The sequence below is a fragment of the Lutra lutra genome, chromosome 6 (genome assembly GCF_902655055.1).
Source record: "Lutra lutra chromosome 6, mLutLut1.2, whole genome shotgun sequence".
NCBI lineage: Eukaryota > Metazoa > Chordata > Mammalia > Carnivora > Mustelidae > Lutra > Lutra lutra.
This window is the reverse complement of record NC_062283.1, coordinates 24,080,748-24,313,510: the sequence shown is the minus strand read 5'-3', so window position 1 is coordinate 24,313,510 and position 232,763 is coordinate 24,080,748. Positions and strand designations below refer to the sequence as shown.

The window sequence follows — 232,763 nt, the reverse complement described above, 5'->3', positions numbered from 1 at the left end:
AGGAGGTCAAACCAGACGACCTCTTAAGGTTGCTTTTGGTTCAAATTTCTATTAATCTAGCAACCTTGTGATGAAACGGAAAATCTAACATAGTCTAAGATCACCTCTGGGTCTGGTGTAGAGGTGCAGGCAAAAATTTGGAACATATGTTACTGTACCTTCTGGACTCTTGGGAAGACCTTAAGGCGACTCCAGCTCCTCCTCCCTCATCCTAATCTTCGAATTTTTATCACATCCCAATACCTGTTATAATTTGTATGCTGCGTCTGTCTCAAAGTGAATATCCTCCTGGTGGTACATCAGGGAGTGATAGAACATTTCCTTTGTAAAGGGTTGAACACACACACACACACACCACCATCCCCACCCCCCTGCCCACCACCACCACCATGACCATGACCATCACTCCAAATTCCATCACACAATGGTAATGTAACAAAGGAAACTAAGAGTTTCCAAAAGAATCTTTTAATCGAAGTGTTAGTCCACATTTTCTTGTTTTTGAACTGTTTTCCTAAGCATGCATTTCAAGTCGTCTTCATACAACTGTGCTTTGAAAGCTTTGCCCCGGAGCATCTGCTTGACAGGTCAGTCTGGCACCTGCTGTTTTAATCACGCTGAAGTGAGGCTCTAGCCATGTGCACACGTGCGTATGCTGACAGGCTAGCAGGATGGCCTGCCGGCTGCCTGCCTGTCCCCCTCTCACAAGGTGGGAAAAAGAAGCAGGATACTTACACTACGCCAACAAGCACCTGGCAGCAATCCCTGCCTTCTCCGAAGTAACCGATCATGAGTCTGACAGGTTGTGGGGAACGCATGGCCAAGGATCCAGGGGGCCCTGGCAGCTGACCCAGTATTCAGGGCATTAAAAACCAATGTTACCCTTCAATTAAGTTGTTGGAAGCTTTACACCAGCTCAGCATGAATGGCACCAGCCAGTTCACTGTTGAATATAGAAAATTGAAGAAGTCACTGACTCTGATCCGTTTGACCCTACTCGTCACTAGGTCTAGTTTTTATAACAGCCAAATACTTGTAAACTGCTGCTCTTTTCCATTTTGGAGGCCATTTTAACATTATGTAGATACTGTTCACACTTTTCCTTGGAACCATCTTCATATATTCTTCGGCCTCTTTAATGTGGAAATCCCTTATCCAACCCTCATTTTTTCTCTTTCTCTTTCTTTTAAAAAACATTGATGCAGTAGAACCAACTAGAATGAAATAAATATAGGGTCAGATTTAGAGTAATATTTTTTCCTAATTTTGCATTTGTCTAAACATTAGAAAAATCCTAAGCCTACATTTTTTTAATCCTATAGGGGTATGTAAATAAATGTACATTTGTTTATAACTTAACACTCCACTTCTGCTTCCCAGATGAGAAACTGACTCGCCCAATCTAAGATAGAACGTGGTGTAATGGGGGCAGAAAATCTCCACAGAGAAATTTGCAGGATAGCTGGTCTCATATACACAATGATATATGCACAAAATTATTCACTGGGGCACTATGGAAAAAAAAAGCATAGACAACCTACATGGCCATTGGTAGGGAACCAGTGAAATAAAGTATGGCAAGATTACATAATGGGTACTGTGGGAAGCTCTGTGTTTTAAACATACTGTTCAGTGAAGGAAAGAGGCAGCACAACAGTGTTACTATCATCATAAGATGTGTGAAGAGAGAAAAAAAGGGAATAACCTACATCCATTTGAAGATAAATGGAACATTTTTGCAAGGATGCCGGAGAGACAACAGTGGTATGCATGGTTCCCCTCCAGGGAGGAAAACTGTAGCAAGGAGGAAGAGACTTCCTTTCCACTCTCTATCCTTTAGAATTGTGTGCTATATGCAAGTAGTAACTATTCAAAAAAAAAAAAATTCTTTTTAAGAAGTAAAGATATAGAAGGATTTCTAAACAAAATTACACTTAGTGTGCTTTCAAGGAGGTATCCTTTCGACTAATAAAATATTTAAGGGTATTTACAGATTCGCACTGATGTCACATCTTATATTGGGTATGATTGTGGTTGGTTTGGTTTTCCCATAACGACAGAGTAAATTCATTTGAACTTTTACCTATCCCTCCCCTTTTCTAGAGGAAGAATTTAATATGATGTGTTCTGAAAGTTAACAGGCAAAACCATAATAAAGAAGTCAAAAAGGAGAAGAAGGAGACAGAAGAGAGGACACCATTAGGACACAAACGTTTTATGTGATTTTAGCCATTACAACAGTAGTTCAGAAATATCTCAAATGTTACATTGATGTCATCAATATTACAAAAAGAAAAAAAAAATGACAGGCAACAGTGAAGAGCACCAGAGAACCAGCGCACACACCTAGAGAAGACCATGCTTCTTTCCTTCAACTGCCAAGAGATTTTCACCACTAAGCCCCCCTCCCCCGTGCTTTCCTTCTGGACTTTCCCTAACCTGCTTTCCTTCGTGACTTTAAGCCTCGTCCTCGCCCTCCTCCTCCTCGAACTCCCCCTGTTCATCGGCCGTGGCGTCCTGGTACTGCTGGTACTCGGACACCAGGTCGTTCATGTTGCTCTCGGCCTCGGTGAACTCCATCTCATCCATGCCCTCGCCCGTGTACCAGTGCAGGAAGGCCTTGCGCCGGAACATGGCCGTGAACTGCTCCGAGATGCGCTTGAACAGCTCCTGGATGGCCGTGCTGTTGCCGATGAAGGTGGCCGACATCTTGAGGCCGCGCGGCGGGATGTCGCACACGGCCGTCTTCACGTTGTTGGGGATCCACTCGACGAAGTAGCTGCTGTTCTTGTTCTGCACGTTGAGCATCTGCTCGTCCACCTCCTTCATGGACATGCGGCCGCGGAAGATGGCGGCCACGGTCAGGTAGCGGCCGTGGCGCGGGTCGCAGGCGGCCATCATGTTCTTGGAGTCGAACATCTGCTGTGTGAGCTCGGGCACCGTGAGCGCGCGGTACTGCTGGCTGCCCCGGCTGGTCAGGGGGGCGAAGCCGGGCATGAAGAAGTGCAGGCGCGGGAAGGGCACCATGTTCACGGCCAGCTTGCGCAGGTCGGCGTTCAGCTGGCCCGGGAAGCGCAGGCAGGTGGTGACGCCGCTCATGGTGGCCGACACCAGGTGGTTGAGGTCTCCGTATGTGGGGGTGGTCAGTTTCAGGGTGCGGAAGCAGATGTCGTACAGGGCCTCGTTGTCGATGCAGTAGGTCTCATCCGTGTTCTCCACCAGCTGGTGCACGGACAGGGTGGCGTTGTAGGGCTCCACCACCGTGTCGGACACCTTGGGCGAGGGCATGACGCTGAAGGTGTTCATGATGCGGTCTGGGTACTCCTCCCGGATCTTGCTGATGAGCAGCGTGCCCATCCCGGACCCCGTGCCGCCCCCCAGTGAGTGGGTCAGCTGGAAGCCCTGCAGACAGTCACAGCTCTCTGACTCCTTCCTCACCACGTCCAGGACCGAGTCCACCAGTTCGGCTCCCTCTGTGTAGTGACCCTTTGCCCAGTTGTTTCCCGCACCACTCTGGCCTGCCAGAGGGAGACACTTTATAAGTCACTGATGACTGGATTAAATTCTTTTTTACCTTAAACCCCTTAATATAGATCAATGAGTCAGTGTTCAGATAAGATTATCTCACATTACCACCAAAATGGCCAGACATTAAAATATTTGGTTAGAGATATAATTATAAACAAGGAAGGCCAGAAATACCTGGCTATTAAAGGTTGAAAGGTAAATTTGTTTTAGATTATATTAAGACTGAATGGGCCCACAAGGGGATGTTCTTCATACAGTACTCTCCCTTAGGCGGCTATACGCCTCCACCCTGAGCTGTACTGTGTCAAATGAGCCTCCCATGCCATCAGCCATGTCAATCACTCACCAAACACGAAGTTGTCCGGCCTGAAGATCTGGCCGAATGGCCCAGACCTGACGGAGTCCATGGTGCCCGGCTCCAGGTCCACCAGGATGGCCCGGGGAACATACTTGTTACCTGGAGGGAAGACAGCTAGACTTAAATGTGCAAGCAGAGAGTTCTAAAGAGAAAGCCTTTTTTCCCCTTTTGCAGGCACTACTGCTGTCCCCAAACAAAGAAGGACACAGAACCCATCACATTCTCAAAGGCCTTGGTTGTGAACGCGCCCCCTAAATTGCTCCAGTGAAACAGTGGGAATCCTAAATCCGCTGGTCCACCCTCCCCCGGGGCCACACTCCTGGAGTAAGTCCTGGGGACAGGAGAGTAAAAAATTAAAATGGGGGGGGGGGGCGTGCCGGCAAAGCAATTACCAGTGGCTTCATTGTAGTACACATTGATTCTCTCCAGCTGCAAATCACTGTCTCCATGGTAACTGCCAGTGGGGTCGATCCCATGCTCATCACTGATGACCTCCCAAAACTAAGACACAGAAAAAGTTTGCATTTAGCCATGCCCAGCCCTCAAAGGGGGAATGAGTCTCACAATAAAAAGCCCCCGACTCAGTTCCAAAAACCTCAGCTTTCAGGCAGCGTGACCCGGCTCAGCCGTAAGGCTTGTATCGTGCAGGGTCAGAAAGTTGAAATTGGGCGTTTCCCTGGCGAACAGCTGCCGGCGGCAGGAGGCGGGGGTCCCTTCGGGTGGCGGTGGGCGGGGAGGCTTAGAGCTGCAAGTCAAGGGCTAGCGCGGCCGCGGAGTTTCGCGCTCAGAGTCGCAGCTTCGGGCGGCGGCGGGAGGCGGGCGCTCAGGGACTCCAGGCGGCGCAGAGGGGGTGGGCTGGGGAGCAGGGAAAGGAGGGAACGGAAGGAGGGCGGTTTGAGATTCAAAGCACGTCCAGAGACCTCAAGACAATCGCTCTTCTCCCCTCCCCCACAGCTCGACTGCGGGTCTAGCGGATAAAACCATTTCTACCCGCGTCCGGGCCGCTCCTGTAAACCCGTGCGCACAACCTCGCGGACACACCCGCGCCTTCTCCAGGCAAGCTTGCCTGGCCAAGGGAGGAGCAGGGGATAAGCGGGCGCCGAGGAGTGGCCGGGATTCCAAATGAGTTACCGCAAAAATGAAAGCGAGGTTCCTCCCCCCAACCCCCACCAAGTCGCCTCCGAGCCCACGCCCCACACGGCCGCACAAAGCTGCCGGGAAGGTCTGTGCCTGGGGAGCCCCGGGCCTGCTCAGGTCGGGGCTTTCGCGGAGGAACTCCGAGGGCCTTCAGGCCGGGGCACCCCACCCCTCTGGACCCCTCCCCTCCCGGCGCGCCCACCTTGGCACCGATCTGGTTGCCGCACTGGCCCGCCTGGATGTGCACGATCTCACGCATGGTGCTTGCTAGCTTCTTCGGGCTCTTGTCGGCGTCTGGTCAGTCTGTCCCGTCCTCCCTTAAACACCCACTGTGGGGTCACCAGCAACGCGCTCGGGAACCTACTGGCTGAGAGCGCCGGCCCAGAGGACTCAGCCTTTTATGCAAGGAGGGTGGGGCGGCCTGCGTAGGCCGCGCCCCCAGCCCGAGCCCCCCAGTCCCCTTCGCGCTAGAGCTCTTCAGGCCCCGCTGACGTAATGCTCCGAGCCCCAAGGACCATCCTGGGGGCTGGACATTGGGCCCGCAGCCAATCAGCACAGGCTTGCGGACCGGGCGAGGAGTGGGGGTTTGGGGTAGTAGGGTGGAGGCGTGGGCATTGTCTAGGACTTGGGGCGGGGGGAGGTGAAAGAGCTGGGAACTGAGAATTGGGGGGTAGGTGAAGGAACTGAGGGTGGGAGGGTGGCGAAGCGAGGGCGACCCCTGTGGCAGGCCGGTGGGGGGTGGGGAGAGCTGGCACTGGATAGGGTGAGCAGAGACTGGAGCAGGTGGAGAGGCCCTCAGGTGCGCTGTGCTCCCGGTGCTGGCAGGTGGAAGGGTAGAGGGTGGCGTAGGTTGCACTGCCAGCGCTGACTGAGACGCCTCCTCGGCCAACGGCCGGAAATCCCTAAGCTACCCGCCCCTGGTGAGACCACTGCCTCTTTCCCCAGCCCTAGAAGCCAAAGACTGTCCAGCGGCCGAACCCTCGTCACACAGAGCCTTGGACGAGCCCGGGAGAAAATTGTGTGTGATCAGGCTGTGGGGTCTGAAGAGCCGTGACCCTGGACCCCCAAATCCCTGGAGCCCCGGGGGACCTTCGTCCTGCCCCCAGCATCCGCCTGCTCTCCGTTTTGTCTCTGTCAAGGGCTGGTTCCCTCTCACTGCGGTTGCTGCATCCAGGGGTGGGGCAACCTCCGCATCCCTTCCAGCCCCATCCGACCCTGTCCAAGAGTCCCCAGCTTCCTGGCTGGTACCAAAGACCCCTCCACCTCTCGGGCTGGCTTTTTGTTTCTTGGGAGTGGATGGGGTGGGTGTGGCTGTCCGCGCACGGGTACAGTTCAGCGGTCAGAACGAGGGTGGGGTCCGGGGGGCGGGGCTGCGGCAGAACAAAGGGCTCACAAACGTATGGGATAACTCCCACAGCCTAGTTTTAAAAATCACACCCCCTTCGCTCTCCCTCTCTGGGTTTCGTTCATCTATTGTCCAGTAGGGAAATGGGTTCCGCGGGTGATCATTACAGCCCACTACACCGCTAACACTCTTATCGTTCAATCAGGTGCCGGACCCTGAGGCCGCCACGAGGTCCCCAACCTTCCTGCTGTTGGTGGGGATGAGGGACACGCCTAAAAACTGCGGCACAGCGAGGGAGCAGCCATCCGAGACCCTGACACGCACAGAGCGCGTGCGCAGACTCCGAGCACTGACACTCAAATCCGCAGTTTCTAGGTGGTCGAAGGAGATGATTGATCTCTTTGTTATTTTTCGTGTGTATGTATGTGGGGGCTGGGGAGAGGGTGCTCATCCTGCTTGCGTTCAAGGGTTGTAGCGGAAAGGGTAGCTGAAATGTTCACTACTGACCTGGAACCTGGCCCCTGCAATTCTATGGGTGAAGCGCCCCTCCCCTTCTGGACTCCGGACGGGTCGTCGGCGAGGTGACGTGACCCCTTTTCATCCTCTGGCGAGAAGGGCCGAATGACTCGGGTTCCCGTGGGGGAGCGGAGACTGCAGCTGTTGAGTGAGACCCTCCCACAACTATCAGCAAGCTGTCACCGCCTTTCTCTCCCGCTGGGAGGTGGAAGGGGGGCTTTCAACTCAATTCCAGTGCACAAAGAGAAACCGGGAGAACAAAAGCCCAGCCTCCCCAAACACCCATGGCGCCCAGACTGAACCTTCGGGACAGAATTCCCCAGACACCGCTTCCCTTCTTGGGGTTAGGATGGGTCGGGCGAGAGGCAGAGGAGCAGAAGAGCCTCCCACATGCCCCATTTAAGAGTTGCAAGGACCTAGAACCCCGAGTTTCTAACTCAGCTCCTACAGACGCAGAAGCGTCGAGGGTGAACGTTTCCCAAGATCCCACGGCAAGTTAAAAACAGGGTTCAGGCTGGAATCCCGGCTTGCAGGCGTCCTAGCCCTCGGGGATGGTGACCTTTTTCAGGCCAAAAGAGCTGTGGCTGGTGTCCGCACCCGGACCTGGGGGTGGCGGCTCCCGTGGGAGCGAGCCGCGTGGGAAGGCCCCTAGCTGGGGCTGCACCCGCGCTTTGTGTAGACGTGCGCCCAGCAGTGAGCACCTGGCGGCCAGCGCCAAGGGGCAACCCTGGTACGTACGAGGCGCTCCAGGGGCTCTGCTCCAGGCCGGGAAATTTGAGCCGGTCGCCAGCCTCCCTCACCTAACGGTTTATTTGCTCAGCTTCGGTTTCAGAGCCAGATTGCCGCGGAGTGTCGGGTGAAAACGCGAGTCGAGATTATGTGGATAAAAGGCCCTTTCCTCTCGGGTTTATTTTAGGGGAGAAGGCTTGGGATGGGGGAGGCTGCAACTCACTCTTCGGAAAGCCCGGATGCCCTCCCTTTCATACCTCTGCGGGTACTATCGCCCACCCCAGCCTCTGCGGAGCCGGCGCTTCTGTTAAGGGCTTTACGCCTCTGCATGCCCCCTCCCCTTCCCAATTTGGAATTACGCTGCTGCACATTTTTATTTTCGCAAGAAGCTGATTTTGTGTCGGAAGGCTGAGCGTTGATGACAGCCAAATCTTCCCCCCCCCTCTTTCCGTTTATCTGCTGCTAATCCTTATCAGCTTTATTCCGTACAGCTCCCGAGGAGAGGCTAGTAAGGAGCCTCCAGAGCGTAAATAGATTCGGTCTCTGTGGGGTCCTCCAGCCTTTCTTTTTGTGAATTATACACAATTCTTCTCCACCTAGGTCATTGTATATCAGACGTGAAAGGTGTCAGGACAATATATTTCACCTTCACTTACAGGCTATTAGCTTTAATCATGTACCAGTATTTCTAAAATTTCCCTTCCACAGACAGTTGTAGAAATAAGGCAGCATAAAATAAAATCCAACATTTATTTTATGCCTAACAGATTGGGTGGCTGAGGTTGAGTGAGATATCCCTGAGGCTAATAAAGCTCTCACAATATTCAGAGTATATTCAATGGCAAATCCTCAAGTGATTTTACATTTCTCTATGATTACACACAGAGTCATTGTTTTAATTAATTGAAGTCTGATAGGGAGCATTGTACTGCTGATTTGGTAGTGAATTTTTATAAAAGCATTGTTTTCTTTTTTTTAAAAAAGATTTTATTTATTTATTTGACAGAGAGAGATCACAAGTAGATGGAGAGGCAGGCAGAGAGAGAGAGGGAAGCAGGCTCCCTGCTGAGCAGAGAGCCCGATGCGGGACTCGATCCCAGGACCCCGAGATCATGACCTGAGCCGAAGGCAGCAGCTTAACCCACTGAGCCACCCAGGCGCCCCTAAAAGCATTGTTTTCTTAAAGCAAGTTTTGTTTGTTTGTTTGTTTTTGTTTTTAACACGCTGAAATTACAAGACATGTAGCTTTCCGGTTTCCTTACTGCCTGCCTGCATTCACCACTTAATACACAGCCCAAATCCGGGGTAGCCGGACAGCCTACTCCGGGGCGAGCTGCACGCGGTTTCCTAGGCAACCGACACTTGGCCAATGAATGAAGAAGAATTGAAAGAAATTGCAAATCCATCATTATTTCCTTTTTTCCGCCCTTCTCAATACTCTCCAGCTAGAAATATTGGAAAGCTACCAGTCCGAACATCGACGTAAAGAAGTCGAATGCCCAGAGGAAGGGGTCGCAGCCCCATAGCGTGACTGAGGCGAGGAGGTGGTGCACGGGCTCCCTGGGCCCCTCCTCAGCTTTGTCACTGTCTCTGTTCCTATGCCACTGTCCTCCCTTTTTTCTCTCCCAGGTCTTCCCCTTCCCCGATGAGGAGCCGGCAGCTCCCGGGAGAGCTGCCCTGGTGCTCTTTAGTCCGGGGATTGCCGGGCTGGGAGTCTCAGAGCCCCTGCCCTTCCGAGATCCTGGGGTTCCCGGGGAACCAGCCGGCCCAGGTAACAAAAGACTAGAATGAGCAGGGAAAATTCTGAGTCCATGAGTGCGGGGCAGTGCGGAGATATTCACTTTTGTTTCTCGGTAAGGCTGGCTGTGTTCCCGTTGTCCGAGTTCGAATTTGGGTTAAAATGGCCTCAGTCCCCGCGGAGAGCGCTGAGTTTTCACCAGAGATTTTTGCCTTCTTTGTCATACAAATGGACAGAGGGAGTAGAGCCCAGGCTTTCCGAGGCACCGCCTCTCTTTTATAAGCAGCCTCTCCTCCCCCACAGTATCTGTGCGATCCTTGGGCGGGGGGAGAGGGAGCCGGAGAATGCTCGCTCTGTGAATCCTAGGTAAATGGCATCTCACCACCCAGAGCCGGACTGTGCAGAAACAGAGAAGTAGAAAGTCGCCTTAAATGGGAACATTACAGAATGCTATGATCGACAGGATGTCTCTTGCAAGGTGTAGTGTGAAGTCCACAAATTTATAAACAAATCCCTTATGAAATGAACTGAGCGCACTCGCGCAAATAGGTTTCCGGAGCCATTTTCAGAGCCAGCGGCAGAGGCTGTGGACTAACCGGCTCGCAGGTCTGCCTCCCCACCTTCGGGGCTGTTCCACCAGCAGCTGCTGCTCAGCACGGTCTAGGCAGCTCCCCTTAGTCTTGTACTTCTACCCCGGGACCTTTGCTTGCCATTGAAATAAAATTAAAACTGTGTATTGAGGGGCATCTGGGTGACTCAGTTGGTGAAGCCTTTGATTCTTGATCTCAGCTCAGGTCTTGGTCTCAGGGTCATGAGTTCAATCCCAGTGTTTGGCTCCATGTGAGGCATGGAACCTACTTAAAAAAAAAAAAAAAAAAAAAGAACAAAACAAAAACCCCTCTGTATTCCGATAGACAGATATACAGGTCCCTGTGGTAACACTCTTTGTCTCTTGGACTGAGATGCCTGGTGGATATTAACTACATCTTCACTGAGAAAGGAAACAGGTCAGCTTCTGAACAGGAACTCTTAAGGGCTTGACATGCCGAACCCATGTTTCAGTGCCACCACATATCCGTGGTGTATTTTCAAAAAAATAATGCATTAAGGGAATCTCCGGGAAAACTCACTACCTCTTTCAAAATAACCCGGTAGAAAGGAAACTTACTAAGAGATACTATTTATCACATATACCCAGAAGACTTGAAAGCAGAATTTCAAAGAGATATTTGAATACCCATGTTCACAGTGACATTATCTACAACAGCAAAAGGGTGGAAGAACTGAAGTGCTCATTGACAGATGAAATAAAATGTGGCATACACATACAAAGGATTATCGCTCAGTTTTTAAAAAAAGGAAATCCCGACACAACATGGATGAATGAACGTTGAAGCCATGAAGCTAAGGAAATAAACCAGCTCTCAGAAGACAAATGTTATATGATTTCGTGTATACGAAGTCTGTAGAATAGTCAGATTCATAGAGTGAGAAAGAATGGTGGGGAGGGGGTGTTGCCAGGAGCTGAGGGGAGGGGATAATGGGGAGTTCATGTTTAATAGAGACAGTTTCAGTTTTACAAGATGAAAAGAGTTCCGGAGATAGATGGTGGTGATGGCTGCACAGCATTTAGAGAAGGTACTTAATACCACGGAATTCATACTGAATAATGGCTAAGATGATACGTTTTGTGTTTTGTGCATTTCACCAGAGTTGAAAATAAAAAACAACAACAACAACACAGGATTAGTTTCTTAGCATCTCTTAAATATTAAATGATATTTTTGTCTACATGCTAATATAGTGCTCTAAGTTTCTCAGTGAAAGGTAGATAATGTTAGATAGATAGATAGATAGATAGATAGATTTTCCTAAAACCAAGGACAATGCCATCATTTATCGCTCCTTCTTTTGCAGGTGAACTGGGGAGTCCTGGGCCCTGGAGCCTGGAGTCAGCCAGACTGGAAGGAGTCACCGAAGGTTCTTGGTCTTTTTTTTTTTTTTTTTAAAGATTTTATTTATTTGTCAGAGGGAGAGAGGAGAGAGAGCGAGCACAGGCAGACAGAATGGCAGGCAGAGGCAGAGGGAGAAGCAGGCTCCCTGACGAGCAAGGAGCCCGATGTGGGACTCGATCCCAGGACGCTGGGATCATGACCTGAGCCGAAGGCAGCTGCTTAACCAACTGAGCCACCCATGCGTCCCCGAAGGTTCTTGGTCTTGACACAAGAATGAATTCAAGGACGCAGTACAGTGGATGACTAACAGAAGCAGCAAAGTTCCTTAAAGCAAAAGGTACACTAGCCGAGCTCCAGCTGAAGAGAGAGTTGCTGGCCCTGGGGGTTAGTTTCCTAACTTTTATTGACAGTTGTTAACCAGGGGGCGGAATATTCATTACTTGGGGCAGGAAGCAGGGAGAGTTTCATAGCTTTTTCTTCCTAATTTTGTCAGGGGTTGCCTGTCACCTTGGACAGTAGCTGGCCATGACTTTGTTGCTGCCTCCCTCCCCTACCCCACCCTGTGAGAGCCTGTATAACCGTCTATCTAACCCTTCCCTGGGCCAGTTTACAACTGAAAGTGGTGTCAGAGACAACCAGACTAGTAAATGGACCATGGGATTTCTTTCCTCTACATCTCCACTGACTCCCTATAGCTCGTACTGTCTGGTCCAAACTCTTAACGTAGAATTCAGGTCCTCTGAATCTGGCTGTGATCCATCTTTCCAGGGAAACTGGCCATCCCTCCACCTAGACACAATATGTTCCAGGAGATTTGGACTTGCCCATTGCTCTCTCTTCTAGGCCATGTTCTCTGAGCCATGTTCTAGGCCTGTTCTTTGAGAGCCTCATAAACCTGGAATGGACCTCTCCTCTTCTTCCTCTGGTGACATTTCATTCGTTCTTCATGACGCAGCTCAGCTATCTGTGATCTATCTATCCCCCCAGTTGCCAGGAACAATGAACTGCCTATGCTACGCACCCCCAGAAGTTTCTTCCTATGATAGGTGCTGCATTTATTACATGAAAGCAGTGGTCACCAAGATTTCCAGTAGAAAAAGAAAAGTTGAGCATACATTCCCAATATGTGTATTTATTTACCATAAACTTATATGTGTATTGCCATAAGCCAGTATTTCAAGATGTATATACTTAGTATGAGATACTTCATTAATGATACCAGTTTTTCTTTTCTAGAATTTTCTAGATACACTTTTCTAAAATTTTCCATCTTATTTTGGTCAACATCTTGCCACACTTGAGTTCCTCATGGCAGTGTGCCTGACTAAGAGCTTATAGGACCTCCCTTCCCAAGGACACGTGACCAGAAGACAGAAGCATCCTGTGAGGACAGCAGTGTCGTCTGGAACACTATTTGAAGAGTACTTATTTTTCTAGGAAATAGGTATAAAAAGGAATTTTCATTGTTTCTCTTCACACTACAAAAGATGCTCTTGCCAGTCCCACTCTAACCTTCAGATTAGATTAGAGAAAGTTCTATAGATGCCTCAGGTTCCCACTGCTTTGTGACTCCTTGATGTCAGGGACTACACCATGTCTTATTAGCTTTTGTATCTCCCATATTGCCTGGAACTAAGTATAGGCAAAAAAAAATAGTCCTTGAGTAAACAAAATACCTCAAAGAGACCGCCACCAGAAAAAACCTCGCTGCTTCTTTTTTTTTTTCCCTTAATATTCTATTTATTTATTTGTCAGAGAGAGAGAAGTAAAAAGAGAGCACAAGCAGGGGGAGTGACAGGCAGAGGGAGAAGCAGGATCCTTACTGAGCAAGGAGCCCGACGCGGGACTTGATCCCAGGACCCTGGGATCATGACCGGAGCTGTAGGCAGATGCTTAACTGACTGAACCATCCAGGCATTCCAACCCAGTTATTTCTAACTTGAAGCAAGAGCAGGTTGCGCTGCACGTAAGTAGTGAGAAACTGTTCTCCTTCTTCATCATTACCTCCCAGCCTAGCCAGGTCAAGTCCCATCCTTCTCAGACTCTGCTGTTCTAGCGGGATGGTGGATACGGTAGGTTCCGAAAACTGGGGCCTTCTCTGGAATGATCTTTCAGTTCCCTCCAAGCAGCTGCCCAGTCCTTTCTTGCACTTGCACCCTCTCTTACCTGCATTGGCAATACCTGACTGACACTGCTGGGGAAGATTGCCTAATAAGGCAAAAGGGAAGGAGAGAAGGAACTCAGTTCTTAGAAATCAGCATTGATTGATTGATCGTGTCTTCTTTCTCAGCATATAAATCAGGGCACTTAATCAGATAGCTATCTTCTTGAGCAGGTTTGGAGATGAAAGAACGAAGTGTGTTTCCCCCTCCCAAAAAGAGAAGGAGAAAAAGTGCAAATTCCATCTTTCATGCACGTAAGGGAAAGATGAAACAGTCAACTTCCTAGACCTCACCATTAAAGAAAGAATCCTTTGGGCTACCTGGAAAAAAGATCAAGTCATTCCTAAAGGTGGAAAAAATACAGTTGTCCCAGACTTATCCAAACAATAGTCAATGCTAAAAGATAAGAGAACAATTCTTATAAAAATTTCAAAGACAGTATCTCTCAGTATTTGTATATTCAATTATACTGCCTTTCAGTATTGTTTATTTATTTATTTATTTAATTTTTTTTTAAAGATTTTATTTATTTATTTGAGAGAGGGACAGTGAGAGAGAGCATGAGCGAGGAGAAGGTCAGAGAGAGAAGCAGGCTCCCCGTGGAGCTGGGAGCCCGAAGCGGGACTCCATCCCGGGACTCCAGGATCATGACCTGAGCCAAAGGCAGTCGTCCAACCAACTGAGCCACCCAGGCGTCCCTGCCTTTCAGTTTTAAAGGTAACAAATATTTTTGAACATAGAAGAACTAAGGAAATATAATATCTGTGAGTCATCATGTGGGAAAAGAAAGGGATTCCAGAGAATGTAGACATAGATCTTAGAAAGGTTGGCTTTTTGGTAGTTCTCTCAAAGAGAGAGTGAATGGTGCCTCCGAATATAGACTAGAAAGAAATACGGCAATCCTTCAGATGGGGGAAGTTCTGCTTCTTTCAATGAAGGATGTTGGAAATGCTATTCCAAGACACTGGTGGTGACCCTGGCCGAGGGCCTGAGGCTACCAGACCTTTGAGTCTCCTGCAGACTGGAATTATTACTGCCTCACAAGGAATTGGTTTCTAGCCAGTTTATTATGGAAGCTCTTTTCTGCCACAAGGAGCAGAAGATATCAAGTGATCGAACAGCAGACTGCACAGACGGTCAAAAAGATCATGTGACAAAATGAATCCCTAACAAACCGTAAGATTTCAGATAGATGATCAAAGCAACAAAGCCACCTTTGGAAGAGCTCAGAAGGCAAAATAACAGTCTGTCTGAGGTGAGTGGCTGTAGTGACACAGTCAGAGGGCTTGAAGAAAGGAATCACATTGCAACAGAATGTCTGCTTCTTTGAGAACTAAAGACAGATGCCACATTAAAAAACAGGACAAGCTACTGGGAAGTCGAAACCCTACAGAAACATCACATTTTTGTAAGGAATTTTATCAAACTTTCAGAGGTAAAAATATGCTGCAATGAAGTTAAACCAACAAAGGAAAGATGATGTCTAAACTCCACCAGACTTAAGAAGAAAATGACTAAATTTTTTTTAAGATTTTATTTATTTATTTGACAGAGAGGTCACAAGTAGGCAGAAAGGCAGGCAGAGAGAGAGGAGGAAGCAGGCTCCCCGCTGAGCAGAGAGCCCGATGTGGGGCTTGATCCCAGGACCCTGGGATCATGACCTGAGCTGAAGGCAGAGGCTTAATCCACTGAGCCACCCTGGTGCCCCAAAAGTGACTAAATTTTAAAAAAATATGGAACAGTTATTGTGGAAAGATGACTGGAATAAGGAACACTCTGTGCTTATCGGACTAACAGTATTGTACGAGAACTCTTAGAAAGACATCTAAGAAGACTTGCTCACAGAGGGAAGGAAATTAAAACTTTAAATCATTACACTATGTGGTTGAAACAGCGGCAAGGTCAGTGGAGTGGGATTTTTTTTGTTTGTTTTTTGTTTTTTTTTAATCAGAGAAGAAGAAAGATGAAGGGCTCATAGAAAAATCTTTGCTAAGTCCTTTGTTGCCAACAGGAGCTGACCAGTGAGGGGTCATTTAGGCATGCCACGTGGCCGCAGTTTTGTTGGAAACCAAAGCATGGCAGAGGAAAATGCTGATTCTTAATGGCCTCTACCTAGAGAAATCTGTGGTTCTCAAAAAGGAGCTGATTCATGACTGGTATAAATAGGATAAGAAACAACGAAAGTTACCAGCTGCAGAAGAAGTGAAAACTTACAAGCAAGGGAATGAAGACACGTTGAATGAATTATAGCCAACAGAGAGCCCTGATAAAACCCCAGACTGTTCTTCATGGTGAGAAAGCTCATGACAGTTGGCACACTGCCCTCGCTGGAGTGGAAGGGGAAATATGCCGACCTGGGATGGAAATTCATGCAGCTAAACCAGGATGGCCCGGGAGAAATCCTCTTCACCTTGCTTCTCTTCTGCACCCACTGACTTGAGGCACACACAAGCTCTACCCCATGCCCACATGGATCATGTAGCCAGAGTTCTGAATTTCTCTTCTCTTATGCAAGAGGTAGGCCCCCAGGTGATCTGTAGATGGTGCTGGGGGATCATATGAGGTTTTTAGAATGAAACTCCCTAGGACAGGGGCTCCAGGAGCCTTCATCGATAAAGCCAAGAAACCTCTTCCCTTTTATAGTGATGAGTTTCAAAGGTAATGTTGGTGTCAGAACTCCTGGATTTTCAACGGGAAGATGCCCATGGAGTCCACTTGGACACCTGCTCCCTGCACGTGGTTTCTGGGCCTCTGTGCCCTCTTTCACGCCTCATTTCTGTGGGGCTTTTCCTTGAAAAGTTCAGAATATTGCACACTCAAAGCAGGCTTTCTCATGGACTTAACGACACGATTTCCCGCCCTAAAGAGGGTCCGCCTCTTAGAATCGAGGCCCTCATGGGGCACCTGGGTGGCTCAGTGGGTTGAGCCGCTGCCTTCGGCTCAGGTCATGATCCCAGGTCCTGGGTTCGAGCCCCGCATCGGGCTTTCTGCTCAGTGGAGAGCCTGCTTCCTCCTCTCTCTCTGCCTGCCTCTCTGCCTACTTGTGATTTCTCTCTGTCAAATAAATAAATGGAATCTTTAAAAAAAAAAAAAAGAATCGAGGCCCTCACATGCTCTTCTCACCAGAGAAGACCGCTCCACCTGTGGCCCATCCCAGACCAGGGACAAATTGTCTCCACCTCTTGCAAGAATCAGAACTGTCTTCAGGCTCCAGATCTGACCCTCTTCTCAAGGCTGTTTGGAGGACGACTCACAGGCCTCTCTCAGACCTTCACCACGACAACGGATGGACTGTGGGAAACATCCCCTAGGCTTTGACCCATTTCCATTGTACTGTTTTTACTGAATTTTTTATTTGCTTAGGCTGCCCTAAACAAATTGTGCATTTGGGGCCACAAATAAAGAAGACTCTGAAGATAGAGCTAAGACCCAACCATTTTGTTTTGGTCGCTATAATTTGAGTAACTAGCAAATTAGTGTAAACATTATGAAAATGAAATAACTTTAATAAATACTTTTAAAGTTCAGAAATGTCAAGCTACTGGAAAATGAAGGAGGAAAACCTTACCGTAATTTGAAGTGTGGTGAGGACGTCCGCTCCTCTACTACCATCCTCCCTCAGGAAGTAGGTGGTCTGGGATGCCACCACCCATGACCCATTCCTTTGTACCCATCATTGCCTTTATTCTAGAAATGGTTTGAAATCATATGTGTTTCTGACAGTGGTAACATGCTGCCACTTTAAAGGTGCGTGAAGTCTGTGACCCAGTTTCCCTCAGGATCAGAAGAACCCAGGGAGTGTGGGTTAGGGCACAGTGGGAGGTGAGGTAGGGAAAACTTGGTTCTAGGCGTAGGACCAAGTGTGATATACTGGTGCTTTCCCTAGGTGGGCAGAGGAAAAAGGCCTGGTAGGCTTTCCAAGGAAAATGGGATGGCGCTGGCCTCCCCTCCAGGTGAACCAGGAATTCCATTGTAAGACCCTGAGGGCCTTGGAGAGCACAGTTGGCCCTTGAACCCCACAGCATGGGTTTGAACTGTGGGGGTCCACTTACATGTGGATTTTCCCCCAATAAATACAGTGCAGTACTGTCAATAGATTTTCTCTAAGAATTTTCTGAATAACATTTTCTTCTCTCTAGCTTACATTATTGTAAAAATCCAGCACATAATACATGAGACAAACAAAATATGTGTTCATCGATTGTTTATGATATTGCTAAGGCTTCCAGGTCATTAAGTTTTTGGGGAATCCCTAACCCCTGTGTTTTCAAGGGCCTTGTCTTCCGGCTGGACACACCCAGTCCATCTTTCAAACAATGTTACAGGCCGTCAAGTTCATCCAACAGATATTTTCTGTGTGCCAAGCTGTGTTCTGCCCACCAGAAGGACAGCAGTGTGTGAATCAGCCGTAAACCCTCGCCCTCCTGGGACTAGCACTGCGCTTAGCTTTGCCAACTTTCTTCCTTACTTCCTTTCTTGTTCGTTGGTGTTTTTCATCCCATTTTGGTTCTTTTCCATGCCTCCTTCTTTTGTTTGCTAAGTAACGTGCGTGATGAGAGGGAGTAATTAAAGGTTACGAAGGGCATAGGTGGCATTGTAATAACACCGTGTCTGGGACAGCTGATTACACGGGTGCAGTCGGGATTATCCAATCTCCCTGCTGCTTTTGGTAAGGACAGGGTTCCAGCCTTTAATACAGCTTCCATTCCTCCCCCACCCCGACTGCTCTGTTTCCTGACCCCCCTCTTTTCTCTGTCTGAATGACCTTAAATTACCTGATAGAGGAAAATGAAGTGACTGATCCTGGGATTTCACTGAAAACAAAGAAACAGATCTTCAGCCTAAAAAAATGGTGTCTTTAGTTATTATAGAATCATCACCACTATTAAGGTGACCTCTAAATTTCTGAGAAAATCGTGTTGGAAAACCCAGACTAAACAGCACTCCCCCCCCCAAAAATATTACTCCTTTATCGACTAGCTGAAGCCAGGACAGAGTAAAGTTTCAATGCTAAATGAATTCCGCCTGCTGGGCTCTTGCTCAGGTCAGATCACACAGAAATACAAAGATGTATCTACTTTCCTAGACATACTTATTCATTGTCAGCTGAGCCCACAGAAGCTTTGGAAGGTAGGTCCTCTTATCTCGCAACTATTTTCATCATGACCAATTAATGTGGAACACAAGAGGCAGCTTAATCACCAGGAAGGAGAAATGCCCATCCAAATTTGCATCCCCAGCCTTTCACCCACCAGCTGGGAGACCTTGAACAAGCCGGCCCACCTGTCTTCCCAGTGCATCTTTCATCTGTAGACGGGAATAATAAGAATAATAACGTGCTTCCTTGAGATGCGATAACATCACCATGGGCTTTGAACTCTCCTCGCCTTGGCACCCAGGGTTCCAGGTGTGTCATTAAAAACCACGGGGGTGACACATCTTGGCCGGGTTAACATGGCCCGTGGGGCTGCGCGCTGGAATTTAACCTTGTCGAGTGTCTCTTCTTTCATACCCATGGTCTGCACAAAGGCAACAGAGATTGGATTGAAAATTGTTCATTTGGTCTCACTGAGCTTTGCTTTTTTTCCTCTTTGCCCCACGATCGTCAGTCTCTGGTTCCTGAGTGAGTGTGATATTAGAGAGAGGCGAGGTGCACGGTTTCACCAAACTCGCAGTTTCATTGCACGCATGTGTGTGTGTTCACATGCGGACTGCACACGGTGAGCTTCCGTTCTGCTTGACCTTCAGGCTCGTCCTCTGTGGTGGAGGTGCCTCCCTAATCTTACGTATATGAAATGTTTGCATTGTCTTTCCTTTTAATAAACTGTCACCTGAAGCTGTATTGCTGTAAGTAAACGTACAATCGAATACCATTGTCCTGGCCACGTCTCTACACATTACACATAATCCAACCCAAACCTTTGTTCACCAGTGACTTAATGTACTTTTTTCAGGTCTCTCCAACCACTATGCTTTTTTTTTTTTCTTTTTCCATTTAGTATGTACACTTTTCCCCTATAGTTCCAGTATCCAGCACTGGTTTATGATAATTTCAGTCTCCTCTTCTGGTCAAACCCCAAGTCCTTCCTCCATCCATAAAGGGTGATTTCTTGCTCTAAGAGAAATGGATTGTTTGGGTGTGCAAGCTTGCCCTGAGTTTGACTCCAGGATGAAATCAGGCCAGGCCATGCATGCTCCCTCCACATCACTCACTAAGCTCTCTGTCTCTCTCTGCATGGGACTCAGGAACAATTTAGAGATTTCCATCCCTGGAGTGACACCGGTGGCAAGATCCCTGATGGGAGAGGTGTGCTATTCTCCTATGAAGTCCCAGACCGACTGGGGAGTATGAAAGCCCGCTTGGAAAAGCTGAGGCTTCAGAATATAGAATGTTCACTGGCAGAACACTTCTAGAAAAGGCATGCATGGAAGCTTTAGATCTGTAAACAAACCCTTAGAGTTCTTTGTCACTCTGCATACCCAGAAAGTGTCCATGTTCCCACGTTCAAGGTGTGCATACCGTCTTTGCAAGCCCTCTTTGCTACATTCCAGCCACGGGATTTTATTGGCCCCAGTCTCCAGCCCGGAGGCTCAGAGCCCCCTGGGTGAGCACAGCGAGGAGCCCACTGAGATAACCATGAATTGCAGGGAAGGGGTGGGCTTTTCTGTAAAAGCATGCATTGGGGTGCCGTGGAATGGGTGATGGTGACCACATGGGGGTTTGTATTTGTAGCCATGAGTAGACAGTACACCCTTACCATACAAGCCAGATTATGGGTCCCATAGCTTATGCCTTTACCCATTACTAGAGTTTGAAGTCTAGCAAGACTTTCGGAAGGCCATACAATGAGCCCCGTGCTCTGCTCTGAGCTCTTAGTGATGAAATTTTGAAAGATACAAAAGGAGCCAAAAAAGAAGGTGTTTCCTCTGCTCTGGGTTTGTCTCCCACCTGCTGCAAGAATTTCCAGGGTGTGCATTGGAGCAGGACAGATCAGTGGGAGGGGAGGGTTCAGGCAGCTTGCCCAGGCTTCAGCCCGGATGGACTTTGACCCACGAATGGTGCGGCATCCGTCCCGGAGGCTAAGGACCTCTTTCCGCATGGGCTAGCCGGCAGGTGCATCAGGTGTATGTGCTCTGCAGAGAAAGTTCATTGCCGTTGACATTCTTGCTGGACAACTAGAAATCGGGCCCAGTCAGAGGCCTGGAGGGAAGGGGCAGGCTGGGTGGGATACAGGAGATGCAACAGGACCAAGGAGTCTGTGACTATGTTACATTTTCATTAACCTGGAGGGAAGCCTTACACCTACTTCCAAGGGGAGCTTGGATTGCACAAAGGGAGCAGAAGAGCAGAGTGGGTAAAGCATGGGTATGGAATCAAACAGCGAAAAACATCTGGGCCACAGACCTGTGAAAGGCAACCTGCGTTTCAATGCTGTTGGAGGAAATATGGAACAAGGGTGTTGAGCAGCGTAAGTGGGAAAGGCTCAGACTGGTTTCTCCTCTCAGACCAGCGGCTGTGAGCCTGTGAACAAGTTACTTCCCCTTTGGCCCTTGGCCTCCTCAGCCTCTTGATGAGACAATAAGATCTCCTCAAGGCACTGCTTGGGGCCAGAGCTGGGCTGGGGTTGCCCTCCTCATGCCAGTCCTCACAAGCTCTTCCTACCATCCTGAGAAGTTGTTTTGGGGAGGGGGGCTTGGGGCCATGGCTTCCAGAGTGCAGCGTTAAGAAAGTGGGCCCTTGACCCCATGGGGCTCTTGGACATAAAGTTGATTAGTTGACTCAGAAGCTAGGAGAACTGTAAAATAGGGTCATGTTAGAGTCAACAGTCATCTGTGACTTGTTCTGGGCTCTTGGAGGAGGACGCGTTATCCTTTGGGCAACAAAGTTCACAGAAGCCCCCTAGGGTGGTGGGGCTTGGTTACATTCCTTCACAAAATGACTGATTTTTCAAGCCAAGGTCATCTTTCTTTTTTCTTTTTAATTACAGTAAACACACATAATACGCGTTTACCATCTTAATCGTTTTTAGGGGTATGGCTTGGTGGCATTAAGTACCTTCACTCAATGCTGTGCGACCATCATCACCACTACCCATCTTTGGAGTCTTCTCAGGTTGCAAAATTAATCTCTGTCCCCACTAAACACTGCCTCCTCCTTCCCTGCCCCTCGCCCCTGGCAGCACCCCCCAACGCGTTCCACTTCCCGAATCTGAGAATTGGACTACACTAGGAACTCCTTATACATTGGAACCATCCAGAATTTGTACTTTCATAACTGGCTTATTTCACTGAGCAGGACGCCCTCAACGGTCTTCCGTGTTGTAGCACATGTCTGAATTCCCTTCCTTTTTAAGATGCGGTCGCCTCTCTAAGTGGGTGCCCGGACATTCAGCTGAGAGTTTTCCATCGTATTGACTCAGGGCATCTTGCTAAATGTGGCTCCGTCCTTTTCTTCCATATTGCTGCCCTTTCTTGGCCAATCACCCCTCTTCCTCTTTGTGTAATAGCTTCCTGAGTGGCTCTGTTCCGGGGGGGGGCCCTCTTTGTTCTCATGCTGTCCCCACCTTCTGATCACCTTGCTGTTCCTCCAGCTGGCTTCCTCCCCCTCATGCCCGTGCCCTCCCTGCTCTGCTGGGGGCTCCTGCCACGTCCCTCTGACTCCTCCTCATCCTCCCCTCTGCTCTCTCACCTCTTCCAGGAAGCTCTCCTATCGGCCCCACCTGCCCTTCCGGAGCCTCCGTGAAGTCCCTCTGTTTATATTCAGCCCAGTGCTTGTGGTGCTGCTTTGGAGTTTCTGCTGGTCCTTTTCTTTCACTAAAAAGAACTTTGTCTTCACTTTTTTGATATCCTTGGTGCCGGGCACCCAGTAGGAACTCAACCACGTTTGGAGGATGACCACAGGCACGAGTAGATGAAAAGCTGCTTGGGGACTCACCAGAAGAAGGCTGACCTTCTGTGCCAACCAGGGGCCACCGTTATGATCCATGGGCTTGCTGGTTGCGTTTTATGGACTGAGACTGGCCATAAAGAAGACCCTTTGGGGGAGAAAGACTAAAGTTTGGGGTGAATACTGAAGGGGCCTGAATCCATTAGATATGGTCTTAGGCAAAGACAATTCATAGAACAGCTGCCTTTGAAGGCCTCCTGCTCTCTGATTCAGTATACAAATATACGTAAAGAGGCGTGAATAGATTTTTCTTTTTTTTTAAGATTTTACCTATTTATTTGACAGACAGAGATCATGGGTAGGCAGAGAGGCAGGCAGAGAAAGAGGAAGGGAAGCAGGCTCCCTGCTGAGCAGAGAGCCCGTGGCGGGGCTCCATCCCAGACCCTGGGACCATGACCTGAGCCGAAGGCAGAGGCTTTAATCCACTGAGCCACCCAAGAGCCCCAGGAGTGAATAGATTCTTAAGCTGTTGAAGGCTGGATTCAAAAAAACCTCCAGACCATAGGTGTTCTGCTTGATGCATGTCCTCACGGACACCACCAGCCTTCCAGAAGCCCCTCTAGGTTCTCCCTCCCACCCCCGCCCCCAGATGTAACTGCTGCCCTGACCTCCAGCACCGGGGCTTAGTTTCATCATGTTGGGCCTTTGGAGAAACAGACTCTGACCCTAAGTGCTCTTCTGTGCCTCGCTTCCTCCTGCGAGCTTCGTTCATCCCTTTGCACATTCACACACACCTCCCACGAGTTCTCAGCTCCTCGGGGGGCCGTGGCGCCGTGGCGCCTGTGGAGGGTGAGCTGAGCCGCGTCTGTGAGCATGTCCTCCCCCCACACAACCCCGTGTGGTTGCCTTTGTGGAGCTGCGGGGTGTGGACAGCTCACAGGAGGTGTGGTCCCCGCTTTCAAGGCCATCTTTGTGTCTCTGCAGCCCTCAGCACAGGGCCCGGAGCACAGATGGCTTCAGTAAATGTTTGCTGAGTGCACCCGATGAATGGACAGTTTGTCACTGGATCTTTTCATTTATCCCTTGGCTTAGTCCCTGACTCCCCTTGAAATACGGCCGCATTCGTGGGCGGCATCTTTATTTATCAGGTCGTTGTGCTTGTTTTCTGACCAAGAAGAAGAAACAAGTGCAGAAATGGGCCCTTCAGGGCAGCCATATTCTCTGCGAAGGAGATCTCCTTTGTGCCAAGAATAGAACCATCTATGAACTGGGTGGACGTTTCGAGTCCATCAGGACTCAAAGGGCCATGTGTGGGGAATCAGAAGGGCCGGGTGACCGGGCAGGCAGACAGGCCGTGACTCACACGGTGTCCCGGTACCAATGCTGGGGAAGGCTTTCCATGTTCTCGGAAAAAAACCCGCAGTGAGCTGAACAGCCAGCCCACCTGCCCCTCCCATCCGCAGTGCCTCTGCAGAAAGATCTCTGCTTCAGCATCACATGATCTGCTTCTGCAGGAGGAAGGGGGGACCAGGGTGCAGGAGGGGAGAGGGAGAGGGAGAGAGACGGAGAGAAACGGTCTTTTGTTCTGCCATCCTCCATGATTGCTTATCTCTGGCAACAGGCTCTGAAGTCAGGCCAAGGATTTTAATAAAGCATCCGAAGAGTCACCCAGCAGACAGCAGGGCCTTTCACTAGGCACTGATTTGGATGAAGGGTATAAATTCTGTGTTCCCTGTGATAGCAGAGCTGTCTCTGTTTGCTGGTTTCCTGGTGAGTCTTATTGTGTCTTATTAACCCTACATGTGTCCCAGAGCCTGAAGTAACCTCCCCACACAGTCACACATATGGACGAGCACATATTTCCCCGCTCCGATAAGGGTACACGCTGTCCTTGAAAAAAACCCCTCCCTGTGCGTGAGCTTGCTCATCTAAAAAGCATCGAGTCACAAGACAAAATCGTCTGGAAGCCCACACTTAATTGAAATACTAAAAGGCTGTGTTGTGTGGGGGAATTCCGGGATATTGAATAAGACAGCTAGAGCAAAAGGACAGAATACAAGTACCACTGGGGTCATGATGTGGCCCCCGGGTCACTGCATCTTCAGGGCTTGTCGTGGATGAACAGCCCTTGGAGGCTGACCTGGGGAGGCCCCTTGTCTGGAAACCTATGCATTCCCTTCAGTCCGGGCTTCCTGGCCTGGCACTCTATACCTCACAGCCCCAACTTTCACCCTCAGATCCGGCTGGGGAGGGAGGATCTCCAGGTGGGTTCAGGATCTAAGACCCCGCTCCACCCCAGGCCCCGTGTACCTCTGAGCATTTCCTCTATTCCTCAAGCGTTCATTTCCTTGGGAATCATGATACCCACTTCCTTGGACTTTTGTGAGGCTCCTCTGGGGCAGGAGATGTCTTCAAATGTGTGCCATTGTTCTTAACCCTTTGGGCTACTCCACTTCCCAGGACACATGCTGCCCATGACTCTGCCCACATCTGTCTCCCCCTGAGCCCCAGCACACCCTCTTTCTCTTCTCTTATCCTGGTTGGTATCCCCCATTCCCTCGTTCAGGTTCTGACGATCTGTCCAGCCTGACCCAGCCCTCCTGAAGCTCCTGACCCGTGAGTACTTGGTGCAGCCCTGGCCGGTCTGTGCCCAGCCCACCACTATTCATTACCGCCTCCTCTCTGCAACAATCTCTCTGTGCCCGGAGATCAAGGTGAAATACATACTCATTGCTCAGAGCTCAGTGTACCGTCAAGGCTGCGGGAAGAAGCAGAGGTCAGTGAGGTGAAGGTGAACTGCCACGCCGCGGGACCGCCCAGCTACTTCTTGTTGGAAGGGCCTTTCCTGCCTTGCTCTCCTAAAGCCTGTGTGTTTCCTTCCCCAAAAGAAGCGAGTGTGCGCGTAGGCTGCTCCCTTGGCCTCGCCTGATGAGGGAGGAACATTTTTATTCACCACTCAGGGTTGATCTGGAGCCAGATCTGCACTTGCACTGTGGGAGAGGAGGATTGGGGCTTCTGTGGAGTCTGGTGGAGTGAAGAAAGGGGCGGCGCCCTCCGGGGCCCTCGATGGGGCTGCCCAGTCTAATGGCAGAGGCTGAGTTGACTTACCAGCTGTCTGCTGGGTAAGACAGAGCCATATGGAAGCTTAGTTGGTTAAGGAAACTATACTGACATTTTTCAAAGAGTTATAAAAATCTCTTCATGGTTGATTCTGCCTGTGACTTAACTGTGACACCATTCTACTTGTTTCTAATCCGCTTGGAGCTTTTTCCCCCCTCTGAAGCAAAGTGATAGGATTTATCTTACTCTCCTTTTGTGCCAGAGTCTGATGACATTAGAACTTGAGCAGGGGTTTTTCTTCTCTGTGCTAAGAAATGGCATGGGACAGCTGCTGCCAGCAAAAATATTTTGTATGCCCTTGTGAGGAGTGTGTAGGGGGGAAGCAGGGGTGGAGGAGGCAGGGGCGGGGCTGGGGGGGAAGGGAAGAGGTGGATGTGCCTGAGAATACTGGTCTTTGGGGGAGATTCAAGAATGAATAGGGGAAAATTTTTAAAATGTGCATCAAGAAAGTCTAATATCCTTGAAATCTTCACCGGAAACAGACTGCTCTTGTTAGATAATTTTGGTATGAGAACCTAATCCTATTTTGAAAATGAGGTAAGAGGAAAACTACGTTGGAAGAATCATTCTGACTGTTACGTGGAGAATTGATGGTAAGGGGATGAGGTCAGGGGTAGGGAGACGATTTAGGTTAGCACAGGAGTCCAGAGGAGAGCCGAGGTGGAGTGGCCGGCCGCAGTCAGAGTCTGGACAGAGCCAGCAGGATTTGCTGAGGAATGGGACATGAGCTGGGAGAGGATGACAGGGGTCAGGGAGGATGCCAAGGTTTGGGGCCTGACTACCTGGAAGAACTCAGGTACTACCACTTTCCAAGATGATGAGGAATGTGGGAAAGGCAGGCTTTGTGGGGGACCCTTGTTAAGCTTCCAACTCACGTTCAAACTGGGATGCTGGGTTGACAGCTGACTCTAGTACAGGTTTGGAGCTCAGGAAAGCTCGGAGACACAAATGTGGGCAGCATCAGTGTGTCGAAGATATGGAAGCCATGGGCTGGAGGAGGGCACCTCACAGGGAGAGCAGCTGGAAGAGAGAAGTGTCTCTGGGGCACTTCCATGGGGGAGGTTGGGACCATGAGTGAGATTCAGCAGAGGCACTGGAGGAGGGGCCTGGAAGAAGGAGAGAGAGCACTGTCCTGGGAGGCAGCGCCGTCCAGCACAAGGAAGAGACAGACTGAGGCTCCAGGACTTGACAGCTAGAGAGTTTCAGTGGCTTCGGCAAGAGCAGTGTCATGAAGGGAGTGAGGCCAGGAGAGAAAGGGAGAAGAGCATCTGGAGATAACTGTGGAAACCTTTCCCCGAGGTTTTACTATAAAGGGGCAGAGACACGGGGAGGGAATCAGAGTGATGTGAGACTGAGAAAGGTATTTTGTAAAGATCATGTCTGTATGTTGATGAAAATAGTCTAGTGCCGAGGAGAAAATCCATGATGCAGGAGAGAGAGGTACAAATTGCTAGTGTGCTGTCCTTGAGAAGGTGAGAAGGAAGGGGGACAGGTGCACTGGTGGACATCAGACAGGTGCTTCAGGTGGCATCAGAAAGTTCATCTGTAGTAACTAGAACAGAGGTGGATTTAATGGGTTCAGTTAGAGAGAGTTTATTAGGTTTGGTGGGAGGAACACATTTGGAGCAGAATGTGAATCATTCTTTGCTCTTTAGATTAGAAAAGGGCCACTTGGGGTGGTGAACACAGCTTTGGGCTTTATCTCTTGACCCCAGGCCACTGGGGCTCCCCAGTGGAGAAGCTGGAGATTATATATATATATATATATATATATATATATATATATGGCAGATGTGAGACATTCTGATTGGCACAGGCAATGAAAGAATTCACCCAAGGCAGATCAAAGGAGATAGAAGTTTTTTGAATATACTGCAAGGGAGCAGCAGGCAGGACGGCAAAGGAGAGACCGTCTGCCAGGAGGTGGTTGCTGGGGGGTTGCTATAGTTATGGGGTGGAACTGTGCCTGGTCGTATGCAGCCTATTGGTCAGTTAGGGACTCTGGCCATTGCAAGGTGGGTCACTCAATGAGCCCATTTGTGTCATCTCGGTAGCCACTGTGGGTCCTTTTGCTTTGCTCAAGTTTTCATTGCTTGAGCCTGTTGCCTAAAAGTGGCCTCTACAGCAGGGACATTTGGTGCTCGTCAAATGTTCCGTCTGCTTCCCACATTTTGCACAGAACCCCTCCCTCCTGCCGCAGGGAGGCAGCAACAGGTGGCAGTTTCTGGCTATTGGCCACAAGAAGATTTGTGGTGTCACTTCTAGGTCAGAGCATCAAGAAGCCTGACCCAAGAGTGCAGATCCCTCTTCTGCTATTGTGACCCAAGGTACCGTCTAGGTCCCCGAAGCACTATACAGAGCAGAGTCCTCCCACCTTACCTCCTACCCCCCAGTGCCAATGCCCTTGCAGGATTAAAATGTCACTATAGCATAACCTAGCCTTATTATGAAACCAAGCACCATATCACCAGTCACGGCATGTGAGAGAGTTTAGGTTTGGTTTTGGATTAAATGCCCAAGGATCTCCGGAGAGAGTCCTGTGAGGCTGAGGACATCCTGGATGTTCTTATGACTCATTGATTGCCCTGTGAGCAGGCCCAGGGCTGCTCTAGCTTCAGATGGCATGCATTGTCTTCCAAGCCTCACCTTTCTTCACCTGGAAGGGAGGTAACCAGTATCCTCCCCACAGAGCAGTTTTCTTATCTATCATCTAAATAATCCTGTAATTCTTGGTTCCTACCAAAATTCATTCCAGACGAAGTCCCACGACCCAGACTGGTGGCAGAAAGAGGAGAGGGATGAATCAAAGTACCAATGCCCCTCTTGCCCTCTTTTGAAGCAGTTAACCCCGGGGAGGCTGGCCCCTTTTGCAGTGTGCTGCTGAGTCCTTTTGCATGTGTGGGCTGTGGCCTCGCTGAGAAACAGGACCCGCTGTTTCATCAGCATTCTAAGATTGCAGAGCCCAGAGAAAAGACTGCCCCCGACAGGGTTCCTGAGTTACAGAGTAGGACCTTGCTTTCTGAAAGCTACACCGCAGCCTGCCCGCTTCCTTCCCACCTGCCACCTAGTGGTTCTCCGGAGAATTGCACCCTCCTGCTCAGGGTCGGCCGCACGCGGGGATCTGGTTACCATTGTGCATTCTTATCTGATCTTCTTCAGAGGGCATTAGCTCTGCAAGGAGCCTCAGAGAGCCTCTAAGCCAATCGTCTCAGTTTACAGCTAAGGTAACAGAGACCTAGAAGAGAGGCATCGAGCTAATTAGTGGTGGAGGGAGGCGTACAGCCCAAGGCCCCCCCCCCCCCCCCCAGGCCCTTATTTATCCTTCTCGCAAGTATTCATTCACTCCTTCAACTACCTAGTCAGTATTTGTTCGGTACCTACTGGGTGCAGGGCCCGTGCTGCTCAGGGCACTGAAGCTGGGAGACCCCGTCGCGGCCCTCAAGGAGCTTCCTGAGAAGGCCGAGGAGCAGGCAAACAGGCCAACACAGAAAAATGAGTGCTCTGTGGGGGGTAAAGATGAAGGGCCTGGAGAAGCCGGGAAGGCCTCCTGCAGGGATGCTCCTGGGGCTAACTCTGGGATGAGAGTTTTCTCCAGCAGGTGCAAGGGTGGTGCAGTGACCACGTCGGTGCACAGCGCGAGCAGAGGTGGTGGGTTCTGGACGCCTTGTGGAGTTCCGTATCTACCGCCAGAGCGGAAAGCATCACGTGGGGGAAGGGACAGACTTGAAGCAGCCTGGCGGCTGGGCCAGGGACCTCGAATGAATGAGGCTAAATGTCCCTGCAGAAAGTTTTTGTTAGAGGAAATAACACGAGCCGGTTTAGTCCTTCGCGAGATCTCCCCGGCCACAGTGAGAAGGGCCCCCTGGTGGAAGCAAGAGAGCATGCCAGAATGCCGGGACAGGGGTTCAGGCGTGCCCCAGGCCCGGAAGTGCAGGCGGGCAGGCTGTGTCCCGGCCTGTGGGCGATAGCCAGGGATTCTTCAGTTGCGGTTTGGGAACCCAAGGGAGTGGCGGAACATTCACCAACGGAGGGAGTACAGGAAGGAAAGGGCTGGGGTGGGGGCAGGAGGAATGGGGTGGAAGAGACGGTGAAATTAGGTGTGGACGTGGGGAGGGGCCAGGTGCTGTGGGGGACAGTTAAGAAATGACGGCCCCAGACAGTTGGGTCTGTGTGCGCCTCTGGGAAAATCAACCATGGCCGTATATGTGTACTTGTGAGATTAGGTGACAAGCAAATTCATGGCCGCGGGTGCAGTTGCCCAGGGAATGCATGAGGGGAGAGGAGAACGGGCTCACAGGGAGCCTGCTCGAGGCTGGCTTCGCCAGAAAGCAATTTCAGAGAGTTTAGTCTGCATATTTTTTTAGAGAATACCCTTGGAATCGACACCCATGCGGGGAGTGAGAGGAAGTAGGAGTGGGCAGAGGGAGAAGGATAAGCCTCCGGTGACCCCACGGGGAGCTCTGGGGCTCACATGGCTGTCAGCATTGACTGCATTGGGCCAAAGTGGCTGCATCTTTATTCCCTTGCCTCCATCAGACAGCCCTCCTGCCCCCAACTCCCAGCCCAGGAAAGACCCTGGGAATAAGGCTGGGGTTGACTCTTGAAGGCCCTGTGGTCCCAGCAACCGGGCAACCATTCTTCCCTGGAAGGAGGATCTACGCTTAGGCCAGCGTTACAGGTGGGTCCTTTCGTGTCACAATCAAGCAAGGGCTTACCATGTGGCACCCAAGTAGATCACCTGAGCGTCAGACATTTTCCTTCCTGCCCTCACCTGATTACAAGAGCCCTATCTCTCCCTTATGATGAGGGTGGTGTTCACCTGCCAGGATGGTGACTCCTCTTTGTGAGTTGCTGGGGTCTGGAAACAAGGAGTGCAAAGTGCCTCGTGGCCACCATAGCTAATTACAGAGCAGAACCCTTGCTGTGTCCCCTGGAGGAAGAGTTCTCCCTTTGCGAAGCAGGACCACTACCACTACATTCCCTAAGTGCAGCATTGGGAAGCACAGTCACCTGTCCCTGTTGGGGGAGTGATGATAAGAGGGGCTGCTCCTGCTTCCACTCATGGATCCCTGACTTACGAGGTCTTCCTGCTGGGAACACAGCACCATATATAGCCCTTTACTTCTAGCTCCATTAAGGGTCTTGGGGGATGGTTCTCCAACCTCCAAAATTATCATCTCTGAACATTTTGGTCTTCGGTGGACAGCTTGTGGGTGGCACAGCTGGTGTGATGTGGCCAGTGGCTCCCACAGCTCTGGGCCCGCTCTCCCACCTTTTTGGCTGTCTCACGTGACATTCTGTGTGAGGCCATGCTGGCAGATTGCACACTCTGTGAGAGCTCAGGTAATGGCACCACGGCTCTGCGGATAGGGAGGGCAAGCCGACACCTGGAATGGGTTCTATTCCATCAGAACCAAATGCTGTCCCTTCTGGGTGGAAAGAGCCCCGCATCACCAGACTGCAGGCTAGCAGCAAGTCCTCCTTGGCGCCTGGTGCCATGACAGCCTCAGCCTGGGCCTCTGTTGGTAGGTAGGATGTTTGGTGACAGCAGCAGCAAGAACAGCTTTGGTGAGTGGAATTCTATGCTATTGGCTCCACTTCTGCTACCACGGCTCTTTTGTTCGTGTCCCATTGATTGTACCGGCCCTGCAGTGGTAGAAGGCAGGGGCTAGCTAACATCCACTGGTTGAGTCATTTTGTCTGCTCATGTTCTCTGTGATGGCAGAGATCATGATCCTCACACTTCATGGACACTCTACCCACATGCCTCTTCCCCAGACCTCCCTGTCCTGTCCTCTGTCAAAATCTTTCTCCCCAGAGTTTCCCGATCAGCTCACCAATGCCTGGCCCTCCGCCCACAAGTCTATGTGCACCCTAACCTTGGGCTCCTGCTCTGCCCACACAACGTGACTGACCAGGCAGCCTGCAGGAGTAAGACTATAGCACAACTCTACCTGCTGTAGCTTGCACCCCTACACGGACCCATACGGAAACACAGCTCGGGCTCTTACCTCATTCATTGTCATTTCTGTGTGGGCTCCCCCATATAGCCAGAGGTGTGAACTAAAGACAGGGCCTTCGTGAAACAGAGGTGACAAGAGCTGTAGCGCTTCAGGGTGATATTCTGTGGGATGTCTAGACAGTCTAGAATTCTTCATGATGTTCTGACCGAGGGTGGAGAGTGAACATGGTCCTGGGCAAAACTGTGTGAATGTTGTTGTCCATCCCATGGAAATGCAGACTGTTTCTGCTCCTCTTTTCTGATTGGAATAGAAAAGAATGCATATCCCAAATTGCTGGCCACAGATATGTCCCTGTGGCCTTATTATACTGCTCTATCAAAGATATCACATCAGCTGCAATTGGGACTCCTTCTTGGTTGAGTTCGTTGTAGTCTATTATCATCTTCCAGGATCCAGTGGGAAAGTAGAGATATGATGAAGACCACCAGCACTGCTTCCTTTGGATCCTTTAAGGGTGGCACTAATTTCCAACATCCTTCCCTCAATGCAGTGTTGCTTGGTTGGGGAAGGGGCAGTTTCCTAGACTTCCACAGAGCTTTCTTCACTATGAGCACTCTTACCCCATGGGCCAAGGACCCACTGTGGGGATTGTGCCAACTTCCAAGTATGCCTTTCCTAGTTCTATATTTAAAGACTGGGCAAATGATCCTAGATGAGTCTGAAGACCAAATGGACCCTTAGCCAGGACTCTGTGTATTGTCCGGATTCGTATGCCCCCATTTTAGCAGAAGGACCATGATGAAACTTCAGATCTCCATATCTCAAGTCCCACTCTGACTCTTGAGATGTTAGGGTCTTCCATTCCCCTAGGATAGTGTTACCTGAGTAAATGACTCAGGCAACTTGGTCTCAAGTTACTCGGGTAACTTGGTCTCTTTGAGGAGGGTCTGGATGGTCATATTGTGTATACTTAATATGGTTTTGCAGGGAACATGGCCATGTCTTTAGTAATTGGGTTTTGGGCCCAGAAATTGAGCAAGGGGCCATAAGATTTTTTTTTAAAGATTATTTATTCATTTGACAGACAGAGATCACGAGTAAGCAGAGAAGCAGGCAGAGAGAGCGGGGGAAGCAGGCTCCCCATCAAGCAGAGAGCCCGTGGCTGGGCTCGATCCCAGGACCCTGGGATTATGACCTGAGCTGAAGGCAGAGGCTTTAACCCACTGAGCCGTCCAGGCACCCCGGGACCATAAGATTTTATTGGGGTGACTGCACTCAGCTTCCTGATCATCCATCCACAGTTTCTTCTGACGGTGTAGGATGAATCAACTCTTGCCGCCAGCCTGAGTTGAATCCATGGAATTCTGGAGCAAAAATGGCCCATCACAGTTGTGCTGCATTGGGCTGAAATGACCTGGCCTCTGTGCGGCTGCCTCCATCAGTCACTGGATGTAAGCTGTCCGGGAAAGGGTGTGTAGACGCCAAAGGAGGTAATAGTGGACGCCTGTCTGCTAACAGTATTTCCAGCAGTGGGGACAAAGTCCTTTCTTGAAGGGGGAATCTAGGTAGCACATCTCAAAGCCCACCCCAGAGTCTTTGGAGAAGCCACCAAAGTTAACAGAGTGGAGCTCTTGAGAATGTCTAGAAGGATAGACAGGTGGATAGATTAACCTTCGACAAGAGGAGGGGAAACTCATGGTAACGGGGGGGGAGGAGAAGTTGGTAAGAATGGGGTCAGATGAAGATAAGGGTTTGAGTAGAGAGATAATGTGTTGGGGAAATCAAGCCAGTTAATCTCTATTTTCTTTGTACAATTAGAAGCACCTCATCTGGTGAACTTGAGCTTGGATAGGGTTAGGGCTTGAGGAGAATAGTCCTGAGAGTAAATGAGAGAGGACGTTGTCTAAGGGAGTGCAAGGTAGTGTTGGGGGGTGGGCAGCTGATGTTAGGGCCACGCCTGATCCTGACCCTCGCCTGCTGGTCAGGTGGTTTTCCCAGCAGTGCTCAGTGCCCAGCTAGGAGCAGAGAGGAGTTTGCTTCAACCTGTGCTGGGTGGATGTGGAAGAGGACAGTGAGGCAATATGCTCTTAACTAGTTGCCTCAGTTTCCCCAGACAGTTCTTCTGGATTCTTTAGATATATATTCTCACCTTAAAATTCATTTGTTTGCTAGGGGATAAAGCATGCCGAGGATGTTAGAGTTGAGATGTGGAGAGATCATCTGCTCCATTGGTCCCATTTATCAATTTGTTCTCTTACGGACCTTGCTGTTTTATCAAATCATTGTCTAATTAAAGATTACAAAGGTTTTCTCCTATGTTTTCTTCTAGAATTTTTATAGTTTTAGGTTTTATGTTTAGGTCTATAAACCATTTTGAGTTTGTTTTTGTGTATGGCGTGAAGTATGAACTGAGATTCCCTGGTAAATAAGAAAATGCAGATTAAAACCACAATAAGATACCACTACATACCACTTAGAATGGCTGAAATGAACAAGCTTGACCATATCAAGTAGTTGACATGGTCCTTGCTGTTTGATGGGCATGGGGAGGACCCAGAACTCCATACACTGGTAGGAATGCACAATGGTATAATTACTATGGAAAACAGTTCATCAGGTTCTTTAAAAGTTACAGGGGTGCCTGGGTAGCTCAGTTGGTTAAGCACCTGACTCTTAATTTTGGCTCAGGTCATGATCTCAGGGTCCTGGGATCAAGCCCCATGTTGGGCTCCTCACTTGCTGCAGAGTCTGCTTGTCCTTCTCCCTCTGCATCTCTCTCTCTCTCAAATACATACATACATACATAATATCTTAAAAAAAAAGAAATTACACATACAATGGTCATATGATACGGCGATTCTACTCTTAGGTGTTTATCTACTAGAGATGAAAACATATGGGTAGCAGCTGTAGTGTAATCACCCCAAACTGGAAGCAGCCCAAATGAACAGCAAGATGTGAAGGAATAATAATAGGAATGTGAAGGAATAAATAAAAAGGAGTGAACTATTTTGCTTGATCTTATTTTATTTTATTTTATTTTATTTTATTTTACTTACTTATTTTACTTATTTTTTGTTATGTTAGTCACCATAGAGGACTTCATTAGTTTTTTATTGTTATTAGTTTTTTATTGTTCCACGAGTCATTATTTGCATATAACACCCAGTGCTCATTGCAAAGGAGTGAACTATTGATATACATAACAATGACGGATCTCAAAGTAATTGTGATGAGTGAAAGGCAGACAAAAAAATTGTACATACTCTGATCCAATTAATCTAAAACTCTAGAAAATCTGAACAAATATGAAGTGACAAAAATGCATATTAGTGGTTGCGGGGGGGTGATCAGTAAGGGTTATAAAGGGGATTGAGGACACCTCCGGGGTGATGGACACATTCACTATCTAGATTGTAGTCATGGTTTCATGGGACATACATGTGTCAAAACTTCAATTTATACACTTTTAGTGTGTAGTTATTGTATGTCAATTATACGTGAATAAAGCTGTTAAAAATATTGACCTGAAAGTTAACTATTGTATTGAATCATTGATAATTAGCAAATAGAACAAACCTGTAAAAATACTTAAACTTTCACATATAAATTTTGTCTACTGAGACCTATTAGAGATTTAAAAGGTAGGACTGTGATAGTTCCTACGTAAAACCCAAAGGTCTGTTGTAACAGAACCTGACAAGATGGATCCTGCTTGCTTTTACCTCATTCTCTCTTATATCGAAGGCTTCTTTATTTCAACTCTGTAGTGTCCCAAAATGACTCAAATGAAAGGGACCCTTGGCAGGGCTTATAATGGCCACTATTAACCGTGCTTCCCACATACTGGCGCCTACTCCTTTCCCCCTTTCCTACTCCTTTCCTACTATTCTTATTTTCGTTTTGTCCACTAGGAACAGAGTCTCAGAAAGGCTAAAAGTCAGCTCGAGGCCCAGGCTTGTATGAGACAGCAAACCTCAGGGGGTCTGAGTCCAAGAGTGCCTCCTGCCAGCTTTAGTGGTCACAATTTTTGGAGGCTTTCTTCCAATATCGCCGCCTTTCTCAAAGGCTAGCTGCGTTCAATCCTTCCTAAGGAAGGAGGATTTTGGTAAACCAAACCAAAGACGATGTGATGGGAGGTGGCTGCGCTAAGAGCCCTTAAGGAACTGATTAAAAAGTGATTGTCTCGAAAGGGCTCTGAGTCACGACCTGGGAAGACGTTGCAGCTAGCTCCAACACAAGAATGCTACTTATCAAGCACTAAGGAGGGAGGGAACAAGCGAGGGCGAGCTCTGCCCGGTGCCCTGGACACCCTCGGGTCACCTCCATCCTTCCCCTCCCCGACGCTGATGACCGCAGGTTTTCAGAGAACCCCATCACTGGGAGAGGTGGGGCAGGAACCGCGCATTCTGTGCTTGGCCTACCTTCCGAGGGCTAGCATCCCGGCCCCGCCCACTCCATGCCCCGCCTCTGCCCCGCCCCTGCCCCGGGCTAGCCCCTCCTCCTCCCCGGGCCCGCCCTGCCAGAGTCCCAGGACCGAAAGTGAAGGCGCGCGCTCGGCCTCTCGGCGCTCGCTTGCTTGGGTCTGACCGGGCTGGCTAAAGCCGGGCAGCGGGACTCCGGGCGCTAGCCGGGCCCGGCGCGCGGGGCGGCATGGAGGGGCCGCCGGCCGCCGCCGGCGGGGAGGTCTCCTTGCACAACTTCAGCGCGAGGCTGTGGGAGCAGCTCGTCCACTTCCATGTCATGCGGCTGACGGACTCGCTGTTCCTGTGGGTGGGAGCCACGCCGCACCTGCGCAACCTCGCCGTGGCCATGTGCAACCGCTACGTGAGTGCAGGTCGGGGCCGGGGCAAGGGAGAGGACGGTGAGGGGCCCGAACGCAGTCCGGAGGTCCTGAAGGGGCCGGGGCTGGGGCTGCGCCTGGGAGGAGAGGACGGGGGACGCGGCGAGGGAGGCCGAACCGGAGTCGGGGGTGGGAGGCCCAAGGGGGCGGGCTGGTGTGGGGCCGGGGGCTGGGACAGAGGGCAACTTAGGGTCCCAGCGCAAGTGGGGTACCACAGGGGGTTCCGGCCCCCTAGGTGCGCGGGCGTGGCCCTCAGGTCTCTCCTGGGCCCAGGGGGACTAGGGGCTCCCCGGAACTCATACTGTGGTGTCTCAGAGAGCCGGGGTCCGGTCCCGACCTGCACCACCGGAGGAGAACGGGGTGCGGTAGGCCGGCGCGTGGACCCCCAGGCGAGCTCCGCCTCTCCACCCCCCTCCTCTGCCTTTGGGGCGGGCTTCCCACTGCTGGCTCTTCTAACCGTTCTCTGTAGTTGGAGTGTTCACGGGGGCTTCATCGCGGGACCTCTGCTCTCAGGTCACACACGCGCCCTGAGGTTATCCATCTCTTAGTTTTCATGCCTTCCCTATATTGACCACACCGAATTTTCTTTGTTTCTAGTACAGACCCCTTTCCTGAATTTCGAACTCCTGTGTTGTCCTGAGAGTCTAATAGGCATCTCACACCAGACCTATTTAGGACCGAACTCCTAACCTCTTCCCGCAGAACTTCTTTCACAGCTGGCCCATCTCTGTTGTGGAAACTCCATTCCAGCCTTGATTACTCTCTCTTCCATTCCCCACATGGGAGTGTCAGTGAGTCTGTAGGCGCTGCGGTCCATCAAAACTTGGGGGGAGGGGCGCCTGGGTGGTTTAGTGGGTTAAGTCGCTGCCTTCAGCTCAGGTCATGATCTCGGGGTCCTGGGACCGAGCCCCGCATTGGGCTCTCTGCTTGGCAGGGAGCCTGCTTCTTCCTCTCTCTCTGCCTGCCTCTCTACCTGCTTGTGATCTCTCTCTGTCAAATAAATAAAATAAAATAAAAACAAAAAACTTGGGGGGAATCCAACCAGTCTGTGGGGCGACCCCTTCAGGTGGAGGCAGTTGGTAGGGTCAGTGAAAAAGTTGGCCCCAGGCAGAACAAAGGAGACAGAGGTTGTTGAATGCACCTCAAGGGAGCAGCGGGAAGCACAGCAAGGGAGAGACTGTCTGCCAGGATTTGGTGTTGGGGAACTGTTAGTTAAGGGAGAAGGTGAGGAGGTATAGTGGGAACATATGAAATGTTTCACCTTTCTTGGTACCTGTTTTGGGGTGTAAGTAACCCATTGGTTAGCTAGGGCTTAGGTGGGTCCCCTAATGGGCCTGTTTGTATTCAGCCAAAGGGTTGGAGGTCACTGTGGGCCCTTTTAAGTGCTCAGGTTTCCATTGTTCAAATTGGTTGCTTCAAAGGGGCCTCTGCACTCCCATCACCTCCTTTCAGGCCTGCCACCCTGGGCCAACCTGCAGCATCTCCCTGGCTCCCTGCCAGATTCCCCCTTTGCTGCCTGTGTTAATTTCTTAGCACTGCTCTGGCAAAGAGCTTGAACCAACTAAGATTTATTCTCTCACAGTTCAGAAGGCCAGAAGTCTGAAAGCCTCTCCCATCTGCTGGCAGTCCTTGGCATTTCTTGGCTTGCAGCTTCATCACTCAAGTCTCAGCTAGCAATGTCACTGGCCTTCTTTTCTGTGTGTCTATTTCTCTGTGTCTTTTCTTGTAAAGACACCAGTCATAATAAATTAAGGGACCATCCTATTCCAGTGTGACTTCATCTTCAATTACAGCTTAATTACATCTGCACAGACCCTATTTCTAATAATAAAAAAAAGTTATATTCACAGGTGCTAGGAGTTAGGATATGCATTTATCTTTTTGGAGGACATGATTCAGCCTACAACACTGCATTATGGCCAGTTCTCTACAGGGCAGCAGATAGCAATCAGATATTGTCATTCCTCTGCTCCAGACCTTTCAAGAGATACCCTCAGAGCACAGTTCAGAGACTTTACAGTAACCCCGTAGGCTCTGTTACCTGGTAGGTCTCCCCAGCTCCTGCCCTCCTCCCTGCCAATTCACAGGCTTCGTGGCTGCTTTTAGCAGTGTGTCCCCAGGTGTTGCTCCTTCTGTAATTTATTATCAGTATCCGTGGTGGTGGTGAGGTTTGTCTGTTTTATGAGTCTTTTTTTTAAAATTATTATTATTATTTTTTAAGATTATTTATTTATTTATTTGACAGAGATCACAAATAGGCAGAGAGGCAGGCAGAGAAGGAGAGAGGGAAGCAGGCTCCCCACTGAGATACGGGGCTTGACCCCAGGACCCTGGGATCACGACCTGAGCCGAAGGCAGAGGCTTTAACCTCTGAGCCACCCAGGCACCCCTGTTTTATGAGTCTTTGTAACCTTAGTGTCTGATAAGTGGCTCATTAAATTGTTGAATGAATGAATGAGGCCCCAGTCAGGGAACTCCAGGTTTGCTAGGGATAGCTACCAATAACCTGCGGCCTGGCAGGCAATGAGGACTGTAATCTCTAAGGGAACTTTGGGGTAGTAGAGGAATGAGCCATCAGGCAGGACCTGGGCAAGGCTTTAGGAAGGAGACAGCCTCTGAATGGGACTTCTGGATGTCTTCACACAGTATCCCTCTTCTGCTTTTTCCCTTCTTGCTGTTCTTTCATGAGGTTTTCTATTATTTTCTGGTGGGTACTGGCAGTTCGGCCTTCGGGCAGGTGGTAGTTCCTTCTTTCATTGGAGGAGAGGTAAAGGGCCTGCGGGGGCACATGGTTGTGGGTGGGGCTGTGTGTTTGGAGCTTGTGGTGCCTTGAAACTGCCTCACCTTCTTTATTTCCTGTCCTTTGACTGTAGTGTACACAGTGGGTAAGCCTGGGGGTAACATGGGTCTGGGACTGCTCATTGGTAAGACCAGGCATTGCCTCCTTGAATCAGTTTCAAGATTCCTCCCTTGGGCTGCTTTGGTGCGCTTTGGCAGTCTGACCATTTGGTAGTCATAGCTCTTGGTAGGGTATGTTTTTGCAGCTGGAAGCTCACACTCCACCAAGATCAGGTAGGAAAGGGAAAAGGGGCCACTTTCAGTTACCGGACCTGTCAGAAGTGCAGTCCTACTCACTGGCCACATTGTATACTTGTACATTGTCTTCCAGCACCAGAGCAGCATTCTCCAGTTAGAGAGAAGTGTAGACCATAGCTTAAAGCAGGAGACACAAGAGTCCTGTGGAACAGGGCTTGGCAAACCTGGCTTAGGGCTGACCTGCCTGCTAGTTTTGTAACCAAGTCTTGTTGGGACCTAGTTCTGCCCATCCATTCAGTAATGTCTGTCACAGCTTTTGTAATTTGTTGGCCGAGTTGAACAGTTAAAACCGGACCTTGTAGTCCATAAAAACCAAGTGATATATTCTCTGGCCCTTCTTAGAAAAAGGTTTCTGGCCCATGCATGGAGGGTGGCACCAAAGGGTTTCTGATGTCTCCCCCTCCTTCCTTCCCCCTCAACCCTCACATGTAAAACAAGACCATATAGAACAAAACCATATCACTCTGCTGCTCCTCCAGCTGCCCTGCCTTATGTCACGTGGTCTCTTTGCAGCACTGACGGGCTTTAGAACAAGGATGATATATGGCCCTAAGTGCTCAGATGATGTAGGACGTGTTGGGCCCACTTGGAGTGGACAGTGGTGTTCCAGCCACAGTAACGCTGTCTAAGCATGTGTATGCCTGGGAGATCAGCTGGGCATAGTATGATTTTTGGAAATAATGAAGCACAAAGGGTAACAATATGTGGTTTTCAATCTTGTTTTTGGTGGGAAATGATCACCTTAAGGTAGATTTTCTGTCTCTAAAAGTTTAACTGTAAATATTATTAGCATACAGCTGAATATTTAACTTGAAACTCGTAAACAGCAAATTCATTAATTGAGTTCATGTTTTGTTATCTTTTTCAGCAAAAAAGCTTGCAGTAAATGCTTTCATTCTTATCCTGTGTTTTTTGATCACCTCTTATAGACCGAACAAATTCTTTCTCCTTTTGAAGTGACTTTGAACCACTAGGAGGCAAGGAACAGTCTCTGATCTGTGCCCTGCTCACAGTATCTGGCACATAGTAGGTGTTTATTCGGTTCACTGGTCTCTACTTGGACAGTGTTGGGGGAGGGGTGCCCACCCCAGAGCCTCTGGTGGCACAAGCTTGTTCCTCTAAAAATCTTGCCTTCTGGCAGGGAGGAGGTAAGATGGTGGAAGAATAGGGGCTTGTCTTGTTCCTTGAATACAGCTAGTTATCACATCATTCTGAAGGCCCACGAGATCAGTCTGAGGTCTGAGAGAGCAAAAACCACAAGTGTACAAGTAGAAAAGGGATCACCTTTTGGAAGGTAGGAGGTGTGGAGAGTTGACTTGAGAAAATATAACTGTGGGTACAGAAGCAGGGACGGAGCCTGCTTACCACAAAGTATTTAAGTATTTAAGCAGCAGAGTTCGGAACTTTTAGAAGTCCACTACTGTGGGGTATGTCTCTGACTAAAAGGTGCTCAGGTGGTGAAGCAGGGCAGAGTGCCAGGAGTGACAGGGTGGTCTGAGGATTCCCTGGGTTGCGGGAGGAATAGGTGGTGCCAAGGTGCTGTGCTGTTTCCTGGCAGAGGAGTGGGGATGCTAGCTGAGAGCAGCAGGTCTTGGTTCTGGCTTCCTGCTGTTTTGCTGTAAATGGCAAACTGCTCTGCGGTGGTGAGACTGCTTTCCTGGGATGGGCGGCAGATGGCAAAAGCGTGGGGGGACCCTCCCCGAGAGGAACAGTGTGGGTCCATGCCGTGGGAGTCCCTAAAATTTAGAGTTCTGGATACAGGCGGGGTGAATGCTGGGTTCTGATGGAAACTGGATACACGAGGGGTGATTGATTGCTCTTTCGTGAGGGCTCACTGAAGAGTGGGGGTGTGAACTTTCAGCTCCAGGGCTAGTGTGTGGGTCACCGCCATATTCATACTGCCCTGAAGGAAAGCCTTCAGGGAGCAAAATGCACCACCTAGAGGAGGCTGGTCTGCTTACACTGCCTTGCTGTCTTGTGTCCAGGTGCCCCATGTCCATTAGGGCAAGCCACCTGAGAATAAGCCCAGCAGGCCCCTACCCCCAGAAGACCAGCAAAAACAACTGGCTGGTACCAAGTCTACTAATCGTAGAGTATAGCAAAGCTTCAGCTCTAGGGGAAATAGGATCTAGCTTCCTTTTTCCTTTCATTCTTTATTTTTTTTAAAATTATTCATTTATTTTCTTTTTTTCTGTTCTTTTATTATTTTTTTAACTTATATGTATTTTAATATATTTTTTATTTTTTTTGTTTTGATTTTATTTATTTATTTTTAAATTTTTGAATCTAGATTCTTTTAACAAGCAGACCAAAACACACCCAAGATCTACTTTTCTTTTTGGGTATTTCTTCTTTGCTTTTTGTTCTTTTATTTATTTGTTTTTTTCTGTCTTCTTTTCTTTTCTGGACAAAATGACAAGATGCAAAAATTCACCCCAGAAGAAAGAAAAAGAAGTAGAACTCACAACCAGGGATTTAATTAATGTAGCTATAACTAAGATGTCTGAGCTAGAATTTAAAACAGTGATCATAAAGATACTAGCTGGGCTTGAAAAATGCATAAAAGACACAAGAGAATCCCTTATTGCAGAGATAAAAGAACTAAAATCTAGTCAGGCCAAAATTAAAAATGGTATAACAAAGATGCAATCCTAAGCGGAAGCCATAAAAACAAGGTTGGACAAAGTAGAGGAGCAAATTTAGTGATATAGAAGATCAAATTATGGAAAATAATGAAACTGAAAAGAAGAGGGAAACAAAAGTAATGGATCATGAAGGTAGACTTAGGGAAGTCAGTGACTTATTAAAATGTAATAATGTTTGTATCATGGGAGTCCCAGAAGATGGAGAGAAAAAGAGATAGAAGGTTTATTTGAACAAATTATAGCTAAAATTCCCTAAACTGGGGAAGAACACAGACATCAAAATCTGAGAAGCACAGAGATCGCCCATTAAATTCAACAAAAGCCAGCCCATCAACAAGGCATATCATAGTCAAACTCACAAAATACAAGACAAGGAAAGAATCCTGAAAGCAGCAAGGGGAAAAAAAGTCCTTAACTTAAAAAGGAAAACATCAGGTTTGCAGCATATCTGTCCACAGAAACTTGGCAGGCTGTAAGAGAGTGGTAGGAGGTCTTCACTGTGCTGAATGGGGAAAAATGTGCAGCCAAGAATTCTTTATCTGTCAAAGCTGTCATTCAGAATAGGGTACAGAGTTTCCCATACAAACAAAAACTAAAGAAGTTCGTGACCACTTAACCAGCCCTGTAAGAAATTTTAAAGGGGACTCTTTAAGTGGAGGAAAAAAGACCAAAAGCAACAAAGACTAGAAAGGACCAGAGAACATCAGCAGAAACACTAGCTCTATAGGTAACACAGTGGCACTAAATTCATATCTTTCAGTAATCACTCTGAATGTAAATGGACTAGATGCTGCAATCAAGACATAGGGTATGAAAGTGGATTTAAAAAAAAATGAAATCCATCTGTCTGATGCCTACAAGACACTCATTTTAAACCTAAAGACACCTGCAGGTTGAAAGTCAGGGGATAGAGAACCATCTATCATGCTAATGGACGTCAAAAGAAAGCCGTGGTAGCCATACTTATATTAGAAAAACTAGATTTTAGAACAAAGACTATAACAAAAGATAAATGCATTGTGTCATAATTAAGGGTCTATTCATCAAGAAGATCTGACAGTTGTAAATATTTATGCTCCCAACTTGGGAGTGCCAAATATACAAATCAGTTAATAATAAACATAAATTCATTGGTAATAATATAATAGAAGGGGACTTTAACACCCTATTCACAGCAGTGGACAGATCATCTAAGCAGAAAATCAACAAGGAGACAGTGGTTTTGAGTCACACACTGGACCAGATGGACTTAAAGGCTATATCCAGAACATTTCATCCTAATGCAGCAGAATAGACTTTTTTTTTTTTTTTTTTGAGTGCACATGGCTTCAGAATAGATCACATATGGGGTCACAAATCAGCCCTCAGCAAGTACAAAAAGATCGAGATTATACCATGTATGTCTTCAGACCACACAACTCTATGAAACTTGAAGTTGGCTACAAGAAAAAATTTGGAAAGATCCCAAATACATGGAGTCCAAAGAGCATCCTACTAAAGAATGAATGGGTTGACAAGGAAATTAAAGACGAAATAAAAAAAAACAAAGCAAATTAAAATCAAAACACGACAGTCCAGAACCTTTGAGATGTAGCAAAGGCAGTCCTGAAAAGGGAGTATATTGCAATACGGGGCTACCTCAAGAAAAGTCTTAAGTACACAACTTAACCTTACACCTGAAGTACCTAGAAAAGGAACAGCAAATAAAGCCTAAAGCCATCAGAAGAAGGGAAATAATAAAGATTAGAGCAGAAATAAATGATATAGAAACAAAAAATCTGGTTCTTTGAAGGAATTAATAAAATTGATAAACTCCTAGCTGGATTTATCAAAAAAGAGAAGAAGGGACCCAAAGAGATAAGTTCACAAACGAAAGAGGAGAGATCACAACCAATACCATGGAAATACAAACGGTTATGAGAATACTATGAAAAATTATATGCCAATGAATTGGGCAATCTGAAAGAAATGGACTGTTTCCTAGAAACTTACAGACTATCACGACTGAAACAGAAAGAAATAGAAAATTTGAACAGACCCATAACCAGCAAAGAAATTGAGTCAATAATAAAAAAATCTCCCAGCAAACAAAAGTCCTGGGCCAGGTGGCTTCCCAGGGGAATTTTACTAGACATTTAAAGAAGAGTAATACCTGTTCTTCAGATTGTTCCAAAAAAATAGAAATGGAAGGGAAACTTCCGAACTCATTCTACAAAGCCGGCATTACCCTGATTCCAAAACCAGACAAACCCTACCAGAAAGAATTACAGGCCAATATCCTTGATGAACACGGGTGCAAAAATTCTTGACAAAATACTAGCAAATTGAATTCATCAGTACATTAAAAGAATTATTCACCATGATCAAGTGGGATTTATTCTTGGGCTATAGGGGTGGTTCAATATTTGCAGATCAATCAACGTGATACACCACATTAATAAAAGAAAGGATAAGAACCTGTCAAAGGACAAGATTCTGTCAGTAGATGCAGAAGAAGCATTTGACAAAATACAGCATCTGTTCTTGATAAAAACCCTTAACAAAGTAGGGATAGATGGAACATACTTTAACATTATAAAGGCCATATACAAAGGACCCACAGCTAATATCCTCAAAGGGGAAAAATTGAGAGCCTTTCTCTATGGTCAGCACAAGACAAGGATGGCTACTCACACCATTACTGTTTAACATAGTACTGGAAGTCTTAGCCTCAGCAATCAGGCAACAAAAAGAAATTAAAGGCATCCATACTGGCAAGGAAGAAGTCAAACTTTGCCTATTTGCAGACGACATGATACTCTATGTAGAAAATGTGAAAGACTCCACCAAAAAATCGGTAGAACCGATACATGAATTCAGCAAAGTTGCAGGATATAAAATGACTGTGGAGAAATCTGTTGAATTTCTAAACACCAATGATGAAGCAGCAGCAAAAGAATTCAGGGAATCTATCCCATTTGCAATTGCACCAAAACCAATAAGATACCTATGAACAAACCTAACTAAGGAGGTAAAAGATCTGTACTCTGGAAACTGTAGAACACTTAATGAAAGAAATTGAAGACACAAAGAAATGGAAAAGTGTTCCGTGCTCATGGATTAGAACAACAAACATTATTAAAATATCTATACTACCCAAAGGGTTCTACACAGTCCCTATCAAAATACCACCAGCATTTTTCACAGCTAGAATAAGCATTCCTAAAATTTGTATGGAACCACAAAAGACCTCAAACAGCCAAAGCAATACTGAAAAAGAAAAATGAACTGGAGACATCCCAATTCCAGACTTCAAGCTCTATTTCAAAGCTGTAATCATCAAGACAGTATGGTATTGGGACAAAAACAGTCCAATAGATCAATTTAACAAAATAGAGAACCCAGAAATGGACCCACGACTATATGGTCAACTAATCTTCTACAAAGCAAGAAAGAATATCCAGTGGAAAAAAGACAGTCTCTTTAACAAATGGTATTGGGAAAACTGGACAGCAGCACACAGAAGAGTGGAAGCAGACCACTTTCTCACACCATACACAAAATAAATTCAAAATTGGTGAAAGACCTAAATGCGAGATAGGAACCCATCATCATCCTAGAGGAGAACACAGGCAGCAACCTCTTTGACCTTGGCCATAGCAACTTCTTACCAGAAACGTTGGTGGAGGCAGGTGAAACAAAAGCGGAAATGAACTTTTGGGACTTTGTCAAGATACGAAGCTTCTGCACTGCAAAAGAAACAACCAAAACTAAAAGGAGTCTATGGAATGGGAGAAGATATTTGCAAATGATATATCTGATAAAGAGTTAGTATCCAAAATCTATAAGGAATTTATCAAACTCAACACCCCAAAAAACAAGTAATCCAGTTAAGAAATGGGCAAAATACACGGATAGACATTTTTCCAAGGAAGATGTCCAGATGGCTAAGAGACACTTGAAAAGATGCTCAAGGTCACTTATCATCAGGGAAATACAAATCCAAACCATGATGAGATACCACCTCACACCTATCAGAATGGCTAAAATTAAGAAGACAAGAAACAACAGGTGTTGGCGAGGATGTGTAGAAAGGGGAACCCTCTTACACTGCTGGTGGGAATGCAAACTGGTACAGCTACTGTAGAGAACAATATGGAGGTTCTCAAAAAGTTAAAAATCAAGCTACCCTATAGCCCAGCAATTGCACTAGTAGAGGTACTACTAGCAACAGAGATTTGAAGGGGTGTATGCCCCCCGATGTTTATTGCAGCATTATCAACAATAGCAAACTGTGGAGAACCCAAATGTCCATCAATGGGTGAGTGGATGTACTCATCCACTCATCCACAAAGAAGATGTGGTATACACAATGGAATATTACTCAGCCATCAAAAAGAATGAAATCTTGCATTTGCAATGACCTGGGTGGAGCTAGAGGGTATCATGCTGAGTGAAATAAGTCAGTCAGAGAAAGGCAAATATCATATGATATCATGCATAGGTGGAATTTATGAAAGAAAACAGATGAACATACATTATGGAAGGGGGAAAAGGGAGAAAGGAAACAAACCATAAAGGACTCTTAATGACAGAGAAAAAACAGGGTTGCTAGAGGGAGGTCAGTGGGGAATGGGCTAAACGGGTGAAGGGCATTAAGGAAGGCACGTGTTGTGGTGAGCACTGGGTGTTGTATGTAAATGATGAATCACTAAATTCTGCTGAAACCAGTATTGCTCTGAATGTTAACTAAAATTTAAATTAAAAAGATAATTTAAAAAAGAGTGAAAGACAAAAAAAAAATCGACTCTATTCTGAGTGCTGAGTGCTCTGTACTTGACTCTACTAAGTGTTGTTTCTTTTAGAAGGCTCGTATGTTATAAAAGTAATTTTGACCATACTTTAGGCTAGTGAGTTTTTTCTTTGAAGCTAGGAATTTTAATAGTAAGGAAGATTACTTCCATAGTAATTGGAGGTCAGATTTCTTCTATATTTCAGAAGGGTCACATTTATTTTTTTAGTTTTACTGCTTATCTGAAATGAGGATTGGTCAAACATATTCTGTTCCTATTTTCTTTATTTGGACACCTCTGACTGGTGCCTTTCTGCAAAGTCATAGAGCCCTTGCTCACCTGGCAGACCCCCTCCAACCCAGGAGAATGGAGCTGTGTGTTCTCTTGCAGGCTCAGATGAGGAGATAGGCATCCTGCCCTCTGGGCTGATGGCTAACTTGGGGGTGAGAGGGACCCAGAGGCACTTGGCACCCAGACTCTGTGATTAGCCTTCTTCCTGCTGTGCCCTTAATGATCTTGTTTACTTCCCTCTTGGTTGTAATGTGGCCCTTAAGCATGCTTTAGAGTTTCCAACACTAAAATAAGCCTTTTATGTAAAATACGTCTCAGAACTTGGTGTCAGCACTGTGATGCCAGCTTTCGTGACTGCTGTTCGTCTGTCCATGCTGTCTGACTCATGCAGCAGAGGGTCAGCCTACCTGCCTGTCCACACAGATGCCAGAGCTTCCTTCTCTCGGGAAGTGTGTCCCAGAACCTGCCACCCTCAGGAAGAATCTGCAGCCACAGAAGCTTGGCTGATGGGAAAGCAGTGTTGTGTTGTTTGTTTTCCTTTTAGGATTCCATCCCTGTGTCTACCTCCCTCCTCGGAGACACTTCTGACACCACCTCTACTGGCCTTGCACAGCGCTTAGGTACGTACCGGTGGTGGGGGCTGCAGCAGCGGGATGGGGAACTCGCTGTTCCGTGGAACCATGAGGCCGGGCCCTTCAGAAGGAAAGCATCCTCACACGGAAAGAGCAGCACAGGCTTTGATGTTGGGTCTTCTTTAAGGAGGGCTTGTCCATGCCCGTGTCCCTGACCACTGTGTTGGCCAGCATGTTCCCGAGGGGCTCCCATGTCCTGCCTTGGCTGTGGTCCAGGCCGGCGGGTGGTGGCTTAGTGGCTTAGTTCTCTCCTGTAAGCGCATTACGTCCTCACGGGAGGAGAGTGAGAGTGATGCCCGCAGTAACCCTCAGGCAGGGGCTCGGGGTTGCTCCTGGTGATGCAGCCGAGCCTGTGGAGCGGGGAGCCAGCACTGCGCGGGGGGGGGGTGGTCTTCCCTCTTTGGGCGGTGTCTTGCAGAGCTGGCAAGAGGGGAGACGGGCCTGGCCTGAGTGCGGCTCAGAGGGTGATAAGAGAGGGAGGTTGAAGGCTCCACCCTCTCTCACGCCTTGGACACATGCTTCCTGAGAATAGCTGAGTGGTTCAGGTGAGGATGGCTGGGTCCTGCTCCTGCCGGTGTGCAGGGCGCCCGGGGCCATGGGACGGCAGGGCAGCATCTGTCTCCTCCTCCGTCTTTCTGCGCGCCAATGCTCCCCGCAGGGGCCCTGGATGTGCCGGGCACTGGAGGTGGAGGCAGAGGAGGATTTTTTAATCCCCTTGGTGTTGGGGAGTGGGTAGTTGAGTGGTGCCGGCCGTTCTGTCAACCTGACCCCTGCTCGGTGGGCGTTTCTATGCCAGTTACTCCGGGCAGCCCCCGTGTGACCAGCGTGACCAGTGTGGCCACACAGTGGAGGGGGATAGGGGCATGGTGGCCCAGGTGAGGGTGGGTCATTCTAGACCTGCCGCTCAGAGTTGCCTGCCTGCGGAGGGTGCAGACGTCGTGGGCCGCTGTGGTGTTACAGAAACACCCGCTGTCCTGTTTCTCTAGGCTGGAGTTAGAGGAACCTGGCTGGTAACTAGTGTGTGCTAGTCAGCCAATGAGCAAGTTACTTAGGTAATCTTATTAGGAAGTCGTTGCAAATTTACAGAAAATCTGCAGCAAAGATACAGGGAATTCCAGCTTAGCCTTCCCCCAGATTCCCAGGTGTTATCATTCCCTGTGTTGATGTTGTTATCTGTTTTCTGGGCCACATGAAAGGAAGTTGAAGACGAGATGCCCCTTTGCTCCTTCGCATCCGCCAGTGTTGAAGGACTGACATACTGTGCCACACCCTACCTGGTCAAGGGGAGGCACGGGCGTGCTCATGTTTATAGAGCTGGAAAACTGGGGGCGTCGCCGTAGGGCGGGAGACAGATTCTGCTAGAGAAGGCTGGTGGGAGCTTGTTTGCTGTGCCACGAATAAATTGTTTATGCCAATAAAGTAAGATGGACTCACGGGTGTCCTAAAATGGAAGCCTACTAGCACTTTGTATGCACCAAACTAGTTTGTATTTTTTTGTTTTTTTCTTTGTATTTTTGGGGGTATTTTTTTGTTTGTTTGTTTTGTGCAAATGATTTTTTTTATTAATATTTTTCTTTGGCTTACATCTGTTGATTATAATCTGTATAAATTGAAACAGAACCTAGACAAAAAAATATGTCCTCACTAACTTATTAAACTCAGCTTTTAATGAAGGGTTGTCTCTTGCCTGTGTCAGCAAAACCTGGCAGCCCTTAGCTGTTCCCCAGCAAGGACGAGCACATGGAAAAGGCTGGAAAAGTCAGTGGTGTGATGTGGCTGCTGGCAGTGCCAAGGGGCCTGGGGATGGATGGGTGCTGGGATCATGAGGGAGCCATCCAGCATCGCCCTGTCCTGTGCTGGTCCTCTCGAGCTTAGGTTGGGACCCTGCAGTTGAAAATGCATCACTGGTCTAGAGGGGTAAGGGGAAGAGAGGTGTCCTGAAACAGTATCTTACATGGGGGATGATAGGAAGTAGGAAAGAGACCTAGTGGGTTCAGAGTAACCCCAGAAGCACTGGAGGGCTTTGGTGTGCACGGGGCGCCCTTACTCAGTGCGACCTGGAGGTCAGAGCTGGGTTTGCTGGGTGGACGGTGCAGGCAGGTCTGGTTTTGCTCCCTGAAGATTCTGTCTTAGCAAGTAGAGTGATTGGAATCAGAGTGGCCTCTCCCTGGGACAAGGAATTTCCTGCCACTGGATGACAGTAGACTGAGCAGGCTGTGACTTGGCTGTGCCAGCCTCCCCTCTCCTCCCCTCATCATATGACAGGGCTGGCATGGGCATCTGATGTCTGTCGGGGGGTGGGCGTTTGCACTGGCCCTGTGTGTGGGGGCAGTCCGAGGGGGGAGGCCCCAGCACTGGCATGGTCAGTATTGAACTGGTTTCAGGCTTCCTGCCCAATATGTGTTATGATTCTGGACATGTGACTGGGCTTGATTTTTGTAGTGGAGCAGTGCACTTCAACTGTTATTGGTTCCGTAGAGAGGGGCTAACACACGTTTCCAACATCAAATTGAAAATCATATGTGTGTGTGTGCACACGCATAGACGTGTGTGTGTGTGTTATCTAAATGTGAATGTGCAGACATGTAGGATTATCTCTGGGAAGGGACTGGAGTTGGTAGAGAGGGTGGTACTGAAGGAGAACTTAAATATTTTATTTTAATTACTTTTATCTCTATTTTAAAAAAGTAAAAAACAAAACAAAAAACAAAGCAAGCCAACTTCTTAGGTAGAACAGCAGTATTCCAGTATTCCTCAGGTCTCCTGAGGGCTTGTGCATCTCTGGCTCTGCCCACTCCCTCTCTAGCTCAGCTGGGAATCTGCATCTCTGACAAATTCCAGATGCTGTAGCTGACTGGGGCCGTGCTCGCAGAACCAGTGCTGTGGACAGTGGGAGGGGGTCTGCGTGACTGTGGTCTGCATTTGCAGCCACTGCCGGTGAGGAGCATTAAACACCAGAACCTTCTTCTCCCCTTGTGACCCCATTCTCTTTCCCCAGGCACGGTTCCACTGTCAGGGACGTGTGACGCACACACAACCTCCAGGCATTTCAGTCACTTCTGTGCCGATGTGTTTTGTCTTTTTAGCCAGGAAGACCAAGAAACAGGTGTTTGTCAGCTATAACCTTCAAAACACAGACAGTAACTTCGCATTACTGGTAGAAAACAGGATCAAGGAAGAAATGGAGGCTTTTCCGGAAAAGTTCTAGCAGAGTGGCAGAAGTGAGGATTTGTAACTTATGTACAATATACATTGAAATAAAGGGATTGAATTCCACTGTTTGTCATTAGGTTAATGTGTTTACATTTTGTTTTTAAATCTTAATCTAACTTTCCTTCTTCCGCTCACCAGAGTGTGGGCCAGAAAGCTGCAATCCATCAGCCTGGGGAAGGAGAAGAGCAAAATGGCAGGCAAGTGTGTGTGTGTGTGTCCGCTCAGCAATAGGGAACAGGGGTTAAAATGGGATTTTGTTGGGACTACAGAGGGCTAATCTGATAGTGTAGGAAAGAGGTAAATTAGTCATGATCCTGCTGTGTACACTCCCGATTAGAGGTAAGGTACTAAGTCTTTATAAAATACGTGTCAGGTTATCTTCTTCCCGTCCCTTTCCCGCCGAGCCCTTTCCTGGCACGGCTGTTCACCGCTTTTTCTGCTGTGTTCTCCCTTGGGCCTGGGTTTGAGCCCCGCTCCACACTGCTCACTGGATTTATGGACTTGGTGAAGTCTCTGCCTTCTCTGTTTCCTCACCTGTAAATTGGGAATAATCTCTGCCTTGCTGGGTTATTATTATTAGGTTGTTATTGTTATAATATACATGCTTCGCAGATGGAGTAAGCGGCATGGCAGTCCAGTGTCAGTTACGGTATTTCTCTACTTCATTGTTATGAGTCCAAGTGCTTTAACTCCTCCTTGCTCATCTTGCTGCCATTGTCTTTCTTTTCTCCACAGTCCCAAGCACCTGCTTTGGTTACCTTAGCCTTTTTCTGCCTGCCACTTGTAGTGGGTTCCAATCTCTAGTTCCACACGCTACATATTTTCTTTCACACTCCTTTCCAAAAGCCAGTATGTCATGGGTCAGGGGCTCCAAACTCGGGCTTCACGTTCGAATCCCTGGGGGTGGCCTTCACAGATTGCCCATGCCTGGCCCTTCCCCAGAGACTCAGAGCGCCTGGGGTCCAGGCTTTGGCAGATTTGGAAAGCTCCCCATGCGCTGCCCAGTACAGGCGAGGTTGAGGACCACTGGCAAAGAACTTTCTAATCTTCAAGGCCCATCTGGTGGTGGATTGTTTAGAGCCCTGTAACAGGATTCATGAAGTGGCATAAGTCTTGTAAGGAGCCTGTGGTAGGCAGGCCCGGGGTGGTTACACTTTGGCCAAGACATAAGGGCACTTGAGAGGAGCAGGTCTGAGGTTCGAGATGCTTGCCTCCTTTACAGACTTCCTGTGCTGACTTCCGAGGCCGCGGCCACCACAATCATAGCTTGTGCACAGTGGGCATCTCTCTAAGAAGAATAAGTAACACAAAATCAGGGCTATGGAGAGAAGAGTTTGGTATAAATACTTTATTAAAGAAATAGTGTTTTCTTGTTAAAAAATACTACATTAAAGAAGAGAGTTTTGGGTTATCAGAACTTCCTCACAGAATCACAGTGTAAGAGAGTCCTCTCTTGACCTCTCTAGGAACCATCAGGCCATGGGTTAGCAGGACATCGGTACACGAGGAAAGAACTCTTCAGTTTGCTGATGGCCCTTGCTTCTCAGGTGGTCTGAGAACATCACTAAGGGAACAGTTTGCGCAATCCGACCTCTGCCTCTGCCTGTCTTTAAGATTAGGACCCTGCAAGCGAGGTGAGAGGCTGCCCGCTGTCCCCTCGGGGTGAGAGCAAAGACTTGGTTTACAGAGGCGCTGAAGTAGGGACAGTGAGAACTGCATAAACAGGTAGAGTTTTTATTACTTGTAGTCAATGGTTGTGAAATGCCCTTCATTGGATACCATCAGATGAGGTAGGGAAGACATTCCAGTGGAAATTTGTTAATGGGGCAACATTTTTTATTTCTGTACATTTACATACAAATTTTCCCCAAAGGTACAACAGATGTGACATCATGCAGACGTTTAGCTTTGAACGACAGTTCAGAACTCAGGTTAGGCTTGTGCTATGAATGAGCACCTCCAGAGGAGCCCCGGTCGACACGTACAGTAACACGGTTCTTACACAGAAACCTCAGATGTGGGGGTTGCCGAGAGGACAGAGGGAGGGAAGTATTCCCCACTACACGTAACACACTTTTTGCTTTTCCAAAACACACAATACACTGAAGTGAGGTGTTCTTTAAAAGTTGAAGTGTGGGCTCCCCCAGCACGTGCTGTGCACCCGCGTGCCACTTAGGGGCCGGGCACGATGCGATGGTCACACGGGTCATTTAATGGCACTTCAGTCATTTCTTGTTTGGCTCTAGGAAGTGGTCATGTTTGAGTGCAGTTACTTCCTTTATGAGGTTTAGTTTTGCTCTCTTTGTCTTCTGTGGCCAAACAAACCTACCAGCCCCCTTCCCCTAGTCGCATGTGATTTTACTCTTAGAAAAATAAAGCGCTTAAAACGGTTTCCTTATTTGTCTGGGGCGCTAACGTTTCGGGTATGTGGTGTTACTGCTGACTTCTGGAAGAGAACAAAATGAAGAAGTATCCAGCCCTGTCTCAGGTGTTCACATTTGTGCATAACTTTTATTGGAAGGGGATCTCCGCTCCCTGATAGGATAGCAGGGTGCGGGAGTGGGTGATGGAGGAGGAAGCTGGAGCACGTACCTTGGGATGTCTCCCCGGGCAGCTGGGGGGTAGAGGTGGTGGGGAAGGCGGACTTGAAGTAGCAGGTGCCTGAGAAGTGTTTCCTCACTAAGCACGAAGGAAATAGGACTGAGGAGTCCATGCGTTACTGACTTGCGCCAGGGAGCTGGTGGCCGCAGCCCCCTTCCGTACTGAGCAGGGCAGGTGCAGACGGCTCAGACTCTGCGGGGCCCCTGCTGCCTTGCTCACTTGGTATGGGATCGCCCTGAGCTCAGCCCACATGGAAGCTTTCCTGCTTTGTCTATATCTCATAAGGTGTTCGTTCCTTAAGAGCTTCAGGTATCCCGAAGCCAAACCAGCAACAGAACAGGAGCTCAGCCTAAGCCTGCAGCTGCTGGGAGAGAAGAGTTGTGGGACCTCTTTGTTGAGACATTGCTGATTGTTGATGAGTCAGCCATGTTCACATCTGCTAGACTTTGGTCCCAAGAGCCCAGCCCTCATAGCCAGCTTCTCTTTTAGTCCGGATCACTGAAGCTACAGTGTTGACTGCTGTCTCCTCTGGACTGGTCTTTACAGTTGTCTCGTCACATGGAGATCAGAGACCGAGGAACAGGACTTTGTATGTGCCGTGCCTCGCCTCTGCCTTCCTGGCTAGAGATGGCTGACGGCACTCAACAGCTTTGGGACAGTTCTCACAGAAGGTCCGTGCAGACGGCGAGCGAACATGCTCAAGTCCTGGAGGATAGCAAGTGGGCTGTCCTGGCCCTGGGGTGAGGGATGCAGACACATACCTGGCCAGGTGCGGCCCCGGGGGCCACACAGGCTTCTTCCCACTTTCCCACCCGCCCAGTGGCCTGCGCTTACTGGGTCTTGCCGCACGGTGGCTTTGTAGTAAGTACTCTGAAAAAGGCAAACGGTATTCCCACAAGTTTGGCACATGAAGGCTGCAGAGATGTAAAGATCTCAAATTAAGGTGAATGCAGACTAACATTGAAACATGGAATGAAAGTGACTTAAAAGAGATGAAGGGAGGGCTTGGAGCAGCTGGAGCTGGGGAGAGACTGCCAGGCGGCCTTCGTTTCCAGGCACCAGTGATGAAACAGATAATGCAGTTTACTCCCTGGAATCGTGCATGCCTGCAAGTTTGCTCACCTCCTCATACTGTTTTCATCCTCTCAGCGGGCTTGTACTGGGGTCTAGCAGTTTTGGAGGAGGCTGGTGGGTGGACTGTGAACAGACCAGTTGGAAAGCTGGACGGGGAGAAAGGGAAGTTTCGTCAGCCTCTTCCCTGGCCCTTTTGAGTTCTAGCAGCTGTCCATTGGAAGTCACCTAACTGCTGCACAGACTCAAGACCACAATTTCCCAGGAAGAACACAGCTCACAGCAAAGACATGTGTCACAAAGTGCGGAGGTGGACAATTCTAGAAAGAAACCAGGCTGTCCAAAAAATCGGGTGCCTGTGTTGCTACAAGGCAGTGCCTGCCTGCACCAATGAAGCTTGTTTGTTCGTGGCCCCCGGGTGTCCTTGAGGAGGCCCTCCAAGTCTCCCGTGACGCGCCCCTCAGGCGCAGAAAGTCTGACCTGGAAAGGCAGGACGAAGCCTTTACTGTCTGGGACGCAATGAGGAACACAAAACCCTTGGCTGTTGGGGGCGGGGTGGGTGTTGAACTTTGGTGAGTTATTGCTTTCTCTCAACTGGTCTTGATGCTTGGAGAGGCCAGAGGTCGGGTGGACTCACCTGTGAGAGTCCTTGCCCTGAGCCCCACTCCGTGCTGACAGAAGTGACAGGAAGCAGGCAAAGGCAGGGCTGCGTGGGGGAGTGGCTCCCACAGGCTTTGCAGTCTGTCAGTGTGAAGTCACTGAGAGCGGACAGTCATCCAGGCTGGTGATTTCTATGCGGCGTGTGCTCAAGATGTGGGTGACGGGCCGTGTCCTGGAGAGCACCCCTCGCTCCTGTGGGCTTGCCTCAGTGGTCTGTCAGTTTCCTATTGGTTTTCAGTTCAGAAAGTAGCCTCATGTTCAGGTTGTGCTGGCGAGGAAGCCGAGTGTGACAGAGGGGACTTTCCTGCTGGAGCTAAACCCGGGAAGGAGTATTACTGACGTTACCGCGCCTCACCTCTCCACACCTTTGCTTGTGGTGAGCTCAGCCAGGCGAACCCATGTCGACAAACCGTGGCCTTAGTACCACTCGTTACTTAGGATTTCTGGTGAAATATTTACACTTTTCCCCAAGGAGCTTCCAGCGTCCAGTACAAAAGGATGATCTCGAAGGAGAGACTAAGCTGGTTTTAATGATATTTGGGAGCTGCTTTCCCCCAGCACATGGAACAGAAGCTCTTACCTCATAAACACACACACACAAAAACCCTTTAAAAACCATACACAGACTCTAGCAAAAGCCTACTCATTTACATTTCACTCTGTCTACAATGCAGTCATGGAGCCACTCCATGACAGGTCAGTCTGTCCGCACACAGGCAGGCGGCCTTGTGGGGCATGGGCCCAGAGTGAGTGACCCCTGGCTCCGCAGTGGGGTGCTGGGCGAGCATGGTGTGACCTCCAGGGCCGCTGTGCTGGCTACTTACAGCGTCCTCCTTGGCAACCGTGTCCCTCTTCCGAAGGAGGTGGTTCTGTTTCAAGATCAGTTAGAGGAAAGGGAATAAAGTGCTTCTCGTAAAAATGACCAAAATAAATACAAACATTTCATGGCAGAAAAGAAAGTCTGAAGGGTTATTTTCAAAGAGTTTGCTTCCTCACACACATGATCCTTAAAGTTCTGGAAAGACAGAATTTACCCACCCACACCAGCTGACGGTCTTGGGATCCACGGCAGCAACTGCAGAACCTGATTTTCCTGCCCCCCAGCCACGTGTTTGGTCCCCGGTCTGTAAACCTGTGCCCAAACAGCCCCCAAGTCCCCAGTGCCCACAGTGCCCCCTGTAGGGAAGTCCGTGCCCAGAGCTACATGGACTTCATGCCATTGGCCGTGGCATTCTCAGGCAGCCCGTCCCCTGCAGTGGCCGCATCGTGGAGGCCGGAGTAGTCCTTGAGCTCGGCGTTGGTGAGCAGGAGGGGCTGCTCCCCCTTCTTGTGGGGCAGGAGCGGCTGCCGAGTATAGTGCTCCCCGTTGGAGATGTTCTCGGGCAGGTTCTGGTTCCTGCTCTCAGGCAGCAGGAGGATGCAGATGATGCAGATGAGCGTGCAGCAGGCAAAAATTATGTGGTGCAGGAAGTAGCCTTTCTGGTTGTGCAGGTCGATGATGGGCGCCGTCAGCATGCCGAAGCCCGCGCTGGCCAGCACCAGCCCCAGCCCGCCGCACCTGTGGGGAGAGCACAGGCACATGTGGTTAACGGCCGTGGTCCGAGCCCGCCGCGGGGGGGGGCCCGGGGCTTCCCAGAGTGGGGCCACGTGAGTGGGACCATGGGGCCGACTGGGGCCTGGCTTGGGCAGGATCCCCCCCCACCAAAACCCTGAGCGCATCCCACCTGTGGGATATCCCAGACCACCTTTGCCTTGGCTATTTTTGTACCGCTTCTAGTTAACATTGTCTCTCACCAGCTCAACATTTTTTACTTTATTTCGAAAGGCAGTGTTCCAGTACTACTGTAAATGGAAAAGCACTCGCCATAAATAATATGCAATGACACAGTATTAAACTGTAAACTGTACTAGTTCCCAAAGTTTGCTCTTCATTTAGAAACAGGTCAGTGGACGGGTGGGAGGTGGATTAATGGGTTAAAGAGGATGTGACAGACCTGCCAGCACTCACAGAGATCTTCTCCAGCCAGAACTAGAGAGACTGGAAGATACTTTAAAAGATGGTACTTTTTCTCACTGTGAGTTCCTATTCATTGTGTCCTGTGTATTTCCTGAAATCATTCTGCACACCACCAGTGGAAGCGGTCCCCTCTCTGAGCTACCGTGCCAGAGGCCATGTGCTGTGACTGAGTGGGAGCCTAGAGCATGTGCCATTTATCTCCACTCCTCTGCTATTTGAGGGAACCTACCAGAGTCCCAAAGAGATTAGGAGATATGCAACATTTAAAAAGTCCATCATCGCTTGAACATCTCTCCTTTGACATAAAAGTGTATTTTGGGGGAGAAGGTGTCTGGTGGTCTCTGGGAAGCAGTGCAGTGCTGGACTGCAGAAAAGTGGACCGTGGTGTCCACGTGACAGGAAGTCATGGTTCCACTGTGTCATGCAATGCACAGGCCAGGGAGGGCTGGCTGGTCTCAAGGAAGGGGGAGTGGAGTTCTCTGCTTCCCATCAGAGTGCGGACACACACCAGTAGGCAGAGGGTGTGGGGATGTGGATCTTGGTCAGTTTAAAGAAGACCTTCCACTGGAGTTGCTTAAGAGCTGTGCCCCCACCCTTTAGTGAGGAGACCTTTATTCTTGGATGCCCCTAGGCAGAAGGCTCCTGCGGCAGGCTCTCCAGGAGCCTCTGACTCTCTTGGTTGGCACTACAGGTGGCTCTACCTCATCAAAAAACTGACCTACAAGGGCATGAGACACCAGATCAACAGACAAAAAAGTCAACTATATGTCTACACGCTAGCAACAAAGGTGAAAATTAGGAAAATTCCATTTATCATAATATCAAAAGAACAAGAACATACCTAGAAATAAGTAAAAAAAAAAAAAAAAAAAAAAAAAAAAGGCAAGACTTGGGGCACCTGAATGGCTCAGTCAATTAAGCATCTGACTCTTGATTTTGGCTCAGATTGTGATATCTCAGGGTCATGGGATCGAGCCTGTGCTTGTGCTCGACACAGAGTTTGCTTATCCCTCTCCCTCTGCTCCTCCCTGCACTCACACATGCACATGCACACTGGCTCTCTCTCAAAGAAATAAAATCTCAAAAATGAAAAATGCAGGACTTGCATACTAAAAACTATAAATCACTCTTGAGAAAATCCGATATATAAAATAAGTGAAGAGACAGTCCATGTTCATGGATTGGAAGACCCAGTACCGTTAAGATGGCAATTCTTCCATCTTAGGTGGAATGTATAGATTTAACATAATCCCTGTCAAATTTCCAGATAATATGTCCCCCCCGCCCCGCCAGAGATGATAATCTGATCCCAAGACTTACATGGGAATGCAAAAGACCCAGAACAGCCAAAACAATTTTGAAACTTAGTGAAATTCAAGGAATTATTGTCCCAATTTCAGAACTTCATGTAAAGCTATTATTAATAGTGTGGTCTTGGTGTATCGACAGATCAGTGGAACTGAGAGTTCAGAAGTAAACTCTCATATTCATGGTCATACTCATGGTCAAACTCATATTCATGGTCAACTGACTTTTGACAGAAAAGAGTCCTCCTTGAAGGGAAAAGAGTCCTTCAACAAGTGGCTGGGACAGCTGGTTATCCAGGCGCAAGAGAAAGCAGCTGGGCCTTTATGTAACATGATACATGAACTCAGAATGGGTTACTGACATGAATGTAAGGGCTAAACCTGTAACACTTCTAGGAAGAAAATACAAAGGGAAATGGTGATCTTAGGTGAGGCAGATATCTTACATATGACACCAAAAGCAGGATCTAGAAGAGAAAATGATTAATAGGACTTCCTCAAAACAAAAAACAAAAAACAAAAAACTTGTCCTCCTAAAGTGCAGAAGTTTTGTTTTGTTTTGTTTTTAAATTTCTCAAGAAAACGGAAAGAGAAAAAACAGACTGGGAGAACATGGTTACTGAGGATGTCTGAAAAAGGATCTGTATCCAGAATATATAAAGAACTGTCAACCAATTTAAATAATGGGCCAGGAATTTGAATACACACTTCTTCAAAGACACTATACAAAGTATAAAACATTCAAAGCACCCGAGCAGATGTACAGTATCCCTGGCCATTAGAAGCATACCCCAACCACAATGAGATACCGCCTCACACCCACCAGGACAGCAATGATCAAAAAGGCAGAGAATGGGGGGCGCCTGGGGGGCTCAGTCGGTCTGCCTTCAGCGCAGGTCATGATCCCAAAGTCCTGCGATCCAGCCCCACATTGGGCTCCCTGCTCATCAGGGAGTCTGCTTCTCCCTCTCCTGCTACTCTCCCTGCTTGTGTTCTCTCAAATAAAAAAATAAAATCTTAAAAAAACAAAAACAAACCAGAGTGACAAGTGTTCGTGAGGCTGCACAGAGAATGAGACCCCCAACCACCACCGCTAGGAAGGGAAAGGGGGGCAGCGGCCGTGGAAGCGCTTGTCAGTATCTGAAACAGTTAGTTAAATGAGAACTCTGCTCTCATGAGACCTAGGAAACCGAGAGCCCACAGAAACTCAGAAGTGAATATTCGCTGCAGCATTATTCATAATAGCCCCAAATCCGAAAGAATCCTGGAGTCTACCACCTGGTGAGAGAAACTGTGGCACATCCTGGACAACAGAACAGTACCCCACAGTAAGGAGTGTAGCACTGACACCTGTCACAGCGTGGACGAATTTAAAAAATGTTATACTATGTGACTGTAGACTCCATTTATACAAAATTTCGAAAAAGTGGCGGGGGTTGGGGGGGTAGGGGACAGATCTACAGAGACCAAAAGCAGATTACTGATTGCCTGGGGCTGTGAGCGGGGACAGGGAGGACTGCAAAGGGCCAGGAGGGAACCCTCTGAAGTGATGGAAATGTTCGATATCTGGATTTATGGGGATGATGGCGCCAAAGATTATTGACTTTTATGTTTAAAATGCATGCATTATATGGTATATAAATTATACCGCAGTAAATCTTAAAAAAAAAAAAACAACCACAAAAACCAACCCAACACTGTTCTATCTGTGGGGACTGGGGTGTCCTAACACAAACCCCCAAAGCTTCCAGTGTGGGTCAGCCACCCAGGCCTCCCCTCTGTCCTCCCTCCTGCTCAGGCTGGGGCGGGGGTTCTGCCCTGCTTGGCTCAGCAGTGGGCTCCCTCTTCCTGGGGCCTTCCTAGGGCCTTGCTGTCAACAGTGAACCGACAGTCCCTGCTGTCTACAGTAGGCCCTCTGGCTGGCCAGTCCTAGATCCACATGACTGACAGGAACGAGGGGGGACTTGGTGTCTGGGGCTCCCCAGGTTGACAGCTGTCCCTAAGGGCCACCGTAAAGCGGATGAATTAGTTTGATGGTCAAGACATGAAGGAGCACAGAAAAGAAACACTTTTTTTCAAAGAGTGGAACAGAAGAATGACAATCACGTGTGCATGCTTGGGACAATGTTGCAGGGGGCGGTTCTCCCTTCCTCATTTGTCATGTTTCGTAGCAACAATGAAAGACACTGCTCTCTTTCCCTTCTCTCAGCCCCAAATAAGAAAAGGTCTTGTACCTCTGCTCACAGGAGGGGGTTCCTCACACACCTCGTGCTGGGTGGGGAGAGGTGGGACCACACTGACCTCAGGACAAAGCCAGAGCCTGGGAGTGGCCAGACTCTTCCCTGTCTCCGGCCTTCTCTGTCCAGCCACACCCAAGCCCCATGGCTTCCCGTTCCGCCAGTCTGGGTCACACTCCCCTAACTGGCATCCTCCTACTCCCTGGGGCTCTTTCCTCACTGCTGACAGAGTGACTCTTCTAGAATGTGGGGTGGATCATGCCGCTCCCTTTTTCAGGGTCCTTCGAGGGCTCCCTCCCGCCTCTAGCTGAGCCCTGGCCCCTGCACCTGCCTGACCAGCACCCCCAGTCCCTGAGCTCCTTGGCTCTCTCCCTCACTCTATGAGGAGGCTGTGGCCTTTCTGCTCAGCTCAGGTCAGCCAGGTTCCCCCGGGGGCAACAGTTTCCTCATGTGCTGCTGAAGAGGGAGCGGAGGCCCTTCCTGGCGGTCCCCAGGCCTGGCACATGGTTCCTGGCCCGGAGGCTCAGTGGGGTCAAGCTGGGCAGCAACTGCCACCTAGTGCAGCAGGCCCACGTGCGCACGCACAGGCCAGAGCAGCCACCAGGCGCTCCCTGCTCCTGGGGCCGGAGTGCGCTGGTTAAGAGCACAGGTCGGGAGCCAGCGGGCCTGGGTTCGAATCCTGCCTCCACTACCAAGCAGGCTCACCTACATGAGCCTCAGGGAGGATATGACACGGGGACAGGAAGGGCACATCAACGGAGACGGGGTGCTGGTGTCCCTGAGGCTGGGCCAGGCATTCCCAAGTACATGCCGGCTGTTGTCATTCCCAGTTGTCTAAGCTCCTTCTCCCTTCTCTGTTGGCCTCCCAAGGCAGAAATCTCACTGTATTTTTAACGTCTTTTTTGTGGCATTAATACTGAACAAGTGACAAAGTGCAGGAGGTGAAGGGAGGACAGGGAGATCAGTGGATTGGTTGGGGTGTTGCTGGTTCCTCCGGGGAGCGCTAGGGAGTGATGGTGGGCCCGGGGCTGTGCAAATTCAAGCACTGGGAGGATGACGAGAAGATGGGTCCAGAGCCTCCAGGGAGGACGGAGACCTAAAGGTGGTCGGAACCTGTGGTACCGTTCTGGTCCTTCCTCTTCCTCTTTCCCCGGGGCCTCCCCATCCACACCCTGCACCTGATGCCTCCTGAAACTGCCTCTCACTGCTCCCCCACCCCCCTCCTTCCAGGGGCCCCTGCTCCTGCTCACTGTCCCTTCAGAACGAAGCCTCGCTCCCTCCCGCGGCTTCTTCGCATACACACATCCCTCATGGGGATCCCTGTCCCTCCAGTGTGCTCCCTGCAGCTCCCCCAACCCCTGCCTGCTTCTTGTGCTTGTGCTTGTGTCTGTGGGTCCCTCACAGACTGAAGAGGCATTCAGGGGTAGGGACCAGCTGATTGCTAAAACGGCCCCAATGAGTCACACCTCCAAGCGTTCATACCTTTGTATCTTGAGTGTGAGCTGGACCTAGCAATTTGCTTTTCACCAACAAAATATGGCAAAGGTGATGAGATGTCCCTTCCATGATTAGGTTACGAAAAGACTGACTTCTAGCAGATTCTCATGCTGGCTTTGATGAAGCAAGCTGTGATGTTATACTCCAGGTGGCAGGGATCTAGGGTGACCTCCAGCCAGCAGGGAAAGGATGCTCTCAGTCCAATAGTGAGGAACCGAACCCCGCGTTCTGGTGGGAATATCTGTCTCCCCATCCACCCCAATTCCTATGTCGAGCTCCTCATCTTCAGTGTGATGGTGTCAGGAGGCCGGGAACTTCGGGAGGTGATTAGATCTGGTTTGGGAGGTGATAAGGTGCCTTAGAAAAGGCACCCCAGAGAGCTCCTTCACCGCTCCACCACGTGAGGACATGGAATCCCAAAAGGATAGAGGAAGGATGGTCACTGATAAGCCAGGAAGCAGACCAACCAAACACCAAATCTGTGGACGCCTTGATCTTGGACTTGCAGCCTCCAGAAATAAATCACTGTCATTTATAAGCCACCCCGTCTGTGGTATTCTGGTTTAGCAGCACGAACACATGAAGACCACGTCCTGAATGAGCTTGGAGCCCGATGCTACCCTGGCTGACTGCAGCCCATGGGACATCCTGAAGCAGAAGGCCCAGCTAGGCTTCGCCAACTCCTGCTCACAGACACTGTGAGACAACAAGCTGGTGTTCTTTTAAGCCACTAAGTTTTGGGATAATTTATTACACAGCAATAGATAAAAGTACACACAGTGAGTGATGGAATTTCCTAGCCTTAGGTATGGAAGAAGACAGCCACCTCTCACCCAGACTGGGATGTACCACTGGTCCTATGTGTTAGGGAGCCTTTCGCCAAGGGAGAGACGGGAAGGACTGTAGAGCAGCCACACCGTTGTGCTACTGGGCCATCAAGGGAACACAAGTAAGGAATAGCAATATTTTGGGGGGACATCCCCCAGATACAGCACCCTTCCCAGGCAGACAGTCCCAGACCACCTTCTGAAGACACTGCACCTGTTAGTATTTCTTCATATGCCTACCGTCCTTATTTAGTCTATGAGCTTGTCAAGGGCAAGGATTATTTTCTAGAATATCAACCAACACGTATTATTTATGCTTAATAAATATTGGATGTTTATGGATTATGCTGGCTTCCTAGGTAGGAAGGTCAGCTCACCCGAATGAATGGGGCGGGTTAAAAATAGATGACCATCAGGAAGAGTGATGGGATGGGAACCAAGAATACGGACACCTAAAATAGCCCCTTTGTCTTTTCGGTCATTCTGGCCACTTGAGAAGCCGCAAGATGTAGCGAGGGACAGACGGATGCCAGGGTTAATGGATGTGTTTCCTTGGGGCCCTTACTACCAGTAAGACCTCCTTTTCTCTGCAACCTTCTGGATTTCCATGGGACCTTCCTGTCACTACATGTGGACGGCACTGACAAGCAGAGGGAGACTAACCTTGCTCAGTGCATATGAAGTCCACACGTGAGTTAACTTACAGGATGGGAGGTTCCACGGACCCACGGAGAAGGGTGCAAACAGTCACGGTCAAGGCGGCAGAAGTCAGCATGGGACAAAGTCTCGCGTCATAAAGCCAAAATAATACATTAATAATTCATGTCAAATATATTTATGGTAGGATTAGACAGCTCACGTAAGTATCTGCGCGCGCGTGTGTATGTGTATAAATAAAACGCAGTCTACATATGTGTGCATATATAATATGCATATTTCTTTATGTGTTTTTTTCACAAAAGCAATTTTCTGTTTGCTTTTCTGTCAAGAATACCTTGAAATTATTCAGTAAGGTTAGGAACACCTTTGAAAGAATTTGGTATACCATTCTTGGCTTTGCGTCGTCTTTTTGAAATCTCTGTTTGGAGAATGGAGTCCTTATTTTGTGTTTGGCTCTCAAGTGCTTACCTTTCTTTCCTCCCCTAAAATGCAGACTCTGTGCATGTCCTGCTTTTCTTTAGACTGTCACTAGAGGGCAGCATGTACCCACGTGTAAATATCAGAGCAGGCAGCCGGCTCAATTTACAGATAAAAAATTTACAGGCAAATTTTGCCTCCCTGTGCATGAGGAGCACAGAAAATTTTAATATCCACCGGATATCTTTATTTCACTAGTAATAATATCTAAATTAAGGATATAAAAGCCGATACACAGGCAGACTTACTATTAGAAGCAGTAAGCTTAAATTAAGAATTCCAGAATCTTCAAATCATTCCTTTAAACATGGGAATACCGAGCATCTTGTGTTTAAACAGAACAAACCTCCCATTTCTCACTTCCTCTTCCTTTTTACTTAATTTTTCTTGACTCCATTTCTGTGAAGTCAAGGATTAACAAATATTTGTGCCAGTTTTACAGAAATAATATAACTGCCAGAAATACTCGGGTAGGAATAATTAATAATATCCATTGTCATCACTGAGGCTGGATCCTCTCGACAGACTCCTTCTTCCCCCAGCATCACTACCCTGTATGTGACAAGGCCGTCAGTCATAACTTGTCTCGTGTTAGGGCAAAGAGATAAAGTCCGGCTGAAAGACTTGCCTAAGGCCACACGGAGGAAAGTGACCTCTGCGGTCACATACACAGCCACCTGATCTCACGCCCAGATCCAAATCTGAGGCTCGAGGCCACATTCTCTATGCTTTGCTTTTTGTCCTGCTGTGGAACGCCAAGCCTGCGTGCTGTGGCTCCTTGACCTTAGCATTTGTTGTTGGTGTGTGTGTGTGTGTGTGTGTGTGTGTTATGTATATAATATATATATTTAATATATATATATATATATATATATATATATATATATATTTAAGACACAAATCTTTAAAAAGTTAAGTAGACTCCACATGTCCCATTACACAGGCCATCTTTGTCCTTGGTGCCTGTTCCTGAGGCACCTTTAGAAGGGAGGACAGCAGGGCCCAGGTTCTTAGTCCTGAGGCATGAATAGGGAGGAATCACTCAGAAGGAAGTTCTCAGAGAAGGCAAATTCCAAGAAAGAAGTTTCTAGAGAAAGGAGTAGGACAGCGCAAAAGAGAGGAAGTAGAAGATAATCAGGAAGGAGTAGCTGAGCTCAGACCAGAGCATTAACAGCCAAGGCCTAGGGGCTCGGAGGGAGCCTGTGTGGAGCTGCCGGACAATGAAACGGGCTTGTGATCACCGGCATCTGCCTCATCTCTGAACTTTGCTGAAGGGTGAGGAGGTAGGTGATGTCCTCACGGGCTCCCAGATGGACACTGCAGAGAAAAGATGGTCCTGCACCAAAAAAACACCCACTGCTTCTAGATGAACCAGGCCCTGGCCACTTCTAACTAACCCCAAGGGCAGAGCTGCTGCAGACCCAGGGTCCTCCCCATCAGCCTGCAGAGGCACCCGAGTCCTGAAGCCTCAGGAAGCAAACGGAGGGAGGGCGTGTTGCCAGTGACGCCATCCAGACCAGACCTGGGTGGGAGGGAAGCACTTCTCTGCAACAGAGAGTCTGGATGGGATCTCGCGACATGATGAGTACATTCATCAGACCCTAGTGAGTGTGTCATTCCTGGACAACGGATTTCCACGAGTCTCTGTACGAAAAAGTTCTCATCCTCCTATTTGCTACTCGTTAGTGATTCCAGGCATCTTCCCCTGGGCTACTGGTTCTGGGTCAGGAGGGATGTTTTTAATAACAGCCTTGTAGAAAAAGGTTCATTTCGTATTAAGAAAAATGAAGCTCATGGAATATTGTATGTCAGTTACACTTCAGTGAGTAAAAGAGAAAGCTCGCACACCCCAAGCCTCTCACCCTCGTTTATCTGGGATTCAGCTGTGTGAAGGAGGGGGAGGGGAGGAAGGTCAGTTTCTGTCCTGGGGACTCTGCAGGAACTGTCCCGAGTGTGTCTGCAAGAAAGAGCCAGGCCGCTGAAGGGGAGGGGTGCAGGAGTGACTCCAGGACCCCTTCCCTCCTGGCTGGAGACCCCCGTTGGCCTCGATTTCCTTTCATCCCTCTCCGAGTACAAAAGCAGCACCAAAGGTCAAATATTTTTTCTAGTGTGTCATCTTGGCCAGCCAAATCGAAGAATGTATTTGTTGAATTTCTATCCCCAAATGATCTTGGCAGGTCTGCATCAAAGAGGAAGAGGATAGTGCATTTCCTTCTGTTTAGCTTGTTAAGCAAAATCTAACAATGACTAATGAGGTCCACCACCAGCACAGTTAAGGGGTGGCCGCCCCCAGAGAAAGGTCCACAATAATGCCACTCTATGGGGAGACCAGCGGGAAAGCCAGAGATCCGACCTTGACTTCTGCTTTAATGAAAGAACCCTCTTTGCTGGATGCTTTGGCCAAGGAAGGAAATTTTAACTAGGTAAAGAAAAGTCACGGAGGGAGATGCTGTCTGCTTGAGACATTTTGCAGCCTTGAACATGAAATAAGGTTTAGGCTTTTTTCTTCCCTTCGGCCTAGGAGAGGGTCAGTATAGGGTGAATTACTTGGCATTTAATTGCTTTTTTTCTTATATATACCATCCCTTGGCATCTTATTCCACAGGCACTGAGTAGCCTTCAGACTTGACGCGCATTGTAAAAATCTGGAGAATGAAGCAAAATGAGGTCATGTGAAATTTCTCTTGTCAGCATGACTCCTGGAAATGTGGGAAGAAAGTCCGTGAACCTACCTGCCTTTGCCCAAAGACCTTCCCAGCACCCGAGGGTCTAAAATAATTAGTCTGCACGAGTCCCGCCTTGACCTGTACTGGGCTCTCTTGTCTGTCCGCGTGGGAAAGTCAGGGTGGACGGGTGTCGTCATGCTGACTTCTGGGTTTTCTTTCACAGCTGAATAACTGCCTAATTTATTCACAGTTTATATGTTCGAAAACCATGTGTGTTAGCAATGCTAATGATATTCCCATGCCAAGTTCAGTGTGATGTCAATCACAGTGAGCCCTTCTGTAAGTCACAAACAGTAATTACCAGGAAAATGACATGATTCCGTAGTTACGTGATGCCCTTTTAACTGAAGGCAAACCCTTTTATTACGCTGTAATCTTAGTAACATCAAAGGGTAGGTACCAGCCAGGTACCACTATCTGGGACTGGCAGCAAGAAAGGATCAGATCTTACTCCGTGAACTAAGACAAGAGTAGTTAAGCCCCAGGTAACACTCCCTTTCAGATGGAACCGTACAGGGCTTTCTGCACCCTGAAAAGTTCCCTGCTCCCTGCTCCTCTGGCTCCTTGCCTGGACGGAACCCCGGGGTCAAGCTCTCAGCTGACTCTCGGTTGCCTCAGAGTCAAGGCAAAGCTCGCCAGCTGAAGGCCGGACATGCCCGGCACGCATGCTGCACCCTGGTCCGGAGGCCAGGGCAGGACACAACTGATGCTGGTTCACTCCACAGGAGCCTCGCTCCACACCCAGCCCTCTCCTGAGTCCTAGGGAGAAGGTCCAGGTGGGGCCCCTCCCATGACCTACCTGATTACCGTGGGGGTGATCTCGGCACAGAAGAATACACTGAGGCTTCCCACTGCGTGGGAGGCGAACATGCCCACGATGGAAAACGTGATGGAGAATTTGTCCTTGACACTATCACTCATACCTGAAGGAGAATCGGAGGGAGACAGTGAGGGGGCGGGCAGAAGGGAAGGGAAAAGGAGGCTGGCAAGGCAGGTGGTGGGAGGGTGGTGCAGAGACAGCAGCGGGACAAGGGATAGGGGAGGGACTAGGCCCATACGAAGGGTCTTCCCCTTCCCCCTTCTCAGTTTGGGGTGCAGCATGGGGCACTCAGTTCCCGCTGGAGACCGAGGAGCACTTCTAGGTGTAACGGGTCAGACCCTCTTGGTAGAAGACTTTGTTGGGGGTTCCCGTGATTGCCTGTGGGCCAGGAATGCTGGAGCTCACGCAGATTCCAGATTCCAGAGGCCACAAGCCGTGCCTGGCTGAGGGGAGGCTGGCGGTCTCCCCTGGGACTCTAGCAATGTCCCTTCTATCCCAGCCTCTGGAGGAACAAAGCCTCCGCCTCCAGAGAGCTCTGGCTACCCTGGCCTTAGGTTCGACCCATCCAAAGCACAGGACAGGGTATGCCAGGTTGGACTGAAGAGAACAAAAACTCCAATAACTCAACAGAAGAATTTATGGCCTGGAGGGACACTGCTCAACCCATCTGAGCACCCCGCCAATGGCACCAGAGTCTGACCGCACACCCAGGCAGCGTCTAGCACAGAGCACGGGCATGCGGTTGGGGTCGTACATTTGGGGCACAGCCCAGTTCCCTGCAAAGCATATCCTGAACCCAGGGGACCTCAGAGCAGACAGTCCCAGCAGCACGGGCTCGGAGCAGGCCAGGCACGTGCGACCAGCAGCAATGCCATCCCCGTAGCCGAGAGCAGCCAGCTGCTGTGATGGACAAAGGGGGACAGCAACTTCCCCTGGCGGCACAGGCAGCAGGATGTCCGGCACTCCCTGGGGGTTTCTCATGTCACCCAGGCACCATCCCTAAGACTGGCTGCAGCAGGGCTCCGGGCTGACTGACTGCCGAGGCCAGAGCGGGGGTTGGGTGGGGTTGGGGGAGGCCATGCGTGCAAGCCAGGTACAGGCTGAGAAACGAGGTGCTCTTTCTAGAGGCAAGAGGGAGTAGAGAATACAAATGTATGCTTATAGTGTCCAACCTACGGCCAACTTCAGCTGCAACTCTTGAAGGATAAGGAGAAAGGGGGAGAGAGGGGAGGAAACCACAGTCTGTGAGTCTTGACGAAAAGGCCCGCTTGGGTGCAATTAAAAGCGATCAAGTGCACGGCGCGGGCCTCGGGACTCACCTGAGTCTGGATGCTGGCTGTACTTCCCAATCACTGCGGCCCCGGAAGTGACGCCCCCATGCGGACGCGGGTGAAGACAGTGCGTAGAGAGCGGGGAAAGAAAGCCTGTTAGGCATGAAGCCGCTACCCTGCTTTTCCGTGTGACTGGCTTCTCCGTGACCTCCCTTCCAGCCTGGATTGGCCCCCTGTCCCCCCCACCAGGCCCATGGGGAGCAGGGCCAACACCTGCTGCGGGCCAGCTGTTAGAAGGATGCAGAGACCTGGGGCGACAGAGCCCCTGGACACGGCCTGGCTTCCAGATGTGGGGGGAAATGGAACTCTTCAGGACAGAGACCCCAGCAGCTCCTCTAGACCTCTAGCTGCAGGATTAATTTCATTGTGAACAATTCTCCCGAGTCACTGCCGGTCTGTGCCGCAGGGAGCAGCAAGGACCGCGGGGGCAGACCTGTCAGGCGACATTTGCGTGTGCTCTGAGCCCTGAGGCTCACGGCTTCTCCTGTGCACCTAGTTCCTGGAGCTTTCCTGCTCAGGGACGAGGAGGGCACCTGTGACACCCCCAAGGGGCTGCTCCTCCCTGCACCCAAGGCTCAGGAGCTTGCACAGGGCTCCCTGGAAGGGTAGCTTGGGTGGCCCCTGCCAGGGGACAGATATCACTTCTCTGTTTCCTTATTTGTCACAGCTGAAAATAAGACCTGTCTCCCAGCAAGAGACAGAATGCATGGGAACGTGCATGGGAAATTGCTCCCGAGGCTGAAAGGAGCTGTTCTTTAATCCAGTTTGCACAATGAGGTTGAGAAAGTTTTGAGTTTTTGTCTTTTTCTTCTATTCCGGACACTGACTTTCCTACCTCGGAGCAGGAGAAGGCTTTCTGTTTGGTCAGGAGCTCTGGTCTGTGCTGCACCTGGACAGGCCTCGAGTCCAAGTCCCAACCCTCAGGTGGGCTCTCTTTGTGAGGAGGGGAGTGATCCGTGGCCTCTGTTCCCCGCAGGGGCCCAGCCTGCCCAGGGAGCTCCGTGCCCGGCTCTTCTGGGTCTCGCTCTGGGCCGGTCAGAGGGACGCCTGGTGCTATTTCCATGCACGAGGAGCCGTGTCAAGTATGCCTCATGGATTCCCTAGTTTTTCTGTGTTATTTTTAGCATTTACTGAGGAATTCTCTGGCCTAAAGACAAGCTGATAAACTTGGGAGGAGCTGCTGAAAAGCAGTATTCCAGTTCAAGGGTGTCAAACGGCCCCCTGTTGTCCCATGAAAGAGTGCATTGTTCTTCTCCCCACATGACCTATGACAAAGACACAGCCTGGCCCTCCATGAAGTCTCGCCCACCAGGACTCAGCGGGCCTCCCATGCAGGGAATGACTTGTAGCCAGGAAGGCTCCCAGTTCCAGTCCCAGGCCAGGGGAGGGGGGTGAGGGGAAAGCACAGGGCACTCCATCGAGGGCCGTCACCATGGCCATTCCAGTCCTTCCCAAGGCACTTTCCCAAGCTGTTGATTCTGGAATAACAGCTCAGGTCACAGAAAACTTCCCTCCAGTCTCACCCAGCTCTGTCCAATATGCTTTGGTCACGGGCCAGCTCTCCTCCCCCATGCCCCCCCCCCCCGCCCATCCACTCCCCAGACCCACTCACGGTTGAGGAGCCCAAGCTGCAGAAGCGAGGCCAGGGCGGTGAGAATCATGAAGAGCAGCAGCCCGCCCCTGCGCCCCAGGAGCCTGACCACCAAGCACATGGCCAGGCAGGACGCCAGGGCGATGCTTGCCACGGTGTAGTAGTCGGCATAGAAATTCTCCAGGAGCGGCACCTTCACCTCGTGGCCCATCATGCTCCGGGCAAAGCAGTGGTGGATCCCGTAGCCCGTCAGCCTGTGGGGAGACCATGGCCAAGGGGGCGGTGGGTCGGCAGACAAAGGCAGGAAGGCTCAGTGACCAGGACACAGAGCGGCAGCTTAGCATGTCCCGGAAGACATGTGCTTGCCACGGGCGAGTGCACAACCGGGCGCAAGGCAGAGGGACTTCAGAGACATGACCAGAGCGGGCCCCTCTTGGTGGGGGGGGCTCGCTCTCCTTCACCTTCCCTTTAGCAGAAGAACAGGGCCACACAAGCAGCGAGGCCTTCTGTTCGAACACCAGCCAACAAATCCACCATGACAAAGCACTCCCCACGCCTCAACTCACTTCATCCCATGTGGGCACCTAGGAGCTCCTGTCAGACCCATTTCACAGATGGGCAAAAAGGCCTAAGGAGGGTAAGCAGCTTGTACCAGTCTACCGAGCGGACAGGTGACAACTTCAAAGACATCCTGCCTGTCTGGGCCTCAGCTCTTCCTTCAGCACTCAGGGTCCTGCAAACTTGGGGATGCGTCCGGAGAACTACCGACTTAACCCTGCTGCTACTGACACACATGCCCTGGGAAAGCTGTAGAAGTCAGGCCAGGTGAAGACGTCTGGTCTTGGAGACTCTGTGTCCATTCTTAACTTACACTCTTCCCCTTCCTTTGCCCTGGGTCAAACCTCTTTTTTTCCTTCCCCCAGAGAATCCTATAAGCCTGCTGGGACATGTGTGTCCGGATCGCCGGAGGCAGAAGTCCAGTCTAGGAAACGGGATTCTGAATGCACCGGGGCCCCCCACCCCCACCACCGCGGGAGGCTGCAGGTGCACGCGCCCCACGGGGGCAGCCGTGAGAGCTCATTGGTGATGTCAGCCCTCGGCAGCCATCCCAGAGCTAAAAATTTCCTTCTCTCCCAACCCCTCTTCCGTGCTTTGGGGAAATCAAAGTGCTTTTATCACACCATGAGGATGCGTCAAGGTCAACGGGCAAAAGACCCCTGCCCCCGTCGGAGGAGGCTGCCGTTTGCCAAATGAACTCATTTCCACGTGGGAAATCCTCGGCAGAGGGCCTGCTGGTGCCGTCCTTTTATCATTGAGCACCTGGTGAGATTTGGTTCCTCTCTGGGATCCCAGATGACTTTCTCTGCTGCTTAGCCTACCGAGGTCTCAGGGAAATCTACCTTTTTGTTCTGGTAGGAAGGCAGTCTTCTGACCACAACAGGGAACAAGGTCAGAGAGAGGCATCCCCCTTCCCCCAAAGAAGCAGCATTAAAATGGAAACTTGCCATCTCCTTTATGTCATAATTTGTGTTTTTTCCCCTGAACTAAAAGTTGGAGAAGTCATTCGATTTTTAATGGTCCCATTAGCCTAACTAGCTAGTGTCTGTCTGAGACTGGACAGTGGCATGGTGGCCGGGTCCGGAGCTGGCTGTGAGCGGGGAGGCTGAGGCATCAGGGCTCCAGCTCTGACCCACTGTGTGCCTAAGGCCTCTGTCCCGCCGCATGTAGGACAAGGGTATAAGTAGGAACCCCAATATTGAGAACCGATTAAGTGGTGCTACTTTGATAGAAATAGCTGTGGGGACGGTTGGATCAGAGCCTTGACCACGGGCCTCTTTCCTGGACAGCAGTCCTAAGGCCTTTCACAGCTGAGTGCGAAACTGCCCCCCTCCACCATAGCCTCTAACACCAAATGGGGGTTAATACCCCACCGCACCTTAGGTGACCTCTGACCCTGAGTGAAGGCCACCTTGTGTGGTCAGGGAAGGGTGGGGTTATTAAGCTGTGGGTCAAAATGAGAAAGACCTTCTTGGTAACAATGATACTGGGGATCAACCCAGGGCCTCTTGGTAAAAAGCAAAGCTCTTCGGGCTGGCCAAAGGGCCCCCCGTGGCTGTAATTCAGGATCTAGCTATGGGAGGAGGAGGGCCCCACTGCCCTCTCCTCCAGTTCCTCTCCTTCCCAGCCTCTCCCTGGCACTTCCCCTCTCCGTGTCCCTCTTGCGACTCACGAGTTCACACACAGGACCACGATGTTTTTCCACAGGTTCCGGGTTCCCACCACTTTCACGATGCAGACCTTCTTGGGCCTCCGGGAAAGCTCCTTCTCCAGCTCTGCAGGGAAAGAAAGCCTGTGACCTCCGGCAGGACCCTGGACAGGCGACGGCACGCACGTTCCCAGACGTGGGCATCATGACAAGGGAAACAATTTTTTTTTTTTCTTTAAGCCAGGAGACAGGGTTATTTAAACAACTTTTTTTTTTTTTGGGAGGGGGGATCAGTGTCACCAGCTGGGGCATTGAAGGGAGAAGGAAAAGTCTTTTGATGTCTGAGGGATGCCATGCCACCTGAGTTTCCAGAACTTTCTTCCTTCCCCTATTTAGATGCAAAATTGAGGTCTGTGCACAAGCCAGAACAGCTAGCACTTCAGCTGTCTATCCATGGATTCCCCCCAGCTCCCAAGGTCTTCCGAACCTTTATTTTCCCCTCTGCAAACATAGGCTAATTTGATTTACAAACATCCTTTCCCCTTGGTTAAAATACTACAAAAATTTTAAAGAACATGGAAATAGTATGGTTACTGTTAACCAGTTTGATCAAATGGTCTGAGTATCTTCACTGTTATAAAAGTTATCAGCAGGGGGTGGGGGGCAGGAGGGGTATACCTGGCTGGCTCAGTTGGTTAACCATCTGCCTTCGGCTCAGGTCATGATCCCGGGGTGCTGGGATCGAACCCCATGGTGGGCTTCCTGCTCGGTGGCGAGTCTGCTTCTTCCTATCTCTCTGCTTCTCCCTCTCCCCCACCACCCTGGCTCACACTTTCTCTCTCTCAAATAAATAAAATCTTAAAAAAAAAAAAACCAAACTCATTAGGAATCAACTACAGTAGCCACACTTGTTCACCATTGAAATCGCCCAAGAAGAAAATGGCTGTTAGAATGTTCATATAATTTTTTTTTTTTTGTAACGTGGCCCACACCTAATTGCTAATACATTATTGTTTGAAACAGATGTTTAAAGAAACCACAGCAATTCTGACTGACCTGAGTGGTGGGTTTTGTTGTTGCTGTTGTTTTTTTAAATAACATTAAACTGGAGAGCCCAAGGTCTACAGAACTGACCACAATCTACAGAGGTAACTGCATTATTCTAAACAGAATGAAATTAACCTGTCTGGGGCTATTGATATGTTGTTTCTGTTATACACATCACTGGCCTATTAACCACAACATAAAACTTCCTCAGCATGAAGTCTGTGTCTCTGGGACAAAAATCCCCCAGCTCTGGGTCGTAAGAACCATCAGAGGACTTTTTCCATCTCTCCGGTCATCAGACCGAAAGCGGGGATGTCCTCGAGTCCTTGGACGTGGCTGCACAGGAGTACAGAGGGGATGCGAATTGGTCAGACTCCGAAGCACCAAGGATGGGACTGTTAGAAGCATTTCCTCTCCCTCACTCTCTTCCCAAGCTTTCTGACCCCCTGTCGTGCCCTGTCCCCACCCCCCCCACCCCCTGGCACATTTCAGCTGGACCTGTCAGGTCACAGCCTCACCTGTGATGCAGCAAGGGGTCTGACACACCTGGCAGGATCCCAGTGCTCATTGTTTTTGTTAAGCTTCCTTGGGAAAGCTGCTCTGGGCCTCTGTTCCTTGGCTGGTAAGTGGGGCAGTGCCCCGTCTTGGAGCATCGTTACAAGGACCAAACAAAGGAAGTGGGTGCAGCCCCACATAGACCTGGTGAGCAGGCACCCTTTCTGGCCAGTGCTATGGCTGACCCAGGTGGTTTTGGCGTCCGCCCCCCACCGCCCCACCAGCTGCAGAAGGAGACGTGTCCCTGCAGACACACAGCAGTCATGACCTCAACAGACTGAAGAGATCCAGGGGAGGGGCCAACCATGCTTCTCCAGGACAGCACAGAGCAAGGAGAAGGCAGTGACGGGTCACTCAAGCCTCAGAGATGCAGGCAAAATACAGAGACAATATCTGGATTTGTTGGGAGTGGGGTGAGAGCAACTGGCTTTGTTCTTATACTTGTGTGCACTGCTAACATGTTCCTGCGGACGCTGGAGAAACACCCATTATGGAAACGGTAAAAGAGAAGAGGGGGAGAAGGAAGAGGAGCAGGAGCACGAGGAAGAGAAGCAACTGTAGCGGGAGGAGGTGGAGCAGCAGGAGAAAGAGGAGGAGCCGGAGGAGGAGCAGCAGTAGCTGGAGGAGCAGGAGGAGGAAGAGGAGCAGGAGCAGGCAGAGGAGCAGCAGGAGGAGGAAGAAAAGGAGCAGGAGGAGCTGGAGGAGGAGGGGCACGAGGAGGAGTAGGAGGGGCAGGAGGAGGAGGAGCAGCAGTAGCAGGAGGAGGGGCAGGAGGAGATGGAGGAGGAACACGAGGAGGAGCTGCAGCCCCCTTGCCTGCAGGAACCATTCCAAAAAGCACGCCCTACAGGCTCCAAGGCAGCTGCTCTGAGGCCGGGAGCCCAGGAGGAGCCCGAGCTCAGAAGCCCAAAAAGCACCTGCTGTCTCTTCCGTGCTGCCCCTCCCCCCCAGGTGGGGCTTTAGTGATGCTGGCACCTGGCCATTAGGATCAGTGGTTCCAGAGTAAGCCTCGGAGAACGCCTCCAGGGATCTTATCAAAGTCACCTCAGATAGCTCCCTCTTTAAAATCTACCCCACATTTTGACAAGTGACCCAGCAGCACTGACCTCTGTACTTGCCTGTCATGGCACGTGGCCGCTGCTGGCCTGAAGCCCGGGGGAGGAGGAGTCAGCACTTTGTGGGGTTAGCAGCAGGGTGCTGGAGTCAGCCAGGCCAGGCCAGCCTCCGTGTCCTCACTTGCTAGTGCTGGGGCTGGGCAAGTGACCTAACCCTGGGGACGCGGTGGTGGCTGCACGCACAAATCTCCTTCTCACCTCGGTTTCTGACCAGACTGACCAGACGAAGTGGGGCAGGAGAGGGCAGAATCCAAGCTCAATCACGGAAAAGGGCTGAGTGAAGCCCCATGGGGGCCTGATGGGGGGACTCACCATCTCCCATCCCACCAATGCTGGGCCTGCCGGGCTTCTCGGGGGGCGCTGCCCAGAGAGGGCCTGATGCCTGAGGACAGAGGACACCCGCTCCCTGCACGGGGCTTGTTCCTTCCACATAGAGGGACATCAGCAGCAGGCGGCAGTGCTCCCCAACACTTAGCCTGTCTGGGCCCCGCTGCCCCATTTGTCAAACGTGGGTGATGTGATGACTGACCTCACCAAGGCTCTGGCAAGAAGCGAATGCGGGTGCAGTGTGTCTCCCAGGAAGACCTGGGGTGGGGACGGCTCTGCAGTGGGGAGGCCTGAGGTGCATTCTGAGAGCCTAATGCAGGCTGCAGAGTCTTTGAGAGGCAAGTAGACCCTGTGAGACAGGGTCCCGGAGCGGCTTCACTGAAGGTCATGGGGATCTAGCCCTGGGAGGCTGCTGAGGGATTTCCGAGCAGGTGGTGTGAGGGGAGGGGCAGCGAGAGGGAGACAAGGCAGGTAGACCAGATAAGGGACAGGGATTGGTAGGTGGATGAGATGAGGTGCTGGGAAGAAGATTCCAAGCAGAAGAAAGCATTCTCTGAAAGTTGGAAGTGGCCAATTCTGATGAACGGGACACCTGCCTTCCCCTGGCACTGGCATCAACGCGTTTGACAGAGGGGAGCGAGCAGAGGTCTGAGACAGATGCGAACCGTGTGTCCCCAGCAGTGAGGGCCATGACCACCCTCCCGGGGCGGGCCATGTCCCACGTGTCAGCCTTCTGCAGGGACTGCCACAAATATCAGAAGCAAAGAAAGGAAAAAAGATTTCCTACCACTTTCCAAAAATAGGAGGAAAATGAAGCAGTATAATTAGAATTGAGAAAACAAGATTTTCCCAGACAGTATTTTAACCAGAAAGAAATGGAATGTGGTGATTCCATTAGGGAAACGCCAGAAACAGATTATACTGTAGGACTTAAGAGCATTAACCAGCTAATGAACGGGGCTGGGAGAAGTTTGGGAAGATGGCATGGACTTTCTGAAATGAGCAAACAATGGCCCCCAAAGGGGAAGTTAATTCAATGCCTGTTCTCTCCAGTGACAGTGATGTCTCTGTCTGTGAACTTCCCTCCTCTTGCAGAGCAGCAGAGTGGAGCTGCTTCTGCTGGACTTCCGGAGTTCAAGTCCCAGCTCAACTACTCACGAGCTGTGTGACCTTCACCTAGATAATTCACCTCTCTGTGCCTCAGTCTCCTCATCTGCAATTCAGGATAATTACAGTACCTCTCTCGTAAGGCTGTTGTGAAGTATTCTGAGTGAATACATATAAAACACTTAGTTTTAAATATTAAGTTAGTATTTGCAAATCATTTGGGAAAGTGATTGACATACAAGCATCATGTGAATATCATCCTATTCTCATTGTCACTGGATAAAAAGGAACCCAGGTGCCCCTTTGCACAGCACTGGCACTCAGTACTCTTCATGAAAAGCAGACCTGGCTCATGGGCTTCTTTATTCCAGTAAAGCAAGGGCTCCAGGCTTCCTGAGGCCTTCAGCCTGTGCCGGGTGCCAGGCAGACCACGCCAGCCCCACAGGTTGGGGCAACCCAGCCTTGCTGTGCCCATCTCCCAGGTCGGGGTCCAGGCCAGGACACAGACACCATCCTGGTCAAGCAGCAGCATCTGGGGACTTCTATTGACTGTGAACCCTAGGTCTGAATCAGCAGTCTGCTGAAAAGCCTGTCTAGGAACCACGGGATAGACGGTTCCAGAAGCCCTTCCTGGCTAGTGTGATTTTCCCGCTGTGTTCCTTCCCTGTTGTGAATGGAGCTGTGATGCGTTTATTCTCCTGCCTCGGTTAGATCTCTGCTCACCTCTGTCTTTGGAGCCCAGCTCCCCCAAGCATCTGTGAGCCCTCGCCACCACCCTCTATCTCTCCGCTCTGCGGAATTTTCTGACAGCATGCATCTCTCCTGATGGACCGTATATTCCATTGTTCCCTGTGTGCCTTTCCCTGCTTGCCTGTAAGCTGCATGGAAGAAACAAGGCTTTGCTGGTTTCCTTCTGCTCTAGAACAGTGCCTGGTACACCGTGGGCATTTAGTAAATATCTGCTGGACAGAATTCCAGATTATGGTGGGGGGTGGGGGATGCACATAGTCTCTCTTGGGCAGGGCCCACAGAGTATTTTCCTGGGACATTTATAACAACAGTACTGGCAGGTTGTTGCCATGGGTCAGAGCCTGGGGTTGGCTTCCTGGGACCTTCGAAGGGCATGTCCAGCCCTTCCAGTGCTTATTAATGGTGCAATTTCTCAGAACTCCAAATCTGCTGGAGCAGAATCTCTGAGTACAAAGGAGGGCAGTGGTAACATGGATTTTTAACAACTTCCTGGTGATACTGACAGATCCCCAGCCTGAAAGCCCCAATCTAGCTTCTGGTGACGCTCTTGATACACACGTTTGATGGTTCCGACCCCCGAAACGAGTAATACATAGTATGTTAACTAACTTGAATGTACATAAAATCTTAAAAAATAATAATAATAAATAATAAAATGGATCTGAACTACTCTACAGAAAGACTTTACTTTCCTACTTCTTTAGGTGCCACAAAAAGAGGTCATGACAGAAACAGACAGTGGCATCCCTGAAGGTCCACCCTGGGAAGACAGAGGCATTGTGGACCAAGGTCGCCCCATGCCAGGGCTTTGCGGGTGTATAAACCTGGCTGGCAGGCTTGGCTGTGAACCAGACTCAGGCTGGGCCCTTCCCAAATATTCCCAGAAGACGAGGTATGCATTAGGCTTGTGCCTCATGTCTGGGTCTGGACAGGCTAGGTGGGGCACCATGGCGCCTTAGACTTGAATCCAACACCTGGAAGGCGGAGAGAGTTTAATTCCTGTCACATTCCCGGTCCAGCTGCAGACCAACCGGGAGGGAAACTTCAACGGCGAAGGCAGCTGCTTGGTAAGATCATGGGGACTCTTCGTCTGGGACGGGGGCAACTCTCCTGATTGGGGTGAGGTTGTGGGGCGAAGTGAGCGCGACTCACCAGGCATCACACCTTTGATGTCACTCTCGGGGTTCATGCAGTTCTTCTGCGTGAAGTGCAGGATGAGCTTCTTGGCAGCCTCAAACTGCTGGGTAGCCATCAGCCACCGCAGGGACTCGGGGAAGACCCTTCAAAGACACAAAGGGAAATGGGTGAAGGTCTTCGGTTCTGTAGGGCATCAAAACACACAGCCTCGGGGCGCCTGTCTGCCTTCAGCTCAGGTCATGATCCCTGGCCCTGGGATCGAGCCCTGCGTCGGGCTCCTTGCTTGTCGGAGGAGCCTGCTTCTCCGTCTGCCACTCCCCCTTTTTGTGCTCTCTCTCTCTGACAAGCAAATAAATAAAATCATTACAAAAACCAGAAAAACAAAAAACCACAGCCACTGTCCTGGGCTGGGAAGCTTCACAGATGGTAGCATTCAGTTTCCATCCATGGGAAGTGGAGGCCGGTGACTGCTCAGGGCTGTCATGAGCTGAGTCAGAGAAGCGAAACTATGGGCAGGTGAAGGGGTCTAAATTTTTTTGAGAAAGTATAAAAACGATTTTCAAAATGTGGCAGATGGGAACAACAATCCTACCCATCGTGTCAAGAAATCAGTATAAACTTGTCCCTAACTATGAATCTCTTCAGTAGGTTTAAGCAGTTTGTTGAAGGGCTGCTTCTGTTCTATTTTGTCACAAAGACCAAATATTAATAGAAGGATTAAGTTTTTTAAAAATGCCCGATGTGAGCAACCAGACAGTTACCTTCAGTTTTCAAACGTTTGAAGGCTTTCACAGGACTTACCGATAGAATTATTTTCATCTTCCCACTAACTGCATGCTCCATCTCCCTGAGATGAGACCACAGAACACAGCAGGTCTCAAGTTTTATTAGCAACAAAGTCCTTGTTTGTGTTAGGACGAGATCTTGTGAGGAGTCCCAGTTTAAAAAAAAACAAAAAACCAAAAAACCACCAGCGTTTTACTCTCAGTGCATTTTGTCAGCTTACTTTTATGACAGTATTTACAAGTCGATCAAAGAGAACAGGGTGCCCAGTTGGAGCAGGGGGTCAGCCCAATTTTTCTGGCCAATATTAATCACGATTCTAGACTTTGCGGACCGGCGAGGTCTCTGGTTAACCCCTCAACTGCCATGTGCCCGAGCATCCCCGGGCAACTCGTGCAGGAACAGGTATGGTCATGTTCCCTCTGAACTTTCCAAGAGGCGAGAGGGCACCCCTAACAGGGAGGGAAGCACAAGTTGTTCCATCCAGCCTGGGCTCTAGTGATCATAGTGTTAGTTACATAGTATCAAGGAGTCCTGACTGATGTTGCTAAGAAGTTAGCACTACAGCTAACCCTGGCAGCCCTGCAGGATCCGGAGAGCCTCTAATTAAAGTATTCCAGAAGCCCCACTGTGAATCTTCCATTTGCTCATGCAGGATCCCACACACAACTATGAAATCAAGCTCATTTTCTGTGTTGTACTTTCTCTAAACGGTCTGATCAAGTTACTGAGCACTGAGAGGTGTGTTCCGCTGCTCCTCTGACGGCAGATTTTAGGTCCTATTTGGGCGGAGCCCTCCTGGCAGCGGCCATTTGGAGCAGCGGCACTGCTGTGCGCTCATCACACCGTTGGGCAAGGGCAGGACACTCCTGGGTGGATGGGAGGTGCTTCTATAAACAACACTGGGGAGGCTGGATAGAGAGCCCCAGGCCAGCCCAGAAGCATCCCCAATTTCCAGATGCCCTATAGGACAGCCCCACTGTGGCAGGCCATCTGCCACGGCCCTTGACTACTGGGCCCAAGGAGGCTCCGCAGGGCTGTGGCCTCAATAATGGACCTGTGAGCTGCCTGGACTTCGGGGTGCCCTTTTGACAGGGCGCCCCATTGCCAACACCAGCACAGAGCTGTTGCCTTCCTCAGCCAGGCACTGTCACAGGTGGTCCAATATACTTAGCCACTTGGGGAGAATCTTTTTAAAAGGCATCTCAGAAAACCAGCTCATACAGTCCTCTGATAGCACAAGATGTTTTGCAGGTGGTCTCTGAAGTGTAAAATATGGTCTACAGCAGGAGAAAGTTTGGGTCCCTTTAAAAGTAATTTACCATAATTTACATCAAATGTTTATGGACCAAACTCCAGAGCAGGGAACGGAATTTGAAAGTCAATTCCATAATGGAGCGCGATGCACGAAGAACAGGGCCCAGAGCTGGGAAGGCAGGAGCTAGGAGACGTGCAGCTCACCTCCACCCCTGGGGGGCCAGGATCCCCAGGTGCCCAGCACTGCTGGCAAAGAGCAAGTAAACAAGCAAGGAACATCATCCACCAGAACACGGGTTTTCATGTCCCCCCGCAAGCTGAGGTCCTCTTCCTCTGTTTACCCGAAGCTTTGCCGACAGGGTGGGGCTAGGTGGGGACAACTGTCATGACATGCTCTGTGAACAGTTCTGAGCCCTCGAATGGGAGGTGAGTGGCAGTTCCAGGGAACTACAAAGTGATGTCTAGTTGATGTCACTTTGTCTTCAAGGGAAAGCCCTGCACTTTGCAGAAAAAGCCAAAATTTGGCCACCGAAATCCCATCAATCTAGGTGTTAAATCCTTCCAGGACCCACACAGCCCTGGTCCTTCAGGAGAAGAGGCTCCTCCTCCCACGTTTCAGAGCCACAGATGGAGACCAGGGTGCTGTGTGGTGTGGGGGCACATGGGCTCGCGGGTCTCAGAGACATTGCCCTACTCATGATGGCCCTGTCACCCTCTATCACTCATTTCTGTCGCCCCCAAATCGTGCCTCAAAACACCAGACTTCAGGGCGCCTGGGTGGCTCAGTGGGTTAAGCCGCTGCCTTCGGCTCAGGTCATGATCTCAGGGTCCTGGGATCGAGTCCCGCATCGGGCTCTCTGCTCAGCGGGGAGCCTGCTTCCCTCTCTCTCTCTCTCTCTGCCTGCCTCTCCATCTACTTGTGATCTCTCTTTGTCAAATAAATAAATAAAATCTTAAAAAAAAAAAAAAACGAAAAAAAAAAAAAAAACCAGACTTCAGATAACTAAAAATCGATACGGAAAAATAAACAGCCCTTATGAGAAATGACAACGAGCAAGTCTCTTCCTAGAGGATCTTTGAGAACTGCAAAGCTTGTAGAAGAGGGTTCAAGGACAGCACCGTTTGTAAAGGCACGCCACGATCTTCGGATTTAAGAAGTGGGTGCGGGCCTCTTCTGGAGCTCAGACATTCTGTCCCCAAATTATTTTTATCCAATATGTGTTGAGGCGTGGCCACATCACTTGTGGCCACATCACTGACCTCAAGCTAAAGTCCTCCAGTGTCGGAGGGAATCTCTATAGTAAATAGGCAGACTACTAAAGGAAGAAAACACACGTGATTTACAAGTGACCCAGAGAGAAGTCTGTACGTTTTGGGACACAGTGGGGCCAAGAACTAGAGTGGGCCGTTGTAAGAAGGGGTGCTGGGGAGACTTTGTAGGGTGGCGGTATGCTTGGGCTTCTTGGGAGATGAGCAGGTGCACACCATGGGGCGTGTTTGGGGACAGGACCCCAAGAAGAGGCACAGGGCCATGAGGAAGCATGTGTCTGGGGGGCTGCAAGTGGGTAGAACGGGGATGCTGGGTGTGAGCTGAGAAGAGAGGAAAAGAGGGAGAGAGGCAGGTCCCAGGCATTGGAGGCTCCCGAGCTCCAGGGAGTCTAATGAGCTGTGGCCACCCGACCAGAAGAAACTGCACTGATGACAGGGTGCTCTCCCAGAAGACTTGGACACAAGAATAAGGGCCGACTCCCATTAGCCACCCAGCCCCACTTCTAGTGGCCAAGAGCATCGCAAACTGCCTTCCCCAGAACTGGATTTACAACCACCGGGCCCTCTTGTGCACGTTTCCCACATACTGAATACTTTCCAGCTTGTGACGGGTTGTGGTATTACTCCCATTTTACAGATGAGAACAATCAGGCACAGAAAGTTTGAGTACGTTGTCTAGATGCCAGAGCTGTTAATTAGCAGAGCTTAACTGCACGCAGGCAGTCGGACTCATAGAGTCCACATCCCTAACCTGGGGGGTGTGGTTAAGGAAACTCACTCGCGCAGCCCAGAGGGTGCACAGGTGACAGCAGCTTGGGTCACACGGTTCTAGCTCTGCCCCCTCAGGGGTTCCAGAACGGCCTGAGCCCAGAGGGTGCCTGTAGGGAAGGATGAAGTTTTATGATGCCCACCACTTACTTACATTTACGACAAAGCCATAAAGCACTCGCTGGACTACTGGCCTCGGAGAAAGCCCAGTGATGGCTTTCTAGATCAGATAATGTGCAGAGTGGCCACATTACGGAAGCCTAACGATCTCTCTTTTGACAAGTACATAACGGAGTAGCACCATGCAAATTAAAAATCTGACCAACAGCCCAGGACCTAGAAGGATTGTAGATGAACCTTAGAGAAATTGATTATTTTCAACAAAAAGAAAAGAGCACGGTAGGCAGCCGGTGGCCACGTCTGCAGCTGGTAAGAAAGTGACCTCGGGGGTGACTTCTGCAACCAGGACAGGTAACCAGGCATGAAGGCCGCAAAGGCTTCTCTGGGAGGTAGTTTCACAGTGGCCTGTGGCTGTGGCTCCGGGAAGAGGAAGTGGCCACGGGGCCAGGGGCTTGCCTCAGCCCACAGGAGCCAAGCAGGAATTTCGAAAGCTAGAAGGATTTAATTCTTTCAAGCTCGTTATGGGGCAGTGGTATTATTATCCCTCTTGTGCAGGTGGGGAAGCTGAGGCAAAGGAAGCACAAGTACCTGACCAAGAGGACACAGCTCTCGAGTGGCAGAGCTGGATTTGAACCCACGACTAGAGAGATGTTGAGGCTGGGATTGCTCTAAGCCAGATGGTTCCGTGAGCCCCAGGGCTTCTGCCAGAGGATGAGGGCCAAACTGCACTCCAGCTGCTCTGATCCTAAACCCCACCCGGCAGGCGAGTGAGGGGGAAGGAGGGTCCCTGCCAGGCAGATGCCTCGTCTCTCCTCTGCTGAGGATCACAGGTGCACAGGCCTCTCGCCCTGAGGCAGACGACGGATCGTGCTGAGGCCGTCTCCAAATAGAGTTTGGATGGTTAGAAGGTCCACGATCCCGTAGTCATGATTCCAGAGTCCCAGCGGTTCCGAAATCCAAAAACCTTATTGTTTCACTCACTTGGCAAAGACACAGGCACGGGCCTGACCTCTCTGGAGGCAGAACCACCCTGAACGGATGTCAGCATTCTGAGTTTTCGGGCACCACTCCCCCTTGGCTGCGGGAGCTTCCAGTATCTGAGGCTGACTAGCTGAAGGCGTGACCGGGCCTGGACACCTCAGAACCTGGGACAGGTGATGGCGGAGCTGTGCGTGGACGACTGGCACCTACCCAGCGCCTGCCGGAGGCGGGTCGTGCTCGCCGCGCTCCGTCCACTCACCCCACGGCCTCCCGCCACAGTCAGAGGTGAGCCACCCCTCCGCTGAGCGACCGCTGGGGACGGCGGAACAAAGCCGTTGGCTATGAAGTTAAATTTCATTAAGGAAATCATAGATTGGGGCACGTGGGTGCCTCAGTGGGTTAAGCCTCTGCCTACGGTTCAGGTCATGATCTTGGGTCCTGGGATTGAGCCCCACATCGGGCTCCTTGCTCAGCAGGGAGCCTGCTTCCTCCTCTCTCTCAGCCTGCCTCTCTGCCTACTTGTGATCTCTGTCTGTCAAACAAATAAATAAAAAATCTAAAAAAAAAAAAAAAAGAAAATCATAAATAAACCCATTCACTACTTAAAAACTAAAACAGGGGCGCCTGGGTGGCTCAGTCCATTGAGTGTCTGACTCTTGGATTCGGCTCAGCCTGTGATCTTGCAGTTGTGGGATCGTGCCCCGCATCAGGCTCTGTGCTCAGTGTGGTCTGCTTCAGATTCTTTCTCCCTCTCCCTTTGCCCCTCCCTGCTCTCTGTCTCTCTCTCAATAAATAAAATCTTAAGAAAAATATTGCAGCCCTCCTGGACCCACTGCCCCAATCCTGGTGCCCTTACATGGCCCTCATCCTCCTCTCTAGGGGCTAACACCTGCCTGGTGGGGTCGAGTCCTTCCAATCACACTCGGGGCACTTGTACACTTACATATTTCCGTGCTTCTCTGCTATATCACACTGTCCCCCACTTTCAGTGAGAAATGCTGGTTTCACCCTCAAAAATTGCCTTCGGGGGGTGCCTGGGTGGCTCAGTGGGTTAAAGCCTCTTCCTTCAGCTCGGGTCGTGATCCCAGTGTCCTGGGATCGAGCACCGCATCGGGCTCTCTGCTCAGCAGGGAGCCTGCCTCTCTGCCTACTTGTGATCTCTATCAAATAAATAAATAAAAATAAAATTTAAAAAAAATTGCCTTCGACTGGCACATGTTTGCCCAACGTGGTCCGGAGACCATCACCCACAAACGTGTGCGCAGTGGTTTCTATGTTGAGGTCCTGGATCAAACCCACGCGAACTTCATTCTTGTGAGCTGGGGTCGCCTGACACAAGGCCGATCAACAACCGGAGCAACGGCACTTTCCAGCGCGTACGTGCGACATCCTAACGCCACCAATCTACATGTCACGCATCCTGCGGCCTCCATTATTCCACCGAAAGCCAAGGCCCAGCCATCATGTGGAAAGGGCCTCTGACTCAGTCACACGGAGCTTTTGGAGGCCATTCCCCCAAAGGCAGACTGGGGTTCCCACTCAGACACCCGTGCTCTAGGTCTGAAAGCCCAGGGCAAACAGGAATGGGGAGAGGCCATTTGGAGAGGAGGGGGCCCACGGGCTTGGGGAAGACAGGATGGCTGCCAGTGTGGAGAAGCACAGACGGTCCAGTCTCAACCCGGGGCTACAGCTCCCACACCCTGAAGGCTCACACTGCGGGAATGCTCCTGATGCCGTCATGCAAACTCTCTAATCACCCACCAAAAAACGGCCAGGTTGTAAAAATGAACTTCAGAGTCAGAGCGAGGCCTCCGACTCAACCCAGCAGCAAAGCACAGGGGCTGAGCCCCTCCCATGCCTCAGGGTGCATGTGGGGGGATGATAACAGCGAGAGGGTCAGACCTGGACCTTGGGCTTTAGACCTCTAGACCGGTATGATTTTCTCCACATCACACTACTTCATAGCATTGCTTAAAAAGCAGCAAAGTCTATTTTAGAAAGATGCCCACCAATTGCCACACTGAAGTGCTGACTCTTGACGAGTTATATGGAAAATTTATTTACATGGAACCACATTCCCAGTGGTATCGCGTAAATGCTGTTACTATGTCAAGGCTGATAAATTTTCCATGTTCTCCTAATTGCTACCACTAGATGGTTGTTCTTCAAACCTGTTTGTCTGCATGCCATTCAGACAAGGAGAACCCTATCTGCTTCTCCTCTCGGCGCACTCCCTGATTTTCAGACCACCACTCTATGATTTAATAGTAATGTGTCATTTCTGATACACTTTCCTGTCTTTGGCTTCCTTCCGCTTTTTCTGTTATTTGGCTAAGTCTTAAGCCCGTCTGATTTCCATTCATGGATCTGCTCACACCTAGAGTCACTGGGTAGAATTAGTAATTAAAACTCAATACTGGGATCCTGTCCTAATACTAGGCAGTCACTGCTTTTTTCCTTGACATTTAAAGATAAAACCAAGTATTCCTTCTACCCAATTGGAGAACCAGTCACAGGCCAGGATACTATCTAGGCTGTCTTCTTGCTAATTCATTTAGCACCTGCTCAGATAAGATGCCAACTTGGCAATTCTCTGCATTAAAAAAAGCATGTCTATAATTTTTAAATTACTGTCCTAGAATATTTATTCATAAAGAAAAAAACAGAAAGGAAGAGTAATGGTTTATACTCTATTAATTTTATCCTCAAGTTGTTTATTTTTCTAAAGTATTAAATTTAGAGTGATACGTGTGTGGACATTCACGCTGTCAATGTCCATGATTCATGGGATCAGTGTGTACAGGGCGTGATCAACCTGCCAGCAGGAAAAACATGTCAATTAATAGATGCTTTACAGGGTAAGGGCTTCCCTCCAGCGGGTCATCCAGTGTCGATGGAAGGACACAGGTGAGATTGGGAGAGTTGAGTCATGGCAGGTTTTTAGAAGCGAAGTTTCCCTGAGTGTATGTGAAAAGCATCTCAGACCGTACTAAGACCATCACCTGATTTAAAGAGGCGATTCTAGCTGTTAGTACTTTAAGGTTAGTACTAATTACGAAGTATTACAGTGCTATGAAATTCTGAAAAGAGTCTCAAAATTTAAAAAATGAAATCAAAGTCTAGAATTGAATGAAATACAAGTTGGGAGAACATTTTAAGTTTCTGGTCCAAAGCTCTTAGAAAAATATAGGCTTGGTTCCCCCAGATAAGCTTTCACTTTGATTTTTTTTCTTTTTAAACTTTAGTTCTGTCTGGTGTATATATATAAAGGTAAGTCGGCTCAGTTCAGGAGATAGCAAGTATATACGAATTAGATCTTTCTAAAAAAATTCAAATTCATGATTTGAGTTAAACTTAGTAATTCAGGGAGGCGGGATGAATATCATAAAATTAAATAAAAATGGCTTTTAGGATGGTTAAACCCCAAAGTTTTCCTGATGTCTTCTAAATGTCTTTATAGAATATAAAATTCCTTCATAATGAAATGGGCATCCCACTTATTTGTCACATAAACTCAGAACTTTGTGTCTCTGGTATTTTCCAAAACAGTACACACCTAACTGCTGTAATTCTTCCTTACAGAAAAATGATAAAGGGACTACATCAGGAGCCACAGGTTTATACACCAGATTTGTGACCTTGGGCAGACCACTTAACCCCCTGGGCCTCAGTTTCCCCACATCTGTTGAAAAGGGCAGGGGTGTGGAAGGACACCAATGCCTTACCTGGCACCAACATTCTTTATGTATATTTATTTCACGAGGCTAATGGTGACTGTTGCCTTCTTCTGAGAGGTATGAAAGATGACGATCATAGCCACGCACCATACGAATATTTTAAGGCTGCCTTAGGTTTTTGGCCCGTGGAATGAAGTCGGTGCCAAGAATGTCTTTAGAGCTAGCCTTTTAAATAAGCAACCCAGAATATTTTACAATTGCGATAAATTTAAAATATTCCTCCGTTCACATTCAAAACACAAATGCTTGGAATTCACCTGAAAATGTTCTGAAGCCTTGAGAGTACCTGGGTTAATTTTCTCCACGTTCTCTCTCTTTATATCCTCTTTTCCCTGATCCCTTTTACTAATTTATCCAGGTAAGCAATTATTAGGCTGCAGAAAATATAAGGCTCCCAGGGCATTTAAAAAAATCGCGCTGCAGGGGAATGAATCTGGCAAGCGTTTTTGCAACTGATAAAAAAAAATGTGATGCTGAAGAACGATTGGAGGAGAGAAGTCAGCAGCAGGCAGGCTGGAGGCTGTCACTGCCTCTAACTGGAGTTGTATGGGCACCTCTGTCTTAGCAGTGGTCCAGGGAGTCCGGTCCACCTTCTCCCGGAGTCGGCCTCTCCTGACCTGCTGGCTCCCATCTTGATGATAAGGGAGCCCACGGAAACCACAAATTCTTTGACTTGTCAGCGTGGCCCCTGCTGGTTCTACCCTGACCTCGGACCCGGCTCTGGAAAGCAGCTTCTTGCCATTGCCGTGAGCACGCTCACCCCTCCCAAGCTCCACAGAAACAGTGTGGACGGAGTCAGGTCAGGCCCATCTGTCCGGGATCCCCGCTTCGTATGGCGCCAGACATGCGGTCTTGCCAGAGCTCCCCACTGATGGGGCCGGGCTCCTCCGCCTCACTCTCGTTTCCATCCATGTTGATTCCTGCCAGCGGCCAGCAGGGTAACCACTTAGCAGTTATCCCTAGACACCAGTCACCGGAGCGCCACCTACCCTCCTTCTGTCGGCTGCCAGCAGTCCGTCCCCACCGCTCCCACGGTGCACGCGCTGGCACATATCGGGCCCCTGAGCACTGCCTGGATTCGAGATTCCAGGATCCTCCAGCTTCCACCGCGTAGCGAGATGGAATGTGGGAGCACATCCTGGTGTGCGTACAGTGAGGGCTAAGGAGCTGGTAACGCTGGCCTTCAGAGGAGAGGACATGGAACTGAAGGGCCATGTTCCCACGTTCACAGATCGTCTTCCACTCGGACTTGGAAGCAGTTTTGTTGGCCACAGGGGTTCCTATTATTTTACATAATCTCTGCAGACTCAGAAGTTAAAAATGGGGCAGTCTCTTGCCTGAGGGCTCCCTAAAATGCCATGCCATTAGCAAATCCCCAAACAGCAAGTCAGAGAACATTCTGATCTCACTTTTAATTGCTCACCCCATTGTTAGGATTGAAATGTGGGCTACCATTTTTATTGATGCACTGGCCTTGGTCACGATGAACCTAATCTTCCCCCATCTAGATAATTTGTGGACAAAGAGGATTTGAGCAAACTTCTTTTTCGGCTTTCAATTTCCCAAAAGTGTCCTCAAATTAACTATCTGATAACCTGTAAAAATAATTATTGCGGAATTTCAAGTTCCCAGAAACTATATGGTTTTTATGATTCACCTCTTCTACTCTCCTTTGAGGGAAAGATTTTCTGGTGTGACTTCCCTGTTGGTATAACTGCATTCAGTTTTCCTCCTGCTGTGCTGGGAACCCGGCAGCCTTCCTTTACCAGTAATAGAGTTTGCAGAATGTGGTACTTTTGATTGGCTTCTGAAATAAAATGGCTTTTGATGGAAGAAGGTATTGTGTCCCTCAAGTGTGTGTGGGCAAGAAAAAAGACTGAGAATCGCTAGAATGAATATACATATATACTGTGCACACACACACACACACACACACAAATATATAAATTTTAAGGGGTCTTTTAAAATCATTTCCACAATGACAAGAAGCAAAATTAATCCTTCCATTTAACACAGTTTTTTGAAGTCCCTGTTAGGGAAAGTACGGATCGCCCAATGATTTTAAGAAACGTTTTCGTACATATTAGGGAAATGCTAAATAACAAGAGGAACTAGAAGACAAGACCCCCCCTTGGTGAGAAGTGCCCTCTGTGCCCTGCGCATGGTGGGCCAAGGCTCTCCCCATCTCCCCATCTCCCCCCATCTCTCTGGCATGCTGGGTGGCGGTACTACTAGCACCATGACTGAGAGGCCACTGGTCCTCATTCTGGCTCTGGGTTTTTGGGTGGTGGCTTTCATGCCTCGGCTCCACGTACCAGTTCTGGGACTGCAAAGCAAGTTGCTGAATAGCTCTGTGCCTGAGTTTCTCCATCTGTACTAGAGGCCTTCCTAGCACCTCCTCCAGAGGCAAACCCTCCAGAAATGTTAAAAATGAGTATGATTCTGGCCAAAATATTTCTGATGATATCTGAAAAGAGCCAGTGACATTTAGGGCCATTTACATTTTAATGCTGGATATTTATCTAACCCTGGGCCATTTAAATGTTTCACAATGGCTCTTTCCTTGAAATTTTTTTAAAAATTAAAATCCCTTTTAGCACATACCTTTATCCTAAGAGTTTTGCTTTCCTCTTCTACCCTGCGAGTTCCTTAAGACAGCGTGTTCTCATTTCCTCTGTTTAAAGGTTTACCTTTCAGTCGAACTGATACTGTTACTTATTCTCAGTGCTCCGCCGTGTGGCTTGATCTTTCTCTAATTTCCTCCTTATTTCCCATATGGTTTATTATCTCCTTCTTATGCCTTCCCAGATGCTTTTGATGATCACGCTGATTGCCAGCAGCACTTTTTCTTTCGTCAGGATGAAACTCCAGCTGAACAAAGCGCGGTTAATAATTCACCATCTTCACACATTTCCAGCCTATCTGTTCTTTCTCGAAGCAGCTGGGGCAAAAATACACGTCTGGTGAGTCCTGGATGAGAATCCTCCCTAACTGGGTGCATGGCTGAGGGTGTTGGAGGAGAGCAAAGGAAAACTGCACCCGGTCACACCGAAGGCAAAAACCCAGGGAGGATGCCCCCCGCTGAGCCTCCTCAGAGGACAGGACAGCAAGTGGGGAGAAACTTGTCCTTCCCATTACCCTTCATCACAGGCTGTAATTTGAGACTCCAAAACTCATTCGCGTCTGGGTTTATGTTTTCATAGTGTGGATAAAATTGTTAGATCCAGGACCCAGGTTTTTTTTTTTTTTTTTCCTTCTTTCATCTGTTCTGGCAATACCTATGACTTCTGTTGTCTGAGATGATACGACGAATTTGTTCTCTGCAGTGGAATTGGACGGGACAGCCAGGCCTTGCACAATATCTCCCTCATCCTCAAGGATGGGATCTGTTTCCTTTCCCTGCAGAACCGAGAAACCTCTTCCTACAAGAAGTGTGGCCCCTCCACAGCTGACTCAGATCTTCTTCATGCTTCGACACCATCTTTATTTTGGGGGTGTACTGGGTCCCTCAGTCCATGTGCAAGACATCTGGCCTTTATTCCGTGACAGACCCATCCTGCTTCTCGAATGTGAACCCTCCTCAGCATCCGCTGGAGGGATTCTTAAGCCCCAGACCACGTGCCCCAGTCCAGACATGTGGACCCAGGCAGTAGGCCTCGGGTGGAGTCTGAGAATTTGTGTTTCTAGCACACTCCCAGGTGGCAATGAGGCCGCTGGCCCAGCGACCACACAAGGAGAACCACTGATGTTTGACAGCCAGCTTGTAGTGACTTTCTCACACTTTTGAGTGTTTTGGTGAAGCGCTTGGATGCCCTGGTTTCCCCAGCAAAAGCCAGGAATAGACCCACCGACCAATTCCAAGGGTGAACAGTTACTGGAGGGTGACACGCAGAAGCTTGCTTCGGATCCCAGGGAAAGTGTCCCTAAAACATTGAGACACATTCAAACCAGGGTGCGTCCCGGGGCCTCTGCCACAGAGGAGGCCCAGGCTGTGAACATAGTGATGTTTCTCCTCCTGGCTGAGGGGTCCACTGTGTTCACGGCGACACCCCACACCCAGCCAACGCCGCCTGTGGAAGGGTGGGTGTTCTCACGTGGCGATAGGAGCCCTCCCTGGGGACCTTACTGAGTCGGCACCACCACGGTCCCCCGGCACACGCCGGGTCCAAAGCTGATGCGCACATGCTTGTTTTCGTGAATAATCGCGTGGGCTCGGCATTAGCTTATGTCTGATGGTGTGGTGGGGTCACGCATCAACATTTTGGAAGAGCGGCACAGACATCTTCATCTCTCGCAATCCCTACATCATGCTGTCCCCGCCAACATTTCAGGCGGATACCCCGCGGTGCCTTCTCACTCTGGCTCGGTCTCCTGTAGTCAGATTCACTCAGAAAATCTGAGGCCACCTGCCCTGTGTGTCATCTTCCTGATCTTCCACGCTGTGGTTTCCTAAGACGTTCTCACCTGACGCAGACCTGGACCCCCGGATGCACTGCCCCAGGCTGTGCCCTGCCCCAGAGCTCCTGGCGGAGGAGGACACTCTGTCACCGAGCTGTGTGTCTTGGGGCAGGCTGCCGCTAGCTGGCAGGGACGGTTTTGTACACTTTGTGCAATTAGAGAGCAGCAGCCCTCCCGACCACCCCTTCCTCCACTCTGGGCTCACCTGCCACTTGGCACATGGAAGCAGAGGTTCTCTTAGGCTGTCCCTTCACCTGGTTTTGAATACCCAATCTGCGCTTCCCCCTCTCCCACCAGCCCCACTTGTTTTCTGTGACCCTGGAAGAATTCCTCATTTATTCTGGAAAAAGGATAGGTCTGTATGGGTTCCTTCTGGATGACCCTGATGCTCTGCTGCCCTTCCTTAAGCGATCATGCATGTCCAAGTGAAGTGACAAAGCAGGCACTTCTCTAAGGCTCTGGTGTCCTGAGGGACAAAGACAGTGGGGGATCTTAGCCTCGGGTACCAGCAGCAACTGTGGAGTCACCCACCACCTCTGCCAGGATTCTCATTCACGTGAGAAATCTTCACAGTAGTCTCTCTCCTTCTGTTCTGGGTTCCTAACAATGTGCCTAGATTTGATTCTTCGAAGCATCTCACATCCCAGCGAGTACACCCTTTCGTTTTCTTGGGCTGCTCAGCTTCCGAAACTCTCCCTTCACCGAAGCCCTTGCAGGATAGCAGCTAGTTCTCCCTGGACCCAGAGTGAGCAGCAACCCCAGGCAGCGTGGGCAAGGATGCTCCTCTTTGATCGAGGTCCCCTTGGGGGCACAGGTCACTGGCATACCATGTCCTCCCGGGGATCCACCTGTACTCATCACGGCCCCTGCCAAACCCCACCCGGTCCCTGGGCACATCACACCTCTGCTGACTGGTTTCTCCAGCTCCAGTCTCCCTTCCTTCTAGAATATTCTGTAACCCTGAAGCTGTTGTAGGGCTGTGCACTCATCATGCCTTTTTATTTCCTATATTTTCTGGTGTTTCTGGGAGGGAAGATGGCCCCTCACCCCAGATTAGCCAATTCTTAGTGACAGCCAACAATTCACCTGTGAGTGTACCTTTCAAGTACAAACCAACCGATCAGAGCCCCAACCCCACCGCCTTCTCTGTGGGCTCTCACACTCCAGCCACTGCCCACCCTCTCTAGCCACCTCATAGCCAGGTGCCAGACAACCAGGGACAAGCCCTGAGTCACAGAGCCTGCAGAAATCACACTAGCCAAGCCAGAGCCGGCTTACCCTGTCCTGCCCCTTTCTTCCGACCAGAACAGCCGGGAAGGCTCCTGCCCTTGTTCCTCTCCCTCCTTCTCCTTCTGCCTCCTGACCAGCTGGTGCTTCCCTGTGGGGCTCCTGGGACGCGGTGTGCCCCCAGCTCTTGGGAACTGTCTTCTTGGTGGCCAGCATCTCCTGACCCACTGGCCTGGCCTCCGCCAGCCACCGCCCTGGGGAGTATTAAATCCACACTTCCAAATGGGCTGGGTTTCACTCAGGCTCCCAGCCCCCTTCAGGGCCTCCTCCAATGCCCTTAGGATTCAAGATCACACCTTTCCACTCGCCAGCTCTCACCTGATTTACTCTCTGACTCTCCCCTCAGGACAGGACTTGAGGCTCCAGTTTCCGGTGGGGCTTCTGTCCCACAGAGAGCCCTGTGTCCCCCCACCCCAGGAAACAGCCCGGGGCCATGGCTCTCCTGCCCTCATAAGCCAAAGCAGACCCCCTAGCACCTCTCACTGGGGTGGCTCCTGAACACACCTGGGCCTCAGGCCTCTCCAGTTGATCACCCCATCCACTGCAGGGTGGGGGCAGGGGGAACACCACACTGTCTCCCTTGGTCCCACTCTCGGCCACCCTCTCACTAGCCCCAGAAGCAGACAGCCAGACCTTGTCAGAGCACATTCCTTCCCTGCTTAAACCTCCATGGGTCTGGGTGGCTTTTAGAACAAACCCATCATAGGACACCTGGGTGGCTCAGTCGGTTAAGTGTCTGCCTTTGGCTTAGGTCATGATCACAGAGTCCTGGGATTGAGTCCCATGTCAGGGTCCCTGCTCAGTGGGGAGCTTGCTTCTCCCTCTGCCTGCTGCTCCCCCTGCTTGTACTCTCTCTCTGACAAATAAATAAAATCTTAAGAAAAAAACAAAAAAAGGACCCATCGTGCTGAAGGCTGCACAGGGTCTGACCCACCTGTGTGTCTGACCTTGTCCTTCACACTCAGCCCCGCTGGTGGTCGTTTTGTCCGGAAGTCACATGGAAGCCAGCTTTGGTCCTGCTCTTCCCATTTGCCTATCTTTCCACCCAGAACGTTGTGTGACTTCCTCTTTCTGATCCCGTATTTAGGTGTCAGCCTGAATGTCACTCCCTGAGAGATGCCTTTCCCGATCACTGCTTTATGTCATGTCCCCAGAATATTACTCGCTCCAGTATGGGTTTAAGGTCTCTGGGCTTCCTCCCACCCCCCGTGCCCACCATAATGCAGGCTTCAAAGGAGGAGGGATCTTTTCTCCCATGCATGTGCCGTGTCTGGAATATTTAGTAACTGGGACAGCATTTAGCACGAGGTGGTAGTAACTACCTTAATAAATTATTCGAATCAACTTCTTCTTCAGATTGCTCCATTTCCTAGAGTTCCTGGGAGGCAAATTTCTCAACCAATAGCTTCAGGCCGTCAGAACGGAGTCCCAGGGGCTCTGTGAGTTCATCCTTGGCAAGCATTGTCTTCCATGTGAGTCCCAAGTGCCTGGTCCAGCAACTCTCCACGGCAGCTTTTGTTTTTGAGCCTGAGGGTCCAATGAGCTTCGCAGGTTCTGACGTCCGTTTCTCAGCCTTACTGAGTGGCTGGATCTGGGGCACACCGTCACGGGTGGTGCAGGATTCACGGCTCCGCTGTCTTACACGTGGCTCATTTCTGCCCGCCGTCCGAGGCGTCAGCCAGCTTTGGAGGTGAGCCCCTATGGCGGGCAACACTTCCGAATACTGTTGTTCGAGCAGGACAGTTCCTGGCTTCATTCCAGGAGCTTGGTTATACATGCATGAAGGGCCTGGGGCCTTAGCTCCAGCCCTTGGGACGGGTCGTAAGATTCAAGCTCCCTGGGCCTCTTTCTGGTCCAGATGCCCTGCCCGCTGCCTCCATGTCCACTCCAGCTTGAATGTTCTCCTTGGCCTCGGCCCTGGGAGTTGCCCAGCAGCTCACTGCCTCCTGGCAAACTACACAGAGCATGTGAGGGTGAGGAGTTTCCTGCCTACCGTAGCACATGGCAGGGTGGCCGGCAAGAAAGAGCCAATGCTTCTTCTGGAGACTTTCAAGGCGAGAGGTAAAGGTGGGCTGCATCTCTCAGCACTAATTTCTTGGACCTGCCCCCCATCACACCCTGGCTCATCGCTGTAAAGCAGCTCACATTTATGAGCACTTGTTGGAGGTCAGACATGTGCCAAGTACCTTAGAAAATAATATAAATACAAAATAATGATGACAATGATCACAGCTAAGATACTATATTTGGGAAGCGCTGGTTTACCCCGGACTGCGGTGCCAGAGCCGCGACTACATGGCATCAATGACTTGGAACCTTCATCCATCTGCTGGTCTGCGTGCGTGTTTTACTTGTCACGGTACCCTGGATGCCCTTTTCACTAGAAAATTTTGTTTTTACACTTGTGAGTTTTAAAGAATTTTTTTCCTTAGGTTTTATAGTATTATTTAAAGAAATCAATGTCTTCCCTGCCACTAAACCCTGATATGCCTTTTAAATTTAAGTAAAAAATACAGTAAGATCAACAGGAACCCCAGTCCTTTACCATATAGGTCAGTCCCCCAGACCTAATCTAAAGCCTTCCCTGCTGTTGCTTCCCACCAGGTGTCCTACCTGGGGCAGGTGGGTCAGCATCTGGCGGAGACTCAAAGCCTAGCTCTTATAGGAGTGTGAGCCTCCGGGTGGCTGTGCCCATCCTTTCCCCAGGCCTCCAGCACCCCCCAAGGGGCCAGCAGACAGCCCCGGGGGCCCTTGGGCACTGCAGTGAGAGGAGGTGGGTGGGAGGATGCCACACCTCACAGAGGATCCTCTGGGGCAACAGTGCTCCCTCCCAGGGCCAGGGCCTCCAGTGGTCAGAGACAAGAGACAGAAGCTCAGGGAAGGCAGGAGATAGCACTGCATGTGGTCAGAGTGGCCTGGGTTCCAGGGCCAGCTGGGTGACCTCAGTTTTGTCATCTGTACAGTGGGGTGATGCAATACGAAGACTGGATAACCTACTACTTGTACAGAACTTGCAATGTGTGCGACATGAACATGGTATCAGCATTTGTTCAATAAATAAGTGCCCTTGAATTCCAAAACAAGCAAGACCCTGGTCTAGGCACAGCAAGGGAAGGAACAGGAAGGACTTGCCTAGAAGATAGAAGGAAGACCTGCCCACTCCATCCTGCTTTGGGAAACGATTTCATTCTTTGCTTCTTAACACCCTGCTGGAGGGAGCAGGAGGTCTTGAAATGCGCAGGGCTCCTGCAGGAGCGGGGTGATGTCCAGGCCCAGCTGGCAGGCAAGGCTGCAGGGAGTGTGGCGGGGAGGAGCCCAGAAGGGGTTGTCCAGCTGTCCCTGATGAGCGGTTCCCCAGCAGGTGGCCTTTCTTCATCCCTTATTGCTAGCTCCCTGCTGCGGCCGCCCAGGTCCTTCTGATGCAGTCAGCACGAGCCGAGCCGGGCTCTGGAGGAAAATGCACTTGTTCCCTCACTCACTGCGGCTTCTCTGCTGGAGGACCTCCTACACGGTGGGGCTGGGGCCCAGCACCAGGAAGGTAACAGGTAGGGGCTTTCTCCCTGTCCCTGGCACTGTAGAAAAGGAAGCCCAATTAAGGAGCCTTCTCTGCTCCAGTGAACACTTACAGCTGGGACACAAACTTCTTGCCAGAAACCGGGTTTCCATTAGTGACCCAGTGAGCGCAACACGGTGACGCATGTATTCTCTACACGACGTACACGACAGGGTCTCATACTCATGCGTGAAGGGAGTGTTGGGGCAGGGAGGGGCAGTGAAAGAATGAAAAAGAGTAATTTATTAAAAAAAAAAAAAAGTCCCAACATTCATTTTTTCCCCCTAAACATCTCTCTATCCAAGAGTGGGGTTTTTCAACCTTGGCGAAGCATCAGTACTCTGGGGAGTTTAAAGAAAAAAACCGAGCTCCCCAGGTCATACTTCCAACCTAGTGTGTTCAGTTGTTTTTTCCCTGCTGTCAGCCAGCCAAAAGCTTAAGTTACACATGGTTCTCAAAGGTCTAGTGGACTGGTCAGGAGCAGGGGCGGACAACTTCCCGGAATTGACCAGAGAGTAAATATTGGGCTTGGCAGACCAATGAGACTGTTGTACCCTCCTCAACTCTGCCATTGTGGCATGAAAACAGCCTGAGATGACACGTATAATCATGTGGGCATGACTGTGCTCCAATGACACTTTTTTTTTTAACCAAAACAGATGGCGACCAGATTTGGTCCACGGATTCTGGTCTCTGCCCATCCCTAATCTAGAGGAGATAAGGGGGCTTTCCTAAATCACTCATTGAATGTCTCTACAGTTCCCCCCCACCCAACACAAAAATATTCCTTTTGCAAATCTATCCATAAGAATCCTATCAAAATACCCCAGCAAGCAGGCCTCTGGCCAGACTGATGGAGGTAGGTTCTCGGAGCGGGGGAAAGTGCACTTGGGACTCACTCTACTCTCTCTTGCCCATTTTTGTGTGTGTTTCAACATTTCCCAGGATACCAGGTTTAAAAGATGAGATTTTATAAAAGAAAAGAAAATGCCCTCACCGAAAAGAAATGCAAGCTGAAACGAACCAGAAGCTGGGGGACTACGGGCCCCCAGTCGTATGTGTCCCTTGTCTCCTCCCCCAGGGGGCGCACCCTTCAGAAAGTGTTGGCAGAAGCAGCAGGTGGTGAAGCCTGCGGGGAGGATACTCACGACCAATAGAGCAGCATGAGCAGGAAGGGACAGATGATGAGGGCCTGGAGGACCTGCCAGTCCCGGCACAGGGCGGCCAGCCCGGGCATGAGGAACTGCCCCGCCATGGCCACGAAGCTCGCCACCATCGTGATCATGAACCGTTTTCCGGGGGGGCACAGCTCTATGCCTGGAACACAGAAGGGACAAGAGAGACGTGAGCGCCCTGCCCCGTAGCCCGGAAGAGCCACAGGGGCACCAGGGTCAGTGAACCTTCTCAAACAACCAAGCGCTGTAAAATTGAATTGTAAATTTGCTGGCCGCCACGAGAGCTCTACGCCGTACGTCAATGTTGAGATCCTTGTTTTTACAGCTGGATGAGTTGGGGCCTGAACTGGGAAGGGAGAGATGGTTGCTCAAGGTCACGGAGCGAGTTAGGGGCAAAAGAACATTGTAATTCACAGTTGCTAAGCCCAGGAACCAGGAAACGCTGCTTCGTGTGTGGGGTGGCGTGCGCACGGCACAATCCCACGTTCTCTGCTCTCGGGGTGCTACCGAGCTTGCTGGAGGGCGGGATCCGTCTCATGCCCACCTGCTGCCATTCCCTCCCGGGACGATGCTGTGTTAGAGGATGCCCCCCACCTCTGGACAGAGCTCCCGGAATGTCCATCTGCTCCTTCCCGCCACCTGCGCCCTCCATCCTTCTAGTCCCGACTCCCGGCCTCCTTTGCAACTGTGAGTTCCAGACAATCTCTCTGCATTGTGAGACTAAGACAGACCAAGTGGCATCACGGTTAATCTATTTGAACAAGACAAACCCCCCCCCCCCCCAAAAAAAAAACCAAAACAATCCATAAGGCAGTTTTGGAATATGTAGTAAGCTTCTCCTCTCTGCTGGAATTCTGCAGCCTACTGTGACAAGGGGCTGTCGCACGACCCCTTCTCTGTCCCCGTGAGATAGACAGCTCCTCCGGCAGAGGCAAGTCCAATTCATGTTCAGAGCTTCAAGACAGCACGGCCGTCTGCCTTCCATAAACGTCTCCCGGAAGGAGGGACACCATGGTCCCCCTTGCTAGCAAGAATCTGTGCTCGTAATTTGACCTTGAGTAAAAAAAGACTTGAGACGGTCACAAAACCTTCAGCCGTAGCACCCGAGCACCAGCCAGTACAGACCCAGAATGTGAATTCCTATCATCAATGTCCTCCACTCTAGAACCTATGCTGAGTTTGATACATTTTCCTCTACGGTGTGTTTGCTAGTTATCGTCTATGCAGTATTCCCAAAAGCTTGCTTTAAAAAAATAGAAGAAGTAGAGTTAAAATGACTTTCTAAAAAAGAAGAGAGACCCTTGGGAGAGAATACGTTTTATACCTGTTTTCAGAGACCGAGGATCGTGACTGCAGCCAATGGGCTGCTGTTGTTTTGTACGAAAGGCAGTACGGAGGGAGCAGGCTGGAGGGGAACCCAGACACATTACACTTGGCCATACGGACAGAATCAGCCCTAACAAAGGCAGGGCCCCACGCGTGCCGATCTCCACACCAGCTCTACTGCACGGAGAGAACACTACAGTCATCAGAACTTTCACTGCTACGTGGCCACAAACACACAGATGATCATCACGGCGATGCGCAAGTGGGAGAGAAAGCTGGCCTCGCTACCTATGGCTTATAAAGGACGTTTTGCCATTTAATTAAGAAAACAGGATGAAGCAGCCCTCTCCCAGCCATTTACTGCGACACGGTTCCTTTCGATAAGCACAGGCTGGGTTCGTTTAAACAATCACTTCCTAGTGGGACACGGGTATTCACTCCAGATCTGGCATTTCTGCTCTTAAAAATAACGGGTCAGGGTCTTTACAGAAAAGACCAACCACGCAGGTGCTAGCTTCCACTTAGTAGGCACGACCGGTAGAGTCGCCACGGAAACCAGCAATGGGCACAAGCCAGGATGAGTTTGCCGCTTGGGGCTCAGCTCAGGCTGGTCTCAGAAGAGGAAATGTAGCCCTGGGCCACCCAGATAAGCTTTAAACAGAGCCAGAGGGATGCCGTTCAAACAGCACGACAGCTTCATGTCAGCGGGCAGGCAGGTGCAGCAGGCACGGCTCGCAGCCTGGATTTGCTCTTCCCTGCCTCTCTCTCTGATTCTGTGGAAGTGTGAGACCATCCACAACTACCACAGCTTTACTATAGACCCCCTTCAGGACGTCTCATCCCACACGCTAGTCTACACTTCGTATTGTCACACATAGGATCCCAAGGCAACTTCCCCAACGGGGGTGTGGGTTTGTGGAGGCCTAAGGAAAGTTATCCCTTGATGAGCAAATGATTCTGCTGTCTAACTTCTGACCACACTCCCCCAGGACATATGTCAGCGTTCCTGTCGACATGACAGTGATTAACTGTCATAGTTTCTCTCCTGCAGGGTTCTCGTGTCCGTCTCCCACAGGTGGGCGGAGGGCTTCTCTAATTCCTCGTGAGGTGCTGAAGTTTCTGTGTCACCTGAGAGCTTCTTAGAGATGCAGGATCTCAGGCTCCACTCGGACCTCCAGAATCAGCTTCTGCATTTTTGCAAGATCCCCAGGTGACTCATTGCAAGGCATAGGCTCACGGTACTTCCCCCAGTGGTTACCCCCACCCATAGTGCGAGAAACGTTTTTGCCTCCCAGATACAATCATTTCTAGTAACATCATTTCTAGAGCTCTCCACTCCTGCTTTTGCAAGGAATGTTAGTGGAGATTTTACTTTATTTCGCCAGGTAGAAAATTGGACGAGCATTCTACCGATCTTAGCATTACTCTAGTATCTCAGCAATCCTGCTGGGGCGATGGAAAAACACAGGGATCTGATGGAAGGACACAGGTATGACACTTGCATATAATGACCTTTCTGCCTGGACTCACCAGAAATCCCTTCCAAACTGTCCAAAATCTACTATGTTCTGAAGGTGGCTATAAAGATGTTTAAAAAAAAAAAAAAGCAATTATCAAAGAACCACAGGCACTTTAGGCTTGCCATTAATCACATGTTCCTTCTGGATGATGAGAAATCAGTTTTCCTGAAGTGGAAGAGAGGAAGAAATACAGCAGAGCATTAAAGCCTTGAGTCCTGGTGTCTGATAGCAGGGGACAGGGATGGCAGGTAGACGGTTTCCGCCACAGAAGGCCTGCTCCTGGGCTCTGCGAACAGGAGCCCTCGGTGAGCGGTTCACACACCGTGGAGATGCCTACAGCCACGAGGCCAGGGCCACTGGCCTTGGTCTCGAAAGGCAGGAGGGATGCCTGGGTGGCTCAGATGATTAAGTGGCTGCCTTCGGCTCGGGTCATGATCCCAGGGGCCTGATATCGAGTCCCACATCGGGCCCCTTGCTCAGCAGGGAGTCTGCTTCTCCCTTTCCCTGTCACTCCCCCTGCTTGTGCTCTCTCTTCCTCTCTCTGACAAATAAATGAATAAAATCTTGAAAGGCAGGGAAACCTGGCCACAGCAGGGAATGGTGTCCCCAGAGGCACCGCCTCCTCAGGACCTGAGGATCACAGAGAACAGGCCACCCCCAAGCTGGCTTCCATAGCTCTGCACAGTAGCACTGGGGGCTGCCCGGGAGGCATGCTCTGTACAGCACTCCTCACAGCCACTTTCGTGGGAGGCCCGCCCTAAAGTCATCTCAGCAGGTTTTCACTCACAGGCAGCCGACTACTCCCCTTCCTTATGTAAAACAATTAAGTGTCTCTCTCTCTCTCTCTCTCACACACACACACACACACATCATCTTAGGTGAGGCATTGTAGATTCAAATGTGACAAGCCTGGATTCTGGCGCCAAACGGCCTGTGGTTGACTCTGTCCCCAGCACTTATAAGCTTGTGACCTTGGTTTGGTCACCTGTGAGTTCTGTGCCTCAGTTCTGTCATCTGTAAAATGGGCTATTGTGAGCATTAAATAAGCACAGAGTGGCTGCATATAGAAAATGTGATATGTTGGCTTTTTGAAGTAATAATATGGATTATTACCATATATAATGATACAATTATTGCCAAGTCACTCTTTGGTCTCATTTGACCTCTTTATTATTCATCTGATCTGGCAAATTTCAGAGTAGGACTGAAAGGGTGCGCACTGGCTCAGCCTGTACAGCATGTGACCCTTCATCTCTGGGTTGTGAGTTCAAGCTCCATACTGGGTGTAGAGATTCCTTTAAAAAATATATAAATGAGAAAATATATATATATAAATGAATGAATGAATGAATGAATGAATGGATTCAGGGTAGAAATGAGTTTTGTTCGAAAAGTCTGAAACAAGAGAACCTATAATGTACTCTACACTCTTTCTTCACCATATATTTCTTCTTGGAGATTCCCTCAGGCCTAGCAACAAATCCATCAATTAAAAAAACAGAACCAAGGGAATCCAAGGAAAACCACATCAGAATCCCTACTCTTAAATGATTTTTCCCTTAATGCCCTAATGGAGAAGGCTGAAAAGCTACTCTTCCCAGCCTGACAAACGTGGACGGTAAGCAGAGGAATTGCAGAACGTTACGAGAGTCAAACAGCAGGGAATGATGCCTTGGTGGAGGCACTGGGCCTGCAGAAGGGGATGCGGGGGGACAGCCACAGCAGTCTGAGTATGCCAGGTACATGGGCAGCCTGACGCCCTCTGCGACGTCTGTTGGAAACCTGGTGTTGGGGCGGGAGATCTTTTCAGGGGCTGTAACTCTGGGGTGATTCGTTTTGCAGAAGCTTTTGGATCCTTACAAACTTCCTGGAGGACAAGAAGCATGCTGGCCGGTTGAGCCATTCCAGGTGATGGAGGACAAAGACCCAAGGGGAACTGGGTCATCACAGCGTGGGGCACGTTAACCAGCCCACAGCTGCTTCACAGAAGGAGGGTGTGCGGGTCACTGTGATGGGTCAACTAGGTTCTAGGCTAGGTTCTCAGGGAGTCAATCAACAGTAATCTAGGTGTTGCTATTAAAGCCCACAGTCAGTTGACTTGAAGTAAGGGCGATTATCCCAGATGATCTTGGCGAGCCTGATTCAATCAGTAGCAAGGCCTTACAAAACAGAGCTGAGGCCTCCCCGAGGGAAAAAGAGAACATCCCGCCTGTGGACGGCAGCTTCACCCTGCGCCCGAGTGCCGGCCCCTCCTTCCTGTCAGCCTGCCCTCCGCATTTCCAACCCGTGTAACCTGCTCCTGAGACTGTGTAAGCCTATTCCTCGAGGAACATCTCTTCCTGCGTATCTCCTCTGCTTCTGTTCCTCTAGGTGAGCCTCGATACAGAGGTCGGACTTCTTATGCTCACATGAGGTCGCACAGGTTCCCCCATGAGGCCCTGTCTCTGAAGCTGCGGCCCCAGCCGGCCACCTGGCCTTCCCACAGTGCCGCCAGTATGGACAGACATCCCGTACCCTGTCTCCCCTTCCAGGCCAGCCTGAACCTGCCTCCCCAGCCTCATCTGAACCAAAGCCTGTGAAGGTGGCATCATCATTCTACTCTCCTGGTTAAGCACATAGATGGCCCTTAGATGGGTTTCCTGGACTGGATGACAAAGTGGCACTGGGGACAGATCAGGGCACACGCAGCGTGGGCACCCTCCATCAGAGACAGGCCAGGCAGAGGAAAATTTTAGAGTTGGGGGCGGGGGCAAGACCTAAGAATTAACCCTCAGAGTTCAGAGAGGATTTCGTCAATTCTGCACTAAGGAGGAAACACCACGATGGCTTTTATCTTCGTTTCAGGAGCAAGAGGCCAGGGAGAAGATGCTTTGTCCTGCTGACCACCTCCCCACCAGGGAGTTGAGGGGCAGTCTGCAGAGGGAACAAACATCTCGCTAAGGGCCCATCCAGCTTGGACTTTCCACAAACCTGCAAGAGCCACGAAGAGCCTTTACATGCAGGTGCATCAAAAACTTCAACACTGCCACTCAGAGTGATGGCATCTGAGCAGAAGTAGCTGAAACCAGCCATGGGGTCTGAATGGTTTATAAGGGTGCAGGGCCTCAAGGGTGGGTCCAGGTGGCTCCAACCCTTGAATCCAGCTCCCCTGGGACCTCTGAACTGGGAGCTCCTCAGTGCGGCTGCTACGAACCCCATGGGCTGGTTCCAGGACGCCTCTGGGGGAACCTGGCTGATCAGGAGACACTACAGGCAGAGCCTAGATGTCAGGTGACAGCTACAGAGTGAAGTTCTTCTAGAAAACGCCCCCAAACATCCATCAAGAGCTTCAACATATGCAATTGCCTCCTTTGGTGGAAACCAAAGGTTCTGCCTTCTCATTCATGCATAAATGTGTCATCACATTCAGCCTGATGGGATTTAAAAGCAGACAGTTTAGGGCACCTGGGTGCCTCCGTTGGTTAAGCCACTGCCTTCAGCTCAGGTCATGATCCCAGACTCCCGGGATTGAGTCCTGCCTCTGGCTCCCAGCTTGGCGGGGAGTCTGCTTCCCTCTCTGACCTTCTCCCCTTTCATGCTCTCTCTCTCTCTCTCTCAAATAAATAAATAAATAAAATCTAAAAAAATAAAAAAAAAATAAAAGCCTACAGGTTAGCTGGTATGCAACACCAAACAATAACTTTAGAAAGTGCCGATACAGTTTAATTAGAAACAAAACACCCTGTTCAAGTCAAGCGGAGTCTCCGAGGATCCACGCACTCAGTACTGGGTAAGGCAGTCAGCAGGACAAAGACCTGACCTCCTGCTCAGGCCCCCTCCGGGGCATGCGGCGCTGTTGGACCAGAGGTGCTCAGTGTGCTGAGAAGATTCCAGGCAAGGAGCGCTAGGTGAGAGACAAAGCTATACGCTGGCCTCAGACAAGCTCATCCGAGCGCTGGCGTCTGAGGGATTTGCTGGCAGGAAACAGTCTCTTCCCATCTTTCCAGCTCCACCAGCACACTTACCTCACTGTGCACTGGATTTGGGAATTATGATTGTTTAAGAAAAAAAAACAAAACCCACTTTGGAACCAGGCTTAAAAAGACATGTCCCATCCTTCTAGAACATGTAAGTGAATAAAACACAGCCGTATTCTTTCTTACAATATCTGTTTCAAAAACTGTGTCTGCCGTTGAAATCTGTATTTTCTTGGGATTGCTAAATGCTCCCAGCTCTTCTGATGTGAGCCTACAGGATTTTTCTGGATCCGAGCTGGTCAGCAGGGAAGGGACATATGGAGTCGGCTGACTGCACGGACACCAGAGAACGAACCAGCTGCCCGGGGAGCTCGGTTGAGGTCCAGGGATGGGGACAGTGCGGTGCAATTCCTCCCCTACTTCTTTCAGGCTGGGTGAAGCTACTCACTCACCCTCTTTATGCTTCTGTCCTGTCCTCTGTGAAGGAGATAGTAACTGTGCCCACACAGCCTATCTAGCTGCTGTGAAAGGCTTCCCACTTGCTGTTGTCCTTGCAGACCTCAGGTCGCTTCCGCAAGGCTCTGCGTGGGGCGTGTGTCACCAAGACACTAACGCCAGTGAATTCAGTTCTTCCACAAGGGACCTAAACTACCCTGTGTTTTAGGCAAAACTTGGTCAGAAAGGACCCAAAGCATGTGGTATGACGTACAAGCCCCGTAGGATAGGATTCTTATTTCTCAACAGCCTCTGTGAGCCAGGGGAAGCTGACAAGGCTACCTGGGAAAAAGAGTCTCTTGTGGGAAGGGCCTTCACCCAGCCGAGGTTGTGAGACGTCAGCTGTCCCTCTCGTCCTGCCTCTCAAGTCCCCCTTGCAGAGCTTCATGCTAGCCATGAAGCCCATGCCCAGGCCTACCTCTTCTTCTCTCACTGATTCATACAGTAGATTCCAAGGAAGGAAGCAGAGAGGCCTGGTGAGGAGAAATAGGCCTGTAAGTGTATAAAAGCACACACTCCAGGGCACCTGGGTGGCTCAGTGGGTTAAGCCTCTGCCTTCAGCTCAGGTCATGATCACAGGGTCCTGGGATCACAGGATCCCCAGCAGGGAGCCTGCTTCTCCCTCTCCCTCTGCCTCTTCTCCCTACTCATGCTCGTTTGCTCTCTCAGATAAATAAAATCTTTAAATTAAAATAAAAGCACATGCTCCTTCTAACGGGTTTGGCACACTTCGATTGTACACCCTACTTCATGGGAGCAGCTGGCCCTCACAGCCTCCCCGGCTGCACGGCCCTGGGTCACCCTGACTGGACCCCGGACACCTGTCCACACAGGGTGAGCCGTCACAGCGCTGGGCAGAGAGAGGCAAGACCCACTCAAGAAAGGACAGCATCTCCCCAACACTGTGTTTAAGCACCAAAATTAAACGTGATTCCTGGAATGCCTGGGAAATGAGACCGCCAGCAACACAGGGCTGATGGGCCGCCATGCAAGGGGGAGGCCCACAGAGAGGCCGGCGGGGCCCCATGCAAGAACATAAGCCATTCACAGAGGCCACCTGCCCAAAGTCTCGGTCCTTACACAGGGAGCCCACTCTCCCATCCTCTGGCAGCCCTCCCCTATTATCAGTCAAACAGCTCAACTGCGCAGGGTGCCCTCCCACCTCCCGTGGGAGACCGGCGTTGGCAACACCGCCTGCCTCATTCTGGCACAGACTCCCTCCAGTCTGCCCTGGCTCAGCCTCGCGGTTGCTGCTGCCCACCTGGATGCCACTGGACACCCCTCCCAGCGGCTCCGGAACCCCTGTGGGTGCCCCCTCACTCCCTTCCCAGCAAGGAGAACTCCCTTCAGATCCCTCAAGGGCCTCCTGCCTCCTGACACCTGTGAGCCTCTCCCCTCTTCAGGGTATTCGCCCTCCTTCCGGCCATTCACCCAGCTGGGCCTGTAAGTGAATGTGCCACTCAATAATTATGGCCCCGGCTGAGACCACAGGGCCCCCAGGATCCTGAAAAACAGCCCTCTGGGCATGTGATTGTGGAATTCCTTATTATAGCAAGAGGGCCGAAATTGCCAGTCATGTCGACTCAAATAGCATTCAAGGGTATGACTGTGAAAGGTTGCTATTATCAGAACAGCTCTGAATCTTCCCTTCCCCGTGGAAAACTCCCTTTTCCTCCTCATTTAGGACCTGCCAACATAAAGGAATGGTCAGAAGAGTCTGAAAGGCTGTTCCCTCTATTTAGAGAAAGAGAAAATTAGAAAACACAGCCACGGAGATATTTCTTACGAATCACATTCCAGTGTCTTCCAGACTCGTGGACATAGGCATTTAAAGCTCAAATGTAGAAATGCTGAATTAATGACCAGCTGAGTAACCTATTATAATGTCTCCACTGCTGGCCTGAGTCACCACTCCCATGCACTGTGGGCCAAGCGCTCTGGGAGGCACTTTTCACACATGAAACTCACTTCATCTGCACAGCGACTCTATGATGTAAGGGTTGTTTTTAATACTCATTTTATACAAGAGGACCCTGCAGCTCAGAGTAATTAAGTGACTTGTCCAAGATCACAGAGCTAAGGAAGGAACGAGGTGGGAGTTGAAGCCAGCGCCTCCCCCCACTCCTCCCCTCCCCGCTCCTCAGTCAGGAGCTGTCTTCAAACAGAGCCCTTGGTGGGTACGGACTCTGTTCCTGCCAGAATCTAAGCTCCATGGAGGCCAAGGCTTCTACGCTTTCACTCATCACCCTTCCTCAGAGCCTAGGACAGTGCCTGGCACACAGAAGGGGCTCAGATGTCCCATCAGATGAAAAGCTGCATAATGCATTCTTCCTGTCTAGCTCACTCACTTTACCTATGTTCCTCCTTTCTTAGATTCCTACAGTGGGATCGATTGGAGTTACGGCAGCTGAGATCAGTTGGTAAATCTGCAGAAACTAGTCTTACGTGTGAGCTCATGGTGGTCCACACAGTCACAGGCTGATCAAAATTTGGGGACATGTCAACCATAAAGCCCAGTTACCAATATGAACCATAAAGTTGTTTCCTTTCCAAAAAATAAATTATTTCTACCAATTTACATTTAAAAAAAATAACATTACAATTCCTCAAAAGGAGGAATGAGGATTTAAATGCTCCGTAATGTTTCTGCTCAGAAACACTGTTTAAAAACCAGCAACTGATGTTCAGTAGGACATGCTTAAGAATTTAAATTAATACTGCTTTTTTTTTTTTTTTTTTTTTTTTGGTCTCCTGGTATTTAATAAGAAAAATCCAAGAAGAGAAATGACTTCAAATGCCCGAACGGCCTCAAGTCCACAGTAATCCTTGCAGTTCAGATTTACCGCTCCTTTTCAAGCTCAGTGAATGCCCAGAGACGCAGAGTGCATGGTTTTAGGGTCAAGAACACACTTTAAAAGTTACTGTCCAGTTTTCCAGTTGCCAGTTCCAAAGTAACAATCCTCAAACTTCATTTTCTCCAGTTCTGTCCATGCTACAGATTGAGATCACACTTACTGATTAATTCTTTTTGCATTATTAGATTACGCATTTGAGCCAAAGGAAGACTCCCAGGCTCTGCGATCTGAAACAGCAGGTGCGGCCACAAAGAATAGTCCTAAATTAGTTCCAGCTCTGACTTCCAGAGGCATGCACTTAGCTAGCCAAATGTCCGAGGGCAGAGATTACCCAATATTTATTTCTCATCATCATCATCGCCTATATTGTCATTATTTTATGAGACTGGCAAGGGATCAAGAACTTTGGGGCTAGGTTTATGGTAAATAGAATGTATCACAATGTGAGTTCATAGTATCATTACTTGTAACATGTAGCAATAGTGAATGCATTTCACTCTTTGGAATAATTTTCCTAATTTGGGAAGAATTATTAGTAACTTAAGTTTTTCTAAACAGGGCTTTCCTTTTTTCTTATTTTCTCACCTTCCCATCTTCTCTTGTATCTGTACTTTAATTAAAAAAAAAACCCAACTTTTGCAAGTTTGCATATTTGCGAAGAAGAGAGAAGAGTGTATTCAATCCTCATATACTACCTGCTAGGGCCAACAATGATCAGTGTTTTGCTTCTCTTGGTTCTTCTGCTTCTTTTCTCTCTTTCCTGTAATATTTTAAATCAAATGCTTGAAATACTATCATTTTACTTCTAAGCATTAATGTATGGATGGCTCTTTATTAAAAGGACATTTTCTTATGTAAAGACAATACGGTCATCACATCTAAAAAAATCAATAATTCTTTAATATTGTTTCATATCCAGTCCATATTCAAATTATTCAATTACCTCAAAAAAGTCTCCACCTGGTTGTACTTTTAAAAATCAGGTCTATATGCTGCACATCCTTTAGGTTTCTTTCAAGCTAGAGAAGCCCCTCGCCATCTCCTTCTCCCCCATGACACTGTCCTGGTGAAGAAACCAGAAGGGTTCTGGTCTTATGGGATTACCTTCCCATGGTTCCTTCATAACCTGGACTAGAAAATCCAGACCTAAGGATCTGGTTGGACTCAAGTCCAACGGTTTAGGGAAGAAGGGTTCATGGGTAGGTCCACACTTCCTGTCACCTCCCCCACAAGTGCACCAGCTTCCAATGATGTGAAGATCAATCAACCAGTCCAGTGGGGGCATCTCAGTCTCCTGTCCTGGAATCATCCACTAACATTCCTGCTACTAGTTTTGCCATCCTCTGATGATCAATGCCCATGTCGGTTACTTCATTAGGGGGTACAAAATGGTGATTTGGTTTTCTAATTCCATCATTCATTTTTTCACCTTGAATTATTTGGCAAAGGACTTAGTTAATTCGGAAGAGGCAGCAGTGTATAATCATGATTGCTCCAGGTGATGGACAATTTCACACATCATGTCACCCTCCCACGGTACTCAGAGCAAAACCAAGCCTTCCGTAATTACTCCAGTAAACCTCATGTGATCTCCACCCCAGCCGCACCCCCAGACCTCATCATCTACCACTCATCCCCTCTTTCACATCACTCTGGCTACACTGGCCTCATTGCTGCACTTCCTGGCTGTCCCCTGTGCCTGGAACCCCATCCAGTCACATGGCTCTCTCCTCCCTCCCTTCAGGTCTCTGCCCAAGGGTCACTCCACCAGGGGAGCTCAGTCTAGGCTGGATAGCAATCCTTACCCCATCTCATGCCCCAAGTTCTCCCTGAGGACTTCTCACATGCTCTTCCTAGAACTCTGGTTCTCAAGTGTGGACCCAGACCGGCAAAATAAGCATCACCTGGGACCATAATGGAAACAGAAATTTTAGGGCCCTTTGCCAGACCCAGATCAAATCAGAATCTGGGGTCGAGTCCGGCAAGCTGTGTTAACCAAGCCTGCAGCGGAGTCTGAGGATTCTCAACTTTCAGAACCACTGCAGTGCACTTGACAAATATTTTGGATCATTTCATCATTTCCTATCACCCTCTGAGGGGTATCGTTATATTATATGATACCACATCCTATGATATCATTCCATTTTCAAGGTGACAAAGCACAGCCTTCTGGGCCCCATGCCTGGGGATTTGGACTCAAGGGGGTCTGGGGGCAGGGTCCCAGAATCTGCACTTATAATCAGTTCCCAGATAATGTGGATTCAAGAACCACACTTTGAAAATCATTGCTCTGAACATCATAAGCAGAGTTTTAGACACCTTAAGCCTGAGATCCCATGATCAACTCTCCCTTTGCAGCATTAGCATATTAACAATAAAACATAACAAAGCTACTTTTCAGCTTGTAACACCTGTTGGCCTATTGGCCTCGGAGTGACTGCATGCTTGCTTTTTTTCCTCCTATCATCAGACATGGGATTTTTTCCCCCCACTGAAGAAAATAGTTTCTCCAAGGCCCAAACGGCAAGGCAGGCAGGGGCACGAAAGACCTGGGGTTGCAAAGAAATTCAACTCTCAGTCTATTTCAGATGAAAGGAAACTCAGAGAACACCCACTGGTGTCCGCGGAGTCAAATGCCAGGCAGATAAGAAACGTGTGAAACTGACCAGGCCCGAGGGGCGGGGCCTGCGACAAATCAGCAGGTGCTTGCCCAGTTTAAAGGCCTTTAAGTTCAATTAGAAAATACACTGTCTGGGTCACACAAAACATGTGTAGGGTCAGGGTCTGGCCACACACTTGCCCGCCTGCAGCCACTGAACCTCACCCAACCTGTTCATTTTGTTCAAGGGGAAAGTAAGGTCATAGAGTGAGTTGGTTGTAGCAGAAGCAAGCACGAATTCCAAGCCTAGGGGTCCCTGGGCTTTACGACATGACCTCCGGAGAATACAGGTCACTTGAATCGCTCCTGGTTTATTTTTAAATGGAGATGACAATAAAAACAAAAATCAAACTTGATGTGACATATGTCAGTTAAAATTACCTCTCTCCTCCGCCACCAAATTGGAAAACCCCTTTGTGCCATATTCAAACTAACAGCATCTCCCAACTAAACAAAGGGTCAGATCAGGCCAACAACTGGGAAGGGATTTTCAAGAAATAGATCTCTGGTGAGGGGATATACTGGCCAGAAGGAATCATAAGTGATTTTCCTCCCACCCCAAGTGTAGTGGAGTGAGCGGGAGATTCTGAGATGGTTTAAGATCCAGTGCCATCTTGCCCCGGAGCTATCTTGTTTCTGACAAGAGTTTGTTCTACTTGGTGCTTGACCTTAGATTTCTCGTCCATGGGGTGAGGGTGGGGAGATGAGGAATTTGACATACAGAACACTAGTTCTCAGCCAAGTCCTGCCCTGGAAATTGGGAGACAATGCCTCCTCTGTGGCAAAGCCTCTTGTCCCAAGTGGGAACAAAGCCTCAGAGGGCGTTGCTCTCAAGTCCCATCTAGGGAACTCCCAAGGTCACCCTGCGCTCACCACACCCATGCCCTGCGGTGTGCACAATGTGGGCTCAGTATAGCCGCTGAGTAACACATTCATAAGCGTCAAGTAACAGAACACTCCTCAGCTTAAGTCCCCCACATGTTTGCCAAACTCCTCCACCACAGGACTGGAGTTCACACCATCGGGCCAAGCCCTACTGTGACCCCACGGACAGCAGCATGCCCTTGAGGCAGCCCTTCAGCCTCTTAAACCCGATAGGGTATCTCGCCTTTACAATGTGGAGTGTGACCTTCTTTGCTGGAAGTTAGGTGCTTGTCTCTCTTGGGGGGCTCCATCTGTCTGTCCCTCCAGCCACAGGATGTAGAGTTTATTATGTAGTGGACACAAATCCGGACCCTGGGGGGGCACCACAGTCAAGTACTGCTCTGCTGAATCCTAGAGGTGGCTGCTGGAAGCTGTGTGTCCCCCAACTCGGCAGTTAGCAGATGTTTCCAGAACGTCTTCCTGATCATCCTCTCCAGCCGTCTGGAGGCAGAAGACAGAGTCTCTGTGGCATGTTTTCTCTTCCGCCTGTGACATCTCTTATCCAGACTGCTACCATAGCTTTGCAAGAAGGTTTTCCCCTTAAGTTGCCTGACACCACTGATAGACTACTGACCCTAACGCACAGCTCTGTTATGTTTCACTATTGCCAAAAATGCCAAGTCATGTCCAAATTCCGAGCATGCCAGTGACAGTTCTCTCTGATTTTACCTTCCTGGACATTCCCCCTCACTTTGGGCTCTCCTCACATAACTCAAGGTGCAGCGCCCAGACCACTCCAAGTGTTACACTGTGCCTCCGGGCCTGCTCCACCCCTCCTCTCTGCCTCTGTCTGCTCAAATCCCTCCCATCCATTAAGGCGCAGCTGTCCCTGCACCTTCGTCAGCTCCCAAACGGCCCAGCCAGATGCAACCTCCTCCTTTGGGATCCCTGAACGCTCGGCAAGTGCATTCCGGAGCCTCTTATTCCGCCTCCCCCCGCTGCAACTCTGAGCTCCTTGAGAATGAAAACCAGACTTGCTCCTCTCTGTGTCCTTCTTAATGTCTAGCATTGTGCTCAGCACCTACCAGATGCTCCACGAATGTGAGCTGAATTCAAACAACAGAAATGAAGAGAGGCACAGTTTTCCACGGGAGCCAGAGAATCCGGTTAATTAAGAAAGGACAGGAGGAGGGGGTGCCTGGGTGGCTCAGTGGGTTAGGCCGCTGCCTTCGGCTCAGGTCATGATCCCAGGTCCTGGGTTCGAGCCCCGCATCGGGCTTTCTGCTCAGCAGGGAGCCTGCTTCCTCCTCTCTCTCTGCCTGCCTCTCTGCCTACTTGTGATTTCTCTCTGTCAAATAAATAAATAAAATCTTTAAAAAAAAAAAAAAAAAGGACAGGAGGTTTTATAAAGCACAGGGATGTGAGGGCATGAGGATCCGTCATGAATGGAGCCTCTGAGGGCTCTCTGCACCAAACGCTAACAACAAGCTCCTCAAAGCCACTCGACAGCATCAAAGCTTGTAGGCCCATTTGTTAGAGAAGATCTCCACCCATCCCCGCTCCCGCTATGGCTCCCAGTGGGCATCTGCTGCCTAAGGGAGAGCAGCTGTGGTGGTGGTGGGGATGGCATTTACCATTTACAGAGGGCTTGTGTGCCTGTCATTGTGCATGGTGTCTTTTATTTCTCTTCTTCTTCTTTGAGATTGTATTTATCTTACTTGAGGGAGAGAGAGAGGGAGAGAACACAAGCAGGGGGAGCAACAAAGGGAGAGGGGGAAGCAGGCTCCCCACTGAGCAGGGAGCCCAAGCAGGGCTTGGTCCCAGGACCCTGAGATCATGAATGGAGCTGAAGGCAGACGCTTAACTGACTGAGCCACCCAGGCACCCTCTTCTTTTCTTCTTATTCTTGCAGGGAAACTATTGGGTCTGTGTTGTACATGGTATGAACAGGCTTGGACAGGCTCAGTAACGTACCCAGGTTCATGCACAGCAGGGTGGGGTTCTCTATACACATCTTGTGTGGATGGCATCTGCATGACCCCCTCTCAGGTAGGTGTTAATGTTCCTGGGTGAGGCTCAGCAGAGTGGCCGTACTGGCTCACACACTCACGGCTGGTAAAGGGAAGAGGCAGATTTGAAGCCCAGGTGTCTGTGCAGCCCGGCTGGGGAGGTACAGGAGGGTCCGGATTCCCTGCATACTAATGTGCACAGTGTCTACAAAGGGTGTAGACAGCCAGTGTGGGAGACAGGCCCAGCGAGTCCCCCCATCGGCATGGGCTTGGTGCCTGGCAAGTACTCCCCTGGGAACTAAGTTTTCTCATCTGTAAAAGGAAGGTTGGAGATGGGACCATGCACACCCGGAGTGCCACTTTGGTAGTAGGACTGTAGGGAGCCGAAAGCAGCTAAGACACTGTGGATACAGGAAAAGTCTCGCTGCCCTCCTTTCTGCCTAAAGGCCAGGCAATACATTTTCCTTTGTGAAGGTGTCCCCTTTCCCTCTCTTGTCCCAGGAAGAGGAAACGAGATGACTCTTGTGGCTGGAGATGACACCAACTTGAGTCCTCATCACACAGCTCTCTGAAGGAGCCTGATCTCCCATTACGCCCCGCATGGAATGACATCTCCACAATCTACCAACCCTAGGAGTCTGACCCCTTTGCCTCCTGCAGGCAATCTCTCCATAGAGTATCACTCTTTGTTATAATTATATATAAGCTCTCAGAGCTAATGGAGAAGGCTACCCCTTCTTTGGGTTCTTGCTTTCATTTCTGTGAGACTTGTGTACACGTGAAACTTAAAATGTTAACATCAAATAAAATTTGCGTGCCTTTTGTGAATTTAACTTACATGGCCCCAGATACTGAACCTAAGAGGGTAGAGGAAATTTTTCCTCCCCTATAGTTACATCACATGTTATAATTATGTGATAATTTTTGGTAGTTATTATCAAAAAGGAACAATGCTGTTTGAGAAAGAAAAGTCTGTGCAAACTTAAGAGTGTTCAGTTATGCAAGGAGATGTAGATTTTTGGATTTGTTCCTTTTGTCTGAGAACGTTGGCTCTTCCCAGCCCAGAACACTGTTCCATCAAGAATGCTGAGATGGAGAATAAGAAGCAAGAGAGATACCAAGGAAGAGGCTTTGGGAGGAGGGTTGGGGGGTGGTCCAAGAGGGCTTAATAGAGGACATGAATCCCTAAGCTGAAATCTAAGAGATGTGGTGGTGGTGCCAGATGGTGGGTTGGGGAGAGGACACGGAATCGTAAGATCAAAGGAGAGGGCAGCCATTCTCAGCAGACAGGATGGCTTTGTGGATCATCATCCCACCACAATTAAAATCCATGCTGGCTTCCTGCCGGCCAATCAGAGTTTTGCATCCCCTAAAACTCCCCACCAATTCTGATTAAAAATAAAATCAGTATGCTTCCCCCACCCTCCCCATCCTCTCCCCAATCCAATAACCCAGCCCTATGCACACAGGCCTTTGACGGAGACAGATGATGATCTGTCTTCAAAGAGAGTGCCAAGCTTCGCTATGAAGCCTTCTGTTTCTTGCCCACTCCCTGGGTGCACCCCAGTTCCCAGCCCTGACCCCATCCCTCCCGGGGTCAGAGCCTCAGCTTTCTTTTTTTTTTTTCTTTTTTTAATGATTTTTTATTTATTTATTTGACAGAGAGAGAGATCACAAGTAGGCAGAGAGGCAATCAGAGAAAAAGGGGGAAGCAGGCTCCCCGCTGAGCAGAGAGCCTGATGCAGGGCTCGATCCCAGGACCCCGAGATCATGACCCGAGCCGAAGGCAGTGGCTCAACCCACAGAGCCGCCCAGGTGCCCCAGAGCCTCAGCTTTCCAACTCATTCTGCCTCAGCGTGGCTGCCCACAGGCCAGGCTCCCAGTGCAGAAATATGGGATTAAACATGACTGTATCCACAAGAATCCACCTTCCTTCTCCTGCTTTCCCACAGGCTCTCCTACAAAAACAGTTTCATTAAGCAAGGTACTTAACATTCACGTGTCTCTCTTACGAAAGGATCATGAGTACCATCTGTGGGAACTGGAGCAAGAATGAAAGAAAATGATGATACGCTGCACCACGCCTGGGATGTCTGCTCTGCTATCTTGAAATAGCCTGTCAGTGTAATTCAGGGACACAGTCCAACTGTGGGCCGGCGAGGGGGCCCGTTCGCCACGGTACCAGAGGCTGTGACCAAAATGCCCCTTTAGTTCCAGGTAACCCTGATATAAAAGAACTTTTGTAGAAGTTTCTAACTCTTGCAAAACTTGGGGACGTTTTGCATAAGAATGGCAACTTCCAAAACGACTGGATCTCTAACCACAGTAGAAAGGCCTTGCTGAATGATCTACTGTGTAATGGGCGGGGGCGGGGGGGATAAAAATATTTCTAAGGTCCCTTGTGAAAAAGGATGAGATAACGGCCATAGCAAATTTACAGAGCAACAGAGCGATTCTTATGGAAGATAGATGTGGCTGATGGGGAAAGCACAGCCCCAGAACGTGCAGAAGATGGCAGAGCAGGGAGATCTTCTTCAGGTATCTGCAGATTTTGACGGAGAGCCACCTGGAGAGGACACATTCACATTCGGAGAATGGAAGGAATGTGGGTCTAGAGTATTTATGTCTGAAAGAGTAGTGTTTTCACACTGCATTCCTTCTCTAGGAAAGAAGCAGAGGGTCAGGAGCCCCTCGTTTACGTTCCGTGTGCCCCGGTCATTGACGTCACATTTTGCACACAACAATGCCTTCCCATCATTTTATACTATTAAAATGGCCCGCTGGGAAGTCAGGGATTATATGGCTCCTTCGAGTTCCTGGTTCTGAGGGAAGAATGTTCAGAACACATAGTACTCGGAAAAGAGAGGTACTTCCCAGGCTGACCCGGTTCACAGATGCCCTCACGACGCACAGCGGGAAGAGCGTCTCAGAACGCATTACCTCGTGCCAAGTTGAGAGGAAAAGAGTAAATCCGAAGGATTTAAAGTTTAGAAGAGTTATGCCACAGCGGTGTGTTGTTTCTGTCGTTCAGAAGATTTATTCCCAAAAAGCCCGCCTTTTCTAGGGTGCAGGTGCCAAGGGAAGTCTTGAGGGCACGTGAGGCTCAGGTTTAGCGAGACAGTGGTCAGACCTCACTGGCAAACTTCTTAAGTGCGTTGGTTTTGTTCTCTCTCCCCTCTCTTTGGTCCAGAACATAAAACACAGAAAAAGCCATTCCACGCCTGCACTTCGGATGGGATGCAGCAGTCGCTGGTTAATCATTTCTGTGGTACCAGGCGACATTCAGATGTAAAGGCTGTCACACAAAATAACCCAGACATCTGGGGGTAAACGGGCAGCCAGCCAGCCCTTCACATTCACGCTGGGCTGCCTTGACGAAGTTGACAGAAGAGAAGGAGGCAAAGAGCGGAACCCAAATGAACAATTCATTTATCATCTATGTGTGTGACCAGAGCTTCCCTGCGGGCCTCGTCAGTGGGACAGAGGGTGCCAAGCACAATCGGGGGAGGATCCTCCCAGCCTGGGCCCATGTGTGGCTTGGGAAAAACCGCATTGAAATTGGAGTGATGTGCTTTATGCAAAATAAATAATCGATGTAAAGTATTTAAAGAGAAAAGTTTAAAGTTCTGTTGTTTTTGTTTTGTTTTTTTAAGCCATATAACCAATCTCCATGCACTTCTGTCATTTCATAAACAACTCCTAGGGTCCAAGGGATGAAACGGATTTGGATTTGTGGAGAGAGGAAGCAATCTGCCTAGCAGAGTCAGGAAGATAATCTAAGTTTAATAACTCCTACGCTAGCCTTTTATTCCTCTAGGTAAATAGTGTTGGTTTAAATTCCAGGTGTGCCCGAGTGAAAACTTATTTTTAGTCACTGTTTTAAGCTGGATTTTGACCTCAGTCTGTGCTTCCAGATTAAGTTCTTCTTTCCAGCTTCTCTCTGATCTCAGGGGGAAGGACCTGTGGGCACAGCGTCCCCTGTGAGAGCCAAAACTACCTCTGCCAGCAACAAGGACAATATGGAGCCAGCGGGATCCCCACAAGTGGCCACAAGACAGTAATGACCTGATCTTCACCGTCCACCAGCAGGTCCCCAGTGACCTCTGTCCCTCATTCTCCTTACGCAACCTGGAAGGGGGCACCTGGGGGGCTCAGCCAGTTAAGCATCTGCCTTCGAGTCAGGTCATGACCTCAGGGTCCTGGGATGGAGCCCCACATAGGGAAATCTCTGCTCAGCAGGGAGTCTGCTTGACCCTCTCCCTCTGCTTCTCTCTCTCTCATAAATAAATTCCTTTCTTTCTTCACCACCTCTAGTCTCTCTGCCTGTGGATTTGGTCAGCGGCGAGTGGCTGGACCCGGTCTGTTTGGGACCCTGGAGCCAGGTGGTCCTGCACCCCTGCGCCCCGGCTACAGCGGAACCCCGAATTTCAACTCAAACCCATTACAGCTTGATATTTTAAGGATATATGCCTCCTTAACATAATTCAACCCTTTCAGAAAGTCTTTGTGTAGTGTTAAAAAGAAAATCATAGGCCCAAAATGGAGTTACTTTTGCCAGACCAAGTCCCCAAACTGGGGCTTAATATCTGATCTGCGCGCCGTTTCAGCCTCCCCCAGGAATGCAGTTCTCCACCAGTCAGTCAGGAATTTTCTGGTCAACACCCATCAGGGCATCCGCCACAAGGGCCCTCTCCATTCCCCAGAGGAAGATGAAGTAATCTTCTAATAAGACCCCCTGCTCTTCCCCCCCAAAGGAAGGTGCCCTTGCCTGAAACAAACCTTCATTTGTTTTGCTAATCACCTCCCTGTCCTGCCTGCCTTCCTCTAAAACCCTCCAATTTGTACACCTCCTAGGAGCTCCCCCTACTTGCTAGATGTAATAATGCTGCCTGCATCCCGAATCAATAATTTGGCCGGTAAGATCTTTAACATTTATACAGTTGAACTGTTGTTCTTTAACAGCAACTAGCAAATTGAGATAAAGCAGAACTAAAAAGAACATCTCATTTCATTTAGGCAACCAAATACTAAACTTAAGATTGAAATGCAGAATGAAGGACAGCCCAGACAGCAGACCTGTGAGCCTCCCGGGGTCCTGCACTATGCTTTCTGAACCTTCCCCCACACAGAGGTCCCTGAGAGCAGTGCTTCTCAAAGTGTGCTCGGTTCCCTTAATCCTTTGTATCAGACTCCCCTGGGGCCCTATGCCCAGATCTACAGAACCAGGACACTTTCAGGGTGGAGACCCAGATGCCAGAGTTGAACAGGGGGACCAAGAAATTCTGATGCACATTAAAGCTTGAGAACTTTTGTCAACAAGTGTCAGCAAAATTGCTGGATTTTCTATTTACCTCAAACCACCATTGTACAAGGGACGCTGTCTGTCACTTGTTAATGTTGGAGAGGAAAAACTTTTCTATATCCTCTTAGATTTAATTTAATTTGCAGACCCCAAACTAGACTGACAATAGACAGATTAGCAAGAGAAAAGACAAAGCTTATTGGTGAAGGTGTGTATGCAAGGACTCATAAAGAAGGCTGCTCACGGAAGTGGTTAGAATTTAGGGATTATATAGCATCTTAAGACGGGAAGCGAGTTAGGATTTTAAGGAATAACAAACGGTGGGAAATGACTGCAAAATAGATGAATGAAAGTACTGGAAGGCAAGGTTTGTTTTAATCAAGTCTGTTTGAGCAATTTATCATCCGGGGTGACAGGAGACACTCTTTCCCTCTATTACGAGAAGCTTCTCTTAAAGGAGGATTTATGAGTTCTTCAGGAAGGATCTGCTTTTAGGCTGTCTGGGAGTATAGAGAAGACCTCTTCCTGCATCTGCACGTTCTCAAACGCCTTCATCACAAAATAATCCTTCTGGACCCTTCAATAGCAAACACCGTCACCGACATCACTGCATTTATTGCTAACTACATTCTTGTCACATAAACAAGAGTTATTCCCATTTTACAGGGCACCCCCAAGAGGCCGGCCATCAAATAGGCTTCAGGCATATGGTTTATGATATCCAGGACTTGAATTCAGACCTTTCTGTTTTAAACACCATATTTATCCTTTAAGAACAAAGCAAACAACCCCACCCTCTGAACACACTAGCATCCTTTTAGTCATCTCTTTTCAATAAGACTAGCACAATTTATCACCATGACTGTTAACGAGACCAGCCCTTAATAAACTATGCTTATCAACAAAGGCTCTATCCAGTGTTTGCTGAAACATAATTATACACTTGGCAACCAGCCAAATGTCTAAGGACCATAGGTTGCTCTTGAATTGTCCATCTGCTTCCAAACCTAATGACACTGATGGATGACCTCAGGGACTAGGATGTAGTTAAACCTAGTGAAGAGCTAATCATTGTCAAACCCTAGTACCTGCCAGGGAGCAGCTCTTACACAGGAAGGGAGGAAGAGGTTCCATTTGGGAAAAGGACATGCAGATTTACAGGACGGCACAGGAAGGAAGTTATAGTCTAGGAATATTAAAGATATTATTTCCTTCCGTAAATTTTAGACGTGGTTCGTTAATTCCTGCAGTATTTTAAGAGGATTTTTTTCTGAAGAATGATACACCAATTAGAATACATAGCCCAGTGTCTGATATCATTGAAGGACTATCCTGGTTTCCGCAGTTCCTTTCTTCCAGAATTGTACCTGTCCAATATGGCGACCACATACAGCTATTTAAATTTAAACTTAAATTAATTAAAATTAAATAATGGACACTGGTCACATTCCAAGTGTTCTACTGGAGCACTAAGCTAAACTCAGATGTCAAAGTGTCAAAATAAAGACACTTTGCAAACATTCTCAAGAAAATGTAAATACAAAGGAGGTCAAAACTGAACTCAATTTTTTTTTTAAATCAGGAAGTATTTCAAGTACAGTTGATCCTTGAATAGTGAGGGGTTTAGGGGTACTGACCCCACATTTGAAAAACTTTTGACTCCCCCTCCAAACGTAACTACCCATAGCTTACTTACTGTTGACTGGTAACATAACACATGTTGTAATTTATATGTTTTATATACTGGTTTATTATAATAAAGTAAGTGAGAGAAAAAAATGTTATTAAAGAAATCATGAGAAAATACATTTATGCTAATGTACTGTATCTATTGAAAAAAAACAACAACGTATAAATGGATTGATACAGTTCAGACCTGTGTTGTTCAAGGGTCAATTGTACAGTGAAAAAGTGTAAGAGATAGAAAACATGTGGGTGACCAGTATTTGGCTTGGTCAAATTTTTCCATTTGCCATCTTCCATCTCCCCCCTTGCTTTCAGTGAGGATAAGAAATAAAACAGAACAGATATAGAAGCCTCCACTGAACCCCTTTAATGATTCCAATAAATGCTCTACTGGAAGTTCAAAGCATATAAGCATATAAGCAGTGGTGTTCAACAACCGCGTGGTTAAGATCCTGGGCTGTGGAGCCAGTCAGCAGGGGTTCTGAGTTTCCTGGACAACTAAGATCAATTCTAGAATGTTGGGGGTTTTGTGGAAGGCTCAAGCAAAACTAAATGCAGAGAATGCAGAGATGATTCACAAAGATCCTTCTTCTAGAGGTAGGAATGGCCAGCACATCTTGGAAGAACCGATTTCAGACTTGAAGCATATTGAAGTCAGTAATTGGTAAGCAATTCCTTCAGCATCAGAAGCTCTGGTCTCTATAACTTCAGGAACAAGCCTCTTGCAAGCTATCTGCTGCCTCCTTAAGACTAAAGGTGCTTGGGTAACTAAAAACAAATGCACAGGACACACTGTTTCAACTTTTTTTTTTGCAGCCCGGGGAACCTGGACTGAGGCAACCATCTCTCTACTCTTGGTAAATCATTCAATACATTTTAAGTATCAGGAAACCAGGGGACCCCTCACGGAGCAAGCTTCCATTATGCAAAGGAAATGGTTATTTATCATCCAATACTTGACAAAAGATCTATTGCTAAATCTGTAATAAATAGGACCCCACATCCAGATGTGAAGAACGAACGGCTTCGTCAGCATTCTTTATACTCGTCCACATTAATGTCCCTTCTACTATGCCTCACACCCAGGACAGTCCAGGCATCAGCATTTGGGGAAGGAGCACAGAGGTATTTCAATGGCTACTGAGAGGCCAGGCCGGTGTTTGAGAAACAAAAGCGAAGGCACATGTTTAAGTTTCCTGCGATCCATCTTCACTCATCTGAAGAAAACAGTTTCTTAGCAGGAAGCCACTCGCTTTTAAATGATAAAGAAAGTACACGTATGTGCCGTCTTTGCCAGGACAAGCGGGACTCTAGGGGCACAGACACGCGGTGGCACGGTCCACATGGTCAGAGCCGCTCACCACAGTCACCCGCGTCCGCTGTTTAGAAAGTTCTGCCCCAGACACTCGTTGTAATAGAGCCGGCCTACCTGATGCCAGGCACATTTCAGTTTTGTTTTTGTTTTATACTTAGAAACAGCTGGACACGGAGCTGAGTGCTTCCCTTATGTCTCAGATCCTCTCCGGCACGTGGTCTGCGGCAGGCTGATTTGATTTGATTCTGGAGAGTACCCACGTGACTGAGGTGACACGGAGCCTACGCTCGCTGTCGGCTGTCCTGTGCTACTGAGGAGCTCCCGGTCCAGCATTTAAAATGTCCCAGGGCCGCCTGGCTGACTCAGGCAGGAGCACGTGGGACTCTTGATCTCGGGGTTGTAAGGCCAAACCCCATGTTGGGTGTAGCTTAAAAATAACATCTTTAAACACTGGAAACATTTCCTCAAGCATTCACTAGTCCCTAAAATGTGATGTTTCGGGGCGCCTGGGTGGCTCAGTCCGTTGAGCAACTGACTTGATTTCAGCTCTGATCATGATCTCAGGATCATGAGATCGAGTCTGCTTGAGATTCTCTCTCCCTCTCCCTCTGCCCCTCCCCCCACTCACAATCTCTCTCTCTCTCTCTCAAAGAAATAAACAAATAAAATCTTTAAAATGTGATGTTTCACAAGTGCATGAGGTGTGACTGATGGCTACACCATGAATTACCCTCCCCACTTCTTCACTGCTGGACATCCAGCCTCTTCGCATTTTGTACACTTTATCTTATATGTGTATGTATTTATCTCCCCAGATGGACTTGCTTCAGGGGCAGGTCCTCGTCTCATACCTCTTGGTAGCCCCCCCAAGAGCTAGTAAAAACTGACCCAGGCCAGGCCCCGGGTACAGGTCAGTTGGCTGATGGACTTGAGCCCTATACCTGCTAACAAGTGAGCCGCCCTGGTGCTCACTTCTGGTAGCAGAACTGTAAGCGGAGTGTGGAACTCAGTTGCAACAGAAACACCTGGTCATTTCCCTGGGGAACAGGAAGCAGGGACCCAACCATGGCATGAAGGTCTCAGTGGCTTGGATCTCTGGGTCTCGTGGGATCTCTCATAGTTTCTCTTCCAACTTCCCCTCCTTAGTAAGAAGCACCTACTCTCACTCGCAGCTCATGCCGGAGACCTGCTGATTCTGTTCAACATCGTTCTCACCTTCTCAAGCCATCCTCGGTCCATGTCCTCTTCCTCTCTGCCTGTCCCCAGGCTGAGCTGCTTGAGTCTCCCAGCCTTAGGACGTTTGGGGCCGAAGCCTCTGCCCAGATGCTCTTCTCCTGTCATTCCCCTTGCTAACCCTCTAGGTCCCTGTAGCCCTTTTCTCTCTGCCCCGTCGTCTAAATCAGGTCTTCTCAAGTTCCTTCATAGCCCCCAGACTCCTCCTTCATAGCAGTTGTCCCATCTGGGGGGACACGTGTATCTGATTATCTGTATATCAGACATAGATCTCCTGCCCTAGTCCTACGGGAATACCATATCTTCAATACCGTATCTCTAGCCCTCAGTGCCTGTACATTACAGGTGTTTGGTGCTTGGGGAAGGAAGGAAGTAGGGAAGGGACACAGGGAGTTTGTGACCACTGCCTGGGTTCAACTACTCCACCTTATGGGGTCCTAACTTTAAGCCTAAGCCCAGCTACTATCTTCCCTGGCGCAGGGACTATATTTTCCACGAGCTTCTGGTCCATCCTCTTGCCTCTGCAAGGGTGTGCTCTGGCTGATTTGTGGCCAGTGGCTTGGAATGACAATAGCAGTCTGTGTCTTATTCATTTTCCTCTCATGGTTCTGTATTTAGCCAGGCCACTTCCTGGTGACTGGCTCCCATCTGTGTACCTGAGAGAGTATACACACAGGACACGGCCATTCTGCATTTACTAATTCAGCAACTCGAGTGTCCAGCATGTGTCAGACATGGAGCTGGGTGTGGTGCTTTTCGCTACTCCCAGGTCCCAGCTTCAAACATCCGGGGCTAGGCATCTCACGAGAGCCAGTGTCCACTCAGACAGTCCAAAGCCAACTGGGAAACTGCCCGGGGGAAATGTGGCTGCAACTGTTCCACCTGCATGAAGAGTCACTGAACCTCACAGCAAGCGTCCTTGACCATGAGGAGACAACCAACCAGCCTACAGGTCCGAACCAGCCTACATGCCAAGGCCAGGGCTGTGGAGAAGATGTCTAGTGGGTCTAGATTCTTTGTTCTGGAAGGGAAGCAACGGATACTCTCTTCTCTTCCTCCCTTTACTTCACCCTTCATCACCACCCTGGAAATAGAAGCTAATCTTTCATTATCCCTTCAGAAGAGTAAACAGTTATCCCTCTGGGTAAATAAGGAAGCCACAAAGCATCATCTGAACCAGAGAACACGGAAGCAGGACGCTCCCTCTGGCTCTGCCAGCACTCCCTTGCTCCCAGCAGCTCCCCGGTGGAACGTTCCCCACTCCTCGGTCAGAAGCATCCAGCTGGCCTCGGGGCTACTCCCTCTGCTCCTTTATTCCTCTCAGTAGAAGCCTTCAAAGCTGAGAGGCCCAGAGCCCTCTAGGGAGGCTGCCCTCAAGCACCAGGAAGCACAGGGCTGGGTCTTCACACTGTTCAGTGGGAACCTCCAAACATGTTTCTGTCCCCCACCTTTCCTTCTTCCTCCCCACTCCCATTTTCTAGAACTGGCCCAAGGCAGGAAACTGAGGGTCAGTGTCTCATGCCCTCCCTCCCTACCTTACCTATTGGCACACTTTTCAGGCCCACCGACTCTGACTACCAGAACACAAAAGTCACAGCCCCAGGAGAGCCCTGGGGCTCCTGGAGTTTCTGGAACCCTCTCTAGAGTGTGGATGGCCTACAGGGCATCCCCTGTGGGCCCTGCATTATTATAGTGCCCGGATATTCCTTGCTTCCTCCTCTTCCACCTCCTCACAGCCTGGCTTGCAGTTAGGCTAACAGTTATCGTTGGCATAAGGTATTTTTATCAGATTAAAATGCTTCATCCCTCTTCCCCCACACAATTGTGTTTCTGTTTGGTGAAGAATACCGAATACCCAACCAAGTGCTTTAAATATCACGGAGCCCGGGAAGGCAGAAGAGTAGAGGGAAGAAGATGGATTCTTAGAACTACTTAGAAATAAACAAGCAAAACAGGAAAGTAGGAAATTCATTTTCAGTGGGCAGGGCCCCAAACAACCTGGTATCGTGAGGAGAGATAGTTGGTTATTGCTCCCGTCTCTCTCCAGCTATAGACCCAGGAGAGACAGCCTAGTTGTCTTGAGTCTTGCTTCCTCCAACACATGCCAGAAGATGACCACACTCACTTCTATTCCCTTCTCATTGGCTAACAACATCAGTACTCTGTTGATTGTGAGTCACTGTGTTCCTTGGGGTGTACAAAAGTCTGGGGATGGGGAGGGCCATGGCTGACAAAAAAACATTAATTCCAAGTAGTAGACACAATGGCCCAGTACATACATACCAACAACAAAAGTTTTATGATACAACATCAGACTCTTACTATGTGTGCTGTGCTGAATTCTATTCTTTTTCTTTTAAGATGCTAGGAAGGATTCCCCCAAGATGGACCTTATAATTATAATATAACCAATTCATGGGTTAGGAGCTCCAGTTTTAAAATGCTGCTTTACGATCGGGTTGGGAATCATTTCTCGGCCAAGGCCGAGATCAAGGGTAGTGCAGAGCTAAGAAAACAATGACCCATGGGTCAAATCCTGCCCATGGCCCGTTTTGCACCTCCTGCTACCTATTTTTAGTCAGCGTGGGAGCTAAGAATGGTTTTTTGCATTTTTAAATGGTTCAAAACAAGCAAAAGAAGAATAATATTTCTTGTGTGAAATTTATGTGAAATTCACATTTTAGCGTCTGCCAACAACGTTTGGCTGGAACGCAACCACGCTCATTCACTTCCAGACTGTCTGTGGCTGCTTTCATACCAGAATGTCGGTGCTGAGTGGCTGTGACACAGCCTGTAAGGCCCATGTGGCCTGCAATGCTGAGTTCCTGACCCTTCACAGAACAAGTGTGCTGGTGCGTGTTCTAAGGCTCAGATAGGTATACATGGGATTATCTGATTAATTTGTCAAAGTGGTCGCCAGAGCTAGGATGTTATAGTTTTACTTCAGTTTGTAGCAGAAGAATCAGCAATATCACTTAAAGAAAGCAAATCCTGATTTTTCTTAGGAGAACAGAGCCCTTGAGGAGGCTGGGCTACCTTCCTCGGGAAGAAAGAACACAAACGGAATTTCTCAGGGCATGGAGGAGACGGGCCTTCTCACTCCTGTGCTCCCACAGAGGGCAATGAACTAGCTTCGTCAAAGGGCATTTTAATTTTTAATGCTCCTTTCTTACAGAGGCATTTAATTTGTGCTGGAAGAGAGAGATTTTTAAAAAGCTGTCCCTTTTGCATTTAGTAATTTACAATCCCAAGCCTGCATTTCCTCCACAAGAAGTCACACCAGGCGGATCAGAACAAATTTCACTTAAAATTCAAGAAACCAATGTCAGCTGAAAAGGACCCTCAGAGTGGCTGCAAACAAAGGCCTCGTAAAAGGCTAATGCCATTTGTATAGAATTACAGGAAAGAAAGTGAGAGCTGGGGAGGCCCCCGCAGCTTAAGCCCGGGCTTTTGTGAGGCTCCCACTGCCCAGAAAAGAAATCTCCCTGTTAGCATCACAGCCCAGCGTTCTTTGTCCTGTGTAATCAGAGTACGGTGGAAAGTGCCGGGGATTTAGCCTCTTGGGGCAGAAAAAAGAGGGGAGAAGGAAGAGGTAAGGGAAAAAGTAATCTGATGTTATCACTCCAAGCTGGCAGAAAGACAAATGTCAAGATTTTATGGGGGTGGGATGGCCGAGGTGGGCAGTGGACTACCCGACCCGGGGTTGTGCCTGAGGGGGCCAGGCCAATGTGGAGCATTCGCCAACTGTGTATAGTTGGAACTAATGAGCAGTCACTATGGCTGAATAAATGGCCCTTTCTTCCCCCACCTCCGTTCCCACCCAACCCCAGCAGCTCTAGAAACCTCTCGTCTTTGCCTGTCCCAGCTTCAGCCAAGGAATGTGCCATTGGCCACTTTGAAAACTCACACATCTTCCCAACCCCGCTTGCTCGGCCGTCCCAACCCCCTGTGGCCCCATAGCAGCTGGCCTCATGGAGGTCATCATTCTGCTGTTTGGTACCAAAATGGTAGCCAAAGAGCCTTGGTGCTTCCTTGTGGGCAGAGGCAGGAGACCAAGGCTCTCACAGACTCTCATCAGATATGCATACCCCCACGTGGGCAGGACTAAGGAAAACAATGGTGAGGACTGCCCTGCTCTCTGCAGATGGTAGGACCCCCCCTTACCACCCCCTCCCCACCCCAGGAGGCAGCCCTACTTCCCCTGTGGCCACAGCAAACAGGACAGCAGGAAGGAATGCTCAGGGCTGATGATCGCCCAAAGCCCAACTGGCATGGCTGCTCCACCTCCGAGGAGGACGTGTGAGATCCGAGGAGGAGGAGGACGACGTGTGAGATGACAGCTGAGACAAAAGCTTTCCCCACTCCCCTCTCTGCTGGAAGGTGGGCGACAAAGACAGAGAGCAAACCCCGGCCTTTGGGGACCACAGACAATGGAAGGTGTGAAAGGAAAGTGCAAGTGCCTCTTTCTACTCTGACAGGGGATGCATACACACACATACACGCACACATACACACATGCACGCACACACATGCACCCCAGACACACACACACATGCATGTACACACACACGGGTGTACACACACACGCGCATGTACACACACACACACACACACACACACACCGGTGGTAAGAGGCAGTGAGCATGCCAAGCTTCCAGTCTGACAAGGGTTTATAACAAAAGGGAAAGAAAGCCCACTGCAAGGTTTTCATTTCTACAGGCCCAGCTCTTTCTGTCTCTACCTCGGTATCATTTTCCCATCTGTAAATCAGAAACCTCTACCGGGACTCACCTCAATCATGGAAAATGGAATCGCTTGGACCCCGAAACCATATTCTCACATTGTGTGAAAATTGCCAACTGTCTCAGCAGCAAGTTTCTTTGAGTTCTAAGAACCAGGGGTGCTGTTTACCAGTATTTTTTTTTTTTTTTAAGATTACAATTCTGTCATTCATTTTGAGTGAGGAATTTTTGCTGGGAAGGGAAAGCATGTAGCAAAACCTCAGGCTTGCACCAAGAGTTTGGAAACACACCTGGACCTGCCATGCACACAAGTTGAGAGGCCTGCAAACATCTGGGAGAAGGACAGATAGCCCACCTGACCTTCCGGCTGCTGACAGAACCAACCCCCCGATGACTGGCTTTGTTTCAGCAGAATGTTGTTCCTGAGGAACAGGGCGAAAAGTCCTACTTAAAAGTGAAGGCGGTGAGTAAATATAATCACTGTACAAATATTGACTGTCCCACCACACATCAAGTGAAGCGAAGACTTGCCAACACCCTGCTTAATCTAAAATTACATATAAGAACTGCTAGTGTCCAAAAGAATAACCCTTATCTTTTGGAAGAGATGGCAGAGGCCTGCAAAACACTCATGCTTGGGGGATTTACCTTGCTGCCCGGACTGAAACTGCTTCTCCCATAAATGGACAAAAAAGGAGAAGCTCTGTCTGTCAGATTCCCCACACCACAGCCAGAACGCCAGTTAAGAGGTGCCTCTGTCCCCACACTCTCCCAGTTGCCAAATTCACCCTTCTCTGTGGCTATTCTACTTTAAACAACTGCCCACATCTCCCCCAAATCCCAGAATCTCTCAGGTCGTGTGGCCGGGTGGCCTGGATCATACCCAGCCAGGAACACGGAGACTCTGGGCTATCAAACATCCCACTGCTCTGACAGAGGTGTCTGTTACCCTTCAAAAAAAAAAAAAAAATCATATAGCCATCAGGAAAAAAGTTCAACTGAAAACATAAAGACTAGAACTACTGGGATTTTTTTGTGGGGGAGGGGCAGAGGGAGAAGGAGAGAGAATCTTAAGTAAGGCTCCATGCCCAGTGTGGAGCCAAATGCTGGGCTCGATCTCACAACCCCAAGATCATGACCTGAGGTGAAGTCAAGAGTCCGACGCTTAACTGACTGAACAACCCAGGGGCCCCTAGAACTACTGGGATTTTGGTCACCAAATCACCAAATGGGTCAAGTGTTTCTCTCCCAGGTGGGGTGGGGTGAGAGTTTGGGGGATGGAGCCCTCTTCTTCTCATGAAAGCTCTGACAAGTTCATTCTTTTCCTCCCACTGCTACCACAACGTGCTCGTGTGAGTCCTGCTTCCAGCATTGCTGTCCCCAAGGTCCTGACTCAGGGAGCCCTGGCACCCCCTTTCTTAGTAGGGGAGGACCTCTCTCCTCTGCTGGTGAACGTTTCCCAGGACCCCAGCTCCAGCCTTGAACATAACGGCACTGAACAAGCTCACGCAGGGGTTCTTTCCAAATCCTAGCCAGGGATTTTTCCAGATCTCCTGTGGGTGGGCTGTTTTGCTTTTTCTAGGAAGATAGTCGGGGGAAAAATCCCACCATTCCTTTGGCAGGTTGACTGAATTCTCAAATGTGGTCCCTGAAGTGACGAGTAGTGAAACCATCTTCCTGATAAGGTAAAATTCCTTGGCGGACTTGAATGGCTTGTGGGAACTTCAATGACAATCACATGTATTTATTCCTCAGAGAGCTGGCAAGTCCAAGACAAGAGCCCAGTGAAAGGGTCAGGGATTCTACCAAACCAGAAACTCACAGGCTGCTTATCGGGACAGAATGGAACCGATCCTTTCCCCTTCAGGCAAAACACTCCTTTCTAGAGGACTCGGTGATGAATTCAATAGGAAATGTGCATTTGCCAAGAAGCTAGGAAATAAGGGCATTCAGACGCGCTCCCTTCTCCTGCCTCTGGTTCCACAGTACTTTACCTGAAGGCAAATTAGGTGAGGAAAGAAAATCTCAGGAAGTTTGAGATTCTCCTCCTCCCACGTCTCCTCAGCATCTATGTGCCTTGATCACAGCAAACACCATACAGTGGTCAGTGTCACAGTCATGCTAGAGACTCTGTGCCTCAGTGGCAGGACAATGTCTTTTCACCTTTAGAGCCCCAGCATCCAGCAGGCACTCAATAAATGGTGGATGTACCATTTGTCAGCGGATAAACTGACGCATAAACTGAAACACGGTCTCTGCGTTTTAGAAGATGCCCTTTCAGAGTCTTAGGGGGGAAAACGAGGAGTTGGAGGGCTCTTGATAATTTCAATTATTCACACCACCTCTAATTTCCTACTAATCAATCAAATAATTAGTGAATGTCTACAGTGGGGAAGGTACTATGCTGAGCCAAGTTACCATGTAATTGGCTGTTGAAGCTCATAATTCAATGTCATCCTCTTCAATTCATACTTGTCAATTAAGGTGGTGGCTTTGTCAGTTCGTGGGTAGACAAGATGGCGTAATAGAAAAAGTAATGATCGGAGGGCTAGAAGGGTTAGAGCACTGACTTGGCCCCCCAAAGCATGAAGCATTTGTATGCCTTTGTGCCACATGTTTTGTTTGTTTGTTTTCTAAATAGAAAACAGGAAAAATACTGAGGCTTCTATTACTGAGCTCATAAAGTGAAAGTGAAAAAAACAAAAACAAAACCTAAATAAAAACAGTGCCTCTGGGCCCATACAACCTGTTAGTATTTAAATCCTTATCTTCGGGTTCTTGTCCTCCAGCAGCTTGGAAATGGTCTTCTTCCTTTGTGGTGACTGCCCTCGCCAATCAAAAAAATAATCTCACTCCCCAATACTGACTAGAATCTCTTCCTCTCTACATTGTAAAAGAACATGAACAGAGAGAGGCCCTAACACCATCAATTTCCTTATCGCCAAACTGAAAATCTGAAGTGAGAGCATCAGAGGCAAGAGATGAACTTATTATGCATGGTAGAAGCCTTTGAACTTAGAATAAAAAACAGGAGGAAGACAAAAATTTGCAAGCTTTCATTTTAGCCCTGACCGAACAGAGCCACGTTATGTCCTGGCTCACCCACTGTGCTCCTCTGCTAAGGCCTGAGGCCATGTTCAATCCTGAGTCCACCCTAACTCTCAAAACTGACATCACACCAGCTCATTCCTTCTATCCCTGTCAACGCGTAGGAGCCTTCCAAACATGAAGCCAAGCTTTAAGAGAGAAAGAAAGAAAAAGGAAGTTCAGAAGAGCAAAGACAGTGCAACAGCCCTTATTCTGAGTTTTTTTTAAAAGGACAAAACAGCACCAGACGGCATTCTAGATGCTGCTGAGGGAGAAGCAGAGATGTAGTAAAACCAGTGGAAACTCACAGGGAGGAGGAACAGCAATGCAAAACTTCTGGAAACAGTGGGGAGGAGGAAGTCGTGGGGCGACGGCCATACTGTACTGATAAGGCTCTGTTTCTGGGTCTGGGTAGTGGGTCCACAGATACCTGACATCTGAATTGATTCATAGTTAATCCTAATAAAAGAAATCAAGGCGCAGGTGCTTCTCCTGAGTGCCTTCCTGAAGTGCCAGCCACTGGGATGTGGGCCACTGGCTACAGGAACTGCTCGGAAGGACACGCGAGCAACTACACAGCTGAGGGGCTCATAAAACAACCTAATGGCCAGCAAGGCTCAGGGGTCGCACCCCCAGCCTTCTCAGGAAGGGGAAGCCTCAAGGGTGTGATCCTGGTAGCCCCCCTCACTTCCTCATCTGCTTCTGAAAATACAGCTGACCCTACACTTAGCCACGCCACGCTACCTTCCCCTGGGCTTCTCCCATTTCTCCCGGCCAACCTTTAGCTCCAGATATAGGCAAGTTTATTTTAGAACAGGGCCTGCAGGCCAGGCCCCCGTGCGCATGCAACCTCTCTTCCCAAGCCGGGAGCTTTGCTGTAACGGTGCCGTCTCCCTCCTCCCAGCGCAGCATAAGGACTGGCTGGCTTGCCCCCCTGGCTTTGGAGACCAACAGCCTCCCACAATAAGGTGTCCAGTTACGCCCAAGCCCTTCAAAGCAGCTTCAGAGGTGTTACCTCATAGGCCCTCACCAGCTCCTATAAATAGGGATATGAAGTATTACCCCATTTCCAACATAGGAATCGGCCTCCTCAGAAGGTCAGTTCATGGGCACCGTGATGCCAAGTGGTACCTCCAAGAGAGGCACAGATTTCTGGATCCCAAACCCTGGGGCAAGTCCCAGAGGCCGTGGCCGCCCAGACCACACGGACAAAACATACAATCCAGCCCTGCAGCCTGGAAGGGAAACCCACAACAGAACAAGAAACGTGAAACAAGGCGGGCCCTGCAGGAAAAGCTCACATTCTGAGCAGCGCCCACATCACATTCCGGGTCTCAAAGATTCAGTGGTGCTGAAATGCCATGGGAATACTTATCACTGTTTTGGTCAAACAAACCCTCCCTTACCTTAAGCAAAGGTCAAATGCACTGTAAAACCCCCAGCGCAAACAACCAGCTGGGAGAACGGGCCACAGCCTGGGTAAAGTCTTTGCTAATAATTACCCAAACAGCCTTTCTATGTAAACACGCGCGGTCCAGCGATGGTGTACTGATTACTCGCCTATAAATAGGCATGAGGAAGTGACTTCAAGCACACAGTAGGTATGTTTTCCTTTGCTTTTTACACACGGCACTAGCCATACATCTCAACTCTTTCAAAAACTCTGTACACTGTGTTGTTAATGCCTTTCTAAATAGCAAAAAACATGTCATAAATAAAAATTTACAATCTTTCTTCCCTTTTTTTAACCAAATTGAAATCTCCTTGAGCCTAGGGACCATTCAACATCCCATGCCCAGCTCCAGACCCAGAGAAAACACTGAAGATGGGTGAATAAGGGAAAACAGAATGCCGGTGGTGCATAATAGATGCATCGCTATGTACTTATGGAGCAAGGATGACTTCCCAGCCCCCCGGGCTGGCAGTCTGATGGGGGAGACACAGGCTCCCGAGTGGAAGCACACGCAGGTGTGAGGCCTCCGCTACGGAGGTGAATCCTGGGGAGGCTTCCACAGAGGGATCAGCATTTGGCTTTGACCCTGAGGGAGAATGTCAGTAGGGTTGTCCTGCCTGGTGGGTGTGGGAGGGAGGAAAGGGAGCTGAGACAGATGGAGTGAGCGACAACTCCTGGAAAGGGGGATGGCACAGAAGAAGCCTAGGGCACGGGTTTGGTGATCAGCATCACAAAGTCCCCAGGGAGGATTCTGTCATCCAACGACAGGAGCCGTGGGAGCCACAGCCCCCATGTACAAGCAGCCGGCAGGGACCTGCCTTTGCGAGGCCACGAAGGTGCTGGGAGATGTTGCCAGTTCTGCAGAGAAGCTCCGGCCTCCCCTGCCTTCTGTCCTCCCGGCTCCTCTGGGCCGGGCCTCCAGCACCTGTGGTGTTTTCAGGTCAGGTTCGCTGCCCCCTCCTCCGCACCCTGGCACACCCCGCTCACTCAGCAGGACGGGACAAGAAGCCCCAGTTAGACAACTGCACGAAGGAACACTCCTGATGACTTCGGTGCCACAGACAGGACAGGTCCTGGCGACTGAGAACAGGATGGGTTCCTGAGAAGGGAGGAGGGCTCCCCGAACCCCGTCCCTCTGGGGCAGGGCCAGCAGCAGCATCTCCGGGAGCATCCGCCACCCTCGGGTGGGCAGCAGACCCTGTGAGCCCGGCTGGCCCCATGGGAGCATCTAGCTTCTGTCATCCAGCAGTTCCTCTCAGGTCACACACGTGAATCCCATGCAGATAAGCATCTCAAGTTTAGAACAAAATGGAAAACGAAGAGGATATACAGACCGTCAAGAAGCCCAGGGAAAGGAGCTCCATCTCACTGACCATTAGGGAAATGCAAATCCAAACCACTAGGAGATGGAAGCTCACAGCCGTTAGCCCCAGCAAGTCCACACATACCTGGATATATACCCCAAATAAGGGAAGCAGGGACTCAAAGCATACTTGTACACTCGGGTTCACAGCAGCATCATTCATAGTCGCCAAAAGTAGGGACAACCCAAGTGGCCCCCGGCTAATGAATGGGTAGACAAAATGGGGTACCTAACCTGTAACAGAGGAGTGTTCTCTCTTAAAAAGGAAGGAACTTCTGACACAGGCCACGACACGGACAGACCCTGAGGACGTTACACTCAGTGAAATAAGCCAGTCACGAAAGGATTAATACTGTATGATCCCATTGTCATGAGATCCTCTAGAGTCGTCAGAACCATAGAGACAGAGACTACGAGGGTGGCTGCCAGGGGCAGGTGGGAGAATGAGGAGTTTGTGTTTAATGGGTGCAGAATTTCAGTTTTGAGAGATGGAGAAGTTCTGGAGATGGATGGTAGTCCAACAATGCAAAGTACTTAATGTCACTGAACAGTCCACCTTAAAATGGTCAAAATGGTAAATTTTATGTTCTGTGTATTTTACCATAATAAAGAAACTCCTCCTCCAAGCAAACAAACAAAAGCCCCCAGAAAATGTAAAGTAGGTGAATCTGCTCTTGGAAACTCTGACCCCTGGGGTCTGTGCCCACCCCAGCCTCCAACCCTACCCACACAAGGATCCTCGTATTGGCCCCTCTTTGCTATTAGGATGATCAGATAAACTCAATCTCCAAGAGGTGGGAGTGTTTCACAGAGCTCGCTGTGTTCCCGATCTCAGTAGTCCGTTCTCTGTCCCATGTGGCTTCAAAATAGAGAATTACATTTGAAGGGTCAGCTTTGGGGCACCAGCTCAGTCACAGGGGAGCTTGCTTCAAGGCCCTTTTCGCCTTCTAAGGTCCCCCCTGACAATCTCATTCCACACATCGCTTCCCATAACCCTGCTTCATGGCTCACCCGAGCCTCAGATGCTGTCCCAGGTACTCGGGAAACAAAGAAGACCAGGAGCTGAGCCCTCCAAGATGGGGTCAGGCCAGAGCTAGGGGTGCTCCCAGAGACACCACTGGTGATGGGGGCGTCCTGCCTGGGCCAAGAGCAGGCGGAGGAGGGGGAGCTGAAGGAGGCTTCCCCAGGAGGGGAAGGAGGGGTGCTCTGAGCTGGGAGGAGCACAGTGGGTCAGTAAGGGGAGCGCAGGGAGCATGTAAGAGCAGAGGAGCGTGAGGCTGCGGGGACCCCACGTCCAAGCTGCAGAGAGCACCCTATGTTTTATACTTCCATAGTTCATGTATTTTCTATTTCTATGCATTTTATGCATGCCCCCAGGTTAAATGACTCGAACGACTTGGGACCTGAGATTCAGGGATTCAGATCAGGGCTTCCTTCCCCCCAAAAAGCCCCGTAGCTGCATCTCATAAAACATACCCTCTGTATCGCCTTCTTACCAAAATAACAACAACCACCCACAACCAAATGGCACTTTACGAGGGAGGGTGCTGGGTCCTCCAAGCCCTTCCTTTTTAAGAAGTTTCAAGATGGTTCTAACATCATTTTTCCTCTTTTTAAAAAAGTAGGATAGGGGCGCCTGGGTGGCTCAGTGGGTTAAAGCCTCTGCCTTCAGCTCCGGTCATGATCCCAGGGTTCTGGGATCGAGCCCTGCATTGGTCTCTCTGCTCGGCAGGGAGCCTGCTTCCCCCCACCTCTCTGCCTGCCTCTCTGCCTACTTGTGATCTCTCTCTGTGTCAAATAAATAAATAAAATCTTAAATTAAAAAAAAAGTAGGATGAATTAAATCTGGCCAGTGGATGCTTTGTCCCCCATCCTGTCCTTCTCTGTCATAACTTTGAGTGCCTTGGGTCACTCGTCATCATGGCCAGGTAAGGACCAGCCCGTCATGGTGATGGAGGGGTCCAAAGTTAGCAGCTGGGAGAAGTCACACAGGGCATGGTCCCAAGAGGGAGTGGGGATCCTAGTTCCATCTCCCAAATTTTGGGGTTTGGGTCTCCAGATTTATACTTTTCTCCCCAGTTTCATGAAAGGCAAGGAACTGGACAGATCTCTCCGCACCCACCAATCCCTCACTCTCTTCTGAAAGGGCCGGGCATACTGTCTCTACAAAGCACAGGCTTGACAACAGCATGCCCCACGTGATCCAAGAAAAACCCTCAACAGCTTTCTTTCCCAATATTCTTTCTGTTGAATCGCGCTCATTATTGGGGCACTAAGAAACACAAAGCCATCTCAGTAGATTATAATTCGCTAATGCTGTAAACACTAGTGAAGTGTGACATATGAGCCAATTCCCATGCTAACAGTTAAGAGCATACAGACACAGTTCCTACCCCGGGGGAACTAGAGTCAGAGCCAGAAAACACCCCAGATCCAAATATCGCACTGCCTCATGCTGCCACGCAGAGACCATAGAAACACAGAGGGAACACTTGGTTCACCTTCCTCCGAGTTTCACGTGCAGCTGAGTAAATGATGGGCTTTGGAAACTTCTATCAGGTAAGTATGTGCACACACATGTATACTCAAATAACATCAGTACACATTGTAATCAGGCACTGAAACACCGAAGGAGACCCTTCCTTGACCCAAACAGTTGTTCAACAGGCAAGGGTCTGCTGGGGTGCTCCGAGGGCCTCTCAGGCCAGGCTCTGTGGGATTAGGACTAATGACTCCCTCCCCACCACCCCCCCGAGCCAAAGCTCTAGATCCATCTTTTTAAAGAAGATAGTAGAGGACCAGAGTTCTGGGACCAGGGGGAGATCCCCAATCTGTCATCCATGAATGTGGTCTGTCTCTCCACTGCTCAGACGGAACAGTGGAAAACAGCCCGGCTCTGGGCCCCAGAAGTGTGCAGCACCCCATTACCAGGAGAGGAAATCCTAATTAAGTGTAGATGGGAGAGGACCATCAGATCAGGATTTCTGAGGGCAGGGGGAACAGGGCGGTGGGGAAAGTTCTGTACCAGCCTCTGCACGGGCCAGCCTCTCCATTTCTACGGGTGTGAATGAAATATTAAACAGACTCAGCCAATTAGCAGCCTTTCAATGACGGATGCTCAGAGGCCGAGGAACTGAGTTTTGATCCGCATTCTCGCTTGACGGCTCAGCGCTCAGCCGAGAAGAGTTTCCTGTTCTGTTGTTAGCATTCTGTTCACCCCACTTCCCACCAAGCTGGCAGCCCTTAGCGGGATCTGTGCCCACCACGGCTTCTGGCGGTCTGTGGCCAGCCGAGGCAGCCTGATCCCTGTGCCTAAAGGAGGTGACTGGCCTCCCCTCCCTAAGAGAGTCTACCAGGGGCCCCTGACTGCTACTTCCAGGGCCTGTTGTGCAGCCCACCGCCCATAACGTCTGATGAGGTCAGAAACGGGCTCTCCACATACAGCTGAGGACAGGAAGTATCTTTTTTTTTTTTTTTTTTTTGGCTATGTTCCAATAAAACTTTATTTACAAAAACAGGTGGCGGGCCATAGTTTGCTAATCTCTGTTCCAGAGCAGCAGTGGAAGGGGTCATCTTTAGCAGACAATTGCAGGAAACAGGGTGTAATGTGTGGGAGATATAGAGATGGGGACCGGATTCAGTGGTTACAAGCTAAGGCCAGAATGCCACATTTTTTTCCAGTTTGGAAGGAGTTGTTCAATGACTATTTAGGTTCACATTGTTATGAACAGTAAGAGTGACAGTTGGGCCAGATTAGGAGAAACGTCACTTCTGTGGCTCTTCTAAGATGGGACAATGAGAACTACAATTTTCACGGTTTGAAATCTAACAGTTTGACCTCAGTTTTTTTTTTCTTAAGGACCCTTTTTCCTTGTTTAAAAAAAAAGTGTGACACACTTAAGCAGTGGCATTTTTCCTGCAACTTGGGTTTCTATTGTTTCAAAACAAACAAAAAAACATAAGCAGTCGCCTCTCCTGTCGGCCAATTTTTTTTTTTCTGTGCAGAGCAGCAGGGGAGAAGCTCAGACAGCCCCGGAACATCAGGGTAGATGGCCAGCAGGGGTCTGTGGGGCTCTGTCCCAGGGAACAGGCCACCAGCCAAACAGGACGTATAAGACAAAGCCTGCCCGGGACCCCACAGTCTTCCGCCTCAGGGAACAGTGATGTCCCCGGGGGCACAGGCTGGGGAGAGGCTGGGAGGAAAGATGGTGAGGGAGAAGGGGGAGGTAGGAACATGGCTCAGGGACTCGGTTCCCTGCTCACTGCCCGACTGTCCAGGGCTCACCTGGATGAGACAGGCTGCTTGCTGCTTGCAGAGAGCCCCGGGCCCAGTGTGGGGACCCGTGGCCACGGCTAGACTAGGACGTGGCACCCCCAGCATGGAGGGGCTTGCCTACTCTCTCCCAGGAGAATGGCACTCGGAAATGAAAACCTAGCACCCGGCCTGGCCCCTCCTTGTTCCAACCACAGTCACATCCCGGGGAGAAAAACATTGGCTGTTCCAGGGGCAGTGGCAGGAGGAGCCCATCTCAGCCTCTGCTCAGGCTCCACCTCAGCAATGACCTCCCTGCCCCCTGCCCCTCTTATCCTGGCACACTCAGGGGCACTGGCGTGACATTTCCGAGAGCACACAGGAACATGGGACAGAGCCAGCGACCGCCTAACCCCGTGAGTCATTAGCCACCGCCGACGCACAGAGGGCATGCTTCAACTTTAGGCCAAAGATTGGAGTCTGGTCTAAGCAGTGGCCTAGATGGGCGCCAACTTTACCCGGCCTGCCCTGCGGCCCAGGAAGCACAGACCATGGCATGGCCCGACACCCACGGCCCAACATCCACACTGACTTCCGGCTCTCCTGGGGCACTTCCATCAGTCCCTCTGGGAGGGGACAAAGGTAAGGCATATACAGAGAAGAACAGCCCACCAGCCACTCTGCACACAAAGCTGCAATATTATCCCACTTGAAGATGAGTGCCAAGTGTTTGGACAAGGCCACTCACACAGAGCTTTCTAGTTTCCACACATGCAGGCACCTCGGATCCCATGTCATGGGGTAACGTGGAGGAGGCACAATTCTCAGTTTGTATTTTAAGATGCGGAGGATCAGCAGCAAGCCGGCCTAGAATACAAAGCTAAGGAAGGCCTAGAATACAAAGCAGCAACTTTGACTTTGGGACCGGAAGCCACGTTCTCAGACTCCTAGGTTAAGATCCTTTCATGCTCAATTCCCTTCTTTAAACAAGAAACACACAATAGTCAGGACCGGGGCTGGTCAAGCACCGTGGGATGGGGTCATGCCTATCCCACGTGCCCTGCTCACACTGGGTGAGGACATGCCTGGGTCTGGGACGTGATGGGTCTGGGGTTTAGAAAGGTCACTCTGGCTGTGGAGTAGAGAGCAGATCGGAGGGAGGGCAAAGCTGTTCTGAGTCCCTGGGAGCCAAGGAGAAATGAAAGGAACGACAGAACAAGGTGCAGAGGTCTCCGCTGTGTCACAAAGGTGGTGAAGCACTGGTCCCCCATCCTGTTTTCTGGGTCGGGGAAACACGGGAGGAGACAGCACACACCTACCTTGGCACAAAGCTTGGAGAAAGGATAGGACTTCCTGAAACACTGGCTTCGAGATCTGCCCCATCAGTCACCAAGTATTTGTGGCGTCCCCACCGCGTGTGCCCGTCCCTGTTTGGGTTCTGCAGACGCAGAGGTGAACGAGGCTGGCAGGAGTACCAGCCCCTGGAGAGCGCACATTCTCTGTTTGATGGCATTTCTGGCACGGAATTCAGCACTAAAGAACACAGATCAAACCTACCACCATAGAACCTGTCCGTGATGGATTTTCTGGAATATGTCCATTAAAAAATCTTCTTTTCTGTTACCGTAAGACAAGTGTCGAGTTGAGGTCCACGGAACTCATTCGGACCTGCTCCCCGAGCAGAACGCCCACCCTAGATATCAATCTTAGGAGAGTACTAAACCACAGAGCTGACCCCAGCAGGAGCCGCTGTGGCCCTCAGAGCAACGGTAGGCACAGCTAGCTTAATTAAGCAAGTGGCCTCTGCGTCCCAACCCGTCCTCTCCTTCAAAATAAAACCTCACTGAGATTTGTCAATGTTGCAGCCACCGCCCCCGGTATTTCCTCTAGAAGGAAAGGGCAGGGGACGCGCTCAAGTCTTAGGCAGTGAGCACACGAGCAGGATCCTTATGACACACAAACGCGGCCCCAGGAGCTCCTGATAAGACATCGCGGTCAGCAAACCTTCAGAGAAAATGCATGTGCAGCTCGAGGGAAATGCTCCCTTCCATGGGGCTTCCTGCTTTCCTGGGCTTCTTGGAGGTCACAGCTGCTCCAGTCTCCTAGGCTTCAGAAAGTCAAAGGACATTTCTTAGGCCATCTGGAAATCAAACTTTCGAGGCAGGAGGAGGGTCCTGGCAGGTGCAGTCAGGTGGCTCTTCAAAGCTTGTCCTTCCTTCATCATTGAAAGTGTCAACTTCTTTGCGCCCTCATCCCAGGCATAAGTGAGCCGGGCCTGCAAGGGCCTTCCTCTTGCAGGCCCAGGCCCAGGCCCAGGCCTCAGCAGCCCCTGTGGCTAGCTCTGTGGTCATCTCACTCCCCATGCACACCATGCCCTGCGCCCCCATGGCCACTCCAGCCAGCACTGAGTGCCACCTGGGTCACGGAGAGCGAAAGGACGAGCCAGGAGAGGAAAACATCAGTATTCATCATGTGGAAAGCCCATCACTGGGTTCCAGCGAGGGCAAGGAGACTGACGATGGGGAGTAGGGGTGGGAAGTCACCACCACAAGCATCTTGGAAATACACTTCCCGCCCTGGTCCTTCACACCCTGCCTCTCCCACGTGATCCCAGCATCTGGGCTCAAGTCAGGCTCCCGTTTCCTGGCTTTCGTGCTCAACCAGAGCTGTGTGGTTTTCGTCCTGGGATCCACAGATGTGTTTTAGGGATAACCATGAATGAATATGTACTTTTATGTGAAACGTGGTGGGCGCATGCGTGCGAGCGTGCGAGTGTGCGTGCCTGTCAGATACACACTTTTCCAGGGGAAGGGCCCGTAGTTTTCAAATTCTCAAAGGGGTCTCTGACCCAAAAAAGATTCAGAAGACTCCAAAGCTCTGCTTTAAAAGGAGCTTTCGTTTCTGTCAAATTGGCCAAATTTCAACCTAAAGTGGGTCAGAGCGATTAAAAGCTGAAAAAAGTCAAAGAGGGGCCTTTCAATCGGTAAGATTTCAGGGAAATGAAAACAAACCCTCGGAGGCTATAAATGATGCAAAAGGATTCCAAGGGAAGGAAGGAATCACGGGCCGTGGGGGGAGGGGCACAAGGAGAGGAACCTGGAAAGGAGCCAGGAGTGGTGGAAATAACAAAGGGAAGAAGAGGAAGTCCTGCCCGGGGCTGGGCAGCAATTCCCCTTCAGAGATGGATGCCGTTCATTAGGTGGGCTCCCCAGCAGCTCGCTGATGTCACACATCAGTTCCTATTTTTACTTAAACGTACGGAAAAAAAAATGTGTATACAGCGCAGAAGTCCCGGCATCCCCTCTGGGACCAACCTGCTGACACGTCAGAACTGCTCAGAGTGATGAGCTAATTAAAATTCTATGGTCTTTCCCAGAGATGGCTCTATTTTTAACCTAATTCTGTCACTTCAAGTGTGAGGTTTACTTTTTTTTTTAAGAAAATGCTTTTTTTTTCCTTCTTAATATTCCCATGAAAAATTGAGCTTAGCTGATCACTCCTCCAGCCTCCTTCAAGCATTTCTTCACAAGACACAGAGGGACACTCCAGGCAGAAGGGGACCAATGAAAGCAGGTGAATCCTGTGTCCCACCCCGCAGGTCTCTTATTAAAAACACAAGGACAAAAAAAAATTACAAGCAAGGACTGTAGTCATCAACTTCCTGTCATTTTCTTCCAACCCTATATTCAAGGCAAGCTCCACCTCTCAAATGCTTTCCAAAAGTTCATGTGCAACTTGCTTATTAGAAATAATGGTGGGGGCGCCTGGGTGGCTCAGTGGGTTAAGCCTCTGTCTTCGGTTCAGGTCGTGATCTCTGGGTTCTGGGATCAAGCCCTGCATCAGGCTCTCTGCTCAGCGGGCAGCCTGCTCCCCACCGCCCCCCGTCTCTGCTTGCCTACTTGTAATTCTCTCTCTCTGTGTTGAATAAATAAATAAAATCTTAAAAAAAAAAAAAAAGAAAGAATGGTGTAAACATTTGTTTGGGTTCTCAGTTCAAAGTGTTTTCTTTAAAGGCCCTGGCCTAGTCCACATGAGCATTTTAACACAAAGACAGCTGAAATGCTTCAGCCTTTAGATGTGTATGTGTTGAAACAATACTGCTTCAATATCCGAAGTGATTTTCAATGTATCTTAAACATAACACTTTTCCTGTGAAAATTTCCCTACCATATAGGTATACTTCCATATTCAAGAGAAAAAATAAAAATAAAAACTCAGTACACTGTAACCACAATTAATATTGCTGTGCATCACACTCTTCTTTCAGGAAAAAGAGGTAAGTTATACAAAAACAGATGCAATTTTGTGAGGATGACTGTTAGAGGACAGATTACGGATTTCCCTTAAAAAGCCAAAAGTGTGCTGAACCTCACTTTACAGAACACATGCTTCTACAAAAAAACAAACAAACAGCTTGGTTGGGGAATTTTTTTCTTCTAAACCTATTTTTCCATTGATTTTCTGCCTAAAACTGAAGGTGGTTAACTACATTTGGAATGCATAAAGTCTTTTTAAATTAGGTTTGGCGGGGGGAGAAATGACTTGAGGGAAAATAAAACAATTATAAATGCCTAAAACAAGTCTTGAAGAATCTCGAATTGGTCCTTGAAGAACTTCAAGTTTTCCCAGGGGGCTGGGAGGGGAGGATTCCTCCCACAAAATTCCACGGGCAGGTGGCTCTCGCTGTTGGTTCTGACTTTGTAGGAAGCTTTCTCCACACAGGTGTCAAGAATGGCGCTCTCTCCCGAGACGCCTGGGATCCAGAGAAAACCGGTGTCCAGGTGGTTGAGGAGGGAGGGCTGTAACTGGGGGAGCTAACTGGGCATCAGCTAGCTGTTCCAGATGTTGCAGCTGCAGCCTTAGGAAGCTCCCGGGATGCCCCCCATGTGACCTAGCTTCGGCAGTCAGAGGTAGCGGAGCTTCTCACTCACCTCAGCACCCATCACCTGACTGTGGGCCCACGGACCCGACGGCTGGCTCAAACTCCAAGTTGAGCAAGTCCCCACAGTGACCTTGAGTGTGCCGATGCTTGCCTCCCTTGTAAACATTTAATGAGGAGGCAACATCGATCCTGGTTTAGTTCCAATCATTTGATTGATCTCTTGAAACCAACAAGGCCTTCAAAGCCAGGACATTGAGGATTCATTTCTCCACATACCTGCTGAGGGGTCTTCTGACCGCTGGAACCCCGGGGTCTGCACTTGGCCCTGAGGCAGCTGTACCGTAGGCCTTCCGAGGGTGGACAAGGAACAGCTGATATGTGTTCAGTTTTCTGAAAACATCTCCTACCCAAGACTCTTTCATCCACCCAGCTGCTCCTGGAATGTGGCCTCCTTCTTAGGAAATCACTTTATTTTATTTATTCTCTAAGAGATACTACAAGGCGAATATGAGCATTTGAAAAAGTGCCTGGGAGAGTCTCTGTAACTGGTTTTCCTCTCCTTGAGCTTATGGACATTTTATTTTGATGTTTATCTGGTGCCATGGTAACCAGCACGACTTGAGGTTTACGTCTTAGACTGAGGACTGATTACAGAAAGTCAATTTAGCAAGCACTTACTGAGCGCCTACCAAGTATGGAAGATAAAACGATGAGCACGGAACTCTCTTTCCTCTAAAGGACACGCATCAGAGTGCAAAGAGATACACCAGGAGTTGACACATTTTCCCTTCAAAAGCCAAATGGCAAATATTTCAGGCGTTGTGTGCCCATGTGGTTTCTGAAGCACCCCCCGCTGCCACGGTAGTGCAAAGGCTGCCACAGACTGTAAATGGATGAACAGGGCTGTGTTCCAATAAAACTTTATTGAACAGACACTGAAACTTCCATTTCTCATAATTTCCATGTGTCACAAAATACTACTCTTCTTCTGCTGTTTGGTAACCGGTAAAAAATGTAAAAACCAGTCAGAGCTCACAGATCACATTAAAAAGGCAACTGGCCAGAGCTGGCTAATGGGCCATAGCTTGCAGGCTCTGGATCTGCACTGGCTAGCTTGGGGGGGCGCGGAGGGGGGTGAGAAGGGAAGTTGCCCAGACTTCCCGAGCCTCACTTTGCTCGACTGCCAAGGGTAAGAATCTTTGTCTTGTGAGTCTGAAAAATTAGACACCTAAACAAACAAACAAACAAACAAACAAAACAATAGCTGATCTCCTTCCTGGAGGGGCGTCCTGTTTGAACATGACAATGACATCGATAATGGCAATGATAACAAACAGTGCTAAACATCTGTTTCCTGCGAGGCGTTGTGTTAAGTGCTACCAACTTCTACAGTATTTCATCTCATCTACGGTGCTATCGATTCTACGATGTGCCATTCCTGAACATACCACCGAGAAAGAAAAAGCTGCTGGTTAACCTCTGACATGGCACTGAGTATAAGATGAGTTCTGATCTCACAAATGCTGGAGTGTGTGTATGGCCGGGGGGGGGGGGGGTGTGCACTTTAGAACTGACAGAAACGACATCTCTCTTAAGCCCAGAGCTATCCTGCGGTGAGGTACTACCTGGGACCTAGGTGGGGACTGTGATCGTCCCTACTGTACAGAGGAGGAAACTTTAGAAACAGTTTCAGCCTCTACAGGAAAAGCTAAGGGTGTCAATGCTTTTTAACCCAGGCAGGTTGACCGGGTCCAGAGTCGAAGCTCAGCCATGAGGGCCTGAACACTGGGAAGAAGGCTGGAAATCGCTGGCACTTAAAGTATGCAATCCAGATTGAGCAGTCTGGCACAGAGGAGCTTCCTCCTCGGCGAGAGGATGTAACTTCAAGCTAGTCAGTCACGTCCCTTTGGTATTTCCAAGGTGGGTGGTAATAGAGCAAGACCTAACGGGAAACAGGAATTCTAAAATGCAGAATAAAAATGGCGAGGCACACTAACATCTAAGCTTGCATAATTCCTCTTAACAGCTGTCTTGGGAATTCTGTCCAGGTCATGGACGGAGCAGGGCAGAGGAGAAAGACAGGGAGAAGTGTCTTGTCCTTGAGCTAGTTTCTTGTGTGAAGGGAATGCTTGGGGTGGAGTCCGCAGGCCAGAGGCCAGCCTGCAGCTCTGCCATCCGGGTCTCTCTGATTCCTCTGGGTCTCCCATCCTGGCTGCATGGGGGGGTTGGGGCAGGGACGGCTCAGGATGTGCTCTGGACGCCCAGCTCTGCCGTGCACGGCAGCCGCTGGGAACTGGAAACGCAGCGCAGGGCATTGGATGGAAGTCTGTGGGCGCAGAAATTACGGAACAATTTAGGCCAAAATTCTCTTTCAAATTCTGAATGGTTTGTCCCTCAAAAGTTTAACTTCAAATCTCCTTCTCCCCATTATTATTTCATCACCAAATATTAATGAAGTGCTTAAAATATGCTCAAGGGGATGAGATTTCTCTCTTTCCTATGAAGTTCTAATTAGTCAAAAGCTTGCCCAAAATGTGGCTTTGGTCTAAGCTGTTGTGCACGAAGGACTCAACACAGACCTGAGACCGCTCTCGTTAGAAAGGTCTCCTCGCCCGGCTGGCCCCTGGCTGGCATCTGGGAACTTGGACTTCAGAAGTCCTACCCTTCCCGAAGGCAAAAGCACAGCTCACCACGGCTGCACAGTTTTGTACAGACAATGTGGTTTATGCTGAGCACCTGCTTTCCTTTGGAGAGTCTGGAATTTGGGACGTGCTCAGCAGAGGGTGCCCGTGTGACCAGCCTCCAGGAAAAGCTTGGGTGCTGGGTCACTAATGAGCTTCCCTGGTAGACAGTATTTATCACGTGTCATCACGATTCACTGCCGGAGCGATGAAGCACGTCCTGTGTGACCCCACCGGCAGGGGACTCTGGAAAGCTTGAGCCCGGTTTCCTCCGGACTTCGCCTCATACGTTTTTTTCCCTTTGCTGATTTTGCTCTGTACCCTTTAGCTGTAATAAATCACAGCCAAACTAGATGCTGGGATGCTGAGTCCTATAAGTCCTAGTGACTCCCCCATCCATCCTGGGGACTCCTGACAAAACCATCTTCAGCCAATTCCCTTGGCAACAGGGCTGGGCCAGGTTCAGGGAGAGGGAGGACACTCACCCTACTGATCCTGAAGCACGAGCGCTTGGGGAACCAGGGATCCGATGACCTACGGTCCCATTCCGTGTTGACCAAGCAGCCATCCCACGCTCAGTGAGATGCTGACCTTGTGATTTATGTCCTTGAAATGTGCAGTCAAGTGCAAGAGAAGACGACGGGGAGAACTATGAGGACAAGGATGATGGCAGGTAGGGGTGATAGGAGCTAACACTTCCCTTGTGCTTGCCGCGTGCGAGCCACTCCTGAGCACTCATGTAATCCTGAGTCAACTCATGTAATTCTGACAGCAACCCTGGGGGGGGGGGGGCGCTCTTCCTACTTCTGTCCTTACCGATGAGGATGCCTAGCACATCAAGGGCAAGTACCGTCCCAGGTCACAGAACTAGTTAATGGCAACATATCCTCGGGCTTCAGTATCAGTTCTGGACTAGCATAAACAGGCTCAATTGTATCCACATCTTTAACAACCATAATATTTGTTACATACCCGCCCAGCATTAAAATTGGTTTTTTTTTTAAATGTGTGTGTGTGTGTAAAGATTTTATTTATTTATTTGTCAGAGAGAGAGAGAGAGAGAGAGAGAGAGGCAGAGAGAGCATGGGCAGGGGGACAAGCAGGCAGAGGGAGAAGCTGACTCCCTGCTGAGGAGGGAGCCGGATGTGGATCTCGATCCCAGGACCCTAGGATCATGACCTGAGCTGAAGGCGGACGCTTAATGGACTGAGCCACCCAGGCATCCCGCATTAAAATTATTTGTACGCATGTTTTAATGCCTGTGCTAGACTCTAAGCTGCGTGGCCAGGCTCCTGCCCAGCGCCCCTCTGGTCTCTGCCACGGCACAATACTTGGCCTATGGTAAGCACTCAGATGCACACGGATGGCAGAGAACAAGCATTCCGGAGAGGGAGGGCAGCACAGTCCAGAGCGGCAAGGACAGGTCTCAGGAGGACTGAGGGAGATCTCAAAGGTAAGTTCTGAAGAGTCAGAAGGGAAAAGAGGCAATCTGCACAGCGCTAACAGTATGAGCAGAGGTGGACCCAGCAGTGAGCACCGCAGGGTGAGGACAGTGAGAGACGACTAGCTGGAGGGAGGGGTGTGCCTTGCTAAAATGGAGTGAAATCCAATGATGATGACCCTGAAAAGTTAGAGTTTCAAACTAATGGGCAGCCAGTGAGCCAGAGTGTGACAGGTTCAAAGGGGAGCAGAAGGGACAGATGGCTTGATGGGCTGGAGTCCCGGAGCACGGTGGAAAGGAGAGAGGTTTCCAGATGATGCGATGCCTCCCAGGTAGAGTTGGGGCCAGAGGCTGAGACTGAAGGCGGGGCCAAGTCTGCTGGGAAGACACACAGGGTTCCAGATAATGCAGCTCATGGGGGGGGCCCTGACCATCTCAGACACTCCCTCCCCCTCTGACTCTTCAGGATTCCAACAAATTCGGGCTGGAATGAGAATGGGAGCTGTGGATTTTAAGAGCCATTCTGAAGAGAGAATGGATGGAATCTGGTCACTAATTACAGCAGCAAGGGTGTCAAAGGTGGGCTCGGGGGACCAAGGGAGTCATGGCGATACAGTAAGGAAGTCTGGGCAGGAAATACAGACATTTTCTATTTCACTCAAAAAATATGTTTTAATACGAATAGTCTGAAGAGCTTTAAGAAGTGAGGCTTCAAGGGACAATGAGCTACAAGGAAAAGAAAAAGGCAGAAAAAATTTAAAAGCAAGCCCAAGAGGAAATGATTTAGTTGATAGTTGCTTTATCCCCCCCATTCATCCTTTAACGTTTTCCAGTACGCCCGGCTTCAAAACAAACCACCCCCTGTCAAAATATTGCTTACAACCACTGTAGTTGGGTCTGATTAATTCTCCTGATTCTATCTGAGCACATTCTGTGTTTGGAAACAGAGGATCAGCTACTGACCCTCAGGAAGCTAATTGCTTTCCCACATTTCCTGCCCGGTGACGCAGCCCACTAAGCCATTCGCCACGACGGTGGCGGGGAGCTTTACCACTGGGGAGCACCGGAGGCCAGCGGGCCAGGGCCCGGGCTCCCAGGATGGCAGAGAGACGGGCTCCGGGGAGGGTGGCTCAGTCCTACCACGAAACCTCTTTTCAGCATGTCATTTACTGCTCAGTGTACGGTCTGTCTTTCCCGGGAGGGTACCTAGAGCCTCGGATGTGTGTACCTGCGCTGCATATACAAAGCTGGTGTTAAATATGACAGGATTTAGCAACGTTGCTAAACGGCCCCCTTCCAATTAATTATCTTACCTTGAACACATATACTAGGTCACTACTGGCAAAGACCGATTTCTGGTTTAATGGGGCAGAAAGAAGGGATCCAGACAGAAATGTCTATCAACTGTCTCAAGCCTGATTAAAATATTCCCCTTAGAGGAAAGCACATGCCTCTTCTGTGGACTTGAATTTGCCTTTTAAGTAGCTGGTAAACTAGGAAGTTTAAAAGTGGGGATAAATTCATTTGGTGCTGTGTGAATTTCAATTCCATTTCCAGCGAGCATGAGGAAGTCTTTTCTATATTTCGTCTTTGAATACTTTAGAGCCAGATATATTTCCCTGGAAAAACACTGCATTTGGGGTAATAAAGCTTCTGCAGATTTCATTAAATAATTGTGCCAGGGAGCAGTAACACCACAGCTGGTTTCGGAATACAAACGTTTACTGTGCCCTCTTTTCAGAGTGGCACCCACTAGTGAGAAGCCAGACCAAGGACTGGTCACCCAGCCTCCTCCTCTTCCCTCACCCTTTAACGGTCTGATCTGAGCAATTCATGTCACCATCACTGTGCCCTGGCCAAGTAAGGCCAGCGCCAAATCATGGCGCAAAGTGACCCGCCCCCCACCCCCAGATTCCTCCTCTTAAGCCGACCTTCCGGAGCCATGTTTGAGCCCCGAGCAGCCCTGCCACCTTCCACTGTCCCTGTACTCATTCTCTGCAGCTGGCATCTGGTGCTGTCATCAAGCTCTTCTTCCACTCAAGAGTGTGCCATCTCATCCCTGCCATGAAATAGCTCCAGTCTGCCTTCCTGCAGGACGGTCTGCTCAGCTCTCAATGCTCAAGTCTTTCCCTGCTCCTACATTTCCATGACTTAGCCACCCTGCACCGATCTTGAATTCATGCATCATATCACAAATATGTTAGTGTCCGTCACATAGAGTTCAGTGTACTTAGCTGCAGTTCACTGTACACACACTGTGCCGGGTCCCTTGGACAAAACCCAGCGGGACGCACATCGACCCCGCAGGCTGGCTGGAGATGGAAGTGACACTGATCAAACAAAAGACAAATCAAGCGGGGCAGGGGCTCAGAGAGTGAGGGGCCCACACGCCTGCTTGGAGGCAGGGAACTGGGGGATCTGTGCAGAAAAAGGGCCTTTTGTGCCCACCTGGGCAGTACATATACTGAAACTGGGCGGCACAGAGAAGATCAGTGTGGCCTCTGCATGAGATGACAGGCAAAGTCATGAAGCACTCCGGGTTTTAAAAAAGGAGGAAAAGGGGCACCTGGGTGTCTCAGTTGGTCAGGTGACTGCCTTCGGCTCAGGTCATGATCCTGGGGTCCCGGAATTGGGCCCCACATCAGGTTCCCTGCTCCTCGGGGAGCCTGCTTCTCCCTCTCCCCCTGCCTGGACTCACTCTATCTCTCTTGTCAAACAAATACAATCTTTTTTAAAAAAAGGAGAAAAGAAAGGCCTTCTGACTTGCCTCAATGAGAAGCAGGCAGAATTTCGAAATGCAAATGGCAGATGGAAGGAAAAGGCATTTCAGGTAGAAGTAAGGGTACAGATGAAGGTGCGGGGAAGAAGGCTGGGAGCAGAGTGAAGAGGGAGTCCAAAGGCAGGAGAGCCCTGGGGAAGGGGTGAAAGAGCCCTCCTGCTACTACGACAGCACCTCCTCCAGGGAGGCCTCCATCCTCCTGGTTGGGGCACTTGCCCCCGCAGTGCACCAACTGTGCCGAGACTGCACCGGATGCCTCCTCCTCTCTCTGGTCCATAAACAACATGAGGATGGGCAGCTATGCCCCCTCCCCTGGCTTTAGGGTGGTTCACCCCTAGGGCAGCCACACTGTAACCGAGAAGTCAGGCTGTTCCTGCAACTGCAGGTTGCGGCAAACTCAGCTAACCTGCAGAATCAGAGTGAACATGCTGTGTTCTAGAAAGACCCATGGGGGCCCCGCGTCCTACTGGAGAAGGAAGAGGCTAGGGCAGGGGAAGAGTCAGGAGACAACTGAGACAGGCAGGACCTCCTGTAGGTGGGGCAGTGGCTCTGGGAAGGAGGTACGGATGCCTCACACCTGGGGTCCTCTCTCCTGCAGAGAACACTTGCTCTGGGAGCACCTCAAGGTCCTCCAATGGCCTGCCAGCCCCTCCGACAGCAGGAGATACACCGTCTGCCTGGCTGAGGACATTGATGGTCAGCAGCTCCCGGGAATGCTTCTATGACCACCCAGTACACACATGTCAGAGCCGGGTGACATCTCCACGGGATCAGTTTACCTGGAAAGCATCAGTGATGACACACACTAACCCCTGCATGTTTTCAACTCTCTTTAACACTCGGTACTGCTGCTCCAAACAGCCCTTCCAGCCAGGCCTGCACTCCGGAGGGGGTGCGCTGGGAGGGGGTGTGCTGGGAGGCCAGAGGTCAACATGGCGATGGGTCACTGTGGTCATTGGGTGTGCACAGGGAGAATGTGGCCAGTTCTTCCAGGAATTAAAGGCCAACTGGACATGAACCCCTTACCCGTGTGTCAGCACTCTGTCCTGCAAAACTTGAGGGGCGCTGAAACAAAACTTTTTATAGACGTCCATTACTGGCATTACTCCTCACGCAAGAGGCCGCCATTTTCCTTGAGAAGCCATCAGTTCTCCTTCCTGTACATATTCCCTGACAGCTCTGACCTCCCTTCACTCTCTGAGGGCCATGAGGCTATTACTCAGAGGTCTCCGTTCTGACTCGGGTGCAGATACCCTCTGTCTGGCCATAGGTCCATTCTCTTGACCTCTTGTCCCAGCAGGTTTTAACAGGAAGGATGAGCTGGGCTGCAGTCTGGGCCCGAAGCTGCAGCTCCAGCAAAGCCCATCTTTATAGGCCGGGCTGGCCTGGGTCCTCCTGCCAGCCTGCCCCCGTCTGCGCTGTTTTCTCCATGATGTAAGTCCGATTCCCTTAATGAGCTCCCTGGAGATGCTCTCCCATACCTGGTCGGCCTCTGAGAGAAGTTCTGCTCTCTCATGCTGCGCGTAGACCAGGGCAGAAATTTACAACATCTTTCTCTTCTACCAAAGGGCCTTAACTGTCTTCTCCCCCAGAGACGCTCTTTCTTCTTGGCAAACGTCTTAGAATCTACTAGATTAGAAGCCCTCTGAGGGAAAGGCCCACTTTTTAATGAGAATCTATACACCTTAAACATCATCAAATGCTCCCTGGGAAAGCTCAGGGTATGCTTCTCATTTTCAAGGATGAAAATTGTCTCTCCTGCTATGGGACGCTGTCAGTGAACCCAAGGACCCCAAGCAGCGAACTCAAGGTCTCACACTTGCCAGGCGCAGGGGTGGGAGAGGAGAGGGCAGACAGCAGTCCTACTTGGTTCTGGAAATTTTAGCTTCTGTGAAAGAGAAAGGCAAACATACCTCGTGGGGACTGGAACGCTGCCATGTTTCCTTTACCTCAATATTAAATTTCTCCCACTAATTCTACCCCTGCTCCGTATCACCTTGAACACAAGTTGAAAGCCTAAACCTCTGGAGGACATGCTTAAGTCAGAAACTTAAGTGCAATTCCCACTTGAAGTCATGCAGCTGGGTGGGCTCAGATTACTGACGACTGCTCCAGCGTCCCTCGGTTCCCAGCAGAAGTGTTTCAAAGGGTTCCTGCAGTTTTGTTCATTAGGGATGATGGATAATGTGCAGACATTTCCCCAGTGTTTGGAATCTTAGAACAGGGTCAGTTTAAATCTTTGGGGGAGGGGGGCAAGGGAGAGGGAGAGAGAATGCCTGTGTGTGAGCAAGAGAAAGAGGAGACTATCAAAAACATGATGACGAATAAGGGGAGAGAAGGTGAGAGATACAGAAATCCTAAGTGTTCAAGACACAATGGACAGAAAACAGGTTCTGGGCTGGAACAGTGCTTGACAGGTGAACAATACGGTACCTGTTCAGGGCCAACAGGGTGAATGGTTTGCCCAAACTTGACAAGTTGAGCAGGTTTTGGAAATATTTAGATGGACGTTGCAAATGAACAGAGGTCATTTTGGGCAAACAGGAGTGATCTGTTGAACACAGCACCTGCACTAGCTACCTCCCCTGTAAGGGCAGACACTGTTGCATCAGCCGTGGGCAGAAGGTCTTCCTCTAGACCCCAGGAACAAGGAATTGACAGGAAGAATATCAAGGGAGTAACTTGCAGGTACTGGTTAACGTATTTCTATATATCTGTGTCCCCTAACAAGGGTCTGCCAATGAAACAAACATTTCTTGACAGTATCAGAAAATCAGCCATGTTGGTATAAGACTTTGTAAGAAGTCTTACGGAACTGGACCCCAATTTTGGAACTTATTTCTTCTCTACAAAACTCTACACACCCAAGGCTGATGCTAATATTCTCTCACGCTAGTCCTAATTAAAAAAAAAAAAAAATTGTACAGACAAGCTGTTTGCAAGGACAGAAAAGGGCTACAGGCTTGTGTGTTAGGCATGAGCTATGTCCTGGGGCAGTTCCAATCAATTCTCCACAATTTCAGAGCCTTAGGACACTATAAGTTTATTTCTTGCTCACACTACGTGCCCACTGAGGGTTGGCGGGGGGGCTCTGCTCATCCCTGTTACTTGGGGTGTGGGTTCAGAGAGCAGATACTATCTTGAATGTTGCTGATTGATGTGTTACAGGCCTCGAAGCTGTCTTCTTGGTAATTAAATGCTCCAGACCGGAAGGGACATGTCCATTCCGCTCATAGCTCATTGGCCAGAACTAGACACACGGGCCTGCCCCATCTCCAGGGAAATCCTGACAAAAGGCACCAATGACATCCACAGTTTGTTATGCACAGCTCATTCTTTTAAAATGTTTCAAATACACGTCATATGGGAAGACACTGATACGATTTCCCAGCTGCTCTGTGTCCTTAGAGAAATGGCTGACGTCTTGAGACCACTTTCTATGTTAATTACAGGAGCGCGGAATGGGGCTGACCAAGTCACCTCAGTGTGAGGGGTTTCAGAAACATTCCCCGATAACAATGTAACAACTGCCAGACTTAAAACCTCAGGACCAAACCACGAGAAGCAGGGATCTGGCGAAGGGCAGGCACTCTCCGGCTAGACACTGTACAGCGATCCTGGTTCCACCACTTACCAACCAAGCAGCCCTGGTCAAGTGACCCGGCTTCTCCACTTTACTCACCATCTGTGAGAGGGGTCAGTGATAGTACCTTCCCCCAGGTCACTGTAAGAGTAGAAGGAGTAGTAAGGAGCTAAAACAGTGCCTGGCAGTGCCTGGCGAGCACTGGCTTGTCAGTCCTTTTTTCCTTCTCCTCATCATCCAGACTTCCCTCAGCCATATTTCTTTCAAACTAATTTGCTACTGCAATGAGCAAATTGCATTCCACAATAATCCTGTGAAGCAGGTGTAAGTATCCCTGCTTAAGTCATGAGAGGACCAGGACTGACTCAGGTTTCAAATCTATCTGTCCGAGGCTGCCTTCTTTCCCTGCAAAGCTCTGCTGGTGTGCTCCCCTGTCGTGAATGCAAGGGGGTCCACGTTATTGTAAGGAAAATGACCCAGTCCATGTTGTTCCCCCACTTGTACTCAGAGCTCTCCAAAGAAGCTGTTCTGCTCAACCCGACGAGTAGAAGTCAGCGTTTTTCCTCCATCGGGCTATATGTGCTGAGCTTGGCAAAGCTAAGACCCCAACTCTCAGTTCTCTGTTGCAGGGTCTGCCAGGAACCAGGGAAGAAAGGGTTGGGATGGAAGATGGCAAGGTGGGGATCCAAACTCTGTCCCAGCCTGCAACTCAAATATTACGGTAGTATTTTTCCCATGCCTTCAGTCTGTATGTTATATACATACATCGTTTATATGTTATATACACGCATGACAACCTCGAAGATGCATTTCGGTCCTAGTCTGTAAGTTGCTACTTTTTCACCTTGACCGTGACCATATCATTTTGCCTTGGGGCCTGATAAGATATTTGTCCTTGTCCATACTAGGCTGGGAGGGTCCACCTGGAAGACCCACAGTGATCAAGCACCAATACTGGTCAACAGGTAATTAGACTGTCTGGACCAGTAGGGACGTGTCAGTTCTGCTCACAGCTCATTGGTCAGAACTAGACACAGAACCAGGGAAGTTCCATAGAGCAGAGGTTGGCACCCTATAGGTTCTGGGCCAAATTTGACCCAATGCTTATTTTTGTAAACAAAGTGTTACTGGACCGCCCATCTGTTTAAGTATCATTTGTGGTTGCTTTCACACTACAGCGGCAGAGCTGAGCACTTACATGAGAAACCATATGGCCCCCAAAGCCGAAAATAGTTACTGTCCGGCCTGGTACAGAATAAGTTTGCTGAGCTCTGGTCCTGAGTGCTGCCATAAGGGAGGGTCCAGGGAGCAAAGGCCTCTGCCAAGCAAGAAGGGGGTTGTCCTGGGGTGCCTAGGTGGCTCAGTCGGTTAAACGTCTGACTTTTGGTTTCAGCTCAGGTCATGATCTCGGGGTCATAACATTGAGCCCTGCGTCAGGGCTCCTTCAGTCAGGAGTCTGCTTAAGGTTCTCTCTCTTCCCTCCCTCGTCCCCTCCCCCAGCGCATGCTTGCACACCCCTCCCCCAATGTGCACATGTGCACACACTCGCTCCCTCTCTCTTTCTAATAAATAAATACATAAAATCTTCAAAAAAAAAAAAAACACACACAACAAAGAATGGGGTTGTGTTGATTACCATCCACAGGCAAACCCTTAGACCGAAGGGCATAGGGCTCACTTCACAAATATTTTCTTATATGCTGGATACTAGGACACAACAGTGAGCAAGATAAACTCAATCTTTGTCCTTTGGGAATTTAAAACTGTGTGTTGGGATAAAGATGGGGCCTAAGGGAAGGAAAAGGCACAGAAATATGTAAAAAGACAATGACAGGCCAAATCATGGTGGCATAGTCACACAGCAGTGAAACCCTGGAGCTGTAGCCGTGAAGGTCAACATAGATGCATCTCGGGAGTCAAGGGGGGTGGAAAAAAGCACAGGAAAACACGTGCTGTATGATTTGATTTACCAAAAGCCCCAAGCCAGGCAAAATGAAATGCTGTATTGTTTATGGATCCCAAAAGACGAGGCAAATTATAAACAAAAGCAGGGTGAAGAGAATAGCACGGCCAGGCTCACGGTCAGTGGGAGGGTAGCAGGGAGACAGGGATGGCTGTGGAGGGGCTGTTCAGGGCACTTCAAAAGTCATGACCACATATTTCTCTTCTAGAACTGGCTGGTGAGTACACAAAGAAAGGTACATGGTGTCAGAATCTTTTCTAGCCGACCTGTATTTCATTAGCCCTTTTATGTCTACTTGATATTGAATCCAAATGAATTTTATAAGTAGAAACAATGTGACGAGTGCTAGGATGCGGTCAGAAAGAACCCAGAGGGTGCTGCGGGCACACAGTGGAGGGACCGCTAACTCGGATGCCGGGGCCAAGAGAGAATCCCTACGGAAAACGGCACATGTCTTGTGAGGACTGGAGCAAACTTCACCCTGAGAAGAAGGCAGGAAAGAGCGTTCCAGCAAAGAAGAGCCCGTGCAAGGGTACAGAGATGCAACAGATTGCAAAGTTTTCAAGGAACTGAAACCAGCAAGCAAAGTGCTGCGTCGGGAAAGCAGGGCTGGTGAGGGTCCCCTGAGGCCACGCTCGTGAGGCACAGTGAGAAATGTGTACTTTATTCCAAAAGCAACTGGACCCTTTGAAGGATTTCAGCCAGGGAATGCAGACACACGATCAGAGTTGTCTTGGGGTGCTAACACTGGTTTACTCGGCTAGCCTCACGTCCCCTCAGGTTGCTGCGGGGCTGAGAACAAGGCCACTTCCTGTATGTGTGTGGCAACGGCCAACACCCCTACTGCTTAAACAAGTGAACAAAGACAAGAGGCTGTCAGGCCAAAGTCAGCAGGCGTGTCATTAATACGGCAGATGCTGATTGACCACAGACCACGAGAAGCAGAAAGACGAAAGTTCTGTGTAGCTCAATTTTTTGTATGTTGAAATGAGTCCCAGTGACTAGTACAGATAAACGTGAGTGCCCTAGCTGACGATGGCAGAGACACTCCGTGGTGTCTTTGCAAAGCAAAGCACATGATCCTTCTCTAAAATAAAGAATCTCCTACCATATGTCAACGTTATAATAATAGATTCTAATCTATCATTCTCATTTTATTTTTTTTCAAGATTTTCTTTATTTATTTGAGAGGAAGAGAGAGAGACAGGGAGAGCAAGCACCAGCAAGGGGAATGGCAGGCAGGGGAGAAGCAGACTCCCTGAGGAGCAAAGAGCCCAATGTGGGGGTCGATTCCAGGACCCCAGGATCATAACCTGAGCCAAAGGCAGTATCTAAAAATGCCTAATTTGGGGCACCTGGGTGGCTCAGTGGGTTAGGCCGCTGCCTTTGGCTCAGGTCATGATCCCAGGTCCTGGGTTCAAGCCCCACATCGGGCTTTCTGCTCAGCGGGGAGCCTGCTTCCTCCTCTCTCTCTGCCTGCCTCTCTGCCTACCTGTGATTTCTCTCTGTCAAATAAATAAATAAAATCTTTAAAAAAAAAAATTGAGACAGACAATTAACCATCAGTTTAAAAAAAAATAAAATAAAAATGCCTAATTCTAAAAAATAAAAAAATAAATAGATGAAAAGTAAAAATGTTTAATTCTTTAAAAGTATAGGTAAGTAAAGACTAAAACTGCTGTGAGTGCTTTTAAATCACAGCAATGGGAAAAATCAGTTAAAAACCACACTTCTAGGGTGCCTGGGTGGCTCAGTTGGTTAGGTGACTGCTTTTGGCTCAGGTCATGATCCCAGAGTCCTGGGATCGAGTTCCGTGTCGGGCTCCCTGCTCAGTGGGGAGTCTGCTTCTCCCTCTGACCCTCTGCCCTCCTGTGCTCACTCTCTCTCATTTTCTCTCTCTCTAATAAATAAATAAAATCTTAAAACACACAAACACACACACACACTTCTCTAGTGCAAGAATAAACATGGATATACATGAGGCTACCAAGAAAACAAAAAATAAGACCAGAAGACAGGTCTTCTGGTTTCGTCATCACACCCCCTAGTTCAAACTTGGACCTTAATTACTCAATAATGACCATGCTTTGTCACCTCCTGTTACTTCTGTTGGAAACAATGTCAGTGTCATCTTTTATTCATTAATGCCTACAGCAGGTTAGGCCAGATCTCCAAAGATCTTCTCCAAAGGGCACAGTGATGTTAAGAGTTCTCAGTGACCCAGCAACTCTATTTCAGAGCACGGATCTGAAAGCAGTGAAAGCAAGGCCTCAAACCCATGCTCAGACAGCCACGTTCTGAGCAACAGTACTCACAATAGCCCAAAGGTAGCAGAAATCCCAGCGTCCATCCCCAGAGAAACGGTTATACAAAATGTGGTGTGGGCATACCACGGAGCATTCGTTATTCCGCCTTAACAAGGAACTTCAGACACAGCCTACATCATGGCCAAACCTTGAAGACCAAGTGAAGAAAGCCAGTCACAAAACGACAAATGCTGAATGATTCCACTGACGTGAGGATCCTGGAGGAGTCAGACTCATGGAGACAGAAAGTACAAGGGTGCGTGCCAGGGTCTAGGGGGAGGTGGCGGGGGAGTTAGTGTTTAACGAGTATAGAATATCAGTTTGGCAAGATGAAGAAGTCCTGAGAAGGAGGGTGGAGACTTCGTACAGGCGGGTGAGTGACTTAATGTCAGTGAGCTGTATGCTTAAATATGGTTAATTGGGAAATTCTAGGTTGTGTATATTTTATCACAGTAAAACAAAAAGTTCCAAGACATGGCTGACTTAACTGAGCCACACACAGCTGAGTTTATTACAGACTAGACTTGCCCCGCATTGTTGGATTCAATTGTCTTGGTTCCCTTAAAAGTCTGTGGGTTTTTTGGGGAAGTCCCCCAAGTTCACAGCAAGTGCTTGGCCAGGTAAGGGCACCCTGTCCGTCTAGTTGCGGTGGCCCACACGGTACCCCACACGGGAGCCCACACGAGCACCCGCTACCAGCCGGTATGGAAAACTTTAGAAACCCCTGTCCTCAGGGCAAAACATGTCTCAGAGAACCCCTGGTCGCCAGGACGGAGAACTGCCTTAGAGGGGGGGATGCTGTGAGGGCAAATCTGGTCACCTCAATTTTTTCAGTCCATCTTCTCTAAACAGCATCCACAGAATAATCCATTAGGCTGCTAAAACACTGCAGCAAGTGACCCCGCTCTGAGGCCAAGCAGCACGGGGCCAAATTAAATGCATCGCACGCTAACTGACCCGGTGAGCACACTCCCCCGAGACATCGGTCCCCCCTGGACTCGGAGAAGAGACAGCAATAGTATGTTTTTAGAAGTACCTTTCCTAGGGGCGCCTGGGTGGCTCGGTTGGTTAAGTGCCTGCCTTCGGCTCAGGTCCTGGTCTCAGCGTCCTGGGATGAGTCTCATGTTGGGAATCTACGCTTAGCGGGGAGTCTGCTTCTCACGCTCCAACTCTCCCCCCCTGCTCGTGCCCTCTCTCTCTCACATGAATAAATTAAAAAACAATCTTAAAAAACAAACAAACAACAAAAACCCAAAACCTTTCCTAGGTCTTTACTTCCTTGGCAAGATGGATTTTTAAATGACTCAGCTCAACATTAGCTAGAAACATGACATTGGCATCACCAAGGCTGAGCGACCACCTTAGGTTCAGAAAGTGGGGGAAGGGGAGGGGAGAGAGGGAGGCAGGAAGGGCTGCTGCGGGGGTTGGGAGACGGCCCTAGCTGGCCCTAGCTGGCCCTGCGGGAGGCAGACGGGCCTCTCAGCTGAAAAGAGAGAAGGAAAAAGAAACACCCACTTGTTTCACAGAAACCATCAACAGAGCCAACATCTATGAACTCTGAAGTGCCCCTTGTAACACATTTCTCCCTATTCCTCCTCCGAAAGTTGGCTTCTTTGAAAAGTCGGGGGAGGGGCTCAGAACAAAGCAGCCACGGGAGGCTCAGGGTCTTTCTGAGAGTCCTGTTCTTAGTGTCACAGAGGAGGCGGGCCGGGGCTCTGAGGGCCCTTGTTCCCCAGCTCCCCACTGGTCACGCCAAGCGTGGTTGGACACAGCCCCGAGCCAGAGCGGGCTTTGACGGCCAGTCCTTTTGTTTCCCAGATGAAGCAAGGGCGTCGGCAGGACCCAGCAACCCCACTTGTGGGTACGTGCCCCAAAGAACTGGAAGCAGTGTTTGCTGCCGCGGCCGCTGCGGCGGGATTCCCAACACCCAGGAGGTGGAAACAGCCCCAAGACACCGTCACAGACAAATGGGCAAACAAACCGTAGTCTGTACCTGTAAGGGAGTACTACTCAGGCATAAAGAGGAAAGTCGGACACAGGCTACGACACAGGTGAGCCCAGAGGACATTATGCCGAGTGAAATAAGCCAGTCACAAAAGGACACACGCTGGATGAGTCTACTTTTGGGGCCCCTGGTGTCACCAAATTCACCGAGACAGAAAACAGAAGGGCGGTGGCCAGGGGCCGGGGCGAGGGCAGAGGGCAACGGGGCATCAGTGTTTACCAGCGACAGAATTTCAGCCGGAAATGGACGGTGCTCATAGTTGCCCGACAACGCGAATGTACTGAACACAGCTGAGCTTCACACTCAGACATGGTTGAGACAATTTTATGCATGTTTTTTTTCTACCAGAATTGAAAATTTTTTTAAGTATATGCAAAGAATTGGAGTGTGAACAGAGAGAGAAGCTAGTGAATTCGGAGTGGACATCAGGGAAGGCCCCTCTGAGGAGGGAGGAAGGGTGGAGGGCAGAGGTCTCTGGCGTCTTTCATTTCCGATGCTCTCTGACCACCCCACATCTTTACCTTTTCAGGCTGTTTTCTGGCCACCCACCACCCCCCCGGCCCCACCCCATGCAGGTCTGAACCCAGCAGGGGATGGAGCTAAGACATCTCACTGACATTGTGAGGACCTCTGAAGTTCCCCACATGGGCCAGCCGTAAGGGGAAAGGGTGCACTGAGGTCCTGGCCAGCCCCTGGACACCCACCCGAGGGGGCAGGTGTCAGTGCAGAACTGCCTTGCCAGAACAAGTTTCAAAGATTTGCCCCACTGCTGCCCATTCTTGCTAGTGCTGCCAGCTTGAGGTCACTTGTCTCCAAAAGGTAATACTTGGCCAGAAAAAGGGTGAGCTAATGTATGAAAGGGACATCATAATTCTGTGTTTCAGAAACAGGCCCAGTGGGATGAGAGGAACAGACTTCTCCTGGCATCGGTGTTCCCAGGCCAGTTGCCACCATCCGTCCGTGAGCTCATCTGGAACAGTCACCGGCTGAAAGCCACGGCCAGGCGTAAGGGAATGGGGCTCTCTTGACAACCTCTTGGCCTAAACTAAATCTCACATCCAGCGGACACTGAAGAAAAAAAGGTCTGGAAGAAAAATGCACGACTGCCTGGGAAATTTACAGATGCTCGGCCACCGTAGGTAACTGGCTTCAAATCACAGAACACACGAGTCCGATGTTTGAAGATTCCCTTCCGTGAGAATGGAGAGAGACCTACGCACCTCCTGATTCCCTCTACCTACCTCCCTGTCTCTTTCTTCCAGGCCCAAAGCCTAGTCAAGTCCTCATTCAAAACTGACATGTGCAGGCCCCGGACGCCCTTCATGTCTGCAGTAACCTCAGTCCGCAGGCTCTCCATGAGCAACTGTCCTCAGAGGCCAGAGTAAACCTCTTCTCTCAGGGGGCCAGACCGATGGGGTCTACTTCATGCTCACATGTGGGTTTAAATATCCCCTAAGGAATGATCCAAGCTGAAGGCAGCCCCTACAGCTACCCAAGCTCCAATTCACCATCCATCTGGATAAAAACTGGGGAGCTGGCCTGTACCCCCACGGGACACTTGCTTGCTTTATTTTCAAAACATTAGTTGCAGGTCCTATGGGCTTAAATAAAATGCTGGCTGTGGGTCAAACCGTTGGCTGGACAGAGTTGGAGCCAAGGACTCTCACATGGACGCTGGAGTCCTGCCTAAAAGCCCCACATGCCAGTATGATTGATCCAATACGTACTGTTGAGATGGGTTCCGGTCTTTAAGCGAATCTGGTCAACCACGTGGATGGAACATAGAAGGACAGTACCTGACCCTTTATAATAATGAAGAGTTTCTCAGACTTACCAGAAACCCCTGATTAGATTGTTTCCATCTTTAGAGATGCATCACTTCTCCCTCAAAAGTTCTTACTGGGTTACTGGGTATCTACTAGGCAGGCACTGTGCGACACAAAGAGGAGGCAAGATCAGCTCTGTCCCCTCGCTCACGGAGCTAGAAGGAAGACAATGGCAACGGCCCACATGGAAATCAACTAAAAATGGCAGGAAAGGGAAGATGAGGACCCTATGTCATCATTCATTCTTGACCAGCCCCTAATTTTATGCTCATTGAAACATGATTTGTACACAGACGTCCTCCCTGAGTCACTGAGACCTTATTCTGACTGCTACCAGTTCCCTCATCAATAGTCATGGGACATGGTTGAGCTCACTTTGAAGTCCAGCCAGCTCTTCTGGTGTCCTGTCCGAACCGATCTAGTTCAGGAGGACGCCATGAGAAATCTCGGCACATTACTTCTAGTATCGATAAGCAGCTAGATAACTTCAGCTGTCCCTTGCGCTCCCCTTTACCATGGGGACACCGAGTACATCCGGCTTCACAATTTTATAATCCTACAGCCACGTATCTTCCATACTACTGCTGCCTAGATTTCCATCCTGTTTGGGGCGTTCACTCACACAACCGACCAGTATTTAGATGCCCTTTCTGGCCAGGTACAGAGGACACAGCAGAGAAAAGGAATGATAAAGTCCTACTTTTGTGTAGTCAGCTCTAGAGTGGGTGAATGGTATGCAGGGAAGTGCAAATAAATGAACATATTTTCAAGGAGTGGTAGATGTTTAAAACACGGCAGGTGATTCTAAAGGAAATTTTTTTTCCTAAAAGAATTTGCGTGTGCTGATCGGACAGGTGGTCTGAGAAAGGTGTGCAGAGGTCACGAGTGGAATCACAGTGACAAGATGTGGCTGGGCCCACAGAGGTCGGGGATGGAACAGTTCTGGCAGAGGGAAAGGCTTGCACAAATGATCTTGGGAACAAGTGGGAGCTCAGCATGGAAAGAACCAGAAGGTCAGTTTGGCTGGAATACAGCATGGGAGCTGCAGGGTCAGACCACCCAGAACCTTGGCGGCCACGGTGAGGGGTCTACATCGCATGATAAAAGCTGTTGGAAGACGAGGCAAAGACCACCGGTCACCCCCGACCCCTGCTCTCCCCCTCTTCTTGCAGGCATATTTCTGTACAAAATAAGACAGCACTTCCCAGCCACGCCTGCCATTGTGGGGTGGTGGGGGGCCAGGTTACTGAGCTGTGGCCGGTGGGATGTTCAAAGTGGCACCTACCGGTGCTGGGAAGTGACCTTAATGGGAAGAAGTGTTCCCTCCCCTTCTGTGCCACCCCTCCGCTGGCTGGAGTATGGACAGGACGGCCGGGTTAGCAAACACCCTGGTGTCAGCAGACTGTCCCCGTCAGCCCTGGACTGATCACACTGATGGCAGAAATGGACTTCTATGTTGTTTAAATCCCCGTTGTTTTGGCTTTCAGCGTTGTACAGTGAGGCTCTCGCTAACTGACACAGAGTAAAGGAGGCAGTAGGAGGTCTGACTCATGTTGTAGAAATATGCCCCTGGTTGAGTAAGTGGAGAATGAGCTGTAGAGGTTCGGGCAGGAAGTGGGCAGACCGGGCAGGAAGTGACTGTGATTATCCAGGCAAGAAGTGAAAGGCTTTCCTTAGGAGGCTTCTGTGCAGGTGGAGAGAGATGCAGGGACTCAGAATAACGTCTGGGGGAAGAGCTGAGGGGACAGGATGATCACGAGCGAGGGCAGAAGGGGCAACTGGAACACCTCTGCATGGGGGGCGGTTCTCCTCACAGAGACTGGAGAAGACCAGGGAGCAGGAGCTTTGAGCTTGTGGGAGGATGACGGTGCTGTGTCGGCCACAACGGAACTTAAATGCCTACGGACTAGCCACTAGGTAGCTGGACAGATGAGTTTAGAACTTGGCAGGGCAGTCAAAATTGATGATCTAAATCGTACGGAGATGACTCAATGCCATGTTTCTAGCGGATCCTCCAATATGGTGGCTCACCAGCCACCTGGAGCTACTTAAATTTAACTAATTAAAAGGAACAAAAATTCCAGATTCAGCTCCTCAGTCAGGCTAGCCACATCTCCAGTGTGACTGGTGGTTAGAGCGCTGGCCAGTGCAGGCAGAGAACATGTCCGTCGTTACAGCAAGTTCTCTCAGAAAGCTCTGGTGCAAACCTCTTTAGAAATCGTTTAAGGGGCACCCAGGTGGCTCAGTCAGTTCAGCGACTGAATCTTGGTGTCACCTCAGGTCATGAACTCAGTGTCACAAGACTGAGCCTCGAGTCGGGTTCCCTGCTTAGCTTGGACTCTGCTTGGGAGTCTCTCCCTCTCTCTCCTTCTGACCCTCCCCCTGCTCTCTCTCTCTTCCTCCATCTCTCCATCCCTCCCTCCAAAATAAATAAATAAATCTTTAAAAAAAGAAATGGTTTATTATGATCGATTCGCCTTGTCTCATGGGATCATGTGTGCGTGAGAACGGGACAGAAAAAAGCCGCCTGCGTTTTCCCATTTGGTTTCCTTTTTCTTTTTTAACAGAGACACACAACAGCTTTGTTCCTCCTCGTTTGCCCAAATGCTTCCGGTTTGGGTTTATAAACCGTTCCTCATAATTTTCAATATTTGAAGACACCACAGGGCTGCATACCTTTTCAGAAGGTTAGTTGTCCTCAGGTTGTCATTTGTTCTTTCATTCCAAGTTATGATCCCCTTTCAAAGGGCGGACAGAAGCGAAGGCGACCCTGCACCCACCAGAGGTGGTCTCGCCTGCGCCCTGGACGGCCCCCTCTCCCTGCTCCACACAGACGCTGGAGCGGCCGCGAGGGAGTGGAAAAGCCAACTGTGCAAACATTCGCTTCCACCGTCACAAGACCGAAAGGAAAAATGCCAAAAAGGAGAGCTTGGCAAAACAGCAAAAGAGCAATTATCCCCTGAAGAGAACATGAAATAAGACCCTCCAGTGACCCCACAAAGGAAATGGAAAATCAGATCCAACCTCGAACAGCTCAGCGAACAGCACCATGTTCTTGGGTAATGATTACAAAGGGAAAAATGGGACTTGGGCTCCGGGGCAGCCCGTGACTTCAGCGTGGGCCTCACTGGCTGGTGCCTTCTGTAATTCCACTAAACCCTTTTAAAGAATGAGATTCATGCAATCCTAGAGTCACGGGATGCTCCCCGACGACTCCAAACTCACGTGAAAGTTCTAAAGCAATCCTGATACGTGGCTCGTAGGCTCTATGTGTGTGAGACTCAAGAAACCATCTAGAACACGAGGAAGCTGCATGAGAATTCCAAAGACCACCGTCTTTTCAGTGCCAAAACCGTGAAGGAGAGGAATGGTTTGGGTAAATTTCATTTCTGGGAAGCACAGATCTGGAAGATGACTTCTCCATGTATCTTTGGCCAGGGATGCCAACGACATCAAAGGGGGAAATTCCTCTGTCAGACTTGTTAGATGGTGCAAACTAGGATTGCCTTCTGGCAGCCCATGGGTCAGGGAGGGAATGAGCCCCAAGGTTATCTCCCCAAAATGGAGAACAAAAAGCGGGTGATGGCTCTCCACTGCCCAAACATCGTGTCCCCTTGGCCTGAGCTCTTTCGGAAAACCTTCCCAGCTCCTCATCGGCTGCATCTCAGCCCGGCCCCCTACCGGAGAGAGGTCATATCCATGCTGGCCAGGCTCCTCAGTGAGAGGGACTGAGGTCAGGCTTGGGAAGGTGCCTCCCCTGCTGCATGCTGGAGAGCGAGGCCAGGGAGCCGGAGCAGAAGCTGAACCATGAAAGGGACGGGCGAGAGGGAGCAGGTCTCAGCCAAGCGGTCAGCACAGTAATGAAGTGGGCATGGAGGGAGGCAAGGAGGAGGACAGTGGAGAGTGGGTCACTCCAGTGGGACCACGCTCTAGAACACTGAGTTCTGAAGCAGGGTGGGAGGACTGTGGCCATCTGTGGATGCGTTCTTGGCAGTCTTCAAGAATTTTTAAATTCTTCATTTTAGTGTCAATGAAAATCTTAGCCTATATTAACGTAAGCGGACCCTGGCTTATCTAGATGAGTAGTCTGTGACCCAGGGTGGACCTGAGATGTCTAAGTCCATGTCTGCGTCTGGAAGTACACTCACAAAGGCCAAATGTCACCATGCTAGGCTGCACAAACGCAGGCTTCACAGTGGTCTGCAGACAGTGGCAGAACTACGTGGTCACGTGTGTGTGACGGCACATGCACTGGACCTCAGCAGAGCCTGGTGTCAGGCAGAGGACGTGAGTTTTGCCCCTGCCAGCTCTGTAAAGGCCAAGTTCATTAGCACAAGAGTCCTGGGAAACAGGCAGCCATGAAGGTTTCCAGTCTTAATTCCCGTCATAAATGGATTAAATATCTATTTACTTAATGTTTTAATAATGCCACAGATCTAACTGTATCTTCAAGAGAAGTAGCCAGGTCGGGAAGGCACTTCATTAAGGTGAGAGACTGAGGCATGGTAATGGGCACTGCTGGGATGGGCAGTTTGAGCGGTCCGTGTGGGCAAAGCCCACGCATTGTTAACATCGTTTTAGACGGTAAAATTACATGAAAAGGCATCATGTATACTGGAATGTTTCAAGTCCAAATGCCAAAATAGATTAAATGTGAAATTAAATTGGAAGCTGTGTCTTTCTGCTATTTAACCCAACAAGGGTGAGCGGTGATTCTGTTTCATGGAAAGACCACCATCCGTCACACGAAAGCACCGCTATTATTTTGGATTGTGCTGGCTTTCAAGCTGGTGGTTGTTAACATTTGGCTCTTATAGTTATTTAGAAGTTATAAGAACTAATGCAAACTCCCTATGGGATATTTTGTATACAGTTAAATAATTTTATATTAACATATTTTAAGACAGAGAAAAAGGGGGTTCTTCAAAACGACCCAAGAGTTACAGTCACAGACACTGGAGCCACACACACCTGACTTCCACTCCCAGGGCTCCTTGGACTCTGCGGTGGGAACTTGGGCAGGCTTCCTCCCCTACATGTCAGGTTTCCACTCATAAAATGGGGAAAGTAATGGTGCCCACGCACAGAATCGTGGGGTGGATGAAATACTTCTATTGCACTTGGCACAGCATCCGTGTACACTGTAAAAGTCCAATAAGTGCTAGTTCCTGCTTGAAGGTCCCGCTAGTGAAGTAGATAAGGTCCAGGGAATAGGGACTCAGTTTCCTTATCTGTAAAGTGGGGCCATTAGTAGGATTTACTTTATATAGTTAGTAGGAAATTTAAAATATATGTGTGGGGGAGTATATGGAAGTGTAACTTAGAACAGTATCTGAACTTAGAAAACACTCAATAAATACCTTATTATTGTTATCAAACAATTACCATCACGACCTCCTCAGTTTCTCCTTTTTACCCCTTAACATCAACATATTATTCAGCTGCCAGCACTATGCTCCCTACATGCCAGGCACGTGCTGGGGGATGCGAAGAGGGAGGTCAGCATGCAAGGTTCCGCTCTGCTGTTCTGTTTAACCCCTGCTCATCAGAGCTGTCTATGGTTCTTTCTAAAAGGAAAACAGTGAGATTATCTACTTATCCATCCACCGATCCATCCATCCGTCCATCCATTTGATTGAGGGAGTGGTGTAAGCATCTGAGGCCAGCCAAACAGTGAGCAATGACCAGGGATCAAGGGCCAGGTGGCCTCCCAGCACTACCTCTCATATACTAAGGTCAGGCAGTCACATGCCCTCCCCAACACACACACACACACACACACACACACATGCCAAGAACATTTATCAACTTGGCAAATCATCTGTATACCCACATGCTGCCCCATCTCAGGAGCCCTTGTCACCTCTACAGTCTGAGCCCAGGGCCTTACACATAAAGACAGCAATGTCAGCTTGACAAATTGCACAGATGTCAGCGAAGAGTAGTCAGAAATTCCAAGTCACACCAGAACTAGCCCAAGTTCTCTCTTTCTTCGGTAAAAGTGCTGTGACAGAGTGCGGGGGCGTGTGCTGGGGTAAAAGGAAAGAGCTCTAATTCCTCCCCCGCCCCCACCCTGACCATGGCCTGGAGAGAGTTCTGAGCCCCTTCCCAGAACTGGCACAGAGCAAAAATCAAGCCCTGATGCTTTCAAAAGGCACAGGTTGGAAGGGACACAAGCACCTTTCGGCTCTCAGGCAGAACAGAACAGGCAGAAGGACTCTGGTTGGACAAAAAGACACAAAGTACCCTTCTCGAGGAGAATCATCAAAGGCCTCATGGAAAGAGGAAGAGACAGAAAACAGCAGAACAACAGCCCTCAATCAGAGACCCATCATTTTCCCAGCTCTGTGTTCCATGAGGGAGCTCAGAGGGAGCCCCACATGGGGGCCGCCGGAGAAGGGTGCCCGGAGAGGCCCTGCGGTCTCCTTCTGGGGCATCCAGCCCGGCTGTAATTCTGCTCTGGCTCCTCAGATTCCCCGAGACTGGTTTCTATTGGGGCAGAGGGTACAGCTTCAAAGATGCCTAGAGGCCCCGGGAGTCCAACGTTACAGAGCATCACCACGTCCAGAGTCTCGGCCTGCAGGGGCTCCAAACATGGGGGAAGGGAGGATCTGCCCGTCAGGGAGCTTGCCGGGTTCCAGGGAGAAGAGCTGAACGGGTCCCACAATCTGGGAGTGAGCCTAACTCAGCTCGGCCCAGCCTCAGATGGCTAGTCCCTAAAGGCCCAGATGCTGGGTCTGGGGCTCATTCCTGTGGAAGGAACACTTCTCCAGAGGGGGCAGCAAAACCAACAAAGAAAACCAGGTGCTATCCATCATCTCACCCCAAATACTGTCCAGTCTTACGCGTTCTTGGACCAGCAACTGGAAGGTGGTGGCTGGACAGCTTGTCCTCCTGAGGAGTCATTTGGAAAGAACAACCAAAAACCTTATGCCATTTCACAGCAAAGCTCCTCATCTTACCCTGATTCACTCCTGTCCTGGGGGCAGATGTTTTCACACAAATCCTGTCAAACATGGGAGCTGCCATTGTCCTGACAGGGAGGAAGGTAAATATACTTTCAAAAGGCACAGGTTAGAAGGGACACAAGCCCCTTTCAGCTTCCAAAGACAAGGAGGAGGGCCATGCAGGGGACAGCGATCTGCCCATCCCTGGCAGGCCTCCGGAACCTCACTTAGGCCCTAAAGTGTATCTGCTTTGGGGCGTGGAGATGTCATGGCAGAACATGGAGAACAACAGGACCACAACAGGCCAACGGCTGCATTAAGGGACAGCAAACAAGCTTCCTGAGCTAACACTTAAAACTACAGAGCAAATGTATACAGGCACTTTTAGGGAAGGGAAAGGGAGAGGTTTCTGGAATATCTGTGAGACAAATCTTGAAAATGGCTACCAGTACTCTACTCTAGTGTCTTTTCTCAACAAGTAGTCGGGTACTGGATATTCAGGTATTCACGTCCCTCCCACAAAAGAGACAAGGTCCCTACATATAATTCGTCCAGGAGAATTTTTCCTTTAGTTTATTACCCTCTTCCACTCCCAAAGCAGTTAGGGCTTTTAGAATGTAGGCTATGGAGCTCTGAATGGATGTTACAGGAGAAGCACTTTATTAAGGCAGTCACTGGAGAAATGCTCACGAAGCAGATTCTCGGCCCCTCCGACCTCCAAGTTATCCTTCTATGGGACCCTAAGCTGGGAGCCAGCCCCAGGCCGAAGTTCCTCTTTAGCTAAGTTTTCCAAGCTTGCTGTGAGCTCAGAAAGGCCCTCACCTGAGAAGGCCCTCCTGGAAGAGAAAAGCGTTGACTGTCCCAACATAGGATGTCTGCTTTCGGCAGAACGGCGGCTGCCACATGGCAAGGTATAGGCACCCAAGGAGCACACCCACCATTTCTCTGGGCTGAGGTCTGCTGATGGCGGTCACAGGCATTCCCCTCTGCACCATCCTTCAGAGGTGAGAAAATGGATTGAGTTGTTAAGTCCCCCTGGCCCAAGACCCCAGTGGGGGAGTGGTGAGGCACAGCTCGCAACCCACATTGGGATACCCTCCCAGGGGCTTTTCCACTGCTGATATGTGCTCGCATGTGTGCACAGGAAGGAGAGTGGGTGCGGTCCTCAGACGCTGCCTTCAGTGTGAGCAACACAGCATCATGGGGAGAACAAAACTGCATCTCTAATTCACGGCGGCTCTGAATGGCCAGTTACCGAGCTGGGAAAATGAACTATTTCAGGTGACTTCGAGGAAAAACAGTCATTACAGATTTGCCTTCCAATTCAATTTTTTCTACCCAATTTTAATGAACATTCACCACTGTTAAAAAGGGATTTTCTTGCGCAGCAATGTGGATGTGCTTATTAAGCCACTGAACTGTACACTTAACGGTGAAATGGTAAATTTTACGCTTATGTACATTTAACTACGATTAAAAAAAAGTTATTTTCGGGGCGCCTGGGTGGCTCAGTGGGTTAAGCCGCTGCCTTCGGCTCAGGTCATGATCTCAGGGTCCTGGGATCGAGCCCCGCATCGGGCTCTCTGCTCAGCGGGGAGCCTGCTTCCTCCTCTCTCTCTGCCTGCCTCTCTGCCTGCTTGTGATCTCTCTCTGTCAAATAAATAAATAAAATCTTTAAAAAAAAAAAAAAAAGTTATTTTCTTTCTCAAATACTTGACATCAGGATAAGACAATACTCCTGCGGGGAAAACGCAAAGTAAAACCTATGCTTGAAATCAATGTCAATTATGTTAATCACGAAATTGAACGACAGTTGCTTTTGCCCTAGTTGCCTCTTCCCTACTGGGCAATCCTTGCTTCATCCAATGGACATTTCTCAATCCTGGTCTTGTGTTATCTGACACCCTGCTTGGCCCCTTCCCTAGCTCCCTGGGCATCAGCCTATTCAGACTTTCCACTCGCTTCTCAGGCTATCCCCTCCCATCTCCCCCAACTGGTTCTTCTACCTTAGCCCATTTATTGCCCATGTTACACAAGCTCTGGGTGATCTCAGTTACGCCGCGGTCCTTAACTGCGGAGAGATGCCAAGGACATGCAGACCTTGCTCCTGGACTTCTGAAGAGTCACTCATTCACTTGCGGAATCAAGTGCCTTGGCAACCCTGAAGGCACCACCAAGTCATCAGATCTGAACTGAACGTGTCATCTTCCCCTGCCAAACCTGCCAGAAGAAGGGAGTGGCCAGGAGCTTCAAAATCTACAGGACCTGGAATCAGGATGCCTGGGCTGCACCCTAGCCCTACCAGTGGGAGGGAAATCCATCTACCTGTCCAAGTTGGTCATCTGTCCCCCCACCCATCCTTCGCTCCTTTCTTCAGTTGGCTAGACTGTGGACTGTGTCTCCTTATTTCTCCCTCCTTATGTCCAAGGCCTTCCTCAGAATCTTCTCCTTCCTCACCTGGATCCTGCAACAGCCTCCCAACTTCAAGCTTGGCCTTCTTCCTTGGTCTGCTCTCCTCTGCTGCAGCCCAAGTGATACCCCAGAGCACATAAAGCTTTGCCTTTCTTGCTGGAGACCCTTCGTGAGCTTGGCACTGTCCTGGGGTCATGGAGGAGAGGACCTTTGTGTACGGTCCCAGCCTCCTTCCCAACCACAGGACCTAGTGCATACTAGGCTCTCTGGCTTCTGAGCACCCAGTGTAAGCAGCAAACACCCACTCTCCTTGACCCCACCAAACCCATATCCAGGGGTCGCTTTCTGACGCTCTCACTTCAACCAGGGCCTGTCCCTGCATCATTACCCACTAACCTCTGAGTGTCCCGGAGCACAGGCAGCTGTGTCTGCCTCTGTGTGCCCAGCACCTGACAGTGTCCCCGTAAGGCTCGCAGTGTGCCCCTGTAAGTACTCACCTATTTGCCAAGCAAATGAGTGAAGGAGAAAGTTGTCCTGTGTTTCCAAGAAGGTCACCCAAACCCAAAACATAAACTATCCAAAGCGGTTTTTTCCTGGCATGACACGGTCATACCATCCAAGGGCCACGCCCACTTGCCGGGCTTCATGCCCTCCCGCCCAACCCCACTGAAGCACAGCTTAGAATTCAAGAGAAGGTACGGTAGAGACCAGTGGTTTTCCATTTGATTTGGTGGTTACTGCCGTACCATTAGAGCGGTAGTAAATGTTGTCATGGAGGAGCCACAGGGGGTTGGTGGTGGTGTTGTTTCCCATCCATGTTCCCCAAAAACGGGTCCAGGAAGGGATCGCATGGCTCCCCAGGACGTTGCGGGAAAGCCTGTGCCCTGACTTGAGAGGCAGGGAAGACAGAAGCCTACAGATAAAGCAGCTTGTCACTGACGCAGACTCGGTCCACGGCAGAGCGCACACCATGGCTCGGATCTCCCGATTTCCAGACCTTTCTACTTCCCGTTAGTGTGGCGAACTGATATGCTTCAATGGAAGCACCATGAAAATTCCAATATGGGGAAAACCCAGTCCTGAAAGAATCACACACAGCTTTTATAGCACGTTCCACTGCATGGAAAAGGCATTCAAATATTCTAATTTCAAAATGCCAGGTATCAAAATTTCTGTTTTTCCCCCTGATTTGAAGACAAGACTATTTTGCAAATTTAAAACATCCAAAGAAATAGGCGCTGTGAACCGTACCTATCTTTGGGCAAAATACACATGCTGTCTCGCCCAAACTTCTGGACAGAGGCACACTGGGTTTGTGGGTCTCAATGGCAGCTCTGAGGACGAGCCCCGTGTTCCACCTTCCCCTGCAAGGGAGGCGATAACTCCTTACATGCTTCTTCAGACATACATTGTATTTTTTTTTCATCCAGAGGAAAGTCTCAATATAAACTCAAGTTTGGGTTAACGCGTAAGTAGGGGTAGAGAAGTTCATTCATGTTTTACTTGAAGTTTGAGAAAAATTAGTTGTCAGTGGCATTTTCTGGCTCTCTGCTGGACGACTCACCCCTGGAGGGTCAGGCCAATGAGAAGCACGGCCCTGAGTGGCCGCCACGCCATCTGGTCTCCCAGGGACCGGAGCTCACGCACCAGGAGCTTCGACTGACCCAACCCTCTGCGGCTATCCCAGGAGCTATGGTTCCCCTGAGGTGGGGCAGGGGGAAGACAGAGAAGCGGAGGACAAATTCTTCATTACTTCTTTTTTTTTTTTCCTTCTGTATATATTAATTCCTTTGCTTTTCAGTCTGCCTGCAGGGCGAGAAAAGCTTCCAGTGAAGAGAGAGTCTGGTGCAGAAACCTCAGCCTGTTCTGATTTCTTAGCTACTCTAGTCTGAACCTGGTAGAAAACTAAAATTCTTCTGAGGCTTAAAAAAAAAAAAAAAAAAAAAAAAAAAAGCATTTGTCAAAGGCTTTTGGTAAACCGTGACTCATTTCCTTGGTGGAAAAAAGCCGTGTCAGTAGAGCCGGTCCCACCAGAAGAACGGGGTGCGGGCTCTCTGTCCTGCTGCTCTGGGGAGGGCCCAGGAATCTGAAGCCGGGGAGAGGTGAGAGAGGAGAGATAAAGGCGATGGTGACCAAACACTCATTCCCATGAAACTGTCCCTTCACCCAAATGCAGTGCAAATATGTGCTCCCCAGTGAAGTGAGCCACAAAGCCAATGGAAAGTCACTTGTACCTGACAGTGGGAATCACCGTTCTTTGCATTCCACAGTTCAGCAACTCACTCTTGGGAAAGTTCTGGCTCCATCCATTTTTTTTTTCTCTCTCTCTCAAATGTACAGTGTGACTTTGATGCTTAACAACCCAGCTGACTGAAATATGTTTTGGGGAGTAATAATTCAGAAAGACATCAAATTGCAGAAATCTGTGCAGGAGTGAGGAAGAGTTGCCCTACACCAGCACATTAGGAATTACTCAACCACTTCAGTGAGAGGCTAAACTCATCAGTGCCATGTGAGACGGAGAACGCCACCCCACCCAGAGCAAACTCAGGACTTTTCCAAGTCTAGTTACCAATTAGACTTGGCTTCTCATTTTGCAAAAGACTCAGGAACTTAGTCGTCTGTGACATTTCTGGTCACTGCTCGATGGTGTGTAAAATTTAGGCTGACTGGGTTGAAGGGGGGTTATTATAATGAGAACGTGAAGCTTGGAGAGAAGTTTTCAAGGAAATTGTGCACTGTTGTCAGATCCAAAAACAGAACAAAGAAGTGATGTTCATTCACCCTAAGTAACTAAGGTATGGTCCCCGCCAGCAAAAAGGAGTGCTCATTATTTCAGACTGGGGTTTTTGGTGGGGGAAGGTTGTCAATGATGGGAAGGGGGAAGACAGAGATCAAATGAAGAGAGAAACTAGAAAAACTATTTACATTAAAAAAAGAATGTCTTTCTCATAGGACTTATTACATCTAACATCAAATTAACTTAAAAAGCAATAATCTCTCATGGGCTTCTTTTGAAGAAAGATACATCTGAAACGATACTGAGTTTCCCCATCTGTGATGTTATGAGTCATCATTGGAGAAAGAATTCATACCACAACACATCATGTCAGTCTGTGCGGAGAAGCGACTATTTCTTTAGTCTTTAATAAGGCTTCATTTTCATAATCAAATAAGGAAATGTGATCCACTGATTCTTTTCTCGGTCTGTGGCTCCCTGCCTTTTGCCCAGCAGAGTCAATGTTTTCTCCCCCACCTGTGTGTGTGTGTGTGTGTGTGTGTGTGTGTGTGTGTTTCCTGGTCCTGAGGCAAAGAGATACAATGAAGCCACTGACTTAGCCAAAGTGTGTTTAATTATTTCACTGTCTCTCAATGGCCTCCCAGGCAGACACAAAGCCATCCACCTTTGCTGGTTCTCTCTAGCTCCTGCCAGGGTGCACTCTCCAGTGTGCACCCTGCTTCCGTGTGAAGACTCCTGGGGAAGATGCCAATAATCTCTATTTAATGTCCTAATTACCCAACCACGTCTCCCTTTGATGCCTTGAAGTTTAAAGGACAGCGTATTTCACTGAAATGCACCTTAGAAAAATTCCAAGGGAAAAAAATCTCTGGCAGCCCTGTACGTAGAGCTGAAAACTTTCACAAGTCAGCAGCATTTCACAAAACTAAGAGTCCACCCGCACGGCAGGCTACACAAGAAATAAAATCTGCAGAAATCATTACTTCCCTTGCTTCCATTGCCAAGCACCTGCGGGACTAAAAAAGAATGACCCCCAGATCTCTTCTGAGAAAGTACAAGCCTTTCCAGCAGATGCATTAAGTGAAATTAAAAAAAAAAAAAAAAAAAAAAAAAGACCGTATGGCTGAAGGGGGAGAAAAACGTCGGGATCATTAAAAATGCATTTTCCAAATAATCAATGTCCCCAATTTAAAAACTTTTTTTTAGAGTCAATAAATACTTCGACCCTGTGACCGGGGTTATCAATACTTTCCTTTAAGCAAAACAAGTTCCTAAGTATGTACTACCCGTGTATAAAACCCTAGCAAGTGCATAATTTGGAAATTCAGGCGCAGCCTCCCCTACTGACTGGGAGCCTGCCTCTTAACTTCTCATCACCAGTCTCTGTCTTTGCCTAAAATTGCCAGAGATGGGCTATCCCAGCCCAGCACATCTCATACCCTACTCCAATCCCGGCTGCCCCTTACAAATTCATTTCTATAGCTCCTCTGCCATCACCAACCTCCCCCAATTTGTTGTTTCAATATTCCCTCAATGAACTCTAAGTACTCACTGACATCTTTTTGCTTTATTCTAACTTTGTCCCTTTAGATACTGTATTAACTCAGACAGTGGGTGGCAGGTTGATACTTGGAAATTTTCACTGCCATGATATTTGTCAGGATGTTTGACTTGTAATCCCAATTTAAGAAAACATAATTATTTATTTATGCCCTGCTTCATTTCAGAAGAAAAAAAAAATGTAAGGCTCCTGGCACAAATACACACAGTGAAGTAGCACTTGCATTATGGAAATAGGAAAATGGGACAAAGGAGAAATGAAGGGAGGAAAGTTCAGATGAAATTAGGAGAGAGGCCAGAATTTAAAGCCCAGCTTGTCAGCTCATCATATTACACGGCTGGATCCGATTCTAAGTTTTTGAGCTCCTTAGAAGCCAGTGGAAAGACAGAGACTTACTTGTATCAGTGCTGAAACATTATGGTTCACTGGTCAAACCTGGCCCACCTTCTGTTTCAGTTAAGTTTTATTGGCACACAGCCACACCTATTCATTTACATATCACTTACGGTCACTTTCCGCCCTATGGTGGCAGAGTCAAGCAGCTGCTGCAGAGACCTGCAAAACCTAAACTGCTTACTCTCTGGCCCTTTCCAGAAATAAGTTCACAGATGACCAGGTTACGGGACTCTGTGCATACAAGATCAAAGCAAAGCAGTTTCCTAGGAGAAGGACACTCTTCGACAGAGAACGTTCTAGCCTAAAGCTCTCACTATGCAATCTCGTGAAAACGCATCCTCAGCTTCTTTTCTCACAGTACCACAGCGATGGGTTTCACAGGGCTGAGGGCATGATGTCACAACGGATGTCAGTGAAACAGTTCTACGTGAGGCGGCAACAATGCAGGTCAGGAGAAATTCTCTCCAGCTCTGGTTTAAATCAGGGAGAATTGTGGGGATGGAGGCTAGCCTCGCGCAGCTCTTCCCACCCTCCTTCCTTATCGCTGGCAGACATGGCCAAGAGCTCTGGGTACCCTCCCGCAGGGAGTCCTGAAGTGTCCTCCAAAGTGTTCTCTGTGTTTTCTGGAAGCCTCAGCCAACCACTAGTGGTTGACATGCAAGACAGAACTGGGATGCCATCTTGGCTTCAAGGCAGCTTTCTATCAACACTCTGCCTCTGTGTCTGAGATGCGCTGGGCTGGTGACACGGAGGTAATGCTCCCTGCCCCATGCCTGAGCAGAGTTCTTCTATTCTGTCCACGCACAGAGCCATCTCCATTAATGGCATACACGAGGATGCAATGGCCTGATATTGTCCTGTGGGAACCAGGAGCCCCTCTCAAGGATGCTGCCTGAGGAGAAAACCCATCACACCTGCACATGTGTGGGGCAGGCGAGGGTCTGAGAACACAGCCAGGGCTCTCCTCCGGAAAAGAGCACAGAACCTCCTCCTCCTCCTCCACACACGTGGACCGTGTGCACGGACCATGGGTGGGGGAATGTGAGGCCAAACATGGGCACTGGCATTTTGTCTGGGAACATTCAAGCCTGATGCCCATGTGGCTGGTTCAAAGAAACAAAACCTCCAAACAGCCAACACCCAGACCCAATGACCTTGAACACATATATTCCTAAAGAACACCTCCATGCTGGAAACAAGGATTCCAAAATAAATACAAATAAACTGGAAACAGTGACTTCCAAGAAAGGACAATTCAGTTCGGTGTTGGAAGAGGAGGACAGAACTGCCAACTATAGATTGGGAAGAACACATCTGTCATCTTTCTCTATGCTCATTCCTCCTTTGTGACTAATAAAACGATGTTACAAATTTATTCTACTTCTATTCTCTACAACCAGGAACAAACATTCAGGTTACCTGAAAAGTATTACTGAGTCTACAATATGCAAATCTAGGAGAATCAGAACTACTGGGCATTGTCTACATGGGACTCCTACCCATGTTGTCAAAAGGCAAGAAGCAGGCAAAATATATTAAAAATCACTTTACGTTATTCCTAACATCTTCCCACAAGGTAACTGAAAAGTATAAAACCAGAAAATAAGTAAAACATCAAGGCCTACAACCTTCCTCCTCCCCATGAGTTTGTGACTATTTTAGTAAACACCAGCTACAAAGAAATGAGATATAACCATGCCTGACAAAGGAATTAATATAGCCAACAAAAGTGTTAAATCAGTGGAGGACATTTTTCTTCACCCTAAAGAGAGCAAATACTAACAAATGCTGAGATTTGCCCATCCAGTACCAATGATGAGGGCTTAAGTCCAGACCATATAAGGCTACAGGTGGACACGGGAGACTGTGGGAACGTTGGGCTCTACATAAACTTAGAGAAAAAAAAAATGAGAACGACTCTTAAAGCACCCATGAGAATACTGAGCCCAGACCCAACAGTAGTGGTACTTGGTATGTTCTGGAACCAAGTGCAGAATGTCCGATTATACACTGGATTTGGAAGCGCCCAGAATGTGAACCCAGAAAATTCTGGAGGGAAGCAAAAGCCCCTCCATATCAGCTATGGGCGGACCCCCACTTCTCCAGGCAATTATGTGAACCCTCCATGTCCTTCAGTGAGCCCTGAGCCCGAGCTGAAAACCAGGACAGAGTGTTGGGTGACACTGCCTGAGAAAACTTTTTAGGAACCGCTGGGACCACTGAAGTTTGGGCTTCCAAAAGACTGCGCTCCCAAACCACCAGCACGCAGAGCAATACTGCCAACGAACTTCTTCAAGACAGTCGTGAAGGCTCCTACTTACGTAATGCATACAAGGTAAGAATTATTCCAGCCAGGCAGAATCCTTCAAAGAACCTGAGGGTGCTGAACATTGTCACATTCACGGACAGTGCCACGGTTAGTCCAAAGATCAGAATGAAGATGATGGAGAACAGCAGCACAGGCCGCCGGCCGACCCTGCGTACGGAGAGGGGAGAAAACGAGGAAGCATCGTTAGACAGGGCTGCAGTGCTCGATGCTGACCCCAGTATCCAGCCAGCGATCAACAGATGTGGAATGAGTCCTAGATTAAAAGGCTCTGTGGCATCTAGACCCAATCTGGTGGATCTAGGGTGGAGAGGCCCTCTGGGTCAATTCAGCCCAAAACCTTGCTTTGTACAAAAGGGGGCAGCTACCGAATGGAATTGAGAAAGGGACCCAATTCCTCTTTGTAAGTCTGTTTCTGAGGGTAAAGAGGGATGATCCAAGGCAAGAGTAACAAAATCAATAATAACTCCCTAAACACAAATATTGACACACCCAGCACAAAACGTCTTGAGAAATCGCTGACCTTTGGAATTGGCTCCAGAGTCAACACAAACACTGAGCCAAGGCACTTCATTTCCTTTCTCTGGGCTGTTAACTAGTCCAACCTGACCTCCCAGGGAGGCTATCCGAGTCCAGGACCCCACAGCTGCTGACCTGTTTCAGCTACAAGATGAGAAATACTTTTAAAGGGATCACAGACTAAACTAAGAGAGTCTGAACTTTAACTAAGGAGTGTTGACCTGGAAGTGAAGCCCACCAGGCAGCAAGGGGCTTGGAAAGAACCTGACCAACTATGTTTCAGGAAAGGGCAGCAATCATGCGAGGTTGGAGGGTTACAGAGCACGCCGGTGCGAGATCAGCGACCACTAGGGGGCGATGTGCTTCTAGGTGTGGCTGGCAGGGCAGAGTGGGGGGTCCCAGGGAATGAGGGGTCACTAGTTGTCCCTCCTTCCCAAAGTATCTTTCCACCTTTTCCTTCATCAACTCATGGCGCGGGGTGGGGGGGGACACTCTCCACCACACAAATTACTATAATAAATCTAACCTGAACTGGAAGGATAGCTCACAGAAAAACTGAAGTATCTGCCAAGGGGGGAAAAAAATCTACATCTGGCACCCCAAACACCTACAGAGTAGCCGTATGACTTAAACTCTCCTACACATCCTTGTGACATCCTTCTACATAAAGGTAGATTCGTGGCCCAGGGCTTGGGATAAGAATGGGGAATGACTGGAAGTGAACACAAGATTTCCCTTCAAGGTGATGGAATTGTTTTACATTTAGAGTGTGGTGATGGTTCCATAGCTCTGTCTACATACTAAAATTCCCTGAATTACACCTTAAAATGGGTAAGCTTTATGGCATGTAAGTTATCTCTCACTAAAGCTGTTAAGAAAGAAGCAAATACTTAGTTACACATGTCCTGTGAAAGAAACAGATGTAATTTGGAGAAAATTTGGGGGAGGGAACTACAGAGCACAATTTCACTCATTATTTCTTAGGCTTCTAACCAATCTTGTCAGTCACACGTTTAGTGAGATGAGGCCAGGGCTACGAACTCAATGCTGATGTGAGTCAACCGTCTTTTCAGAGTTTTTAGGCATTACTTCTCTTGACTGGTGCCGGGATCCTTAAGCCCTTGTCACGGAAGACTCTACAGGTAGTTTTATGCAAACCCAATTCACTTAAAGAAATAAATTTGGAATATGGCTTAGCTGGTCTCTTAAAAACAAAGCTGAGATCTAACTTCTCCATTGTTATTTCCCCTTCCTTGTCTGTAAAATGGGGATCACTGTCTGACTTCACAGCGTTACTGAGATCATTAAGAAAGGTGATGGATATAGGTACAACACATTCCACAGAGCAAATAGTTAAAGGTTTAGCTCATATGATTCCTCCCTACACGTCTATAGCCTGGATGCCCACCAAACATGGTTTGCCCTTTTCCGATACTTTAGAAAAGATTGTTGTGGGTTTTTTTTTTTTTTTTTTTTTAACTTGTAGAAACTGCTCTAAATCTCTCCCTCCCAAATGGTTCCTAACATCAGTAAATAATACAAATTGTTTTTAGGAACTAGGGGGCAAACGTCAGGTGTGGAGATGTGCAGGTGATGTAGTGAGCACTCAACAAATGTTATGATCATTGGAGTTTTAGCGTGAACTGGCTTCCTTCAGAGCGGAGTCCCCTCAGAGATGACAGACAAAACCACACTCCGAAATTCATGAACGCAGAGGTGGGAGGTAAAGTGGGCCGGGTAGTGGCTCTTATGGCTGTCCATGTCCTACTCCTCAGAGCCTGTGCATATATTACCCTGCATGGGAGAAACGGGCTCTGCAGCTGCAAAGAAGGTTAAAAACCCTGAGACTAGGTGACGATTCCGGTGGAACCAATCTAAGTACGTGGAAATCCTCTTCCAGCCACAGGGAACAGAGAGATGGTGATGTGAGCAGCAGCTGTCACTGCAGGCTCTGCGGCTAGCTAGGAAAGGGGCCATGAGCCAAGGAGTGTGGGCAGTCGCTGGAAACTGGAAAAAGTGAGTAAGAGAATTCCTTCCTGGAGCCTCCAGAAATTCAACCCTGTCGGCACCTTGATTTTAGCCTCGTGTGAACTACAGAACCGTAAGTGAATAAATGCAGGCCACCATGTATGTGCGAACTCATCACAGTAGCCATAGGGAAATAATAGAGGGTCTCGACAGGAAGGAGATACCCCACTTAAAAAGAGTGATCTGAGGAAATTTCAGTAAAGGGATTAGTTGCAAAAGGCTGGGCAAGCTGTGAGAGAAACCTTGGGGCTGGCAACGGAAACGGGGACGATGGTCTTGGAACTCAGAAAGAGAGGCGTGGTGTGGAGGGGCCCCGAGCGGGAGGCAGCCAGCCCCTGGCAGCGTTGCAAAGACCCAGCTGGAGACAAAAACGGCCTCCCCACTCTCATCTCTCTCTCTCAGACCTCCAGCTGGTGTTCGCTGCCCATGGCCAGCCTCAGCCAGGAGCTAGAGGGCAAGGGGTCCCCTCTGGCACAGCCATGAAAGGCCAGGGCCCGGGGCCAGCTGGACAGGGTGCAGAGGGCTCCTGGAGGGAGAGGCATGCAACATTTCATAACGGAACCAGTACTGGACGGAAGGGAGCTCACTCAGCAGGGACATGGGCAGGGCTGCTCCCTCCCAAACATCTAAGCTAACACACTATAGGACAGCACAGGACGTAGATCCCCAAGCAAGATATGGGTGAGACACTGAAACTTTTTAAAGAAAAAAGTGTCCCGGGGCCCTGGCTGGTTCAGCCTATAGGGCACGTGACTGTCGATCTCAGGGTCATGAGTTTGAGCCCCACATTGGGTGTAGAGATTAATTTTTTTAAAAATTATATAAAATAAAAACGTGTCCTACTGGAGTTTCACTATGTGCTGACTTCAGTCTTAGAAACTTAACCTCCAACCTCATCAACTTCCCCATGCCGCCATGACACGGGTGCTAATAGCTGTGAGGTCTGGAGTTCCCTCTAAATGTGCTTATTTCCCTTTTGGCACGGCCCTAGCAAGGAGTCAACGGTCAAAAATAAATGAATAAATAAAGGGTGGAAAACACCAAACTTTCAAACTGGAACTAAAGTCCACTCTAGATGTTCCAGCACCTCAGCACACAGCAGGCGGCCCTGCCTCTCTGGGGACCCCCTGCCCACTCACCGTGGACCATAGAGGCAACAGCAGGCTCTGGGGACCTAAAGAGAAGACCGCCAACCCCCTCACCCTTTTGTCCCTGGGCCCGGTGTGTGATCAGGGGTGCCACACAGCAGCTATGCGCAAGAGGTGAGAATTCTCCGGCAAGCCCCTCGGGTCCCCTCCTTCCTTGGGAGCTTTGCTGTCGCTAAAGAAACCTGGCTTAGCTGCCCACCAAAAAAATTTAAATTAGGAAAAAAAAGAAATCACAAAACCAAATTCTAAACAGTTTAAGCCATTATAGACGGATCCATTCATGGAAGTCCGTAGTAACTTTCCCGATGGTGTCACTGAATAAGGACACCCAAGCCTCGGCCAAGTCTGCATCTTTTAGAAAGAAGTGGCATAGATTACATTAGTATCTCTCCAGAACTTATTTCAGTGCAGAATACTGGGAAACAAAAGTCCTCGTGGTTAAAATACTGGAATTAGAGTATGGTTCAGATTAGTATAGTTTACTCTGAAAACCTGTAAGCTCAAGGATTTGGTGAAAAAAAAAAACTACACTCCCCCCACGCCCCCCCACTGCCGATCTTGCCCCCCCCAAAAAAAGAAAAGAAAAAGAAAAAAAAGTCCCTCCAGAGGGCCCTGGTATAGGTTTTCAGAGGTCACTGACAGCTTCTCTGTTGCTGCTCCCAGGGAATGTGTCCTTAAGAAGCATTTACAAATGATGATTAAGCAAATTCTGAACACACAGGAAATCACTTACTTGTAAATGCAAATCAATTCCCAAATAGATGTTTGCTTTTGGAAAGAAACATCCAGAATCTGAGAGTGGTTTCAGAACCTCTGTGGGTCCCACGACCCCCATCCAGGCTCTTGCCAGAGTGCCTCAACCCACTCTGTCAACTAACCAGGGAACAGGGGTTAATGCAGAGCAAAGACACAGATGTAAGGGGTTTGATCCGAATCACTCTTGGCCCTTGTGAAGTCACTGGGTCCAAGGTGTCCTTAGTCACAGAAAGTTCCTTTAAAGATAAAAGAACGTCAAGGTGGGGGAGAGGAGCCGGCTACCCCATACCTTTCTCCTGGAGCAGCCCTGTTACTAGAAACCCCCATGAACACTGGGCGCTGGCCTCCCTGCTCAGACGTGTGCTCACTGAGGCCCTTGTGAACACAGGGGGCTGTCGCACACTCATGAAGAGTGTGACACACTCGGGAGCCACTGGGGTTCGGTTCAAATCTGGACTCTCCAACTTGAAATCTGAGTGAACTTGGGGATTTTTACTTAGACTTCTGTGCTTCTGTTTTTCCACTGTAAACATACTAAATACTACCTCCTTACCAGGGGTGCTGTGAGGATGGGATATTTTAATGCGTGGAAATGTTTAGCACAGTGCCTGGCAACAATAATCAATCGGGAAGTGTTAGCTGCTAATACTGTTGCCACCGTCATCGTTACTGTTACTGCAACTCTCTTCACGACCCTTCTCTGTCTTCCTAACCTTATCACTTTGTCGTGAACCACACACTTCGCTCCAGGCATGAAGAACTCCCTACCCATCCAAGTAAAGCATATTCATTCTCACCTCTGGCCACCACCCTCCCTCTGCCTGCAGTGCCCATCTGTTATCCAAATGCTGTCCACTTGCCAAGGTCCGGCTCCCCAGGGGCCGTGCAGAAGCGTCTCCTGGCCAAGCCAACTGTAGAACTGTGCCTGTCTGCAATCTGGGTGGTATTTCGAGATGCCCATCGGCACCGCCCTAGCCATTTGGATCATGTGGGTAGAGTCTCTAGCTCATCCCCTCCCCATTTCTTTTCAATGCATCATGTATATCTACTTCCACAGAGCCTTGAACCTATGCCCTCAAGCTCTTCCCGACTAAACAATAAACATCAGGAGCAGATTGGGCTGTGGGTTGCATGCAGGTGTTGCTAGATTCTCGCGGCTGGAAAATTGCAATGAATTTAAATTCTCCTTGGAAAGGGGTGGTTATATGCACTGGCCAAGGCTCTTAGTTCTGAGTTCTTCAGGTGACGGCTTCCGCCCTCTGTGGCAGCACCAACACTAGGGCCGAGAAAAGACCCAGTAACAGTAAGCTAACACTGACCACTCTTCTTTAGCCAGCAAAGGCTTGCTGTGGCTTCCAAAGGTTCGGGCAGCGGGCACGTTGGTACTCACCAGTCAGCAATGCATCCAGTTATTAGGTAGCCAAAGATTAATCCAACCAGTAAGGAGAACTTAGCGATATGGACCTTCCAGGCATTATCACACACAAGATCCCACTAGAGAGGGGCAAATAGAAAATAAATCAGAGAGAAACATACACAGAGGCCAGCTATAGTTAATCACAAGGGCAATACAATCACTACAGCAAGGGGCAGGACCCCATTCATAGCACCAAGTCATACATACCATGAAAGACCTCCCTTCAGTGGGTTTGAAATTCTACAATGAGAAAAAGAATTTGCCCACAAAAGGCAGTGTAATGTTTTAGTCCAGGACAGATTATAAATGTCCGCAAGCAGCACCCCAGGAAATGTCGGGGTCGTGTGTTCTTCTGCCCCAGCGATCAAAGGGACCGTAACCGAGAAGACTGGACGGTCCCTGTGGCCAGCACCCCTTCTCACCCACAGAACTGTCACTCGCCCAGAGAACAGAAGACCCTGCCAACTTCTGGCACAGGGGATCGTGACACAAGGCAATGAAAAGCAACTTCTGTGTTTCCATCCCCAAGACCTCCCCCACACTTTGTGAGTAGTCTTAAACACAAAGTTAACAGTTAGTGTTGAAATATCATTTGAAAAGCATTCTTTCTCTCTCTCTCTCGTAAATGTCCCTTCTGTTTCCCTTATTCCATTCTAAAGCTATCTGCTCCACCTGAAGGGAAAGCCAATCAATTCATGAATACAACATTTAACCTCTTCTTACAATTCAGTTTTATTGAAAAAATAAATAAAACAAGTCTCCAAGTTTTTGTCATCCTTTTGCAGAAGCAGGAGACAAACCCACATTTGTTCCCTGGAAGTGATGTGTGTCCAAGCACAAGACCTATGAGGACAGGGTGCTCAGATCCCCAAACAGTTTACATCCCGGCTTCAGGAACAAATGGGCAGGGTCTTGGCTGGTGACACTATGAAGCCTGCAGCCCCCCACTCCATATCACCCCACTGAATGTCCTCCTTCTGGTAGAAATAAGTGGTTAAAGAACTTCAGGTCAGTGGAGATGGGGAGATGCACATCGAGATAGAGGGGATGGAAATGTCAGAAGCAGGATTTGCTGGGGTGAAACCTGATCTTAGCTTTATCTTACTCAAATTGTCCCCCTGGCCCCTTGTTTGTCCATCTTGAGACCCAGAGTATAATGCAGGGGATCCTTCCAGGTAAGCTCTGGTCCTGCTCTCCGTTTTCAAACTTCTGGTAAGCACGATGGAACACCCCACCCCCCGCCGCCCTCGAGCCTTAGCTGTGGGTCTTGACTTCAACACGCTTCTGCACCGGCCACCACAGACGGAAGCGCCTGGCCTGGACAAAGCCAGAAGGCAGCCTCCTGGCACACCATCCCCCGGACTCCTTGGGACACATATTTGCTCACTGATGCACCCAAGGCATGTTTGACTTTCCAGATTCCAGAGGCCAGGGGAGAGTAACTTACTCCTCTACCCATCTGCTTCCAGAGGGATGTCCAATGCCAGGCTCGGGAAAAGGGAGGCACAGACTGCATGGGACCCTGTCAACAAAGGGTGGTGTGGGCGTGGTTCTCGTCAAGAATGATTCACGTGTTTGGGGAGCAGGCACTGCTGGTTGCACAGAATCGTAAGAATTCAGATACAGGAGTTCTTCAGAGGGTGAACCTTCTCCTGTGTCTACTCCAGAGGGTGAACCTTCTCCTGTGTCTACTCTAGTGGTCCTCAAAATGCACTCCAGCGGCTGGCAGCCCCGGCATCACGTGGGAACATGCTGGAAATATAAATTCTTGGGCTCCACCCCAGACACGCAGAGTGAGAACTCCAGGGGTAAGGCACAGGAATGCACTGTGCAAGACTTCCAGGCGATTCTGGGGCCTGCTCAGGCCTGGGAACCAGTGGCCAGCCCTGTCCTGCCATTTCCCTGTCACTCAGAAGATGATGAATGAGCTCTGCAGTCCTGGGTTGGGGTTCAACCAACTCTCCACGAGCGGGATGCGGCCAAACGCTGCATGAAACACGCACAACGGTGGTATTGTATTGAACTGCAAATGCAGGACTGTACGAGCAGACTGTCAGTGGGTGAATCAATAGTCATCTGTATATTGTTTGTAGGAGTAAATATGTTTTTAAGAAAACACTTTTAGGGTGGTACCCAGCTTGAGAAATGCAGGTCCTGCCTTCTCATGGGAGTTACAGCACCCTAACTAACTGTGTGTGTCTATCCTGTGTCCCCTGCCATTTCTGGATGGACTGCTCTCCTCTCTGCCCAGCACAGGACCCTGCCCACGTAGTCAGTTCCAAGAGTAAGAGCCCCATTTCTAAGCACACCTGGATAACCTGAAAAGAGGTGCTTACAACACCAACACCTGGAATCGTGACCACCCCAATCATGTCACGTGGTCCTGCACCCGGCGTGGCACATTCTTGGCAGGAGAGGGACTTGGTCCTCCGGCTGCCACGGAGGCGGCCACCAGCTGCCGGCTCGGGGTGCAGAGGGGACAGAGAACCACTCGCTCATGCCTCCCCCCAGACTTCCCATTGATGAGTTTATCTGAGGGTAAGGGATGCAAAGAGTACATTATGCTTAGATTAGATGGCCTGGAGACAAAAGAGATTTTAATAAAAGCATTCAGGGACTTGGGGGGAAATGCCGATACTGTTGTGAGCTCAGCCATGTAAGCAATAACCTTTACCTGACCTTGGGCAGCGACAACTCAATTTAGTTGCTACCTAGTAAGACATCTCGTGGTCACTTCATCACACAACTTCTATCAATTAACAATGCTGGAGTGGAACAAAACAAAACAAAACCGAAAAACAGAGGAGACAGAACTGCTCCCACGGCCAGTGGGGAAAGGAAGCTTGGCCCAAAGTGTCCCCTAGCACTGCTGTTCTCAGCCTCGGGGAGGGGGCGGGGAGCACGGAATAGGGCAGCCAGCTGCGGCCTCCACAGCTTCATTCCCGCACAAGAATAGACAACATCTCTTAAGTCAACAAGCAAACTAACTCTAGGCTTCCCATGATAAGCTTCCTCGTGCCTGGGGATCTGTCTGTAACACCATCCTGGAGGCACATTCTAGAAGCAGGGGAGGGGAGGGTTGACGGAATCCAGTAGGACGGCCTCCCTTTGTTTGACTTCGACCTCCCCAATTGACAAACATGAGCTGGGAAGACAAAATGTGTTCAGACACAGTAATAGCTCCCAAAGAACGTCAGAAGTACGAGGAAGCTTTGAGATCACCCTTGCCCTTCAAATTTGTTCGCACGCTCCTGATACGATAGGGCCGTTGGCCATTTCGCTAAGCAGGGACTAAGAGACTTCTAAAAATCTACAATGTACACTGGGCTTTGTCTCTGGCGTGACACTTGCCTCTCCAGCCTCTGCACACCACCCCATCAACCACCAAATCCAGAGGATTCTTCCTTTCCAACATATCCCGCACCTGCCACCCGCACTCCAGCTTCATCCCGAGCAGCCTGACTGAGCTGGACGGGGTAGCGAGGGCAGTAGGAGCTGGAAGGCTAAAAACACCGCTTCCAAACTCTCTCCCAGCTACGTTTCGAATGGGGCTTATGTTCGGGCCATCAGCTGCACACCCCAAGGTAACTTCCAGCAGACCGCCTAGATCTAAGTTTGGGGATGACTTGAATTAGGACGATTGAGCAGCAGGGACCACATGAGACATCCACTCTGCTGTTCAGATCTGCCAAGGCTTGGTCTGGAGGGGGCTCGGCTGTCCTCTTGAGCCAGCGGTTGGAGGGTGACCTCCTGACTCCCTGGCTCACTCACTGTGACCCGATTCCAGAAGCACGCTAGTCCTGGGGAGTTGTTCTAGGACACCTTCTGGAGGCCCAGCCTGAAGCTGCTCCTGCAGTTTAGTGAATACTGTTTCCCTGTATTCCATCCCAATCTCCTTAAATACCTAGAGTAGCTTCTGTTATCTGCACGTTGAACCCTTGTTCCTGATTCAACTTCCTTGGGATGGAGCTTGTAGGGTGAGAACAGGATGTGGGCCATGCCACCATTCTCTCTTCCTGAACTCATAGGAGCCTCTCCATGTATTAACTCCAGCCTCCCTCAAATCCATTCCCTACAGAAGAATGAAAACAATCTCCTAATGAGGCATGTTAACACTTCATCAGCAGGTTTAACACAACCATAAAAGCGTTAAAGTCATGGCCCCATTTCATAATCTTAGGCTTGCTCTCCTTGCCATCGTCCCAAGACCAGCGACAGTCTTTGGTGATGCCACAGGACACTTGCCAGCCATGAATAAACAGTGAGACAGATGACCCCAAAAAGTGGTTTCAATTTTAGCTGCATGTGTTCCATTTAAAAAAAAAAAAAAAAAAAAAAAGGCAGCGGTTATGGAAAATCTGGAAATCTGGCAGACCATTTTTCTACCTGTATGGTTTAAGGACAAGCTAAAAGAAAAGAAATAATATTTACATTATTTTCAAAGGAATGATCTCACTGCTTGACTTGCCAGAGTAGAAAAATACTCATCAAGGAAACTAATGAAATTTCCAAAGAAGATGCAAAAATAAATGGGACACAAGGAAAATAACCTTATTTTCAACAAGAATAAACTCTATGATAAAGTAAATATAAAACAAGAACATAAAAATATTGGAAGAAAGCAGATAACTTGTCCAGCTTTGAAGTGGAAATGAAATCCCTAAAGATAAAAACTAAGGGGAATTAAAAAAAAAAAAAAACCTACCTAAGGAAAAAATTCAGAGATTTTATAATCTAGTAGAAGTTTAACTCTTACTACTTAATTACTATTCATTTAAATTATTTAAGTTATGCAAATTACTGCTTAAATGATTTATTTAACTTACTAATTGAAACTTCCCACATTAGGGGTGCCTGGGTGGCTCAGTCAGTTAAGTGTCTGCCTCTTGATTTCTGGTCAGGTCATGATCTCAGGGCCCTGAGACCGAGCCCCAAGTCAGACATCATGCTGGGCTTGGAGGCTGCCTAAGATTCTCTCTCTCCCCCTCTGCCCCTCCCCCGGGTCGTGCACACATGTGCATATGCACTCTCTAAAAAAAAAAAAAAAAAAAAAAATCCAAAAAAAACTTCCATGCACTAAAAATACCATAAACAAAATTATAAAGTTCTATATTTGTTAAATATATTGCAGGGAACCAGAATATGCCAGTTTGGCATAAGGCTCCTTTTGAGCTGAAGGCAACATGAACAGAAAGAAGGCTTCTCAAGAGGTTCTCTGACTGAAAAGCAGAAACTTCTGAGAAATGAGGACCACCACAAAGCCCCTCTCCTGGGGAAGTTTTACAGCCGTGAAGACAAAGTCTGCACAGAGATGGGTCTACAAACAAAACTTAACTAAAATAAACCTGACTTCCATCAGTGTCCCCACGTATTCATCTGCCCACCTTTGCCCACCCCCAACCCCGCCACCCCCACCCCGACCCCCACCAAAAGAGCCAAAACCCTTTTTCCTTTGTCTTGTCACATCTCTACAAATTTCCTGTTTTTTTGTGAAGATGTTGGATTAGCCTGAATTCTCATACCCCCTTGGGTTCCTCTCCTATGTGTGCACCCTGCATATGTTAATAAATTCGGGTTTTCTCTTGTTAATCTAACTTTTGCCAGTCTAATTTCCAGGGCCCCAGCCACAGAACCTAGGAGGATAGGAGAAAAAGTGATTTTTTACTCCCCAACAATAACCAAAGAGTTAATATCCTTGATATTTAGTGAGCATTTATATATCAATACAGACTAATATTCCAACCAGAAATTGGCAAAGCATCCAATTAACAAAATATGAAACAAACTGGTTTAAAAACTCTTGGGAAATACTCAATTCTACTAATGTACATCAAGGTACAATATTTTGTTTAAAAAAAAATTTTTTTTTTAATCTCCCAAAGATGTAGAAGAAACACAGAGGTACAGATCTGTACTAGGAATGTAAACTAGACACTGTGTTTCTGGAAGGCAGTTTAACAATACACACCACATTACTTCAAACAGTGTACTCTCTATCCCAGCAATTCCCCTTCTTGGAACTTTTTCCAAGGAAATGATCAGAGATGGCCACAGAGACCCCAGTGCCATGATGTTCCCTGGTTGTCAACTTATAAGAATAAAAAGTGGTAACTTGACTAAATGTGCAGATACTATACTTCCATCAAGAATTTTGCTTTTGAGGGGCGCCTGGGTGGCTCAGTCAGTTAAGTGTCTGCCTTCAGCTCAGGTCATGATTCCAGGGCCCTGGGATTGAGCCCCACGTTGGGCTCCCTGCTCAGTAGGGAACCTGCTTCTCCCTCTTCCTCTGCTCTTCTACCTGCTTGTGCTTACTCTCGTTCTCTCTCTCTTTCTCAAATAAATATTTAAAAAAATTTTTGCTTTTGATATACACAGTATTACTCAACTATAAAAAAAAATGAGATCTTGCCACCTGTGACAACATAGATGGACCTTGAGGATCTCATACCAAGTGAAATAGGTCAGACAAAGAAAAATACCATATAATTTCACTTATATGTGGAATCTAAATATAACACAGGTGAATGAACAAACAGACTCAGAAACAGACTCAGAAACACAGAGAACAAACTGTGGTGGCTGCCAAAAGGGACGGGGGAGGGGGATGGGTGGAATAAGTGAAGGGGCTTAAGAGGTACAAACTTCCAGGTAGAAAATAAATAAGTCACGTGAATGGAAAGTATGGCATAAGGAACACAGCCAAAATATTGTAATAATGGTGTATGATGACAGATGGTAACTGCACTCACCCTGATGGGCACTGAGTAGTATAGACTTGCTGAATACTGCTGTACTCCTGAAACTGACCTAACACCGTATGTCAACCTCTACTTCATTTAAAACAAAAGCTGCCTTTGGAAACCAATGATTAAGAAAAACGCTCATGATGTCATGGCATGAGAAAACCTCAGAATAAAAACAAAACACAAAAACCAGTGAATAGAAGAGATATTCATGTATATGGGGAAATTGTTAGAAAAAAACTATTTAAAGCAATTGTCTCTGGAGGGTGGAATTAAAACTGAGTTTTATTAATTAATTTATTTATTTAGACAGGTGTTTTCTTTCTTTTTTAAAATTAATTAATTAATTTGACACAGAGAAAGAGAGTGAGAGAGTGAAGGCAGATGGAGAGGGAGGGAGAGCACCCAAGCAGACTCCCCGCTGGGCACGGAGCCCCAAGCAGGGCTCCATCCCAGGATCCGGAGATCATGAATGGAGCCGAAAGCAAGAGTCAGCCGTTACCCAGCTGAGCTACCCAGGTGCCCCAAGACTGAGTTTTATTTTTGAGTTTGTATTTTTCTTGACTTTTTCAAACTTTCTACAACTAATCTACAAACCGTACAACGAGAGAAAAAAATATAGGTAAATATATATATGCCTATGGCGGCAGGTGGAATGGGTGGAGATGAGGGCTAAGACAAAAATCATTAAAAATGACAAATAACCCTTTTCAAGGATATTCATTTTAACACAATCTAAAAACTTAAGCCTAGAGGAAGTTTGTTTGGAACCCGACTTGAAAGAAACCACATCTTCAGAGCCTAAAGTTTACTTATGTTAATGTGTATTGACTAAAGCAAAAAAAAAAAAAAAAAAAAAATTCTTAGAACTGGGAAAAAGAAAATTTTCCCCAAGTCTCATCTCTTGTAGTGGAGATCCCCCTCTGAGCCCGCCCTGTTAGAAACCACAGGCTTTCACAGATCCCACTGCAAGTCCTCTGTGCTAAACCTGAGGACAGTCAATTGAGATAAAAGGAAACACTCCTGGCTCAGCACTACAAAGGGGATAATGCCACTTAAAATTTCAGAAGCTTAAACAAACCTCCTGAGTTGTAGGAATTTAGAGAAATAGAAGGTCAGCATTGTTCTGCCACCTCCACCCCACCCCCGCCCCTTCCACCAAAACATGAACCTCTGTTTTCTCTACCAGGGATTGGCCATCTCCACAGTTCCTAACTGGAAACAACAGGAATGAGCAAGAACACACACGTCCACCTGCAAGACTAGTCCCAGACGGACAAGAGAACGCGCTACGCGAGCCAGACTCATAAAGCACGTTAGCTACGTTTAGACAGCCTATGCTACCTTGTGTGTGTAAGTATTTTTTTTAATCTAGCAGTACATGGATTTATTTTTCCCTAAAAGACTCCATCAAAATTCAAGATACGCTGCGTGTTTTGAAAACCCCAAATTGCTCTCTGCTTTTTGCCTCTAAGCTCATCCTCCAATTTTAGGAGATTCACTGTCAACAGTAGCCAAACAACTGCCAATTCAAGTTGGCATCGTTGCGGGCTTCCTTGAATGACATAATGAACGCCCTTGCCAGGTACTCTGGAAGATTTTCTTTTTTTTTTTTCAGTTTTGTTTCTCTGTTTTCCATTAATTGCTACTCAAATTGCTCTTCAACTTTCTTTTTGTTTCCGAACTTAGTGCCAAGAAAACCGAACGTGGCCTGTTGAAGGAAACCGTGGTACCAGAAGTCTGCTGCAAGCCCGTTCATGCGAGGTGTAGGACGCGCTTAGCCGAGAAATCCCGCATTCCCTGTCGTTTGCAGGAAACCCATCCCAAACCACAGCACCGAAGCTGGTTACACTTCTTAAACTTCGCAATGCCCCATTTCTGATGAATACAGTAATTTTAGATTCATTCTAACCCTCACGTGGTGATCTCGGTCTTGTTTCTTTGGGGTTTTTTTGCAATGACAACTGTGACTGCGGGCGGTCCTTCTGCTGTCACCTTCCCTGGAAAAGAGCAGGAAGCTACAATGCTTCAGCTGTTCATAACTGGGGGCTTCCCGGGTTCCTCCTGAATTTCACCATTTTTAAAGGGCTAGAAATAGAAAATTTCTGCTGAAGAGGATTTTAAAAGGAGATGGGAAAATAACCACCTGCACAGGCCCATGGTAGCTGAGGTAGGATCGTCTACGGGAGACGCTAAATTTCTCCTGGACTTTTTCTTGAAGGAAATACAGATATGCATTATTCTAAGAGGAGGTTTACATTATTGAATGTTCTTACTCATTTGGTATAATGCCCTCTATGGCATTTGGGGAAACGAATATATACCCCACAAGGCAGCAGAGATTATAAATAAGTAATGCCCTTCTATCAACCAAAACCTTGGAGAGTCTTTCCAAATTCTGCAATGCATATTTTACTAATGGCCCTCACCAACTACCTCTAAAAAGAGAAATTAAGAGTAAGCCCTATAAATTAAAGAGGCCTGTTGCAAAACCAGCAGGCAAGAAAGAAAACTCCCCACAGTTCTAAGCATTAATTAGGAGGAACTATTAATGTCCTTCGAGCACACTAACATATACTAAGGAACAGGAAGAATTTTAATTTGAAAAATTAAAAAGTCGCTTCGTATGTGACTAGAGGATATCTTTTAGTAGGATATAACGTAAGAGCAAAACTTGGACTATAACATTAACATTTAAAATAGCTCCACTAATTCTGGAAGGAGCCAAGCATGGAAAACTTTTGACGGTAGGATCAGGGAACCTTTAGAATGAGAAGAATTTGATGACCCAGGTGATCCATCACTGAAGAATTCAGAGGCTAAAGGAAAATCATCTTCCACTTGCTGCACACAAATGCCTCAATCCCTTCCCACCGGCTGGCAGGCTCTGATCTGACTTAACACAGGCCTGTTAATTCCCTTTTTGGCTCGAGTTGCCCCTCACCTCCCATTCTCATGCCGGCCTCAACCCGTTTCCCTCCCTTGGTGTGGTCCAGCCACGTCAGAGCACCCGCCAGCTCCCCAAAAGCCTCATGCTCTTTGCCTGCATCACTCTTCTGCACCTGCCCCACAATACCCACAGAGACCCCAATTTTTCTGGCTCAATGCCTATTCAAAGGGTCAGACTCTTTTCAACCCAAATTATTTAACATGGTGTATCTATCACCTGTGGGCCCTAGTATGCTGACTTTCTGTACTGCCTGCTTCTTCTTCTGTCAATGAACATATATTACCTTTGTAAACACATAAGTGAAGAGGGAAAGGGGTATGAAATTACAAAGATTCAAATGAACACTTTTCCATATCTCTATTGAGTTTAATAAACTCAACTGAGGGGAGTCTCTTCTTCCTACACTGGATCGGGTCACCATCCTCTGTACTCCTATGGCACCCTCTATCATGATAAACACCCAGACTATGTATCATGATATATTATAATTGACTATTGTTTACAACTTTTTCTTCACTGGCTCAGGGGTCAGCAAACTACAGCCTGTTGGGCCAGTATGGCCCTTCCACCTGTTCTATAAATAAAGTTTTATTGGAATACAGCCACACTCATTCAGGTACGGTCTTTGGCTACTTAGGCACCACCACTGCTTATGTAGAGTTGAGTAGTTACAACAGAGACCTTACGGCCTACAAAGCTGAAAATACTTATTTGGCTCTTCACAGTTAAAGCTCGTAAACCCTAGAACTACACTGTGAGTCCCTGGAAGAAAGACACCATGTCTTATCTCTATGACCCTAGTCTCCAGGCTAATGTCTGGAAGGGAGAAAGTACAAAGGCATATCCTCAGGCAGGAACTCCCACTCCTAGATGTCAAAATGTTCTTTGGGTTTGCTTGTGTTCATGGTGCCATGCACCTTCTAACCCTTTTTTCCTCTGGGATCATTTCTTCAAATATAATTTAATTTAAATAATTAATACATAATTATTACATAAAATTTATACAGGCAATATAGTTTTAAATGTTTCCACTTACCTTTCCACTATTAGCAATTTTCCTCCAGGGAAAGATCATTCTAGTTTTATTATAAAAACCAATAGAATAGTGGGTATATGAGAAATTTGTTGAAAACAATGACTAATTCTCTTAATAGAGCAAATCTATTATATAAATTCAGTACTTTTTTTTTAAAGATTTTATTTATTTGTCAGAGAGAGAGCGTGAAAGAGCACAAACAGGGGGAGTGGCAGGCAGAGGGAGAAGTGGGCTCCCGGCTAAGCAAGGAGCCCAATGCAGGGATCCCAGGACCCTGGGATCATGACCTGAGCCAAAGGCAGCCACTTAACAGACTGAGCCACCCAGGAGCCCTAGGCACCATTCTAAGAAGAAAGAAACTAACATTTGTTAATTACCTACCATTGTCTAGCACTCTGCTAACTGCTCTCAGGATCCTCTCTCATTCAGGCATCAAAATGATCCTACAACATGGGTATTATTATCAGTGTGCCCATTTTACAGATGAAGAAACCAAGGCCAAGAGAGGTAAAGCAACTAGTGGAAGGTCAAATGGCTCTTCAATAGGAGATTCTAAATCCCTGTCTGGAGAAAACTCCTATTCTTTCCCTCCCCCAAAACTCAAAGAAACATCTCTGGTTCACACAAATAAAAACAATTCCATGGTTTATATTACATTGCCACGGGTTATATGCCATTTGTCTTGCTGAGGCTACAACACTTCCTGTACAGGGAAGAACAGTACGGCAGTGCAAGTAGGACAGGCTTTGGTGTTATTTCATCATTACGGTGACTTAACAAAAATAACCTGTAAAGAGCCCGTGAATAGCAGGTGCTTCATAAACGGTGGTGGTTAGAAATAAGAATATCCCAGAGTCTTTATTTTTCATAGAAAATGTTAGCATCAAAATGCTGGGAAAAGCCAAGGTCAACATTCTAATGGAGACCAAATCTTGGGCTTCCTGTCCAACAATCATCTTCTTTATAACACATGAATCAGAATAGTTGAGAAGCTAATGCAGCCCTTCTCCTGCTCCGACACTGCTCTCACCATCTTGAAAGGACATGAATATTTGGTGCAAAGGTCTCTCAAAAAGGATGTTTATGCTTTCTCTGACTCATACTGGAAGGCAGGACAACTGTGAATAGAAGGATCACCTTTTCCGTGAAGACAGTCAACAGCCCCTCCCCAACAGAGGGCACAGAGCCCTCGCCCTATGCCTGGCCTGCACCCCTCCCTGGTTACTGAGCCCAACAAATGGTCAAAGGAGAGCAGAGCACAACTAACATTTTGAATTTTTACTGATCTGACCTTTGTCTTCATCGCACTTGGGCTAAGCTGTAGTTTACCGTTATCCCTGAGGAAGAGCATCAGAGGATAAATATGAGCCTGGAGGTTGAAACTTATAACCTAACATGAGGGCTGAGCCCAGGCCCTGAATGGGACTGTTGGAAGCTGGCTAATGGTTGAGAGAAGATTCCAAGTCAGAGGGACCCGACTTTCTCGTTTTGCCTTCTGATACTCGTGGGACCCTGTCCCCTCTTGGGGCCTGAGTTGCAACGTGTGATATGGGGGTCACAAAACATATGAGGTCGCTTTCCTAGGAGTCCAAATCCTATAAAGACTGTGTCTAGTGTAGTAACAGGCACAAGGTGATTAGCACTCATTAATTCTGTCTGTCATTTCAGCAGCTCCACGGGGCTACTGTTGGTAAAGTAATATCTGAATGTGAGAGGAATAAAGCTACTTTCAAAAAGGCTTTTGATATTTACAGTCTGCCTTATTCATCAGGCAGACTAAGGATCCAAAAGAAGGTATTTTTACCAGTTGTGCGTCCTATCTGCCTAGCCAGCACCAGCACGGTGAATGGGAGAGGCCAGGAGAGAAGCTGCCCCTGGCGGGGGGGTGGGGGGGTTTGGGGAGACGGTTATATTCCCAGCTGGGGAGGAACCACCCAGAGACTGGGCACAGGTCGGCACAGGGGTTCTGCGAGCTCATCAAGTCCTCCGCCAGACCTCAGGATGCACTGCCCTTCACTTTGACCTCTTCCACAGCCTACAGGAACAGCAACACAGCACTGGGTCCCAGACTTCACAGTCATTTATTAGATAGACTATTTCTCTGACCAAAAGGAGAAAAAGCAACAGACAACACCATTCTACCCAAAATGGTGTTTATGTTTTTTTTTCCCCTTAAACTATTAATCTCCTAAAAACACTGGGTTGAACTGGCAACGTGACAGCAAAATATGACTATGCAGTTTGTCTCCTCAGCTGCCTGGAGCTCGGCGGGGAGCACAGACGTGCAGAGACACCCCAGCGGGGTGCGGCGAGAAGTGGGGGGGGGGTCCTACCTCGGGTGGGACAGCGGGGAGAGGGCCCCTCGCCTTCCACTGTGGGTGCCTCTGACATCCTGGGCATGAGTTCACTGGCGGTCAGTTCTCCAAGCCCCTGCCTCAAACAAATCTCCAAAGCATCCTTAAGTCTGAGCTAGAATCATCTCCCAGAGGGTACCGTTTGCGGGAATCAATTCTGAGGACAGATCGCAGGAGCCCGCAGAGGTGTGGGAGAGGGAAATGGAGAACATGCTAGCCAGTCTGAACCTCAGCAAGAGGAGAAAGGGGAATAGGGACCCTTTCAGGCCAAAGTAGCAGCAAAGTGACCAAGCCGTGGTCCCAGGTGGTCTCCCAATAGCGCTCTACTGTGGCTTTCCTGGATGTCCTCAGCCCTCTTCACGCTGTGGCACAGTCAGAATGATACCGGACTGAAGGCTGGTGATGGGCCGGGGCTGGAGAGCTCTAGAGCATCAGCCTTCGGCCGTTAATAGACTAGAATGACAGCACCTAGGAACTTGTCACTAGAAGCCCCTTCTGGTGAACACAGTAAGCAGCTGTTCTGCTCCCAGTGGCCCTCCAAAGATGGGGATCTTCCTGCTGTAGCACTAACTGCACTCAGTGTTTGGAGTTTCGGGAGCCTGGTCTGGCTCATCTGAGGGGGGCACCTCAATTCCACGCCAGCTCCAAGGCATGCTCTGAAAAGGTACAATTCAGACAACCCACATTAATATTCTCCACAAACTGCTGATTCTACAGGGTGGCCTTTACGAAGCTTGTCACGGGACAACCAAGTCCACTCATTAGGTATTCTCCGTTCTTCCTCCCTCTCTAAGGCGAACAGGAAGCAAAAGATGAGATAAAGCGAATGGCCCGTAAATGAAACCCTGCCCTGGCCCGAGCTCCTGTGTACAGCTGCACCTTTAAAAGCATTCACCTCTGAGTCAGCAGCTGAAGCATCTTCTCGAGGCAGCATGACCATCAGGGCACCGGTAGGTGTGCATCTCAGAAAGGGAATCAATGGTCACAGAATGCATGGTGACATCCAGTTAAACAAAGGGAAGCCGGGGTCTCGTTTGCAGGATTGCTCAGAGCCTTGACTCTGTTAACATGCATCATGAATTCTGAAGACGGGGGATCTGCATGTGGCCCTTCCCATCCCTTATTTGACCTTGGAAACTTCCCTCCCCTTTAGAGGGTATATTTTTGGACCGCAGAATAGGAGAGGTGTTGTCATGCATACTTTGTGTGCTCTTCCCCACCTACTGCCTGATCACAATGCAAATTCCAACACATGACAATTCTGGGATTTTTAAGGCCAGAGTTGAACAGCCCTATCAGCCCTGGCGATCAGCATGAGGGGAGGTGGGGTGCTGGCCAAGTGAAGCCAAGGACATGGAAAGCCTGAGCATCAAGGAGGGCACGTGATGGAATGAGCACTAGGTACTGTATGGAACGGAGGAATCACAGAGCTCCACCTCTGAAACTAATCATGCACTACATGTTAATCAACTGAATTTAAATTAAAAATTAGAAGAAAAAAGAAAGCAAGCATAGGGATTTTTTTTCTACTTTCAATCAGAGAAAATAAAAATGATAACTATTTTCCTCTGTCTTTGCCAGAGATTATAAAAAGCTAATTGGGGCGCCTGGGTGGCTCAGTGGGTTAAAGCCTCTGCCTTCGGCTCAGGTCGTGATCCCAGGGTCCTGGGATGGAGCCCCGCATCGGGCTCTCTGCTCGGCAGGGAGCCTGCTTCCCACTCCCCTCTCTGCCTGCCTCTCTGCCTATTTGTGATCTCTGTCAAATAAATAAAATCTTTAAAAAAAAAAAAAAAAGCTAATTGGTAACAGATGGACAAACATTAAGCACTCCTAGGAAGTGATAGGCCAAAGGTCAACTGCAGCAAGAGAAAAATCAGCTGTGTAGGACTCAGCCCCCTCGAAAAGCCAGGTAACTGCCCTGCTTGTCCCCATTACTCCTGCAGGAGGGCACCCCGTCATCAGCCCACGTCCAGCAACAACATACTCTGTAAGAAACTGCAGACTCTCTCATTCTTTAAAAAGTAGTCTACTGACCCCAGAGAAGCAGAGTTTGAGTTGGGCAAGATGAAAAAGTTCTGGAGAAGTGTGTGGTGGGGACAGAGGCACAATAATGTGAATAATGTCACCAAACGATGTAGTTAAAAATGGTTAAAATGGTAAATTCTATTTTATGTATATTTTACTGCAATTTTTAAAAAGTGTTGTGGTGGTTTTTTTAGTGTATCTTCAAGTCTTAGCATGAACCATTCAATTCTATTCCAGGCCTATCAGTGACAAACCCAAGATGTGGAACGGGGGAAATGGGTTCCTCAGGGGTTCGTGTGATTTAAACACAGGTGGCATGATTGCTTGGAAGAGAAGCCCAAAGTAAGATGTTAGCAGAAAGGACTGGTGCATCCCATTCTGGTGTATTCTCAGTCCTGTGGATGATAATCTCAAGAAAATCTGCAAGGTGCAGACCCCTGTTCGTGGCATCCTCTAACCACCAGAATGACCATACCTTTCAGCGAGATAGCCTTTGTCCTCAAACTTGCCCATGAGTAGAAGGTGGGACAGAAAATTCCTCTCCAAAAAAGGAAGAGTGGCCGACCTTCCTATGTCATAAAGTCACCTGCGTCCCTCAACCTTTGCCTTCAACCTCACATGATGCTCAAAGCAGGTCACCCCAAGCTCTCAGGTCCTGCGCTCGCCTAAGTAGGTTTTTCTTCTCTTTTTGAATCCCTGTCTCACATTCAGCAGCCGGTCCAGGCCCATGGGGAGCTCACCCACAGGTCAGAAGATGGCAGAGCTTCAAGATTTAAGCACTCTTTATCACCCCCCTACCGAGTGCCACACCCCCAAGAAATAATAGGGCAGGAAGCACCGTCCCTGCTCATGAGAGTTTAGAATCTAAGGGTGGAAAAAGGCCAGGAATAATGACAGCTCTGAGAAATGAAGGGCCATGATGGCAGACGTCCTACAGGTCCTGGGATAGTGCATCAGACGGTTAAAGTTCCCATTTTTTATCTCGACTTCCTTCCGTGAACTGTGCCAGCCCTGGTCAGGCGTGGGGCTCTGGGGGAGCGAGACAGCTGCACTGGGAGACAGCAGAAGTGTGGGGCAAGAGGGACAGCCACGCCCGGGCCAGACACAGAGGTGGAGATGAAGGGGTGGCGAGCAAGGGGGCAGGTCCCGCAGGGGCCTTTCGTGCCGTGTTACAGATTTTAAATGCAATTGGAATGCTCACCAAAAGCAAACCTTCTTTTAGCTTTTGCTTGATGCTCCTGTTGTTAGAAATACCTGATTGAGGATCTCAGCCTTTGGGAGGAAGACCACTAACTCCCTGCCTTTTGGCCCTTCAGGGTGTGTGTGGGGGTGCGGGGGGAGGTAGTAAGCCTTTCAAAACAGCCTACCTCTGGTGGGTGTGCGGGTTGTAGGCTGTTGATCAGTCACTAATGAGCAGCTTTAAAGACCTGGATGAACCCGAAAAGGAGGAGGATTGACCCCACTGGTCATTTATACCACGGTGTGAACTGCTTTCATGTCTTAGCTGAGACAGCTGCGCAGGATATCTTAGGGATTAGGAACAGAGAGGGAAATTCTGAGAACCAGAACATATAAGGGGACCTAGGAAATGGACCTCAATGAGGAGCAGTTCACTAGCCTGGAGACGAGGTGGGGCTAAAGGAAGAGGGTTTCTCAAAGCGAGAGCTTGGGGTATCGGCTGGCTGGCCACATGCCACAAAGGTGGCCATTTGCCAGGGCTGATCTCAGTGACATCCAGTGACCTTCTATACTTCCGGTTTCAAAGGTCTAAAGGTAATGGCTGGGACAGTGCCATCAGCCATCCGATCCACCCATGAGCAGAGCTGACTGCATGACGGCCTTCCCAGCTCCGGTGGGAGCTCCTGGCAGAAGAGGACTCAAGACACACACTCTGCTGAGAGAGCTCAGGCATCGGTCATTTCACTTGATGCCCACAAAGTGTCATCCGCAGCTTGGCAGTTAGGTTCCCAGAGGCTAAGGAACCCCCAGTGTTTCACAGAGGTGAAGAGATAGCACGGGAATTTAGACCCACGTCTTCCACACTGAGCCCCACGCTAACTACCCCCCACCCTGCTTCTCTGTGCAGCCCCCGAGCAGGATGCCCAGTCTCTGCTACACGCACCCTGAACTCCCAACCACTCAGTGCTAGGATAGGGGAGCTGGCTGGGAGTCCATGAAAAAGGCCATGTTTAAAACCATAAAATGATTTAATGATTAAAATCATTTAAAAATGAAAGACATGGGGCACCTGGGTGGCTCAGTGGGTTAAGCCGCTGCCTTTGGCTCAGGTCATGATCCCAGGTCCTGGGTTCGAGTCCCGCATCGGGCTTTCTGCTCAGCAGGGAGCCTGCTTCCTCCTCTCTCTCTGCCTGCCTCTCTGCTTACTTGTGATTTCTCTCTGTCAAATAAATAAATAAAATCTTTAAAAAAATAAAAAAAATAAAATAAATAAAATAAAAATGAAAGACATTTTAAAAAAATGTCTTTTTTTCCAATCACGGGACTGCTTTTGCAAAACCTAAGGGGACCAAGCTTCTTTGCTCTGGTGCAAAAATGCTGTTCAAAGCACTAAATACCCAAATGGAAGGAGAACCTTCTGCTTGGGCTCAAGTCCCTTCAGCAGCCGTCATGATCAAAGAGCCGGGATGCTGAACACGCTGAGGTCTCCAACCTCTAAACCGTTAGTCCCGGAAAGTTCATCACTGGTTGCTTAACCTGCCTTAAAAAAGCACAGTTCATTGTGGGATGACACGTATGTACAAGCACAGACATGCTTCTTGACAAAATGCGGGCTGATTCGCAAACACAGAGAGATGTAAAAACCCTATGAAAAACACCACATCTTCGTATGTTTAAAAATGGTCAGAAATGTCTGCCTATGTTCTATGGCTTCCTTTAAGGTTTCTAGACAGGAGGTGACAGACTGGGAGGGCTGACTCTCCTTCTCTCATTCCCTTGGCCCTGTTAAGAAATAGCCTGCGAATTCCCTCTTTAATCCAGTGAAGGAACAAATAGGATTCTGTAGGGCAGGCTCCATCAGAAAAGAATTCCGCTTGGCCAGGGGTCCCTACAAACTGGGCCCTTGGCACAGTTTGCCTTCAGCCATGGTCTGCGTGATAGCTGCACCCCAGATTTTGTTCGGGGTTCACTCCAAACATTCTTTAACCCTTGACCTATCTGCTCTCACAAGGGATACCTGGGTCATCTTTTTTTTTCCCTTAATTTATTTGAGAGAGAGCATGAGTGGGGTTGGGGGTGGGGTGTGGGTAGAAGGAGAAGCAGCCTCCCCACTGAGCAGAGAGTCTGACATGGGGCTTGATCCCAGGACCCTGAGACCATGACCCGAGCAGAAGGCAGACACCTAACCAACTGAGCCACCCAGGCACCCTACCTGGGTCTTCTTTAAGAGAAGAAGGAGGTTCTCACCAAGGTCCTACAGGCGGGAGGGAGCTACAAAATAGGCACAAAGTCCTGGCTGCTTGTAGGAACTATGTGTCACAGATGGGATGAAACTACAGATGACTTTTGAACAATGCAGGGGGTAGGGGTGCTGACCCCCCACCCCTGCCACCCCATGCAGTGGAAAATCCACATCTAACTTTGGTAGGGAAACTGTATCGAGATTCCCACCCCATAGGGACGGCAGCCACGCCCCCCTTTCAGGTACCCTGTCACTCTAGCTTCTACCCTTAAAAAGAAAAGACAAAGAAGGAACCTTACCCAGATTATCAACAAGTCAAGATTTCTCACTAGCTGATCTGATTCTGTCAATCAACTTTTAAACATTAGAGTTAAAAGGGAGTAAAGACCGGAAAGGATGTACAAAACTCGGATTGTAATGTTCATGGCAGTCTGTGTGTCACAGCCACGAGCAGGAAACGACGCATGGGTCCATCAACAGGTGAGGAGAGAAACAAAACGTGGTGCGCATGTGCGGGGGGACACGGCATGGCCACGGAAGGGAGCGACTGAGGGTTTATGCCAGAACCCAGACTCAGATGAATCCCAAAGATGCTGCTGGGGGAAGCAGCAGACACAGAAGCCTGCGCGCTGTGTGATTCCATGTCTGTGATGTTCTGCACCAGGCAAAGCTGAGCTCTGGGGCTGGGAATGAAAACAGCAGCTGCCTGTGGGGGCGAGCTCATTGGAGGGGCGTGAGGGGATCAAATGGGGTGAAGACAATGTTCTAGATCTTCATTTAGATGGTGGCTACTGGGTGGAACAGGGGTTGAAGCCCTCTAAACTATACGCTTAAAATCGGTGCCTTTTACCGACATGTTAATGATACCTCCATTTGCAAAAATCTGGGAAATGGTTTTAAATGGGTCTCCAAAGATGAGACAGAAATACCCAACTGATTGGGGCTTCACGGCTCCTTCCACTGCCAGTTCTCGGGACGCGGGGGAGCAAAGGGGAATGAGCCACGCAGGGCCCCCACCATTCGCTGAGGGCCAATCTCAGCCCGATTCACCCCAAGGTGGGGAGGCATCTGCACACGTACTTTCCCTTCTGCCCAAGCAGATCTCTAGGCCAAGCACGCGGAACAGACAGCGAACGACTTGCACAGTTGCTATTTCAAGGCCTGAGCTTCTTGACAAATGTGGTTATGGGCTGTCCCTCAGTTCAAAACAAGAGCATTATTGTAACTGTATCAAAGGCAAACAAAACAGGAGCTCTACTCTGGGTTTACGAAGTCCTCCCTAGAAACACGGGGCTAGCAGCACCCTGAGAAGGCCCGGCTTATGCAGCACTGCCCCAGTGAGACCTGGAATGCAGACCCTCGGGGGCCTAAATCCCACCCCTGCCACTTTGCTCTGCGGGGTCTGTGTAGCCACGTTTTTTATGCCTCTCTGAATGCCAAATTCCCTCGGTGGTGACACGTGGGGGACACTGCGCCCAATAATCCTGCCGCAGCGTCCTGGTCCTCCTCCTTCCTCTCTGGCTACCCCCGTGACATGCCCTACAGGCCCTCCCACCCTGTCTGTGGCCCCCTCTTCTCTGCACTTGCCCCCTTCGGTCACCCCCCTGGATTCCAACAGTAGATAACACAGATGGAAAGCCCTAGTCTTGCACAACTCAGGCGGAAGACAGAATCACCATGTTCCCGTAATTCGAACCTTCCTTCTCTTCCCCGAAAGGACTCTGTTGTGGGCTGGACTGTGTTCTCCTAACATGTTCTGGTGAAATCCTCCCCCTGCTGCCACAGAACCTGACCTCATCGGCAGACAGGGTGTTCGCAGACGTATTCAAGTTCAAATGACATTGTAGAAGTGGGCCCCAACCCAGTGTGAATGGGGTCTCTAGGAAAAGGGTCAATTCGGACACAGAGACACTCACGTTGGGAGATGATGTGAGGATAGAGAGACAGGGTGAAGGCCACATGAAGGTGGAGATCGGGGCGAGGCATTTATGAACCAAGGAACACCGAAGATTGTGGCAACCACCAAAAGCCAGGAGAGGCCTGGAACAGACTGTCCCCCCAGCCCCCGAAAGGAACCCGTCCCAGCAACACCTTGATTTTAGATCCCTCTGGATGCTTCGTACCCTCCCACCTGCGTTCGTCCAATATACCAGCATGATCTCTTCCCTTTCCTACACACCTGGTTGGGGCCCCACAATCAGCAGCACAGGCACTCAGCACCAACCCCTCCTCTCCCCCAGCGCAGCCAGCTTTGTCCCCTGAAAGCGTGGCACGGGGCAGATGGAGGGTGCGCGGATGCTGGAGCTGAGGTGATGCACTGTAGGGGAGTGATGCACTGTAGGGTGCTGACTTCTCCGATTATAATAGTGTGTCCCTGGCCAAGTTTCTTCGCCTCTTCACCTCCGTATCCTCACCTGGTGGAGACGTTGTGAACAGAGCCGCTTCACTGGCTTATACCAAGGGTGAAACACACCGCCTGCTCAAGGGAGCCTGTACACGGCGGGTATACAAAGGGCACCCGGGGAAGGTCGTGCTGCCGTGACCTTGCTCAAAATCCTTCAGTACCCTCCATCACCTGCCAAAGTCCAGACTCCTTGGCAGAGAGCAACGGGCTATGCTGGTCATTCCCAATGCCTCTTCTCACCAGAACGCAGCTGTGCAGGCACTCTCCTCCCACGTGACTCAGGGTCAGGTGGCCCATCCCTAGCACACACGTGGCATCACCCAGTGAGGGGTGTTGGTCCAGGGGCTGGTGTGTGGGGAGGCAGGGTCCACCAGAGAGGAGAACTCATGTACCATGCTCAAGGAGAAGGTGGCCGTTCCCTCTCCTTTGAGTCACAAGGGGGTAGGGGGTAGCAAATAACCAGGTGTCATAGGAAGCCACCTTGCCACGACAATGGGCCAGCATCTGTTATGGGCTGAGTTGTACCCCCTCAAAATACATCTGCTCAAGTCCTAGCCCCTGGTTCCTCAGAACATGATGCATTTGGAGAAAGAGTTTGTACAGAGATTTAAGTTAAAATGAGGTCACTGACCAGCATCCTTATAAGAGGAGATGAGGACACAGACACATGCAGAGGACAGACCACATGAAGACACAGGGAAGAAGGCCATCTGCAAGCCAAGGAGAGAGGCCTCAGAAGGAACCAACCTGCCAACCCCTTGATCTTGGACTGATAGCCTCCAGAACCATGAAGAATAAATTCTGTCATTTAAGCCCCCCAGTCTGTGATACAGACTAATAATACAGCGTTAGAAGGAACCAGTGCTAAAGAAGGCCTAGCGGCATGCAGGGGAGCCTATCCTCTCTCTCTAGACTTCCAGAAACAGCACAGGTATCGCTGTCTATATTTTAAGCCTGTTTGATCTGAGTTTTTTTCTGCGATGTGCAGCAGAACCCTCCAAGCTTTCAAACCCTTTCCAACACTGTACATGCTCCCCTCCTAACTGAAAACAAGTGCTTCCCTCCTGCCTCCTTCCACAGTACTCACATTCTGGTTACTCCCCACGCATACCTGCTCTTCCTCTAAACCACTCTTTGGCTCCCTGCTTCTCTCTGCCTGTCTCTGCCTCCAGGGACCACCCTTCTCGAAGGCACACCTCATGGCTCCTTCTCCCTTGTAGCTCCAGCACGTGCCCGAATACAACACACTACTCTGCACTTTTCCTGTGGGCTATCTTCCCTGCATATGCTTTTAACTCTATGAGATTAGATGACGATAGTCACTAGACAGATTCAAACAGATCACTAAAGAAAGACTGCTGTGTGTCACTGCCTCCCCAGACTAAAGGAGAAAATGCCTTCTGCAGATTTAAAAACCTATTTTCAGTATGATAAACTGTGAGTCTTTAAATTCCCTGGTAACCTTCTGTCTGTCCAAGGTCATTCCAGTTTCCCCAAAAATTGCTTTTGGAGATGAGATTCATAATCGAGGTCACAGTTTTCCTTTTCACCATCCCTCCTGTTAGTCACTTATCTGAAATTCTGTCAAGAAAGAACTAGAATTATAAATGGGGAAGAATCCAATGGCAGAGGAGAAATTAATTAAAGAGAGAAGCCACTGCTTATACTTAAATCACAATTCAATTCAAACCCCGTATCAGCAGATACACAAAACCAAAAATAAAACAAAAATAAAACCCCAAACACCTTCATGGCCTAGATGATACCCATATTTAGAAAGCTGTTTCTTATGGGACTTCCCAGAAAAACTTCCCAATAAAACTTCTATGAAACAATACCTTGAAACACAGAGGATTTGATGACTCACCCCACAGTATGGCTCCAGAAACAAGGAGGGCCCCATGGAGACACATTACCTTCCTGCATTCACTACCTCCCACTGGATGGCCTCTAGCTGAAGCATCTTTATTTACTACTTGGAAGTTCCTTCTGACAGCCAGGTCAGACCCTCTGGCCAGCCCCAGGACACAAAGCTCTCTGACCCTCTGTGGCCCTTAATAATTCTTTATTAGCTACCAAGGATAATGAGCACAAACTCCCAAAAAGTAATACAAATGAGTGGGACGGACAGATGATGCCATGAGCATGTAAGGAAGGAAAGGTCTCGCTGGGGAAGTGCTGAGGCTGCCTGGGGCCTGGACCTGCCTGAGGGTTGCGGGGAGGCTGGCTTAGCTTAATGAAGGGGGCACCTCCCCAGCTGCCCCAGCTAACACTGCACACGCTTACTTTCACACGTGCTAGCCCTGAGCACGGGTCCATGTCACATTAGGACCACTGTAGGTTCACCGCCTGTGCCCAAGGGAGCGGTCAACCCGCCCTGTTACTCAGCGAGTGTAAACAGTGCTTATGTTTGATTCTGAACTCTTGCGGTTCTTGGTGTCTGTGTCCCCCAGGGGGTTTCTCGTTTCCTGCTGCTGAAAACATGACCAAACCACCTTAATGGGAATTAATTATGGAAAAGGCTAGTCTGAATTAGAGACATTTTGAAAATAAATATCTTTTACTTCCAAATAAATGTTTCCTTTTCAAGTAATTAACCATTATTCCAAGCCAAGGTTCAAAGGACCCACTTTAATGAGTGACCTGGTCATTAGCAACATGCATTTGTACGTAAATATGCTAGGACAGCATTTCATAATGTGCTTCCCTAGGTAGGCTAAACGTGTCTACTGACACTTGGTTTACACCGTTTATGTGCTCAGCAAACCCTTGCTCACGGAGGGCAAAGGGGCCCTGGCTGCGCTGTGATGATTCCCGGTGTGACGAATCACCCTCCTATAGCTCCCAAGCCCACATACCAATGCTCCCACTGTGGGTTACAGAGGGGCCAAGGTCTCACCCGGGCTGACCCCGGCCATCTGTTGGGTATGGTCAGAACACACAATGCACTTCTGTATCAGTCTCGACCAGGGTTTCTCAAACTTGGTGTGCTCTACTGGGTCGTACTTTGCTGCGGGGGTTGTCCAGTGCATTGTGGGATATTTAGCAGCACCCTTGGTCGCCACCCATCGGATGCCAGTAGCATCCCAATCGGCTGTGAGGACAACAAATGTTGCCAGACACTGCCCAATGCCCCCTGGGGGGGCGGGATTATACCTCCCAGAAATCACTAAATGAACTTTTTTAAGCAACTGATGCCTGGGTCCCAGATTCCAAAAGCTCCCAGGTGACTCTACGAGCTCCAGCCATGGCTACTGCAATCCTAGATTCACACCAGTTCGGTATGTCACCTTCATGAGAAGAGAAGGCCCCGGGACTGAAAGTTCTGAAAAATGATGACTTAAAGTCAACATATAACCCATTCCAGAGCCCACTGGGAATTCAAGTTTGCCTAGCTGCTATTTCTTAGTTTTCAATAAACGCACTGGAATTTGACTTTAGGTCTGAGTTACCTGTCCTCTTCCTTTTCTTATCATCCTAGAATTAAGTCACCTCACCTTGCCCAGGTGAGAGTCACAGTAATGGTCCCCTTCCTATTTACCTTTGCCATTCGAGAAATGTTAATTGAGTGCCAACTAGATCCAGGAGCTGAGGATACAGATCTGGGCCAGGAAAGTAGGGGCAGAGGATTGGGGTGGGGGAATAGGGAGCCAGGAAAGGCTTTAGAAAGGTGATGGGATGATGGGGAGGGAAGGTAGATTCTGGATTGAAGGAGAACCGCTTGCAAAGTTCAAGTGTTGTTTGAGAAACTGGAGACTAGAGCACAGGGTCCCCGCACGGCCATGATGGGGGACCAGGCAGGAGACACATGCTGGGTGCAGACAGACTTACAGGGACCTTGAAAAACAGCCAACCAGACCCAACTTCATCCTGAAGGTCATGGATCTGAAGCAGGGAAGTAAAAAAAGCTTCTCATCATCAATTTAGGATCAAAACCACTGGGATTTCAGGTAAGGGGGAATAAGATCAGGGGCCAGATGAGAGGTCCGGTCTAGCGGGTAACCAAACACACAGAGCTCGGGCTCTGAGGAGACATCCGGGTTACAGATGAAGACTACAGCTGCCCTACTCAAGGTGCAAGCTGGAACTCAGATATTATGGGCTGAACTGTGTCCCCTTGCCCAAAAAACCCAACCCCCCTCCCTGCAAACTCTCAAATGTTGAGTCCTTACTCTTCGTACCTCAGAATGTGACTGTGTGGAGATGGGGCCTTTACAGAGGTAATTAACTTAAAAATGAGGTAATTCAAATGGGCCTTGTTGGACTGGTGTCCTTGTAAAAAGAGACTAGACCACAGGCGTACACAGAGGGAAGCCTGCGTAAGGACACGGGGAGAAGACGGCATGCATAAGCCAAGGAGGGAGGCCTCAGAAGGACCATCCCTGCCAACACTTGATCTTACACTTCCAGCTCTTAGATCCGAGAGGAACCAAATGTCTGTCAGCCCCCCACCCCCACCCCGTCTGTGGTACTTGTTATGCAGCCCAAGCTGACTGAGACTCTTGGGAACCATCTGAAGGCAACAGATGGCGGAAAGGATTCCCGAAGGAGAAGAGCAACCAGGGGAGCACAAGAAAAATCTGGAAAAGCAGCCTCCCCCTATCCCAAGGAGAGAGTCAAGGACTGAGCAGTCACTGCCAACACCACGCAGAGGCTGACCATGACCGAGATCACTGAAGCAGTCCCAGGGATCTGACATCAGGCAAGCTGTCACCATCTGTGGCACAGAGGCCATGAGGCCCAGTGGGTAAGGCAGGGATGCTGGGCGAAGCCAGCAGCTCCCAACAGCACGGACACACAGACAGGGCGAGGGCCACAGCCCCTGGGACATGGCCACACTTGGGATGGGGGTTTGGCGAGAGTTCTCACAGAGGCCCACACCAACACATGTGCTCCAGGGGCAGCACATGGCAGCCAGACAGAAGTCAAGATGCCTGCCATAGGGGTCCTGAGGACACAGTGCCACAAGGACCTAGCCTGGGCCTGGGGGTCTTCTATTCTGGGTCTCTACTCTCATTTCTCTGTTACAAACTTCAGGTAACTCATTTTCTACTGGGGAAAACCCCACCGATCCCCAAGGATGGACTGTGGGGGCCCGTGCAGTCGGACCCCAAGTTCTGCTGCAGGTATCCCCCTCTGAGCCTGCACTGGTCCCTTCCCAGCCTTTGTCAGCTCCCCCACAGATGAAACCCTTTCCATCTTTCAAGACCCCAGCCCTCCTTTGGCGCCCAGCTCAAAGGCTACAGCACCCGGCTCCCCCTGCCCATGGTGGGAACTCCCAGAGCCGAGCACAGACCTTGTGGGCTTTCTTGGGTGTGCCTACTTCTGCACTCCACACCCTCAGCTCCCGGCCCTCATGTGCTCATCTCAGCACGTCCCACAATGGGCCTAGAATCCTCCATTTACCAGCTGTCTTGGCTATACCATGAGCTCCTTCTTCAGGGCACAGACTATCTTCTGCCCATCTGTGTCACCCACCCAAGGCAGAGCAGAAGGCCTGCTTTCAGAGTGGATGTTCTGACAGAAGGACCAGGGTTGGGTGCCACACAGGTGGCTCCAGAGATCACCTAACAGGGGAGGGATTTTTTTTTTTGTACCCAACGGTCTTCAAAAAGTAGAACAACACCTGTGTCCACAGCAGCCTTATTTCCAACAGCCAAATGGTGGAAGCAACCCAAGGGTCCCTCAGTGGATGAATGGATAAACAAAATGCGGTCTATACATAGCATGGAATATAGTTCAGCCTTAAAAAGGAAGGAAATTCTGACACATGCTACCATGTGGATGAATTCTGCTACGTAAAATAAATCTATCTAGTCACAAAAGAACAAGTAGAATGGCTCCACTGATCTGAGGTCGCTGGAGTAGTCAGATTCAGAGACTGAAAGTGGAATGGTGGTTGCCAGAGGCAGGGGGAGGGGGAGGAGGAGGGGCTGGGCACTTAGCGGTGAATGGGGATAGAGTTTCAGTTTGGAAAGATGACAGAGTCCTGGAGATGGATGGTGGTGATGGGTGCACAGCACTGGGACTGTACTTAATCCCACTTAACCGTACACTTCAACGTGGTTAAAATGGCACATTTTATGTGTATTTTACCACAATTAAAAAAAAAACTTTTAAAAAGTAGGACAAAAACTTTGTGTTCGCTGCAAACGCTCATGTATATTCATTGGAGAACAGTGGAGTTCCTCAGTATGTAACAATCAAGGGTGCCCAATTTGTAAAGCATCTTTTAAACACACAGAGAAAAAGCAGCTTTTAATCTAATCTGGGAGGAAACACTCTGTAGTGCAAATTACTATGCTGAGTGCATAACCCATCCATAATTTAATACGACCACTGGGACGCCTGTGGCTGTTGTATGCCAGCATTATATCCTTTGCCCTTCTTCTTTAAATGATACTAAGAAATAAAGTGTGACTGTTAGCTGGCAGAATTAAATTAGAGAAAGGACTGACCCTCCTCTCCACTTAAAAAAAAAAAATGGCTGATAAACACTTAACTAGCATTCTTTTTTTTTTAATTTTTTTTTATTTTTTCAGCATAACAGTATTCATTATTTTTGCACCACACCCAGTGCTCCATGCAATCTGTGCCCTCTACAATACCCACCACCTGGTGCCCCCAACCTCCCACCCCCCACCCCTTCAAAATTCTCAGATCGTTTTTCAGAGTCCATAGTCTCTCACTTAACTAGCATTCTTATGACTTAACATTCTTTACCACACATTCCTATGACTCAGCTATTTGGTTCACTGCTCAGATAAGTAAACCAACTGTCTCACTTCTGGGGCAGTGTTTTCAAATGTAAGAAGGATCCCTCGGAGGCTCCTTCTTGTTGTTGCATACCTTGGGCGAACTAAATATTCAAAACAAAATTGGCTGGGGCTTTGTGAAGCTGTTCCCTGGGAAAAAACAGACCCACAAAAAGTATGTTTCACTTTGACTACAAGAAATCTAGAAAAAGATACAAAACACAACCAAGGAAGAGAGAAGCAGAAAGGACACTGAAAAATCAGGAAGAAAGAGTTACAAGGGCCCAGGGATCCTCGCTTGGCTTTGTAGCCGTGACAGGCTGGAGCCCACCAGAAGCACCACAGCTCAGATGGGCTCACATTTGGCTTACAGCTAGGCTGTCACCGTCTTGATCTTAATAATTTTTTTAAAAGAGTTTATTTACTTGACAGAGAGAGAGAGAGACAGTTAAAGAGGGAATACAAACAGGGGGAGTGGGAGAGGGAGAAGGAGGCTTCCCATAGAGCAGGGAGCCTGATGCAGGGCTTGATCCCAGGACCCTGGAATCATGACTTGAGCCGAAGGCAGACGCTTCATGACTGAGTCACCCAGGCGCCCTTGATCTTAAAAATTTTTGAACGAGGAGTTCGCATTTCCATCTAGCTGGTCCTGACCAGCAGAAAGGTTTAGAAAAACAGACACTCACCCTGTGTGGGGCCAGGGGTGGGGGTAACGTGTAAAACTGTTTCAGTGACAGTCCAAGGGCTTGTTCCAAGCTCTCTCTGTGATCTGGAGCCAAGAGAGACCATGTATCACTGTTTCTAGAAAAGAAGCCTCAGGAGGAGCATCTCTGCCAATTCCATACTAAGCTTAAACCATCAGGTAAATTACATCCTGAGTCTTTGGGAAGAAAAAGAATACTTTGTTTAAAGTATGTAATGATTTGCATCAATATGCAATTATTCTCGGTTAATTGCCAAAAAGATTCCTCTCTAATCCCTTCCACACCATTGAAGAACAGCTACTACTACCGCGTGCCACATGGTCTGCAGGAGACCCCTGGCGCTGGGTCACCACATCCCCTACTCTGAAACCTGCCTGGACATCAGACTCACACCCAGGAATCTGGAATGGACAGAGGAATGCGAGCCTCCGTGCTGAACTGGTGCCTGACCAGGTAAGCAGAAGCCTGGGCAAAGTCAGTGTGTAGGGGGAACAAAGCTGACTTCTGGACAAAGGGCTGAGAGCACGTGTGGCTTCTGACAGAAGGGCAGTGGCAGCAGGACTCCTGATTCAAACCCCTCCCTCACCCCCCAATTTTCTGGTTTCAGATCCCACCCTAGGTTCCCCGAGCCATTCCTGCATCTTTCCTATACACTTCTTTTCTGTTTTGTTAATGTGATGTGAAATTTGTCTCCGTTACTTGCGACCAAGAGTCATACGAGGGGTTTTACAGAATATCATCCTATGCAAATGGAGTGGCCTCCAGCGGTGTTCCATTTCAGCAGTGATTTATTTTAGGGGAAAGCCAGCTCAATCATCAATTAACACTCTGCCTAGAAATTTCGATTTCTTTCCTAGAAATCGAAGCCTTGCCAGTCTCTGGGTCCCCGTTTGGAGGAACGTCTGCTCACACATAATGACCAGCACTGAGCAGCCTTGAGCAAATGAAAGGATGAGCCCCAGGTCACAGCTGATCAAAGTCTGAAGGCTAGTGAGGCCAAGCTCTGCCGTCCCATGACAAGTCAGCAAGGACAGTACTCAGGTGGGTTGGGCAGCCCTGGGGAAGGGTGCCTGGCCTTCTGTCCGGTTCACACCTGCCCCTGAGGTGAGCTCTCTGACCCCTGCTGTTGAGGTCCAAAGTTACCACCAACTCCTCTAAAATTCTGCGGTTTCTCTGATCCATTGTCACCAGCACACCCAGCCCAGACTTTTTTTTTTTTTTAAAGATTTTATTTATTTATTCGACAGACAGAGATCACATGTAGGCAGAGAGAGAGAGAGAGAGAGAGAGGAGGAAGCAGGCTCTCCACCGAGCAGAGAGCCCGATGCGGGGCTCGATCCCAGGACCCTGAGATCCCAGGACCTGAGCCGAAGGCAGAGGCTTTAACCCACTGAGCCACCCAGGTGCCCCCAGCCCAGACTTTTTAACACGTGTAGATGGTTCTCTATCCAATGGCATGAACTCAAGTGTCTGAGCCAAGACCCCTGTGGGGGTGTGAAGCCCCTGGCAGAGCCCTGCTCTCCCATTCCTCGAGGTTGGCCAGTAAAGCCTTTTCCTCTCCAGATCCCTTGGAGCCCTGTGACCAGTGACCTGAAAACACACAAAGCAATTACATGGTCTCGTTCATCAGACCAGAGGTCCGTTTTGGTCAGACTCCTTAGGCCACCTTGGATTCCTGCGTCCTGGAGGAAGGACACACCTGGCCCCCCATGTGATGGTATCTGGGCGGAGGGGAGGGGCAGGCACCTAAATCACCCTCCCAGGTGTGGCCTATCAGCTCCTCCCTGCCACAGTATTTCTCAGATGACTCATTCGACTCATTGGGCCCGTCTGCACCCCACACACAGGAGGGAGAAAGGGATCTGAGATTCCCAGATTCCTCGGGTTTGCCGGGCACCCGGGGGAGGGGGAGGGCAATGGGCTCTCCCCAGCTGTTCTCATTCTCCCCTCCCCGTAAAGCGAGGGATGACTCACTTTTCCTGCCGCTCCCAAAGATAAAGCTAATGGAGTTGTCCCTGGGACTGTCATGGCTGTTGGTAACATCTGCTGGTCCTAAGCAGCCATCAGGACCTGAAACTGCTCCTGCCAAACGAAAAAGCCCTTCTTCCTTTTTTCATGGTTTCAGAGGCAGGTGAGCTCAGACAGCCACAGAGAAGACTGTGTGGGTAAAAGGGTCCGACACAGCTCCAGTGGGGCGTGGCCGGTGCCACTCGGAACATCACACTGCTGGTGTCAGGACGGAGAGAGCCGGCCGAGGGCTGCACAGCAGAGTGAGGACGAGCAGGGCCGAAGGAGGGACGATTGGCCCACCAACCTTGGCCCCTCTCCCCTGGTGGGGGCCACCCGGGGGCAGAGGCAAGGATACTCTGCGGGGGGGGAGCGGAGCTAGATTCTAGCCCCCCCGGAGCTGGCGGCTCTGGAGGAGTCCGTGACCACCCCCCACAACTTGCTCCAGCCCCCGTCTTCTTATCTGTAAACTGAGGACTTGCGACGAAGAGATCATATTATACGAAGAGATCATATTATACGCTAGCCATGCCCAGGACAACAGTTTTTTTTTGGTTTTTTTGTTTGTTTGTTTGTTTGTTTTACCTACACTAGGCATTTGGTAAAGCTGGTTTGGTTGAATCCAAGTAAACTCTAGACCGATGGTTTCCTATGTCAGGGCCTTTCAGCTTTGTGCAAATTCAATTACAACTCTCCCCTTTCGAGCGGAAGGGTGGGTGAAAATGTTGGAATACTCCAATGGGCCAGTGCTGCTTCCTAGCAATAGCTTGGAAAGAGGCTTCAGGCCTCTGAGTCGGGCCTGGACCTGCAGCTGGAATGTGATTTCCCCCAGCTCCTCCTCAGAACCTCTTCTTGGGCTGGCCGGCCTCCTTCCCACAACTCAAACCACCTGGTTTCCGCAGCACCTTTGGTCAGACGACCTCTCTCCCCATCAAATGCTCTGCACCCTCCCCTCTGCCTCTCCACAGAGCCCCACTCCCCATCCCAGCTCCCCTTCTCCACATGCTCTGCCTTGCCGCCCTCCCTCTCAGTTCATACCCTTAGCTGACTTGGTTCATCTCACGGTTGATTCTGAATGTGTCACAGCCACTCCTCCCCATGTTCCCACCTTTACTACCTCCTAGCAATTTGAAGCTCTCACATACCACAGGACCCTTGCAAATGCCGTTCTCTCTCCTCTCTCTCCCACTCAAACCTAAGATGCCCAACTCAGATGTCAGTTGCACTCAGAGACCAGTGTAGGCCAGGCTTTTTGTTCTAGCCTTTCATTTCCCTTTCTTTCCACACACCTAACTCCGGGTGTAATTAAAGGATTATTATTAATTAATAAGGTGTGCCTCCCTCCTTAGTCTCTAAGCTCTATAGGAACATAACTGTCTATATGTCATTGTATCCCAAACACATAGCACAAACTTGGCCCAAAAGAGGGACTCATCTATGAAAGGAAGGAAGGAGAAAAGTTAAAAAAAAAAAAAAAAACAAACAAAGGAAAGGAGTGGCCTGGGGTCACACTTAGTGGCATAAGGAGCATTTAACAACCAGATCTCTGCAGAAAACATAAAACCCCAAATGTGCAGTGTTTGCCAATTCCGTGGTGTAAGTGCTCCCACACTGCGGACTTGAAGCCACCAACGAGAACCACCAAATGGGCCACTGGATGGAGAGGCATACGCTGGCCGGAGCCAGTAGACGCCAAGCTGGCTCCAGCTCACAGCTGGTTTGTAGCAATGCCAGGACAGACATTCAGAAAGCCCATGGTGGTTTTAAATGACACCAACTTTTGACTCAATTCTACTTTGGACTGAAGGCCAAAATGAATGGAGACCTGCAAAAAATGCTATGGACAAAAGAGGAAGAAGAGGGGAAAAAAAAAAAAAAAAGGAGGAGGAGAAAGGAGAGATTTTGCAGCCAGCTCAGAACAAGAGGATGCAGGAAAGATGAGCCCCACAGCATGGGGCGGGGGGAGGGGTGTGGATGACAAGGGCTGCTTAACAACCCTTGAGCTTCTGGTCTCCCCACTGGCGCCACTGCCAAATGCAGTGTTTAGGACGCTGCTAGGGGCAAGTCAAAGCCTGCAAAAAATGCTGGGTATATCCAGGCCCAAATATTTATTTCCCTTTCTAGCAACTCATCCTACTAGCTTAATCAAAGCAAAATGGATATCTACAACATCAAATGACAAATGTTCCAAGATCAAAAAAAAATAGTAGGAGAAAGTATGGGTCTTTTTCTAATATTCCGGGATTATGGAAGCCCTAAATCTAATGCAAAACCCAGAAACCCTAACAGAAAAGAGTAATTTGACTCCATAGAAACCCAAAGTTTCTGCATAACGCACCATAAATAAAAGAAAAAGACAAACAGGGAGCCAGGGGAAAAACATTTACAAGACATCCAGAGAGTTAATTTACTTTCTCCTTCAAGTACTTGGACAGTACTTTTTGCGTACTGCTCCCCCAAAACCCACACATAGGCAAAGGACCTGAGGAGGGCAGTTCAAAGGAAAGGAAACAAATGGCTCCAAAAATGTCAGAGACATAATTACCCTCCCTTCTAACTAGAGGAATGCGAATCACAACAACCACCCCCAAGAACACCTCACAGATCAAACTAGGAGACACTTCAAAGTGGGTTAAGTCCTTGGTCAGGGAGGGTATGGGGAACAGCACCTCCATCATGAGGGGCGGAAGTGGAAATTGGTAAGCTCTCCAGAGAGAGCATTTAACAACATTTATCAAAATACAAATTGTAGCCTACCTTGACCCTCCACTTTTAAGAATTTCATGCATGCCAGAATTTCATTATATATCATATAACAACAAAGACTGGAAACAACCTCAGTGCCCCCTGAGTAGTTAACTAATTAAATAAATTATGGCTTACTGGCGCAGTGGAATACTACGCAGACATAGTATTACAGGCACAAAATGAGGGGCTTTCTCACTGGGGATAGTCACCCATACCCAATATTGGTGGAAACAGGCATAGAACAATGTATGTATTATGCCATTGTTTGTGAGAGACAAATATATAAATGAAAATATACTTAGACTATTTCTAGAAGGATACAGAAGAAACTGGTAACCATGGTTGCTTCTGAAGAGGGAAACTGGAGGCAGAGATGGCAGGCAATGTTACTTTCACTGTCTGCTTTCTGTACCATGTGCATGCATTATCTATTAGTCAATTTCTAAAAATAGAGATGCATAAAGATGTTCACTGTTGTGTTGTCTACACTAGACAAAATAAATCAACCGCCCCTGGGATGACCTGACATGGGTTATTTTTAAAATATTACTATTGCAATGAGATTGTAATTATTTTTAATCCTAATTAAATTGTACTGAATCACTTTAAATACTTCTAGACTTGAGCCCCAGAAAAAGAATACAAATTACTTCCCAGGATATTTAAACAACTCTCAGATGTACTTATAGGATGAAAGCCAGCAATCTTTGAGAATCATGGAGAACAGAAGAAGTATCAGAAGACTGGGGACAAACATCCCAAACTTTACATACAGAAAACGAATGGAGCTTAGAAAGTTTAGCAGTGACATTGATTTTTGGCAGCATTCCAAGGAAGTGGTGAGCATTGGAAACCAAGGGGGAGTCACAGAACAATACAGGATAACGATGCAAATTATTAAGAGGATTACTTTAAAGTCAGCAATATTGTGTGTGTGTGTTTTTTTTAACCTTGTGTAAAATCTTTGACAGTCTGAGCTGCCAGGGGTTGCTGGTGTGGGACAGGGAGACAAGTCCGGCCTTAGTTCTCCCAGAGCTGACCCCTAGTGATTCAGAACTTTGTCAGATTTGTTTCAGGAAGGCATGGCTGGGAGATAAAATGCAGAGCTATGAAAGTCACTGGGAAGTTGAACGCAGGTCTGAAGGTACACAGCACCTGGCCCACTCACGTATGCATTAACTGAATATCCAAGAAATGCTCAGTGTTAAGACTGGCCTTGGATTATTCAACATTAATAAAAGGAAGTAACTTAAAAAAGGAAACGTTTGGAAAACTTTACAGGGTTGTACAAAAGAAAGGTGAGATCTTTATTACTATTTTGAAGGCATTGAAAATTCTGGAACAAAACCAAAGACCAAGGAACAAAATAAAAATAAACAGATCCTAACAGGTGACGTCTAACAACCCAAAAGTATTACGAAGAAATCTAAATTGTGTGCCATGTCATGGAAGCCTAGCCTGAGAAATCCTTGACAACATAATCCCACAAAGCTTTGGGGACGGTGGTCTCAAGATAGAAACTTGTCACGTCTACTGAAAGCCTTCAGCTGCAGGCTCCTGTTCGTGGAAGCACACTGTCCATCCATGCTCCCTTTTGATTAGGACACACGGGGCCAGCCAGGCTACGCTCTGAGTGTCATGTTTAAGAGGCACACGTGCCAAGGGCAGCCATCAGGATGGCAAATTTTGTCATGTGCGGAATGGCTTTAGTAGCTGGAGATTTTTTTTAGCCGGGAAAGAAACTTGGGTCTTGGGTATGCTCCACTATCTGGACACATATCATATAAAGGAAAAAGAACCCTTCAGAGGAGCAAGGCCATACAAATGGGCGTGAGATGACCTGAGTTCTATCCACTCTGAAACATGCTTGTCTGCAAGGAAGAGCAACTACCCGGAGAGCTGCCTTGCCAGTGGGGCCCTCCCTTCCCATCCTGGAAGGGGGACCCATGTCGGGGATATTGATCAGGAGAGGAGACAGGCTTGTCAGCCTGAAGATCCCTTGTAACTACAATAACCTGGGATTCTAACGGGCTCGGCAGTTTCACATGTGTAGGTACGATTACAGCCTATGTGCGATAATTGTGTACTACATATATCCCCATTAATAATGTATATTTAGAATAGGATGTATGTATAATACAAGATACATTCATAATAAAATATGTACATATAATATAATACAATAGAACACAATATATGCCTGACCGTTTTTCTGTATCCCCTCCCCACCTAACACTTAGGGATAGGACAGGGTGCTTACTGGAGGGGCACATACAGGCTGAGGGAAATCTAATGACAGAGACATTGTGTGAGGTTATTTTCAAGTGGCTAGATTGTGGTATGGAGTGGGGAAAGAGGGTACAAAACGCAACTTGTCAGACTCCGAACTTAGATCCACTGACGGAAGGTGACACTGTCCACTTCGGCTCTTACAAGCAGAGCGGAGAGGCACCTGACCGCTTCGATTGCACACCCATCACAGTATCCCGTCCGCATTTGTGTATCTGATACAGTAGCCGGTGGACACAGGCAGCTGAAGCTGGAAGCAGGCCTTAGTATATGCCAAATGCACTTAAAGAGCTCTCGAAGGCTTTTGTTATGGAACAGAACACTGTAGAAGGACAGTCCTTTCTTCAGATCTTATTTGTGCGTAAAAATCAATATGTCCTTTCTAGTCTTTATCTTAGGAGAGAATATGTCTCTAACTATTCTTCCGAGGTCTTCAGCTCCCAGTCTTACCCTGTCAGCTACAGGTAACCACGACATAGCTCTGAAGCAGCCCCAAAGCAGAGGGCACACATTACTGCCATCTTTGACCCTCCTGAGTGCTAATTTAGAAAAATTGGCCAGCTCTCCACTGTGCCTTTAAAGCCTGTTTTCAAGGACTATTTTAGTCCTCTCATCCCACCATCAGGCAGGCAGCCTGTGAATAGCTGTTCCTGGGTCCCCACCACTAGGATAATGATGCTCTATCCCACCTCCTAACTTTCAAGTTCCCCTCCCCTCTGACCCTGGGACACAGCGCCCTCTAAACACTATTGCTTTCATCTCTATTATTCCTCCTCTACTTTAAAAAGGGGTTTAAAGTATTTGAAAATGTCACCAAATCCTTACTTACAGGGACATACAAAGGGTGTGAAAATAGTCACTCCAGTCATTGTTCTCAATTTTTCCATGCTGGGAACAAAAAAAAACAAATGTTGCCCCGCCTGGATGGGAAACAGAGTCACAGCAACACGTCTGGAGAGGAGAGGTGCTGGGGCTGAGGCGAGGGGTGTCAAGGTGAACCAAGCCTGAAGGATCTTCCCCATCAACAGCTAATGCCCTCAGTTCCCACAGGACAGATCATTTCTTGCCAGGTTGGTACAAGATTAAAACAATGATTATGATGATGTAAGAGTTTCATCTTACACATCCCTGAGCTACAACTGTTTACTAACACTCATTTGGGGGAGAAAGCACATGCACTCTGTCACATTTCAGTCTCACCTTTAAACAAAGCATTTAAAACTGAGCCCATGTGAAGTGTGTAAGCCTGACGACTCACAGACCTGTACCCCCGGGGGCTAAGACATCATATGTTAATAGAAAATTTAAAAAATTTAAAAAAAAAAACTGCGCCCAGAGCTGCCCAGAAAGGGGGGGGGGGAGGTCTACACTTACTTTGAAATGCAAATTAGTAATTTAAAACACAGAAGGGACAAAAAACACAAATTGCTTAACAAATGCCTCTTATATGAAAAAATCAGAAAATATAGACATCTTAGGGATTAATTTTTCTGACATTGCCTGGTCTCCATTTTTCTACCGGCCACCCATCTCCTCTCAAAAAACACGGCTGCTCCATTTCACACAATGCAATGCATCTGTGAGAGGGGCTCCTCGGGACTCTGAGCAAGGCGGTTGCTCAGCTAAAGCTTCCCAGGGTCTCACTGCTTCAGACAAAAGCAGCTGCTGTGTGAGAGCAGTGGTGGTCCGGGAATACAAAACAAATTCTTAGTTCCCGTCCTATACGCTAGAGAGATTACTGAAGTCCAGAGAAAACAACCGAATGGCAAAATCCAAAGTCAAAAATACCAGTCTTTGGAGAGGAATGAGCACAATGAGGAGGGAAAGGGAAATGTGCAAAAGCTCTTTGCTTCTGTGGCTCTAACTTGGGTTCCATAGTTAGCTTTAGTCTGTTTCCAAACCCAGCACGGGATGACTGAAATCTGCCAGAAAGAAGAACATCTGGGACTATGCCATTAGTCTCATGGGGAGATATTTCTTTGTGGGAGACCAATAGCCCGGCAGAAGACTAGAACCGAGGTCCTGGCTCCAGCCATCAGACCCTGAATGAGGCGAGTCTTCCAGAGCTGGCTGGCTGCCAGGTCAGCAGCCTTACATTTCTCAGGGGCCACCCCTGCCTGAATGAGGGTGACAGCTGGAAGGTAAGGGGAAGGGAGCTCAAGTCATGGGGGGGGGGGGAGGGGCTCTCTTTCCAAACGTGCACTCGGGCAGGAGTTTGCGTGCAAACTAGGAAAGGCTATGGAGTCCCTCCTTAGGTTCGGGAGGCAGTTTCCCCGAGAAAGGCAAAGAAAAGCCCCCGCTTCACAAGCAAATGCATCTCCTCTAGGGGACAGAGGATCAAGTCGATGCCAGATCCATGTACACACAGGCTAGCATCGCTTTAAGGGACCTCGGTCTGCACGGAAGGAGACCTAGGGAAGGGTGGAGGAGATCCAGGAGTGAAAGGCTCAGGAGGACACGGGGCCGTGGCGGGCGCAGCCCTTACCTTGCTGACCACGTTTTGGACGAGGCCTGTGCGGATGCCGTAGTCCCACGCGTGGCAGTCGCAGTTAGAGGCGTTGTCCCCCTTGTCCGGAGGGGACGGCAGGGGTGGCGTGTCACCCCCGTCCCCGCCGCTGCCGTTGCTAAGGTTGCCCGCGGCTCCCCAGGAGGCAGTGGAGAAGGGGGTGGTCGGGGGGCTGGTCCAGTTGGCCAAGTCGCTGGCGTCCCACCGGCCCGTGGCGGTGACCCCCGCCAGCTCCGCGCCTTTGCCGGCCCCGCGGCACCAGAAGTTCGGCTGGTCCAGGAGGAAAGAGTCCGAGAACTGGCTGAAGCCGATGAACAGCGCCGGGATCCAGGTGAGCAGCACGAGGGTTTTCTGGTAGCCCCCGCCCAGGCCCCCGAGGAAGGGCAGCACCGACCCGTCGTAGTCCAGCAACAGGAGGCTCGGGGCCGCCGCCGCCGAGCTGCAGCCCGAGTGCGGGCCGCCGGCGGCCGGATGCGGGGCGGGCAGCGGCTGGATCTCCCCACCACCGCCGCCGGGGCCCGCGCGTACCCCGAGGGGCGCCGAGGCCGCCGCGTCCCCGGGCGGCAGGGAGCCGTTCTCCTCGGCCGGCGGCGGCTGCCTCCCGGGCCCGCCGCCCGCTGCCTCGCGCCGCCGGTCTATCGCCATGGTCCGGGCCCACGGCGCCCGCAGAGGCGCATAGAAGCGCAGCGGACGCTCCCGCGGGCGCCCGGACGCTCCCGCGGGCGCCCCGGGCACAGCGCACCGGGCCGGGCGCCCGCAGCAGCCGCAGCCGCGGAGGAGAGCCCCGCGGCTCTAGAGAGAGCGCTCGGCCGCCCCGGTGCTTCAGTCCGCCCCCATGTCACCGGCCCGGACCCCGCGCCCCGGGCGCTGCGGCCACGCTCGGGCGCCGGGCGGAGGGCGGGCAGAGGCCGGCCCGGGCCCTCAGCCGCCGCCGCTCATCGGCTCCTCGGCCCGGGCGCCGGCGGCCGAGCCCGCCGCTCTCCGCTGCTCCGCGCCGGCCGCAGGAGGAGGAGCGGGCGCCGCGCCTAAGCCGGGCAGCTCGGTGCCCTGCGGACAGCTGTGCGGGCTGTGCGGGCGGCGCGGACGGCGGTGAGGGTAGCGTCCGCTTGTCCCCGGGAGCCTGGGAGGTATTTATCCGGCCTCGGGCGCCTCCCGGAAGCCACGAGCTCGGATCCCAGCCTGCCGAGCCGGCCGCGCTCTCCCGCTCCGCGCGAGCCGGCCTCCCTCCTCCTCCTCCTCCTCCCCTGTCCCCCGGCCCGCCCCCTCTCCCCCCGCCGAGGTGGAGGTAAGCGCGGCACCTGCTGCGCCCGGCTCCTGTGCGCTAGCGCCCTCTCCAGCCGGGACGCGCCGCCGCCGCCGCCGCGGGATCCACGGGAGGGGGCGGGGAAACGGGACACCCCGTGCCTGCCTGGCTGGAGGATCCCCTCCTTGTTCCCCCTCCCCGCCGGGCGAGGCGGAGGAGGAGCAGGAGCGCGGAGCAGCGGGCGCGGGTGGGCTGGGGGTCCCGGAGGAGTCGGCTTGCGCGCGGAGCGTGTGAACTGGGTCGTCTTCGAGGCTTGGCTCCCGAGCCGCGAGGGATTTCCACCCACCCCCGTGCGCGGGGTCTCAGTGACCTCTGCTTGCTTCAGAGGTGCCCACTACCCGCTCTTCACACCCCACTCCCGGTCCTGAGCCCAAAGTCGCCAGTGTTCGGGAGCAACCCCCGTCGCACTTTTTTCCGGGTTTCAGATAATGGTTGATTTTTGTGTCCGCGGAGCAGTGTCAAGAATGCGCATTTGCCAATTTCGGGTCTCTGGTCGCCCGCAGCGTCAGGTCAACGGCCACCGATCGCCGCACCTGCTCCCAAATCGCCATGTCTTCCCCACTCCAAAATGCATGCTGTGTAAGTACAATGCTAGAAGGATACACCGCCGGCACGAGTTATACTGTATACACAGAAACGTGAATTGTGATGGTATTCCCCACCCCCTCCCCAAGATCTTGAATTCACCTTTCAAACGCCAAGTGCACAGGCGCACACATCTACATCCACACGCATGAAGACAAACCTCTCCCACCTCTCCCGTGCTCCGGCTCGAACCTTGCCCAGCCAGCACTACATAAATAACACCAGCCCTGCGGCAAACGGCTGCATTAGCATACTTCCTCCTGCACCCGGGGCCTGGCAGAAATGAGGATAGCCTGGCACCTTTCACCCCGAGTCCCCACGTGTTGGAGACAGTTCACATTCTGAGAAGTTTATTAATGGAAATCTTAGAGCAATCCATTTCCAGTATGATGGGGGGGGGGGGATGTGAAAGACATGCTTTTGCTTTACAAAGGAATATAGTCTAAGCAGCGCATACTCAATGAATTCGTTTGCATTTCAATTATTTGCTTACATTTTTAACCTAGAATTCTCTCTTGCTGTGGGCATCATGTGCTTACTGCTAAAATACTGGCACATCCGCCAAAATTATTTCTGAAGTCTGTTAGTGAGCTGGGGCCTTGAGGATGGGAGGAGGTCATGGACTTTTCTGAGTAGCTGAGAAGGGGAGATTAGATAACCATGGGCCAAAGGGGCCCACTGGGCGGCAGAAGATACCAAACCTCTGAGAAATGGGTCTCAAAACCTGCACATATTCAAAGCTTTTGAGGGGTGATAGGGCACCTTGTATATCTATGATTTCTTTTCCAATTTCATGTTATTTATTACCTTGAATTTTTTTTCTTTTCTCTCCTCTCTCCCTTAGAAGAGATAATAAATACAAAGTGTTCACTATGCCTGGAACAGAGGAAGTACTTAATAAATGTTAGCTGTGTCTTATTACCACCACAATTACTATTACATAAAATCTACATTTTATTTCTGAATTTAAATGTAACTTTACAGATATTTATTTCCTCTCCAGTGGCTGATTTTTCCAGAAGAGTGCTGTTTTGTGTTGGGCTCTACCTCTGTACCCCAAATTCACAAGGACCCATTTGTTTTCTTAGAACTCATCACAAAATAAGCATTGCCAGTGACATTGATGGCCATTCTAATCATAATAATAAATAATATTGAACTCTGCAAGGTTAGTTTCCAAACACACATTCTCATCAATCCTCATGGAACCCCTGAGAGGTAGGTCTCCCAGATGAGGCTCTAAAGGTGAAATGTCTACCAGATCAAAGAGTTGTCCCACAGCAGAGCCAAGTAACAGGCTCTTAACCCAGGTCTCAATAACCCAGACTTTCTGACTGGACATTCCAGGGTGTCTCTATTTCAATATGCAGAATTTGGGGTCTTGGGGTTTTTTTTTAAATTGTTTTGAAAGATTTTATTTTTAAGTAATCTCTATACCCAGTGTGGGGCTCAAACTCACAACCCTGGGACCAACAGTCCCACACTCCACCAACTGAGCCAGCCAGGCATCCCAGGAAGTGTTTTAAAGAGATATTTGTTAATATGCATTTTTAGGTGGGAGAAACCCTAACCCTCTGTTGAAGTTTCATTGCCAAGGTGCTATTAGTCCTTATCCTAGAAGGGTGATAGAAATCCTCAAATGGGGGCACCTGGGTGGCTTAGTCGGTTAAGCATCTGCCTTTGGCTCGGCTCAGGTCATGATCTCAGGGTCCTGGGGTGGAGCCCTACATAGGTCTCCCTGCTCAGTGGGGAGTCTGCTTCTCCCTCTCCCTCTGCCCTTCCCCTAGGCTTGTGTGCGTGCTCTCTCTTCCCCTCTCTCTCTCTAATATACATAAATAAATAAAATCTTGAAAAAAAATCCTCAGACGGTACAGTCTCAGAATTAGGAGGCACACTAGAAAACGGTACCCTCTAAGATCCACGCTAAAAGGAACCAACATAAAATGTTTGCAATTAGCCACCTGTAGTCCTGACCCAGCCCTGACTTACCTTGTAATTAAATTCCTGATTAGATTAGAGGTTTGACTAAATCCCTCTCCCATCGACATGCTTCCCCACCAAATGTAGTCAAGATCAAAAAGTAACTAACTAAAATTAAACTTGCCTTCAATTCATGAAGACATATCACAAATGACACCACAGAGGAACTTAGAGCGCAAGCAGTGAGGAAGAGGAATTTGACACTAATAACCTCCAGGGCGAGTTTTTAGATTCCCCAGCTGGTATGGGACAGCCCATCAGGAACCTGCTATCAGATTACCCTCCTTTACTGTTCTGGGTGGTGGCTCTCACTAAGTGCCAGTCTTCTCATTTACTTCTTTATTTATTACCTCCTACCTCTGGACAGGTCCTCCATATTTGCCCTCAGCTGCAATTCAGGTGCCTTAAAGCAGCACTTGGCATATGCAAGGCACTCAAGACACTCAATTTTGCTGAATAAATGAGCGTATCAAGTTATTATCGCTTGATATTATCACCCAGGATCCTACAGCTCTGTTTACTTTGGTTCTTAAGTCACCAAGCAACCTTTTCCTCTTAGCTCAATCTCTCCTATACAGTGCTCAGATCAGCCAGCACAGAGAATCCGTGTGAACAATTATATGTCTTATTGTAAGTTATTGTGGCTAATGGATTAGCTCCCAGGATGAAGTTCTTGTACGAAGTTATCAGCTTGCAGACGATTGGCCTGGAAGACAAATGCAGCTCACAGACCACACACAATGTTCCCAGAAAAATAATTGTCAATGTTGGAAAATCAGGAATCTGAACATTTTTTTTTTAAACCATAAAAACAAAATAAGGAAGAAACCTCAGCCCTTTTGATGCCTGTTTTTTGCAGGGCTGTGCTTCCTTCGAATATAGTAAATGGGTGGGTATTTCCCAGCTCCCCCTCATCCCTGCTTGGCACACACCCCTCATGCATGTCATTTGTCTGGCCCCCAAAAGCATCTGAGTTTGTGACCCTAATTTATATTATTATCCTGCACTCACTCAACTCCATTATCAAAAAGAAAACCACAGGCCCCAAATGAAGTCACTTATGCTAGGGCATATCGTCAAACTGGGGCTTAACATCTAACCTAATTGCACATACAACCACCTTCAGAATCTAGTCTTATCAGGTCAATTAAGAATTTTCTGGTCAGTACCAATAAAGTCATCTGTCACATAGACCCTCTCCATCCCCCAAGGAAGATGAGGTAATCCACACAGTGAGACCTTTTTGTCCCCAAAAGAAGGTAACCTCACCTGAAAGAGACTTTTTATTTGTTTAGGACTTCATTGTCCTGTCTTTAAAAACCTTTCCCTTTCTGTAGCCCTTTGGAGCTTGCATCTGTGAACATGAATCTGTATGTTCATTTTTTTAAAATTTATACTTGAAATGAATTAATAAAGCTGATTTGATCTTTAAAATTTACTCTGTTGAACTTTTGTTACTTAACACTGTAAAGAAGCTGAGCCGTCCTCTCCTGCTCTGAAAGCGTGTTAAATAATCTATCAGTTTGCAATTTCCTAAAGATTGAGAAAATAAAGAAATGAGAGATAACACCTAATCACAAATACATTTGAACAATTTTATTTCCTTGGAGATAACAGGAGGGGAAAAAAACGTAGCTTACTTCTAAAGTTGATAGAAATCTAATTTTAAGTCCTCCATAATTCTGTAAAAGTGAGTTCCAAGGAATTGGTGTCAGGATTAATTAACTTAGAATGTATAATACTAGTCATAGCGAATAGATTCCACATTAGTTTTACTTGTATGTTCACTTTTTAAAAAAATTATTTACATAATTTCTATACCCAACATAGGGCTTGAACTTACAACCCTGAGATCAAACGTCACACAGTCTTCTGACTGAGCCAGCCAAGTGCCTCTGTATGTTCCTGTTTTTAATTTATACTTGAAATATAGATAAATGCCACAGTTTAGAATATCATGTGTCTTTCTTTTTTCTTAGTGCAGCTTGATTTCTCTCTTTCAAGTAAGTGTTTGAAAGTAGGTTATCTTGATTTGGTGGGGGCTAGGAAAAAGTGATTTGAAATTACTTCACACTCTAAATGTGTACACTTGAACATCACTTATATCATCCTTTGACTTTTGGAACGTTAACTCTGACTTTCTAACAAGGAATTTGACATTTACAAGACCTATCATAAGCGAAAATGAAAAAGCTACTTTTGTTCAGTGGCAGAAGTAATAAAAATGTCACATAATCTAGCCAAAGGAAAACTACAGGTAAGATCTTAAGAAAAACTTACACAGTGAGTACAGCTAAATTCATCTTTCCTGACCAAAAGGCCAAGTAAAAGAAATAACAAAATGAAGAAAAGACTTTAGTGCAAAAAGCTATTCAATTGTAAACATGATTGATAAGGGTGAATTACTTTTAAAAAGCTTGGTCAAAATTTAATTTTGAACTCCTTTAATTGAGTAAAAAAACAATTAGTATAACAAATTGATCTAGAAGTTGATGTTGGCTTCTGTTTGCTAAAAATCACAGATGTCACATTTGCCTTATTGTGCTTAGGAATGCTGTCCCCCACACAGGACAGAACACCAGGAGGACTGACAGGTGAATATTATATGTTTCATTCTAGTGTGGAAACAGCCTCTGTTGCTTAGGAGCACCATCCCCAAATTTGCAAATGAACTTCAAGTTCAAGTATGGATGTTGGGGCTTACAGCAATGAATGGGCAATCTGAAGATTGTTATTGTCAGGAAGGCTTGTGAGAACAACAATCAAGTAACAAAGGTTTAGAGAAAGAGATTTTCACTTCCTAAGATAGATGAAATAATGCTCTTTATACAACTCTTTCCCCCTCTTTCCCTACTAATTCTAAAGGGAGAGGAAGAAAAACGCACTACTGGATGGTCTAGGTGTTCTAGTCGAATCTAAATTTTTTTTTAAAAGATTTTATTTATTTATTTGACAGACAGAGATCACAAGTAGGCAGAGAGGCAGGCAGAGAGAGAGGAGGAAGCAGGCTCCCTGCTGAGCAGAGAGCCCTATGCGGGGCTTGATCCCAGGACCCTGGGATCATGACCTGAGCCGAAGGCAGAGGCTTTAACCCACTGAGCCACCCAGGCGCCCCCGAATCTAAATTTTTTTAAGCTGATTTCTTTCAATGACTAGAAGCTAGAAGAATATGAGAGTAAGGAATAATCCTAAAATGAGGTAAATCATAGACGCAGAATATGCTTTCTGAATCAAGATGTTTTGACAAAGAATTTTTTTTAGATAATATTTTTGTCTCTAATAAGGTCAGTTTGAATTTTTGGCTATTAGATAGTCCTGAAGGACCATTTGTATTTAAAACAATGAATGACATATACATATTTATTGTCACTCTAAATTGTGGGCCACCAAATAGTGGTTTGAATAAAAATTTAGTGTTTCTATAGCAAAATAATCCATAAACACATGAAGTCACTGAAGCATTTTTTGTTAACAATATTTAAAAAAATAAAACTACAATTTTAAATTCGAGTAAAACACCTTTGCTATTTCAAAAGGTTATTTGACACCCCAGTAGCAATTAGCACACCTTGCATGAGTTCTTGGTTTCTAATACCATTCTCCAATAAAAGGAACCAAGGCTCCTTGGAGAAATGGTTGATTCTAGGACTGGGGCAGGAAATACACAAATGAACCCAGGGCAGCTTGTAGTGCCTCAAAGTAAGAAACTTCTGAGTCTCCCCCTGATCCCATCACCACTGCCCACCCTCCCAGTGACAGGGTTGTCTCACAGGAGCCAAGTGAAAAGAGCTCCTAATTTGAACAACAAAATAAAGTTGTGTTGTGTAATGACCCAAAGTCTAAAATAACTACTCATGAATCCATACTGGTATAAAGAAAGGATTGAATAAGGAAAGAAATGGGAGGATGAGACAAATGTCCCATGCAGAAGAATCTCAAAGAATGTGTGTAGATACACAGCCCTCGAGGAGGTTGAGTGTGACTCTCAAGTGCAGGCTGTATGGAGTGTTTCTTTCCAAAATGGAGCATATGGAAAGGGAGGTAGAAAAGACAGAGAGAGAGAAAAGCTGTAGTGGAGAAACCTGATAATCCTTACCTCAGCTAGGTGGCCAAGAACAACGTCAGTAGTGAGAAGACACATCAACAGCATGTAGCTTCCATAGGATGTGATGAGAATGAGTCTTCACCTCTGTGTGATCTTCCTCCCCAAAACCCATAACCCTAGTTTAACCATGAGGAGAACATCAGACAAATCCCAATCACAGAACATTCTAGGGAATACTTGACCAGTACTAAAAATTGTCCAGGTGATCAAAAGCAAGGAAAGTTTGAGAACCTATCAGAGCCAAGAGGAGGTTAAGGAGACATGGTGATCAAAGTAATGTGGCATTCTGAAAGGGATCCTGGAATTAAAAAAAGGACATTAGATAAACACTAAGAAAATCTGAGTAAACTGTAAGCTTCAATTAATAAAAATATATCAATATTGTTCATTAGTTGTGACAAAGATGTGTGGCATATGGGAACTGTCTGTCTTACCTTTGCAACTTTTTCTAGAAGTCTAAAACTATTCCAAAATAAACACTTAAAGAAAAAAAAGGTGATTTGACAGTCTTTTCAAACATTAATATTCCACTTAATTTAAATTAGTAATTTTGCTTTATGTAGGTCCTATCTTCGTGATGATATTTTGAATCAAATAAAGATTTAATGGTTTGTAACCCAGAGTTGATGGGGGAGCAGAAGAAAATGTAAATAATTGAAAAATAAATGTTAATAAAAGCTTGTTATAGTAACTGATTTTCTAAAAATACCCTACAATGTTAAAAGATGCCACCAGCAAACTTGTCAGCTGGGGTCCAGTCTCCAGTCTGTCTAAAAGACCACCAAGCCCAGGTGAGCCTCCAGCCCCATCTGAGAAAGCTGGCAACTATCACTTTGTTTCGATTCCCCTTTCATTTGAGTTACGTCCCCATATTTTGTCATGTTTTCATCATAGACGTAGAAATGCACTGAAACCAAGTTTCCCTTTAACTTCTCAGAGATGTTTTCCTCCTGTCTTGTTAGCCTCCTCAATGATTCTATTTCTTTAAAGATAACATAGAACCTTTAGGGAAGCAGCAAAATACATGGGTATGGAATTACTGTCACACTTTTAGGTAATGTAATGGAGTGGCCTGTAGCCTCCAGGATAACAGTCTTTGACAGTCTTTTTGTCAGCCAAAAAATGCTAGGCATATAGATCTGGGCATTCAAGTAAAACTCTGTTTTCTAGTATATGTCCCTAAAGGGCAGGGCCCCTGATTTATATGTCTCGACAGTGCGACAGCCTGTCACAGGGTCTGGCACTCCATAAATATTTGGGAAATGAATGAATGAATGAAGAATGGGACAATACATAGGATTTTGTCAAGGAGAGAAGAGGAAACAGTGTATTCCAAGTTAAAGGGACAGCAGGAATAAAAATACAAAGATAGTAGTGAAAATTGCATATTTGGACAATTTTATGGACCTCATGGCAGTTTTATGATAATATTATATATTAACATAATATATAATAATAAAGTATTTATAGACTAAAATTTGATGATACTATTTTAAATATAAACATCATGAGTCTTGAAGTTAAGAAAATCCTAGGGAGGGGTGCCTGGGTGGCTCAGTGGGTGAAAGCCTCTGACTTTGACTCAGATCATGATCTCAGGGTCCTGGGATTGAGCCCAGATTCGGGCTCTCTGCTCAGTGGTGAGCCTGCTTCCTCCTCTCTCTCTGCCTGCTTCTCTGCCTACTTGTGATCTCTCTCTCTGTCAAATGAATAAATAAAATCTTAAAAAAAAAAACTACTTTATGGAGGCATATTTTACATAGACACATTTTATTTGTTGTTTTTTTTTTTAAGATTTTATTTATTTATTTGACACAGAGAGACACAGCAAGAGAGGGAACACAAGCAGGGGGAGTGGGAGAGGAAGAAGCAGCCTTCCTACCAAGCAGGGAGCCTGGTGCGGGGCTCGATCCCAGGACCCTAGGATCCTGACCTGAGCTAAAGGCAGACACTTAACGACTAAGCCACCCAGGCGCCCCCATAGACACATTTTAAATGTACAGTTTCATGACGTATTCACCTGTGAGACCATCACCCCAATCAAGATACAAAACATTTCACTCACCCAAGAAAGGTCTGTTGTGCCTCTTTGCAACCAATCCTCCCACCCCACACGTGACCTTGGCTACCACTGGTGTGCTTTCCCTCACTATAGATAAGTTTTTCTGTTCTAGAACTGACAACAAATGGAACTGGACAGCATGTGCTGTCTTGTGTCTAGCGTCTTTTATTCGGTGTGGCACGTATGTGGTTCACCCATGTGCTGTTGCATGTCTCGGTATTTTATTCCTTTGTATACATTGCTGAGTACTGTTCTTGTATGACTATGCTAGAACTTGTTATCCATTCCGTTAACGGACGTTTGGGCTGTTTCCAGTTTGGGGCTACTTTGAATAAATCTTCTATGAACCTTTGTCTATGGTTCCTCGTGTGCACACATGTTTTAACTTCTCTTGGGTAAACATCTGGAAGTAGGACTGTATGATACAGTGGGCTCTACAGTAAGTCATGTCTCATTTTTTGAAAATGATCCCTTGGAAGTCACCAACCCACAAAAATTGTGCTTTGGGCCATGGTTAAACCACTCAGGGCTGGTGAGGGCATCATCTGAGCCAGCACGGAACAGCTTAC

At 48.8% G+C, this 232,763-nt stretch overlaps 3 protein-coding genes across 9 annotated transcripts; 1 reads left to right on the top strand and 2 right to left on the bottom strand.

The window, feature by feature from the left end:
* Positions 1-2,199: 2,199 nt before the first annotated feature.
* Positions 2,200-5,411, bottom strand: LOC125102491 (tubulin beta-2B chain). The gene is made up of 4 exons (XM_047733793.1): positions 5,226-5,411; positions 4,279-4,387; positions 3,875-3,985; positions 2,200-3,518 (listed from the first exon to the last, which is right to left on the bottom strand). Exons 1-4 carry the CDS (start codon positions 5,280-5,282, stop codon positions 2,458-2,460), a joined length of 1,338 nt encoding a protein of 445 aa, XP_047589749.1. The 5' UTR covers positions 5,283-5,411; the 3' UTR covers positions 2,200-2,457.
* Positions 5,412-35,947: 30,536 nt separating this feature from the next.
* PSMG4 (proteasome assembly chaperone 4) lies at positions 35,948-73,683 on the top strand. 5 transcript variants are annotated; one of them, XM_047734845.1, is made up of 5 exons: positions 35,948-36,265; positions 47,630-47,705; positions 51,069-51,127; positions 52,153-52,227; positions 52,397-53,321. In XM_047734845.1, the coding sequence occupies exons 1-5, from the start codon at positions 36,092-36,094 to the stop codon at positions 52,484-52,486; spliced, it is 474 nt and encodes a 157-aa protein (XP_047590801.1). In that variant the 5' UTR covers positions 35,948-36,091; the 3' UTR covers positions 52,487-53,321. The 5 variants fall into 5 exon arrangements, 4 of the variants coding, with proteins under 4 accessions (XP_047590801.1, XP_047590802.1, XP_047590804.1 ...); XR_007128277.1 differs by lacking the exons at positions 51,069-51,127; positions 52,153-52,227; positions 52,397-53,321 and adding exons at positions 71,676-72,075; positions 73,018-73,683 and having other exon boundaries at positions 35,950-36,265; XM_047734846.1 differs by lacking the exon at positions 52,153-52,227 and having other exon boundaries at positions 35,950-36,265.
* Positions 55,767-223,411, bottom strand: SLC22A23 (solute carrier family 22 member 23). Of its 3 annotated transcripts, XM_047734842.1 has the most exons (10): positions 222,139-223,397; positions 184,191-184,294; positions 178,345-178,499; positions 98,358-98,526; positions 79,012-79,139; positions 72,983-73,085; positions 70,774-71,006; positions 69,150-69,182; positions 67,810-67,933; positions 55,767-56,820 (listed from the first exon to the last, which is right to left on the bottom strand). In XM_047734842.1, the coding sequence occupies exons 1-10, from the start codon at positions 222,802-222,804 to the stop codon at positions 56,463-56,465; spliced, it is 2,073 nt and encodes a 690-aa protein (XP_047590798.1). In that variant the 5' UTR covers positions 222,805-223,397; the 3' UTR covers positions 55,767-56,462. The 3 variants fall into 3 exon arrangements, with proteins under 3 accessions (XP_047590798.1, XP_047590799.1, XP_047590800.1); XM_047734843.1 differs by lacking the exons at positions 55,767-56,820; positions 67,810-67,933; positions 69,150-69,182; ... (2 more) ...; positions 79,012-79,139; positions 98,358-98,526 and adding an exon at positions 162,045-162,070 and having other exon boundaries at positions 222,139-223,411; XM_047734844.1 differs by lacking the exons at positions 55,767-56,820; positions 67,810-67,933; positions 69,150-69,182; ... (2 more) ...; positions 79,012-79,139; positions 98,358-98,526 and adding an exon at positions 162,100-162,122 and having other exon boundaries at positions 222,139-223,411.
* Between the last annotated feature and the right edge of the window lie 9,352 nt (positions 223,412-232,763).

Coding starts and splice junctions, on each gene's coding strand:
- SLC22A23 (XM_047734842.1), bottom strand. CDS start 222,804: ATGGCGATAGACCGGCGGCGCGAGGCAGCGGGCGGCGGGCCCGGGAGG. Junction 184,295..222,138: donor TCCAAAACGTGGTCAGCAAG/GTAAGGGCTGCG, acceptor GCCCCTCTCTAG/TGGGATCTTGTGTGTGATAA. Junction 73,086..79,011: donor CATCAAAGGTGTGATGCCTG/GTGAGTCGCGCT, acceptor CTTTCCCTGCAG/AGCTGGAGAAGGAGCTTTCC.
- PSMG4 (XM_047734845.1), top strand. CDS start 36,092: ATGGAGGGGCCGCCGGCCGCCGCCGGCGGGGAGGTCTCCTTGCACAAC. Junction 47,706..51,068: donor TGGCCTTGCACAGCGCTTAG/GTACGTACCGGT, acceptor TCCGCTCACCAG/AGTGTGGGCCAGAAAGCTGC. Junction 52,228..52,396: donor TGGGCATCTCTCTAAGAAGA/ATAAGTAACACA, acceptor TGACCTCTCTAG/GAACCATCAGGCCATGGGTT.
- LOC125102491 (XM_047733793.1), bottom strand. CDS start 5,282: ATGCGTGAGATCGTGCACATCCAGGCGGGCCAGTGCGGCAACCAGATC. Junction 4,388..5,225: donor GCAACCAGATCGGTGCCAAG/GTGGGCGCGCCG, acceptor TCTGTGTCTTAG/TTTTGGGAGGTCATCAGTGA. Junction 3,519..3,874: donor GCCGGACAACTTCGTGTTTG/GTGAGTGATTGA, acceptor TCCCTCTGGCAG/GCCAGAGTGGTGCGGGAAAC.